The sequence below is a fragment of the Schistocerca americana genome, chromosome 2 (assembly GCF_021461395.2).
Source record: "Schistocerca americana isolate TAMUIC-IGC-003095 chromosome 2, iqSchAmer2.1, whole genome shotgun sequence".
Taxonomy (NCBI): Eukaryota; Metazoa; Arthropoda; class Insecta; order Orthoptera; family Acrididae; genus Schistocerca; species Schistocerca americana.
Window position 1 is genome coordinate 586,187,229 of NC_060120.1, and position 288,358 is coordinate 586,475,586.

At 42.6% G+C, this 288,358-nt stretch overlaps 2 protein-coding genes across 4 annotated transcripts; one reads left to right on the forward strand and one right to left on the reverse strand.

Annotated features, from left to right (window-relative positions):
* Positions 1 to 39,756: 39,756 nt before the first annotated feature.
* LOC124594789 (N-sulphoglucosamine sulphohydrolase) lies at positions 39,757 to 151,303 on the reverse strand. The gene is made up of 11 exons (XM_047133204.1): positions 151,121 to 151,303; positions 131,882 to 132,011; positions 131,624 to 131,760; positions 121,188 to 121,338; positions 102,817 to 103,055; positions 88,787 to 88,906; positions 80,909 to 81,109; positions 79,941 to 80,110; positions 56,372 to 56,518; positions 54,482 to 54,691; positions 39,757 to 39,920 (listed from the first exon to the last, which is right to left on the reverse strand). The coding sequence occupies exons 1-10, from the start codon at positions 151,227 to 151,229 to the stop codon at positions 54,548 to 54,550; spliced, it is 1,548 nt and encodes a 515-aa protein (XP_046989160.1). The 5' UTR covers positions 151,230 to 151,303; the 3' UTR covers positions 39,757 to 39,920; positions 54,482 to 54,547.
* Positions 151,060 to 186,684, forward strand: LOC124594790 (phosphomannomutase). Of its 3 annotated transcripts, none has more exons than XM_047133205.1 (6): positions 151,060 to 151,372; positions 151,661 to 151,754; positions 159,306 to 159,423; positions 159,503 to 159,579; positions 173,515 to 173,782; positions 186,248 to 186,684. In XM_047133205.1, the coding sequence occupies exons 1-6, from the start codon at positions 151,272 to 151,274 to the stop codon at positions 186,469 to 186,471; spliced, it is 882 nt and encodes a 293-aa protein (XP_046989161.1). In that variant the 5' UTR covers positions 151,060 to 151,271; the 3' UTR covers positions 186,472 to 186,684. The 3 variants fall into 3 exon arrangements, with proteins under 3 accessions (XP_046989161.1, XP_046989163.1, XP_046989162.1); XM_047133207.1 differs by having other exon boundaries at positions 151,323 to 151,396; XM_047133206.1 differs by lacking the exon at positions 151,060 to 151,372 and adding an exon at positions 151,495 to 151,586.
* The last annotated feature ends 101,674 nt before the right edge of the window (positions 186,685 to 288,358 follow it).

A 288,358-nucleotide genomic window follows, 5' to 3' on the forward strand; every position in this document is an offset into this window, starting at 1 on the left:
TTTTTCCACCATGCACTATGCAGTGTCACTTTCTGTACCGACGATGACCATGGACTTCTTTGCACCTCATATCCTCACAGTCGCCAGTCTGTTGTGGTGCAGCTGCCATGTACCCTGTTCGTTGTAGCCCTCTGACAACATGGAGATCGCTCTGCTGATGCCTGTGCTGTTAACTCCCCATGTATGCCAAGTAGTAGATGCCCGTCACCCTGGGGCATCTGATTTCCCTAAATCGCTTCAGGCAAATGCCGGGATGGTTCCTTTGAAAGGGCACGGCCGATTTCCTTCCCCATCCTTCCCTAACCCGAGCTTGCGCGCTGTCTCTAATGACCTCGTTGTCGACGGGACGTTAAACACTAATCTCCTCCTCCTCCTCCTGGGGCATCGGGACTCCCGACAATGGCCTTCCTGCCAGGTGGCCTGTGCTGGGGCTGGGTGGCACCTGTGGGGAGGGCCCCTGGTCGGAGTAGGTGGCATCAGGACAGATGACACATCATGATGCATAGTACGTCATGTCTTGCTGGTGGTCTGCCACCAGCAGTCTCTAAGTGGGCGGAGTCTAACTTCAATGCTAAGAAATATGACCCCAAATCTTTTCCTCCCTGGCCACACCATGGGAGGAATGCCTGGATGGCAGTGAAGCTTATTCGCCCCAGTACCTCGTATGTACAAGAGTTGATAGGGAATCTTTCATGTTCATGAAGCCTCAGTTTTTTGTGGAGCATTTGGAGGACAAGTTTGGAGAGGTGGAGGGCTTGCCCAAAATGTGCTCTGGGTCAGTTTTGATAATAACAGCATCCTCTGCCCAGTCATGGGAACTACTCACTTGTGACAAGCTGGGTAATGTTTCTGTTACCATCACGCCCCATAAGAGCTTAAATATGGTCCGGGGTATTATATTCCACAGGGATTTCGTCTGGCGCATCCATCGGGGTCTGATGAATAATCAGGTTGCCACAGGTGCCTTCATCTTGGCCTTCGAGAGTGACACATTGCCCGAGAAGATCATGGGGATGGTATACCGCTGTGACATCAAGCCATATATCCCTCTCTCGATGCAGTGCTTTAAGTGCTGGAAGTTTGGCCACATATCTTCTCACTGTACTTACAAAGCCCCACCTGTTGAGATTGTGGACATCCATCACATCCAGCTGCAGAGAGCATCATTCACCTTGCTTGCCATACTGCAGGATTTTACAGAAAGAGAGGAAAATCATGGAATATAAGACCCTGGACTGACTGACCCACACTGAGGCTAAGAGGAAATTTGAGCGCCTACATCCTGTGGCTATGACCACTTCATACACCGCCACTACGAGAACAGTTGCCACCCCATCGGTTCTTCTAATTCCTGTCACCTCTCAGAACCGGGAGACTATACCTGCCCCCTTGATGGTGGGGGGGCACTTCCCTCCCTGTTGCTCCTGCACAATCTATTTCAGGAGCAACCCCGCCCAACCATTGGGGTCATCAGTCGCCACTTCTCATCCAGAGAAGCGTAAGTCTTCTTCGGCTCCTCTCGTTAGGAAGGGGTCCCTTCGGTCACTCCCTTCCCAGGTTTCTGCTTGTGGGAAAGGTGACACCCGACAGTGGCAAGAGCCCAAAAGCAGCTGGTCATAGGGCTTCACGCTCATCCTCAGTCCCAGAGACTGATTCAGTGAAGTCCTCCCAACCAGGGAAACCCAAGTAACAATGCAAGATATTGAAAGAGAAGACCCCCAAGAACAAGGAACTTGCGGTGGCACCCAGACCACTGCCGCCTACAAGTTCTGCGTCTGAGGATGGTGTGGAGATTCTGGCGTCCGCTGAAGACCTTGATCTCTCTGGACCCTCAGACACAATGGATATAGACTTCTCAGGCAATAAGTCAGTGGCAGCAGGTGACCCTGAGGCATAAACTGCCTCATTGAATGTTCCATGCCTTCCCAGTCACACAATGATGTCATCCTCCAGTGGAATTGCGGCGCTTTTTTCCACCGCCTGGCTGAGCTACAGCAACTTTTAAGCTTTACACCTGTTTTCTGCATAGCCATCCAGGAAATCTGGTTCCCGGCAATGTGGACCCCTGCCCTCTGTGGCCGTAGCAACTGTAATCGAGTGTCAGGTGGAGTTTGCATTTAGGACATAAACTCAGTCTGTAGTGAAACTGTGCCCCTTCAAACCCATCTTGAAGCTGTGGCTGTCAGAATATGGATGATGCAGGAAATAACTGTATGCAATGTATATCTTCCTCCAGATAGTGCAGTACCCCTGAATGTATTAACTGCACTGATTGATCAACTCCCTAAACCTTTCCTTCATCTGGGATACTTTAATGCCCATAACCCCTTGCGGGGTGACACCGTGCTTACTGGACGAGGCAAAGATGTCATAACTTTACTGTCTCAATTTGACCTTTGCCTCTTAAATAATGGGGCTGCCACACATTTCAGTGTGGCTTGGGGAAGTTACTTGGCCAGTAATTTATCAATCTGCAGCCCAGGACTTCTCACATCTATCCACTGAAGAGCCCATGACGACCTGTGTGGTAGAGACCACTTCCCCATCTTCCTGTCACTCCCTGGCGTCAGGCACACAGATGCTTGCCCAGATGGGCTTTAAACAAAGTGGACTGGGAAACTTTCACCTCTGATGTCACCACTGAATCTCCCGCACATGTAACATCAATGTGATGGTTGAGCAGGTGACTACCACAATCTTTTCTGTGGCAGAAAGCGCGATCTCTCACTCTTTAGGGTGCCCCTTGCGAAAGACAGTCCCTTGGTGGTCACTGGAAGTTGCTGACGCAATTACAGAACATCGGTGGGCTTTATAGCGACATAAGCAGCACCCTTCCCTAGACCATCTGATAGCCTTTAAGCAGCTCCGTGCCCGTGTACACCAGCTTATAAAACAAGAGTGTTGGGAGAGGTACGTGTCGACCATTGGGTGCCATATGTCACCTTCCCAAATCTGGATGAAGATCAAACATGTTTTTGGGTACCAGACCCCAACAGGTGTCCCTGGTGTTACCATCAATGGCGTGCTATGTACCGACACACACAATTGCCCAGCACTTTGCTGAGCACTATGCTCGAGCCTCTGCATCGGAGAACCACCCGACAGCGTTTCGCACCCTCAAACGGTGGATGGAAAGGAAAGTCCTCTCATTCACTACACACCACAGTGAACCCTATAATGCCCCAGTTAGAGAGTGGGAGCTCGTCAGCGCACTTGCACGTTGTCCCAACACAGCTCCTGGGCTGGATGGGATCCACAGTCAGATGATTGAACATCTTTTGTCTGACTAAAAGCGCCATCTCCTCATCATCTTCAACTGGATCTGGTGCAATGGCATCGTTCCATCGCGATGGCAGGAGAGCCCCTTTGTTCTGGTGCTCAAAGACAGTAAAAATCTGCTTGATGTGGATAGCTATCAGCCTCACCAACGTTCTTTGTAAGCTGCTGGAACATACGGTGTGTCAGTGGTTGGGTTGGGTCCTGGAGTCACATGGCCTACTGGCTCCATGTCAGAGCGACTTCTGCCAGGGGCGCTCTACCACTTATAATCTTGTGTCCCTCAAGTCTGCCATCCAAACAGCCTTTTCCAGATGATAACACCTTGTTGCCGTCATTTTTGATCTACGCAAAGCGTATGACACCACCTGGCAACATATATCCTTGCCACATTATACGAATGGGGTCTCTTTGACCCGCTCCCGATTTTTATCCAAAATTTCCTGTCACTTCGTACTTTCTGGGTCCAAGTTGGTGCCTCCCGTGGTTCTCCCCATATCCAGGAGAATGGGGTCCTGCAGGGCTCTGTATTGAGCTTATCTCTGTTTTTAGTGGCCATTAATGATCTAGCAGCAGCTGTATGCAGACGACTTCTGCATTTCGTACTGCTCCACCAGTACTAGTGTTGCTGAGCAGTGCCTATAGGGAGCCATCCACAAGGTGCAGTCATGGGCTCTCGCCCACGGTTTCCAGTTTTCTGCTGCAAAGTCGTGTCATGCACTTCTGTCAGTGTCATACAGTTCATCTGGAACCAGAACTTTACCTTCATGGTTATCCACTCACTGTAGTGGAGACATATTGATTCTTAGGACTTGTTTTCAAGGCCCGATTGACTTGGCTACTTTACCTTCATCAGCTTAAGCAGAAGTGCTGGCAGCACCTCAGTTACCTCCGCTGCCTGAGCAACACCAACTACGGTGAAGATCGCTCTACGCTGTCGCAGCTCTACAGAGCCCTTATTCAATCCCACCTTGACTATGGGAGTCTGGTTTATGGTTCGGCGGCACCCTCAGCATTGCGTGTACTCGACCCAGTGCACCACTGTGGTGTTCGCCTAGCGACAGGAGCTTTTAGAACGAGTCTGGTGGAGGCCGGAGTCCCTCCATTGCAGATCTTATGCGCACAGCTGCTCGCCAGTTACGTTGCACACATTCGTAGTTCTCCTGAGCATCCGAGTTGCTGTCTCCTTTTTCCACCCGCAGCAGTTCATCTCCTGCATCGGCGGCCCAGGTCAGGGCTAACGATTGCGGTTCACATGCGATCCCTACTGTCTGAACTGGAGTCAGCCTTTTTACCACCTCCCATCCGCATACTTCTCCATGGTGTACACTTAGGCCGCAGATTTGTCTGGACCTTTCACAAGACCCTAAGGACTCAGTTAATCCTGCCGCTCTCCGCTGTCACTTCCTCTCGATGTGTTCCGGGGCTCTGAAGTGGTTTACCAGCTGTACCGATATGAAATGAAATGAGCGTTAACATACAAATGTATCAATAGGGAACATTTGTTGTGAACGAGCCTTAATTTTTTTTGTTTGGTTGTTATGACATCTGTCAAAGATATTTAGCATACATCAAGTCATGGAAAAAAATCATATGTTTTCATCGTGTTAACAATGTTGAATTTTGTACCAGAAACTAATGATTTGTCGAAAGCATTAATTTTTTTGTTTTCATTTGAAAAAAAGTGCTGCAGAGCCACATCGAATGCTTGTGGAGGCATATAGTGATCATGCTCTATCAGAAGCAACATGCAAAAGATGGTTTCAACAGTTCAGAAATAATAATTTTGATGTAAGAAATGAAGAACGTGGAAGACCACCAAAAAAGTTCAAAGATGCCAAATTGCAAGCAATATTGGATGAAGATGATACTTTGAGTCAGAAGCAAATGGCAGCAATGCTAAATGTTGCACAACAATCAATTTCTGACCATTTGAAAGCTATGGGAAAGATCCAAAAGTGTGGAAAATGGGTGCCACATGAATTGAATGAAAGACAGGTGGAAAACTGAAAAACCATTTGTCAAATTTTGCATCAAAGACATGAAAGAAAATCAATTTTGCATCAAATTGTTACTGGCGATGAAAAATGGATTTATTTTAAGAATCCTAAATAGGAAAAATTATGGGTTAATCCGGGACACTACAGACAACATCGACTGCAAAACCAGATCGATTTGGCAAGAAGACAATGCTCTTGTGTTTGGTGGGATCAGTAAGGTGTGGTGTATCATGAACTTCTAAAACCCGATGAAACTGTGAATACTAATCACTACAGACAACTAATGATCAATTTGAACTATGTATTGATCGAAAAAAGACCAGAATGGGCCAGAAAACATTGCAAAGTAATTTTTTTTACACGACAATGCACCTGCACTCATAGCAACACTGGATCAGGATACAATCAAAACACTTGGCTGGGAGCTGCTACCCCACCCTCCGTATTCACCAGACTTGGCCCCTTCCGACTACCATTTGTTTTCATCAATGGGACACACATTGGCTGAGGAACACTTCGATTCCTACGAAGAAGTCCAAAATTGAGTGTATGATTGGTTTGCTTCAAAATACGAACATTTCTATTGGCGTGGTGTCCACAAATTGCTAGAAAGGTGGTCAAAATGTATAGAAAGCAATGGTCAGTACTTTGAATAAAATGTTAGTGTTTCATTTTCACAAAAAAATGCTCATTTTGTACCGGTACACCTGGTACACTGACGGCTTGATGGCTGATGGTCATGTTGGCTTCGCCTGTGTCCACAGAGGCCATTTTGAACAGTATTTCTTGCTCAGTGGCGGCAGTGTATTCACTGCAGAGCTGGTGACCAACTCTCGTGTACTTCAGTATATCCGTTCATGCCCCGGGGAATTGTTTCTTCTGTGTACTGATTCCTTGAGCAGCCTACAAGCTATTGACCAGTGCTACCCTCGCCATCCTGTGGTAGTGTCCATCCAGGAGTCCATCTATGCCCTGGACCGGTCCCATCATTCAGTAGTGTGTGTGTGTGTGTGTGTGTGTGTGTGGACCCTAGGACACGTCAGCATCCCAGGCAATGAACTTGCTGACAGGCTACATGAAAACCGCTTCTGGAAATGGGCGTCTCTGAACCTGACCTGTGTTCTGACTTATGCCGCAGGGTTTTCCGGCTTTGGGAGATGGAATGGCATAACAGTACACACAACAAACTGCGTGTCGTTAAGGAGACTACAAGTGGAAGTCTTCCATGTGGGCCTCTCGCAGGGAATCAGTTGTCCTTTGCAGGCTCCGCATTGGCCACACTTGGGTGACCCACGGTTACCTCCTGCGCCATGAGGACCTGCCTGAATGTCGGTGCGGCACCCAGTTGAGTGGCCCATATTCTGGTGCACTGTCCCACTCTGACTGTCCAGCGACGAAATCTTGGGTTAGCGAAATCATTGCCACTAATTCTGTCTGACAACACCTCATTGGCTGACCTAGTTTTACGTTTTATTCGTGAGGGTGGGTTTTATCATTTGATCTAAGTTTTAGCGCATGTCCTTTGTCCCTCTGTATCCTCCACCCTAGTGCTTTTTGGGTGGAGGTTTTAATGTGTTGCAGAGTGGCTGGCTTCTCCTTTTTATTCTCATGGTCAGCCAGCCATGGTAATCTGCTTTGTTGTTTTAATCTCTTCATCCATTTTCTAGCTTTTCTCTGGTTTTCTTGTCCCCTTTTGTCCATTTACATGTTTGTTGCCCTTCATCGTTCTTGTGATTTTTTTTCTTTTTCATTCTGTATTGAGTTGCCAGTCTCATTTGTTTTAATCTCACACTTGTGGCGTTGTTTTATTTGGAACAAGAGACTGACGACCTCATACTTTGGTCCCTTTCTCCCCTCTTTTAATCCAACAAACCTTTTTTCTCTCAGATTGACCACGATGTAGAACTGCATGCAGTGGCTAACAGAGGGGCCACTGCCTAGCCAAATCATTACAGAAGAGGACCAGTTACAGGCAGACAGACAATGCTCCTGCGCCCGCACCACCAGTTAGTGCCTTCCGTTGTCATATCGTACACGTCAGCAACAATTAAATTAAACTACGCAAGCTTTTAGTCGCACGTCCATTGTTTCAATTTAGCCTTCTATTTACTTGTACACAGTTGAACATGTTTATGAAGTGTTGTGTGTAATGTGTTGCGCACAATGCTGCCCGAAAAAAGAAATGTTGTTTCATGGATAGTTGACCATTCTCGAACATTTGCATATGATGGAATTGTTTTATATAGTTGAGTTTGTGAGAAAAACGTTTTGTGCAAAAAAAGTTTCAAATAGGCCAGAATGTCAAGACAAGTCATCATATCACAGAAATGCAGAAAAAAGGACCACAACAACAACTTCTGACAACAGCAAGTTGCTGTAGCAGGGATTTGTCCAAAGGTAACCAAAAAATTAGATTTAACATGGATCTGTGTGAAGCATTCATTGCAAGTAATATTCCTCTTCACAAACGTACAAACCCTACCCTCAAAGGTTTCCTGCACAAATTTTGCTTAAATCAAAATATAGCAGATGAATCAACATTGCGTTAAAAAAAATACATACCGACAATTTACGTAAATATTCTAGAAGAAATGCGCAATGAACTCAAGGACAGCATTATCTGGATTTCAATTGATGAAACTAGACACATGTGGCCATTACATTGCAAATTTAATTGTTGGTGCTGTAAAAGAAACACCTTCTTCCTAATTAGCATCCTCCAAAGAACTTGTAAAAGTAAATCATTCTACAATAGCCAGATTTGTGAACAAGGTTATTAGAAAAATATTTCCAGAATCTTTTGCATATGGAAGGGTGTTTGTATTTATTAAAGCAGGAAAAGCCATCAGAGTATTTTATCCCAAATCGATTCATGTGGCATGCGTTGCTCATGGCATACATCGCCTTGCTGAAAAAGTATGTTTCACATTTGTGAATATAAATAAACTGGTTTCATCCATAAAGAAAATTTTTTAAAGGCTCCTGCTTGCATCAAGACCTACAAAGAAAAACTACAGAATGTGCCTGTACCTCCCAAACCGGTGATAACTCAGGGTACATGGGTCGAAGCTGTGTTGTTTTACAATGAACATTTCAATGCCATTAACAAGGTGGTAAATGACTTCGACAGTGCAGAGGCTTTGGTAGTTTGCCAGTGCAAAGAAGTGTCTTATGATTCAAATATTAAAAAGTACATGGCCGTGATTCTCATTCTTCCCACATACCTGCAAGCACTAAAAAGCTTGAAACTGAAGGTTTGGCGTTGAATGAATCTACACTCCTGGAAATTGAAATAAGAACACCGTGAATTCATTGTCCCAGGAAGGGGAAACTTTGACACATTCCTGGGGTCAGATACATCACATGATCACACTGACAGAACCACAGGCACATAGACACAGGCAACAGAGCATGCACAATGTCGGCACTAGTACAGTGTATATCCACCTCTCGCAGCAATGCAGGCTGCTATTCTCCCATGGAGACGATCGTAGAGATGCTGGATGTAGTCCTGTGGAACGGCTTGCCACGCCATTTCCACCTGGCACCTCAGGTGGACCAGCGTTCGTGCTGGACGTGCAGACCGCGTGAGACGACGCTTCATCCAGTCCCAAACATGCTCAATGGGGGACAGGTCCGGAGATCTTGCTGGCCAGGGTAGTTGACTTACACCTTCTAGAGCATGTTGGGTGGCACGGGATACATGCGGACGTGCATTGTCCTGTTGGAACAGCAAGTTCCCTTGACGGTCTAGGAATGGTAGAACGATGGGTTCGATGACGGTTTGGATGTACCGTGCACTATTCAGTGTCCCCTCGACGATCACCAGTGGTGTACGGCTAGTGTAGGAGATTGCTCCCCACACCATGATGCCGGGTGTTGGCCCTGTGTGCCTCGGTCGTATGCAGTCCTGATTGTGGCGGTCACCTGCACGGCGCCAAACACGCATACGACCATCATTGGCACCAAGGCAGAAGCGACTCTCATCGCTGAAGACGACACGTCTCCATTCGTTCCTCCATTCACGCCTGTCGCGACACCACTGGAGGCGGGCTGCACGATGTTGGGGCGTGAGCGGAAGACGGCCTAACGGTGTGCGGGACCGTAGCCCAGCTTCGTGGAGACGGTTGCGAATGGTCCTCGCCGATACCCCAGGAGCAACAGTGTCCCTAATTTGCTGGGAAGTGGCGGTGCGGTCCCCTACGGCACTGCGTAGGATCCTACGGTCTTGGCGTGCATCCGTGCGTCGCTGCGGTCCGGTCCCAGGTCGACGGGCACGTGCACCTTCCGCAGACCACTGGCGACAACATCGATGTACTGTGGAGACCTCACGCCCCACGTGTTGAGCAATTCGGCGGTACGTCCACCCGGCCTCCCGCATGCCCACTATACGCCCTCGCTCAAAGTCCGTCAACTGCACATACGATTCACGTCCACGCTGTCGCGGCATGCTACCAGTGTTAAAGACTGCGATGGAGCTCCGTATGCCACGGCAAACTGGCTGACACTGACGGCGGCGGTGCACAAATGCTGCGCAGCTAGCGCCATTCGACGGCCAACACCGCGGCTCCTGGTGTGTCCGCTGTGCCGTGCGTGTGATCATTGCTTGTACAGCCCTCTCGCAGTGTCCGGAGCAAGTATGGTGGGTCTGACACACCGGTGTCAATGTGTTCTTTTTTCCATTTCCAGGAGTGTATTTAGTTAATGAATAAAATTATTTGAACTCTTCATTGCCGGAAGTATTCCCAAGAAAACATTAAGAAAAGTTTGAAAACATTTTAAACAATAACCCAGGCTTTGAACCCTTGTGCCAAATTGATAGTTTTATTAATGGGACAGATGAACCTTTAATAGAAACAATAAGTGCCAACGTACCACCCAAATTCAAATACTGCCCATTTACCTCAGTTTCCTTTTCTGAATATAAATATGTTTTGAGTGATTGAAGACAAAATCTTACTGCTGAACATTTGGAACAGTACTTGTTTTTTTTTTTTTATATTTACAATAATAGAAAATATAAGATGCTAATGATGCTTTGCTCCAATAGTGTCAATTAAAATATTAGTATTGTTGAGTGTGCCCCTCTGCATTGGTCCTGTACATATTGAATGTTTTGCTGCAACCCCCTCGCAATTCGTCTGCTTGTTACCAACAACAGTAGCAAAGAAGGAACAATTCTTGAAACACACTATGCTTCCTCATTTTGCAAATTTTTATAAAATAATCTCTTTGTTGTGGTCTTCAGTCCTGAGACTGGTTTGGTGCAGCTCTCCATGCTATTCTATCCTGTGCAAGCTCCATCATCTCCCAGTACCTACTGCAACCTACATCCTTCTGAATCTGCTTAGTGTATTCATCTCTTGGTCTCCCTCTATGATTTTTACCCTCCACGCTGCCATCCAATGCTAAACTTGTGATCCCTTGATGCCTCAGGACATGTCCTACCAACCGATCCCTTCTTCTAGTCAAGTTGTGCCACAAATTTCTCTTCTCCCCAATCCTATTCAATACTTCCTCATTAGTTACATGATCTACCCACCTAATCTTCAACATTCTTCTGTAGCACCACATTTCGAAAGCTTCTATTCTCTTCTTGCCCAAACTATTTATTGTCCATGTTTCACTTCGATACATGGCTACACTCCATACAAATACTTTCAGAAATGACTTCCTGACACTTAAATCTATACTCGATGTTAACAAATTTCTCTTCTTCAGAAACACTTTCCTTGCCATTGCCAGTCTACATCTTATATCCTCTCTACTTCCTCCGTCATCAGTTATTTTGCTCCCCAAATAGCAAAACTCATTCACTACTTTAAGTGTCTCATTTCCTAATCTAATTCCCTCAGCATCACCCGACTTAATTCGACTACATTCCATTATCCTCATTTTGCTTTTGTTGATGTTCATCTCTATATCCTCCTTTCAAGACACTGTCCATTCCATTCATCTGCTCTTTCAAGTCCTTTGCTGTCTCTGACAGAATTACAATGTCATCAGCGAACCTCAAAGTTTTTATTTCTTCTCCATGGATTTTAATACCTACTCCGAATTTTTCTTTTGTTTGCTTTACTGCTTGCTCAATATACAGATTGAATAACATCGGGGAGAGGAGAGGCTACAACCCTGTCTCACTCCCTTCCCAACCACTGCTTCCCTTTCATGCCCCTCGACTCTTATAACTGCCATCTGGTTTCTATACAAATTGTAAATAGCCTTTTGCTCCCTGTATTTTACCCCTGCCACCTTTAGAATTTGAAAGAGAGTATTCTAGTCGACATTGTCAAAAGTTTCCTCTAAGTCTACAAATGCTAGAAATGTAGGTTTGTCTTTCGTTTATCTATTTTCTAAGATAAGTTGTAGGGTCAGTATTGCCTCACGTGTTCCAGTATTTCTACGGAATCCAAACTGATCTTCCCCGAGGTTGGCTTCTACCAGTTTTTCCATTCGTCTGTAAATACTTTGTGTCAGTATTTTGCAGCTGTGACTTATTAAAAAACTGATAGTTCGGTAATTTTCACATCTGTCAACACCTGCTTTCTGTGGGATTGGAATTATTATATTCTTCTTGAAGTCTGAGGGTATTTCGCCTGTTTCATACATCTTGCTCACCAAATGGTAGAGTTTTGTCAGGACTGGCTCTCCCAAGGCCGTCAGTAGTTCCAATGGAATGTTGTCTACTCCCGGGGCCTTGTTTTGACTCAGGTCTTTCAGTGCTCTGTCAAACTCTTCACGCAGTATCATATCTCCCATTTCATCTTCATCTACATCCTCTTCCATTTCCATAATATTGTCCTCAAGTACATCGCCCTTGTATAGACCCTCTATATACTCCTTCCACCTTTCTACTTTCCCCTCTTTGCTTAGAACTGGGTTTCCATCTGAGCTCTTGATATTCATACAAGTGGCTCTCTTTTCTCCAAAGGTCTCTTTAATTTTCCTGTAGGCTGTATCTATCTTACCCCTAGTGAGATAAGCCTCCACATCTTTACATTTGTCCTCTAGCCATGCCTGCTTACCCGTTTTTTTCACTTCCTGTCGATCTCATTTTTGAGACGTTTGTATTCCTTTTTGCCTGCTTCATTTACTGCATTTTTATATTTTCTCCTTTCATCAATTAAATTCAATATTTCTTCTGTTCCCCAAGGATTTCTACTAGCCCTCGTCTTTTTACCTACTTCATCCCCTGCTGCCTTCACTACTTCATCCCTCAGAGCTACCCATTCGTCTTCTACTGTATTTCTTTCACCCATTCCTGTCAGTTGTTCCCTTATGCTCTCCCTGAAACTCTGTACAACCTCTACGAGAAAGTATTCAGAAAATATCAGCATTCTGAATGTACTGATTTTTCATGTGGCCAGCACTCTTGCTTGTAATTGATATGCACAGTTTCAACTTCGAGGAATAATGCACGCAGTGACGACCATGTTTTATTATTATTTGATCTTGCATGTTTTGACACTTTCATGCATTCTTAAGCATTTTCGTAAATATTTTAAGGTTTTTATGATGCAAATAATCCGGTCTCTAGTGATAGATGTTTCACGCCCAGGCCAGGTACGCCATGTCAGGCGTGAGGCCCGGCTATCCTCATTGCAATCAAATGCATTGAACATTATCAAGCATACAACACCGCATGGTAGTACTGCATCAAACTGCAGGTATGTGGTCACTTTGCTAATTACGTGAGAGCTTTCATCAAACTCTTATTTTTAGGTAGATCTGGGTAACAGCGCTCAGGCAGTTTACGTTGTCCACATCAGACATCCTGTTTGCAAATGACTTCTCTACTTTACAGTCACCACAGAAATAAAAATTTGGTGTGTCCTCAGAGGTTCCAACTTGTGCCAGGTGTGTTGAGATACTAAAACTTTGGAAAACTCCTTAGTGTCTCTGCCACCAAATCTTAATCTCACATCATGGCAGATAAAGAGTGCAGTCAGTATAGAATGCAACTAATGGGAGAGGGTGAAAAGGGAATACCTTAAAATGGAGGTCCCCTAGCTGGGAGACTTAAGGTGGCAGCCTCACTACCTGAGTACCTAGCTAGAAAATGATAATCTTTGTTGTTGAAATCTCACTACTTAGAATTCCCAGTCAAACCTGGATGGACCTTAAACATAATGACCGATGCATGGTGAAAGATACGGAATTTCAGATGTGTTGGAAATGGCCACATGGAATATACAAGAAGGGGAAAGATGAAAAGCAATGTAATAGGCTACTGAACGATAGAGGGTGTCAGCAGAGCAGTTGTGACAGAGACAAAAAATAAATAAATAAAAGGTCCAAAAGAACTCCATCATTAGGTAATGATATATAATGGTGTACACCTGACCAAGAGAGTCCTTCTAATCAATAAATGGAAAAACAATATACAGTGTTATACATACATACATCCCCCCCCCCATGAACCATGGACCTTGCTGTTGGTGGGGAGGCTTGCGTGCCTCAGCGATACAGATAGCCGCACCGTAGGTACAACCACAATGGAGGGGTATCTGTTGAGAGGCCAGACAAACGTGTGGTTCCTGAAGAGGGGCAGCAGCCTTTTCAGTAGTTGCAAGGGCAACAGTCTGGATGATTGACTGATCTGGCCTTGTAACAATAACCAAGACGGCCTTGCTGTGCTGGTACTGCGAACGGCTGAAAGCAAGGGGAAACTACAGCCATAATTTTTCCCGAGGGCATGCAGCTTTACTGTATGATTAAATGATGATGGCGTCCTCTTGGGTAAAATATTCCGGAGGTAAAATAGTCCCCCATTCGGATCTCCGGGCGGGGACTACTCAAGAGGATGTCGTTATCAGGAGAAAGAAAACTGGCGTTCTACGGATCGGAGCGTGGAATGTCAGATCCCTTAATCGGGCAGGTAGGTTAGAAAATTTAAAAAGGGAAATGGATAGGTTAAAGTTAGATATAGTGGGAATTAGTGAAGTTCGGTGGCAGGAGGAACAAGACTTCTGGTCAGGTGACTACAGGGTTATAAACACAAAGTCAAATAGGGGTAATGCAGGAGTAGGTTTAATAATGAATAGGAAAATAGGAATGCGGGTAAGCTACTACAAACAGCATAGTAAACGCATTATTGTGGCCAAGATAGATACGAAGCCCACACCTACTACAGTAGTACAAGTTCATATGCCAACTAGCTCTGCAGATGACGAAGAAATTGAAGAAATGTATGATGAAATAAAAGAAATGTATGATGAAATAAAAGAAATTATTCAGATAGTGAAGGGAGACGAAAATTTAATAGTCATGGGTGACTGGAATTCGAGTGTAGGAAAAGAGAGAGAAGGAAACGTAGTAGGTGAATATGGATTGGGGCTAAGAAATGAAAGAGGAAGCTGCCTGATAGAATTTTGCACAGAGCACAACTTAATCATAGCTAACACTTGGTTTAAGAATCATGATAGAAGGTTGTATACATGGAAGAACCCTGGAGATACTAAAAGGTATCAGATAGATTATATAATGGTAAGACAGAGATTTAGGAACCAGGTTTTAAATTGTAAGACATTTCCAGGGGCAGATGTGGACTCTGACCACAATCTATTGGTTATGACTTGTATATTAAAACTGAAGAAACTGCAAAAAGGTGTGAATTTAAGGAGATGGGACCTGGATAAACTGAAAGAACCAGAGGTTGTACAGAGTTTCAGGGAGAGCATAAGGGAACAATTGAAAGGAATGGGGGAAAGAAATACAGTAGAAGACGAATGGGTAGCTCTGAGGGATGAAGTAGTGAAGGCAGCAGAGGATCAAGTAGGTAAAAAGAAGAGGGTTAGTAGAAATCCTTGGGTAACAGAAAAAATATTGAATTTAATTGATGAAAGGAGAAAATATAAAAATGCAGTAAATGAAGCAGGCAAAAAGGAATACAAACGTCTCAAAAATGAGATCGACAGGAAGTGCAAAATGGCTAAGCAGGGATGGCTAGAGGACAAATGTAAGGATGTAGAGGCCTATCTCACTAGGGGTAAGATAGATACTGCCTACAGGAAAATTAAAGAGACCTTTGGAGATAAGAGAACCACATGTATGAACATCAAGAGCTCAGATGGAAACCCAGTTCTAAGCAAAGAAGGGAAAGCAGAAAGGTGGAAGGAGTATATAGAGGGTCTATACAAGGGCGATGTTCTTGAGGACAATATTATGGAAATGGAAGAGGATGTAGATGAAGATGAAATGGGAGATACGATACTGCGTGAAGAGTTTGACAGAGCACTGAAGGACCTGAGTCGAAACAAGGCCCCCAGAGTAGACAACATTCCATTGGAACTACTGACGGCCTTGGGAGAGCCAGTCCTGACAAAACTCTACCATCTGGTGAGCAAGATGTATGAAACAGGCGAAATACCCTCAAGAAGAATATAATAATTCCAATCCCAAAGAAAGCAGGTGTTGACAGATGTGAAAATTACCGAACAATCAATTTAATAAGCCACAGCTGCAAAGTACTAACGCGAATTCTTTACAGACAAATGGAAAAACTAGTAGAAGCCGACCTCGGGGAAGATCAGTTTGGATTCCGTAGAAATACTGGAACACGTGAGGCAATACTGACCTTACGACTTACCTTAGAAGAAAGATTAAGGAAAGGCAAAACTACATTTCTAGCATTTGTAGACTTAGAGAAAGCTTTTGACAATGTTGACTGGAATACTCTCCTTCAAATTCTAAAGGTGGCAGGGGTAAAATACAGGGAGCGAAAGGCTATTTACAACTTGTACAGAAACCAGATGGCAGTTATAAGAGTTGAGGGAAATGAAAGGGAAGCAGTGGTTGGGAAGGGAGTAAGACAGGGTTGTAGCCTCTCCCCGATGTTATTCAATCTCTATATTGAGCAAGCAGTAGAGAAAACAAAAGAAAAATTCGGAGTAGGTATTAAAATTCATGGAGAAGAAATAAAAACTTTGAGGTTCGCCGATGACATTGTAATTCTGTCAGAGACAGCAAAGGACTTGGAAGAGCAGTTGAATGGAATGGATGGTGTCTTGAAGGGAGGATATAAGATGAACATCAACAAAAGCAAAACGAGGATAATGGAATGTAGTCGAGTTAAGTCGGGTGATGCTGAGGGAATTAGATTAGGAAATGAGACAGTTAAAGTAGTAAATGAGTTTTGCTATTTGGGGAGCAAAATAACTGATGATGGACGAAGTAGAGAGGATATATAATGTAGACTGGCAATGGCAAGGAAAGCATTTCTGGAGAAGAGAAATTTGTTAACATCGAGTATAGATTTAAGTGTCAGGAAGTTATTTCTGAAAGTATTTGTATGGAGTGTAGCCATGTATGGAAGTGAAACATGGACGGTAAATAGTTTGGACAAGAAGAGAATAGAAGCTTTTGAAATGTGGTGCTACAGAATAATGCTGAAGATTAGATGGGTAGATCACATAACTAATGAGGAAGTATTGAATAGGATTGGGGAGAAGAGAAGTTTGTGGCACTACTTGACCAGAAGAAGGGATCGGTTGGTAGGACATGTTCTGAGGCATCAAGGGATCACCAATTTAGTATCGGAGGGCAGCGTGGAGGGTAAAAATCATAGGGGGAGACCAAGAGATGAATACACTAAGCAGATTCAGAAGGATGTAGGTTGCAGTAGGTACTGGGAGATGAAGAAGCTTGCACAGGATAGAGTAGCATGGAGAGCTGCATCAAACCAGTCTCAGGACTGAAGACCACAACAACAACATACATACATAACAGTAATAACAGTATGAATGAAAGTAACCAGAGGGTTTTTAATAGTAATAGGTGTATATGCTCCGGAAGACAAAAAGATGCTCTTAACATGATGGATAATTGAAAGACCAAATCAGAATTAAAAGATTGACTACTTTTTTTTTATTGGTGGTGGCCCAATGCAAGAACAGGTAACTCATCAATAAGAGATGCAGTAGGACAATTTGGGGAAAACGCATTAAACGGTAATGGACATGAGTTAAGACACTTACCATGGCTTGAAGATAACAAACAGCTTCTTCAGAAATAATGATATTCATAAATATACATGAGCTGCTAGTGGTAGACTTGAACTGTTCAAGAAGCTTCCCACAAGCATAAAGTCTGTTTTGTTAAGTCCTTCACTCTTACGTACTGTGCCCATCTCTTTTTACCTTAAAAATGCAGTACCTGTTTTGGTTATGGCAAAGTGAAACAAATGAACTATTCAGTGAAGCAAATCTCATAAAGATGTTGCAAAGTATTTTAACTCCTTAATGCCAGGCGTAGCAAATTCGCATGTCACCAATGCAACTCTAATAAGTAGAAACATAACTGTTTTTGAATATCACTGCCAGTAGGTGCAGATTCTTCAAGAAGCTACCAACACTTCTGATGCACTGTGTTCTGGATACTTCTAGAGTGATATAATTTTAAATTTTTTCTTTCATGAAGAAATTTATTCATGTACTAATGGGTTAATTTAATATTTACATCTTTTGTCTTTAGCACATTGCATAATATCATATTACACAGACCAAATAAATAGTAGTTTGATAATACTGGGTTGCAATAAATATTCCATTCATTTTCAAAGCTCTATATTTTCCAATGTATTACATATACAAATATGATTGATTCATGAACAGAACAATAAACTTACCAAGTTTGCATTTTGTACCCTACAAAAGTTCTATGAAAGCCCATGTAGTCACACGACACTCATTCAGAGTCAAGTCCGTTCCATATCTCATGTAGCAACATTCTCTCAATGGTCGGCACAGTAGTATTGATGCTTTCTCTGGGCTGTTCCAGTGTTCTTGTCAGTGGGGTACGTAAACATGGGCCTTAATGTACCCACAGAGGAAAAAGTCGTGAGGCACTAGTTCAGGCAAGCTGGGGGCCAAGGGAACACAGCCAGGTGATCTTCACCACTATGCCAAGTCCAGTGTGGTGAAAGTTAGTCGTTTAGGTAGTGATGAGCATTGGTGCTCCAATGAGTGGATGCTCCAGCTTTTTGGAAGGTGAAATTCTCAGAATCAGCAGTCACTTGTAGAAACAACCACAACTGCAACATATCAAGGTAAGAGGTAGCCGTCACTCTCTCTCACAGAAGAAAAACAGTCCATACAGCTTTGTCTGTAACACTGTGTAGAAAACAATCTTTGGCGAATCTCATCCATGCACTACAATTTCATGAGGAGATTTCAGTGCCCCACAATCTCACATTTTGGCGACTAATATTTCTAGATATGTGCCAGGTTTCTTTGTTGCTGAATATCAACTCAGAGATGAAATGTTCATCCTCAAGTGGTTCCTGCATTGTGATGCATAATCTTCCAGTTGAAATTGTTGCATGAGCTGAAGACTGTACAGTGTGAAATGTAACCACTATCACAAATTCTTTCACACAGCTTGCTGCAGTATTTCAAGTTCATCACTTGCACAGGCCGTTCATTTTTTTAAACTGCTTATGAAACTCCCTCGCCCTCTCCACTGTTGCATCTAGCACAAAGAGTTGACCGGTACTTTTCTTTCTAAGGAGGTGAGTGTTCCTAAATTATCAATACAAGTGCACAGTGCTTTGTCTACAAGGCAGCTCTTTCCCATAATTCTTTCTGAATGCATGGTGCGTCACTGTAACAGGTAAACATCTCACCTATTTCATTGCACAAAAGCTTTTTTGTTGCTTTGTCTCCATTTCGTCAAGGCATTGCACTATTAACACCAACTGGTGGGCACAGTGCAAACTTGGTGGGTTTACGGTTCTATTCATGCATCAATGACACGTGTATATGTAATAATTTGAAAAACTTAGAATCCTGAAAACAAATGAATCATTTGTAGTAGCCCAGTAGATTATGGTTAGTAAAATGATAATTTGCTTTGTTGAGGATGCAAGAGTCTACAGAGAAAGCAACATCAACTCTGATCACTTCCTGGTAATTGGAATGATACTGTAGGTCTCCTCTCCCAATGGAAGAACACCAGTCAGAGACCATCAGTTGATGAAATCTATGAAGTATCTTTATTGCAAGGTGAAAGTGTAAAGCATCTTAATCAAATGCAACTAGAGATGTACCTAATGAATGAAGTGGTAAGTTATAACATCAACAAGAAAGTGTAAGAGAAATTATCAAACAAGCACCAATGGAGGTCCTAGAAGAGAAAAAAAAAGGAATTAAAAATAGAAGTCTAAGAATGTAAAATGAAGAGGTCAACAGCTCTAACAAGTTGAGGGCCGTGCAGCCAAAGCAGATGGCTCTGTTAAGCTGACAGCCTTGTGGCAGTCAATGTGTTAAAGGAAAAACAAAAGGCATACTTCAAAAATGTACAAAGTAAGAGGAGGCTAGGTACAAAGTAAAGCGTAAACATGCCGAGGAAGAAATCGGACAAGCCTACGATGAGTCCTGGGACAAGTTTAAATAACAGAGGGACTGATATACAAGGTAGGTAGGGAGCGAGCTTACAAACTCGTGAAGTAGTTGAATAAACCAGAAAAAGAAAATACTCCATTGCACAAACTGATGAGGGTACTTGGATTGTCTTGAGTATATTCTTAGTTTTAATACAGTAAATTCATTGAGACAGAGAAGTTCCCATTCATAAATCAGTTTAGATTTAGAAAGCATTGGTTGTGCAAAACTGAGCTTGCCAATTTCTTGCACAATATCCTGAGAACTACAGATGAAGGGCAACAGGCATCTCCCATATTCCTTGATTTCTGGAAAGCATATGACACAGTTTCTCAAAGACTTCTTGAGTAACAGAACCTAGTACATTGTCCTGGATGGCAAGTATTCATCAGAGACAGTGGTATCATCAGGAGTGCTCCAGGGAACAGTGGTAAGACCACTCTTGTTCTCTATATATTTATACTATCTAACATGGGGCGAGCAGCAATCTGTGACTGTGCTTATGATGCTGTAGTCGGGAACATAATACACAAAGAAATTACATACCTTGGCTGGAAGTGGGCATTGATTGAAATCAAGGGGAGAAATCTAAAAATTTATGTCAGTCTGGGATTCGAAGCCGGTAGGAGACCCAGGTTTGAATCCCACTCCTGCACAAATTTTCAGCTTTCACCATTGATTGCAATCACAGCCCACTTGCAGCCAAGGTATGTAATTTGTTATGTATTATTTCATAATGGCTGCTGGGTCAAAACATTGTGTCTGTTCTTTTCAGGCATATGCAAAAGAACAGTCACCACATATAAGTATGGGAAGGTCACTGTTGAGTGGCAGAGTATACAGTATGACTTAGGCAAAATTTCTGTTAGGTGTGATGAATGGCAGCTTGTTCTAAATGTGAAAAACGTAAACTAATGCCGATGAGTAGGAAAAAAATACTTTAATGTTCAAATACAGTATTAGTAGTATGTTGTTTGACACAGTCACATTGATTAAATATTTAGGCATAACATTGCAAAGTGATATGAAATAGAATGAGCACATTAGGTCAGTCATAGGAAAGGTGAGTGGTTGACTTCAGTTTGTTGGGAGAATTTTGGGAAACTGTAGCTCATAAATAAAGAACACTTGTGCGACCCATTCTTGACTGCTGCTCAGGTGTTCGGGAACACAACCAGGTCAGATTCAAGGAAAACATAAAAACCATTCAGAGGCAAGCTGCTGCTGGATTTGTAGCCAGTGGGTTCACTTAAAACACAAGTATTGTGGAGGTATTCCATGAACTCAAATGGGAGTCTCTGGAAGGCTAAGATGATCTTTTCACAAAACACTATTGAGAAACCGAACGAGGTGGCGCAGTGGTTAGACACTGGACTCGCATTCGGGAGGACGATGGTTCAATCCCGCGTCCGGCCATCCTGATTTAGGTTTTCCGTGATTTCCCTAAATCACTCCAGGCAAATGCCGGGATTGTTCCTTTGAAAGGGCACGGCCGACTTCCTTCCCCTTCCTTCCCTAATCCGATGAGACCGATGACCTCGCTGTCTGGTCTCCTTTCCCAAACAATCCAACCCAACTATTGAGAAAGTTTTGGGGACCATCATTTGTGACTGACAGCAGAACTATTCTGCTGCCACCAACGTATATCTCACATAAGGACTGTGAAGACAAAACACGATAAGAGAAATTAGGGCTGGTATGGAGGCATATTAGACAGTCATTTGTCTCATGGACCATTTGTGAAAGGCCAGGAAAGGAAATTAGTAGCAGTGGGTTTAAGATACCCTCTGTCATACATTTTATGCTGGCTTATGGAGTATATGTGGATGTAGACCACCACTAGAGACTATGCAATGAAGAAAATGAACTGGTGGATGCAAGAAATACCTCTGAATGGGCAGTGAAATTTTCCAAGAAGCTGAGATAACCATGGACAAACAACAAAAAGCCCTGTGAAAGAGAAAATGTAAAGAACAGGGTGGAATCAAAGGAGTTGCTAAAATATGGAGGACCACTGTTGGAACTGTGAAAGATTCAATGAGGAGGCTTCCATGCCAATCTGCCAGTATTCATTCAGTCTTCTGTATCACATTCCATTTAGATATTGAATTGGTGAAATATTCAGTCATATTAATGGGACCACATACAGCGCATTGAATAAAAATGTAAGGAAGGCTGCCCTAGTACAGTTATACAAAATAACAGCAATACCATCTGTATCAGAATCACTATTTTTTGGGCACTACTATGAAAATAGATGCTCTGCCACAGTAGTTGCGAGAAGCCACAGGAGCCAAAACACCATCATGTAAGTTATGGCAACTGGCCTATTTACACATTGCAAGCAGAGACAAGCCAAGCATCGTAATACTGATGACACGGCAAAAGGACAGGACTACTGCAGGTCTGGCTGGCTGGCTTCCGCACCGACAAGCAACGGACTTGCTAAGCTGTATGTGATTATAAATGGTACACTACCACAACAAATGACCACCTAGCCAGTATAAATCCCTGTTATTTCTAACCAAAGGTGTTCCAGTCCAGCAGTGCCAACAAGAAGACGAAGGCTATGCCAGGGATGGGGCAACATTGCTCTGCAAGCAATCACCACGAGTCTTGGTCTTCACCACAATCAGTCAGACTGCAGGATCTGAGTCCACCTCATTGGACTGGGCACCTTGCCACTGTTGAGCCAACTTCCAGCTCACTCTGACCACAGCACACTTCTGCCCTGGAGGGTAGCCATTCGAGACAAGGGCAGTGCTGCCACTCACCCTCCTATGCTGGTATGAGCATCTTGGTACCACACACTTTCACCCATTGGCAAGTTCAACTTCTTAGGGCTGACATCCACTTCAAGAATTACAGTAGGCTTCCACACTGCTGTTGCACCTCACTGCAAGTAGCCGCATCATGCATAGGCGGTTCACGTACTGCTGAGCGAACTCTGTGTGCCAGAATTCCTTCAGTCACTCACGTCACAGGAGACCTCTCATTGCCTGCTGCTAGTATCAGCTGTCCTCCACATGCTGTCTCAGCACCCACCAAAGAGTGAGATGGTACTCAAAACGCAGTGCTAAGAGTGTGTAACTTGAGTCTGAATATAATATTTGACTACTGATGCCATTTTTGTGTGTTACAGACAGCCAACATCCTGACAATGACTCACTGCCACAACCAAACCCTACCATCATAGAGGTGATCCACCCCAGGGCACTATACATCTATACTTTATGGCAGTGAGACTTTGACAATAAGAGTTGGAAATGAACAAAGATTACAGGCTGAGGAAGTGATATTTTTAAGGGCAGCTGGCTATAATCTATCTGGTACAAGCAATACAACAATCACACAAGAACTGGAAATTAAAAGCATAAACGAACAAATGAAGGGTTATAGAAATAAACTGAGGGACCAGGTCACTAGAACGAATAAAAAAAATAGACTGCTTAAAATATTAATGACTTTTTGACCAACAGGGAAAATATCAGTAGGTAGACCAAGGTAGAGGTTGTTGTTGTTGTTGTTGTTGTTGTTGTCGTCTTCAGTCCTGAGACTAGTTTGATGCAGCTCTCCATGCTACTCTATCCTGTGCAAGCTTCTTCATCTCCCAGTACCTACTGCAACATATTTCCTTCTGAATCTGCTTAGTGTATTCATCTCTTGGTTTCCCTCTACGATACTAAATTGGTGATCCCTTGATGCCGCAGAACATGTCCTACCAATCGATCCCTTCTTCTAGTCAAGTTGTGCCACAAACTCATCTTCTCCCCAGTTCTATTTAATACCTCCTCATTAGTTATGTGATCTACCCATCTAATCTTCAGCATTATTCTGTAGCACCACATTTCGAAACTTCTATTCTCTTCTTGTCCAAACTATTTATCGTCCTTGTTTCACTTCCATACATGGTTACACTCCATACAAATACTTTCAGAAATGACTTCCTGACACTTAAATCTATACTCGATGTTAACAAATTTCTCTTCTCCAGAAATGCTTTCCTTGCCATTGCCAGTCTACATTTTATATCCTCTCTACTTCAACCATCATCAGTTATTTTGCTCCCCAAATAGCAAAACCCCTTTACTACTTTAAGTGTCTCATTTCCTAATCTAATTCCCTCAGCATCACCCGACTTAATTTGACTACATTCCATTATCCTCATTTTGCTTTTGTTGATGTTCATCTCATATCCTCCTTTCAAGACACCATCCATTCTGTTCAACTGCTCTTCCAAGTCCTTTGCTGTCTTTGACAAAATTACAATGTCATCAGCGAACCTCAAAGTTCTTATTTCTTCTCCATGGATTTTAATACCTACCCCGAATTTTTCTTTTGTTTACTTTACTGCTGGCTCAGTATACAGATTGAATAACATCGGGGAGAGGCTACAATCCTGTCTCACTCCCTGCTTCTCTTTTCATCTCCCTCGACTCTTATAACTGCCATCTGGTTTCTGCACAAATTGTAAAAAAGCCTTTTGCTCCCTGTATTTGACTCCTGCCACCTTCAGAATTTGAAAGAGAGTAGTCTAGTCAACATTGTCAAAAGCTTTCTCTAAGTCTACAAATGCTAGAAACGTAGGTTTGCCTTTCCTTAATCTATCTTCTAAGATAAGTCGTAGGGTCAGTATTGCCTCACATGTTCCAATATTTCTACGGAATCCCAATTGATCTTCCCCGAGGTCGGCTTCTACCAGTTTTTCCATTCGTCTGTAAAGAATTCACGTTAGTATTTTGCAGCCATGGCTTATTTAGTAATTTTCACATCTGTCAACACCTGCTTTCTTTGGGATTGGAATTATTATACTCTTCTTGATATCTGAGGGTATTTCGCCTGTAGAGATGAAATAGCAACTAACTACAGATAACAGAGACTCAAACAATCGAGGAAGAGGCAAATGTCTAATACTTGAAGAAAGAAGAAGAATTGATAAAGCTGTCTGTTAATTTTGAGCAGGAAAACAGAGCGCATCAGGGAAGTGTATTAGTTTTATTCTCTTATCCATAACAATCTATAGTATAACAACCACAGTAAGGACTCCTGTGAAACGATCATTATTTGTACAGAATTTTGTAATTAACTTTGTTTTTCCCCAGCACCACAACAGCAACTCATCAGCTGTAACTCACAGTTATGAGATTGGAGGAGTGAGTGTGTTAGGCTGTGAGTGAACAGTGTGCGGATCAGCGAAATTATTTAATTCAAGATATGTGACACTACTCACCATGAGAAATCAGGTTTGGTTCAGATGTCTACAGGACCAAGCCCTGTTCCCAACCTCAGCTGAGGCTGGGGATGGGGCATCATCCAGTTGCTGCTCTTCATGGCACACCAGGCTTGTAAGGTTCCTGATGTTTCATCATCACCTTCATTGCCAAATCATTGCTTGTGAAACTAGTTTTCATCAGTTGTCAGCAGTCAATTAGACAATTTGGGGTCCTCAGTTGAGGCTACACTAACCTAACTCAGGGTTAGAATTGACTACCATCCTGGTCATTGGAGGTCCCCAGAATGATTTTAGATTTAGTTTTTAATTTGATGCACACTGCCTGACAAAAATGTGAAGTACCCAAGAGACATGCCCAGATGTCAGTGCAATTTGGAACACTTATACTCCATTGGTGGGCTTATAATTGATTAGGCTTGCAGTTCTCCAAGACAGGTAGAATGGCGACCGCCACAGGCTTTAGTTTTGTTCATGTTTAGTGTTGTTACCAGGCCTGGTAGAGTGTACAGGGGACACGAAAGCATTAGATGTTGAGTTATCACTGAAGGTCATGTGATGCTGCTTACTTATGTGGGAAAGCTATGTCAGCAACTGGCAGAGTTTAAAATAGACCTTATTGTGAATCTCTATCTGACCAGTTGGTTGCATTGTGTAATATCCAGATTTGTAGGTATTTGGATGTGAAAGTGGCCCGGTGTTGGACAACATAAGAATATAAGGACAGGTACACTGTTAAGGTTCTGGTGGACTACATCTGACCAGCACAAGGGAGAACTGGCATATTGTGCAACATTCCTGTGTCCTCCCACGTCAACGGTCTGAGACTAGCAGCAGGCGGATTAGGGAATACCAGTCCATGCATAGGCTGCTGTCAACAGCACAATACAAATGCCTCCATTTGTGTTAGTGACATGGCCAGGAAGCATGGGCTGCCGATGAATGGCATTGCATTGTGTATGGCGGTAACCTGGGAAGGGGTCCCATTCTTCCAATTTTTTAGAGAATCACAGTGATCTTACTCCTGTTGTCATGGTTTGGGGAGACACGGTTATAACTTTAGGTCACAGCTGGTAGTGATCGACAGAACTCTTGACACAACGATATGTCACATACAGTGACGCCGACTTGGGGTGGGGGGGGGAGTGGGGGGGGGTGGGGGTGGGGGGAAGGTACTTTGTGCCCCCCCCCCCCCCAATAATTAAAAGTAGGGGCCTCACCCCCCCCCCCCCCCCCCCACAATATTCAAACATGCATTTCTCACTTTTCCCAACCGTTCCTCATCCTTTACTGGGAAATTCGTTAAAACTTGCACATACATTTTTGCATAATAGTATGTAATGATTATGCGGGAAAAAAAATACTGGTTTTACGAGCTATTGCGTATTCTTTCTGCTACTCCTCCAACCTCTGCATATGATGAACTGTCATGACAGGGTTTGTCCCCTGCATCTGTACTATTCGCACACTTTTACTGTATGGAGGTACGCAGGGAACGAAAGCTCACCATGAGCTCGTAGCGCTTTGGCTGCTAGGACGAGCTCCACTTCCTCCCACAGCAGCCTGCTGGCAGCTTATAAAAGAAACTAATGAGCAATAGTGACACCAAATTTGATGTGATCGCTAGAGGGACTAGGTAACGTTAAAGACTCTTCATTCATTTTTGTAAATTCTATTGACAATCACTAGGTACAACACCACACAAATCAGCATCGGCTCCAGGAATTTTGCTGCCCCGCGCGAACATGTCAAGCGCCCCCCAACCCCCTCCCCCCACTTTCAACATAGTCATCTTTTCCCACAAAATATTTCATACATGATGCCTTATTTTCACGTGTCACACTCATTGGTCTCTTTGTTGTGAATATCTCTTTAAGATCAAACCAGCAGTCAAGGATACGTTTACAGTGCAATACATTTTAAGCCATTTGTGTTGGAGGAAACATTTCTTTCGTAAATCGGAGCACACTGTTTCTGTACCATAGATAATTTTCAATAAGACCCTTGATTTTATGAATAATTTGTATTTCCAATTTATTCTCACATTCCTTCATTTACGCAAGATGGATTTGCCGCCCTCAAAAATCAGACGCCCTGGGCGATGGCACGGTTTGCCCCTCCCCCCCCCCCCCTCCCCCCTCCTCCCTAGAGCTGGCCCTGACAATAATCAACACTATTGTTACATGGCTACTTCTTGTTAGGTGCACAGTACTGTTACACAGGCCACAGCTAATGTCAGCAGCGAAGCGCACGTAAATATTCCTGAGCTGGGCATCGCCAGTGGTCAGTTAGTCTTACAGTGACTCGGTTCATTTGTTAATCTTTTGTCCCTTACTGTCCAGTTTAAAATGGACAAGTTTATAATTAGGAAGAAATGTGACAATGTAGCAAGTGTTAGCGATGCTGAAGCTAGACCCAGTGTTAGTGGTGCTGTGTGTAATAACAAAGACACGGATAGTGATCGTACTGTGGCAGTGACAAAAAACACTGTTCCCAGAAAAAAACAACTCTGTTATCAGCCCTCTTGGAAACAGCAATTTGCTTGGCTCGATTACAATAAGGTAAAAGGTGTTATTTTTTGCAAAATTTGCAGACAAATGTTTGAAGAAAACCATTTTCAGTTTTCTCACAAAATGGAAAAAACTTTCATGGAAATTGGTTTTTTGAACTGGAAGGAAGGGTAGAAAAGTTGAAAGTGCATGATGAAGCATCAGGCTGCCACAGAGAAGCTGTAGGCCTACTGAAATTCAAATCCTTAAAATCGAATGTCAGTGTATTTAGCCAGATTTCCAAAGAAAAACTGACACAAATGAAAGAAAACCGAGCATGTTTACTAAAAATCATATCTTCCCTCCATTATTTAGCAGTGCAGGGGCTTGCAATACGTGGGCATACAGATGAAACAAGTAACTTTGACAATTTATTATGCCTTTGATGTGAAGATAACCAGCTACTTTTAATATGGCTACAGCACGAAACTTACAAATGGACATCCCATAATGCGCAAAACAAAATTTTGGCCATTTTAAGCCACACACTTCTTAGAAAATTATTGGAGGATATCAAAAGTGCAGAGTATTTTGCAATAACAGCAGACAAAACAACAGACATGGCCACCAAAGAGCAATTTAGTATCTGTATAAGATTTGTTGATGCTTCGCTAGAGATAGAAGAATATTTTTTAGGGCTATACTCAATACAAAGTACCACAGCTAAGGCCTTCTTTGATATTATTATCAACATTTTAAGACGATTTGATTTGCCTACATATAATTGTAGGGGCCAATGCTTTGACGGTTCGGCTAACATGGCTGGATTATATAATGGTGTCCAGGCAAAGTTTATGGAAATGGAGAAGAGAGCTATGTTTGCGCACTGTCTTGCACACTGTTTAAATCTAACACTACAAGACACTATGAAAGCAGTTCCAGAATGTCGAAATGCATTGAATGTTATGAAAGACTTAATACATTTTGTGAGAGATTCACCTAAAAGATTAGATCTTTTTGCTCACCTGAAGGCACATGCCTCTACAAATTTGAAACCGCTCTGTCCTACAAGGTGGGCCATAAGATACTTGGCAATGTCTTCAGTTTTGTCCAGCTATGCACAACTTCAGGAATTTTTTCGAAATGTTTCAAGAAATGACAATTCAGTCACTGGGGCCAAAGCAAATGGCTTTTTGATTAATATGCAGACATATGATTTCTTTTTCATGTTATGACTTCTGGTAAAACTGTTTGGTCATATTGATACCGTAAACATAGCACTACAGAGGAAATCCCTACACGTAGAGGAGGCTAATGAGATGATTTCCACTCTTGTAACTTCTATTAAGTTTATGAGAAACAATTTTGAATCATTCTGGGATGAAGTAACTTCAAAATGTCAAGATATGGATGTTGATTCCCCAAAATTACCCCGTAGAAGAAAAGTCCCTAAGAAATACGATGACTCCATCAATTCATCTTTAGAAACATTCACTGAAGTATGTGTGAAATATAGAAGATTTTATTATGAAACAATGGATTTATCCATCAGCTTCTTGGAATCACGGTTCAAAACTCAATCACTCATGTTTGTAAATAAAATTGAACAATTTCCTCTTGGTGATAACAAACATTCATTCGATATTGTATCTTTGTACGAATCAGATATAGACAAAAAACGCTTGCTTCTCCACCGAAGCATGTTTCATGAGATTATCCAAAGTAGTGATTCTGCGAATATTAGTTCATTGGGTGACATAGTGAAATACCTAAAACAGGAAAACCATCTGTTTGACCTACTGCCTGAACTAGTGAAACTCATATGTGTAGTGCTGACGATTCCGGTACTGCCCTGCACCGCTGAGCGATCATTTTCTTGTCTGCAGAGGGTGAAAACGTATCTTCATTCTATAATGAGGCACGATCGTCTTAATGCCATCGCCCTTCTCAACACCCACAGAGATGAATCAATGAAACTTGACCTTGATGCCATATGTGATGAGTTCATATGCAGGAATGATCTGAGGAGGAGTACATTTGCCATCAAATATTAAGATATGTTTCTTCAGCTTCATTTATGTATTTGTTTTGTGCCACTACTGACCTATACTCTGACTGAAATGACATCGTGATTGACGTTTCAGCGAGTCAAGGGGTAGGGGCTAGTCGCCAGCCAATTGTAGTTTGCATGATTTTGAGCTGTTTGCATTTTTCATTATCCTCACAATCTTTTTTTGTTTCTTGAAAGTTGTTATGCTTTGAGGGGAATTTCCCAAGAATATGATGTCGTAACTCAAAAGGGAAAGTATGCATGCATAATACACCTCTCTCCTTCAGCACTTGTGTTGTTCCATATAATTCTCATTGCATATGTCATTTTAGATAGCGTAGAATTTAAGAATGTGATGTGGGAATTCCATTTCAGATTGTCTTGTAAGTAAACAAAGCAATTTTGTTTCAGTGACACTTAATATTTTGGTTTTCCAAAGAAATATTTGGCTTTAATGGATTTTTAGTTTTGCTGTGTGTGGAATTGTATAGTGGCGTTTTTTTTTAAAGGGTTAATCAGTAGCTTATTCCTCACAAACCACTCTGAAATCTTGTCATTTGTGACTTCAGCATACAGCCTAATAGCCTTTCTATTTCCAGTTGGTGCCTCTGGTCACATACATCCTTCATCCTCATGTGTTACTTTTCATGCAGTAGTATCATGGTGACATTTTTCACCATGATAACGCTCATTCACATATACTCGTGTCTCGACAAATTGTCTGTGTGTTATTGAGGTTTTCCCATTGCCAAAGATTCTGTGATCTTTCCCTGGTAGAACATATGTGGGACCAGCTTAAACATCAACTCCATCCTATTGTCAGAACCCAAGATATCAAGGACCAATTACAACAGTTATAGGCCAGTGTGCCTCAGGAGAGAATATAAAGACCTTTTCCCAAAAGAATCAGTGCATTGATCCAGGCCAGAGAAGGTGCAACATCATATGGAAATGTGGGTTCATACCACCATATTCTTTGTAAATTTGATTCAATTTTATCATAAGTTAAATAATATCATATACCCTCTCAACCTGTGAAGATTCTTTTGGTTTCCTGTTCCACTTCTAGGTGCTTTACTTTTTTTGTCAGACAATGTTTTATAAAATAAGCTTTATTCAGAGACAGGCCAGAGCAAGGGCATTCTTTTTGTTATTGTGTAGTCCTCCCCAAATGTGCCCTCAAATCTATCTACCAAATGAATTTATCATGTTTGATGAAAAGTTACATGTGATCTTGAGGGTACTGGAGAATATGAAATGTACATGTGCAGAGAAATTCTTCATCTGCTCTGACTCCCAAAGTGTCTTTCAATCTACAAAAGGCTCTTACTCAGCAGATTTAGAATATTGAGGGCATCTTTCACTGCATACAAAGACTGAGGAAGAAGATGTCGTTCTACCAGCTGCTAAGACACAAGGGAATTCGGATGAATGTATTATCAGATTTGGTAGCCAAAGAAGTATGTACTGATAATCCAGTGTCCAGTGTGTCATCCTGCTTCATGCTATGATCTAATTGTAGAAGTACAAAGTGATATTTAAATGGGATGAAAAGTGGCTGGAAACTTCAGATAGTACACTAAACATTTACATATAAGGCATAGTCTGACAATTAAAGGGCAAATTTACCAGCAGATCTGAATCTTATTTAAGCTAATAATAAGAAAAATATGGTACAATACTGAGAAATGTCCATCTTGCTCCCTAAAATACGAGAGATGAGTTTTTAATGTATTATCAAGGTGGCTGGCTCATTCATGGTTCTGTTTTTAGTGTTTAGCTAATCATATATCACTGTGTATTTATTTTAGCCTCCTTGTTACGTATCTGTTTTAATATGACTTTAGAACATTTTATGAATATTACAGTCATTTGTAGGATTGAGTGATAGTAAAATGTGCAGGCGGACATGGGTATGAAAGGGTCAGAGTTAGTGCAATTTTACCTGTGATGGTATTTTACCTTTTTTAAAAGTTTTTGACATTTTATCAACATTTAGCTCTATTTTAGCAAGGGCACTAATGACTCCATGTTGTTAACTGGCTACGCACACAGGAGATTAGCACTGATTTCTCAGTATGGGATTTTTTCAATGCTACTTTTTCTTTGTCTGTTTAAGGCTCAGGCTATTGATGATCACTTGACTCTTCTCAGGAGGTACCCAGTTTTGATTGCAGTATTTCATAATTTAGTAGCTTATTCACATAGAAATATTTGGCCAGCCACAGAATTCCCTATTTATGACAAATTGTAATATGAAGGCTAAATTTTTCAAAACTTTTCCAAGAACTCAAAGTTTCAGTTTTTCTTTGAACACATTTTTCAGTTTACTTTGTTGCTGCATATCGGTATACCACAAACATAAAATATTTTGATCAATATGCTTCTCTTTCCTCCTCTGATAAATCAAAAATCTACTTTGGATGTCTTGGAAATCAAACTTACGAGTGTATGAAAGGACAGATTGCTACTCACCACATTGAGGAGGCATTGAGTCACAGACTGGCTCAATGAAAAAGACTGCTAAATATTTAAGCTTTCAGATAAAAAGTGATTCTTCTGCAATAGAAAACATACTCAGAAATTCACACAAACACAACTCCCTCACTCATGGCTATTGTCTCCTGGCACTGCGGCCAAAGTCCATACTGGACTCTCCAGTGTTCGAAATTTACAAGTGTCTTGTCCAGCTTAATATTTCAGCAACAACTTCCTTACTTTGAACCACAGACTGCCTTTTCAGTATGTGAACATGTAACTGTATCTGTTAAAGAGAATACACAGATTTCTAGACTTTTAACATAAATAATTTTATTAAAGTTGCCTTGAATAAATACAGTAACTATGTCTACATTCTCAATAACCATATGATATCACAACTATTCAATATACACTCCTGGAAATGGAAAAAAGAACACATTGACACCGGTGTGTCAGACCCACCATACTTGCTCTGGACACTGCGAGAGGGCTGTACAAGCAATGATCACACGCACGGCACAGCGGACACACCAGGAACCGCGGTGTTGGCCGTCGAATGGCGCTAGCTGCGCAGCATTTGTGCACCGCCGCCGTCAGTGTCAGCCAGTTTGCCGTGGAATACGGAGCTCCATCGCAGTCTCTAACACTGGTAGCATGCCGCGACAGCGTGGACGTGAACCGTATGTGCAGTTGACGGACTTTGAGCGAGGGCGTATAGTGGGCATGCGGGAGGCCGCGTGGACGTACCGCCGAATTGCTCAACACGTGGGGCGTGAGGTCTCCACAGTACATCGATGTTGTCGCCAGTGGTCGGCGGAAGGTGCACGTGCCCGTCGACCTGGGACCGGACCGCAGCGACGCACGGATGCACGCCAAGACCGTAGGATCCTACGCAGTGCCGTAGGGGACCGCACCGCCACTTCCCAGCAAATTAGGGACACTGTTGCTCCTGGGGTATCGGCGAGGACCATTCGCAACCGTCTCCATGAAGCTGGGCTACGGTCCCGCACACCGTTAGGCCGTCTTCCGCTCACGCCCCAACATCGTGCAGCCCGCCTCCAGTGGTGTCGCGACAGGCGTGAATGGAGGGACGAATGGAGACGTGTCGTCTTCAGCGATGAGAGTCGCTTCTGCCTTGGTGCCAATGATGGTCGTATGCGTGTTTGGCGCCGTGCAGGTGAGCGCCACAATCAGGACTGCATACGACCAAGGCACACAGGGCCAACACCCGGCATCATGGTGTGGGGAGCGATCTCCTACACTGGCCGTACACCACTGGTGATCGTCGAGGGGACACTGAATAGTGCACGGTACATCCAAACCGTCATCGAACCCATCGTTCTACCATTCCTAGACCGGCAAGGGAACTTGCTGTTCCAACAGGACAATGCACGTCCGCATGTATCCCGTGCCACCCAACGTGCTCTAGAAGGTGTAAGTCAACTACCCTGGCCAGCAAGATCTCCGGATCTGTCCCCCATTGAGCATGTTTGGGACTGGATGAAGCGTCGTCTCACGCGGTCTGCACGTCCAGCACGAACGCTGGTCCAACTGAGGCGCCAGGTGGAAATGGCATGGCAAGCCGTTCCACAGGACTACATCCAACATCTCTACGATCGTCTCCATGGGAGAATAGCAGCCTGCATTGCTGCGAAAGGTGGATATACACTGTACTAGTGCCGACATTGTGCATGCTCTGTTGCCTGTGTCTAAGTGCCTGTGGTTCTGTCAGTGTGATCATGTGATGTATCTGACCCCAGGAATGTGTCAATAAAGTTTCCCCTTCCTGGGACAATGAATTCACGGTGTTCTTATTTCAATTTCCAGGAGTGTATAAGACATATTTAAAAAAGAAGGGCCATTTGCTTGGTTCTATTTGCTTGATTTTTTTTAAAGTTGCACAAATGCAGCAACATTTAATGACTGTTGTTATGGCACATAAGACATCTTTTTCATTCAGTAGTCACTTGACTATGGATGAAAGCAAACAACAATGGTTTCAAGGATCGTTGCTCTCTCAGTTGCGAATTGCATGTTGTAATGGTCTCCTTTGGACGATTTCATGGAATATAAGTTAGAATTACAGCAGACACTCAGCAAACTGAGATTTGCTGTCCAGAATTGATGGAGAGTGAAACTGTATTTTCTTGTACAGAATTCCTCAGTGACACACACATCCCCACAACCACTACCCATACAGAGGATAACATTTAGTTTTCCATTCGGAACTTTTCAACAACCCACCTGATCTTGCATCCTGCAGCTGTTTCCTCTTATTGCACTTAAAACAATAGCTTGGTGGACAATAGTTTAAAGAAGACAAGGAACTGAAGACTGCCATTGTCAACTGGTTCAATTCTTTATGCAGAGGCATTGAAAAAGCTAGTGCAACATTATAAATAGTGCTTAGAAGTGACCAGAAAATACATGGAAAGTTAAAGTAGGTTTGTAGGAACCCACTATCAATAAAAGCGTTTTGTTTTAAAAATATTTTTTTGACCAAGCTGACTTTACTTTTCTAATATGCTTAACACAATAAGCGCACATTTCATGACAATCAGTTACAATGTACAGTGCATCCTTTCAGACCTTTTTGAGTTTAAAAATCTGAGGAACATGGACAGCTTTGTTGGAAAACCACATGTTCCATTCATTATATGCTTGTGTTGGTGTACTGTAAATTGTTATTGTAATGCTTGTAGCCACTCATCTTCACAGCCTTGTGACTGTAATGCTTCTCCCAATGTCAACAGATCTACGTGAGGTAATTCTTCAGTATGTTAGGAAACATGTTGATCTCTTATGTTCAGTCCAAGTATATTGGAAGATTCTATTTATGGATGACTTCCACATTACCACTGTTTGGACAGAAGAATCAGTTTCTTTTGTGGCAGTCTCATTTGAGGCTGTGTCTAAAACATTATTCTTGTTCAGTGGTTTTCAGTTATGGTTCAGTTTCTTCTGATATTGTTTTAGGTATTAGATCTTAGACCTTTGTTCATAAACAGATTAAATACTCAGTTCTATTCTAGAAAATTATTGGAGCTATTACAGCTATTACATTTATGAGAGTCTTTTCTTATGAATGGTAAGAATTGTTTGTGTTCACTCCATCCTTATGAACTATTTCTTTGTTAACAGTATTATCTCTTCCTTTTTTGTCCATGGAGAAGTTTACTCAAGTAGTTGATACATCATTAACTTGATTCTGATTACACTCTCTTGGACTCTTGAATGCCATGGTAGTGTGTTTGTGTGTCTTTTCACTTCTGCAAACTCACATAATATTTGTACCCATGACTGTTAGGCAATGCTCATTTTTTTATTTCTTCATGTGTTGTTTCACCAGCCATGTTCAGATGGTTACTTTCATTGTTGCATGTCATGTTAATTAATTCCTGCCACATATTAGTTATAGATGGTGATAATATTATTCTAATTCTTCACACAAATAGTAGATTGTATGAAGTGTAAAGTGGTGCAAATTATTGAACCACGGAAACTACAATTGCAAACACTGCAAGACATTACTCAACAGCAAACAAAAGTGTTCACTAAGATTATAGTGTAGGTACTCAGTGCATCATTTCACTCACAACTGTTGGCAGTAAGCCCAGCCACACCTATGTCTCTCTCCATTCACTTCAAGAGGTGAGTCAAGACTGAGGATCTTATATATACAAGAGTTGAAACTTAAGTAGTGGCAACTATTTATTCAAAACCGATACAAAAGAGTTACATGTTTGCACCTGTTACTGTCCTTCAAAGTAGTCACCAGCATTGTGTAGAACCCATTGCCAGTGATGTGGAGGGCATAGTATACCGTTAGCAGATTCTGTTCTGTTGATGGTGTGAATGGAGCAGTCTACTGCCTGTTGAGTCTCTGGAACAGTTCTGAAGCGAACACCACAAAGTGGTTCCTTTATCTCCAGAATCAAATCAAAGTCACAAGGACTTAAGTCATATTACTGTTCGTTTTTGGAGTATCACCTGCGACCGGCTTTGCGAAAGAAGCGGCAACACTTTCTGCGCAACCCACCCATCATTTTGCATGAAAATGCGTGGGTGCATACAGTGCAAGTTGTGGCTGCTCTGTTTGGTCAATGGCACTGGGAAGTACTGTAGCATCCACCATACTCCCTGGACTTAAGTCCTTGTGACTTTGATTTGATTCTGAAGATGAAGGAACCACTTCATGGCATTTGCTTCAGAACTGTTCCAGAGATTCGGCAGGCAGTAGACCGCTCCATTTGCACTATCAACAGAACAGGCTCTGCTACCGGTATACTACACCTTCCACATTGCTGGCAACGGGTTCTACACAATGCTGGTAACTACTTTGAAGGGCAGTAAAAGTAGCAAACATGTAACTCTTTTATATCGGTTGTGAATAAATAGTTGCCAGTATTTAAGTTCCAACCCTCATAACAATTATATGTGTACCTTGAGGCTCATATTCGTGTGATCTGCATACAAAAAAATCTTTCTTTGCATAATGGATTGGCTTGGAAACCAGTAGCTAAAGAAGTTTCCTCTGGAAACATTTGCATTTCATTCAGTTTGTGTTATTTCAAGAAGAGACAAATTTTTGTAGCCAGACTAGAGCTCCACCAGATGCAAAAGGAGTCAAGACAGGTATGCAAGACCTGGGTCATTGACTGACATTCATTAAGCCACATGTGCAATTTTGTTTAAAAATAAATTGTCATTATTCCAAGGCTGACCTTCTTGTATGTGTCATTGTTGTCTGTTCTGCTTACAGGGAAATTCATGATGAAGTCTTATGATTCAATAACCCTCCAGTAGATGAAGTAATGGCTATACGTTTGATAACTGAAGTGTTGTAAGCAGCAGATCAACAGTTTGAATCTTTATTCAAAGTAGCAGCAGAATGTTCCATACTGTGGCAGTAGGAACAGTCCTTGATGACCATTTTACTTACAATATGTGGAAGGAGCATTAGCATATTATTTCTATGTAAATGTGTAATATTAATTTTTGTTTTTCTGGCAACTTTTGCAATCTTAAGGATCTCATTGCAATGGGTCAAAAGTGAAAGTTGATTTCCAGTTAGATAAAAGCTTACATAACTGAGTATCTGTTCCTTTAGAACTTGTTAAGCTGTAGGATACTACTACTCCAATGAAAAAATTACAACATAGTTAAAATTATAAGTGACTGTTATAGTTCCAAATGGTTTCTTTTAATTAATAAGTTTCAAAATACCCCAAATTATCATTTGCATTATTTTTCACTACTGTGTAACACAATAAATTCATTAATGAAAATCTGAAGATTTTCTGTTGGTGCACTGTATAATGTAGTAAGTTCTACTCAGTGGCAGCAGTTCATAATCACATGCTGCTGTGTGTTGGTCCATTCTAAATCTATATGTTTCAGTAAAGTCACATTGTGGTTATTTTTAACATGTACACATCACCATTACCCACATTTATCCTTCAGGTATAAGTTGCTAGTTTATACTAATCTATGCACTCACTACATGTAGGTCCAATTGATTAAGTGTCATTCAGGCAGCCACAATTAATCAGCTTCCTGTTTACCCACTACTTCATGCAAATGGATGAGAGTTAATGAATTAAATCTTTTGAGCCTCCTATATTAAGACACATTTTGTAAAACCTTCTTTTGTGAACATTGTATTTAATATAATCTCATGTACTCTATCTCAATGAAGTGTTAAGCATAAACAAATGGTGCAAGACTCACTCCAGTAATTACATGAAATTACAATTAAATCCAGACCATTAGCTGCTTACGGGCATATATCAATGGGAACAGTTGAAAATGTGTGCCCCGAACAGGACTCAAACCTTGGATCTCCTGCTTGCATGGCAGATGCTCTAACTGACTGAGCCATTGAGGACACAGAGGATAGTGCGACTGCAGGGGCTTATCTCTGGCACGTTCCCCATGAGACCCACATTTCCAACTTACTGTCCACACACTACATTTGTAGTGCCCCTGCCTACAGCAGTCAATCTCACAGAGAGTGTGCCAGAGATAAGCCCCTGCAATCACACTATCCTCTGTGTCCTTGATGGCTCAGTCAGTTAGAGTGTCTGCCATGTAAGCAAGAGATCCTGGGTTTAAGTCCCGGTTGAGGCGCACATTTTCAACTGTCCCCATTGATATATATAAATGCCTGTAAGCAACTAATGGTCTGGATTTCATTTTAATTCCATTCTTCGAGAGCTAAGATCACCAATGGTATCTGTTCTTTTGGACAATGTCCATCTTCATATAGTAATTACATGAGTTTGACTGCTTTTGATAATCTCCTCCCCTTTCTCTCCATATTTTTACTTTCAGGTATCAACTTCTGCTACTAAGTATATCTCCCTATGCTGTTAGTGTATTCTCCTTGTAGTAATGTGTAAAACACAAAACTGTGTGAAGTATACATACATTGAGTTAGCTCAAAATTGGCAGCTGCTTGAGATGGCTGATGCTGCAATATAGAAACACAGTTTGCCTTATTGGTCTACCTTCAGGTGCTGCAGTGTGAGCTTCTAATCATTACAGGTCATTCAGCATATGTTTCCACCTATAACTTGTAGAATGAATGCATAAATATACACTGATGAGCTAAAACATAATTACCACCAGCTTAATTGTGTGTTGGAACAAATTAGTATGCAATACAGCAGTGATTCTATGTAACACGGATTCAACAAGTTTGTGGTAGGTTTGTAGAGGTATGTGGCACCAGATGTCTATGCATTGGTCAGCATAATTTCCAAAATTACATGCCAGTGGTTTCTGGTCACTGAGCTGGCACTTGATAGCTTCCCAGGTGTTTCCCGTGGGGCTTAGACTGGACGAAAATGGTGGCTGAAACATCAGTGTGAGGTAATTATAATTCTACTCAAAGCACTGCAACATGATTCTGGTCTTGTGACACTGATAGTTACCCTACTGGAAGATGCCATCAACCGCAGGGATGACATTAAGTGCGAAGGGATGCTGGTGGTCCTCACTAATGTTTACATTGTCTGCAGCTGTCATGGTACTTTTAGTTACTATTGTATATCCCATCGAAACCTAGGTGTCCTTCATATTATAATATGGCCCCATCTGCCTGCATCCCTGGTGTGCTGTACACTACAAGCAGCTGTCCAACTGTATGGTAACATACCTGGACATAACCATTGACCAGGCTTAACAATTCGTCATGATGTCTGATCAATTTGGGAACACATAGGGGTCATTTGCTGCACAGCTCCGTGTTCAACAATTTGGGCTTAATGGTGTACTGCAAAACATTTGTGTATGCTCCGGAATTATACTTTGTCATCGAATTTGCCACAGATTGCCACTTACCCTGCTTTGTAGAGCACGCAAGCCTCTGACTTCTACATTCTGTAATGATTTGTGGACTTCCAACACCTTGTCACCTACTCATGGTTCAATATCCTTAGTCACTTCCCACAAATGCTCATGACAGTGGCACATAAACAGGCAAACAGCTTTGTCATTTCCGAGATGCTCATTCTCAGGCACAGGGCCATAGCAATCTGCCCTTTGTCAAAGTCAGTTATATCAGTTTTTTTCCCCAATTAGTGCCCGTATTGTCACTAGAATAATTCCCTATTTGTCTGTGCTCCACTTCTGTATTATCCTTACTGTGTCACATGTCCACAATGCCACCAGGTGGCATTCGGTCTCTTAGAAGGCAGTGTGTTTTGGCTGTCAGTGTATGTCATTATTCTGTGTGTAAAGAGCAATGATGTGAATAGTGTCGCATTAGTGCTATACATTTTTACAGCCTTTGGATCAAGGAATACTAATATTACAGAAACTATAATTTCAAAATGTAAATTATATAAAATGTGGTTTGAAACTTTTCACACCATATATTTTCAATTGTTTTCGTGGTATTCCATTCTTAACATAGTCAGCTCTCACTCATCTGTTGTATTTCAAATTAATGTCATGGACAAATCCTCTGGATTCAACTTCCCAGATGCGTACACATAATCAGTTAACCAGCACCTAGAAAATATGGAACAGAAAGATCACTGTAGCAGCAGTGTTTGACATACACATTGATATTAGTAACATCTGGTACTCTAAGCTGTAATCTATATCAACTCGTGGATATCAAAACATTGAATGTGCTATCTGCTAGGTTCCAGATATAGGTTACTGAATGTTTTAAAGGAGCATTTTGTGTCTAGTTATTAATACCATATGTTAAGATAGGAGATTCATAGCTGTGCATCTCACCAGTTATAAAGAGTTACTGGATTTTCACATACATATGACAACTAAATCATAAGACATACTGGGTGACAGTTTCGCCGCGCGGGATTAGCCGAGTGGTCTAAGGCGCTGCAGTCATGGACTGTGTGGCTGATCCCAGTGGAGGTTTGAGTCCTCCATCGGGCATGGGTGTGTGTGTTTGTCCTTAGGATAATTTAGGTTAAGTAGTGTGTAAGCTTAGGGACTGATGACCTTAGCAGTTAAGTCTCATAAGATTTAACACACATTTGAATCAACATTTTTGTGCAAGTTTCAGTTTATTTCTTCAAAATCCCTTTTACAGTGTGAAGAATCAAGGGGGGCTACAAATTAAAGAGTCACTCAATAATTAAACTGTAGACAAAAATTCTAATTCACATAATAAATTTACTTTGCATCAGTCTTCAACAGCTGGTTTAGGTAATGCATCATACACAGTTCCATAATGCAAGAACTGTGGTAGTATTCATGGGATTCCTTTATAATCATATTTTTCCCCACACACTGAGAACAAATCTTTCAGTTTTGCTGTTACTGTGTTTTTGTGTATGTCTTGGGAACAAACAGATACACTAAAGATTGCCTCTTTCTTTTCAAGGGTACTTCAGTGATACTCCCATCATATTCTGTTTTGTTTCTTTCATAGTGGATTATGCAATCATTGTACACTGGAATTTTGGTGATGCCCTGGTCGCTTTTATAATTGAGAAAATTGTCATGCAGCATACTGTGGATGATAAAAGAGAGAGACTTTATCCTGTCACTTTGAATTATTTGCATCTTTAAGGAGATACACTAGCACATACCTGATTTTCTTCTTTATATTGGAGCAAACAGAGTCACAATCCATTTCTGTGTGGCCTACTTCAAAAATTATGTGATCAATAGGCCATGTTTGGATGTTTCGTTCACAGGAAAATACACATATGAACATACATAAAATTGTTCTGCTTACCCCACATCCATCTTACACCATTTTCACTTGTAAGACGCTTGATAACACCAAAACACAGTAATAGACACATGTTATGATTTCAAGTGGCTTTCCTTTACTCCCTGTCTTATTTTACAAGTAACAAGTGACATTTTGATTTCCAATGTTGTATATGGCTACTTTATTCAGTGCCAATTTTCTGTGGTAGAATATTTGGCAATAAGGTTCTTTTGGCATGTTCAACACTTGTGTGTAGTTCAAAATTTTACAGCTGTAAGACTTGAATCACTACATGATAGATTTCTGTCTTCAATACTGTTCTTTTGGGTGAGATTCCTTCTCTGTAAATGTTTGTCATGATCTTCTTGCTTCAGCATCTTCTACTTTTATGTTAGCAAAATAAATGCAGAGCATTTTTAACACCGATCTTTCTTCTGTTTAACACATTCCATGCTGTGCCCTGTTAGGTGTGGTAGCTCAGGGACTGGCAGGTAGCCAATGTCACAGCCAGCATGTTCTGACTATCGGCGCCATGTAATCTATGTTTTATTTACTGTGCAGCTCAAATTTTCCACAGTCCATTCCTGGGCACTCTGCGGTGAATGTTGGCTGAGATTTAGCAGTTGGTTTATCTTTCTGCATTATGCGGTGAAACTTGTGCAGGTAAGTGCATTTGTTTTCAATTTATCATTCTTTAACTATAAAATAATTATTTTTAGAATAATTACACATAAATTTTATTTTTATGGACATGTCTCAAAGCAGGCAAGGATGAAAGAGGAAATTATTTCCCGTTGAAAGTAATTTTAATTTGTAATTATGCTGAAAAAAAAACAACACAAGAGTGATTGAAAGATAAACCAACAGCTAAACTGCAACTGACATTCACTGCAGTGTGCCTGACCATAGACTGAGGCAAATCCAATCCACACAGTAAACAAACCATGGACCAGACAGTGCCCATAGTCAGAACACGCTAGGTGTAGCATCAGCCACCTGCTGTTCTCTAAGCTACCATGCCTGGCATTGCAGGGACACCAAATGTATTAAAGAACCGTAACTTGTACTTGTGGAATATGTGGCTGTGTTTTGGAAGAGATACTGGTTTGCAATTTTCCCTTTCATATTTGGCTTTATAGCCTTTGTATGGTATGTTACTGTAATAATCAGGCTTGATTCAAAATATTTTCTTGATTATTTATATCTACAGTTGTGTGATTACAGTGGAAGAATAACTCAAGATGTGCTGTCTTAACATTACTGTGTAACTTTCTTACAGTTTATGTGGTTGGGGTCTGTCATGTTTGTCTTGCTCAGTAATACATCACAGCATTTTGGAAGAGCACTAATTAACATAACTCCTGTCACATTTATGATAGCTAAGAACAAAATCACAGCAAACACACATTTCTTCACTTTTTATTGTCAGGTAATAGGAATGAGTGAAGTTCCTGCAAATATGTTCTGTATTCCTTGTTAGATGATCTTTTAGCCTCTTTTGGATTGATTTTCAATAAACTGGCATTGTCAATATGAACTTTCCATGTTCCTGAAAGCACTGCATATCTTGATTCAACCAGCTACTGAAAACAATTGTGTGCATCTTTAGTCTGGCATGGACCACATAGCAAGGGCCATTTAGTCACTCTGGATCTAATTTATTATGGTTCTCCATTCTGCTTCTTTTATTTTACTATCAGTTTATACTTTCAGTTTTGACTTATGGCAGCATGATGTGAAGACTTAATGCTAAAGCCATTCAAAAATTGATGGTTTTTCAATGAGCAAAGGAGAGAAGTATGTTAGGAATTACTAGGCAAGACAGGACAACAAAGAAGTAAATCAGTTAAACATGGAATGGAAGACATAATTACAACTGTAATGAAAATTAAATCAAGGTGAATGGACATGTTGCCAAGCAAACAAGAGGTAGACATTCCATACTGTAATTCAAGACATAAGAAAAGACCAAGGCAGTGATGACCTAATGAAAGATGGATAGATACCATTAGAAAAAATACAAGGGCAATATTAAGAGATCTAACTGAAAATCACTATCTTGGAAAAATCAGGATGAGACCTTTGTCCAGAAATGGTTATGAAGATGATATATAATAATAATATAATAATTCCAATCCCAAAGAAAGCAGGTGCTGAGAGATGTGAAAATTACTGAACAATCAGTTTAATAAGTCACGGATGCAAAATACTAACGCCAATTCTTCACAGACGAATGGAAAAACTGGTAGAAGCTGACCTCGGGGAAGATCAGTTTGGATTCTGTAGAAATATTGGAACACATGAGGCAATACTGACAATACGACTTATCTTAGAAGATAGATTAAGGAAAGGCAAACCTACATTTCTAGCATTTGTAGACTTAAAGAAAGCTTTTGACAATGTTGACTGGAATACTCTCTTTCAAATTCTGAAGGTGGTAGGGGTAAAATACAGGAAGCGAAAGGTACAATTTGTACAGAAACCAGATGGTAGTTATAAGAGTTGAGGGACATGAAAGGGAAGCAGTGGTTGGGAAGGGAGTGAGACAGGGTTGTAGCCTCTCCCCGATGTTATTTAATCTGTATATTGAGCAAGCCGTGAAGGAAACAAAAGAAAAATTCGGAGTAGGTATTAAAATCCATGGAGACTTTGAGGTTCGCCGATGACACTGTAATTCTGTCAGAGACAGCAAAGGACTTAGGAGAGCAGTTGAACGGAATGGATAGTGTCTTGAAGGGAGTAAGTAAGATGAACATCAACAAAAGCAAAACAAGGAAATGGAATGTAGTCGAATTAAGTCGGGTGATGGTGAGGGAATTAGATTAAGAAATGAGACACTTAAAGTAGTAAACGAGTTTTGCTATTCGGGGAGCAAAATAATTGATGATGGTTGAAGCAGAGAGGATATAAAATGTAGACTGGCAATGGCAAGGAAAGCGTTTCTGAAGAAGAGAAATTTGTTAACATCGAGTATAGATGTAAGTGTCAGGAAGTCATTTCTGGAAGTATTTGTATGGAGCATAGCCATGTATGGAAGTGAAACATGGACGATAACTAGTTTGGACAAGAAGAGAATAGAAGCTTTCAAAATGTGGTGCTACAGAAGAATGCTGAAGATTAGATGGGTAGATCATATAACTAATGAGGAGGTGTTGAATAGGATTGGGGAGAAGAGAAGTTTGTGGCACAACTTGACTAGAAGAAGGGATCGGTTGGTAGGACATGTTCTGAGGCATCAAGGGATCACCAATTTAGTATTGGAGGGAAGCGCACAGGGTAAAAAGTGTTGATGGAGACCAAGAGATGAATACACTAAACAGATTCAGAAGGATGTAGGTTGCAGTAGGTACTGGGAGGTGAAGAAGCTTGCACAGGATAGAGTAGCATGGAGAGCTGCATCAAACCATCTCAGGACTGAAGACCACAACAACAACAACAACAACAACATATAATATGTTTATTTGTCAGGACAACTAATCAATGCATTTAGTATACCGATGCTTGTGTAATATTCCAAGGGTATTCAAGACAGCACCAAAAGAACAAATGTGGCTCTACGAGCCAGAATCATGAATATGCCACATTGGTGGTTTTGTAATTACAAAGCTCACTTCTTTTAAACATTTGTAATAGTGAGCTTTTCATTTTCTCTTGCACTATTACAATACCACATTCAACATTTTGCCATAAGAAAGAAAAAAAAATGAAACCTGGCAATGTGTGTTTTGGGCAATATATTTGTAGAACGGCTGTAAATAAACATCATACTTAATTGGTAGAAATGTCACAGTTTTTGCTAAACAAGAAAACTTAGTGAGTTGATAAAAAGGCACTCAAGTTATTCATTATAAATACAATTGTGCAGTTGTGTTATAGTACATCATATAAATGCTAGCTGTATGTAATTAATCTTACAAGTATTTTGATGAAGACAATAATGATGATCTTGAGGCAGCAATAATAATGGCTAGTTTTACTTGAGTTCAACAGCATAGGCATTAGTGCCTGCAGTATAATGCGTGCACACGCGCACGTATACACACACACACACACACACACACACACACACACACACACACACACACACACACCAGTATAATGTAGGGTGTTTGACTATTGTAGGTACAAATGAAATGGAAGGTTAGAGGACAATGAAACAAGCAAATAATACTATTAAACATAGGTCTAGAAACCAATAGTTTCCCCAATACTATGTAGTATGACTGAGTACACATCCCTAAGAATCCATTCTGCAGATATACGCCTGAAGACAAATACATCACAACTAGTGTTCCATGTGCCCACCATTCATGTGAAGGCAGGCTTCAGCTCATCACCTCATTGATGCCCCCACACGTGTTCTGGATGGCTTGGCAACCATCCACAATCCATTCCCAAGTTCATAGACAATATCAACAGGGCCTGAATACAACATAGCATTTAGATACCACACACAAAACAACTTAACAGGTTCAAGTTGGGAAAGGCTATGGTAATGGCGAGCCATGACCAATACAAATGTTGTCGAAAAATTATTTACCAGTATTAAGGTATCTGGAATGATGATAAAATCAAACAAGAACTGTTTATCACTTTGTAATTGATACCTCACTTTAGTTTTTCAAAATAAATGTAGCCTTATTAGTACTGTTGTAATACTGTCATGTCTGCACCTGTGCATATGTCATATTGGGGAAACCACTGGTTTCCAGACCATGTGTATGAGGATTATTTGATTGTTTCATTGTCTTCTACTTACCTCTTTCATCTGTACCTATAACAGTCAAACCTCCTGTATAAAATCAACCACCAAAACACAATAAAAAGTAAAACAATATCTAAAAGAACTTTATAAGAAACTAAAGAGGGGAAATGTGTATGAGTGGGTCATTCCCAAAATGCACTAAAGTCTCACTCATAACAGATTTGGACTGAGATCAGAAATCACACAGAATCTTACCCACACCTCATTCATAGCATCATCAGTTGAAAAAAAAGATGTGGATCTGTAAACAACACAAGACATTTTATCTTCAAAATATGAGATTTGTGATATTTACAAAGGGAATTGCCAAAAGTAATATGGCACAGTGTGTCACTCATTTGCTTGTTTAGACCTATTGCTCATCAACAGGAAGGTAACACAATGCAAGTCAAGCACAATGAATCATGCTGTCAAGATGTTGATGTGTTGATGCTGATGTTGTCTTCATTCCAAAGACTAGTTTGAAGCAGTTCTCCACACTTCTCTGTCTTGCGCAAGTCTCTCTCTCTCTCTCTCTCTCTGCAAAGATACAGCTACTTACATCCATTTCCATATGCTTACTAAATTCAAGCTTTGATCTTCCTCTACAATTTTATGCCCCTCCAAGTTCCCCCATTAATAAACTGATGTTTCATGATGTGTCCTCTCAACCAACCTCTTCTTTTCTTTTGTCAACCAACCTCTTCTTTTCTTTTGTTCAGGTTGTGCCATTAACTTTTTCCCCCTCTATTTGATTCAATAGCTCCTTACTAGTTATTTGGTCTACCTATCTAATCTTCAGAATTCTTCTGTAACGCTACATTTCCAAAGCTTCTATTCTCTTCTTATCTGAATAATTTATCATCCACATTTCACTTCTGTATAAGCCCCCCTATGAACCATGGACCTTGTCATTGGTGGGGAGGCTTGTTTGCCTCAGCGATACAGATGGCCATACCGTAGGTGCAACCACAACAGAGGGGTATCTGTTGAGAGGCCAGACAAATGTGTGGTTCCTGAAGAGGGGCAGCAGCCTTTTCAGTAGTTGCAGGGGCAACAGTCTGGATGATTGACTGATCTGGCCTTGTAACACTAACCAAAACGGCCTTGCTGTGCTGGTACTGCGAACGGCTGAAAGCAAGGGGAAACTACAGCCGTAATTTTTCACGAGGGCATGCAGCTTTACTGTATGGTTAAATGATGATGGCGTCCTCTTGGGTAAAATATTCCGGAGGTAAAATAGTCCCCCATTCGGATCTCCGGGTGGGGACTACTCAAGAGGACGTCATTATCAGGAGAAAGAAAACTGGCGTTCTACGGATCGGAGCGTGGAATGTCAGATCCCTTAATCGGGCAGGTAGGTTAGAAAATTTAAAAAGGGAAATGGATAGGTTAAAGTTGGATATAGTGGGAATTAGTGAAGTTCGGTGGCAGGAGGAACAAGACTTTTGGTCAGGTGAATACAGGGTTATAAATACAAAATCAAATAGGGGTAATGCAGGAGTAGGTTTAATAATAAATAAAAAAAATAGGAGTGCGGGTAAGCTACTACAAACAGCATAGTGAACGCATTAGTGTGGCCAAGATAGATACGAAGCCCATGCCTACCACAGTAGTACAAGTTTATATGCCAACTAGCTCTGCAGATGATGAAGAAATTGATGAAATGTATGATGAGATGAAAGAAATTATTCAGGTAGTGAAGGGAGACGAAAATTTAATAATAGTCATGGGTGACTGGAATTCAAGAGTAGGAAAAGGGAGAGAGGGAACCATAGTGGGTGAATATGGATTGGGGGAGAGAAATGAAAGAGGCAGCCGTCTGGTAGAATTTTGCACAGAGCATAACTTAATCATAACTAACACTTGGTTCAAGAATCATAAAAGAAGGTTGTATACATGGAAGAATCCTGGAGATACTAGAAGGTATCAGATAGATTACATAATGGTAAGGCAGAGATTTAGGAACCAGGTTTTAAGTTGTAAGACATTTCCAGGGGCAGATGTGGACTCTGACCACAATCTATTGGTTATGAACTGTAGATTAAAACTGAAGAAACTGCAAAAAGGTGGGAATTTAAGGAGATGGGACCTGGATAAACTGACTAAACCAGAGGTTGCACAGAGTTTCAGGGAGGGCATAAGGGAACAATTGACAGGAATGGGGGAAAGTAATACAGTAGAAGAAACTGCAAAATGGTGGGAATTTAAGGAGATGGGACCTGGATAAACTGACTAAACCAGAGGTTGTACAGAGTTTCAGGGAGGGCATAAGGGAACAATTGACAGGAATGGGGGAAAGTAATACAGTAGAAGAAGAATGGGTAGCTTTGAGGGATGAAGTGGTGAAGGCAGCAGAGGATCAAGTAGGTAAAAAGACAAGGGCTAGTAGAAATCCTTGGGTAACAGAAGAAATATTGAATTTAATTGATGAAAAGAGAAAATATAAAAACGAAGTAAATGAAGCAGGCAAAAAGGAATACAAACGTCTCAAAAATGAGATTGACAGGAAGTGCAAAATGGCTAAGCAGGGATGGCTAGAGGACAAATGTAAGGATGTAGAGGCTTATCTCACTAGGGGCAAGATAGATACTGCCTACAGGAAAATTAAAGAGACATTTGGAGAAAGGAGAGCCAGTTGTATGAATATCAAGAGCTCAGATGGAAACCCAGTTCTTAGCAAAGAAGGGAAAGCAGAAAGGTGGAAGAAGTATATAGAGGGTCTATACAAGGATGATGTACTTGAGGACAATATTATGGAAATGGAAGTGGATGTAGATGAAGATGAAATGGGAGATACGATATTTTGTGAAGAGTTTGACAGAGCACTGAAAGACCTGAGTCAAAACAAGGCCCCGGGAGTAGACAACATTCCATTGGAACTACTGACGGCCTTGGGAGAGCCAGTCCTGACAAAACTCTACCATCTGGTGAGCAAGATGTATGAAACAGGCGAAATACCCTCAGACTTCAAGAAGAATATAATAATTCCAATACCAAAGAAAGCAGGTGTTGACAGATGTGAAAATTACTGAACTATCAGTTTAATAAGTCACAGCTGCAAAATACTAACGCGAATTCTTTACAGACGAATGGAAAAACTGGTAGAAGCCGACCTCGGGGAAGATCAGTTTGGATTCTGTAGAAATGTTGGAACACGTGAGGCAATACTGACCCTACAACTTATCTTAGAAAATAGATTAAGGAAAGGCAAACCTACGTTTCTAGCATTTGTAGACTTAGAGAAAGCTTTTGACAATGTTGACTGGAATACTCTCTTTCAAATTCTGAAGGTGGCAGGGGTAAAATACAGGGAGCAAAAGGCTATTTACAATTTGTACAGAAACCAGATGGCAGTTATAAGAGTCGAGGGGCATGAAAGGGAAGCAGTGGTTGGGAAGGGAGTGAGACAGGGTTGTAGCCTCTCCCCGATGTTGTTCAATCTGTATATTGAGCAAGCCGTGAAGGAAACAAAAGAAAAATTCGGAGTAGGTATTAAAATCCATGGAGAAGAAATAAAAACTTTGAGGTTCGCTGATGACATTGTAATTCTGTCAGAGACAGCAAAGGACTTGGAAGAGCAGTTGAACGGAATGGACAGTGTCTTGAAAGGAGGATATAAGATGAACATCAACAAAAGCAAAACGAGGATAATGGAATGTGGTCAAATTAAGTCTGATGATGCTGAGGGAATTAGATTAGGAAATGAGACACTTAAAGTAGTAAAGGAGTTTTGCTATTCGGGGAGCGAAATAACTGATGATGGTCGAAGTAGAGAGGATATAAAATGTAGACTGGCAATGGCAAAGAAAGCGTTTCTGAAGAAGAGGAATTTGTTAACATCGAGTATAGATTTAAGTGTCAGGAAGTCGTTTCTGAAAGTATTTGTATGGAGTGTAGCAATGTATGGAAGTGAAACATGGACGATAACTAGTTTGGACAAGAAGAGAATAAAAGCTTTCGAAATGTGGTGCTACAGAAGAATGCTGAAGATTAGATGGGTAGATCACATAACTAATGAGGAGGTACTGAATAGGATTGGGGAGAAGAGAAGTTTGTGGCACAACTTGACAAGAAGGAGGGACTGTTTGATAGGACATGTTCTGAGGCATCAAGGGATCACAAATTTAGCATTGGAGGGAAGCGTACAGGGTAAAAAGTGTTGATGGAGACCAAGTGATGAATACACTAAACAGATTCAGAAGGATGTAGGTTGTAGTAAGTACTGGGAGATGAAGAAGCTTGCACAGGATAGAGTAGCAGGGAGAGCTGCATCAAACCAGTCTCAGGACTGAAGACCACAACAACAACATAAGCCTATACTCCAGACAAATAACTTCAGAAAAAGACTTCCTAACTTTTGAATTTGTATTTGATACTAATGAATTTCTTCTTTTTTCCCATAAATGCTTCTCTGCTGTCCTCAGTCTGCATTTTATGTCCTCTCTACCTTAAGCCATCATGTGTTACTTTTCTGCCCAAATATCTAAACTTGCCTACTGATTTTAGTGCCTCATTTCTTAATCTAATTCCCTCAGCACCATCACCTAATGTAATTCAACTACATCTCATTACCACTGTGTTTCCTTTTTTTATGTTCATCTTATAACCTGTTTTGAAGACATTACACATTCCAGTCAACTGCTCTTCCAAGACCCTGACATCTCTGGCAGAATTACAATGTCATCAGCAAACCTCACAGGTTTTATTTTTCTCTCTCTCTCTGGAATTTAATTCTCTTCTATATTTCTCCTTAGTTTCTTTCATGACTTCCTTAAGGTACAGAGTGAATAACGTTAGAGACAGGCTACAACCCTGCCACACTCCCTTCTCAAAGACTGCTTCCCTTTCAAGCACTTTAACTCATATAAAAGCAGTCTGATTCCTGTGCATGGTGTGAATAACCTGTTGTTCCCTGTGTTTTATCCCTTTCAGAATTTCAAAGAGTGAATCCGAATCAACATTGTCAAATGCTTTCTCTAAATGTACAAATGCTAGAAAAATTGGTTTGTCTTTCCTTAATCTGTCTTGTAAGATATGTCCTAGAGTCAGTATTGCCTCACGTGTTCCTAAACTTCTTTGGAACTGAAACTGACATCCCTGGGATCAGCTTTTAGTAACTTTACATCCTTCTGTAAATATAGCATATCAGTGCTTTCCAACCTGATTTATTAAACTGATAACTCAGTAGTATCCACACATCTTTAGACACCTGATGTTTTTGGAACAGAAATTATTACCTTCTTATTGAAGTACTGTATGAGGATATTTTACCTGAATCATGCATCTTTCACACCAGGTGGAATATTTTTGTCATGGCTGGCTCTCCCAGAGATCTCAATAATTCTGAGAGGATGATATCTGCTCCAGGGTTTTTGGTTTGGCATAATTCATCAAGAGTGAGAATGACTCATGCCATGGTCATGCTGTCAATTCCCCACCAAGTGAAGCTTCTTGTACCTGTCAGTAGTTCAGTGCTTCTATTATTCATACATGTTACCAGAACTTTCTTTACCTTCCAAATTCAGTGATTACTACCTCAAAGTGAGAGCAAATGTTCCTATTGCAGACACTTCATGCATCACTAACAGACATTATATTCAAAAATAAATCCACTATGGAAATTATAAAATTCACTGGATTGCTAGAAAGTAATAATTCTACTGGCTATAATGGTGTTTATAGGCTAACATTAAAATAACTGTGCTGAATTGGTATATTCTGTGACTCATAAAATTCTAATTGGCAAATCGAATTGCTATGGCATTAATGGCATTCATTTTCATGTACAGAACCTTACCTACACAACAAAGAGCAGAGGGTCTTATTAAGGGATAGTATTTGTAGACTTAGAGAAAGCTTTTGACAATACTCTCTTTCAAATTCTGAAGGTTGCAGGGGTAAAATACGGGGATCAAAAGGCTATTTACAATTTGTACAGAAACCATATGGCCGTTGTAAGAGTCGAGGAGCACGAAAGGGAAGCAGTGATTGAAAATGGAGTGAGACAGGGTTGAAGCCTATCCCCGATATCATTCAATCTGTATATTGAGCAAGCAGTAAAGGAAACAAAAGAAAAATTTGGAGTAGGATTTAAAATCTATTGAGAAGAAATAAAAACTTAGATGTTTGCCGATGACATTGTAATTCTGGCAGAGACATTAAAGGACCTGGAAGAGCAGTTGAACGGAATGGGCAGTGTCTTGAAAGGAGGATATAAGGTGAACATGAATAAAAGCAAAAGGAGAATAATGGAATGTAGTCAAATTAAATCAGGTGATGCTGTGGGAAATAGGTAGGAGATGAGACATTTAAGGTAGCAGATGAGTTTTGATATCTAGGGAGCAAAATAACTGATGATGGTCGAAGTAGAGAGGATGTAAAATGTAAACTGGCTCTGGCAAGGAAAGTGTTTCTGAAGAAGAGAAATTTGTTAACATTGAGTATAGATGTAAGTGTCAGGAAGTATTTTCTAAAAGTATTTGTATGGAGTGTGGCCATGTATGGAAATGAAACATGGACGATAAATAATTTAGACAAAAAAAGAATAGAAGCTTTCGAACTGTGGTGCTACAGAAGAATGCTGAAGATTAGATGGGCAGATCAAGTAACTAATGAGGAGGTGCTGAATAGAATTGGGGAGAAGAGGAATTTGTGGTACAACCTGACTAAAAGAAGGGATCAGTTCGTAGGACACATTCTAAGGCATCAAGGGATCACCAGTTTAGTTTTGGAGGGAAGTGTTGAGGGGAAAAATGGTAAGGGAGACCAAGAGATGAATACACTAAGCAGATTTAGAATGATGTATGTTGCAGTAGTTACTCGGAGATGAAAAAACTTGCACAGGCTAGAGTAGGAAACTGCACAGGCTAGAGTAGCATGGAGAGCTGCATCAAACCAGTCTCTGGACTGAAGACCACAACAACAACAACAACAGAACCCTCAATTTCAGTTCCTGTGCCATCCACGAGTGTCTAGACGCTAACTTTTGTCACCTTTACATGTGACAGAATTTATTTCAGATCTTTTATATCTCTTTCAATAAGTTTCTGCTAAATTAATTGTTGAAGGCTTCACAAATTTTCCTTTTGATAGCCAAATGCTGTCTGTTTACATTGAAATATACTCCAATGTCATTATTTGTCAGGAAGTAGTAACAGACTAACTGAAATTAATGGTGCTGTACTGATCAGATTTTATAGCATATTTACTGACTGATAATCTTTCAGTAACAGTAGAGCCTGGTAGGCTATCAGTGTATCACAAGAAAAGTTCCACTCAACATTTTTCAACAGGCTTCTATTTCTCTTCTATATGTTCATCTTTCAGTTATTCATTCCTTCTCTTCATAAATATTCACATGCTTTCAATGGAAGGCACATCAGGTTACTATTGCACATCACACACAGTCTATATTTAATATGGACTACCTGTTTTCTGGATTCCATAACGTGAATGTTGATTCACAATAGCCCACCCAAAATGCAGAAAACAGCAATATCATACTTGCCTGGATAAAGTTTACAAAACTGTGGTTCAAACATGGCCTATTGGTTTCTATGATAATGTATGCATAGCTTCAACACCATTTACCTCCTAATGCATTATTAAACTTCAGTTATGAGATTTTTTTAGAGAGATTTTTGGCTTTACTGAACTACCAGCAACAATTCTATTAGTCTTGTTCTGTGTGATGTATGCTGTCCATATCCCACACAACAATGAGCACTGAAACATGTTCAGAAGTTACAGTGTTCGGCTATACTTCCCAGACATCACTTGAATTTGCCAAATTTGTACCCCATCAGAAATGGTTGCTCTTGTTAGGTTGATTGGTAATGCATGCAGTCTTTTGTTAATTGGGATAAAAATATCAAGGAGTGAAGGGAGCGGGTATGAGTTAAATACCATACTTGGATAAACCACTATAAAATCTCATCCTATGAGTTCACACAGTTTTAATCTGTTAGAAAGTTTCATACAGCACACACACCAATGTAGAGTGAAAAATTCATTCTGAAAATAATCCCCTAAACTATGACTAAGCTTTATTTTTTATTCTAGGAGTGCTTGGAATGCAGGAGACCTTCCATTAAATCTGGAATGTAGGGGAGAGGTACTGGGGGAAGTAAAGCTATGAGGGCAATTTGTGAGTCGTGGCTTGAATATACAGATGATAAGTGTCGGCCCATGAAAGGCAAGCTTCCAGTTTTGAGTCACAGTCCAGCACACAGTTTTAAGCTGTGAGGAAATGTCTCATCCTAAGAGACACAAGTCAGAATTGGCGATGGTAATAGATCAAAATATCATAGATACAGAAAGCTTTCATGATAGTCAACAGCAGTAGTGTGTTAGTATTAGCAACAACCCAATTCTCAAATCTTTCTCTATGAACAGCTTTATTATACGCCCACTAAAGAGTATAAACTAATTTTATTTTGAATGCCAGCAATAAATGATATCTCATATGAGATAAAATGAAAATGTTAATACCTGACTGAGCTACAAAAATGGTGTCAAGAAAAAGAACAAAGATGCTACACAGTAAGTCCATAGAAACGATTAATAGACCAATTCTTGCAGCTGCAAATGGTTCAAGGTACTTCTTGGACTTACTACATATAATTTTCTTACCTTTGAGTTGTTTCTGGTCTTGCAGCTCTCTCATTTGCTACAAGTCTAAAATCTGCAAAAATCGGATTATAAGTTGTATAGTGGTAGGCACTGCGGATGTTGCTGATAATCTCCTTTGTCTTCAAGAACCCCAGAAGGTGCACAGATCCATGGATCAGCTGTATGCTTTTGCCAGTTGAAAAGATCCTCCTTTAGCTGACTAAGGATTTTCTAAAAATACACAAAAGTGAAATATGTTATACCAGCAGTAAAGGTTATAGATTTATGTAATATTACTTGTTCTCCACAATAATTTCTTTTACATACACACTGTACTTACAATAGTATGTCTAAACAAAAATGTGTCTTGCTTAAAAGGGTTAAGGATGTAATTGGTTAAACTAGTTGGTGCCAGTGACTTCCATTGACATATATGAAATATACTGTGAAGACCTAATGTTGCATGGGCTAAGGTGTATGGGATACTGTTCAATCTTATCAATTAAAATATCTTTTTTTTCTGTGTTCTTCAGCTATTTTAAAACTGGAGTATGGGTAATGTTAAACACAAGAGCAAATAGACCTGTGATTTATTGAATTGATAAAATAGTTATTTTATGTGACGCCAACAATCTTCAAATTGCAAGATGTTGTATTTAATATCAGTTAATCTTATTAATGTTTGCATTAAGTAATAGCTTTGTAATGAAGTAGCAAAAGGTCACAGCATTGGTAAAAGTGTGCTCAATACAAGACACTATGCACTTGCAATGGTATCAGCTGTTCCATGGAGCTTATCATTAAATGCTGTGTAACTAGTGGCTGGCCACATTAGAGGACATGTAAACAACTTGCAGTTTTCGATACTTTATGTGATACCTTACTAATTATGATGAGACAGCTGTTAATTTTAAAGTAACCATCACCTATGACAGTTATTGTTTGAATACTTTCAAGTCCAAGTTAATTGTGTCAATATTGTTTTCTAGTGCAAGGAGGACTGCTTGCAGTGACACTAACTTTTCCCAGCTTAGCTGTTTCTGCACATATACAAGTAGCTCAAATATGACTTAAACTGTTAGTCATTTATAACTGGCTGGTAAATCAGTTCAAAGGTCAGAGGAAGACAAGGGCATATCACCTCCAATAGGAGCACGGCTGGCTCAAGTGCTGCTGTGATCAAACCAACCTTCATAAATTAACAACAACTGAAAGTGTGAACTAACTGACTATTTAATCTCTAACATTTCAAAATGACAGCTTTAAGTGGTAGTTCAACTTGTTTCATGCTTAATAATCCTCACATTTACATTTTGATACCGTTCAGCTTGTTCTGAAGACTCAGTGATTTCACTGTATTCTTTTTACACAAAAAATTCATACTGTCTCATTTTGCAATGAGAAGGCATTTAGCTATCTATCTGATTCTGCAATATAATTTTAAACGTCAGTACTTTTCAAGGCTTACAAGCATCAAAAAATGTTAGTTCTCTTTAATATTCACAATAAATTAACAGCTATAACAAACTAACTACATAATCAGAACATAAAGACCACATGATCCCAACCAACCATCATGTCATTCTATTTCCAAAAGCATCCTTGGCTGCAGTATGGAGCATCATATGGTGAGCTTATCACTCTCCTACCCACTGTCTGCTATCCTACCCTTGAGTACATCTCATTCAAGTAGCTCCTTAACTTTTCTCATGGGACTTGTCCTCCCATGAGGGATAACTTCCGGGCACTAACAAAACTGAGCTTTGGTCCTCAGCATGGCAGTCTAACATGCTATCTTGTCTGCTTTGCACAGATTAACAGCTGCACTGCTTAAAATTTTTCCAACAGGTAATTAAAAGCTGAAGTTCTTGCTTGACAGCAATATATGTAGTTGATTTCATGGTAGCTCACCTTATACTGTTTTTTCTTAACCACATTTGTTCTCTCCTCTGGATCCATTTTGAGATCATATAGTTCCCATTCATCACGATAATAATAATCATTCAAAGATTTATACCATCCAACTGGCTCCTTTTTATGTGTTCGGTTCAAAATATCCTGGAAAAAAAAAAAAAGTAGAAAAATGTGGTACATGGACAATTCTAAAACATATTGATTGACTTAACATTTTGACAGCATATTTTTCAGTTAGGTGCAGTCGAGAACACACGAAGTTCTCTTATGATCGCAAACATTTGAACACTTGTTAAAACAAATAATAAGTGTGAACCTTTACAGAACTTATCTACAGACCAAGCATCATGAAATGGTGCATTTATCTGTAACACACATGGTTGCAGTGATTACTCTATGCATACCTTTCATAAACATACCAGAACTTAAATACAGTCTGCCAACTCACTCACAACTTCCATGTTTAAAAAAGAGGTCTATTGAAATGAAGAATTAATTCTGAGAGCAGCCATGTCATTAAACTGCAAGAGTCAGGATAGGAAACACGTTGCACCAACAACAACTGGGCCACTCTGAATTCATTGTTCAGAACATGTTGCAACCGATGGACAAGTAAGAATACTTAGACACAATGAACTGACTCTGAACAAACTGATCATAGAGCCAGGAGTGGGAGAACCATCTGATGGACCAACATAGACAGAGTGGTGGTCTTGTTTAGCATCCAAGATAAATAATCCTCAAACAAAAGAATCATGCCCAGTAGTTGGAAGAGAGCACACATCTCACACACTTACGAGAAGGTTTGGAGCAGTGACCCACAACAATACTGTTCATATCCTTGAAACTGATTTGGTGTAAAGTCTTAGAACATATTCTGAGCTCAAACATAATGAGGTATATTGAACAGAATGACCTTCTCCATGCCAGCAAGCATAGATTCCAAAAACGTTGGTCATGTGAAACCCAACTCACATTTTCTCGCTTGACATACTGAAAGCTTTGGACCAAAGCAGTGATCAATGCAATATTTCTTGATTTCCAAAAAGCATTTGACTCAATACCAGATCTATGCTTAATATAAAATGTATGATAGTGAAATCAAGTGAAATTTGCGACTGGATTGAGAATTTCTTGGTAGGTAGGACACAGCAAATTACCTTGGATGGAGAGTAATAAGAAGATGTACAAGTAACTTTGCCCCAAGACTTTGTATTGGAACTCTTTCTGTTCATGCTATATATTAATGATGTTGTGTACAATTATTTATTTATTTTATTTACACATCAAATTCTGTAGGACCAGATTGCAGAGCAAATCTTCAAGGCCATGGAATGTGTCAATATATGAAATTACAACATAAAAGTAATAACAGATAAAAATAAAATGTTTATGAACCCAAAAAAAGTAAAGCCATAAGTTTAAGTAAACGCAGTCATCAATACAACAAGAATCAGCTTAATTTTTCAAGGAACTACTTGACAGAATAGAAAGAGTGACCCATGAGGAAACTCTTCAGTTTCAATTTGAAAGTGCGTGGATTACTGCTAAGATTTTTTTAAATTCTAGTGGTAGCTTATTGAAAATGGATGCAGCAGTACACTGCACACCTTTCTGCATAAGAGTTAAGGAAGTCCGATCCAAATGCATGTTTAATTTCTGCCAAGTATTAACTGAGTGAAAGCTGCTTAAATATTGTTAACAAGAAATGACAGTAAGGAATATATATAAATTGAGAGGCCAATGTGAAAATACCCAGACTCATGAACAGGGGTTGACAAGAGGTTCGTGAACTTACACCACTTATTGCCGGACCACCTGTTCCTAAGCCAAAAATATCCTTTTAGAATGGGAGGAGTTACCCCAAAATATAATACCATACAACACAAGCGAATGAAAGTAAGCAAAGTAGACTAATTTTTGTGTTGAATGATCATTTACTTCAGATACTGTTCGAATAGTAAAAATGGTAGCATTAAGTCTTTGAACAAGATCCAGAATGTGGGCTTTCCATGACAGTTTACTGTCTATCTGAAAACCTAGAAATTTGAACTGTTCAGTTTCACTAATCATATGCCCATTCTGTGAAATTAAAATGACAGGTTTTGTTGAATTGTGTGTTAGAAACCATAAAAACTGAGTCTTACTGTGATTTAGCATTAGTTTATTATCTACAAGCCATGAACTTATGTCATGAACTGCACTATTTGAAACCAAGCCAATGTTGCACACAACATCGTTTACTACCAAGCTAGTGTCATCAGCACACAGAAATATTTTAGAGTTACCCATAATACTAGTGGGCATATCATTTATATAAATAAGAAATGGGAGTCACCCCAACACTGATCCCTGGGGCACCTCCCACCTGACCGAGCCCCATTCAGATCCCACATCACAGCCATCCTCAACACTGTGAATAATGGCCTTTTACCGTCTGTTGTTAAAGTAAGAAGTGAACCAATTGTGAGCTACTCCCCATATTTTGTAATGGTCCAACTTCTGGGGCAATATTTTGTGATCAACACAATCAAATGCCTTAGTTAAATCAAAAATATGCCTAGCATCAAAACCTTTTGTTTAACCCATCCAGTACTCCACTTAGAAGAGAATATAGCATTTTCAGTTGTTAAATGACTTCTAAGCCGAACTGTACATTTGATAGCAAATTGTGTGACATAAAATGATCAATTATCCTTACGTACATAGCCTTTTCAATAACTTTTGCTAACACTGATGGCATAGAAATAGGTCTAAAATTATCTACATTATCCCTTTCTCCCTTTTTATAAAGCAGCTTTACTACTGAGTACTTTAATCATTCAGGAAACTGACCATTCCTAAAGGAATAATTACAGATGTGGCTAAATATAGGGCTAACAGTTGCAGCACAGTATTTTAATATTCTGCTAGGCACTCCATGATATCCATGAGAGTCTTTAGTCTTCAGTGATTTAATTATTGACTCAATCTCACCCTTGCTTGTATCACAGAGGAGTATTTCAGACATCAATCTCCAAAAGAAAGTTATATGATTCCCTGTAGAAACTAAATTTTTATTTAATTCATCAGCAATGCTCAGAAAATGATTGTTAAATACTGTAAATATATTTGGTTTATCAAAAATAGAAATATGTTTACCATGAACTGACTTTATATCGTCAACCTTGTGCTACTCACCAGGCACTTCCTTCACAACTGACCCTGTGGTTTTAATTTTATCCTGTGAATTAGCTATTCTATTTGCATACCACATACTCTCTTCCTTCCTAACAACAATTTTAAGCACCTTACAGTACTGTTTGTAATTGGTTACTGTACCTTGTTTGTGACTACTTCTAACATTTTGATATAATTCCCACTTTGTTCTACATGATATCCTTATCCCATTAGTCAGCCACCCGGGCTACCTTTACCTGCTAGCACTCTGTTTAGAACGCTCTAATGGAAAGCAACTCTCAGAGAGCATGAGAAATGTGTTAAGGAAAGCATTATATTTGTCATCTATGTTATCAACACTATAAACATCCTGTCACTCTTGTTTCCTGATGAGGTTTAAAAACTCTCTATTGCTGTTGGATTAACTTTCTTACATAGTTTGTAATTATATGTGACATTTGTTTGGGTACAAAAGCCTTTTAGTGTTAAAATTTGTGCCTCATGGTCTGAACAGCCATTCACCCTTTTACTAACAGAATGCCCTTCTAGTAATGAAGAATGAATAAAAATATTGTCTATGGTTGTGCTACTGTCCCCCTGCACCCTAGTTGGAGAAAACACAGTCTGCATCAGATCATATGAATTTAGGAGATCCTCCAACATCCTTTTTCTTATAAAGTGAATCAAGAAATCTCTCTAGCTTGAGCAGAAATGCTCTGAAGTCAGAGTTGTGGGACCTATAAACAACAACAACAATTAGAAGTTTAGTTTCACTAAATTCGACTGCCCCTGCACAACATTCAAATATCTGTTCAGTGCAGTGCTGTGATACATCTATGGACTCAAATGGAATACTGTTTTTTATGTACATGGCCACTGCCCCGCCCCGCAAGGAACTCCTTGAAAAACAGCCAGCTGATCTGTATCCTGGTAAAGGAAGCCTCTGAACTGACGAATTATATTTTGATGACATATGCTAATTCTTCTCTACTTGGAGACACGACGTCCTCTGAAGGTGAGCCCTTAGTTACAGGGACTTCCTTTATGCAGGTATACTTATCAGCTAATTTCAATCTAAAAAAGTGCAGCTCTAACACCAACTACTACAGGAATTTTTATATTCCCCATCCCTATCAAGACTGTTCCCTGCTCCACCCACTATCACTACCTGATTCTCCTTCGTAAAATTCCTACATAACTCCCCTATGCTGTCAGTCACCTGAGCCAACACTGCACTAGGCTTCACAATGCTGTTGACCTGGTACTCATTCCCCAACACTTCCAGTAACTGCTGACCCACACCTCTACTGTGCAAACTATCTTGCAACACAACCTTCTTCTTTCTGTTAGAATTTGCAACTGACCTAGGCCTCCTAACTGCTGAGGACTGCTGCATGCTTCCTACAACTACAGCTGCAAGAGGCTCCTCTCCACTCAACTCTGACAGTTGATCAAATCTGTTGCATATACACAAAGCATAACTGTCTGAATACCTCCTCTTCCTAACTGCCTTCTTGCCAACTGCCAGTTCCCATTCCCCACCATTCACCCTCCTCAACCTCTCTAGTTCCTCCTTTGTGTGTTGTAACTGCACCTGAAGGACGCAAATCTTGCACTCCTGCTCCTCTATCAACTTATTTCTACTACAGATTCTGCATTGCCAGGAGAGGATCTTGCTAGAATGCACACTAGCTTCCCCACTGCATTCCCCCCTATGAAAATACTTTGAACAAATCCAACACCATAACCCACTGCTCACAAACCTATGACAGAGCCCACATTTCTCACTCAAGGTAAAATTTTACAGTTACTGAAAAAAACTATACGTCTACATTACCTAAGTTCAGTTACACCAGAAGAACTATTTATAGAACTAACAATTGCGGTATTGAAATTCTCTCTCTACTAAGAAAGCAACTACTTGTATTAATACTACTAAGCCACAACTAATACCAATACCAACAGAACTACACAAAATTATTAGCTAAAACCAAAAATTCAAGTGGCCACTGGAACACTCAACAAAGTTAAAACATTGAATGAAATATTTCATTAGAAACAATAAGAAATGTCAGCTGAAAACTAAAGCACGCAATTTACTAAATGACTTCAATGCACAGAAAACTCTAAAAAAGATTCAATGAGCAAACGTTTCCAAAAGTTTATTAAATTGTTATTTCACCACAAACAGCATGAAACACCAAAGTACTGTTTGAAAGAAGTTGCAAAAATATTCAGTAAGATCTTGAAAAGATTTCAAAGTGGTGCAAAGACCGCAGCTTGCTTTAAACGTTCAGAAATGTAAAAGTGTGTATGTCACAAAACAAAATAATATAGTATTCCATGACTATAGTATCAGTGAGTCATGGTTGGAAGTGGTCAACCCACACAAATACCTGGGTGTGACATTTTGTATGACTATAAAATGGAATGATCACCTAGGCTTAGTTTTGGGTAAAGCAGGTGGCAGACTTTGGTTTACTGGTAGAATACAGCTCTGCTTTCCATATCATTCATATTCTAGTGATGTAACTTCTTTTTGTTTCCAGCACTCAAACTGGCTGGTGCCATATTGAAACTGAGTGAGGTGGTGCAGTGGTAATACTCTCAACTCAGATTCAAGAAAACAGTGCTTGAAATTCCTGTCTGACCATCCAGATTTAGGTTTGCTGCAGTTTCCCTAAAATGATAAACAAAATGCTGGAATAGTTCCTCTGAAATGACACAGCCAAATTTCTTCTCTGTTCTTCCCTCATTTAAACTTGTGCCACATCTCTAATGACCTCACCACTGACAAGCTGTAACTCCAGTGCCATAACACTGTGACTATGTTCCCTCACTCAGTAAGAAATGTGAAATCACACCTGTAATTGGCATAACATTCTCTCGGGGACTACAAATTGCACTTCTAAGTAACCAAATCATTAACATTTAATTATTTTCTTTGTGTATCACTCCTGCTACATCTTAGCTAGTATTTGAGTTCCGTTTACTCATACAGAAAGCAGTTTTTGTGTGGGCTTCTAGCTCCAAGGTGAAACCCTTAGACAATTGTATATTACTTTGGTAATAGTTTTACCTCTATCTTTCTATCTTTAGCACATCAACAATAGTACATTCATAAATACTGTTTCAACTTTGCAAAGGTGTTACTATGTTCTGGATATATGAAATTTAGTCACTATCAGTTCCATGTACTATTATTCATATGGTGTGTAAAAAGGATTATAGTATGTATCTGCTTGACAACATCACACACATAGAATGAGAGAATATATCAAGGTACAGTTTTTACTAAGTTATAGTGGACAAAGTGGCTAGTTTTCTTACACAGAAAGAATTTTTACCTCTGCAGTGGAGTGTGTGCTGATCTGAAACTTCCTGTGTGCCTTGCTGGGAATCAGACCTGGGACCTTTGCTGCTTTTCCACTGCAGAGTGACAATTTATTCTGGAAATTACTTCTCAGGTTGTGGCTAAGCTATCAGGAGAAGAGTATGGTGGTACAGTCCTCTCAGTATTGAGCAAAATTGCATATGTGGGCACACCTGCCAGTCCAATCATGCATTTGACAGTGCCCAGATGACAGAAGCAAGGAGGTGGTCTCTTTACTCAGGGTGCAGACAATGGAACTATCACATGTCTCCCCAGAATGATTTGCTGAGAGATGTGCCTGTCAAATTAACAGCTCAGGAGACAGCCAAGTTCCACTGGAAATATGAAGTTTGCTCCTTTGGGTGCACAACAGCCGGATGTAGTCACATAATTGATGGTTTGAAACCAAAATCATAATACCATGTATGTTATGAATTAAAGCCTCTCTTCAAGACAAAACAGATGATCCTGAAATGTAAGTTTCAAGAGTGTCTTTGACTTTGTGTCCTTCAGCACATAACATTGTTGTCAGCAGTTTTTGGAGGTCTAACAGAGGGAGGAATTGTGATGTGAATACAGCATGAACAGCCAGAAACAAATATTTTCACAAAGTTAAGTTATTGTTGCTATTTGTAGAGTGTAATTTTGTGTTAATGAGAGGTGGCAATAAATAACTTTGGTTGAAATTTAAACCTGGGCTTGTTCTTTCACTGTGTTGATGAGTGCAGAGGGAATGATGGGCAGTGAAATTATATTTGAAGTGGATAAGCTAGCAACAATATTAACTGGTTAGTTTAAAAACCCTTGCCAAATCTTGTTGCATAATTAGTTTAGCAGATGCAGAGCTTGAAGGATGTACCCTTTATCACAAATTTAGAAAAATTATAACTTTCATTGTACTAACAAAGCCAAACAAAAAGGCTCAGAGAACACTAATCTAATCTAACATAAAAACACATTTAATTGTTATTTATGTTTTATTGGAAGTTTTCTGTATTTTGTATATAATTTTAGTAAAAACATCATAAACACAAATTACAAGAAAAAAACCATGGCAGCCTGAGGAAAAAGATATTGAGGTAGGTCAGTGGAAGTACTACAACTTACACTATGTGATCAAAAGTGTCCGGACACCTGGCTGAAAATAACTTACAAGTTCGTGGCACCCTCCATCGGTAATGCTGGAATTCAATATGCTGTTGGCCAACCCTTAGCCTTGATGACAGCTTCCACTCTCACAGGCATATGTTCAATCAGGTGCCATACACTCAATCAGGTGCTGGAAGGTTTCTTGGGGAATGGCAGCCCATTCTTCACAGAGTGCTGTACTGAGGTGAGGTATCAAAGTAGGTAAGTGAGGCCTGGCATGAAGTTGGCATTCAAGAACATCACAAAGGTGTTCTATAGGATTCAGGTTAGGACTCTGTGCAGGCCAGTGCTGTACAGGGATGTTATTGTCATGTAACCACTCCGCCTCAGGCTGTGGATTATGAACAGGTGCTCGATTGTGTTGAATGATGTAATTGCCATCCCTAAATTGCTCTTCAACAGTGGGAAGCAAGAAAGTGCTTAAAACGTCAATGTAGCCCTTTGCTGTGATGTGCCATGCAAAACAATAAGGGGTGCAAGCCACCTCCATGAAAAACACGACCACACCGTAACACCACTGCCTCCGAATTTTACAGTTGGCACTACACACGCTGGCAGATGACGTTCACCGGGTATTCGCCATACCCACACACTGCCATCGGATCGCCACATTGTGCGCCATGATTCGTCACTCCACACAACATTTTTCCACTATTCAATCGTCGAATGTTTATGCTCCTTACACCAAGCAAAGCATTGTTTGGCATTTACTGGCAAGATGTGGGGCTTATAAGCAGCCACTTGACTAAGAAGTCCAAGTTTTCTCACGTCCCACCTAACTGTCATAGTACTTCCAGTTGATCCTGATGCAGTTTGGAATTCCTGTGTGATGGTCTGGATAAATGTATGTCTATTACACATTACAACCCTCTTCAACTGCCAGCAGTCTCCGTCAGTAAACAGACGAGGTCGGCCCATACAATTTTGTGCTGTATGTGTCCCTTCACGTTTCCATTTCACTATCACATTGGAAACAGAGGACCTAGGGATGTTTAGGAGTGCGGAAATCTCACATACAGACATATGATACAAGTGACACCCAATCACCTGATCACATTCGAAGTCCATTAGTTCCACGGAGCACCCCATTCAGCTCTCTCACAACGTATAATTATTACTAAGGTCGCTGATATGGAGTACCTGGCAGTAAGTGGCAGCACAATGCACCTAATACGAAAAATGTATATTTATGGGGGTGTCCGAATACTATTGATCATATAGTGTATATTGCATCTCAGCCTGACATAAAATCGGGATTGGGCCATATCGAAAAACTCAACTTCAGTTTCAGTTACTTAAAATATCACAAAAATAGTACTAACTCCCAGTAATAAAAGTTGGCAATCTACTCTCCCTTAGCATATGAGAATGTAATGACCATGTAGTAATTTTAAGTAAATTGTCTTTGTGTCAACATATATGTTGTTAAGAATCTATTTAGCATTTTAAAGATTGTGGGAGGAGTAATAATAGCAGATAATTTATAAATGCCTAGCAAGATGCACTATGGGAAGACATTCATATAATGTAAGATCCTTAGATTTTGTACAGCAGCATGTGATACAAGATCTTTCATGAATTATTCCAGACATTGTATCTTCTATTGTTTTATTTTATACTCACAATTGTTTTTATTCCTTTCACAGTTCCTACTCATCATCAAAATGCTATTTGGAACAATTGAATGTTCTGTAAATCATCAAGTTGGGTATACCATTTCATTTGCAAGATCATGAAACTGGATAATTTGTAATTCTGTGTACACACGTTTCCATTCTGTTTCAAACAATAATTTCAAATCCAAGAAGATAATAATATACTAATGTAATACAGTTTACATATGCAGATCACAAAATTACTGAATAGAAAAACGCTACCTATTGTGGTTACATTTATTCAAATTGTGAACAGTCCAGTGGTTAATAATCTTTAACATGGTTTTCAAGGTATTTGGTTGTATCAAATAATGTAACTTTCGCACTGAAATCTCTGTAAATGTTAATAATCACAATAATTAACCACTTTAGCAGACATTTGCACATTCCATTAAAAAAACTATGTAAGAAAACATACAATGTTGAATAGTTTCTTAAATTTGAAACTTTCTGTTTTCTTGAATATGCAAGTACCCATTATAACATTACAAAAGCATTACTACTAATAGTGAATATGTCATCACTGACCAACTTGGATAGTTACATGTGTCAGCATGCCACTTCCAGGATTTGAGGGTCTGCACCTACCCCGGACTGAATCTACATCGAGGATTGAGGATTAGCGACGAGGGCCATTGTATGACGGCCTGCCTGGCTGTGGCTTTTAGATGATTTACCACATCCAGCTAGGTGCATATCAGGTTGATACCCAAGTCCTTCTTCAATTACATCACTCACAAACATTTTGAAAACTTCTTCACTCTTTCACATGAGATAACATTACACACAGACTGATGGGGTATACAAATTTTGTCTCTTGGGCGAGGGACTGTGACCAAAAGCCACCTGAACACCCTCTGTCACTATCACAGTCAAATCTGGATTAACTTCCTAGGCCCCTGAAGATACAAGACAAGGTCACAAAAAAGAGAAATTAATTTTTTTCCATGGTTCTTGGGTGTTCTGTCATGTCAAATTGTCGAAAGCTAATGATATTTCAGCGGACAACCATTCTGCCGTCATCAGGTGCTGCTGATGGAATGAATTGTCTGCTGTGGGCTCATGGTACGCATACCTTCTGCTCCAGCCCCACACCATACATTGTTGTGGGGCCATGTGCAGCTGCCACAGTGGAGGGGAGGGTACCAATTGCATTCTGCCCACTGTCCCTGTTGCATCTCAAATCCAGGTGTCACATTTTGTTTTGATGGAGCATAATATTGCCTCCAGTACCTTGCTCAGATGGAATCCAGTGTCCCTGTTGCTTAAATTGTCAATCACACAAATTTCAATTCCTTCTTTGAAAATGCAGTCCCAAAATTTATTAGTGGTGGCCAGGACTCTTGTTCTCTGGTAGTTCATTTTATGTCCATTTTCAATGCAGCAGTCTGCTATTGCAGACTTGTCGGGCTGCAGTAAACAGGTGTGACACTCACATTTATACATTAAGCTCTTCAGTTGTTCCTGTCATTTGTCCAATGTAAGTCTTTCTGCATTAACACAGAACTCGATACACCACCATTTTTTTTTTTTTTTTTTTTATTTTTTTTTTTTTTTTTTTTTTTTTTTTTTTTTTTTTTTTTTTTTTTTGACCCAGGTCATCTTTCACTGTTCCTAATAAAGCTTATGTTTTGGCTGGTGGGCACTTGGGACTCTTGCACTGCAGAGCTTCCATATCTGTTGGTGCTATATCCATTCTTGTTGAACACAGATTCCAGGTGCTGTAGCTCTGCACTCAGACTTTGTCTGAGATGGAAATGCTCTGTGTACTAGCATGTTAAGCTCACATTTCTTCTGTGAGGGATGGTTGCAGCTGGAGACAAGGAGATAAAAATCCGTTAGAATTGGCTAACAGTATACATTGTGGACAAGGGAGCCATTGGGCCTATGCTGAACTATGACTATGTATGGATCTCAGATGTTCTAAGAAATTATGTAGTTTTTTTGGGTCTATGTAGCCAAATGACAAAGTGTCATCAACATACTGAAAGAAACAAGTAGGTTGTAGTTCAGTAGTTTCCAGTGCTTTGTCCTTGAAGTAGTCCACAAACAGATTTGCTACAACTGGCACCAAGGATCTGCTCACGGTACTGTCCATTGACAACAGCATGAGAATGGCAGAACATGTCTAAAGCACTACATCATCTCAGGGCCGAACTTTTCACTGATTCATTTTATGAAGTCTTCCAGAGGGACTGAAGTGAAAAGTGAGATGACATCAAAGCTGATCATCATGTCAGACTCCCAGAGCCTTAGTTTCTATAGCCAGCAGATGAATTTACTTGAATATCATATGTGTGGGGATTTTCCAGTGTGAGGGCCCAAGAGATAAGCCAGATGCCTCACCAAGGAATATGTTGGTGCCCTAATTTTGTTCACTATTGGTCACATGCCTTCTGTGTGGGTCTTTGACAGGCCCTACAATTTGGGTTGTACAGCAGTGTGATGGAAAAGCGATTTGGTGATAACATCAGTGAGCATCCCATTCTTTAAGAGGGCAGAAGTGATTTCCTGCATTTTCTTGGTTGAATCTGCTGATATTTTCATGTATGCTGGATCACCCAGAGGCTCTAGCTCATAGTAGTTGCAGTGGGGGAGAACCACAGCATTTCTCTTATTGGCTGGAAGGAAAACAAATTCTGTGTCTTCTCTGAGGATGTGAAGTGCTGTCCTCTCAGTTTTGGAGATGTTGCTTCATGGTGGACCTGGTTGTTTAGAATTTTCCAGGTTTCCTGATCCTTGGATACCCTGCTCCACAGTGTTCACAATCTCAGTGGATGGAAGAGATATAAGTGTTGGTTCAACATTCAGTCCATTCTCCAGTAGTGCCTTTGCTGCGCCATCCATTGGTGTTCCCATGATACTGATCACAGCATCTTCTTTTGACTGCATAGCTGGAAACAGAGAAAACTTGGTGATTTGTCTCTCAGCTGGTTTCTTGTACATCAAATCCAATTGGGCCCAGCTGCACCATTGACACATTTCCATGAATCTGCAGAGAGTATAGAGGATATCTGCAAAGGAAGCATTAAGAGCTTTCTGGTGCTAATATTGAGCTCTCATTGAGTGAAGCGAATCCTTTTCCTGACCAAGACTGGACTGGCTCTTCATTTTATGTGGTTAGCTGCAAGGGTATGTGTGTGAGGCACCACTTTGGTGACTGTAGGAATGACCTTCAATCTGCCCTGGTCAGGGAAAGGATCTGCTTCACTCAATGACAGTTCAATGGTAATGCCAGAGAGCTCTTGATACTTCATCTGCAGATTATCTCTATACACTCTGCAAATTCATGGGAGATTGGACATACAAGAAATCAACTGAGATACATATTGCAAAGTTTTCTCCATTTCCAGCTGACCAGTTGCAAGAAGATGCAAACAATAGGTGCACTGTGATCAATCTCACATGAAAATCACTGGATGATGCACTAACAGCAACACTGGAGAGAGAGCTGAATTTTGCAGCAACATATACATATCTTCCAATCACAGAGATTGTGAGCACTGTGGAGCAGGCTATCCAATGAGTAGCAAGAAATAGAACACAGGAAATTCATTGGAAACCTGCAGAATTCTCACCAGCTCAGCTCCATCACGAGGCAACATCTTGAAACAGAAAGGACAGCACTTCACACTTCAGAGAAGAAAAGGAAAAAGAGGAAGGCATATGACCAATAGTGAACAACATTGGGGCACCAATATATCCATGGGGAAAGAATTTCTCTTACTCTTGGATCACCACGTTGATAAGTTGACACATCACATACAAAACTCCAGTGATTCTACATGCTGGCCGAAAGAGCTAAGGCTGCATCATTGCAAAATTATGGTCAGCTTTGATGTTGTGTCACTTTTCACTTGAGTACCTTTGGATGACTCCATAAAACAAATGAGCGAGAAGTTCAGCTCTGAACTGACAAAGGTTTTTCAATATGTTCTGACATAGACTTATTTTGTTTTCAACTGACAATACTATGAACATACTCTTGGCATAGCTGAGGGCAGCTCTCTCTCGCCAGTTTCAGCAAATTTCTCATGGAATACTTCAAGAATGGAACACTGGAAACTACTGAACTGATACCTGTCTGTTTCTTTCAGTTCGTTGATGATACTTTCATCATTTGGTTACATGGACCCAAAAAACTACAGAATTTCTTAAAACATGTGAATTCCATCCATGAAAACATCCAGTTTACCAAGAAGTAGATAAAGATGGCAAACTTATTGTTCTCAATGCCCTTCTGATTGATATCCTTTCCCCTCATATTTTAAGCCCACTCATGAACCTTCCTTTTACATCTGTTGTTGCTTCTTCGATGTATAGCTTGAAACTAAGGTCAAAAGACTACATCCTTGTCTTACACCCTTTTTAATCTGAGTACTTTGTTCAGGGATTTCCAGTCTCAGTATTCCCTCTTGATTCTTGTGTATATGGTATACTACCCATCTTTCCCTATAGCTTACCACTGTTTTCCCAGAATTTCCAACATCTTACACCATTTTATACCATCAAATGGTTTTTCCAGGTCAGCAGATCCTATGAACGTGTCTTGATTTTTCTCTAGTCTTGCTTCCATTCTTTCTTTCTTTCACTTGTGCCTTTGTCCTGCAATGTCCGCAGGGTCAGCGTGGTTACAATGGAATTGGCAGGTTAATTTAAAGGGGTGGCCAGATGCCCTTTCTGCTGCCACCCCATACCCCCCAGGATGGAATCAGTGTACCCAAGCTGTCCGCATCTAGTGTAAATCATGAAATAGTGTGAAAGTGTTACAAATGTCTGCATGTCGTGTAACTGAGGTAGGGTGTGGGGACCAGCCCAGTATTTACCTAGCAGGATGTGTAAAACCGCCTAAAAACCACATCCAGGCTGGCCGACACATCGGCCCACGTCGTTAATCTGCCGGGCGGATTCGATCCGGGGCCGGCGCGCCTACCCGAGTCCAGGAAGCACCGCATTAGCACTCTCGGTTAACCTGGCAGGTTCAGTCTTGCTTCCATTATTGATTGCAATATCAGAACTGCCCCTCTGGTGCCTTTTCCTTTCCTAAAGCCAAACTGATCATCATCTAACAGGTCCTCAATTTTCTTTTCCATTCTTCTGTGTATTATTCTTGTTACCAACATGGATCCATGAGCTATTCAGCTGATTGTGTGATAATTTGTGCACTCACCAGCTTTTGCTGCCTTCACATTTATATAGACGATATTTTTCTGAAAGTCTGATGGTACGATGCCAATTTCATATGTTCTACACACAAATGCGAGAAGTCAGTTGCCACTTGCCCCAATGATTTTAGAAATTCTGATGGAATGTTATCAACCCCTTCTGTCTTACTTGATCTTAAGTCATCCAACATTCTTTTAGATTCTGACTGTAATATTAGCTCACCTATCTTTTCCCTGTTGACTCCCGTTCCTTCTTCTATCACATCATCAAACAAGGCCTCCCCCTAACAGGGGCTTTCAATGTACTCTTTCCATGTATTCACTCTATCCTTTGCATTTAACGGTGGAACTCCTATTGCACTCTTAATGTTACCACCCTTTTGTTTAATTTCACTGAAGGTTATTTTGACTTTTCTATATGCTGAGTCAGTCCTAACAATCATTTTTTTATTTCTTCATATTTTTCACGTAGGCATTTCATCTTGTCTTCCCTGCACTTCTGGTTTATTTCATTCCTAAGTGACTTGTACTTATGGATTCCTTAATTCCCTGGACACTTTTGTACTTCCTTTTCTTCGTTAATCAACTGAAGTATTTCTTCTGTTACCCACAGTTTCTTCACAGTTACCTTTCTTGTACCTGTGTTTTTGTTTCCAAATTCTGTTACTGCCCTTTTTAGGGATGTCCACTCCTCTTCAACTGAACTGCCTACAGATCTACTTGTCATCAAAGTACCTATAGTCTCAGAGAACTTCAAGTGTTTTCTCTCATTCCTTAGTACTTCCATAACCTAGTTCTTTGCACAGATTCTTCCTGACTAGTTTCTTAAACTTCAGACTACTCTTCAGCATTACTAAATTATGACCTGAGTTTATACCTCCTGGGTACGCCTTATACTCCAATATTTGATTTTGGAATCTCTGCCTGACCCTAATATAATCTAACTGGAATCTTCCTGTTTCTCCTAGCATTTTCCAAGTATACCTCCTCCTTTTGTGATTCTTAAACAGAGTATTCTCTGTTATTAGTTGAAATTTATTGCACAACTTAATTAGCCTTTCTCCTCTCTCTTTCCCACTACCAGACCCACATTCTCCCATAACCCTTTCTTCTACTTCTGCACCTACAACCACATTCTAGTCTCCCATGAGTGTTAGATTTCCTTCTGCCTTTATACACTGAATTATCCTTTTGATGCTTTCTCTACCTCTTCATCTTCTGCTTGCAACATTGGCATGTATAACCAAACTATTGCTGGTGGTGTTAATTTGCTGTTGATTCTGAGGTGAACAACCCTATCACTGAACTGTTCACAGTAACTCACTCTCTGCCCTATCTTCCTACTTATACTGAATTTGTGATATCCACACTATGCACCAGCATGCTCCATTACTCGCGCCCGAGAAACTCATCTTTGGCTGTACTTCTCTATGCATGGCCCATTGCTGGCATCGCAGGCCATCTTCATGCAAGCATCCTTCAAGCCACAGGGATTGGCAACCCAAAACACACACTGACTGATCGCCCAGAATATATAGTGACTTCAGCTGCTTGGAGCCTTATTTAATGCTGCCACCAACGTCTACAAGCCAGTTCTCATTGCTGTGTATTGCTCCACAACTCAGAAGAGCTACATTGCCATGGACTGTTTGTTCTCTTGGACCAGTACACATTCTCCTCAATGTCGGCTTGGCTGCACTCTGGACTTAAATCTGACTGCCATATTGGACTTGGACTTCCACATTCACTAGGCTTACTAGACAATGGACTTGTGATTTTCACTGTAATTCCACATTCCACTTGCACTTCCTGGATGTTGGTATAATCACCATCAATTTATATTATTTTTCACTTGCTACTTTGCACTTGGGGACGGAATTATATGTATCAGTGTTGTGCTAACAAATTGTGGAGCCATGATATATTCATTGTATTATTCCTGGTTATAACACAATAAAACAGTGACAAGTCAGCAATTATCTACATTGGAAGCTGTACTCATGCAACTTATTCATCAGAAGGATGAGAACCAGAAACTGCTACTGATCACCCTCCAACCACTTCTTCAAGGCTTACTGGAGGGTTGCAAAGCCTACAAATCAAGATTACTGGAGCATTTCCATGTATTCAACTTAACTGATGCCATCCTCATGAAATCTTTGCTTTCATCTTGGTCAAAACCTGACATTTACTTACTGCTGTACAAACTGGCCCCCTCATCTAAACCTTTTCAAATATTTGCTCATTGCTGACTAAGTATTGCCAGCAGCACACCCATGTTATTTCATCCTGGGTAGCCTTTTACCAATGCAGAACCAGCCAAACCAGACTCATAGAGAATGAGCTGTGGAGTTGCAAGGCGTAGGGCAGAAAGTAAGGAGTTGTATGCAGAAGAAGCGATCAGCGACATGATCGTCCGAAGTACTCCAGATAGGGATTTCTGGCATGAGGCACTTCAACTCAAAGACCCATCATTCGGGAAAGTTTTGGACTTAGCATAAAGCTTCAGAATCAAATGAGCAGCACGCAAGAAGCTAGAGTTATGGGTTGATGTAGCAACTATTAATGTGAACCTATCTGATCCAGAAGCCAATGGCCACATCAGTGGCAACTTGGACATAGCAACAGTACAGGTGGGACGCCATACCATTATCCAATGTTTAAAAAACATCAATCCAAAGACTATCCTGACAGATGGGCCTACTGCCAAAAATGTTCTTCCAACAGCCATTTAGCTCTGTATGTCACAAATTCCATCAGGCAAGAAAAACTCCTCTCAAACAGATGGGTGTTAATGTGGTAGTTGCTATACACCATCAAGAAACCTCCAATAAGCTTTTCGTAGAAGTTAAAATTACAGAGAAACCAGTTCAATTACAAGTAGACACAGTGCAGCCACGAGCATCCTGAATTATGCTATCTATTTAAAACTTGAAGCTCCTCCTTGCAAAAAACAAAGAGACAACTAATAGCGTATAATAAACATACCATTTCAGTATGTGGTCAAATCGAACTGGCAATGACATATCATAATGTCACCCACCACATTACCTTCTTAGTCGTTAACAGTGATTCAGCTGAAAACTTGTTTGGTCTCTTTTCAGAAATTTGGATTTTCAATAGACAATTCTGTGAATTTAGTCTCCAAAGATGTTCTGTACTCAGACCTAGAGAGACATTGCAAGGATTATGAGGACCTGTTCACCTCAGAACTTGAGGATTTTCAGGTGCACATTGCACTGACATGTAGTGCATGGTAATGGTACTTTCCAGCCTGTGGCGTTCCATTAGTTCTCAGACAAAGGAAGAGTTGGATCACCTAACTGCAACTGGAGTTGTACAACCTATTCCTTCTAGTCAATGGGCTACCCCATTAGTCATAGTGCAAAAGCCATTGGGGAAGATCCACCTGTGCGGCAATTTTAAAGTAACCGTCAACATTCAATCAGAGACTGAGACATACCCCATTCCAAAACAGGAAGAATTATGGTCCAATTTAAAAGGTGGAAACTTCTTCTCTAAAACATACCTAGCAGGTGCATACCTCCAACTTCCTCTTGATGCAAAAGCTCAACAGTTTCTTACTCTTAACATGCCATATGGGTTGTACAGTTTGAAATGCCTAATGTTTGGTTAGCAAGTACCACCGCCATTTTTCAATGGTTTTTGGAACAATTGGTACTCAAAGTGAATTAGTGTATTAACTATTTAGATGACATCATTGTCACAGGGGGAACCACAGATGAACACCTTCTCAATCTGAAATCTTTATTTAGTGTCTTAAGGGAGGCTTGCCTAAAATGCAGAAAAGAAAAAGTTGTTTTTTCAACCTGAGACTGAGTACCTCAGCCACATCATTTCCAGCTCTGGCATTTGTCCACTGGACAAACATGTTGAAACCATTATCAAACTCCCCAGAACAACAACGCTTATGCAGCTTCATTCCTTTTGCTTACACAGCTTCATTCCTTTCTGGAGAAGTTATCATACTGCGGAAAGTTCTTACCCACAGCAGCAACAGACACTACCCCCTTGTCCCAATTATGTAGAAAGGGGTGCCTTTCCAGTGGACACCAGCTTGTGAGTATTCCTTCCATTGATTGAAATTCCAGTTGTTGATGGCCCCATGCCTTACACAATTTGATCCAACAAAGCAGATAGTTATTGCAACAGATGTGACACAGGGAAGCAGATGGCTCTGCACACCCTTTGCCCTATGCATCAAAAATATTGACTGACACACAATACAGGTACTCCCAAGTAGAAAATGAATTGCTGGCCATCATCTTCACATTAAAGAAATTCCATGCTTTTGTGTATGGCACTACTCGTGTAAGTGTCGTCTCATCATGGGTCATAAACCACTGATCTCCTTATTCAATCAAGCAGCAAAAATTCCAGACCGGACTGCCCACTGCCTCCACAGCTGGACTTTATTTTTAGCATGCTACCAGTATGAGATTCACTTCTGCAAAACAACTGAGGATGCAAATGCTGATGTCCTCTGCCGCCTTCCATGGGGATGTGATCCAGAGTTTGACAAAGAAAACATTCTGTGTTTTCACATCAACAAAGAAGCATAAGCCACCAATGGCTTCTTTGGTGTTACCAGCTCCCAGGGAAGCAGAAGGAACTGGTAACAATGAGGTCCTCTAACAAGTCTGCAATAACATACTTCATGGGTGGCCTGAACGGCAACCCCCAGGGCTTCCACTGCATTCTGTAAGTTCTTTAGTGTCTGCCATCAGCTCATGATGATTGATTGACTAATTCTGCTCATTTCTGACAAGGGACACACATGGGTAGTCATTCCTCATTCTTTACATCAGCATGTCCTGTGACTATTGCACCATGGCAACTGGGGAGGGGGGGGGTTATCCCGAATGAAACTCCTGTCTCATAGGTTCTGTTACTGGCTGGGCATGAACTAGGAGATTAAACAACTCACCTGAACATGTACATCCTGCCAAAGCCAGTAGGCAGTCCCATGACATTCATTTGCTTTTTGGCCACCATGTGCTTACTCTTGGAAACAGTTACATTTTGATTTTGCTGGGCTTGTGCTTAACTTCTTGATAGTCATTGACACTTACTCTGGACTTCCATACATTGTCCGATGCAATGCCATGTCAAGCACCACCATCACAGCCCAAGAAAAAATTTTTGCGGTTGAAGGTCTGCCGGAAGTGCTCATAACTGACAATGGTCCACAATTTTGTAGCGAGGAGTTTCATGCTTTCTGTGCCCCACATGGCATTTGCCACTTTCCAACACCCGTCTTCCATCTGCAATGTAATGGAGAAGCTGAGAGGATGGTCCGCACTTTCAAAAATTTCATATGAAGAAATACCTCCAGGATCACTCCACTGAGGCATCACTAACTCTCTCTCTCTCTCTCTCTCTCTCTCTCTCTCTCTTTTTTAGCAGCTATAGATCCACGTCCATGAGGGACAAAGATCCAGCAGCAGAAATTCTCCATGGGCAGCAACCCCAAACCCTCTTGAGCCTGCTCATGCTGATGTCATGGCCAGCTCCACTACTGCCCGCTTCCAAGTTCCACCCTGGCACCTTGGTGTTTGTAAAAGGATCTGGCCGGCAAACAACTTGGATTACAGGAACAATTATCCAGAAGTGGGACCAGAAAGTCTTCAGGATGCAGCTTCCAGACCAGGAGGTTCTGTGACATGCCAATCAACTTCGTCCCCAACTAGTTTCCCAACAATCTTTCTCTTTCCCCCTCTCCTCAGCAAACTTCGACGTTCCACATCCTGACTCGTAGAACATTCCTATTTTGTTGGTTATTTAATCTTTTTCTAATTGTCACCTCCCCCTGGCAATCTCTTATAGAGATCTGAATGAAGGACTAGTCTGGAATCTTTTGCCTACAAAGAGATCATCACGGCACTTTTCAATTACAGGCCACATGTCATGTGGATAAATATTATGTGTCATTAATACAGTGGTTTCTATCGCCTTCTGCATCCTCATTCTGTCGATCATTGCTGATTCTTCCTCTTTTTAGGGACAGAAACAGATTTCCTGTGCCTTGTCTCTCCAGCCACCTACCACTCCCCACATTCCCAGTATCTGGCCACAAAGGAGCACTCCTCTCATGACTCTGTAGCACCCAGGACTGGAGCAACTGAATTACATTCTTTCAAATGATAGAGCATAGCAATTAGTTATCTTTTTCTTGTAGGTTTTATTCAGCAACTCTAGATTTCAGCTAGTGCCTAGCCATTATCAATGCACCATTCCGTAGTATCAATGCATGTTCTAGTTCATTAGCCCCCTGTTGTTTGGGTTTCTGCCACAGTTCATTCAAGACTGCTCTACTAGCCTCAAAAAAAGGGGGCTAACATACTAGAACATGCATTGATGCTATGAAATGGAGCACTGATAATGGCTAGGCACTAGTCAAAATCTAGAGCTGCTGAATAAAGCCTCCAAGAAAAGGATGACTGATTGCAGTGCTCTATCATTTGAAAGTCGTATCGCAGTCATTCAGTGCACCCATGCTCCTAATGGAAGGTAACTTGATGAGTTATATTCTCTGTCAGGGTTGTGACTACCTCTCATCATGCCCTGAAATGAGGAATATCCCACCCACTATCCTTCCCACACCTCCCAGAATGGTATTCTGCCACCCACCAAACAAACATAATATCCTTGTCCATCCCTACTCTACCTCTGTTCCAAACCCCTTGCTTCATGGTTCAGAGCCCTAAACGAAAGACCTGTCCCATATATCCTCCCAACATCACCTATTCTAGTCTGGTCACATGGATCACCTATCTCATCAAAGTCGGGGATACCTGTGAAAGTGGTCATGTGATACATGAACTAAACTGCAACCACTCTGCTGCTTCTACATGGATATGACAAGCAACAGGTTGTCTCTCTACATTAACGGCCACCATCAAACTGTGGTCAAGAGACAACTGGACACCAGGTTGCTGGACATGCTGCCCAACGCAACATGCTTACCTTTAATGACTGCTAAAAGTCTCTGCCATCTGGATCCCTTCTGTCAGCACCAGCTTTTCTGGACTGCACAATTGGGAACTCTCCCCACAATTGTAGTGCTTCAAGAATTTTAGGGTAAATTCTAGAAACACTCGGCTCTCCACTGTCTTAAACACCTGATATTTTAATGATGAGGGTGAGAGAGCCTTTTTACTGCACCACACATATCTGTGTGTGCAGGAGGGACAGCTGTCACGAGAAGCCAGGAGATGCGCCAGACGAGTGGCCCTGACAAGTGGTAACCAGCCACGCTTTGGAATTTATATAAAAAAGTCAAAGAGTGTTTGTATAATGTTCCATTGTTTGTGGTGTCATGAGGATTGTTACATAGACAGATGAAGTGTGTATTGTATACAGACTCTTACTTCATGTCTTGGCTCTGCATGGGGCAGCACATATGTAATTGTATGGATGTTTTGTCGATTATGACATTTGTCTTGAAACCAATTGGCTTGCTGGAGCTTGCACAGAATAATTGTTACTTTGGGGATGAGAGTTGAAAATATATTGTTGTTGAACTGCAAAGATTCTACAAGTACATGATTTATTTCAAGAATAGAGAGTTGGTTAATATTATTCCCTTTAACCTGATACGGTCTTCGGAGAAGAATTAAACGGTGAGAGTGATGTAGCTGATGACCCAAAGGAGAGGATCGGTTGCACACACAACATATGAGTCAACTGGAAGAGACGTGTGTCATGCAACCCAACACAGCACTGTCTCTTGTCATCCAAGAAAGCGACAATGTATCCTACATCCCCTGTTCTCAACCATCACTAGTCACTGTCCTTCATCTACCTATCCCCTTCCCAGCTCTACCATTACACAGCCTTCTATTCCACAAACATACCCACTAGTCCTTTTCTTCTCCTCTACTCCTCTCCTTTTCTGCTCTCCTCCACCTCAATCCCCCCTCTCTCCTCACACACCCAACTGCACCTTGCAGCCTTACCCTGTCCCCACCATGTCTCTGTATGCTCCCACAAGCAACAGTGCACTCTCCTCTACCCCTATCCTACTACATCCCCCCCCCCCCTCCCTGCCCTAGCCGCCTCCTTACCCCCACCACCACAGATTGCTTCTCCATTGGGTGCAGTTACTCACAGTGCAGCCTCAGTGGCTAGAGGCAGTGGCCATGTGATGTATAAATTAGCTGTGCTTGCATAAATGTAAGTATGCACGTTTCCTACTTTAGAAGAAAACCTTTTGGCTAAAAGCTTAAATGTATAGCAGTCTTTTTGACAGTGTTATGAAAAGGGTATTTCCTGCTCATAATGCAGCAGAGAAGCTGAGTCACAGGTAGGCACAACAAAAGGACTGTCAAGCAAAGCTTTTGGCCAAACAGGTCTTCATCAGAATTTGACAAAACACACGTACATGTGCAAATGTAACTCACACACACATGACCAGCTGCCAAGGCCAGTCTGGGCTTGGCAGCCAGAGACTGTGGTCCTGCATGTGTGAGTTGTGTTTGTGGAGCACTGGTATGTTGATAGACACAATAACAAACACAAACACACACACAAATATTCAAGCTTTTGCAACCCCTGGTTGCTTCATCAGGAGTGAGGGAAGGAGAGGGAAAGACGAAAGGATGTGGGTTTTAAGGGAGAGGGTAAGGAGTCACTCCGATTCCGGGAGCAGAAAGACTTACCTTAAGACAGACAGACACACACACATATACATACATATATATATATCTGTGTGTGTGTGTGTGTGTGTGTGTGTGTGTGTGTGTGTGTGTGTTTTGTCCGATTCTAATGAAGGTTTGTTTGGCCAAAAGCTTTCTTTGACAGTCTTTTTGTTGTGCCCATATGCGACTCAGCTCTCTGCTATATGGTGAGTAGCAGCTATCCCTTTATAAAATTGTCATTATTCCATCCTGGATTTTCCATTGCAGTCTTTTTCTTGTTCCTGTCTGTGGCACCATCTATATGGTGAGAAGCCCAAGTGTATATACACAAATAATTAACATGTGCTAAAGAGTAAAATATTAATCCTCAGCAGGAATATAGTGCCCTGAATGCTTTATACAAACCTGGAATGTTGGTGATAAATAGAAATCTTGATCAATTGGAAATGGCATCTTGTAGTTCATATTATGTATCAGTTTATACCGCTTAGTCCGCACTGCCCTCATTGGATAATACATGGTGACTTCATGATGTGAATGACTTGCAAAAATGGGTCTGTCAGTTTCTGGTGGCTCTGGAGAAAACAAATATAATATATTTACATGAATAAATTTCATAACAATGGATGACTCTATGCAGGCTAAGTAACCGTGAGGAATATACAAAGTTGATAAAGATTTTTACACTTATCTCTCTTCTAACAGGAGACAAGGCTACAGGTAAATGCAGGATGGAAATATCTGTATCTGTAGAACAGAGTTTTATATTGTGAAATGAAGTAGGAGACTACAATCTATAATAAGAACTCATGTGATGTCCAGAAAGAGACAATTCACTATTCCACAATTTCTTTCAATACGAGGTCATTCCATCATCACTACATCTGAACTTGCTGTAAATTCTATATGAGAAGGAAACAGGGGTCTCTGCACTGAAGGAATATAAAAATAAGGTGCTGGTACAAGGTGAGTTAGCCTCACTTTAAAAACATTGAATAATATGAAAGAAGACCAAAATCAGTGCAATAAATGCTACAGAAATTAGGACAGATGCTCAACCACCACATCAGCCAAGGAACATGAATGCAATAAGTCACTAGCATATGCTCTAGACTTATTTAAGACTGGCAGCTCAAGAAATCAGTAATAATCTAGCTGATAATATTTGTATCATAAATAATATTTAAATTATTTGTTTGCCTTGATGCCTGATGATGAGCCCAAGTGGCTCAAAACATGTTGTTAATTAATTAATGTCATAAGATCAATAATCTTAAACATTGTGATTGGTTGTGGTACATACATCTATCTTTTATCCATTTATGATTACCATAAGTTACAGACTTTGCTTAGTTTAACAGATAAAAACTAACCTGCATGGAGAAGGGGCAGCAGTGATTGCCCAGTGAACTGTGAATGGCAAGAAATATAATTATTATTCTCATCACAATGGCTAACTCCAAACCAGTCAAGAATTGTTGGAGTTATATCCAACAGACTTGACATTTTATATGTAACTTCATTTTTTCTGTCTCCAGGATTTGGAGATCTGATCAGCAGTGGTTCTGCCATACCTGTGGAAATAAAGTAATATAGTATATTAAACTTGTTAATGACCCATACCTAGTGTTTGATTTGTAAAAAAGAGGGTTAGACATCTTAAAACATTATTTTAACACTTTTTTTTCTTCAGAGATACTGGTGCAGCATACTGGCACCTACCACCACAAATCAAGCACTGCCCATATCGATTACTATATGGCCTGTAACACTTAGTTATAAATAGTCAAACAGTGGAAAATCCAGGATGGAATGTAACAATATTATGAAAAGGAAAGTTGCTGCTCACCATATAGCGGAGATGCTGAGTTGCATATAGGCACAACAAAAGACTCTCACAATTAAAGCTTTCGGCCATTTGCCTGAGACTGCAGTCATGTGTGCGAAATTGTGACTCAGCATCTCCGCTTTATGGTGAGTGGCAACTTTCTTTTTCATAATGTTGTTGGTAATAAATAGGTTTTCTAACTATAGAAGTACAATACAGAAGTGCAACTATCAGTATTTATGTTTCATAAATACTGCAGCTCTCAAATACCTGGCACTTACACTTTACAAATGAAAAACACTCATAACCGTACAGATTCTTGTGCCTGTCACCATGCATAATACATAAAAGGTATTTTGTCTTCTTTACAAAATATCTCACTGTTGGTTCCAATGGCTATTCGTTACAGAAAATTTAACACAAATAATAAAATATAAAAAATAAAATGTAAAACCATAAACAATGTGATTTTGTACATGAAAATTAATGTAACCTGCTATATATTACGTCTCACTTTTTACAAATAACACTGATCAAGAATGAAAATATTTCAGTCTAAAAAATAGCTTATTCTTATTTATTTCCATTTGCTGCATTCAGACATTACCATAAAATGACTGATTAGCTCTTGCTTCGTAGATACAATGACATGCCATTTTTTTCCAGATTTACATTTTTAGTTTGCATAAATTTTTGAAAGTTCTCACACCCATTAAATGACAAAACACAATGTTCTCCAGATGTTTGTAGGGTATAAACGTTAGTAATGTTGTTGTGTCTGGGAATTTCATATTTTTGACATTGCAATTTCGGTTTTCTGGCACCTTTCAAGTGTAGAATTTGTTAAATTAAAATGCTATGAAAATGTGCCAATTCAGTGACTAAGTTTGGTTGCATTTGTGGTAAAATAACATCTTAAATGCAATCTGACACCTGTTGTAGAGATTGCCTATCAGCATTATTTTGATCTTAAGGCATGGGACGAAGATAAATCATGGTTCCACATATATGTTGCAACTCTTGTTCAGTTAAACTATGAGAATAGCTGAAAAATAATTAAAAAAAATGATCTATGGCTTTTGCAGTGCCTATGGCTTGGCAGTGTTCTAAAAACCATAGAGATAATTGCAGTTTCTGCTTGACTACACCTGTAAATGCAGGGTTGTCAATGAAGAAACTAGAAACAGTTCAATACCCTAATCTTCCATCCACTATTCAATCTATTCCACATTCAGCTAGTTTATTGGTTCCTTTCCCACCAAAAAATTATGGGCCTTATGTAGAAAATGAAGATAGTGTGGAATACGACGAATCCAACAAGACTTCCACATCCCATGAATCTTATTTTGATAAAAAAAATATGGTAAATTGAAAAGACTGAGTCAAGTGGAATTAAGTGCTTTCTTTTGAGACCTTGATTTGTTGAAGGAGAATGCAGAACTTCTAGGGTCAAGACTACAACAATGGAATATTTTCCAACTTGATGTCAGGGTCACAATATTGACATGTTCACAGGGACCTGATTCCCATTTTTCAGAAGAAAAACAATCTTGCTGTTTGCTGTGACATTAATGGCTTGATGAAATATTTGAATCTGAATCACGATTCAACTAATTGGAGGTTATCTAAAGACTCCTCCAAGCTTAGTTTAAAGCTATATTACTTCACAATGGCAACCATCTTCCTGCTATTCCTGCAGTTCACATGGAGAAGACTATCCCCAATATGACAGGCCTCAACCAATCAAATATGCTGATCACAGGTGGTAAATCTATGGTCATGAAAAAAAATCATCATCATACGCTTAGGAATGCAACTGTGATAGACCAAATTCTGTTGCATTCTTATGTATGTGGGGCAGTAAGGATATGAAACTACATTATACAGTGCCTGGCAAAAAAGTAATCAAATATTAATGTAACTTCATACACATACATACCATTGGTGGATATGCAAATGATTGGAGCTCCAATTATTTTTTACAGATAGAATGGCCATCAGAGTTTATTAATGTTGTTTGTGTTTAGTTGTTACTGGGTCTGGTGGGGGTGTAAGGAATACGAACAGTAGGAGATGTTTAGTGATCACTGTGGAAAACTGGGATATGCTGCATACTCATATGAGACAGAATTACCAACACCTGACAGAGTTTGTAAGGGACCTCACTGTGGGTTTCCATTTGGCCTGCTGGTTGAATCATGAAATATCCAGATTTGTGGGGATTTGGATAAGACAACATCCTGATGTTGGGCTGTATGGGAATGTGAAGGCAGGCGCACTTCATATCAAGGTTCCAGTCAACCGCATCTGACCACTATAAAGGAGAACTGCTCTATGTGGATGAAGCACATTGTAACCACTTCACATCTGTGCCTGCCATTTGAGAACAGTAACAGACTCTTTTGTTTTTATGAAGGGAGGAGCAATGTGCTGCAAATGAGATGCACAGTTAGCAGAGAATAGCTGTGCTTTTACTGAGGCTACTGAAACAAAATACAATAACACAGCTGTAGTATGTGGGCCCTTGGTCAGCCAACAGTGGTAGGAGCTTGAGGGCGAGCAGCAGTCAAGGTCCAAGATGGTGTCCAGTGAGATGGCATTCCTGCACAGTTGGAGACAGCATCCAGTGAGACAACAGTCCTGGGCTGTCAGAGTCAGCATCCAGTGAGATGGTGTACAGCAAGATGGCAATCCAGGACAGTTGGAGATGTATACAGTGAGATGGTGGTCATAGACGGTGGGAGATGCATTGAGGAGGATGACAGTCCTGGATGGATGAAGATGCATCCAGCAAAATAGTGGCCCTGGACAGCCAAAGATGATGTCCACCAAGTCATGAGCCCTGGATGATCAGCAGTGCTGAAGTCCATCAAGGTGAGAGCCCTGGACAATCATAAATGACATCCAGTCAGATGAGAGACCTGGATGATCGTAGATCACATCCATCAAGTGAGAGCCCTGGATGATCTGTGATCTTGAAGACAGGCCGGAGGTGAAGTCCAGCAAGGCAGCACAGAAGAGGCACTCAATGATGGCCTGATGACTCAGATATGGTGGTGTCTGGTCCTCCACCACCCAGGCAAGATACACTGTTAGCACACACCGAACACACTACCAGTTATCAGCCAGTTGTCCTAAATACCTGCCTGTTGAAAGAATACAACAAGCATGTAATCTCACAGATGGAAAGACATGGTTGTGATTGCAGCACTGTGTACAACAACATGCACAGTACCAGCAGCCCACCTGGGCACCGCCCAATGCTGTGATAAAAGCAGGAAGATTGATAAAAATCAGTCCAAGCTCTTTATATTGTTATCAGGCTGTCTGTATACATTCTCCCATGGTAGTGTTGCCTGCAGGTTGAGAATTTGGCAACCCACAGCCCATGCCTGTATGGTTGGTTGTAGCACATGTGACCTCCCCCATAAGAAGAGATGGCAAAGCCTGCTGTGAAGCCATGACTGCAGTGCTAGATGGCTGGAGTTGGCATCCAGTGAGATGTCAGTCCTGGGTGGTCAGAGATGACATCCAGTGAGATTGCAGTCCTAGATGGTCAAAGATGGTGTCTAGCAAGATGGCAGTTCTGGATGGTTGGAGACGGCATCTAGCAAGACAGTAGCCCTGAATGGTCTGAGTCAGTATCTAGCAAGACGGCAGTCCTGGATGGCCAGAGATGCTGTCTAGGAAGATAGTGGTCCTGGATGGTTGGAAACAGTGTCCAGTGAGATGGCAGTCCGAGACAGTCGCATATGTGTCCAGCGAGATGACAGCCATGGACTGTCGAAGATTGTGCCCAGTAAAGCAGGAGTCCTGGACATGATGGTGACAGCCAAAGAGACAACAGGTTTGGACAATCACAGATGACATCCAGTTAGGTGAGAGGCCAGGACAATCATAGATGACATACAGCAAGGTGAGAGCCCTGTGTGGTCAATGGCGAGCTGGAGGATGGGCCAGAGGTGAAGTCCTGCAATGTGGCATGGAGCAGGCACTTGATGATGGTCTGGTAACTTGGACATGACAATGATTGATCCTCAACCATCTCAGTGATAGACATGGTGAGCACACACTAAGCACATTGCTGAGGAGTGGCTGGGTGGTGTCCTAAATACCAACCTACGGAAGAATACAGGCCTGCATACAGCAGGCATGTCATCTCATGGATGGGAAGAGATGCCCACAATCCCATCTCTGTACACTGTGATATGCACACTGCCAATGGCACAGCTGGGCCCATTCAATGCTGTGGTGATAGCAAGAAGATTGGCTGAAAACAATCCGGGCTGTTCATATTGTTATGGAGCTGTCTGTGTACCATCTCTGTGGTAGCATTGCCTGCAGTTAGAGGATTTGGCAATCCATGGTCCACACCTGTATGGTTATTTGTTGCACAAGTGACCACTTGGGGCTACAATAGACTCCCTGCAACATAATGTGCCATCGCGCATCATTTGTCAGAGACTAGCAGCATCCGGACTAGGACATTATTGTCCCATGATTAGGCTGCTGTTATCATCACAGCACAAATGACTGTTTGGAGTGGTGCTGTGACAGGGAAGCATAGACTGCTGATGAACAGCACTGCACTGTGTTCAGCAATGAATTGCAGTTCTATGTATCCTGGAAGAACATCACCGGCTAGTATGGCAGTGACCGGGGAGCGGGCTGATTCATCTGAAGTTTTGGAGTTGCACAGCAGTGTTACTCCTGACATTATGTTGTCAGGAGCCATTGTATATGACTTCAGGTCAGGGTTGGAAGTGACTGATAGGATTCTGAAAGCACAATGATATGTAACATACATCCTGGTACTCATGTGTTACCTCTCTTGCAGCAGCATTGTTGTGATGTTTTTCAACAGGAAAATGCTCATCCACACATGGCAGGTCCTCTATGAACTGACTGTGTAATGCTGAGTTATTGCTGTGGCCCACACTATCCTCAGATCTGTCCCTGACAGAACATGGGTGGGACCATCTCAGACATCAACTGAGACCTCAGTTCAGACAACTTCACATCCAGACTATCAAAGACTAAAGTCAAGTCAGTGTAAGACGATCCCTCACAGATGTATGTTCAACAGGAAACTTACATGCAGTTCAATCATATGGATGTCTCACCTACTTCTCCTACTGAAATGAAGAAAATTATATATTCTCTCAAAAATAAAAGAAAGTCTGAATTCAATGGGATTTCCAACAGAATGCTAAAGACTTGTTCCCATATAATAAGCATTGAATTTTCTGAAATATGTAATGCATTACTAACTCAGGTCATTTTTCCACAGATATTGAAATACGCCATTGTTAAATCACTCTTATAAATCTGATTTGGAAAAATCTGATAGGAGATTTTGAGAAGTTCATGTATTCTAGAATAATATCCCACCTGAGCAAGAATAATATCCTCAGTAAACCACGGTTTGGATTTCAGAAGAGTTGCTCAACCAAGGATGCCATTTGCACATTCAGTTGCTACATTTTACAAGCACTAAGTGGCAAAATAGCACCAGTTGGTATTTTCCGTGACCTTTCTAACTCATTTGACTGTGTTGATCACAATATTGTCCTGGATAAACTGAGGCTGTATGGAATTTATTGTATAGAAAACCAAATAATAATTGCACATCTAACTACATCAATGCATATGTGAGTGTAGGCTTCATTGCCAAATTACAGTGTTATCTTCCCAGGTGATCAGCTGAATGGTGGCATTGTCTTGTTGCAATATCTCAATGAGTATCGTACTCATCATCTTCAGGTAAAGATGATGATGATGATGGCTCCTTCACTTGGTTGATCACCCAAGGAGATTTCATCATTAAAACAATACAGAAAGTTATACTTAATAATTCAACCAATGTAAGTTTCCAACTGGGGAGAAATCATTCTGGGGTTCCACAAGACTCAATCTTAGGTCAACTATTGTTTCTTATACATGTAAAAGACCTTCTGTCTAATACACAACAAGCAGAATTAGTTGTTTTTGTGTATAACACTAGTACTGCAATCTGTCTAAACATACACACAGCAACAGAAGAAATGGTAAATAATGTCCTTAAAAGCATTAGTGAATGGTTTTCTGTGAATACTGAATGATAATGATTTTCTGTGAATTGTCTCATTCTCAATTTCAAAAAGGCACAATGTATTCATTTCTGCACATCTAGTAGTACTACACTAATGTTAAGTGTAACACTTGGTGAAGAAATAACATCTAGGACGGAAATGTCATTTCTAGTGTACATATTGATGAGAACTTAAACTGGAAAAAAACACATTTTGGAACTCCTAAAACAACTTAGTTGAGCCACATTTGTACTTCGAACCATTGTAAATCTTGGGGAGAGACAAATCAGTAAGTTGACATATTTTGTGTATTCTCACTCAATAAAATTTTGTGGAATAATGTTCTGGAGTAACTCAACTTCAAGAGAGTGTTCATTGCTCAGAAATGTACTGTAAGAATAATACATGGTTCTCATCCATGAAATCTTGTACGTATCTGTTTAAGATCAGCATGTACCCATATTTGGATATGAAAGTGCAATGTGAATGTAAAATGACTTTTTCCGCACCATTACTATTAATTGTACAAATGATCCACAGAACATGACACTAACTAACTAAGATGTAGTGGACTTGGTGCACTAGCTTCATGTTCCTACCTCAACCAATCACGTAACACATTTCTGTAAACATTTCTGTGCCAATGTTTCAGTGTTGTCACAGCAATAGAGATTACTATTGTTTTCAGCTGCAGCCAGTAACAGTATGCAGCTGAAAGCTAGCAACAGCACTTCGTATAGCAACTTGACTATAATTACAAAAGTTGTGGGCCAGCTTATCTCAGGAAAGGATACTATGGCTTTATGACACCAATAGCAAACAAATCAGTGCATGCATCCATGCCCCAAGGGGTGTAACATCATATGGATAAGTGGCTCCCTCTGCAAAGTTCTATCTAAATTTGACTTGATACAGTAAACACTGAAATAACATCACACACTCTCTCAATTCATGAGGTTTTACTTCATTTTCTCTTCCCCTTCATGGATCATGGGGTCCCGGGTTGAATTCCCCACCAGGTTGGGGATTTTCTCTGGCCGTGGACTGGGTGTTTGTGATGTCCTCATCATTTCATCATCATCATCATCATCATCATCATTCATGACAGTGGCTAGATTGGACTGTGTACAAAAAGTTGGGCTGTGTAAAAATTTGGACCCTGCAGCTGAGTGCCCCACAAACCAAACAACATCACCATCATCATCATCATCATCTTCCCCTTCATTATGCTTCCATTCTTGTTTTTTATTTCTTTTTATTATTTTTTATATCTTGCTCCACTTATTGTAAAAAATTTGCACTAACAGTAACAGAGCTTTTGAATATATATAAATACTAAATTTCCAACTTACCAGGATCATACAGATTTGTGCGTCCACTTGGAAATGGAATTCCATTATCAGAAGAATATATAACAAGTGTATTGTCTTCAAAACCTGCATCTTTGAGTTCTTTCAATACTAGACCAACACCTATGCAGAAATTTTCCACATATTTTAGTAACTACAACAGCTTTTTCTGCAAAAAAGCTGCATTTTCATATATAAATATGTGAATGTTATTGATTAAAAAATATGATATCATACTACTCTTTGTTTCCAGAGTCACACAGTATAAGATGATATACATTAGCTTACAAATTCCTTAGGGTTAGCTAAACACTAATTAATATAGCACTTGTAAATTTTGAATGTAAAGTTTGAGCTTTAATTATCCCCAATACATATCCTCAATAAGAATTTATGTTGCAATAAATTAATTCTACATATTTTTAATGAAATTCACTACTCAAAAGGCATTATTATGTAGTAAGTATCTTTATTAATCAAGTCAGCTATTATGAAGCAGAATATAATTAAAGTAAACTAAAAGTAAAATAAACATATTTTATGTAACAGATACACTCATACTTTCAAATTATAATAACAGAAACAATCAGTTGCTGATTTCATTAAAATTCTTCCAAGTTTGTCACACATCACATAAACTGAACCACATGTTGCACACATTACTAAATCATTTCAGCTTCAGTACGATGTCTCTCCCTACCCATGTTATTAAATCGCAAGGATGTTACACAGTATGAGGAGTGAGAAGGATGGAAACACATTTTTACTGAAGGAAATTCTTATTTGAAGATTGTTAGGTGACAATGTCAAATTAGGGGAAAGTTGCCATCATGACTTGATGTTGTTACTATGATGCCCAGCAGCTGTTAAATTGGCACAGTGGGGTTTGCACCTTTGGTGGTATTTAATGTGGAAATCTCAAAAGCTGTACTGGCAGCCTATAGGGTGACTACTTTTGGTAGATGAGGAGAGAAAAGAGTAACTGTTACAATGGTTCACGTTTCCAGTTAACTTACTTCTTCAGTTGCTTGTCATACTTTCCTTTTGAAAGTAAGTCTCTGTTACACAAGTACACAAGCTCCCTCAAACTCCTTGTGCCTGTCTCAACATTCTCAGATCATTACATTTAGCCTGAGTTTTGTACCCTTGTTATTGTTCTCACTGCAAAATCTCCCCCATGCATCCATCCACAACCATGTACATACTGCAGAACCTTTCATTAATCTTGCAGTATCAAAAGCAAAGCAACTTGCAAAACCATGTTTGTTGTTTATCAACTAGCATGTGCCTATTGAACAGCATTTTGTATAGAAGTGAACACCACCAAAATGGCTGAGTGCATGAATAGGCATAGAAGAACTGTCCAACTTGGAGTCACCTAATCCCTAACTTTAACATGCTCACATCTTTTGTGATTATTATTACTTTTTTCATTATTATTATTTTTTATTTATTATGCATTATTTAATAATTTTCTTTATTAATTTTTAATTTGTCAATTTTAAGTCTCCTCACCCCCCCCCCCCCTCCCTTCCCAAATTGGTTATTTCCTAGCTCCTTCTTAGCTTTTAATTGCACTATTCATTTCCTTTCTCTTCCTCTTAATCCATCTTTACTTCTTACTCTGTCCTCATCATCTCTGATTGTTCACAGCTCATGGTTTAGTCATTACCACTGTTGCCTCTAATTCACAGGGTCCCGGGTTTAATTCCTAGATGGACTGAAGATGTTCTTTGTTTGGGGACTAGGTATTTGTGTTGTCCTACTCATTTCATCTCATTTGCATCACTGTCTTGCCCCAGACATGGTCTCCCAGCAAATATTGTTATACAATCACTTCATTTCATCTCGATTCTGAACTAAAGCTGGCACAGTGCTTATTGATGTAATATCATTGATATCCTAATCTCTCTAAAACCTACTGCTTTATCTTTGTCTTCCCTTATCCTCACACCCGCATCCGGCCATCCTGATTTAGGTTTTCCGTGATTTCCCTAAATCGCTCCAGGCAAATGCCGGGATGGTTCCTTTCAAAGGGCACGGCCGACTTCCTTCCCCATCCTTCCCTAATCCGATGAGACTGATGACCTCGCTGTCTGGTCTCCTTCCCCAAAAACCAGCCAACCAGCCTTATCCTCACAACAACTGGGACCATCTCATCCTGGGGTATGAGTGACCTGTCCATCCCTGATTCAGGAATTAATAGTTTTTTTCTCTTGAAGATGAGCACTGGTCAGCAATTCTATCTCATAATTTTAAAATTATACCACAGAGCTTCTCAAACTGTGGGATGTTCCCCATGATAGGAGAATGAATTACTTCTAGAGGGGTACAAAAGGTGTTCATGTAACTCATAAATACAATTCTTCATGCATTAATTAAAATTGCTTAAAAAATATTACAGCATTCAAAGTAGAATTGAGAGGGTCGAATTCAAGTATCACACTACATTTTGCTAAACTTCATACTTAAAACCAGATGCTTTCATCTTACTAAAGTTTGAGTTTGGTTTCACAATATTGTAAACTGGTCAACTTCTTCTCATTCTGGTTGTGTCTTGTTCTTCATTGTATCAAAACGAAATTCACCTGTGAAAATTATAAACCATGGAGACAAAATGGCTGGCTAGTAATAAACTGAATAGTAATAATAATAATAATAATAATAATAATAATAATAAAGTATATCCTAACAAAAAATTCTAGTTTTCAGAACTATTAGTTTCTTCCTCAGGGTGGGATAGGTTAATTGAACTCCTTGTGGCAAAACATCTAGAATCATTACCCAGGGTGATAGACCACTTTCCACTAGTGTCCAGCTTAAAGTTGTTTCTTTCAATCTCCCGATGAAGATAATGGAATTTATTATTTTATTGACTGAAGAGGCTCATGTTGGATCTAGTGTCTTAAACATAACTTTCTTCCATTTATCACATCCAGCTTTTTGGCCACAAATAAGTTCCGCAATGTCAGACTTACTAGGTATGTTCTGTGTTTTCTCACACAGGAAAGCTTTGTTCATTTAGTAGTTTCTCTCTGTGAGAACTGATGTGTAATGACAATTGCAGAAATTTTAAAACAATGTATTCCTCAAAATTTCTTTAAAAATGTGAGCTTATTTAGTAATTTATCTTTCTTGATCTGCAGTAATTCTGCCTACAGACTACCTATCTGTATAAGATGCTGACATATATGCACTTCTGCCTGGCTTGTGGCTGCATCTCATCTCATAAATTAAAGGAAAGTTTTGGCTACAGATGACTTATGCCATATCATATCAGTATATCAGCTCTAATATTTCTGATATTTCTTTCCTATTATCACATGACAAAGAGCCCTTTAAAATTAACTCCATGACTGAGAGCTGAGAAGAGTAGAGCTGAGATAATTTACTGATGGTAATTAATGAGCCACACTGTCAGACCATATAGAAGTCACAGCCATAACATGATGCTTCTCCTGTGATGCCTAGAGGCAACTGAAACACAACAGAGAATTGTGTGCCTTTGGTTTCAGCCACTAAACAGTTCTCACCAAGCTAAAGGAACACCCCACTGATTATCATCAGAGCCCATTGGCAAAGTATTTCAGATCTTATCCCATCCTCCATCCTTCCATGGACTAAATTTAACATGGCAAAACTACCAAGAAATCCACTACATTGATAAAATATGCTGCTTTCATAATTATATTACATATCTAATCTATTTCCAACTGCTAGCAGACCGCACACATAATCACTTGAATGCTTGCCCAAGAAGAATAATTATCTACATATAATGGAAGTATACAACAGTTCGCTCTGAATATTCCTACCTGTCCAATAGTCAACAAGAATTTACAATTCCTCCCTCCCCCCTCCCCCCACCCCCTCCCATGAGCCATGGACCTTGCTATTGGTGGGTAGGCTTACATGCCTCAGTGATACACATAGCTGTACTGTAGGTGCAACCACAATGGAGGGGTATCTGTTGAGCGGTTAGGCAAACATATGGTTCCTGAAGGGAGGCTGCATCCTTTTCAGTAGTTGAAGGGGCGACAGTCTGGATGATTGACTGAGCTGGCCTTGTGACATTAACCAGAATGGCCTTCCTGTATTGATACAGTGAACAACTGAAAGCAAGGGGAAGCTACAGCTTTAATTTTCCGTGAGGGCATGCAGCTCAGCTCTACTGTATGGTTAAATGATAATGGTACCACCTTGGGTAAAATATTACGGAGGTAAAGTAGTCCCCCATTCAGATCTCCATACGGGGACTGCTCAGGAGGATGTCATCATCAGGAGAAACAAAACTGGCATTCTATGGGTAGGAGCATGGAATTTTAGATCTCTTAATCGTGCAGGTAGGTTAGAAAATTTGATTGGAAAATGGATGAGCTAAAGTTAAATATAGTGGGAATCAGTGAGTTCAATACCAGGCAAAACAGGACTTCTGGTCAGTTGAATGCAGGGCTATAAGCACAAAATCAAATAGGAGTAAAGCAGGACTAGGTTTAACAATGAATAAGAAAATAGGGATTCAGGTAAGCTACTATGAACAGCATTTTTGTAGCCAAGATAGATACAAAGCCCACACCCACCACAGTAGTACAAGTTTATATGCCAACCTGCTCTGCAGATGATGCTGAACAGATTGAAGAAATGTATGACTTGATTTTTTTTTTTTTTAAAAAAAAAAAAAAAAAAAAAGCACTTGCTGGTCACCTTCCAAGAATTCCTTACCTCCAACTTAGCCTTGCTGTCCTTCCCCCCAAGTCCATTCCTCAGAACACCAACTTTTCAATAGAGGAAATAACAGCCATACACAACCTAAAACAAATCCTGACCTAATCATCCTACCTGCAGACAAAGGTTCCACCACTGTTGTTACGAATCACAGTGACTACCTGGCAGAAGGCCTCCATCAATTATCTGACTCCACCACCTGTAAATTCTGCCACAGAGATCCCATCCCAGAAGTCCAACACAACTTTAGTCCTTGCTCAAAGCCTTAGGCCCTTCCCAGAAGATCTCCCCTAAATCCATTTCCTTCCTAACCCCTATGACACCCCACACACACATCTTTTACATGCTCCGGAAAATCCACAAACCCAACAATCCTGGATGCCCCATTGTCCCTGGTTATTGTGTCCCCACTGAAAGAATTTCAGCCCTCATTGACCAACACCTCCAACCAATTGCCTATAATCTAGCCTCCCACATCAAAGACACCAACCACTCTCTCCACCATCCCCACCTCTATACCTCCTGGATCCCCACTCATCACTGTTGACTTCACCTCCCTACACACCAACATCCCTCATGCACATGGTCTTAGCACTATTAAACACTACCCTTCCTAATGCCTTTCAGACTCCAGATCCACTACCTCATTCCTCATACAACTTACTAACTTTACCCTAACCTACAACTACTTCTTCTTTGAAGGGGAGGTATATAAACCAGTCTGCAGCACAGCCATGGGCACCCACATGGCACCCTCCAATGCCAACCTTTTTTTGTTCTGTCTAGAGGAGACCTTCCTAGCCTCCCAAAACACCAAACCCCTTGTCTGACACAGGTTCATTGATGATATCTTCATGGTGTGGACTCAGGGTAAAGAAACCCTATCTTTGTTCCTTCACAACCTGAACACCTTCTCTCCCATTCACTTCATGTGGTGCTCCACAACCCAGCCTGCCACATTCCTAGACGTTAACCTCCTCCTCTCTGATGGCTCCATCCGCACCTCTGTCCACATTAAACTCACCAACCACCAACAGTACCCCAATTTTGACAGCCATCATCCCTTTCACACCTAAATATTCCTCCCATACTGACTAGCCACAAGGGGACAGCATATCTGCAGTGACAAAAATTCCCTTGGCTGAGGGCTTCACCAAGGCCTTCACAGACAGGCACTATCCCACAGACCCATCCCACAAAAAGATCTCCAGTATCATTTCCCCTCACATCCCCAATTCTCCCACCATACCAAGAACCAGCTACAAAGGAGTGTCCCATTCATCACCCAGCACCATCCTGGACTGGAACAACTGAACACCATCCTTCACCAGGGCTTTGATTATCTATCATCATGCCCTGAAATGAGGGACATCCTACCTGAGATACTTCTCACCACTCCTAAAGTGGTGTTCGTCACTCACCCAACCTCCACAACATCCTAGTTAATCCCTATGCCACTCCCAATCCCAACCCCTTGCCACAAGGATCATATCCCTGTGGAAGATCCAGGTGCAAAACCTGTCAAAGCCACCCATCCAGCACTTCCTATTCCAGCCCTGTCACAGGTCGAAAAATTAGAAAGACAAGGAGTAAGAGGTGTAGCACATAGCTGGTTGTGTTCATACCTAAAAAACCGCAGGCAGAAAGTATCACCTCAGTATGAATTCAACAAAATGAATAAAACAAGAAACAACTCCTTTCTTTCTAGAGAATTACCAACAAAATATGGTGTACCACAGGGCTCAATTTAGGTCCACTACTCTTCTTGATTAATGTGGACAACTTAGTGGAATATATGAGTCCCACAAAAACTATCCTGTTTGCTGATGACACTCACTGGATCCAGTCCAGAAACTCTGCAGTCCACAGCAGAAAGATCTATGAAAAGACTTTCTGAGTGGTTCACAAAAAACAAACTCATTACAAATATAATGGAAGGAAACATTCCACGTGGGAAAAATTATATATAAAAACAAAGATGAGGTGACTTACCGAACAAAAGCGCTGGCAGGTCGATAGACACACAAACAAACACAAACATACACACAAAATTCAAGCTTTCGCAACAAACTGTTGCCTCATCAGGAAAGAGGGAAGGAGAGGGGAAGACGAAAGGAAGTGCGTTTTAAGGGAGAGGGTAAGGAGTCATTCCAATCCCGGGAGCGGAAAGACTTACCTTAGGGGGAAAAAAGGACAGGTATACACTCGCACACACGCACATATCCATCCACACATACAGATGGATATGTGCGTGTGTGCGAGTAAAATTAAAGGCACCTTTGGAGAAAAGAGAAGCAGCTGTATGAGTCTCAAGAGCTCAAATGGAAAATCAGTCCTATGCAAAGAAGGGAAAGGTGGAAGGAGTATACAGAGGGTCTAACCAAGAAAGATGTACTTCATGTCAACATTATAGAAATGGAAGAAGATGTAGATGAAGATGAGATGGTAGATACAATACTGCAAGAAGAATTTGACATAGCACTGAAAGACCTACACTGAAAGAAGGCCCCAGGAGTAGAAGACATTCTGTCAGAACTACTGCTAGCCTTGAGACAGCCAGCCACAACAAAACTCTTCCATCTAGTGTGCAAGACGTATGAGACAGGTGAAATACCCTCAGAGGAATATAATAATTCCAATTCCAAAGAAATCAGGTGCTGACAGGTATGAATATTACTGGCCTAACAGTTTGATACATCATTGTTGCAAAATACTTTCATGAATTCTTTACAGAAGACTGGAAAAACTGCTAGTTCCTTACCTCAGGGAAGATCAGTCTGGAGTCCACAGATATGTCAGAACATAAGAGGCAATACTGACCCTATGACTTCTGACTTCTTTTCCAAGATAGGTTAAGGAAAGGCAAACTTGCATTACATCATTTGTAGATTAAAGAAAACTTTTGACAATGTTGACTGGAATACTTCCTTTGAAATTCTGGTAGTAGTAGGGATAAAACACAGGGATCAAAAGGCTATTTATAGCTTGAACAGAAATCAAACAATGGAAAAGCCATGATGGAATGTAACAATATTATGGAAGGAAACTTGCCGCTCACCATATAGTGGAGATGCTGAGTCACAGATAGGCACAACAAAAAGACTGTCACAAATAAGTTTTGGCCAGCAATACCTTCATCAAAAACACACACACACACACACACACACACACACACACACAAACAAACAAATTCTACTTGACATGACTACAGTATCTGGCAACTGAAGCCACATTGCGAGCAGCAGCACCAGTGCATGATGGGAGTGGCAACTGGGTGGGGGTAAGGAGGAGGCTGGGGTAGGGAGGGGGAGAGATGTATGGTAGGGGTGGGGGACAGTGAAGTGCTGTTGGGGAGCACACAGGGACGAGATGGAGAGATGGTAAGGCAGCTGTGTGCAGTCGGGAGGTTAGACAGAGGGCAGGGGTGAGGGGGAGTTAGCGGAAAAGGAGACAAGTAATAAGAGTTGGTGTGATGGTGGAATGAGGGCTGTGTATTCTGGAATGGGAACAGGAAAGGGGCTGAATGGATGAGGACAATGACTAACAAAGGTTGAGGCCAGGAGGGTTATGAGAATGTAGGATATATTGCAGGGAAAGTTCCCATCTGCACAATACAGTAAAGCTGGTTTTGGTGGGAATGATCCATATGGCACAGGGTGTGAAGCAGACACTGAAATGAAAAATGTCATGTTGGGCAGAGAGCATGCTCTGCAACAGGGTGGTCGACTTGTTTCTTGGCCACAGTTTGTCAGTGGCCTTCAAGTTGACAGACAGCTTGTTGGTTGTCATGCCCACATAAGATGCAGCACAGTGGTTGCAGCTTAGCTTGTGGATCACATGACTGGGTTCACAGGTAGCCCTGCCTTTAATGGAATAGGTGATGTTTGTTGCCGTCTGGAGTAGGTGGTGGTAGGAGGATGTATGGGACAGGTCTTGCATCTAGGTCTGTTACAGGGGCATGAGCCATGAGGTAGAGGGTTGGAAGCAGGGGTTGCGTAGGAATGGACAAGTATATTGTGATGGTTCGGTGAATGGCAGAATAACACTGTGGGAGGGGTGAGAAGGAAGTGGGCAGGACATTTCTCATTTCAGGACATGACAAGAGGTAGTCAAAACCCTGGCGGAGAATGTACGAGTAATTCAGTTGCTCCAGTCATGGATGGTACTGAGTTGCAAGGGGAATGCTCCTCTGTGGCCAGACAGTGATACTTTGGGAGGTGGTGGGAGACTGGAAAGATAAGGCACGGGAGATTTGTTTTTGTACAAGGTTGGGAGGATAATTATGGTCTATGATGGCTTCAGTGAGACCCTCAGTATACTTAAAGAGGGACTGCTCATCATTGCACATGCAACAATCACAGGTGGCTAGGCTGTAAGGAAGGGACTTCTTGGTATGGAACAGGTGGCAGCTACCGAAGTGGAGGTATTGCTGATAGTTAGTAGGTACTGATGAAGCCAGCTTTTAGATTGGGGTCAACATCTAGGAAGGTGGCTTTTTGGGTCCAATAGGACCAGGTGAAGCAATTGGGGAAGAAGCTGTTGAGGTTCTGGAGGAATGGGGATAATGTATCCTCATCCTTGATCCAGATCGCAAAGATGTCATCAGTGAATGAACCATGTGAGGGTATTAGGATTCTGGGTATTTAGGAAGGATTCCTCTAGATGCCCCATGAATAGGTTGGAATAGGATAGTGCCATGTGGATACCAATCACTGTACCCTTGATTTATTTGTAGGTAATACTTTTGAAGGAGAAGTAATTATGGATGCGGATATAGTTGGTCATGTTGACTAGGAAGGAGGTTTTTGGATTAGAATCCATCAGTTATTGGGAAAGTTAGTGTTCAGCTGTGGTAAGGGCAAGGGTATTACAATGTTAGTTTAAAGGGAGGTGGCATCAATAGTGATGAGGAGGGCACGGTGTGGTAAAGGGACAGGAACTGTGGAGAATCGGTGCAGGAAATGGTTGGTATCTTTTATGTAGGAGGTTAGGTTCTGGGTAATAGGTTGAAGGTGTTGGTCTACAAGAACAGAGATTCTCTCAGTGGGGGCATAGTAACCAGCCACAATGGGGAGTCCTGAATGGTTGGGTTTCTGGACTCTAGGAAGCATGTAAAAGGTAGGAGCGTGAGGAGTGATAGGGGTGAGCAGAGAAATAGATTCTGGGGAGAGGTTCTGGGATGGGCTTAAGGATTTGAGTGATTGGAGATCCTGCTCGATTTCTGGAATGGGGTCATTGGGGTGAGGTGTGTAGGTGGATGTATCTGACAGCTGGCGGAGTCCTTCTGGCAGCTAATGTTTGTGGTTCAAAACAACTGTGGTGGAGCTTTTGTCCACAGGTGGGATTATACAGTCAGGATCAGCTTTTACATGGTGGACTGCAGTTCTTTCTGCAGATGTAAGGTTAGTCTGCATGTTGAGGGATTTGTGGAATAATGGTGAGGTAAAGTTTGAGGCTAAGAAATTCTGGAAAGTTAACAAGGGGTGATTTGGGGGCAGGGGGCAGGGGTTGGATCACTGTTGGAAGGAGGAGTGAACTAAGTCAGGCAGGGTTCAACATTTGTCTTTGTTTGAGCCTGACTGGTAGCGCTTGTGGTGAAAAAGTGTTTCCACCTTAGGGACCAGGAGAAGGAGATATCTTTAATAAGTCCTGCATAATTGAATTTGGGAATGGGACAAAAAGTGAGGCCTTTGGAAAGGACTGATATTTCTGTGGGGCTACGGCTTCTGGAAGAAAGGTTCATTACTGTGTTTTGGGTCTATTTAGGTTCTGGATTCAGTATGGTGGTTGGAGTTTTGGAGGGTGTAATAAATGTAGCAGATCTGCGAGACAGGATTTGTCAGCTATGAGGGCACATGGGGGAGGTTGAAGGTTTGGAATTTGTTGTAGAGGTGGTGGACGGTGGTACTCCAAGGTGGGAGTAGAAAGAAAACAGGGTGGAGAGAGACTATAGTCATTTGTGTGCAAGTTGTGTGTGTGTGTGTGTGTGTGTGTGTGTGTGTGTGTGTGTGTGTGTGTGTGTCTATGTTGCCTGTTTTCGACAAAGGTTTTGTTGGCCAAAAGCTCACTTGCCAACAATCTTTTTGTTGTGTCTATCTGCAACTCAGCATCTCCAATATACGGTGAGTAGCAACTGTACTTTTCATAATATTGTTACATTTCATCCTCGATTTTCTACATGAATCATGTGCAAACATATTCCAGGACCTCATAAACAGGATAGGAGTATGAGCCATGAGGAAATTCTTTAGTTTAGACTTGAAAGTGCATTGATTACTGTCAAAATTTTTGTAATTCTTTTGGCAGCTTACTGAAAATGGACACCACAGAATACTGGTTGCCTTGCTGCATGTGGGTCAAAAGGAACAACCCAAATGCAGATTGGATTTATGCCTAGTATTAACTGAGCAAAAGCTGCTAATTTGTTAATAGCAAATGACATTAAAGAAAATATGTATTTTGAGACCAATATCACCATGTCCAGACTCCTGAACAGGCTTCAAGAAGAGGTTCACAATCTTACACCACACAGTGTACACAGTTCAGAACCAAAAAAGTTACCCCAGAATATAATTCCATATGTCATATGCAAATGAAAATAAGTGAAGTAAACTAATTTTTGTGTTGGACTGTCACTTATTGCAGATGCTGTTCTAATGGTAAATATAGCAGCATTCAATTTTTGAACAAGATTTCATGACAGCTTACGTACCCATCCTTCATAATCAGCATTTCAGTTTTAGTTGAATTATGTGTTAAAAAATATAAAAACTGTGTCTTAGTGTGATTTAACATCAGTTTATTTTCTACAAGCCATGAACTTATATCTTGAACTGTGCTATTTGACTCCTGCAGCACCTACACTTAACCATCCCCCCCCCCCCCCCCCCCCCATCACACTCTATGTCATAGCCATTCTCATTACTGTTGACAATGGTCTTTTACTGCTTGTTCATAAAGTATGAGACAAACCTGTTATGTCCTACTCACATTACTCAATAAAGGTCGAACTTCTGTACTAGTATTTTGTGATCAACACAATCAAACATAGCATTTTCAGTTGTTAAACCACTTCTAAAATCAATCTGTATGTTTGACAGAAAATTATGTGAGCTAAAATGATCAATTACTCTTACATATACAGCATTTTGAAAAACTTTATCAAACATTGATGGCAACTAATACCAATATGGAGAAATGTACTGAGGAGTGACTGAAAGAATTCTGGGCTTCTTAAACCAGCCTGTGAAAGATGTGTGGCTGCCTACTTTATACAATTTTCTTACTTATTTTTCGTATTCTGCATTGCACAGAAGATAATTCCTTAAGACAGCAGGAAATGAGAATATGCAAACAAAATAACACAATGCAAGACACTTCTAACAAGGAAAGTACCTAAGCATGAGGAGCCAAAAACTGAATAACAATAGTTTTTAATTTTGAAGATATAGCTTTTCTACCACACTTGAAGGTTGTTTATCTGAAAATGGGTATAATTAATGTTTGATGTCTAAAGAATAAAAAACCATGCTGAGGAACAGTTCACTGTAACAGACAATTATGACCAGCAGATTCATAATAGATATAAATGAGGTATTATGTGGCTAAAACTAAAGATTTCCAGAATGAATTTTCACACTGCAGAGGAATGTGCGCTGATACGAAACTTCCTGGCAGATTAAAACTGTGCATCAGACCAGGACTCAAATCCTGGATCTTTGCTTATCATGGGAAAGTGCTCTACCAACTGAGCTGCCCAAGCATGACTCACAATCCATGCTCACAGCTTTACTTCTGCCAATACCCCATCTCCTGCCTTCCACGTTTCACAGAAGTCCTTCAGCGTAAATTTTAGTACTAGCACCCGTGGAAGAAAGGAACAGTGGAGACATGCCTTAGCCACAGCATGGAGGAGCATTCCCAGAACGTATTTCCACTCTGAAGCAGTGTGTACACTGATTTGAGACTACATGGAGTGAAACTTCCAGGACAGCTAGTCCTGAAAGTTATGCTGATGAACTTCTTTCAAGTTCAAAACTAGGAGATGAGGTACTAGTGGAAGTAAAGCTATGAGAATGGGTTATGAGTCTTCCTTGGGAAGTGTACTTGGTAGATCCCTTTCTCATGAAAAGCAAAGGTCATGGATTTGAGTCCCAATCTGACATACAGTTTTGAACTGCCAGGAAGTTTCAGCTAAAGATATGCTTGAAAAAAAAATTATGTTAATACATGCATTACATACAGAATCATATTTTCCAAAATAGAAGATTGCCATACTTTCTTCTTTGATTCATTATGATTAAAACACAGAAGAATGGCACATTTTACAAGAGCAACATGTACATATGCTACACCATTTTCAGTGTTTGTGCACATCAAAACCCACAGTGATCAAATTATCAAATAATGCAAGAGGAATATCAACTTAGTAAGCATGTCTTTGCCACGCATATTTTAACATAGCTCTGTATCTCGATGCACTTATTAGAGACATCATTGTTTTTATAAGCTTTTCTGCAATCCTCCTTTAGTTCACTGTTAGAGATTTCTTTACCTGTGCTTCAGTTTCTGATGACATGTTACACTTGATATACATGTTCATAACAAATATGCTTCTAAATAAGTAAAATATGACTTACATATATTTGCTAGCATTTTGAGTGTATCCCAATTAGTAAGGAACTGCATTGTTCCTTAAAGTTATGACATGACATTCTGCATTCACAGCTCAATAAAGTACTCAAACCATAGTGTTGATCTGATCATACAGGTTGAAATGGTGTATCATACAGCCATGTCATGATAATTTGAAGGTCTTAATTTAATTGTTAGTGTTGCCACCTTTGAAGCAAAAGGACCTAGTTTCAATTCCCAGTACTTCCTCAAATTTTCCCTGAAGTAGTCAGGTCTCATAAAAGGGCCACTCAGCCCTTGTGAGGTCAGATGAAGAGCTGCTTCAATAAAGAAGCAGCACCAGCATCATCAAGATTCATCTACTGGCAATAATGTCTGGAAGGTTTGCTGACATGCTGATCATGTGTCCCATGATCATAGATTGCTCCTCGTATTGCCCTATAGGCTGCAGTCAGTCAGTTGGAACAGGTCCAAGGCCTAATCTGTGAGCGGAATTTACTTTAAGTCTGTTTACTCTGACTATTTCTACTCTCATACTTCATACTACAGATAGAGAGAGGAGAAGAAGAAATAACAAATGTTATACAAAGTGATGCAATTGCTGTTCTGGTTTCTGCAACAATAAATGATTCTTATCTTAATTAGAAAGTACTGTAACTGTAACAAAGCTGTACCTTGGTCTAGGCGAGAAATAGTTGTGTACTGGGCTGCAATATCCTCACGAGCAGCAATAGAATCCTGTACAAAATATGGAATTGTAACTTGATCTGGTTGATAATATATTGGTGACCAGTCAGGAATTGTACCCATGCCAGGTTCAGAATTTCCAAACTTTTCACAAAATGCGCCATATTGTGGTGTACTATGACCACAACGATGAGGATCATGGAAAGCCACATACAAAAAGAATGGCCTGTAAGGAAAAATTTGACAAATTTTAACGTGGTATTAAAATTATTAACAAAAAGTCCTGCATGGAAACCAAACAATGAAAGGTGTACAGTTAACCATTCACTGTATAGATGAATTGTTGAGAGGGCAACAGGTGCAAAAACAAGGAAATCACTGCTGAGCTTTCAGACACTGTACTCCTTTAGAGCTAACAAACAAGCACAAGCGCGCATGCACGCACACACAAAACTACAATGTCCTGGACACCTAAACTGTGCTAGTGTGCAAAAGAGCAAGAAACAGGGGGAAGGAAAGGATGAGGTACACAGAGGAGAGGCTGGGAGGGAGGGGCAGCAAGGGAATCGGACAGAAATGTGCCACCAGTGAGCCTATTATTGGCATAGGCATGGAAAGTTTCCACATGACTATAAGAAAGTGGTGGACAGGGTGAGGGAGGGAAGGGGAGGGGGAGGTAGGGAGTTACGACATAGGAAGAGAGAAACCACAGAAATTACACTGTGACTGTAGAATAAAGAAGTGGCAGGCATGAGCCAGGTGTGGAGGTGGATTTAAGACAGGAGCTTGCACATATTGAAGGCAGGAGGACTGAAGGACCAAATGATATATTACCCTATATGTGATAAGAGAAGTTATCTGGGGATGGCAGGGGGTGGGGGGATCCAGATAGCAAAGGTTGAGATGCAGACACTGGAGTTGAGCAAGTATGCTCAGAGCCATGTTACTCATGGCCACAATTTGACTGTGACCATTCATTTTGGTGGACATTTGGTTTATGGTCACACCCACATAAAAGGATGTGCATAAGTACCAGTAGAGTTGGTCTATCAGATGACTCTCCAATTGGGTAGGGTACACCTGTGTAGATGCTGGAACAGGATGTGCTAGGTGACTGGGTGAGTGCGTGGGACAAATCTAACACCTGGGTCTTCCACAGAAATATGATCCAAACAGCAACAGTATTTTGTAGGATGGGTCAATGGTGGAATACATCTTTGGGAGTGGTGGAAAGGTTTTTGGAAATGATGGAAGGTAGTTGCAGGATGTGCTAAAGTTGATTAAGTTGATCCAATTCAGGATGACATTTGGCAATATGGGAAAAGGGGGTAGGGGGGAGGGAGGAGTTTTTCTTTGTATGTGCTTCATGGGAGTGTTTGGATAATTAGGGGCACATGTGGATATCTACATCTAGATACATAGTCTCCAGACCTCTGGGAAATGCCTGGTAGAGGATACTTAGCATTAATTAAAAAAAGCAAAGATTAAGGCAAAAACTATTTGAAACATTATCAAAAATCAAACAAACAAACATAGTGAACCAAATGAAATTGAGTTCCCAGAAAATAGTTCTGCCAGCAATTGTGCATCTTTCAAATTGTTGCCCACCAATATCAATGACTTCTTCACAGTGGCAGCAAACATTGCCCTGACTAATAAGCAACCAGATATAAATTCAGTACACTTGCTTGTGTGGATGCTGCATGCACCACCAACAGATATTAATTTCAAAAATATGACCCCTAACAAGATTACAGAATTATCAGGTCACCAAAAGTACTAATTTTATTGCTATGATAGTGTATCTAGTAGAACATTGAAATATTCCATCAACTTAAAGCTATCAGTTAATGACTCAGGACATATTTCCTGACACAGTTAAATATGTTGCAGTAACACCCATTTACAAAACTGGAGATAAGCAGACCTACAGCACTTCTTCCACTTTTTTTGAAAGTTTTCCAGAAACTGTTCTATGATAAAGCATTGACACATTTAACAAGCAGAACTTGTTAACTGCCCCCCAGTTTGGCTTCCATACAAAACTCTCCACAGAGAAAGCAATACAAAACTTTACAAATGAAATGCTAGCAAAGCAAAAAAAATAAAAAATAAAAATAAATAAATATTGCCTACTGATGTCTACTGTGACTTTGCCAAAGTCTTTGATGGCATGGATCACAAAGTTCCGCATGGAAAAGTAGAGTATTATGGCAGCAATGAAAGCAGACAGACTCACTAATAGAGTGTGTCTCAGGCATGAAACAAGCTTTGTAATAGAACATACCATGTGGGATCCCACAAGGACTGGTACTGGGCCCACTTTTGTTCTGAAGTCATGTAAATTATCTTCCGATTACTTTAAATGGCAGCTCAAAAATTGTAATGTTTGCTGATGACACAAGTGTAATACAGAAGCCAAACTCAACCTTACTAAACAACTTAGAAGACAGCTCTATAGGTCTACAAGTCGTTCACAGGTAACAGTTAAAGTCTTAATCCCAAACAGACCCACATTATGTGATTTCAAACAAGCAAAATAGATCCACTAGCAGCAGAAGTATACTAAATGAAACATGCTACATAAAATTCCTTGAGTTCAGCAGGATAACAAATTAAGATGGAGTCACCACACAGCTAAAGCAATGAAAAAGTTCAGTTCAGCATGTTATGCCCTCAAAAGCCTCTCTCACTGTGTTGATTTCAAGGTAAGAGTGTTAGTTTATTTTGCATATTTTCTCTCCTTGTTGTCTTACAGAACTATATTTTGGGCAGCACACCTAAAGAAACTAGAGTGTTTATTCAGCAGAAACAAGCAGTGCATACATTGTACAAACTAGATAACCACTTGTATTGCAGAAGCATCTTTAAGGATCTTGGGATCTTACACTCACTTCTAAATATATTTCCTAATTAATATTTTCAGCTGCTGACAATTAAAAGCAATTTCAGCTGAACTGTTGTTTACACAGACACAGTGCATTTGGCATCAAATGCAAAACAGTGGAAATAAGAGTAGCACAAGGTAGTATTTTAGGTCTCATATTATTTCTCCTCTATTTAAATGATATACACACTCCAGAGAGTACCATCCCAATGGAAACATGCACATATTAGAATGATTCCAAAACCTGGAAAACTCCTAACTCATACAGATCTATCACATTACTTCCAATAATTGGCAAAACTTTTCAAGTAATAATTAACAACAGACTACAACAGTTTGCAGAAGACAACAGCATTGCCCCAATGAACAAGTTGGTTTCAGCAACAGTCACAATACGGCTGGCCCTTTATTAAAACTAACTAGCAAAGTAGCAGAAGCCAGCAACTAAACAAATATGACTGCTGCTCTCTTACAAACATAGAACACATCTTTGATAATGTGTGGCATGCAGGATTTCTTCACAAAATGCTAAAATGTAACTTCCCGCCTGAAAGAGTAAATTAATAGCTAATACCAGAAGAAATAGAAAAATACAAGTATGAGTTTGGGATCAAAAATCATCTTACTTCACATCCAAAGCAAGAGTCCCTCAGGGTGCTGTTATCTCCCCATTGTTATATACGATATATACAGCTGACATACCAAGATCCAAGTGGTGGAATGAAAACATAGCTCTGTACGTCGATGACACCACTCATTGGTGTCCTGCACCACTTACAATTGAATCAATGAACAAGCTAACAGCTATAACAACAGACTTGAAACCTAGCTAAGTAAATGGAAATTCTGACCTAATTCAACCAAAGTCAGCTTATCCTATTCAGACATAGCAATCTTACTAATCACCAGCAACACAAGCCCCACAAGCTCAACATTTGACTTTTGGGACAAGAAACTACTCCACAACCAAATGTCAAATATCTTGGAATCTATCTAGGTGAACTCTTAAACTGATAGAAAAAACATGACTGAAAAGATTAAACAAACTGAAAGCTGACTTAATTTAGTATGTGTCAAGAAATACCAAATATGTGGAGTGGAGCAACCTGTGGCCCATCTTACATACAAAATATTTGCCTGACCCATTCTTGAATATGGACCTCAAACAAGGAACATGTAATCTAACCAAATGAAAGAAAATGTATTGCTGACTGTAGGATGCTTTGAATAGCTGGAGATCTACACTATGATTTTATGACTAACTCCCTTCATGAAACACTTAAAACCAAGAACATGCTAGACAGAATAAAAGAACAAATCACCAGATTTGAGCTCAACAGACTACATAAAAATGGACTTACAAAATCACTCTTGCAGCACAATTTTCTGAAATTCAAATATGCACATCCTCCCTATATTAATCTCGAAGCAGTATCAAATTCACTCCAACAGAATCCTCTGAAAAATGAAGAAATCAATGAAACTGTCAACAGACCAAGAACACCTACAAGGATTTGAGATGATGTGCAGCCTGATATAGAAAGAACAACTCATTGTGAAAAATTACTTAATGATATCAATATAATAGAAGGAAACATTCCACGTGGGAAAAATTATATATAAAAACAAAGATGAGGTGACTTACCGAACGAAAGCGCTGGCAGGTCGATAGACACACAAACAAACACAAACATACACACAAAATTCAAGCTTTCGCAACAAACTGTTGTTGCCTCATCAGGAAAGAGGGAAGGAGAGGGGAAGACGAAAGGAAGTGGGTTTTAAGGGAGAGGGTAAGGAGTCATTCCAGTCCCGGGAGCAGAAAGACTTACCTTTGGGGGAAAAAAGGACAGGTATACACTCGCACACACGCACATATCCATCCACACATACAGCCACAAGCAAACACTACGTATGTTATCCGCACATAACTGCTTAATGACTGTCGGGATCTAGAGTCTGAACTACAAGTGACAAAGAGGAGTTATAAAGAAGAAAAAAGGAGTCATGCAGGCTACACAACAAGCATTTTGAATTAAAAGCCCAGGCATTTTCATTATGGAGGGAACTGGATGTTATGCAAGCTTATCTATGACACAACATTGCCATCTGCAAATTTTTGGTGCAAAAGAGACAGCACCAACCTTTATGTCAATGAACTGCACACATGGACAGTCAGTGCATACTGCATCTCACACCTCATCAAAAATACAAGTCATTATGTTAAACTGTTCTACAGTGTGCATGCATCCACCACATGTGTTCCCTGTGTTTCCCACATGAGATGTGCAACATATGAAGAGAGAGGTGTCACTCATAAGACAGTGCATAAAATTAACACCATGCTGGGAGCACTAGTCTATCATAAAGCATGCAGGCTGGCTCCAGCCAGATTATGAGTAGCTAAAGTTGTTTCCAGTGAGTTGTTGCAGGCATGCATAGTCGAGCCATTAGACAGTCCATGGGCTTCACATGTACATTTAGTTCCCAAGAAAGAAAAAGCATATAGACTTTTGTGATTACCAAGCCCTGAATGTCCACATGGTACCTGATTGTTACCTCATACCAAATACCCATGACTCTAAATCACGCTTGAGCAGTAGCTTACTTCTCTGTTCAGTATGCTAGACTGTAAAATGCACACCTGCACATTCCTGTGGCTATTGATGACATATCCAAAACTGCTATAATAGCACCATTCAGACTCTATGAACTCTGGTTCCAGTCTTTTGATGAAAAAAAAAAATTCAGCCCAAAAGTGGCAATGCTTCATAGATAAAATTTTTCTCAAATTTTCATTCTGTTTCTCATACTTGGATGATGTTTTAGTTTTTCAGTGTCTCTGGAAGAGCACAAGGAACTTCTTTGCCTTACTTTTGAGACATATAAACATTTCAGAGTAGTGTTGAATGAACACAAATGCCAGCTGTGACAAATGGAAGTAATATTTCTAGAACACTCCCTCAGTTGGGCTGGGGTTCGACCCGTGATCCGAAGCACAGAGCTTATCCATCAACTCCCACGGCCAAGGAACTATTAGGAGTTATGGCAATTTCCCAGCACGATCAGTTTCTACAGAAGTAACACACCATATGTGGTAGCCATGCAGGCACCACTGATGGATGTGTTGGCTAGAAAAAACACATGTGAGAACAGGCTCTAACTACAACAAAATTAAGGTCAGCTTACTACAAGCAACAACATTAACCCATTCTGTCACAGCAGCTCCTTGTCTGTTACCTGTGACTCAAGTGAAACTGCAATCAGCAAAGTTCTTTTGCAACAACAATTACATAGATTCTTCCAGAAACTAACCAAGAATAATCGCAAGTGTTTGGCATGTGATTGGGAGCTGCTAGCTGTGTACGAAGCAGTGCATCACTTCAAAGAAGACATAGAAGGTAGGCTACTAACAATGTATATGGATAACCAACCACCAGCTGATTCCATATGCAGTCTTGGAAAACACTGTCCTCCACATCGATTCTGCAACCTCAGTTGTGTTATACCTCAAGGACACAGACACTGACATGGCAGATTACCTATCCCAAGTCAATGCACTGTTGGTTAACATCAACTATGACAATCTCAGCAAATCTGTGAACAAGATACTACAACCGGATGGAAACTAGAACGGCACACCACATCCATGCAAGTTTGGTGTGACATATTGCAAAACAGGCTTCACCACTAATTCTGCTAAGTATGAGGAAACCTATGTTTAATAGCTTACACCAAATTTCACACCTGGGAGTATGTCATAACACTAAGTTTGTCATGGATAGATTTATCTGGACTGATGTGAAGCAAGACTGCGGAGTGCGGACTCAAACCTGCATAGCTTGGCAGAGCTGCAATACCAGTCAACACACACATTCAAAGCATGGTCAGTATGAAATACTGGCTGAAAGGCTGGTTAAAACATGTCTGACCCAATCTGATCAGCTCACTACCAGTCAGCACATTACCAGTATATTCTTCCTGAACTCAGTCACATCACTGGCTGGGTTGAGGTGACATTCTTGCCAGACATAATGGCAGAAACAATATTGAAGGCATTCATACAATTGTGAATATCAAGTTTTAGCTGCCCAGCACCCATGACTACTTGGGAAGCCGGTCATTGTGTCAATGCATTGCTTCAAACTTTCCTGAAGTTTGCAGGGTAGAGACAGAAGACAACACACGTGTTCCAACGGGGTATAGTAAAACATAAAACATTCAGAATACTGAGAGTGGTTTGAAGATGAACCTTGACATGCAACAATTCAAGCTAGAGGGAATAAACATAAGAATGGCAGACATTTTTCACATTGTTAAAGGAAAGCATGAGGAAAGGCAAGAGGAGTATAGTTTTATTTCCAGACACTCTACAAGCTACTCTAGGATGTTGAATCACAGGCAGTAACATCAAAGCTGTAATCTGATGGTGTTCTTATCATTACAGCTTCTAAGAAATAACTGCCTCCAGTGAACTCAGAAGGGAGGGATGACATCGCATCACCTCATGCCATTATTGCCACAAGTGACTCTTCTTCTACTGCCACAACCCGAGAACTGTGACACCAACCAGCAATCTCACTACGAGTGTATCCGATGACCTCACCCGTACCTTAGCTAGTATATTCTGGACTGCAGGAGAGTTGGAGAGGGGGAGGGGGGGAAGAGGAAGGGATGGCACCACCACTGCGCTTCTACACTGAGAAATGATGCAGTCATGTTCTGCCTCGCAGCGGCGCATGGCATGGCATGGCATGGCTAGTCATACCCAGCTGTGCGAAGAACACGTGAATGACTGGGACCTTCATTGGCTTCATCTTGCCAGAACTCAGCACTGAAAGGAGGAGGTCTTTGTGGGGACCTCACCATTGATCACGTGAAATAATATACGTAAAAAAACTCTTTCAAAGCTCACAACCACAGGTGGCCAAAGACACTGTTAGCTAGGGCACAACCACCTATGCCGAGCTAACAGACACTCACAAGTGACAACATCGGCGAGCCCCTGCATATCAGCAACATTGATTGGACATGCCAGCTGCTATCCAAGCCAACCAACACACTACTGCAGGGAAGCCAATAAGCTTGCACACTGATGTATAAACAAATTGCCAATATATGACATATCAGACACTAAACAATGATGAACCCAACTATTATAGGTGTGCTGATGCTGACCGAGAAGCCAACATCAGTACCCAGCTGCAGCCACCATATAAAACTGCTCCACAATGTCAAAGGTATCCACCTGCATGATACCCACTACTAACAAAGCTTACCCTTGCATGACCTGTTGCAAGCAGCAAGAAAACTACTACTGCTCTTACAACCCAAGCCAACTATTTCCAGAGGTTTCTTTCCCATGGCTGTTGCCTTTGCACTTTTTTTTCCTCTGCTCTTCAAGCTGCTACTAAGCAGAACCAGACATATGCAAACATCGAAGTACAAACATACTGTGAGACCTCACTTAGTGAAAACGAACCAATATGCAGAGATGGCAGTACCCCTTTTGTGTTGGCCATCATGCTAGATGTTAGTGTGGACATGGAGGGGCTCCACCCTTTTTTAAAAAAGAAAAATTCACTGTGATATGGGTTTAGCCTCCTATAGGGAGAAATATCATTAGCACTCTTGCCATTCTCAGTTCACTGCGAACAACTGTTTTGTATGAATCTGATCTTTCTGCCCATTCTATTACTAGTAATAAAATTTTAGTTAATTTCACACACTGGCTTCCGATTTCATTCCAGAGGCCACCTGCTGAGAATTCCTACACATATATGTACATAAATTTGTGCTACTATCTTTTGTATGTTTCATTTCCTAGGAATGACTTCACATAAAATTTACCTGTACATTTTGATAATATCCATACAATATTTATTGTTTACAGATAAAGAAATAAAATGCCAGGCACAAAAATAATTTTTATGTAAACTTTGACTTCTCATTTAGAGTTATTTTCTCCGGTGATAAGATTTCTAACAAGCTCATGCCTCACATAAGGTGATAAATTGTGAAGCTCTGCCAATTCAACAAAAATTAAAACATACATCATTAACCACTCATCCTGGGTATCTAGATTCAGGGAATAGAAAGTCCGTTGGCTACATGTTAAGTTTCAATGTTTGTTAAAGCTGTGCGGCAAGTAATAATATACTGAAATAGGACCCTGTGTGTGTGTGTGTGTGTGTGTGTGTGTGTGTGTGTGTGTGTGTGTGTGTGTGTGTGTATAAACTGTAATCTAGTAAATATTAAGCTACTAATAGCAATTAAATAGCAGCTATATAATATACCTGCTTTATCAGAGTAGCAGTTTTCTTTCTAATGTACTCAATTAAATTCTGCTGGCATAAGTGTGAATAGCAGTAAGCAATATTGTGACAGTTCATTGTCTTTTGTGAAGACATACCTTGATGCATACAACATCCCTGAAAGTTCTCATTCTTGATGGGTTCAACAGAACATGATGAATGAATGAATGAATGAATGACCATATCTCATCTTAGAGTTCCTTCTTCTTCCAGTGGTGTATGAAATGTGGGAAGAATGACTGTTTAAATGCCTCTTTGTGTGCTGCAATTAGTCTGCTCTCCTCTTTGTGATCCCTACGGGAGCAGTAGGTGGAAGCAAAAGTATATTTATAGATACCTCATTTAATACCGGTTCTTTGAACTTTGTAAGTAGGTTCTCACAGAGTAATTTGCATATATCTTAAAGTGTCTTTTAATTCAGGTTTCTCAGTACTCCTGTGACAGTCTCCCATGAATCAAACAAATCTGTGATCATCCATGCTGTCCTGGTTTGAATACAGTCAATATCTCTTGTTAATTCTGTTTGGCATGGGTGCTATTGTAATCCTCACTTTAGAGCCAATGACATTTACTGAACACAAATAAACTTTCTGTGATAACAGATTATTATTATCTACTAATGCATGAAACCAAACAATAATAGTTGTTGATGGAGATTGATACAAGCAGTAATTCCTGATTGAAACTAATAAGCCATAGTTCCTTAGTGAAATTGGTGTAAGTTAAAGCATTACTTAAATATTATGAAAAGTACAGATCTAGGTTGCTACTCACCATATAGAGGAGAAGTTGAGTCACAGACAGCACACCAAACAGATTGCTATGCATTTGAGTTTTTGGCCATAAGGTCTTCTTATAAAGTAGAAAACACACACATATTCATACAAGCGCAAGTCACACATACTTGACTGTTACCACTGTCTCTGGCTATTGAGACCAGAGACAGAGAGAGAGAGAGAGAGAGAGAGAGAGAGAGAGAGAGAGAGAGAGAGAGAGAGAGAGAGAGAGAATGTGTTTTCTACTTTAAAACAAGGCCTTTTGGTTAACAGCTCAAATGTATAGCAGTCTTTTCATTGTGCCTGTCTGTGACTCATTGTCTCCTTTATATGGTGAGTAGCAATCTATCATTTTCAGAATATTGTCATTATTCTATCCTGGATTTTACATATTTCAAGCATTGCTACTTTGTTATGTACATGTACTGAAATTATAATACTATGCAGAGTTCTACTAATCCTTGCAGTGGTAGAAGCCACATGCTCACAAGCTGAAGCACTATGCATCTCTCACTTGGTCCAGCTGACAGCAGCAGCAGCTATAGTTCACCTGTAGAGGCAATGTCGGATCGAATGATAACTAAGAGTGAGTCAGCTGCTATGTGGCCTCATACAGGGAGTGGCAGAAATACCTGACAGTTTTCGGTCGTGCACAGTATGGCAGTCGCGTGGAATGGGGTGGTGAGGAATGTGGCGTTCTCAAGGTTACTCAAGGCAATTTCAGTTGCCATGGGGCAGTGGCCCAGTAAACATCATGCATTCATCTATGGGACATATTTTAAAAGAGTTAATTCTGTTGTTGTCACACAACATCAGTTTCACACACATTTTCATGTGAGTAGTAGGGGTCAAATTTCATCCCATAACACAATTGAGTTTTGGGTCAAGAACTTCGGATCAACTCGTTGAACATTAAAACAAAAGCCTAACGGACATCCAAAGTCAGTCAGAACACAGGACTATGCTGAGCGTGTAAGACAAGCCATGCTGATTATCCCACATTGACCTGTGCACTAGAGAAAATACATTTCCACTGGTATAAAACTGCAATTGTTCAAAAGCTTGAGCTCCATGACTATAACATCAGAAATTTTCAGAACGAATGAATGATCTGAGGGACGATGACAAAATTCTTGTAATGAGTGATGAAGCTCATTTCCATCTTGATGGATATGTTAACAAACAACATTTTTGCTCCAGGTCAGACACAAACCCACAAGAGTTACACGAATGCCACCTGCCAAAGTCACAGTGTGGTATGAGATTACTAAGAAAGGTGTTATTGGCCCATACTTTTTTGAGGAAGGAGGGCGAACAGTTACAGTAAACCAAGAATGTTACCTAAGAATGTTGGATGCTTTCTTAATTTCTAAATTGAAAAGAAAATGTCTTGGCATGAAAAAGATTTTGTTCCAAAAGGACAGAGCAACTGTCCACACAGCAAATGGTGTAATGGGTTATTTGAGGAAGAAATTTCATGGCCATGTCATCTCTCACAATGTTGACATCGCTTGGCCTGATCTTTCTCCCAACCTCTTTGTTTGTGCCAGAATGAGATTTTCACTCTGCAGCGGAGTGTGTACTTATATGAAACTTCCTGGCAGATTAAAACTGAGTGCCGAACCGAGACTCAAACTCAGGACCTTTGCCCTTCGGCAAGCAAGGACTCTACTGACTAAGCTACCCAAGCATGACTCACAACCCGCGTTCACAGTTTCAATTCTGCCAGTACCTCATCTACCTTCCAAACTTCACAGAAGCTCTCCTGTGAACCTTGCAGACCTAGCACTCCTGGAAGAAAGGATTCTGTGGAGACATGGCTTAGCCACAGCCTGGGGGATGTTTCCAGAATGAGATTTTTGCTCTGCAGTGGAGTGTGCGCTGATATGAAACTTCCTGACAGATTAAAACTGTGTCCCGGACCGAGACTTGAACTCGGGACCTCTGCCTTTTGCAAGAAAGTACTCTACCAACTGAGCTACCTAAGCATGACTCACAACCCATCTTCACAGTTTCAATTCTGCCAGTACCTCATCTCTACTTACTGCAAAGTTTGAAAGGTAGGAGACGAGGTACTGGCAGAATTGAAGCTGTGAAGATGGGTTGTGAGTCGTGGTTGGGTAGATCAGTTGGTAGATATGATATGAAACTTGCTTGGCTGTGAAAGGCAAAGGTCCCGAGTTCAAGTCTTGGTCCAGCGCACAGCTTTAATCTGTCAGGAAGTTTCATACAAACCTACACACTATCAGATTTGAAAGAAGCTATATGACAAATGACTATACCTATATCAAATGAGATGTTGAGTAAAGTGATTGACAGCTTTGCTGCAAGACTTGAGGAATGTATGATGAGGAATGACCACCACTTAAATGCTGTTATCTTTAAATAATGTAGCCTTTATATTTTTTCTGTAAAAGGTTACATTTATGTTTCTGCAGTGTTTATATTAATTGCCATTTTTTGCAATTTGTAATAAATAATAAACATGCAAAAGTGTTTATAAACATTGGAGTTATTTTTATTTGAAAACTGTTAGAAATTTCTGTCACTCCCAGTATTTGTCTGCTACAGAAGTTGAAGTGACCAGCCTATGAATTAGCCATTTCCTCACTAGAGGCTAGTTATGGAAGATGTAAGGCAAACTGATATATTCGTATGTTTGATTTGCACCTCCAGCTGCTAAAGGTCTCACAAATGTGAACAATAGTCTAAGACGGGACTTAAAAATGTTTTGTAAGCAGCTTCCTTTGCAAAATGATTGCATTTTTCCAGTATGCTACCAATGGGCAGAAGTCTGTCACCTGCTTTACCTATGACTAAGTATATGTGATAATTCCTAGCTATGCTAATTGTTATACCCAGTTATTTGCATGAGTTGGCTGTTTCTAATTTACCTCACTTATATTGTAATCATTTTGAAATGCTTTTCTGTACATAAAAACAAGTTTCCAATCCTTGCATCACTTTGAAATCTTATCAATATCAGACTGGTTTTCTTTTTTTTTTTTTTTTTTTTTTTTTTTTTTTTTTTTTTTTTTTTTTTTTTTTTTTTTTAGATAAGTCCAACATCTACAAAAAAATCTGATGTTACTATTAATATTGTATAGCAAGTCACTAATATACAAAATGAATGTCGAGAATCTTAATAATTTCCCAGAAGCACACAAGTGTCTCCTACTTTCCCTATGATTCTTGACCCGAGGTAACATGCTGCTACCTCCCTACCAACTGTGCAGATGGGAGTTATCCTCACAACACATTCCCTGCTCCTGAAATTGCCTTGGCCATAACCTACAATAACCTATTGTTCCCACAACCTAAATCCAACTGTTTCTGCCCCCTCTGTCCACTCACCTCCTCACAATTCACCACCTCCCCTCAACCTCACTGCGCGCTGCTCTTTGCCAGTGCATCCACCTGTCTTTTCCCCTTATCTGCTCCTCTCTTTTCCACTCCCCATTTTCCCCCTCCACTCCCTCCCCCACAGCCTCTGACACTGTGACTCTCAACCCTGTCCTGCTGCCTCTAGCCACTACATGCTCTGTCAGGCAGTGCTGATTCCTCTTTCCTCATCTACACACTGCCATCCCTCCCCCTTCTCTACCCCACTCTTCTTCAGATTGCTGTAGTCTGTGTGGAGTTGCTAGAGTCAGTGGTCATGTGCGTGTGAAGTGTGCTCATTTGTGTGAATGTGTGTGTGTATCTCTTTTTTGAACAAGGCTTTGGCTGAAAGCTTATATGTAACAGCTGTTTCATCATGCCTGTCTGCAACTCAATTTGTCATCTTTATGGTGAGTAGCAATCTATCCTTTTCATAATATTGTTGATATTCCAACATGGACTATGCATTGTTTGATTTTTTCCTTTGTCAAAAGTGCTTGTGTCAGTGCATTTCATCATTTGCAGCCCATATCATTGCTAGAATGATTCTCCATTTGTCTTTGCTGTGATTATATACAGGGTTTACATAAAGTCTGGGAACACTTTCAGTTATTTATTGCACAAGAACCAAACATTGTACAGAGATCATACATATGTCATTTTGAAGACAAACTCTGAAAGATTTTTTTCATGTATACCGCCACAGAATAGTTTGGTAATTCACCGATAGTCAGCACTAGTAGAAAAAATGGCGGGTTCAGGTGCAGAGCGAGCTTTCTGTGTGTTGGAGTTCGACAAAAATCCATTGTAACGAATTTGTTGTGCCAGTGGTAAATGGTCTTCCTTGTTTGTGACTTCTTCCTGTAATACATTCTAAACATCTGTTAAACAGCTGTAGCACACTTGTTTTTGTCAAATTCAAACACACAGAAAGCTCGCTCTGCACCTGAACTCACCATGTTTGCGACTAGTGCTGACTATTGTCAAATTATAAAACTATGCTGTGGCGGTATACATGAAAGAAAACTTTCAGGGTTTCTCTTCAAAATAACATGTGTATGATATCTGTACAATGTTTGGTTCTTGTGCAATAAATAATTGAACATGTTCCTGGACTTTATGTCCACCCTGTACTTTCCTTATGGCAAGTGCCTGCAATGCCACCTGATGGCATTCAAACTTAGAATGGGCAGTGGGCACAATGTTGTGGCTCATGAGTGTATTTTCCATCTTGTATGGGCTCTCAACCTATTTCTTCTACAAAGCTGTCAGAGAAAGCATTTAGTATTATTTCACAGGAGTCTTGTCACATCTACCACTTACCAAACTGTGATTGTCCTTATTGATTTTTGGGTGATTAAAGTTTATACCAATGATGACAGTACAACTGAGGAATATATGTGTTAGTGAGTGGAAGATTTCACTGATACCTTCAGTTACATTAGAGGGTGAGTCTGGTAATATGTAGAAGAACCCAGTTATAAGTTTATGTTCACCCTTAATATTGACTCTTGCTCAAACAGGCTCAGATACAGCTCTGGTTTTAATCGCAGTGGGTCTCAGTTTCTTGTCTACAGTGACAAATACACTGCCTCCATTTCCCATTAGCCGACCTGCTTGACCTTCACTTAGATTTACCCCAACAATGTCACACTAGCTATTTTAGGTTTTAGCGAGCTTTCTATATCTAGTATTAGAAGAGTCGTCTAAGGTAAAAATTCTTGTCTTCACTCTACACACAGTTAATCTTGTGAGCAGCAGCCTCTAATGTCTAGTCCACCACTACAGTCCTCAACCTTATGGTGTAAGTCCAGGAAGTCATAGCATAGCTTGTCACACAACCTTCATGGTCTTTTTGGGAATAATGCTGAGAGTTTTATTGAAACTTGTCATGGGAAATTTGGTTGTGGACTATGTTTGGAAGGTTGTACCAGTCTGTGAAGGTGTTAATTAGGGCAATCACCCAAATATCTACACTGGTATTCTGTTACTTCATAACTTCTTGAATAATTCCATAGCACCTGCATGTTTGGAGACAATAAAACATTCTTTTCATGTGCTAAGACAAATTTGGCTCACAAACTGTATAATAGCAACCATGGTGAAGCCACTGCTCCTGACTTTAAAGTACTTTTGAACTGATTAACTACAGACACCCAACCACATTCGGTCGTTTCTGTGCATAATTCACTCCTTCCACTGATATACCGAAGTCTGAACTTGTCTTTGTCTTTCCTTAGCACTGACGCACATCCCTGCAATGTCAATTTCCTGCACACAGTTAAAACTTAACAGAGTATCAACTTGCTCTCCTATCACTCCCAGGGTAAAGAAATGTTACTGTTATATCCTAGCCAGTAATGCCACCTGAGCCCGCTGCCAAAAGGTTGGCAGCATCAAAGTCCGGACGCCGTCCGCATAAGCAGCGCCAGCGAGACAGGAAATCGCCGCAAGTCTGCGCGCGCCACCACTGGCTTCTGGTTTCTTAAGCGCTGGAGTCGCGAGTGCTAGGACAGTTCTGTATTCGCCGCTCAGTTGTATACTCGCCACCGAATTGTGTACTTGCTAGTCAGTTGTGTGTTCATCGCAGCAGAGTTGTTGTTTGTCGTCAGCCGACGCTGACCTAGCCGCTCTGACTCGAACTAGACAGATTACTGTAGACACGGAGTTCACTACTGTGTTTCTGTATCTTCGTTAATAAAGATAAGTACCGACTTTTATTTAATCAGAGTGTTTGGGTTTTCATCTTTCTGTTCACTGTTCCAGCGGACCGGTCGGCCCGCTATTAAAAGTGTGGCGGTGACTTCGTAAGCCGTTTCTACAGCGAATTGCTTGTCGCTACGAACGCTGCCACAAAAGTTACATTGTTACATTTTTGTTTTGGTCATTTACTTTCAGCCTACCATCACCCAGTAAATATCAAAATTACTTCATAGGTTCTACTTTCCAATTATATTATCCAGACAATATTTTCTGTTTTGAACATTCCTATGGTATAGTTAGTTTCATTCCAGTAATTTTATTTTACAGCAGAGCTTGATATTTAAAATTTAATAGTGCCATGTTAACTAAAACTATTAACTCCCTTAATAATTTCATGTGAAGTGCTTAGTTTCTTAGTTTCATGTGTATTAAGTTTCTGGATAGTTATATACTAATGTCCATATCATTCTCAATAAATGTCAGTAAAAGGTAAAGATTATTATCTATTACTTACAAGAACTCTTACCATAAAAATTAACATTACTTATAGGCCCAGAATATTACTCACTTCCTCTCATTCTCACTGCTACATGCATCTTACTGCCATGCTTTCTTTTTCTTTTATGCTTCTCAGGCCTCACTGTCACTGGCACTAGTCTAGCAACAGCCTGCATTACTGATGGACGACACTTGAGTTTCAGTATCAGACTTTCCAATGTTCTGTTTACTTACTTGTAGCCTTAATTTTCGTCATACAACCCTTACACTCATAACCAAACATTTTGTAACTTTAACAGTGTGTGTGTGTGTGTGTGTGTGTGTGTGTGTGTGTGTGTGTGTGTGTGTGTGTGTGAATATACACTATGTGATCAAAAGTATCTGAACATCTGGCTAAAATGACTTACAAGTTCATGGCGCCCTCCATCAGTAATGCTGGAATTCAGTGTGGTGTTGGTTCACCCTTAGCCTTGACGACAGCTTCCACTCTCACAGGCATACATCCAGTCAGGTGCTGGATTCCATCTTGGGAAATGGTAGCCCATTCTTCATGGAGTGCTGCACTGAGGAGAGGTATCAATGTCAGTTGGTGAGGCCTGGCATGAAGACGGCGTTCCAAACATCCCAGTCAGGTCAGGACTCTGTGCAGGCCAGTCCATTACATGGATGTTATTGTCATGTAACCACTCTGTTACAGGCCGTACATTATGAAGAGGTGCTTGATCATGTTGAAAGATGCAGTCACCATCCTCGAACTGCTCTTCAACAGTGAGAAGCAAGAAGATGCTTAAAACATCAATGTAGACCTGTGCTGCAATAGTGCCACACAAAACAACAACAGGTGCAAGCCCCCTCCATGAAAAACACGACCACACCATAACTCCACAGCCTCTGAATTTTACAGTTGGCTCTACACACACTGGCAGATGAGTTGACTGGGCATTCGCCATACCCACACCCTGCCATCGGGTCACCACATTGTGTACTGTGATTCGCCACTCCGAACAATGTTTTTCCACAGTTCAAACATCCAATGTTTATGCTCCTTACACCAAGCAATGCATCATTTGGCATCTACTGGCATGATGTGTAGCTTATGAGCAGCTGTTCAACCATGAAATCCAAGTTTTCTCACCTCCCACCTAACTGTCATAATACTTGCAGTGAATCCTGATGCAGTTGGAATTCCTGTGTGATGGTCTGGATAAATGTCTGTCTATTACACATTACAACCCTCTTCAACTGCCGGCAGTCTCCGTCAGTCAACAGACAAGGTCAGCCTGTACGCTTTTGTGTTGTACATGTCCCTTCACGTTTCCACTTCACTATCACATTGGAAACAGAGGATCTAGGGATGTTTAGGAGTGTGGAAATCTCGCATACAGATGTATGACACAAGTAACACCCAATCACCTGACCACGTTCAAACTCCGTGAGTTCCACGGAGCACCCCATTCTGCTCTCTCACAATGTCTAATGACTACTGAGGTCGCTGATATGGAGCACCTGGCAGTAGATGGCAGCACAATGCACCTAACATGAAAAACATATGTTTTTGGGGGTGTCTGGATACTTTTGATAACGTAGTGTTTCTCATCTGGTGCCACATATCTGGTGATAATGTTAGTAAATGGTTATTATGCACATACTATGTTTTACCTCACTATCACTACTTTCAGCAGAAGAAAAATGCCTTTTATTTGCCCTGTATTTAGATAAGTTACTGAAGATGGATGAAAAACAGTTAATAGCATCCAGTTTAAAATGAAATTCCAACGTTCCAAATATATACTACTTACTGAGAACCACTGTGATTCAAGAACTCTCTGACAAGAAGCTTAATCTTTGTAATATTTCTTCCAACCTGAAGAATAGAATTATTTTCTTCTGTTTGCTCATAATCAAATTTGTATACCTCTTTTGGGCCAACATGCTTCTTGCCAATTATGCCTGCAACAGAAATATTTGAATATAAATATTTGAATGAATAGGACACTGTAAGAAATAGAATAAGTCCTAAGAAACAAGAGCAAATATTCCCCTCACATTGCAGAGGTGACAATAGTAATAATTGACAGTGAAGTGAATAATGAATCTTTCAAAATGTTTCACAGAGATAGAAGGTTCAAAATGGTAAGAATTTTTATTAGCAGTATACATACAACTAGCCTTGTCAACAAGTACAGTTAATAGTACAGCTTTGCATATATACAGATGCTTAAATCTAATGGAACGTTAATTATATATATCAGGGCCAGCGCAAGGCACGTGCGAATCGTGCGGCCGCACGGGGTGGCACTTTCCGAGGGGCGGCAAATCTGCCACCGCCCCCCTCCCCCCCCCCCATTTTTTTAGGACAAACTCAACATTCATACCCAAGAGGGGATTTGAAACCGAACCTCGGAGGGAGTGGCTTCAGGAACTGTGGCATGGCGCTTCGACTACCTGCCGGCCGCCCCTGTTGAACAACGGGTGGGAGGAGGACTAATTTCTTCCTCCTTGCCACTGTGGCAAGGAGGAAGAGCCTACGGAATATCAGACCAGCTGTGTGGCTGGATTGAAGAGTTTTTAGCAAACAGAACACAGCATGTTGTTATCAACGGAGAGACGTCTACAGACGTTAAAGTAACCTCTGGCGTGCCACAGGGGAGTGTTATGGGACCATTGCTTTTCACAATATATATAAATGACTTAGTAGATAGTGTCGGAAGTTCCATGCGGCTTTTCGCGGATGATGCTGTAGTATACAGAGAAGTTGCTGCATTAGAAAATTGTAGCGAAATACAGGAAGATCTGCAGCGGATAGGCACTTGGTGCAGGGAGTGGCAACTGACCCTTAACATAGACAAATGTAATGTATTGCGAATACATAGAAAGAAGGATCCTTTATTGTATGATTATATGATAGCGGAACAAACACTGGTAGCAGTTACTTCTGTAAAATATCTGGGAGTATGCGTACGGAACGATTTGAAGTGGAATGATCATATAAAATTAATTGTTGGTAAGGCGGGTACCAGGTTGAGATTCATTGGGAGAGTGCTTAGAAAATGTAGTCCATCAACAAAGGAGGTGGCTTACAAAACACTCGTTCGACCTATACTTGAGTATTGCTCATCAGTGTGGGATCCGTACCAGGTCGGGTTGACGGAGGAGATAGAGAAGATCCAAAGAAGAGCGGCGCGTTTCGTCACCGGGTTATTTGGTAACCGTGATAGCGTTACGGAGATGTTTAATAAACTCAAGTGGCAGACTCTGCAAGAGAGGCGCTCTGCATCGCGGTGTAGCTTGCTCGCCAGGTTTCGAGAGGGTGCGTTTCTGGATGAGGTATTGAATATATTGCTTCCCCCTACTTATACTTCCCGAGGAGATCACGAATGTAAAATTAGAGAGATTAGAGCGTGCACGGAGGCTTTCCGGCAGTCGTTCTTCCCGCGAACCATACGCGACTGGAACAGGAAAGGGAGGTAATGACAGTGGCACGTAAAGTGCCCTCCGCCACACACCGTTGGGTGGCTTGCGGAGTATCAATGTAGATGTAGATGTAGATGTGGCAGGACCGTCGTGTTTATGCCGGAGGAATAGAGAGGGGGAAGCAGTCTGGCGTACATACCAGCATTCTTACGAGTGGAGCGCTGCCAGCCTGTTACGCGCTGTGCGTTTACTCACAACTAATTTTGCAGAAGACTTAATCTAATTTGGAATGTTCAATACTGCAGTTACATGTTAAGCCTGAAGCAATTTTGCTAAGCCCTTCAGTGGTAGTTTTTGAGTGTTTTACTCTTCCCGCATTATGGAAAAAAATGGTTGAACATTACTACAGTCAAATATATCCAACACATACAGTGGCTAGAAGTATTCTGAATGGGTAAATACGCTGCGAGTAATTACAAGGGATACTAATAAGTCTGGCATAAGTTGGGTTTCGACGTATTTTTGAAAATTGTTGCTATGTGTTTCTGAGTGATAGTCGGATGTTTTGGTTTTTGAGCCATGAAACACCTGTCTCTGCCTGCATGAACAACAATTAAACTCTGACCGGCACTTTTGTTTGACAATACTACTCGCACACTATCACTTTGCCAATTTTATTTACTGTATAATGCATGTGACTCCATGTTTCAACTTAGTAAACTACTGGTCACTTTGGTTCTGATGAAAACCTGAGAAAGTATGGTCTTTTAGCAACAATGCCCTCTCATCCGCTCAAAACAAAACCTTAATTTTGACACCTTCTAAAACAAAAATCCATAGACAGAACATTGCTTCTAAGGATTTCCTTGCTAGCTTTGAAACTCATTTCTGTTTGACAAAAGTTGTGCAGTTTTCGCAAAATTCATATTTCTTTCTATTGTTTATAATGCCATAGAAATTGCTGCCAGATAATACATTTATCCATATCATCAGTCACATACTTATAGTGAGCACATTGCTTCTTCTTCTTCTTCTTGGGCGCTAGTTTAGCCGTAGCCTCGCTGTACCTCGTCACATGACCTAGGTCCTGGCACTGCCGCATCACCACTTCGCCTTTCCAGGCAATAGGTATTGTTGCGTTCTCTACAACGAAAACTACGGAATTCATTTTGGTAGTTGGCCGAGGGAGTCAAGATTGGTCAGAAGCACTTTCAATGCGTTTCATAAGAATAGAAGAATTGGTGCGTCAGAATTTCTTGCAACTTGGGATGTAAGTGCTTTTCATATAACTGTTACCACCACGGTTGGACTTGTTATGACTTCTGCAGTACTTGTTAGCAGCAGACACAGTGGCTGCGCAAAGACTGGGACAGTGTGGAGTTTTACAATTATTCTTTGAACTTTCTTTACAATTTCTCCCTCGTCGTTGCTGCCCAGCCCTGCGGATCCCTCCGCCTGGCTGCTGCTGTGTAGATTCTCCAACAATGCGTGCAATGCGCGCCAGTGATGGCACTCAGAGCCTCAGGCCACCAGTGCTTCGCTGAAGCCAGAATGCCCTGTGATTGAGATGAACTCGTTGCTGCTCGGCATCCCAGTACGGCACGCCACGGAGCCGCATCGCCGTGAGGTCAGCTGCCGACACCTGCTGCAGCGGTGGCTGGGAAGCTGTCAGTTGCGATGTCCGCGAGGTCGCATCATGGATGGACCACAAGCCATGGGTCAGGTTGCCATGAAGTCCGGGCGTCAGTCCCTGATGGCGCCTGTGATCAAGACCATGCTGCAGCCGGTCCTGCTGGAAGTTCTCACTGTAGTTAGTCAGCCATGGTGCCGACCGAACTCGGGCCGACCCCCAGAGCTGAAGTTGACATCTGGTGGTGAACAGATGACTCCTTCAAACTGGAACAGACTTCTGGAATCGTCACCTACGAAGATTGAACATTCGGACATAGACCATGTCCATCCTCAGATCTGAACTGCTTCCTAATGGCTTCTGTCTGTTGCTGCCTGCGCTCCACTATTTATATCGGGCAGGAGGACATTTTTTACCCATGATGGTAGCTTTTTGTTATTACTCCCGCAGTATATTGCAGCATAACTTAGCGTGCTGGCCTCACTTCTCCTTACTCAGCAGTCTCCAGGCTTCGCTCGGTGCTCGGTCTGTGGGCGTCCTTGCGTCAGCCTGTTGATAGACTGCTGCTGTCAGCAAAGCTATCTGTGCTTGCCTATTTCGCAATGCCTTGGTTGCCGGCATACCTCTGTTTTGCCATTCTCCACTGCGTAAAGCAACGCTTACTACATGTGGCCACAACATAACGTACAATTAGTACTGCACATGCATGTTACTCATAAGTTAGAATTTTTCTCCTTCAAGATCGCAGAGTAGAAAAATTTATTTTTCTTATGATCTGTTACTTCAAAAATTGGCAATTTGACAAATAAGCACGCATCAACCCAACAGATAGAATGAAAATAATGCGAAGAAAAGTGAAGTGATTACCTCCTATTCCATAATCAGACACGAAAGAAGTGACACATGAAAATTACGACAGATGTCGAGTGTCAGTTTTTTGAAACGAACAACCGCAGTGCAGTGAGTTAATATATTTCGACTAGCATTAGTAACCGTCGATGCCCGGATGTGTATTTATGTTACTCCATCTTCTTATTCTTCCTCTCTCCATTGTCCTCCGCCCCACTCTTTGACAGTTTCACCTGTGTCTGTAGTGAAATTCGGCCTGAAATTCAATTTCACGTGGCTCAGTTCTTATGACTTCATCCCCTGAACAGTGTATCCTACAGTAATATAATTTTCCGTTTATGTGCAGTGGAATATCAGGAAATTGTGTGTGAAGTGTGTTGCAAATAAAGTTAGTACACTGACATCAACAGTTAGTTTCACGTAATCGTTCTTTACAGGCTGGATTGAAACATGTCCGACAGTAGAAAAAGACTGTCTGGCAGTGAATATAGGAAAAGACAGGTTCTGAAGGAAGATGAGGATAAGAAGCAAAAGGATGCACTACAACAATATTTCAAGCCAAAGAGAGAATGACCTAGCAGCAGTGAGGGTGGAAAAATAGATCCTGAAAGTACAGAAACTAGTGGAGCTACTGCAGCTACATCTTTACCTTCAGGACATGAAAAGAAAATTGATGAACACAGTATTGCAACCACTGCATACAGTAGCAATGCTGACGGTGGCCCATCTGCAACATGTTCAACAGACCTCATCTGGACTGAAGCTCTGAGATTGAAACATCAGGCAGAACTGAAATTAGGCGACCAGATTCGGAAAATACCGGAGGATCATCAGCCGAGGTACTCATCACCGGAGAAGGGATTGAAGGCGAGCCTAAACTGGAAGACACAATTGACTCAGATCCCGCAAGATGGCTGGAAATTATTATAGACTGCATTCGAACGACTTTGGTCATGCGAGGTCCTCCCGAGCGCATTAAGGAAGCTGAACAATATCCTATAAACATGGACAACCAGCGTTTCAGCCCTGTGCAGTACAGCTAGTCTTTGAAGAATTTAGAAGAAGCAGATAGACATTGGTTGGTGTACTCAAAGAGCAAGGATGCTGTGTTCTGCTTTTGTTGCAAACTTTTTTCGTCGTCTACAGTAAAAATTGCAAAGAACGGTATAAGCGACTGGCGGCACATTGCTTCGTATCTCGAAAGTCACGGGAAGTCTACCAAGCATTTGAATTCACATAAAAAGTGGATCATGTTTTCTGAGGGACTGAAAAAGTCACGAACTGTTGATGCCCATCATCAAAGGCTTCTGAATACTGAAAGCGAACATTGGAAAAATGTTCTTGAGCGCTTAACAGTAACAATTCATTTCCTGGGTTGGCAATGTCTGCCTTTGAGAGGAAGTACAGATACACTCTTTCAGCCTGACAACAGAAACTTCTTGAAACTCGTTGAATTATTCAAAAGTTAAACACTGTGATGATGGAGCACCTGCACAGAACAAAGCAAGGTGACAACAAGGGTCATCATTATCTTGGCAAAGAAACACAGAATTAAATAATTCATCTTATTGTATCATCTATAACCAACAACATTCTTTTAATGAAGAAACCTGCAAAGTATTACATATAATTCCTGACTGCACACCAGATATTTCAAAAGTTGAGCAGATGACAGTTGTGGTACGTTTCGTCCAGGAGACAAGACTCGATGGGGTATACGATGTCCGAATTTGGGAGCATTTCCTGGGATTTCTTCCAGTGCCCAATTCTTCAAGCTCCACTTTGATACAAGTCGTACTCAAGTTCTTGGAAGATAAAAAAAATTCTATTGTGTAATATGAGAGGGCAAGCATACGACAATGGGGCAAACATGAAAGGAAAGTAGTCTGGTCTCCAGAAAAGAATTTCAGATATGAAAAAGCGAGCATTTTATGTACCATGTAGCAGTCACTCATTGAATCTTGTTGTAAACGATGCCGCTATGTCTTCTAAATATGCTGTTTCCATGTTTTGGACAGTGAAAAGCTTGTACGACTTCTTCTTGTCCTCCGTTCGACATTGGGATGTCTTGAAGAAGTATCTACCTAACCTGTTGCTGAAACCACTGAGCGATACTAGATGGGAAAGTCGCATCAATGCACTTACTCCACTGAGGTTTCAAATTGGAGGTGTTTATGATGCACTGGTTCAGATATCAGAAGAATACGATGGCATGACCACTCACGAAGCAACGTCACTTGTGAATCAAATAAAAAATTACACCTTTCTCACTTCTCTGGTAACCTGTGGTAACGTTCTAATTCACATCAGTGTAGTCAGTAAGACCCTCCAGACCACTGACATAAATGTTTCTGAGGCTGTGGAAATGCTTGAAGAAACGAAAGCATATTCTAAGACCTGCAGAACAGAAGAAAATATGGTGTCTTTCTTGACGTATTTCAAAGAATTGGCTACAGAATTAGAGCTAGAAGATCTAACATTACCCTGGATAAGTGTTTCCTGGTGACACGTAAGAAACCAATACACTTTACCTATGAAGGAAGGGATGAGACAATAGATGACCCAACAAAACATTACAACATAGAATTCTACTATTATCTTTTAGATATAGTAACCACTTATTTGGATGAGAGATTCAATCAACTGAAATCTCATTGTGATTATTTTGATTTTCTCTATGACATCGGCGAGCTGAAGAGTGCACCTTCAGACAGCCTGGACACAAAGTGTAGAAACCTCGCAGCTATTTTGCAACATCATGAGTCAAGCGACATTGATGCACTGGAGTTGAGGGAAGAACTGAAAATACTTTCAACATTGTTGAAACCTGTAATAGGTCCAAAAGAGACTCTGGAGTTTATAGGAAGACATAATTTTTGCCCTAATGTTAACATTGCTCTGAGAATTCTCCTAACACTCCCAGTGGCAGCTGCGAGTGGAGAGAGGAGTTTCTCAAAACTGAAATTGATAAAGACATACCTCCGATCAATGATGAGCCAAACTCGTTTGAATGATCTTGCAACAATATTGATTGAGCATGAGCTTGCAGAGGACTTAAGTTACACAGATTGCATTAAAGAGTTTGCACAAGCAAAGTTCAATTTGTCTAGTATTTTTTTTAATTTTTATATTATTATCACTGTCTTGGTTATTTATTGTGTTGTTTCTTATTTTGTTCAACATTTAATCATTACTGTAAATATTATTGTTCAAACCAAATTATTTTTAAATTGTAAATATATATTGCTTGCCGTTGAATACATTATCTGTTCACAACCATTGAAAAATGTTTATTTACGTTAAATGCAAGTTCATGGCACACAAAATTAGCCAACAGGTCTAAGACGCTGCAGTCATGGACTGCGGCTGGTCCCAGCTGTGGTTTGAGTCCTACCTCGGGCATGGGCATGTGTGTTTGTCCTTAGGATAATTTAGGTTAAGTAGTGTGTAAGCTTAGGGACTGATGACCTTAGCAGTTAAGTCTCATAACATTTCACACAGATCTGCACATTTTTGTACATTCACAAGGCTTATTAAAATTAGCTAGATTTCTTCAATCAGGTTTGACTCCATTTTTGAGCTGGTACCCAGCGACTGTTTTGTACAAATCTGTAGAGAATGTCACCAATCAGTCGCAATTTTTGTTTTTATTTTCCAGATCGACATATATTTCGGGAACAGTGTGGCTATTCTCAATGCTCTGAGTTAAGTTTACTTGTATACCATCAAGCTGAATGTAACTGTCAACATGACAGTTTAGATGTAAGCACATATTAAAAGCTTTGAGACTGGCCACTCAGTGGCCGAAACCTAGGTAGATCTGAAAAGTAAAAACAAAAATTGATATTGATTGCTGACATTTCTTACAGATTTGTTTAAATAAATTTCCACAAATGTCTTGCGAAAAAAAAAAAAAAAGAGGGGGGGGGGGGGGGGGGGGGGCAATTTAGCAGCTTGCACGAGGCGGCATTTGGGCTTGTGCCAGCCCTGTATATATTGTGTGTATGCATACATTTACACATACATACATTTACAACTCTCCATGAATTCATCCACTAAGTAGAATTCATGCTATTTTAGGGAAGTTTCATAACTTTTTTAACCTTGTGTAAGGGAATCAAATGAGCTGTTTTTGGTGATTTATTCCATGTGCATGTGCTTACAGCTATTGTGTGTGTGAGAAAGTCTTGAATACGGTAAGTCTATCCTGTGACTATTTCTCAAAGTGTGCAAATGAATATTATTTATTAGTCTAAGTTTGTGTAAATTTTCTTTGGCTTAAATTAAAGAACTATAGATGTAAAGGCTGGGGATTTTCATTGTTCATCCTCAAAGAGGAGTCAGAGACTACACATTGTCACAAGAAAAAACAAATTTGGCACTTCAAGGGTGAGAGCTTGAATTGTTGGATCCCTAAATTTGGTAAGTAGGGTACAGAATTTATTTTGTGTAGATAGTGCTTTATGCCTTTAATATACTTAAAGAATGACATCGTGAAACTGTTTCCCACTTTTTGTGTTCCTTCCCTGCAGTTGATTCTCTTCATTGTCTCATGTTTTATATATCTGTAAGTGAGCAATAGTAAATCGTGATATTTCACTTTTAGCAAGTCTTTACTGTTCTTATTGTAGACTGGTATTTCCCACAGTTCTGTGAGCATCCATATATAGATTCACCTCATTGTTACCAATTGCTTCTCATCCACTTGTTTGAGAGGACCTATATGCCACATTCTAGCTTACCAAGAAGGCTTTTTTGGTTTTTACTGTTAAATCTTTACTGTTTGTCATAGTAAATGTACTACTGAGACATTCATATTCTGCTGTCTGTATTGATTTTGCCATTCTGAATGTGTGTTTTGACCCAGATAATACATCAGTCTTATCTAAGACTGACATCAGTCTTTTATACATAATTTTCTCTATAGCTTTGAAGACACTGCCTGACATGCTGGAGGTGGCAGTCATGTGAGCACGAGGAGTGCTTGCTTGTGTGTACAAATGGTGCGTGTTTCCCTTTTGCTGATGAAGGTTGTGGCTGAAAGCTCTGTTGCCTGTCTGCAGCTTAATGCGTCTTCTTTGCGGTAAGTAGCAGTCTATCTTTTGCTACATTGTTGATATACTGGAGGAAATAGTCATGGGACTTTAGTTGTTAATACTATCTTTTGCATCCTTTTTGAACACTAAAAAGACTTATGATTTAAGCTGGTTTCAACACTCAGGAAAAGTACAATGAAGGCTCCCACAACTGGCTGTCTTAGTTGCTGGTGAATCTTAGGGATTGTCCATGAAACATAAATACCATGAAAATGGACATGTATTTTATGTCCCTGTCCAACATCCACCCTCTCAGTTGACAATACTCAGTGGGCTCAGGAGCATCTCTGAAGACACACAAGATAGCTTTAGATAAAATGCTGGGCAGAAAAAAATTTCATAAATCAGGACCATATAACTCAGAAGATTCAGAAACAACTCAGGAAAAATACCAGCTGTAAGCTTTCCACTAGGAGTGGATAAAATGTATTTGGTAGGTATTCAACCTGGACAAACAATGTCTAGAATACTTTGCAGAAAGTTGCCACTTTGCACTGGCAGCTGGGAGCAGGAAGAAACCAATTCATTATACAATGAGTTATTTGCAGCTGCCTAAGGAGATTCAGTCATTAGTAAGATATGTACTAGCTCAGTGCTATAAGTGATGGCAAATAATCAGGCCTCAATGATAACAAGAATATAAAAAGGCATATTGATCTCTGAGAACGCTTCCATGATGGATAAAGGAGACCCAACTGGTAACCTACATGTGAATATCACATAAGCTACGTCCATCTGCCTTCAAAGTATCTAGGTTGAAATTAGGATACTTAAGATCAATTGTGAGACAGATTAAATTAGATTAGATATAATTTTCATTCCAACTGATCCATAGTGGAGATATCTTGTGGGATGTGAAGCATGTCAGAAAACAAGAATAGACAATAAATATTTACAAAATACGAACAGATATGATAATGTACCTTCCACAGATCCCAAATGAAATTCCCCTTGTGGATGTGGAGTTGATCAGCCAGCAGAGAAATATATAATCCTAATCAAGAAATCAGTGAGCAAACTTATTAGTAGGAATTGATACACTACAACAGTTTTACAAGACTCTCACAGGATCACGGCCTCAGAGTGGTTTGATGAAAGCCTACTCTTATTCATAAAGTCAGCCACAGGGTAATCACACAACAAGGCATAGCTCACACAAGAGCAAAATCAGTAGTTTTCTACCACAAACAATTTAATTTGTAATTGCCAATTAAATACAAGAAATAATGTCAACTTATGTATTTACCTGTACGGATATTTTTCTCTCGAAGCAGAGTTGGAAGGCTTTTTACATTGTTAAAGGAATTGAAGTGATGAATACCTTGGTGTAACCCATACATTCCATTCTGATGGCTTGGCTTTCCAGTTAAAATTGCTGAACGGCTGTAAATTAATGATATTATATAGAGTATATAATATATATAATTATGTATAATATATAATTAAATAATTAATATATAATTGAATTCCATGATAGTTTCCATCAGACAGACTTATTGTTTACCTTGGAGAACAGCTGCTTACAGATGTGTAGGCATTATTGAAAATCAAGCTTTGTTTTGCTAAATTGTCAAGATTAGGTGTCTGGCAAATTTTGTTTCGGTATGCTCCCATTTCAAACCCAGCATCATCACCTGTTGAAAATAGTTTTTAACCCTTTATTAATTAACAGTAGCATGTGATGCCAAGGTAGCATATATTCCTAGTTGTTGCTGTGATGCAAGCAACACCTGTAAGATATGTACACATTAATGGAACGTCATGCTAGATAATACTGTGTAGTGGGCTCTTATTTATTTCTTCACATATTGTGTTCTGTGAATCCCTTTATAAAAAAAGGAGAACTCTCAAAAATTTTGAGTGAACCAAAGTGTATAATTAAAACTCAATGTAGTAGAATTAGCAGGCAATAAATTTGATATAATGTGAATAACCACAGTGAATATAATTCTTACTATTACTCCTATTTTATGCTTATTAGAAGCCAATAACAGTTTTTGTCCACCATTTTGATGACATTGTGGGTCTAAGCAGAAGGTTGGTATCAGTAGGTTTAATATTTCCTTCCTACTTTTCCAGACCCGTTGTGTGTTTTCCTACTACATTTAATGTCTTCCTACCAATCTTTTTGGGCAATAGCTCACACATTTTCTTACAAAACCTAAGACACCTATCTACAAGTAAATTTGATAGAATCATTTCAATACTGGTACTTTGGAGCTGAATATGAAATTATAATGTATGAGCAAAAATGATATTAGGCAACAAGGTAGATGCAGCTGGAAAACTGAGAAAATAGTTATAGGTTGAAATCTGGTTAAGTTTTCTGGTACATTACACTTTCCTATGGAACACCAATGAACCAGTTGCTTGTGAGTGGTTGGCTATCCTAATTTTTGTTTTTGTGTCTTTCCTGGAATTTCCATTACTGATATAATAATGTGGTATTATTGACAAATGGGTGAGTATAAAAGATTACATACGCCTTGTTTGGATGACTCAGTGGTAAAGGGCCAGCCCACAAATCCAGAAGCCTTTGGTTTGATGCCCAGTCAATCCTCTTATTTTTACCTAGATTTATAACTTCTTTCACCTCTGGCAATGTTTGACGATTTAAAGAATGCTGAGTTACAACAGGGTTCAGATTCCATGTTAAACTGGAGGTCCCCCTATAACTGACTGGGTAAGTCAGTTCGAAGTTCAGAAGAATTTGTCAACCTTGATAGGGAGGACAGCATCAGAAGTGGAAGCATTTATATCAAGAATGTATGAGAAGATCATTACTATTCAAGCCACCTAAATGACTTATAATGTAATGCACACAGTTCTGTGAGACTGTTTTGAGTACCAAGTGTAATTTCATAGCATTGTTGTAAATGATTGTGAACATAAGAGATCTTGCAGATGTGCAAGTGACTGATGCATAATAGTGAGTTTACTGCTGATAGAAACAAATGCAAGAGACTGCATATAGACAGGTGAAAGCATTCTATACTGTTTGGCTATCCTATTAGTCAAACATTATTTGAGTCGCCTGCTATGTTTGTGTCTCACCATAAGCATTTGAATCCAGTGAAACCCTCCCTATTTACATGTGTGTGAAAGCCTGAAATCACAGTCACTAACCTACTAAACAATCTATTTCTCCAGAGCTTTACACATTAGGAAGATCCCTGCTAAAGAAGGCAGAAATAATCTACTTTGCATAATATCATAGCCTCTTGTGTCAAAGTCTCTGGCAAAAATCAACATAGATGGCACCTCTGAATGAAATATACAGACTCTCTCTCCAAAAGAGAAATTAGACAAAATATGGAGTTAAGAGAGTCCAGCAAAAGCTCATCAGAGAAGGCTTTTGCAGGGTGCCAGAAAGTTAGTTGTGGATTCCAAGAACCAAATATCCTTCTCCTACTCTCTATAAGTCAGATTCCCATTTGCTCAAAATATCCACTAGTACTCAGTATTGCCATCCTATTTTCCTGACAAGTGTTCTTACTGAATGATATTTTATATCACAGACCTTCGTAGCTGCAAACATCAGACTGCATTCACTCGATCCTCACTACTCATGCTGCAACACAAAATTTATTTGCTGTTTATATTTATTTATTTATTAGTCGTTCTTAACTATAAACAGCACGCAGATACTGGACCTGACAAATACAATGAAACTGCACACAGCCTTTGCATATGTAATTTCTTAAATTGCTACATAAAGTAAACATCCATCATAATCCATTCAGTTTGTACATTAAAATAACCTACACATGGGTAAAAAAAACTGAACACAAAGGAGTACTTTACAATTTCATATATCCACTGATTGATAATAAGCAATGGCACTGTAAATATGACTGTAAGGATTTTTTTTTAATGACGTTATGCCCTGTATCCCTGATGGTTCTATGTTCTTGTGGATTTTGTTAAAAAACTTCAAACTCCTGTTAAATGTGCACTTTTAACATGGTACAATATTTGTGAGTTAATTGGAGGTTATTGTTCAGTCTGGTTTGTGAATTTCCCAGTTTCTTTGCAGTCTTTCATCTTTGTCAGTTAAACTTACCTGAAAGAATAAGAGTGCCTCTTTGATGTAAATACATGGTAGAGAGAGTATATTAAGTACTGTGAAAAGAGAGTTGTATTGTTTGTTTATTTTACTTCCATTCCTTATTCTAATGGCTCTCTTCTGCATTCTAAAAGTACTGGATATTATATCATAATTTAGGTGGGACTGACTGTAGGGTATAGTAAGTACTCAAAATTATTTCCATACTGGTGCAAGGTTTCGGATCATTTAAGACATATCGACCTCTCCTAAGCTTACCACTAAAATACTCAATATGCATAATCTATTTTTGTACATCTTGCAGCCATAAACACAGGAATTTTTCAAGTTTCTGAGCTACTTAGTGCTGGTTCATTCTTAATTGAAGAAATGGGTTTATATGGATGCCTATTATGGTGAGCACAAAACCCAGTTATTTATTATTAACTGCCAACTTGCTACGTGACACAGTTTACACACTGCTATAACTTCTCACTATTCTCACCATTATGCAGAACTGTTGTTCATCAACAAATAAGACAGTTCTGTGTTGGTACAATTAATTAGCAAATAAAGACAGTCACTGAAAGAGTGAAGAATATAATATCTTTTGTATTATTGTCTCTGTCTTCCTGCGCTTTGTGTTCCTTCCAAGAAGTGGATTCTTTATCTTGTCTCTTGTTTTACGTACCCGCACAAAACAGCAAAAATAAATTGTGATATTTCATAGTAGTAAGTATATGCTTTTCCTATGTGATTCAATGTTTCCCACAAGTGGTGACCCCATGGAAAGCTAAGATCATGATAAGCACATCAGTGTGAATTTACAACACCAGCTACAACAAACGTCTTCTTGCCAGGACATTTATTGAACTGCCACTATGGAGTTATTACTACTCCTGATTCTCAAGCACTTCCAAGTGATGGACATTCACCGGTACTTTTGAGTAATATATAGCCTATGACCATTTTACTGGTTAGCTGTGTTGCACATTCCACACCGCATAACAAGATTGTAATTCTGTCATATATGCCACAAAGGCCTCACCAGTGGTTCAAAATGCTGGAACTTTTGTCTACTGCCTACAGTTTGTTCTCATCATTGGTGTCTTGGTCACTCAGGCTCTTTTGTAACTGTCTGACATTATTCATGACATGTCCACTGTGTGAAAATATGAGCACATGAATGACGAAGTACATTGGCATGTTTCTAAATCAAGAAACCTACACATTCAATAAGTGTCACATAATGAAGTTATCCATAACACTGGCTACAGAAGCTGGTGTTTCAGATGCAACACTATGACACATGTGCTTACATCAACTGCCAGTCACATTTTAAAGTGCTACGAATTCTAATGACATTGATGAATTGTCTTTGCAATTAAATGTTGCTGGTGATGAAATGACAGTTTGGGTGTGACTTCCCTAAACTGTAATGGCATCACTATATTAGTTTCACTGGACACTACTAGAGGTCACCAGTGTCCAGACCAGATCTGAACCCTACAGCTAAAGGTGAGTGCTCTCCTGTAGCAGCTCAGTCAAACGTCATCCAAAACACTGGCTCATGCCTGCTCAGAAGACAATGTCCACTGCAACAAGTGCCATAGAGCCCTTGAAGGTACTTCACATTTGAGTTGGCACCACACACATTTTGACATTCATGCAAGGAAGTGTATTTCTCCTTATGCTTTTGAATGACAACAGGAACCAGGTTTAGTTGTAGCCAGCTGCTAATTCGTGAGGAAGCACCTAACTGTCTACAATCACAAAACTTATATTTGCAATTCTTTGTAATTTTCTAATGCTTTTGCCAACGAATATGACCAACAAACAGCTGTCACCAAATCTGTCAATGGCTCTACCTTCACCTTCGTGAAAACGAGAGCAACACGAAATTTTCACGTCTGTCACTTACATGCCACAGACACTCATGTTGCATCTATGTATCCTGTTGACCCTAAATCAGATGTCAGTGTACAGCCAGCAAATCATTCCAGAATTCCCACATTTGGTAAATAAACCAAGGTTGTGAACTAGGCTTCAGAAATCATTACCATGGACTTTTCTGATGTCACAGAACCCATTACTGCCATTGATTTCATGGGGAAGATAGACACAAAAGCAGTAGAGACAGCATGTCAAAAAGAACTCCTATCAGCTACACAAGGGGAAAACAATGCAGGTTACAGAAGCTCCCCTTCTCAAATGCAGAAACAAAGAACAGAGGACAACTATTCAAATGCTACTACAGACTGTTGTTGTTGTTGTTGTGGTCTTCAGTCCAAAGACTGGTTTGATGCAGCTCTACTTTATTCTTTGCAAGCCTCTTCATCTCTAAATAACTAATGCAACCTACATCCTTCTGAACCTGCTTACTGTATGCAACCCTTTCTCTCCCTTTACAATGTTTACCTCCCACACTTCCCCCCAATACTAAATTGGTAATCCCTCGATGTCTTAGAATGTGGCCTAACAACCGATCCCTTCTTTTGGTCAAGTTGTGCCACAAATTTCTTGCCTCCCCAATTCTATTCAGTACTTCCTCATTAGTTACATCAACAACACTTCTAATCTTCACATTCTGAAAGCTTCTATTCTCATTTTGTCTAAACTGTTTATTGTCCATGTTTCACTTCCATACATGGTATCACTCCATACAAATACTTTCAGAAAAGACTTCCTAACACTTAAATCTATATTTGATGTTAATAAATTTCTCTTCTTCAGAAATGCTTTTCTTGCCATTGCCAGTCTACATTTTATATCCTCTCTACACAGCTACCATCAGTTACTTTGCTGCCCAAATAGTGAAACTCATCTACTTCTTTAAGTGTCTCATTAGCTATTTTAATCCTGTTAGTATCCCCTGATTTAATTCAACTTCATTCCATTATCCTTGTTTTGCTTTTGTTGGTGTTCATTTTATTCTTTCTTTTCAAGACACTGTCCATTCTGTTCACCTGCTCTGCCAAGTCCTTTGCTGTCTCTGACAGAATTACGATGTCATTGACAAACCTTAAAGTTTTTATTTCTTCTAACTGAAATTTAATTCCTACTCCAAATTTTTCTATGCTTTCCTTTAGTACTTCTTCAATTTACAAATTGAATAACATCAGGGAGAGACTTAAACCCCGTCTAACTCCCTTCTCAACCACTGATTTCCTTTCAATCCCTCAACTCTTATAAGTGCTATTTGGCTTCTGTACAAGTTGTAAACAGCTTTTTACTTCCTGTATTTTGCCCCTACTGCCTTCATATTTTCAAAGAGAATATTCCAGTCAACATTGTCAAAAGCTTTTTCTAAGTTTACAAATGCTAAAATGTAGGTTTGTCTCTGATTAAACTATCTTCTAAGATATGTCATGGGGTCAGCATTGCCTCATATTTTCCTACATTTCTCTGGAATCCAAACTGATCTCTCCTGAGGTCAGCTTCCACCAGTTTTCTTCTGTCAAGAATTCATGTCAGTCTTTTGCAACTATGACTTATTAAACTGACAGCTCGGTAATTTTTGCACCTGTCAGCAACTGCTTTCTTTGGAATTGGAATTACTACGTTCTACAATGGAAAATCCAGGATGGAGTATAACAATATTATGAAAAGGATAGCTGCTACTCACCATATAGCAGAGATAATGAGCTGCAGATAGACACAACAAAAAGAAAATGAGCTTTCGGCCAACAAGGCCTTCATCAGAGATAGAACACACCAACGCAGGTAAAAAGACTGTGGGTGCATTGCTGGAACAGAGGACTGTGTAGTGTTGGAATGGGAACAGGGAAGGGGCTAGAGCTAAGGACAAAGACTAATGAAGGTTGAGGTCAGGAGGATTATGGAAACATAAGATGTATTGCAAGTAGAGTTTCCACCAGTGCAATCAGAAAATTTGGTGGCTGTGGGAAGGATCCATATGGCACAAGATGTGAAGTAGTCAGTCAGCTGTTTCTTGGCCACAGTTTGTTGGTGGCCATTCACGTGGATAGACAGCATGTTAGTTGTCATGTACATGTAGAACACAGCATAGTGGTTGCAGCTTAACTTGTGGATCACATGACTGGTTTCACAGGTAGCCCTGCCTTTGATGGGTTAGGTGATGCTTGTGATTGGACTAATGTAGACAGGGAGGATGTATGGGACAGGTCTTGCATCTAGGTCTATTACAAGGATATGGTCCATGAGGCAAGGGGTTAGGAGCAAGAGTTGTGTATGGATGGACAAGGGTAGGATAGTGTGTAGGTTCAGTGGGTTGCGGAACATCACTTTGGGAGGGATGGGAAGGATACTGGGTAGCACATTCCTCATTTCAGGGCATGAAGAAAGATAGATGAAATGCTGGCAGAGAATGTGATTCAGTTGTTCGCGTCCAGAGTGGTACTGAGTGATGAGGGGAATGCTCCTCTGCGAGCAGGACAATGGGACTTATGGAGGAGAAGGGTGATGGGTGAGATAAGGCACTGAAGATCTGTTTTTGACAATGCTGGGAGGGTAATTTCAGTTTGTAGAGGCCTCAGTGAGACTGTTGTTGTATTTCAAGAGGGACCACTTGCATTTGTAGTAACAAGTGGTCCCTCTCAAAGTGCAATGAGGGTCTCATTGACGCCTTCACAGACCAAAATTACACTCCCAACATTGTACAATCCAGCCATGGAGGAGCATACCCCTCATGACTCAGTACCAGCCAGGACTTGAGCAACTGAATCACAATCTCTGCCAGGGTTTTGATTATCTTTCGTTATGCTCTGATATGAGGAACATCCTACCCACTATCCTTCCCACACCTCCCACAGTGGTATTCCACTACCCACCGAACCTACACAATATACTTGTTCATTCCGACACAACTCCTGCACCCAACCCCTTCCTTCATGGCTCATATATCTCTTTAGTAGACCTAGATGCAAAACCTGTCCCATACATCCTCCCACCACCACCTTCTGCAGTCCGGTTACAGGCATCACCTATCCCATCAAAGGCAGGGCTATCTGTGAAACCAGTCATATGATCTGCTGGAACTACTGTGCTGCATTCAACATGAGCATGACAAATGACAAGCTGTCCGTCAGCATGAATGGCCACCAACAAATTGTGGCCAAGACACAGCTGGACCACCCCATTGTTGAGTATGCCACCCAACACAGTGTTCTTCATTTCAATGACTGCTTCACAGCCTGTGCCGTCTGGATCCTTCCCACCAACACCAGCTTTTCTGAACTGCACAAGTGGGAACTGTCGCTGAAATATATCCTACATTCCCATAATCCTCCTGGCCTCAACCTTTATTAGTCTTTGTCCTTATCCTCTAGCTTCTTCCCTGTTCTCATTCCAGCACTACACAGTCCTTTATTCCACCAACACACCCACAGTCTTTTTACCTCTTCCCTTTTCTGCTTAAACTCCCCCCACCTTCTGTCTAACCTCCCAACTGTACCTAGTTGCACTGTACTCTCTCCACCCTGTCCCTGTATGCTTCCACAAGCAGCACTTTACTGTCCCCCACCCCTACCTTGCTATCCCTCCCTCCAGCTTTCTTCTTAACCCCACCAATCAGTTGCTTCTCCCATCACATGCAGTTGCTCACAGTGAGGCCTCAGCAGGCAGAGACTGTAGACTCGTGTGTGTGTGTGTGTGTGTGTGTGTGTGTGTGTGTGTGTGTGTGTGTGTGTGTGTGTAGTGTATGCCTTGCTGGCTGAAAGCTCATTTTTGACAGTCTTTTTGTTGTACCCATCTGCGACTCAGCATCTCCACTATATGGTGAGTAGAAACTATCATTTTCATAATTGCTGCATTCTTCTAGAAGTCTGAGGTCATTCCAACTGTCTTATACATATTTCACTCCAGATGGAAGAGTTTTCTCATAGCTGGCTGTGCCAAGGCTATAAGTCTACCCCCAGGGCCTTTTTTCATCATAGATCTTTCAGAGCTCTGTCAGATTCTTCTCACAGTATCATATCTGCCATCTCACCTTAATTTATGTACACTTCCCTTACTATAAGATTACCTTCAAGTTCATCTCCCTTATACGGAACCTCTATATACTCTTTCCACCTTCAGCTTTTCCTTCTTTGCTTAGGACTGGTTTTCCATCTGAGCTCTTGATATTCATACAGTTGCTTCTCTTTTCCCGAGAGGCCTCTTTAATTTTCCTGTAGCCAGTATGTGTCTTTCTCCTAGTGAAATATGCTTCTACATCCTTACATTTGTCCTCTAGCCATTCCTGCTAAGCCATTTTGCTCTTCCTACCAATTTCATTTTCCAGATGTTTGTATTCCCTTTCACCTGTTGCATTTTATTTTTAATTTTCTCCTTTCATCAATTAAATTCAATATCTCTTGTGTTAATCATTCTGAGACCTTCCAGTCTCTCCAGGTCTCTTCCATGTATACAACCTTCTTTTATGATTCTTAAATCTAGTGTTAGCAATGTTTAAATTACACTATGTGCAAAATTCTACCAGATGGCTTATTCCTTTCCCCCAGTCCATATTCACCTACTAGTTTTCCTTCTCTTCCTTCTCCTACTATCAAATGCAGTCTCCTATCACAGTTAAATTTTCATCTTCTTTAACTATCCGAGTAATTTATTTACCTGTATATTTCTTCAATCTCTTCATCACCTGAGGAACTAGTTGGCATATAAGCTTGTACTACTGTGGTGGATGAGGGCTTGAAAACTATCTTGGCCATGAGAAGGCATTCACTGTGCTGTTCATAATAGCTTACCAGCATTCCTATTTGCTTATTCATCATTGAGCCTACTCCTGCATTACCCTATTTACTTTGTATTTATAATCCTGTATTACCTGACAAGAAGTCCTGTTCCTTCTGCCACCAAACTTCACTAATTCCCACTATATCTAACTTCAACCTATCCATTTCCCTTTTTAGATTTTCTAACCTACCTGTCTGATTAGGGGATCTAACATTCTGCAGTCTGATCTGTAGAATGCTAGTTTTGTTTCTCCTGATCATGACATCCTCCTGAGTAGTCCCCACCTGGAGATCTGAATGGGTGACCATTTTATTCCTGGAATATTTTACCCAAGAGCTGTACAGTAAAGCTGCTTGCCCTCAGTAAAAATTAGGCTGCAGTTCCCCTTGCTTTCAGCTGTTTGCAATACCGGCACAGCAAGGCTGTTTTGGTTGATGTTACAAGCCCATATCAGTCAATCATCCAGACTGTTGCCCCTGCAACTACTAAAAAGCCTGCTGCCCCTCTTCAGAAACCACACATGTGTGTGATCTCTCAACAGATACCCCTCTGCTGTGATTGCACCTATGGTGCAGCTTGCAGCTATTTGTATCACTGAGGCATGCAAGCCACCCCACCGATGGCAGCATCCATGGTTCGTGAACTATAACACAAAAGTGAAAATACACCACACAAACAGAAGCTCAAGACACATTGATGTGCAGATATTTGATGTAACTGTAAAGTAAGAGAGAGACTAAGGGCAGGTATATGCAGCCAGTGCTATCATCCAAGACTCAAGGGAGCATGTGTGAAAGTACAAATTATAATACACCAGACATGTAAATGAAGTGAGGATTCACTCATCCAATCTAGAAAAAAATGCCTCAATAGCATACAGTTAGGTGTTTAGACCTCATCAAAATCTTTAGGGCAGAGAAATTAACAACTGTAATGACCATGCAATCATCTCATTCTGGCATTACTTTAACACTAGACTGCACACAGAAAGGTGATTATCTGGAACCCTTTAGCCTGTGGAGCACAAATTTAAGACTAAACCCATTATTAGAAACAAGAGCACAACTGAGTGTAATAAAATGCAGCCAGTTGATAAACCACATGGATCGATAAAACTGACAGCAGGAAGATTAGAGGGATGTCAGAGGATGTGCTATGTATGCAAGGGACCAAACCTTTTACATGGCCCAGACCCTCCATTTAATTGGACATGAGGTGGCCTTATACTTCAATACATTAATTGGATGAAACTTCTTTATATAGCACAGAATTATAGTAAACTACAGCCACAGAAAAATATGGATCAATGTATAGTGTATCTTGGATAATACATAAGTAAAACAAAATTCAGTTGGAACCCGAAAGAAAGGGGAAAAAAGGAATTCCTGAAATAAGATTTCTTGAAATGGAGTTCGATGATGTGGTCCCTGGAAGCTTTGTTCAAAACTGAAACCATCTGCAATCAAATCAAAGAAGTGAGATGCAAAACTCTGTACAAAGGATACAACAAACTCTGAGAAGAATTAGCAGAAAAAGAAGAAATTTTGGACATGAAACTCATGCTGGTCAGGAAAAAAATAATGCATTCATTAGAAACAAAAATGGAGTCAAGGGCATTTTGTGAGCAGTACTATATCTTAGGGAATAAAGGAATTTGAGAGGCGTAACAAATCTAAATACTCTGAAGGAAGGTATGATCATCAGAGAAAAATACATCATGAGGTATACTTAATTGACACTCTGATATGGAAAAAAAATGGGGCATGCCTCAATGATATCCTAAATATTGCAGAGGCCAAAGTACCTTCATAGCATGTAGTAGTCAAAATTAATTAGAGAGAATCAGTTAAAGGATGTACATAAAAAGAATGTAAATATGTTGTTCAACACATAATGCAAAAATCAATCATATTCTGAATAAAAGAAGCTCTCTGGGTTAAGTCATATGAATTGAAAAATAAAGGCAATCCATTATAGGATATTGTACAGCTTATCAACTTAGATATATGCCACCAGACAACAAGTGGACATATACAGACTGTGTCAAGAATCAACATTTGCTTTCATTTTGATGTTGGCACAGTGCTGTTTATGTGTTAGGGCTCTGCTGAGAGAAGCTCCCAAGTATTTTGAATACAGAAAGTGCTCCAAGAACATTCCTTTCCAAGCAACATGGAGCCCTCTGGATATATGTCCGTTTCACAGATGAAAGGCATAAACCTGGGTTTTTTGTGGTGTTAGACTGAAGTTGGTCCTGCACACAATATTGTTCAAGTTTCTCTAGTGTTTTAGAGACCCTTGCTTATACCTCATCAAACACACTGCTTTGGATGGCAACAGCTCATTCATCAGCATGAATGAAATTATTTTAGCCATGTTGGATATTGTGAGCTCCATGGCCATTACTGATTTTTACTGAATAATTCAACCAGCCACAAATTTGGCAAGTTGCATTATCAGCCAACAACAAATGAAGTTTTTGCTGTCACCAAGTAGTGGTCAGTCATTGTTGTTAATGTTGCTGTTGCTGTTGTGGTCTTCAGCCCGAAGACTGGTTTGATGCAGCTCTCCACACTAGTCTACCCTGTGCAAGCCTCTTCGTCTCTGCATAACTACTGGAACCTACATCCACCTGAAAGTGCTTACTGTATTCCTCTCTTTGTCTCCTTCTACAATTTTTCCCCTCACACTTCCCCCCATTGCTAAACTGACAATTCTTTGATGCCTCAGGGCATGTCCTACAAAGCGATCACCTCATTTACTCAAGTTGTGGTATTAATTTCCATTTGATTCCTCAATTGTTACTCAATCTATAATCTATCATCTAATCTTCAGAATTCTCCTGTAGCACTGCAATTCAAATACTTCTATTCTCTTCTTGTCTGAATTGTTTATCTTCCCCATTTCACTTCCATACAATGCTACACTCCACACAAATAATTTCACAAAAGACTTCCAAACTCTTTCTTTTTTTCTTTTTTAGATGTTAAGAACTAGCTTATTTTCGCAAATGTTTTTCTTACTATGACCAGTCTGCATTTTATATCCTCTTTAGTTTAGCCATGACCAGTTGTTTTGCTGCCCAATAGCAAAGCTCATCTAATACTTTTGTGTGTCATTTCCTAATAATTCCCTCAGCATCACCTGTTTAATTTTACTACATTCCATTACCCTAGTTTTACTTTTGTCAATGTATATCTTATAACCAGACAAAGTCATTCATGGGTGGACAGCCAGATGTCAGTGCCCAACGGGCACAGTATTTTGGCAAGTGACTACATTGCCACCATCACGTGCACTGATGAACTGACTGCCTGGGAACTGGTATGGTGCTTCTATCACTTTAGCCCCACTCTAATCTGTTGCTCTGTCTGCAGTTCGCACCCAGGAGTGGAGGTGCATACAGGATTCCCCTGCCCCCTTCCTCCCTCCCTCTTACCAACACACTTCTCTGTTCCTGGACACAAGGATGCATTGACGGTGTCACATGGGCCACAGCAGCCTCTGCACAAAGGAAGGCCTCCAGATGTCAAACATCGAAATTTGGCCGTATATCAGAAAGACAACCTCATGATGCTCCCTGCAAGATTATCATCAATCTCACAGCCAAAAAACTGGATGAGGATGCAGTTGCAGTTCTTGTGAAAGGATTCAGTTTTGTGTCAACTCATAAATCCACACCTATCATGGACATCATCAGCACAGTAAAACAGGCAGCTCCATGACTTCTACCTGAAACAGCTGAAGAATTATGTTGCAAACTCCATTGTCCTCTTACACAAACAAAACTGAACATCTTTACCATGTGGAGGGCAGCCACATATGAACTAAGAGAAGATCCAGATACTGAGGTCTTACCAACCAACAAAGGGAGCACAACTATGGTCCTACCTCACCAGCATTACACTGCCAACTTGTGGAGCCTGCTATGAGACAGTGCATACTGCAAGATCAAGACTGATCCTATCAAGAGGCTGCATGGAAGACTGTAGCACTTTTCAAACAATATATCTTGCTAGATACAGTAGTTAACAAGCTTTGAAAGAAAGCACCAGTTCCACTGAGACATTATGGACTTTCAGAGGTTCACAAAGAAAGGGGTCCCTTTATGCCACATTGTTAGCAGCACATACTCACTCCCCAAATATTTGAAGGACATGCTTAGCCCTTACATCAGGTAATGTCCACATCATATTCACAAGTCCATGGATTTTGTTGGATGCCTTTACAACTTTAAGCCTGTGGATACAGACATCCTTATGAGGTTAGACATTGTCTGTCTTTTCACTAGAATGCCTTCACAAGAATCCTTGCAACTTATTGGGCAAAACGTGAGATACAGGCAGTCAACCTTTTTAGGCATGTCTTGAAGTCAACATAATTCCTTTTTGAAGGTGTTTACTATGAGCAGATGGAAGCAGTAGCCAAAGGAAGTCCACTTCCACCAGCTGTCACCAACATGTATATAGAACATTTCCAGGAGGAAACCCTGGAATCAGCCCAATGAAAACCTACCTTTTTTTTCAATGAAACCTTCATCATATAGCCTCACGGAAGAATGATTTCCTCATACATCTCAGTTCCATGCAACAGAACATCAGTTTTACCACAGAAGTCGATGTAGATGGAGTGTTCACCTTTATGGATGTTCCAGCAGTAAGAAGAGAGAACGGCATGTTGGGCCACAATAGATATTATAAAAAGATACAAACCAACCTTTATTTACATACAGACAGCTGCCACCACCTGGTGCAGAAGAATGGGGTGCTGTACACACTGAAACATAAGGCTCGCATCCTCTCTGACAATGAGAGTTTCAATCGTGAACTCAGACATCTGAGAAGAGTGTTCCAGAGGAATGGCTAAATGGAGTGGCAAATTCAGAGACCTAACAGGAGAGGAACCTCATGAGATGCAGCCATTGTGTTATTCCATTTTATGGCGCATTATTCAGAAAGGTATGATGAATTCTCCAGAAACACCAAGTGAAGACAATGTTCCAGCCACCAGCAAAAATATGGACCTGCTTCGTAGTAACAAGGATGACATCAGACTACAGAAATCTGAGATCTGTCAGATACCTTGAAGTGTGGTATGACACATACAGTAAGAGCATGCATACTGTCGAAGATCATTGGCAAGAACACTGCAGCAACCTAACATGTCAGTAATAATGAAACATTGCCTAGTACAATTACATGGAACAGATTATGGCCAGACTATGGTTCTGAAACATATATTGAACTTCTGGGACTGTGTCATTAAAGCATCTACCAAGATTTGTGTAAGAGAAATGCTGATGAGCCATGGTGGGGCCTATATCCTTAGTAAGTTCTAGGAACCTGCACTTAATCTGATTAAGAAGAGGAGGGAGGTATGCCACAAGAAACTGACTTTAGGAGCAGATGGAGCAACAACAGAGATGCTGCCAGCACACGTCCATGGTTACAAACTGTGGATGAAGTAACATGTTGGTGGGAGGAGGAAGGGGGGGGAGGGGGAGGGGGAGAGATGCTGGATGCACCTCCATTACTGGCTGTGGACCACTTCCTTCTTGCCCTCTGCTTTCTTTTCATGTCCTTCAACTCCTATAACTGCAGTCTGATTTCTATACAAGCTGTAAATTACCTTTCACCCCCATATTTTATCCCTACTACCTTCAGAATTTCAAAAGTGTATTCCAGTCAGCATTGTCCAACACTTTCTTTAAATCAACAAATGCTATAAATCAAGATTTGCCTTTCTCTCGCCTATCTTCTGAGACAAGTTATAGAATCAGTATGGTCTCACATGTTCCTACATTTTCCTGGAACCCAAACTGATCTTCCCCAATGTTGGCTTTTTGTAGTTTTTCTATTCTTCTGTAAACAATCTGCATCAGTATTTTCAAGACTGACCTTTTCAACTAATGGTTTGGTAAAACTCGCACATGTTAGTGCTTGCCTTCTTTGGGATTTGAATGATTACATTCTTCTTAAAGGTATTTTAGTTGTCTGATATATCTCGCACATGAGATTAAATAGTTTTGTCATGGCTGGCTCTCCCAAGATTCTCAATAATTCTGAGGAAATGTCATCTGCTACAGGGGCTTTGTTTTGACTTAGGTATTTCCTTGCTCTGTCAGATACTTCTCACAGTATCATATCTACCACCTCATCATCATTTACTTCATAACTTATAGCCCTTCTTATATATTCCTTCCATTTTTTAGCTTTCTATTCTTTGCTTAGTACTGGTTTGCCACCTGAGTTCTTGATTTTCATACAGCTGCTTCTCTTTTCTCCAAAGATCTCTCTAATTTTCTATAGGCAGCATCTATCTTTCCCCAGCTTATGCATGTTTCTACAGACTTGCACATTCCTGTTTAGCCATTTTGCAATTTCTGTCAGTCTTCAATATCTCCCTAAAAAGTGAGATAAAAGTAAACTACAAGTGGTAGAAATAGATTTCTGAGGGAAATGAGAGGTGATATCAGGGAATACCATATAAGAAATGAGAATATTAGGAATCAACTACAGATTTATAATATCAATGAAAAGACAGAAGAAAATAAAACACTATGGAAACATCACCTAAAAAGAATGAGTGTAAAGAGAATCCCACATCAGACTAAGAGAAAGGAGCATCATAAGAAGACCCAGAATGAGGTGACAGCTAAAATTGGATACAGAACAGACAATTGCCTAACTGTGAAATGTGGAAGATGATCTCCTGTGTATCCTAGGATTTCTATTATGCCTTGTCTTTTTACTTATTTGGTCCTCTACTGCCTTCACTATTTCATCTCTCAAAGCTATCCATTCGTCTTCTGTTACAATCAAACATTACCTAATGCTCCTTCTGAAACTCTGAGCATCCTCTGGCTCATCTAATTTATTCAGGACCTGTTTCCTTAATTTTGTATCTATTTGTAGTTTCTTCAGTTTTAATCTGCATTATATAACCAATAAATTATGGTCAGAATCCAAATCTGCCCCTGAAAATATCTTAGAGTTTAAATCTTATTTCGAAGTCTCTTCTTACCATTAAGTAATCAATCTCAAACCTTCCAGTGTCTCCAGTTCTCTTCCATGTAAGTAATCTTCTTACATGATTCTCAAACCAAGTGTTAGCAATGATTAAATTACGTTCTCGCAGAATTCTATCACACGGTTTTCTCTGTGATTCCCTTCCCCCAGGCCATTTTCTCCTATTATTTTTCCTTCTCTTCCTTTTCCTACACTCAAATTCCAGTCCCCCAACACAATTAAAATTTCATCTCCCTTCCCTATCAGCATAATTCCATTTATCTCATTACAAATTCCTTCAATCTCTTGATCATCTGTGGAACTATAAACTTATGGGCATTGTCATCATGTCTGTCTTGGCTATGATAATGTGTTCACTATACCATTCATAGTAATTTACTTACATTTAAATTTTCTTGCTAGTTATTAAACCTGCTCCTGCACTACCACTATTTGACACAGTATTTATAATCGATCATTGACCTATCCATTTCCCTTAGATTCTCTTACACATCTGCTCAGTTACGATCTAACAGTTGTTTCCCCTTGCTTTTAGCCTCTTGCAGTACTAGCACAACAAGGCCATGTTGCAATGTTACAAGGCCAGATTAGTCAATCACCCATATTGTTGCCCCAGAAACTGTGAGAAGGCTGCTGCCCCTCTTCTGGAACTATACGTTTGTCCCCCCCACCCCCCTCCATATTTTATCCCTACTACCTTCAGAATTTCAAAAGTGTATTCCAGTCAACATTGTCCAACACTTTCTTTAAATCAACAAATGCTATAAATCAAGGTTTGCCTTTCTCTCGCCTATCTTCTGAGATAAGTTATAGGATCAGTATGGTCTCACATGTTCCTACATTTTCCTGGAACCCAAACTGATCTTCCCCAATATTGGCTTTTTGTAGTTTTTCTATTCTCCTGTAAACAATCTGTATCAGTATTTTCAAGACTGACCTAATGGTTTGGTAAAACTCGCACATGTTAGTGCTTGCCTTCTTTGGAATTACAATGATTACATTCTTCTTAAAGGTATTTTAGTTGTCTCATATATCTTGCACATGAGATTGAATAGTTTTGTCATGGCTGGCTCTCCCAAGAATCTCAATAATTCTGAGGAAATGTCATCTGCTCCATGGGCCTTGTTTTGACTTAGGTATTTCCTTCCTCTAGCAGATACTTCTCACAGTATCATATCTACCACCTCATATCATTTACTTCATAGCTTAGAGCCCTTCTTATATATTCCTTCCATTTTTCAGCTTTCCATTCTTTGCTTAGTACTGGTTTGCCGCCTGAGTTCTTGATTTTCATACAGCTGCTTCTCTTTTCTCCAAAGATCTCTGATGTCTGGCCTCTACACAGTTAACCCTCTGTTTTGGTTCCAGGTGAAGCCATCTCACCTCTGCAGGATACTTTGTTCATGAAGAGTGGTCATTGGTATAAAAACTAAAATGTGTTGGTGTTAGTATGCTGCCATTAAGTAGACTATTTTTCTGTTGCAATTACCAGTGCCTTCCATCCTTGAATTCTGCAAACTATGTAGTCATGTTGTCATCTTAAGTGTGAAACCTTTTGTTTTAATGTAGATCTTGTGCACCAGATGTCTGGTGTTAACCCATTTTAGCTGGCAGAGATATCTATGAGTGGCAAGCCCACAATGTTGTTATTGTCCATAGCATTCTTAATAAACAGTGTGAAGTTTAACTTTTGTGAACATGTATTTTTTTCCTGGGCAGAAACCAAGCTTGCCTTTCTGTTACATCATTTACAGCACAGTTTACTAAACTGAGTTTTATACTGTAAGTAAGTTTTTACCAGGGTAGGCAGCACAGTAGTTAAAACACTAGGCTTGCGTTCAGAAGAAGTGGGCTCAAATTTTTATTCAACCAACAAGATCTTCCTTGTCTGGTCTGAGCTTGTGTTCCATGTTATCTTCTTATCAATGGGATATTAAACTTTAATATTTTGTGCTTCTTTCTATCAGGTTTTTGGAGTTGTTGACACACTACACATATGTCTTGCAGTACTGCCAGGTCTTCTGGCTAGAGTAATAATTGTTATAAATAATATACTGCCAAGATGTATATACTATTTTGTATACTATGTGCAAATTTCCTAACAAGTCAAAATTCTATACCGCAAATGAAACTCATATTCAGACTTTTGGCCTACACAGGCAATATCTGTTCGATGTATGTTGCTGAGGAATCACTCATTTCGAACATTCAGTATTACACTATCGGTACTGCTAGTCTAAATTCGTTTCTGTTTGGGGTTTTAGTTTAGTGAGATATGCTAACTGCCCCTGCTGAGTTTATAAATTACGACAAGAGTGATTGTTGACGAATGCCATTCAATGCTGGGATATTACTATTTCATGTGGATAATAAGAATAAGGCAGGGGCTACTGCAGATTGACAACAACTAACTTTGTTCCGTTACACATATGAAGTGTTACTGTTTAGGTCATAAACATGTATTTACATAACACAAAAAAAAAAAATTATATCATCATTCATATCTCGCGGTTGCTTTTCTGCGTGACAAAATAGTAATCTTTGGCGCTCCTAGTTAAACTATCAACTGCGCTAGCAGAGGTATGAAAAAATATAAATCATAGAATAATTCAACTGCCATCTGCTAAATAAATTCACCTTCCTTTCTTTTATCACATCTACTGCATTCTATATTTTACTTATGAAACTTGAAACCAAATCTGAAGTCACATACCAGAAGGAATTGAAAAAAAAAGTCTTTGGATACGGTTCGTCTATGCCCGCAATTTGTATTTCTTTTTTCTTTTCTTTTTTTTCTTAACAGACCGACTAGGAAATGTACATCGAATCACGACACCTGTGATTCTATGAATCTGTAATCTGCTCAGAGCTTCGAACCATTTTCCTCATCCTGTTACATATGACAAATCATTAGCAATGTAGTAAATCGACATGCGTATGTCCTTTTAATACCAACCAACAAGTAGTAACACATTTCTGTTGCACACAACGTTGTCTGTGAGCACAAACACTATTAAAACAAAGTGAAATATTGTGGGTGAACGTGTGCCAGAATAAACCCACATCTCGCAATTTCACTGAAAGATTGTTTACACTTGACACGTCACATGTACTGTAATGCCAAACTGGCAATAGTGCCAACTACGTTTGTTTACCGACGCGTGTGCCGGTTATGGTTCGGCGCCAGTTGTTTGAAGAGAAAACACTTGTAAGGAACACATACTTGCAGATTGTAAGGGTTAATTTCAGGAATAAGTAATTGACAACAGAAGAAAAACATGACCTTACATTATTTTTGTACAATACAATGTTGTCTACATTTGTGGAAAGATAAAGTAGCGTGAGATGTCATCAGTAGGTGCTCTGTCAGCGGAAAAGTTTATTAACACGCTGGCTAATTTCTCTCAAGTGGCTAGGTCATCGTGTCAGTAGTAACCAGACATAAAACAATAGTATCCAATACAAACCAAGTGTTGATTAAATGTTTTCTTTGTAGGTCAAGAGAAGGCGTCTGCTGCAAAAACATGAGCGGAAGAGATGAAATCCTGTGCTTATTTGACGTGGATGGTACACTTACTGCACCAGTGCAGGTATTACAATTTGATTAATTTCTCGCCTGTCACCACCACATAAAATGTGAACAAAGTAAAACAGTGTCAAGTGCTCGTTTTGTGTGTTTTTATCGAGCAGTTTTATTTGCGTGTACGTACTTCTCCCGAGCCCCTTTCTCAGATTTCAACATTTCTTCTAATATTAGCCCAGAATAACAAATCACTTTATAACATATTACTTCTCAACAGTTACTTACTGAGGACAGGGTTTTATTAAGTACAATTTCGTCATCTTAAAGAAAGAACATTCTCCTTTGTCAAAGTATATGCAGAATTGAGACATCTATTTTATAGGTTCATACATTATGTGAGTAAAACTCTTCTAAACATTAGAATTAATTTCCACACACAAGAAGACTACTGTATGCGTATGCAAGTTTTAACCGATGCTTAGAAAAGTGCTGCAGAACACAGTTAATCAGGATTCACATCAGCAGTTTATGATGTAGCCATCCACTGATCAAATAATTCTAAATGTCTTTTGTGCTGTCAAAGGCTATATATTGGTGGAGTTTCAGGAGGGGATCCAAACTGTGATTAGTGCTTATTACAATGACATGTTAGTAAGGCACTTCAACAATGTCACACAAGAAGTGCTTCTCTGTGATAGGCTGCTCTCTCGTATGACTGCATATACAACAGATCCACTGCATGATCCGAAATTTGAAATGATGAAACATGCTCTTCACACTGTTAAATTTTAACTTGTCTGGATGATTAAAAGACCACTGCAAAATTTGCTGATCACAATGAGGTCATCCAGGATAAGCAAAGGTGATTGTGAGCCATGCTAAACACCTTCTTTTCTTGAGCACATTTGTTAGCTTGTGACTAAGTGGATCAGTTGTATTGCAAAGCAGACTCACTGTCAAAATAGGCAACAATCATTATTGTAAGTATCTAGGGTCTTGTGGATGGTGCAGTCCCTTAGTATATTTGTAGACATATGATGCCTATCCTCCATAACACATGCACTTATTTGTTTGTATGTTTTAGCTATAGATATCCTTCACACATTCTTGTGTATGCAGTGACTATTATATTGACTTTGTGGTTGACACATACTTGACTTGTCATGCATTTTTTATGTAATAGTTCGTAAAATTTGTTTAAGAGTTACTGCTACAACGGAGCCTTTTCACAGTACTAATAACATTTATCATGTCAGTTACCCTTCTTGTAGGATAGACTGCAGATTCCAGAGACCGCTGGGGAAAGAGGGGGTGGGGGTGATTGCTCATCTCAGCAGATTGTTTTTAATTCATTATTTATAACTTACAGGAATGCAGTTGGTAACAGTATTTCAACAGATGAAAAGCCCCCCTTATTTTCAAGAAACAAAACATTGTTCGTTAGACCTACATAAGTCTAGTGGAGCTGATGGTTCATCTACTAAGTCATTAGCATATAACATGGTATGCTCAACATGTCAAGAAGTTTCAAACATAGTGGTAATCTTAGCTAGATATATGACAGAAACGTTTTCTTTAGTAGTTGTAAGTTTGGTATGGAGTCAAAAGCTTTTTGAAACTTCACAAACACTGAATGAACCAGCTTGTGTCTATCTATGATTGTCAAGATATATGTGAAAAGCACAAGTTTCACAGGACTAGTGTCTGCAGAATTCTTGCTGGATATCATCAAGATGGTCATTTTATCCCAGGTAGATGAGTATGCTTAAAATGTGAACAGTTGATGTAGTATAGTAGTTCTACGTATCAAGCCTACAGTTTTTACATGAGGTGGGTGTAACCTGAGTTATTTTTTAATCATTGAGAACAAAAGTGATCTGTGGCAAACTATGATTAAGAAAGAAGCAAATTGTCTTTCGACTGGACCTTAGTGCCTTGTTGAATTTTAGTGATTTTCATTGCCGTTCATCATGACTAGCATTGATTACTACATCAGCCAGCTTTTATTTGAATGACAACAGCCTTTGAATTTCTTATAAACAGTAATGTTTTAAGACTGAATTGATCGTGTTGTGTGTTTCAATTAAATGCATTGTTCATTTATACCACTGTAAACCTACAGAAACAGCTGTGAAACAGACCGTTTTATGTGTACATGCAATATGCCAAACAGCAGTAAGTTTGGTGACCTCAAAGACAAAGCCCTATTTCAGTACCTGCTGCTACGAGTGATATTTTAAACAGAATTTGCCATAACTCAAATTTTAAACAGAAAATTTTATTACAGCCTTAGAGATGATAGTTCTGTATCCCAATATTGTTATAATTGATGCATTCTGTGCATGCTGACATAAACAAGTAATACATTGTGGTTTATCTGCACATGCATTGTCTGTGTCTGGATTGGCACACATTTATCTAACGGTGGAAATGTATTGTGTTTCACATTCGCGTTGATTGGTCTGCAATAGTGTTCTTCGATAGTAAACTGATTAAAAACAGTTTGGCATCACCTGCATGAGTAGCACAATTTTATTTATTTATTTAATTTTGTCAAAAACCTCTTTCTAAGTTCCCTTTTGACCACAGGAAATTGCTATGTACAGCTATCTCAGTAATGAAACAAAGCATTCTTTGGTTGTGTATACAGTGTTTCCATTTATGATTGGGACTCTGTAACACTTGTATACTGTTCATTCTGTCAACGTGCCTTAGATCGTCATTTCAAGCTTCGACATTGTAGCTACTGTCGCTCTACAACAAGAAGCTTTGTCAGCATAGGAAGTTACCCACTGTATTGGTGTTCACCCTAGTGATGCATTTCGAACATTCGACTAATATCTTGTGACACTGAATATAGAAGATCTGTCTTTTAGTGGTCACCCACAGTCAACTACACCTCCTGCTTCCTGCAGATTAAGGCACTAGGACATCCTGAGGAGAATGCAACAGAACTACGTGTTTTCTTTTTTGGGAGCACAGTTTTGAACATTATATTAAGCTTCTGTGTGGCCTGTAGGCATCCATTATGGGCAACAATACAAATCTTCCATCACTATGGTGCGCGAAGAAGATGGACATGGAACGCCTGGAATCTAACCAGGATTAGTAATATCAGATTTGCTTCATTGATGAGTGCAGGATTTGTATTATGCTTAATGATTGGTTTAGAAAACTGTGGAAACATACAAGTAACAATGCAAGCCAACAGGTTCAGCAGGGATGTGGTTCAGTCATGTTTTGAGCTGATATCATATACAGATGTTGGACACCCTTCATCAATATCAAGATTAATTTGAATGTTGTACAGTATTGGGACAGGATACTCCAAATTATTGTCCACACCTACAGCCAACATTTCATTGATGGGTTAATTTTTCAAGATGATAATACATGAGCATAATGCACCAAACTTATGAATACTTTCCTGTAGGAGGTAGTAATCAACCAAATGGAATGGCATGTGGCATCTGCTGTCTTGAAACCAATTGAGCATGCTGAAATCAGTTCACTTTGAGGCTGTCTATTGAATTCCATGTCCAGTGGGATACAAGCATGTTGCAAAACAAGCGGTGGAGAACATCGTATAGAATGTTTCCCCAATAGCAGATTTTGATTTCACAAATGAGTTCTTTTTTTCTTTTCATATACGGCTTATTATTTTATTCCCTATTTTTCTTGACTCTAATGTCTCATACATTCACAGAAATGCAGGTAGCACAAAAGTATTTTGGATCAGTGCAGATTCATATATTAACAGTACCCTTATATTTTAATTATCAGCTATAACTTCTTATAGTTAAAAATGAGAAGTTTTTGCACCCATAAATCATGTACAGCTTCCAAAACCATGGACTTTTACTACCACTCTTTAAATGTAACATATTGGATTATGCCTACATCAAAAAGTGATTAATCCAAATCAATAAGTGAATAACCCATCTCCATATTACATTTATTTTAAGTTGAAAATAATTGCTGTTCATAAGTGGAACAATGATCCATTGACAGAAAGAGAACAATAAAGTTAGTAATAAATACGTTTTTGGATGGGGTCCACCTTTAGCAAAACACAATTTTGTTTTATATCCCAAACATGTTTCACTGCAGATGCAGCATCATCTGTTGGCTTTTATTTTGTGGCTGTTAAACATAAAGAATATTCTTTACTGTACACCATGTGGTAAAAAGGTACGAATACATAATTGTGTGTGTTTTTCAAAATTTGAAAACTAATATTTACATGTATACAAACAGTAAAGAACATTCTTTATGTTTAACAGCCATAAAATAAAAGTTCGCTGATGATGCTGCACCTGCAATGAAACATGTTTGGGATATAAAACAAAACTGTGTTTTGCTGAAGGTGGACCCCATCCAAAAGCCGATGTCTTGTTAAAGCAAACACAGACAAAAGAGCTTCAACCTCAAGATGATTAATAAAGCTAATACCTGTATGTATGTATGTGGGTATATGTGTTCCATATCTCCTCAACCAAACTTGGTCTACACATCACTTTCTGTTCGCAAAACATGTTGCAGACAGTATCCATGTATGCTGCTGAATGTACCTAGAAAAATATATCAGTGTTCAAGAGACAGTTAAGGGGGTATGGTGTCATGAACACTGAGACGCTTGGAAAGCTGCCACAACATGCATAATGTTTTAGTTTATTACTTTACTACTACTAACTCTGTCCACAACACATTTCGCATATAGTAGCCACATATACCACTGGATGTAACTGCAAGGTTATTTTATTGCATAGCACATAGTTAAGGAGATAACATCATCATAAACATTAAGCTGTAGGAAAATGAAACTGCAAGGCGAAATTTGCTAGAGGTACTGGTGAAATATTGTAATTGTGATTTTTATTATTCTCATAAATTATCTTTTGTGCAGATATGTACATTTAACATAAGTCAGGTCATTATGCTCACAATCTAGACAATATACATATATTAGGTTATGCAGTAATGAAATATAATAGCTTGTGCACTATATACATAATGGCTTCCATTACCAGAGTTAAGAAAATGTATAGTTTTTTGACATAATGTTATCCTGTGTTTGTGAGTGTTACTAATTCTGGTTCACTTTATAATACTAATTCCTAATACTAGACTGGACTCGCATTCGGGAGGACGACGGTTCAATCCCGCGTCCAGCCATCCTGATTTAGGTTTTCCGTGATTTCCCTAAATCGCTCCAGGCAAATGCCGGGATGGTTCCTTTCAAAGGGCACGGTCGACTTCCTTCCCAGTCCTTCCCTAATCCGATGAGACCGATGACCTCGCTGTCTGGTCTCCTTCCCCGAAACAACCAACCAACCAACCAACCTAATACTAGTGTGTCTGTATGTAGTGTGTGAAATGTATAACTCATAGAATGAACTTTTACTGACTGTCTGCTCATGCACTCAGCCACACCATATAATTCTTCTTCTAGTAGAAACTATTTACGGTTGCTAGGATCATCATTTCAGTTTTAAGGTTTTGTAAGTCTCTTCGCAATGTGCATATTAACTTGATACCAGAGTATTTAGGTCTTTTTTCAGTTATGAAGTTTGTGTGAAATGCACAGAAATTGTTTTCTGTTCCTTGTGTTATGGGGGATGAACAGTTTCATTGGCCTCCAGTTTTGTGGGATCTTGTAACACAGTCACAGTGCTCTCAAATATATGGTGGAAAAATCAAAGTATTGAAACTTATTTTTCAATATAATTCAAAAGGCTTTCTTCTGTAGTATGAATATTGTTTTCATTCCTGTGATGGTCGAGTAGAATTATGTGTGAAATATTTTAAATATATGTGAATTATATTTGACATCCGCATATGTGAGCAAAGCCATGGATAAAAAGCTTATCCTAAATGATTTCTACCAAATTTGGTGCACATATTAGTTACGACCTGAAAAAATGTAGTGTTGTAGTAAGAACTACTGGCATCCTACTTGGGAGAGCGTAATAATGTGGGAAAGAAGGGAGGAGGAAATGGTCAGACAGTGAGGTGGAAGGAGGGGATATGCATGGATAGGGGGGAGGAGGAAATGGACAGAGAGAGGGGAGAGGAGGAGGTGGACATAGAGACACAGAGGAGGAAATGGATGGGAGGGGGGGGGGGGGGGGAGGGAGAAGATGTCAGGGAGAGAGAGTAGGAGGAGGGTACGAAAAGAGAGAGGGTAGGCTGACTAATAGAAGATTGACATAAATACATACCCCGGCAATGCCAACTACCAGCTAGTTCTCCGTCGTAAGCCTCTTTGTGTGAGTTTTCTCATTTGAATAAATGAGCCACCTGAAACAACTATTTTTAATGCTCTATTCTCAGTAAACAAGATTTTGATGAAATTCATTCAGCATGTACATATATGTCCATATATTCTGCATATACATTAACTTACTGGAAAATGCATCAGTTTTGGAGGTATTATGGCTCATATCCTGAAAATTAGACTACCTATCAGTTAATTTCATGTTTGTTTCAGGTACATATAGATTTACTTTGTCAGGATGGATCATGAGAGGGAGGTTTTCCTTATAAAAAGAACCAAATATGGTATCCTTACTGTTATTATTAGTGTGGAGTCTCATATTTTCACAACTGAACTGCTGAACAGAAATCAAAGAAATTTGGTACAAAGATGGCTTGAATCCTGAGGAACAACATTGACTACTTTATAAAGTAAAAAAATTAACCCCTAAGAGGATGTTGTTACATCAGTGAAATAAACCATTTTTAAAAATTATTAAATTTGTTGCATAATATGCACATTGTATGATATGTAGTTACTTTGGTAGCAGGATGCATAGATGCATGCTTTTACCAAAGCCTCTCCATCCACACTGATTGCCGCAGCATCAGGCATTGGGAGACTTGTGGAGGGGGGGGGGGGGGGGGGGCAAGTATGGTTACCCAGACAGCCAGACGCAGGAGGGCAGCTGACATTGTTGCACTTATAATAGATTACTTTACTTATTCACCATCACTCATCATAACAAAACTATTGATATGCGAGCTCAGCCAAGGGTAACAGCTAGTGTATACAATGTGAACAACTCACATTCCAACATCTACACCTATACTCTGCTAGTCACATTACTGTGTGTGACAAAGGATGCTTTTGGTACCATCATCATTCTCATCCCCCCCCCCCCCCCATTTCATTTGTTCCCTTAACAACTGATACTGATGCTTGGGAAAATGAATGTTGGTAAGCTGTAGGAGTTCTAATTTCTCTGATTTTTCAATCATGGTCTATTAGCGAAATGTATGTGTTGTCAGACTCTTCTTTTGAACACAAGCTCTTGAAACTGTAATGGTTATCTCCACCACACACAATGCCTCTCATGAAGCACATCCAGAATGGTTTCCTACTTACTAACAAACCAGTGATGAAAGGCACTGCTCTTCTCTGGAACTTATCTACTTCCTCAATTAATCCTGACTGGCAAGAGTCTTAGACTGGCATGCAGTACTAAAGCATTGGTCAAGCTAGTGTTCTGTAAGCATCTTCTTGAAAGTTTACACATGTGAAGTGTTAATTCAGCTTTAAGAAGTATTTTACAGAGTGAGTATTTGGCAATTTTCTCAAAAAGGCTTTGTTATCTTTTAGATAATTGAACCTGGTATGGAACAGTTTCTTCAAACACAAATAAAACCAAAATGTAACATTGGTGTTGTTGGTGGTTCAGATCTGTCAAAAATTCTTCGACAGCTGGGAGGTGAAAGTGGTAAGTGAGAGAAAAAATATTTTATGGCATATATCAAAATACTTCATGCAATTAATAGGAGATAATTCTTAAATTCCAGCACTTCAGAAATATGATTATGTGTTTGCTGAAAATGGATTGCTTGCATACAAGAGAGGACAGGAAATTGGTAAACAGGTAAAGTCATATTTTACCTATTTTGTTCTATGGCTGCTTGTATTTGCTATGTCTCAAACTGAAGCCTTTTGTCAGTAGTAACAAGTTAATCAATGAAGATACCATTGTTTCTAGTAATTTTTGGCGCTGTTATGGAAGTTACTTTATAGTCACATTTTCCCACACATAATTATTCAGTTGATGAAAATAATTAAAGGATTGAAACAAAAGAGTCTCTCTCTCTCTCTCTCTCTCTCTCTCTCTCTCTCTCTCTCTCTCTCTCTCTCTCTCTCTCTACTTGTGAGAAACATTTTAATAATATATTACAATACATTTTCTGCTTTGATGATCCAATAATATGTGGATCTATAAAATGCTTTCTTCAAGTGTGATATCGGTTCACACCTTACACTATTGTAATGTTCTCTTTGCTGAGAATTTTGATACTATATTAACAGTTCTAGGAAGAAGAAAAGATGAACACGGAGCCTCTTATTTTGTTTGCCTTTTAGTTGACATAAGAAGAGTAATCTATAATGCAGTACAAACCTAATAAGAAGTAAAGAAAACGCAAGACTAGTTTAATCTAAAGTGTACACATCATTTGGGAATTCATGAGACCAGGTTTGATTTCAAATTCATAATTTGTGCTGTGATGAAACAGAGGTGGTATCCTAAGCTGCTTTCTGATAAGCAGTAACACTCATTACACATTGAGAGTAAACGAATTAGCCCCCAGCACACTCATCATCAAACTAAGTGTTCGGAAGATTTACTCCATACCAAAAGCTTGATTTCTTTTTTTTAAAAAAAAATAATAGGGTTGGTCAGCAAAGGTTCTCTTCCTGCAGAGTTTTCACCTTGAGGACACGCCATTCAGCATAAATGTTTATAAAAACTGAATCGTGCAATTCAAGAAAAATAGGTAGGAATCCTATTTATGGGAATCTGATTTGATATGTAATTTGCAGCTCTTTACTTAAGTAGAAAATGATTCTAGTATTTAAGGGACCACAGAAATGTAGTACAAATGAGGCCTGGAAATGTGGTTCTACATAAGTGAGAAAAAATACTACCTGATTTTCACAATATGAAAATCCAACTGAACAATGCACAACTTGCTTGTGATCAGCTGGTGTAACAAAGTATGTCCCAACAGAGTGAAAGAAGAGATGATCAATTTTGCTGTCTATTTTTTTCTTGAAATCTGACGTCGATCCCAGTTGTCTTCAGGGCTTTGAGAAGAGTGTCAGACAAGTACAGAAGCTTCAGAGGGGTAACTATGGTCTTGAGAACACTTGCCATTGAAGTTGCTCTACATGATTAATCATTGAAGAGAATGGAGCTAAAGGATTGTAACTTGTGGAGGAAGACAATAATTTGTCATATGATTATTTAACTCATTGGGTGTGCCCATACCTTCTATTCTGTCCAATTCTGCAGTGCCTCTTTAAAGTGAGACAGCTTTGTTCAACATTGACATCATACCCATTAACAGAACGGCAATTGGTCTGTAGTATCTTGTATTCTAAAGAAATACTAACAAGTATGAAAAACATTTCTTTGTGGAAATAGAGTGCCAGTAACTGACAAAACCTGGTTTTATTGCCACACTGAAGTGCCGAAGAAACTGGTATAGGTATGCATATTCAAATACAGAGATATGTAAATAGGCAGAATACAAAACTGCAATTGGCAACGCCTTTATGAGACAACAAGTGTCTGGCACAGTTGTTAGATCGGTTACTGCTGTTACAGTGGTAGGTTATCAAGATTTAGAGTTTGAAGTGGTGTTACAATTGGCACACAACCTAACCTAACCTAACCTAACCTAAAAATGATGGGAACAGCATCTGTGGGGTAGTGATGAAGTGGGGATGTTCCTGTATGACCATTTCACGAGTGTACTGTGAATATCAGGAATCCGGTAAAACATCAAATCATTGACATCGCTGCGGTCGGGAAAAGATCCTGCAAGAACGGGACCAACAATGACTGAAGAGAATCATTCAATGTGACAGAAGTGTAACCCTTCCATAAATGTCTGCAGATTTCAGTTCTGGATCATCGTGTCAGCATGTGAACCATTCAACAAGACATCATTGATATGGGCTTTTGGAACCGAAGGCCTACTTGTGTAGCCTTGATGACTGCACGACACAAAGCTTTACACCTTGCCTGACATTGGACTGTTGTTGACTGGAAACATGTTGCCTGGTTGGACAAGTCTCATTTCAAATTGTATTGAGCAGATGGACGTGTACGGGTGTGGTGACAACCTCATGAATCCATGGACTCTGCATGTCAGTAGGCGACTGTTCAAACTGCTGGAGGCTCTGTAATGGTGTGGGGTGTGTGCAGTTGGAGTGATATGGGTCCCTTGATACATGTAAATATGACTCTTGACAGTGCATATACGTAAGCATCCTCTTTGATCACTTGCAGCCTTTCATGTCCATTGTGCATTCCAAAGAACTTGGGCAATTCCAGCAAGACAGTGCAACACCCCAGATTTCCACAATTACTACAGATTGGCTCCAGGAACACTCCTCTGAGTTGAAACACTTACGCGGCCACTAAACTCCCCAGACATGAATATTATTAAGCATATGTGGGATGCCTTGCAATGTGTTGTTCAGAAGAGATCTCCACCTGCCCATACTCTTACGGATTTATGGACAACCCTGCAGGATTTATGGTGTTAATTACCTCTAGCATTATTTCGGACATTAGTGGAGTTCATGTCACGTCATGTTGCAGCACTTCTGCATGTTCATGGGGGCGCAGTGCGATATTAGGCAGGTTTACCAGTTTCTTTGGCTCTTCTGTCTATTTTATTCCTACCTGTAAAAACAAGGAGTGAATATATAAAGATGAAAGTGTCATTGCCACTATCGGAATAGCCCAGTCTCTCTAGAAGAGGATGGTAAACACTTATCGTTTCAAGAAGAGGGCTGAAAAGAGTGACATTCAGCTGAGGAAAAATGATCACTTGGGCTTGCTACTTTGCTAATGACAACATGTAAGCACACTAGTCAACAATTTGTGCTATTGATGAACTTGAAATGGCTTCAAATTTTTTGAATATTTGATGCCACCACATGTGATTTCACTTTATTTCTGTATCTGAAAGCATAGTGGTGATGAGGAACCCTTGAGATGGGGACCAAGAAATATGCCGAACTATCAGAAGACATGGAAAGGGGGAGGAGTACAACTTTAGGAGTGATTTCAAAGAATGAAGAAACCTATTGAAAGCAGTAGAAATTATTTTAGGATATTAAAATAAAGACGTCTATACTGCAGAACTTTCCTAGCACTGTACTTGTCTCATAGTGGTGAGAAATGGCCTGCATTCAGAAACAGTGACCTGCTCTATGACAACAAGCAGGGTTCCCAATAGTGTTCCTTGTGCAAACCCAAGCCACACTCGTTACACATGCTATCCCAAACACCATACTGAAGTACAACCAGGTATTTTAATTATCACTTGATTCTCGTACATTTTTTATTCAGTTCATTATCATGGATGGAGACACATCAGCTGTCATAGATGTAAATTTTCATCTTGTCATACAAAAATAATAATTGTGCAATAATTTCATGGCAGATGATAATAGCTGTAACTTTTAAACAGTGGTGATGAAGTGTAACAAAGGAGAAGGCAAAAAATACAATGTTCAGTCAGACCTTGACAGGACTTCCAGTGAGTTGTGTTCTTTACAAAATGTAAAAATGTTGTAGCATTTGGCTATCGTTGTGTCATAGCTGAAGTTAGCTGTGTCATAAAATCATTGAGAGTAATTATTGTTGTGGCCTGAGCCTCAGATAGACCACCATAGTCATGCAACGGATATGTGGACCTCCCACCAGTGTAATTCTGCAGCCAAACACTGCAGTATTGCAGAGATCAAAAGTGTTCTGCCATTAGTGGTTGACTCGGTTGCTACATGGTGTAGCACAACATGGTGTGTCCACAGTTCAGTATGCAGTCCAGCCTGCGACATACCATTCATGGCCAGAGGAAATATAAATGCTCCAAGCTCAGCTTCTGGCATTGTGGATTTGACCAGTGCAATCTCCACGTCAGTCTTCGGTTGAATGCATGACTAAGTTTCATCAAGCAGTGTTAACAAGTAGGTGAAGCTGCTGATCTATGAGCCACCTGATGATTTCAGGCTTCGAACAGGAACCCGTTTGGGTGAGGCCGTTCATTGGCCAGCATTGTCTGATACACCAGCTGGGTTTCCAGGGCGCGCGTGAGTTCAACTTAGGGCACTTGCACATTTCTACTGGATTCCATGGAGTGTAGGCAGAAGACACCAGTGGCTGGCCTTTTTGCACAACAGAGCCGCCAAACTACTTAGTTAGTGAGGGCACTGTCACTGCCTGCTGCTGTTATGGTGCCTCAGCATTTCACTGGAGACGTCACCTGCTGCGTAATAACCATGATCAGCCCCTGAGCCACCATCATGGGTGTACTGTGTGAGAGTCATTAAATAATAATGTATGTTCCTGTTGAGTAAGTTTTCTTGACTCTGCACTTTGCATGGTACTGGAGAACACATTCCACAGTCTACCACACTCACAACTCTACAGTCAAAAAAAGACAGCCTGTAACATAGTATTTGGGCCATACAAAACAAAACTGTCAGTTAGGTTGCTTTGTGGCTGAAATTAGGTGCAGACTACATTTCATTGTTAATCCATTTCTGCCTGAATTAATTTTCATTTCTGAATTTTACAAATCAGATATTTATTTGTTTATTGTCATTAATGAAACTTACAGCAGCAAACTAAACAAAAAAGTAATTAATAATGTGAGGAAAATATGGTGTGACATATATGTCACGCTAGGCAGATCATACATTATTAGTGAAATACATGACAGTAAATAAGATAAAGCAGTGCATGTCATTTACACTATGTTTAGGCAACAGCATTCATTTTCTGTGATACATTACAAAACGCTCTATGCACTAACCTGCATTACATTTGCTGCATATTGTTCTTGGAGTTCCTTTGCAGTTTTGTGCAGCACAGTCTCTTCTTTCTTTCTGTGACTCCATAGCTACCATATGATTTATTTCATCATATTCGATATGTTGCAGCACTCTGCCTTGATATGGATTACCTACAGGACCTCTAGGGATCGTTACATTGGAAGTCGCATAACATTTCACAGTGTAGCATGGAAATTGCAGTTGTTGCATATTCATACCTGTATTTCTGTAGAGAAGCCATGCATTATGTACAGAGACATACAGTAGCCACATAAAAATTGGCCACCACCATTTTTTTTCTCTGATGCTCACTGTACGTAACGCTACATTTCCATCCAATCGGTCAGTTCCTCACATACTTTTGTTGTTTTCTCTGATAACATGTGGTCACAGTACAACTTTTCTATTCTTCTTTTGTCTTGGATATCAGCTCACAGAGCTTACTGGATTGATCCCGTGGCTGGTCGAAGCAACTGCTGCTGCAGAATTATCTAGCCATCTGCTAATAATCATCTCACTCTCCTTGCTGCTCTTGTAATCAAAATCTCTTCTCGTATTCCTTTTGGACCTTGTCTTAGAGGGTATAAGTTGACATTTGTTAGGCAGACAGTTGTCACGAATAGTGCCAGTTGGGCCATAACCTCGTTCTTTTAAGTGAACCAATAATGTTGGCGATGTAAACATATTGTCAAAATAAAACCTGTAGGGCAGATTTTTACTTTTTTCAGGTAGTGAATCAATCATTTGAACCAGAGGTGCAGCACATTTTCCAAGTGCTTCCTCGTACACTTTGTTCCTTTGTGGATCGGTTCCTTGGTATATTTGAAAATCCACTAGATAACCCATGTTTGTGTTTAGACACCATGGTTTGTACCTAAATATAATGGGTTTACCTTTCAGAAATTCTTTGCATCCATGCTTCGCAAAATACTTACTCATGTTCTCATCATAATCCAAATCTTGCCCAGCCTGAAAGTGGAGAGTGAACACTTTTCTTAACATATTTGTAAATGGATGAAGTTACCAAATTTTATCATTTACATTGATTTGTGTGTTATCGCATGAGTGAATGAATCTCATAATTGTTTCAAATCTGTCTCTTCTCATCACGTTGTGCACCATTTCATCTCTCATGTGCAACCCTGAATCCCAGCAACATCTTCTGCTAGGTGGAGGATTATAGCCTGAGAGAATTAGAATTCCTAGAAAACTTTTCATCTCTTCATGTGTAATTTTGGAATCTGGGCAGTTCTAGAACAAAGAATTTTTTTTATTCAATTCTGAGAAATTTAATTATTTCATATTTCCAAAACAGTTCAAAGTACTGAACTGGAGACAACCTTCTGTATTTATATGATCACTCTCAAGAAATAAAGTGTTATCGCTTTGCAGGTCCTCCTTTCTCTAATCTCTTGTTACAGATTTGGGATCTGTAGCTTTTCTGTTTGATTGAAATGAGATTTCCTGATTTTGCATCATGAGAGCAAACAGTCTCAGGTTCACCAAATAACCTGTTTTTGTTGCTGGATACTGCTTCTGCACCAGCATGAAGTTGCCTTTTTCTAAGATTATCTATCTTTCCACCCTATCTTCTTCACCAGAATTTTCATCCAACTCCACATTAGCTCCAGCAAGCTCAGTACCTCCTCCTCCTCCTCCTCCTCCTCTTCCACCTCCTCCTCCTCCTCCTCCTCCTCCTCCTCCTCCTCCTCCTCAAGACTAGCCAGGATTTCATGCACAGACAGGCTTCTGAGAAAGAAGGAAGCATTATATTGACTGTTCTGCCTAGTGTAACATACATGTGACTCACATTTGATAACTGAATTTGGAGCCATAATAATGAAGTGAATTTTGTGGATAACCTATAATATAAATTTCAACACTTTTAACATTATAATTAAGCAAAAATTTTAAAAATTGTGTGGTATATTGCTTCAGAAAATAGTTCTTACTTCTTATCCCAAGACATAATCTTATTCAGTAGGCTAAAAGTTTTCAGCAACTGAACAACCAGACACTGTCCTCTACCTGCTTTCTACTGGCAGAAACCCGCTTAAATATCAACAGTAGAGCTTCCTTAACTGAGAGACATGCAACAGCAGGCATTTCAAATGCATGCATTGTTTGCCAACAAGACAAAAAAACAATGGTAAAATGTTATGTGATATACAGAGTGATTATAATTAAAGTTAAACTTTCAAAACGCTGTAGAAATAACACCACTGGTCAGAATGACATCCAATTGCAATGGAATATTATTGGATATGCAGGAAAACATATGGCAGAAGAAGAAAAAAGTGTAAAAATTGATCAACAGATTGTACTATATGTGTCAGAATACATAAATGAAAACACCCGCTATGCGCACGACCCATAGAAGTTGGTATAAACGTGCCGGGTTCATGACTTTTTCCCACTTTCATGTCTGTTATGTTCGCCATGACTGTCTCAGTGCAGGACCGTGCTCTGCTTGTAAAGCTGTATTACAATAATGACGCCTATATACACATCATTCTGCAGAAGTACAGGACACTGAAAGGTTTGAAAAAAGGCATTGGTCCGATAACTGCCGTGGGTCTCGATAAATGATTCAGAAATTCAAAAAGACGGGTTATTTTGATGTGCAACCTGGTAGAGGAAGGAAATAAATTGATTTGACATCAGTGGGAGTGGCCACAGCAATGCAGGAGGAGACAAGTGGTGGTGTGCAAATGTGTAGTGCACAGAGAATTGCCCAAACATTGGACATACCCTTGAGCACGGTGTGCAAATCCTACAAAATATCCTTCTTTGCTATCCCTTCAAAATTACCCATGCGCACAAGTTGCTTCCTGTGTTGATCTGCCAGCAAGAGAGACCTTTGCTTTAGAATTTCTTGCTCACATGGAAGTGGACAATGATTGGTCGTGAAAGATTTTGTGGACAGGCAAAGCCCACTTCCATCTGACCAGATATGTCAATACACAGAATTGTCGAATATGGCAACGGAAAATCCACACGCAAATCAACCAGTACCACTTCATCGTGAAAAGGTCACTGTTTGGTGCGGGTTTATGGCATCATTCCCATAGGGCATATTTTTTTGAAGAGACAGGTGCTTCTGGTCCTGTTACCTGTACCGTCACTGGTAAGCCCTATGAGTGTCTTTTGTGCAGCCACGCCATTCCAGCTCTCCAACAGTGTGGATGGGATCACTTTTATGCAAGATGATGCACCTCCGCATATTGCAAATCCAGTTGAGCAGCTGCTGAAATGCCATTTTGGGAATTATAGAATTTTCAGCCACCATTTCCCAACAGCGTGGCCATCCTGATCACCTGATCTTAATCCGTGTGACTTCTGGCTATGAGACTGTGTGAAAGATGTTGTGTTCAGTGTTCCAATTGCAAACTTAGTTGCATTGAAGGCACACATTGCGCAACACATTCTGAACGTGACCCCAGAAACACTTCAATCAGTTGTGGAACATGCTGTTTCTCGATTTCAGCTTGTTGCAGAAAATGGTGGACAGCATATTGAACATGTTTTGCACCAGTCACATAGAAATTAATAATCCAATTTGATTTTGATTGATGCTTTGTATGTGGTTTTTGGCCTCAGGACAATTAAAAGCCGATTTTGCCCTTCCAATGTGGATGGGCTTGTGTCACTAACAGTGTCACACCTGTACACTCATGTACACTGAGTAGTACAGTTTGTTTAATGTCAAACATACATCTTAGGCATTGTTGTATAATTTATTTGTCATTTGTAGTAATCCACTATTAAATTATGATGGTTAGAGTGCCATCTATTGCTATTTTCCCCCTTCTCCGATAATATTCCGTTGATGTCATTCTGACCAGTGGTGTTACTTCTACAGTGGTTTGAAAGTTTAACTTTAATTGTAATCTCACATGTCACAGTAGGCAGAAATGGGTTAAGTTCTTGGAAAACTACAAAAATTATGTGACAGAGTATGATTATAAACAGCTGTATAGTGCAGGCGTAACAGAGCATCATGGTCAGTGACAAAAAAAAAATTGAAATAAATGGTAATGCAGATGTTCACCTATTTAGCAGACTTGTGTAGATGTGTAAATGTGTTATAAAAATGGTCATATGCCGTAAATAGCAAACACTCGAAGAAGAACATGACCTGAATAATTACACACTTATTTTTATTTTAGATATAATCACATAATGTAGCATCAGTCATAACTAGTTTTAGCCATGTGTTGCCCATCTTCAGATATTATATATATGTTTTAGGGGCACTTAGTGAACAACAACGCACAGTTCACCAAAGACCCCCTATAATCCGTAGAATCTGAAAATGAACTGGCTGAAATCAGTTATGATTATTGTCATCATATTATGTAATTCTGTCTTAAAAGACTTGTATACCTAAAGAAAAATGTTTCTTAATTTGCAGCAATCTGCTTTGACAACTACAAGGACATACTGAAAAAGTAATGCCTCCAAATTTTTTATTCTGTTCTCAATACTGGTTAAGGTATTACATATCAATACACTCAATCGACAGAAGTTGCAACCCTCTGTTCTAGGGGGCTCCAAATTGTAGTGTGTAGCATGGCGGTGTGTAATGTAATTATGTCAGTGTACTGTGAGGCCTTGAAAAAAACTGAAAGCATGTGAATTGGAAGAATTTTTCCACGCATGGAGCACCCTCTTCTTCAGTATGACAGTGCCAGACTACACATGAGCACTGCAACATCTATAACAGTTCAATGTCTTGTGTTCACTGTCATTGATCATTCACCATAAAGTCCCAACTTGGCCCCATCCAATTTTATCTATTTCCAGAACTTAAAGAATATCTTCGAGGACTTCACTTTGATAGTGATGAAGCGGTGCAAGCAGATGTGCAGTGACTGCATCAACAACTGGTCTCTTATTTGGAGAAATGTGTTCATCACCGGGGTGACTGTTGATAGAAGAAGAAAGATATAGAATGTTAATGAAGTTTGTTTTATTTAAAAAGCTTCAAGAGTTTTCACATAAAAAATTTAGAGGCATTACTTTTCACCACATCCTCATAAAAGAAATGATTTGCAGTAAGAAATCTTAGAACATCTAGAATCCCATACTTACCACCTCTTCAAGAATTATCAAGATATGATTAGAGTTGTTACGTACTCACCAACATAAAAGCAGTCACTGTTTACCAAGCCATGTATGAATTAAGTGAGGAGAAACTTCAGTGTCTCTCAACATACAAAGTACCTTCTGGCTCAAAGATTGCAGAGTAATGCAGCACTCCATGTCTTTATATAATCATAGAATTTATGTTAGGCATGTCCAGATGATGTTGCACATGGCCTTCCTAATTTTGTAATTCCTTGAACATATCATCATTATGTGAAAACTCCACAAACTGGGGAAATATGAACACTGAGTTACCTTGCAAAGTCAATTTGGCTTCGGTCTACTTTGATTTCCTTCCGTTTCAAAGTAAAACTTATGTGATTATGCACTGAGTCAATGTATACATTGAGAGAGGTGTCAGGTTGTATGTTGCCCTAACATACACAACAGTATATCTCTCTTCATTTTTCTCTGGAAATGAGTAGCAAGTATATGCCAGTGTGCAGTTAAGATTCTAAAGTTTTTTTGTTTCTAATATGGACAACGTGAGACAAAGCCAGATCTGTGAACTCTGATATGACAGAGTGACAATTACTGTATTTGCTGACAGAGTGTAGCTATAATGCAGAGACAGTGAATACCTTATGCGGTGCCAGGTCCATAGACATTAAAAGCTAGCAGCAGACCCTTTGAAAGAATCTGACAGAGCTAAGATAAACAAGATTTAAGAGTGTATTTAAGTGACAATGATGCAATTTAGATTGGAGAGCAACGGACTGCTCTGAGTAATGTAACAGTATTATTGGGAGGAGGGGGAGGAAAGGTGAGGAACTTCCATTGCAATATGTGAAGGAATCATATCGGTAAAAACAAGAGTTTTTAAGTGGTCTAATTACCAAAATTTAAGCACAGAAAAATTGTGTTGTAGGTTTAGTTACAAGATTAATATTTCAGTTTGTATTGAAATGAACTAGAAATATTTAACTGTAGTTGTACTAAGCTGTTAAGTAAACAGAAATATTTTCTCTAGTATACAAAATAAGTATGATTGCTGCCATAATTCCTTTACAGTGTCACTACAGCCAGGTTCAGTGTTGGCTGACTGAACAACACACTACTGCAAGAGGCAGACTGCCAAAAAGTATCACCTGGTGGTGTGGGCACTATTTGTATGTGTTAACTACGGTAGATCCACTAATTAATACAGAGTTTTTAAATATCTGTCTCGAAGTGTGGTGGAGAGAAGTGTAATGCTTTGCCAGGAAAAAAGTCACAACGATTTTTTTCAGAAGCCTTAGACTAAATTAATCTTGATATGTACATGTCATTTGGGTGGGACAGCTCGCACATGTCATATTGATTTAGATGCTCCGATGCCAATTGAGGAACTATGATAGTGCAACAAATTAGTGACACAAATAAACACTTTATTGTGCCGTGGTACTTAACTAAAGTTGTACAGCGACTCATTGGATGTGCTTGTGGACAGATGGCAACTAAGCAGTGGCCTGAATACAATGTCAACAAGACTATGTCCTTCCTGGGCACCACACTGTCAATCACTGTAGTAAACACTTCTCCCTATGCGAAGGCTATAGGCGACTCCACTTGTAGACTGTCTCGCAGCCTGATCTCCACTATGAACTGTAGCTATGAACAGCAACCCTGAAACTCTGTACTAGAGCTGTCATATGCCAGTGCCAAACATTACTGTCTGTTGCTACCTCTGGCCACTTGAAAGTCCAGCTCATTGCCAGCAGTGTGGAGGTTGCTGTTTGGGCTGCACTTTTGGTTGTAGGTGAACTTCAAAGCACTGGCCGAGGCACCAGTCTGTTTCAACGTGTCAGCTTTGGTTGCGTCCAGTGGCAAGGACACAACAAATCTGTCATTAACTTCTTTTTAGTTTATATAGCAGTGTCCTTGTTCAGTTATCTTCTCTTTCTTTTTCAAGTAATTAGTTATTTTGCAGGAATTTCAGACTTTTTGTCATGCAACAGCCTATTGCTGTCACACATGATCAAAGTGAGCATTACCTGTATGTATCCTGATATTATTTACCAATGATTACTGTTATAAAAAACTTTTGCTCATAGTTAATGGAATCCCATGATTCATCATCATCATCAACTCGCAGCATTTTAAAATGATAACTGAGTCACTTGGTAAAAATGAGAATCAACAACACTGCTGAACATCCAAAAAGCACACCATTAACCAGTCACACCAAGAAATGCTGAGAGATCACTCTTGATGATGTTTGAAGTAGAACTAGTGCACATATGTTGTTCGATGAAGAAATTTGCCGCAGTAAAATGTTTTGTGTCCTAAAGGAAAGATACACCATGAATCAAGATACATGTGTTATGATTAAGGTGTTATATTTAGAGTCAAGACTCATTTCAAAATATTTTGTATCCTGAGCATATATAATAATAAAATATTTATTGCAAATATAGTCTATTTACAGACAAGTATTAATTCCTTTAAACATGTGGAAAATGGCGATGAAGCCTGATTGGCAAAGCGAACCATAGTTCTGGTTGTAGAGGGAACAAGCTTGACCACATGATTAAGCACAGCTATATTCAGTTTCAACTAGTACTCATTGTTACCTTGCAGTTCTAGCACAAAAAGCAATCACAGAAGATGCCTTTTTGGGCAGCCATGATGACCTGCTGTTAAAGTCATTAAATTTACAGACAATGAGAGGGAGGATGGAGTGACAGTGGCGATGGAAAAAGTATCAGAGCATGGAATCATTTGTTAAAGTTGAGTAAATCAAATATGTACAAATTATAGTGGGAGAAAATGGTTAGCAAAGTGCACACACCAAATACCCCACTGACAATATGCATGCATATCCAATGCTTCACAGCAATTACTGCGATATGAACAGTAAAAATTTATACCAAATTTCTAAAAAATTCACAGCTTTTGTCACATGGAAGTGGACACCAAAGACAGGAAGGAAATGCTGAGAAAAATTATTTGATCTGTGGAATTTGGTGTTAAAAGGTGCCAGAATGAATGAGTTGTCATGTACAAACAATATGACATAGTTAAAAAAAATACTACTTTACATTTTTTATGAAAAAATGATACATCAGATTAAAGCAGTCTTTTTTTTTTTTTAATTCTGGGAAAATGTGGATTCATGCGTATTACAATATGAATAATTGTTGTCAAAATATGGGAAGAGTACTGATGAACAAGAGCACCGGCGAATATTAAATTTTTGGGGTATGCAGGTCATTGTCATATAGAACGTAGCATTTGACAGCGCTCCAGTTGTAAGAAATCTATGCCATTATTTCCTCCCCTTCACTTCTGTTGGGTGTAAACATGGCAGTACTTCCACCATGCCAGGGCTTCAGTTTGCTTTGCTGTGCAATAACTGTTGCTGCACTAGGGACAAATCAGAAAAAGGGTGAAATAAACTACATACTGCACTGGAATCCTAACCTGGGCCCTTGCCTTTTTCAGTTACCTCCTTAGTTACTTACACATATACCTCACCTGTACAGTCCACCAGTAACACTCTTACCTTCCAAACTTGATAGAGGTTCACCAGAATGAAATTTTGGACTACCACCACTGAGCAGAAGGATACAGTGGATAATGGCTTAGCTGCAGCCTAAGGATTGTTTCCAGAATTACTTCTTCAACCCGCAGAAGTAAGGATGGGTTTCAGCACACAATGTTAGTCTGTCAGAAAATTTGATAACAGTTTGTGCATTTTACTGAATGAAGAAAGATTCATTCTAAAGAAACTTTGTCAGATATGTAAACTATATTTCAGTGATACAGCACCAAGTTTAATAAATTGTGTACTTGAGTGATACCACTTATCCTTTTTTTTTTCCAGAGCATTCAACAGCATATGGGTGAAGAAAAACTACAAACCTTTATCAACTTTGCCCTGCGATACATGGCAGATATAAAATTACCTGTCAAACGAGGTACATTTATTGAATTTCGCAATGGTATGATCAATGTCAGTCCTGTGGGAAGAAGCTGCAGTCAGAAGGAGCGAGAGCAGTTTTTTGAGTATGATAAAGAGCATAAAATACGTGAAAAATTTATTTCAGTACTAAGAAAGCAGTTTCCTGACTTGGGACTGGTCTATTCCATTGGTGAGTTTCCGTAAATGCTGCTGTTTATATACATTCTAGAGTTACATCAATCTGGATGCACTACTTTCAGAAATATGAGAAAATATTATCGTATTATATTCATCTTTTAGTTTCAGAAGTCTGAGTAATCAATAAATACTCAGCTAGCTAAGTGGGCATGTAGATGTGTAACAATACTGTTAGTCTAATCAGCCAAAACTTCACTTGATGACAAAAATTTTAGAATCTAGCATAGCAACTTATGTAATGTAGGTTATTGCAGTGTATAACTAATTTCCTATCTGATGAGTCTGAATGTTGCAGGATATAATAAATTCAAGTGCATGACCCTAAAAATTGCATACAAAAAACTGTCTCTTTCTTACCACTTTTTTCTTATGTTTACTATAAACCAAGTATTTTCACCAGTGAGAAAAGTTTCTCAATTGTCCTTTTCACGAGTCAAATAAAAAAAATTTGTTCCCAAACAGGCCGTGAAGGCCCAACAGTACCAAGCGGCCGCTGTTTCATCCTCAGCCCACAGGCATCACTTGATGCAGATATGGAGGGGTACGTAGACAGCACCCACTCTCCCGGCCATATGCCAGTTTACGAGACTGGAGCCGCTACTTCTTGATCAAGTAGCTCCTCAATTTTTCTAACAAGGGTTGAGTGCATCCCACTTGCCAACAGCAGCCCAGCCTGACAGTGTTTAACTTCGGTGATCTGACGGGAATCGGTGTTACCACTGCAGCAAGACCATTTAAGGGGCCAATTGGGGATGGAGAACTGGGATGAAAACGAAAATGAGTGGAGCTACAATTATGTGTCTTAAGTTGTTTGCAGAAAGTAATGCTCAGTAGTAAATGAATTCATAATTGGATTCAACTCTTTCCAAAACATGATTTTTTTTTTTTTTTTTTTTTTTTTTTTTCCAAGCAATCAAGTCTCTAATCACTGTTTCTCAGTTCACTATTTATAACTTTATTAGAGATTCGTAGTTTCTAAGTCATGTGCCTGCTTTCCATACTTAGCCCTTAATGGGTAAAGTTGTTAAGGCCCCTATTATGTGTGGAAGTATTCTTTCTCATACATCTGCATTCATCAGGCTAGGTAATATGCTGCTTACTGAATTCTACAACGTAACACTTTTGTTTTTTTAAAAGATAATGATTCACTTAGTAGAATGCCATGAAAGGATGAAGTTTTATCGGTAACAAAGAGTGCCCCCGTTTGCAGTGTCTTCTAACTCTAGATTATATATACAACTTTTGTAACAGCAAGCTGTTGATATAGTGCTATTAAAACATTGCTCATAACACACTGTAGTGAATTTCTATTTAGTTTTATCACTGATAATCTTAAGCTCCCCCTGCAGGTCCTTGGGTTAGAATAGGCCGGAGGTATTCCTGCCTATCATAAGAGGGGACTAAAAGGAGTGTCTCACGTTTCAGCCTTTATGTGATGGTCCCCTGTAGGGTTTGACCTCCATTTTTCAAAATTTTCCCGAAGAGCAAGCCAATTGGGGAAGGGCGCCTTACATGGTGCATAGTGTCCCTCATGCGCTGAGACGTCTCCCATCCTTCGTTGACGTGGATCTGCGCTTCTGCTCATTCTCCAGCTGTTGAGTGAGGTCACCCTATTGGGTGCGTTTTTGTCCATCCTCTGTGCAGTATTGCTTTCTGCACTGTCGACAATAATTGACTTTGCGCCTGATATCCAGCATGGTAGACAGTCCGTTGTGGTGGGGCTGCCATGTACCATCTTGGTTATAGCCCCCTGACCACACAGGGATCGTTCTGCTGATGTCTGCGCTGTTAACTCCCCACGTATGCCGAGGAGTAGATGCCCGTCACCCTGGGGCATCGCGACTCCCGGCAATGGCCATCCTGCCAGGTGGCCTTAGTTGCGGCTTTGTGGCGCCCTTGGGGAGAGCCCCTGGTTGGAGTGGGTGGCATCAGGGCAGATGACATGCCATGAAGTGTAGAATGTCATCTCTTGCTGGTGGTCAAACACCAGCAGTCTCTAAGCGGTCAAGGTCTAACTTCAGTGCTAAGAAATGAGACTCCAAATCATTCCCCTCTCTCCATCCCCCCCCCCTCCCTCCCCCACCTAGCCACACCATGGAAGGAACGCCAGGCTAAGGATGGCAGCGAAGCTTATTCAGCCCGGCATCTCATATGTAGGAGAGTTGATGGGGAATCTTCCTTGTCAATGAAACATCAGTTTTTTGTGGAGCATTTAGAGGACAAGTTATGGGTGGTGGAGGGTTTGTCCAAAATGTGATCAGGGTTGGTCTTGATCAAAACAGCATCCTCTGCCCAGTCATGGGCACTACTCACCTGTGACAAGCTGGGGGATATTTCTGTTTCTATCACACCCCATAAGAGCTTAAATATGGTCCAGGGTATCATATTTCACAGGGTCCTTCTTTTGCACTCTGATGATGAACTGCATGCCAGTTTAGAGCAGCGAGGTGTCCATTTCATCCAGAGTGCCCGCTGGGGTCCAAGGGATAATCATGGTGCCTTCATCTTATCCTTCAAGGGTGACACATTACCTTAGAAGGTCAAGGTGATAGTCTGCCGCTGTGACATAAAGCCATATATCCCTCCCCCAATGTGGTGTTTTAAGCACTGGAAGTACAGTCATATGTCTTTCCGCTGTACTTCCAGCATCACCTGTCAGGATTGTGGACGTCCTTTACATCCCAATACTCCATGTGCCCCGCCTCCCATCTGTCTCAACTGCGGAGATCACCATTCACCTTGCTCGCCCGACTGCAGGATTCTCCAGAAAGAAAGAAAATAATGGAATACGAGACCCTGGACTGACTGACCTACACTGAGGCTAAGAGAAGATATGAGAGGCTACATCCTGTGCATATGACGTCAACCTGTGCCGCCACTATGGCAACAGTTCTACTGTCTTCTGTTCCGCCATGTACAGTTGGCTCTCAGAACTGTCAGACTCCACCTGCCCCTGCCCCTTGATGGTGGGGAGCACTTCCCTCCCTGTTGCTCCTGCTCATCCTGTTTCAGGAGCAACACCCCCCCCCCCCCCCCCCCCCCCAACCATCAGGGACGTCAGACCCCACTTCTCAGCCAAAGAAGCATAAATCTTCTTTGGCTCCTCTCACCAGGAAGGGGTCCTTTGGGTCACTCCCTTCCCAGGTTCCTACCAGTGGCAAAGCTGACACCCGCCAGTGGCAGAAGCAACCACAGTTAGCTGGTCGTAGGGCTTCATGGTCCTCCTCAGTCCCTGAGACTGAATCTGTGAAGCCCTTCCAGCCAGACAAACCTAAGGAGCAGCGAGAGAAACCTAAAAAGAAAAAGACCCCCAAGAACCAAGGCACTACGGTGGCACCCACACCACCACTACCTACAAGCTCTGTGTCTGAGGATGAGGTGGAAATTCTGGCATCCGCTGAGGACCTAGATCTTGCTGGGGCCTCAGACACAGTGGCTGTCAATAACACAGGTACTCATCTGGTGGCAGCAGGTGACCCTGAGGCGTAGACTGCCTCATTGAGTGTTTCATGCCTTCCCAGCCTCATGATCGCGTAATCCTCCAGTGGAATTGCGGTGGTTTTTTCCACCACCTGGCTGAACTATGGCAGCTGTTAAGCTTTACGCCTGCTTTCTGCATTGCCCTCCAGGAAGTCAGGTTCCCGGCAAAGTGGACCCATGCCCTCTGTGGCTATAAGGGATGTTACAGGAACAGTAGTGACTATAGTAGTGTCAGGTGGAGTTTGCGTCTATGTCCTGAACTCAGTGTGTAGTGAACCTGTGCCCCTTCAAACTCTCTTGAATCTGTGGCTGTCGGAATAAGGACAACGTAGGAAATAACTCTCTGCAGTGTATATCTTCCTCTAGATGGTGCAGTACCCCTGAACGAACTGGCTGCACTGATTGATCAACTCCCTAAACCTTTCCCACTTTTGGGAGATTTTAACAAACATAACCCCTTGTAGGGTGCCACCATGCTTACTGGCCGAGGTAGGGAGGTCGAAAATTTACAGGTGCTCCCACACATTTCAGTGTGGTACATGGCACATATTCAGCCATTGATCTCTCAGTTTGCAATCCTGGCCCTCTCCCATCTATCCACTGGAGAGCACAGAATGACCTGTGTGGTAGTGACCACTTCCCCATCTTCCTATCACTCCCATGGATGCCTAACCAGATGGGCTTTAAACAAGGCAGACTGGAAAGCCTTCACCTCTGTGTCACCACTGAATCTCCCCCACATGGTGCCATTGATGTTGTTGTTGAGCAGGTCACTACAACAATCGTTTCTGCAGCAGAAAACATGATCCCTCGCTCTTTAGGATGCCCCCAGTGAAAGACAGTCCCTTGTTGGTTGCCGGAAGTCACTGAGGCAATTAAAGAGCGTTGGTGAGCTCTACAGTGTCATAAGCAGCACCCTTCCCTAGTGCCCCTAATAGCCTTTAAGCAGCTCCGTGCCCGCGTTTACCAGCTTATAAAACAGTGGAAACAGGAGTGTTGGGAGAGGTATGTGTCGACCATTGGATGCCATACGTCACCTTCCCAAGCCTGGGCGAAGATCAGACGTCTTTTGGGGTACCAGAGCTCAACAGGTGTCCCTGGCATTAACATCAATGGCGTGTTATCTGCCGAAGCAAACACGATTGCTGAGTACTATGCTTGAGCCTCTGCATCGCAGAACCACCCCCCAGCCTTTCGCACCCTCGAACAGCGGATGGAAAGGAAAGTCCTCTCCTTCACTACACACCGCAGTGAACCCTATAATGCCCCATTTACAGAGTGGGTGCTCCTCAGCACCCTTGCACATTGCCCCGACACAGCTCCTGGGCCAGACCAGATCCACAGTCAGATGATTAAACATCTCTCATCTGACTACAAGCGACATCTCCTCATCTTCAACCGGATCTGGTCCAATGGCATCTTTCCTTCGCAAAGGCATGAGAGCACCATCATTCCAGTGCTCAAACCCGGTCAAAACCCGCTTGATGTGGATGGCTACTGGCCCATCAGCCTCACCAATGTTCTTTGCAAGCAGTTGGAACGTATGGTGTCTCAGCGGTTGGGTTGGTCCTGGAGTCACATGGCATACTGGTTCCATGCCAGGGCAGCTTCCGCCAGGGTCGCTCTACCACTGATAATCTTGTGTCCCTTGAGTCTGCCATGTGAACAGCCTTTTACAGACGTCAACATCTGGTTGCCGTCCTTTTTGACTTACGTAAAGCATATGACATGACCTATCGACATTGTATCCTTGCCACATTGTATTGGGGTATCCGGGGCCCGCTCCCGATTTTTATCCAAAACTTCCTGTCACTCTGTACTTTCTGTGTCCAAGTCGATGCCTTCCATTGTTCCCCCCCTGTATTCAGGAGAATGGCGTTCTACAGGGCTCCATATTGAGCGTCTCACTATTTTTTGTGGATATTAACGGTCTAGCAGCAGCTGTAGGGCTCTCAATCTCACCATCTCTGTATGCGGATGACTTCTACATTTCGTACTGCTCCTCCAGCACTGGTGTTGCTGAGCGTCGGCTACAGGGAGCTATTCACAAGGTGCAGTCATGGGCTCTAGCCCCCGGTCTCCAGTTTTCAGCCGCAAAGTCATGTGTCATACATTTCTGTCTGCATCACACCGTTCATTCAGAACCATAACTTTACCTTAATGACAATCCACTCACTCTAGCAGAGACATATCGATTCTTAGGACTGCTTTTCAATGCCCAATTGACTTGACTACCTCACCTTCATCAGCTGAAGCGGAAGTGCTGGCAGCACCTCAGTGCCCTCCGCTGTCTGACCAACACCAACTGCGGTGCAGATCGCTCCACACTGCTGCAGCTCTACAAAGCTCTTGTTCGATCCCCCCTTGACTATGGGAGTCTGGTTTATGGTTTTGCGGCGCCCTCAGCATTGCGTTTACTCAACCCAGTGCACCATGGTGGCGTTCGCCTATCGACAGGAGCTTTTAGAATGAGTCCAGTGACTAGTGTCATGGTGGAGGCCAGAGTCCCTCCATTGAAGGTTAGGTGTGCACAACTGCTCGCCAGTTATGTTGCACATGTTCATAGTTCTCCTGCATATCCGAATTACCATATCCTTTTCCCAACCACGGCAGTTCATCTCCCGAATTGGCAGCCCAGGTCGGGGCTTACGATTGCGGTTCGTGTCCGGTCCCTTCTGTCTACTGGAGTCCTTCCCATTACCACCTCTACTCGAGGTCCATTCATGTACACCTCCATGGTGCACACCTAGGTCGCAGATTCTTCTGGACCTTTCACATGGCCCTACGGATTCCGTCAACCCTGCAGCTCTTCGTTATCACTTCCTCTCGATTCTCAACATGTACCAGGGCCATGAAGTGGTCTGCACTGATGGCTGCTGGTCATGTAGGCTTTGCGTATGTTCATGGAGGACATATTGAACAGCATTGCTTGCCAGATGGCTGTGTACTGACTCCGTGAGCAGCCTACAAGCTATCGACCGGTGCTACCGTCGCCATCCTTCATAGTGGCTGGCTTCTCCTTTTTATTCTTACGGTCGGCCAGCCATGGTAATCTGCTCTCTTGTTTTGATCTCTTCTACATGTTTCTCGCGTCTCTCTGTGGTTTTCTTGTCCGATTTTGTCCATTTTGGTGTTTGTTACCCTTCTGTCATTCTTGTGGTATTCTCCTTTCTTCCAGCTGTGTTTTGTATGTTTCGATCATTTTACTCCCACCGTTGTGGAGCTATTTTAATTGGAACAAAGGACCGAGACCTAGCAGTTTGGTCCCTTCCCCCCTCTTTTAAACCAACCAACCAATCTTACGCTTTTCTCTATCTGAAACAAAAGACAATCATTGTACACTATTTATCTTTATTTGTGAATAAAGCAGTTAGTTTTGCATCATATTAACAGTGAATCATCCTACTTTTCACTTCAGGATTTAAGGCTGGGGTAAAATGCCAGCTTCTTCCATGAACTCCACCCAAGCAGTGGCATATTTATGCATGTGTCACAGAACATGCACATTTCTATCAGCAGAATAGCATTTTCATTCCACATCTCCATTCAGTGACTGTCAGCCAGCCACTATCACAACACCTGTCAGAACAGTTAAAGTTATTCATGGCAACAGTGACCACAGAAATCAGTTTTACTGTGAGGAAACAAATCCATGTCAAGTTGTCACTGGGATAAAAATAGACCTGAAGACAAAGTCAGCGGAACCACACTTCAGTAGTGAGAAAATTTAAATTAAAAGAAAGGTATAAAATTATGGCAGTTGTTTGATTGTTGTTGTTGTGGTCTTCCGTCCTGAGACTGGTTTGATGCAGCTCTCCATGCTACTCTATCCTGTGCAAGCTTTTTCATCTCCCAGTACCTACTGCAACCTACATCCTTCTGAATCTGCTTAGTGTATTCATCTCTTGGTCTCCCTCTACGATTTTTACCCTCCACGCTGCCCTCCAATACTAAATTGGTGATCCCTTGATGCCTCAGAACATGTCCTACCAATCGATCCCTTCTTCTGGTCAAGTTGTGCCACAAACTTCTCTTCTCCCCAATCCTATTCAATACTTCCTCATTAGTTATGTGATCTACCCATCTAATCTTCAGCATTCTTCTGTAGCACCACATTTCGAAAGCTTCTATTTTCTTCTTGTCCAAACTATTTATCGTCCATGTTTCACTTCCATACATTGATTTGTGACAGCAAAAGAAACAGCATAAACGATGATCTGAGTAGTCTGTTAAGTTTCTAAATGCAATTTTAAATTTCTATGACCTACTTTCTACACATTCAAGCAGCTGCAGAACCCAGCACTACAGACAATAAAATGGAGTCTGCCTCTGAGAACTATTGTAGCTCCTGTAGTATTTAATGAAGCTCAGAAGGTATCTTTTTTTGGGTCATCAGTCTTTGCACTGGTTTGATGCCATCCAGCTCATTTTCCAACAACAACAGCCCACCTCTTCGTGTCATAGTGGCACTTACACTGAAGCACCAAAGAAACTGTTCTAGGCAAGCGTATTCAAATTCAGAGATATGTAAACAGGCAGAATATGCCATTCCAGCCGGCAAAGCCTATTGAAGACAACAAGTGTCTGGCCCAGTTTTTAGATGGGTTACTACTGCTACAGTGGCACGTTATCAAGATTTAAGTGAGTTTGAACATGATGTTATAGTCAGCGCACGATCTATGGGACACAGCATCTCCAAGATAGCAATGAAGTGGGACTTTCCCATACAACCATTTCACATGTACACCATGAATACCAAGAATGTGGTAAAACATCAAATCTCCAACATCGTTGCGACTAGAAAAAGATCATGCAAGAACGGGACCGATGGCAGCTGAAGAGAATCATTCAGTGTGACAGAAGTCCAACCCTTCTGCAAATTGCAGCAGATTTCAGTGCTGGGCCATCAATAAGTGTCAGCATGCAAACCATTCAATGAAACATCATTGATATGGGCTTTCAGAGCTGACAGCCCTCTTGTGTACCCTTGATGACTGCACAGACACAAAACTTTATGACTCGCCTGGGCCCGTCAACACCGACATTGTACTGTTGATGACTGGAAAAATGATGCCTGGTCAAACGAGTCTTGTTTCAAATTGTACAAGGCAGATGGATGTGTACGGGTATGAAGACAACATTGTACTGTTGATGACTGGAAAAATGATGCCTGGTCAAACGAGTCTTGTTTCAAATTGTATAGAGCAGATGGATGTGTACGGGTATGAAGACAACCTCATGAATCCATGGACCCTGCATGTCAGCAGGGATTTGTTCAAGTTGGTGGAGGCTCCATAATGATATGGGGCATGTGCAGTTGGAGTGATGTGTGACCCCTGATATGTCTAGATATGACTCTGCCAGGTGATACATATGTAAGCATCCTGCCTGATCACCTGCATCCATTCATGTCTGATGGACATGGGCAATTCCAGCAGGACAATGCGACACCCAAAACGTCTAGAATTGCTACTGAGTGGCTCCAGGAACACTCTTCTGAGGTTAAAACACTTCTGCTGGCCATCAAATTCTGCAGACACAAACATTATTGAGCATATCTGGGATGCTTTTGCAATGCGCTGTTCAGAAGAGATCTCCACTCCCTTGTACTCTTATGGATTTATGGTATCAATTCCCTCCAGCACTACTTCAGACATTAGTCAAGTCCATGTCACGTCATGATGTGGCACCTCTGCATGCTTGTGGGGGTCCTGCAAAATATTAGGCAGGTGTACCAATTTCTGTGGCCCTTCAGTGTACATCCAAAGTAATTATTTATTTCTTGGATATATTCCAACACCGGTGTTCCACTACAGTTTTCACCCTCTACAGGGTCCCTCTACCATTCCCTGATGCCTGCACACACATCTTGTCATCCTGTCCCTTCTTTGTGACAGTGTTTTCCACATATTCCATTCCTATCTGAGTCTGCAGAGAATCTCCTGTTTACTTATCAGTCCACCTAATTTTCAACAAGCTTCTGCAGCACTAGATTCTCCTCTTCTCTGGTTTTCCGACAGTCCACGATTCACTTCCATACAAGGTGCTATGCTCCAACCACACATTCTCAAAAATTTCTTCCTCAAATTAGGGCAGTTACTTGATACTAGTAGACTTATTCTGGCCATGAATGCCATCTTTGTCATTGTTAGTCAGTTTTTTTTATGTCCTCCTTGCTTCACCCATCGTGTTATATTGCTTCGAAGGTAGCAGAACTCCTTCACTTCATCTACTTCATGGTTCTTAATTTTGTTGTCAAATTTATCACTAATCACATTCCTGCTATTCCTCATTACTCTCGTCTTTCTTCAGTTTACTATCAATACATATTATGTTCTCAGTAAACTGTTCATTCCGTTCAACAGGTCCTGTACATCTTTCCCACTTAAAATGAGGACAACCAGTATCATCAGCATGTATTTTCATTGATATTCTTTCACCCTAAATTCTTTTTTCACTCCTGAACTTTTCATTTTATTTCCATCATTGTTTCTGTGATGTTCAGATTGAACAACCAGGGAGAAAGGCTGTGTTCCTGTTTTACTCCCTTTCTAATCTAAGCACTTCATTCTTAATTGCTCATTCTCATTGTTCCCTCTTGGTTCTTGCACATATTGTATATTACCTGTTCTTCCCCATAGCTAACAATTACTTTCTAAAAAGTTCAAACATATTGCACCAAGGGACAGAAAACTAACTTCTACAAAGATTTATGTGCTCTCCATCCATACATAAATTAATTAATATGGAGATTAAAGGATTAACTTATGTTTCTAACCGAGTTTCATGAGTGTTCGGAGTAGTTTTCACTTAGAAGACCTCTATGAATAATGTCTGTTGGTTTCATAGGTCTCGAATGGGAAAAACTTTTTGGATAATGGGCGTCATGTATGTCACATAGGTCAGGCTTAGAAAATAATAAAACATGTAATCACTGCAGAGAAATTTGGAGTGTGGGTATGAAAGGAGAGCAAGGTTTTGCTTTGAGGTCAACAGTAAAATGAAGCCATAGTAGTCAACTGAACTTTCTTCATATAGTTAAAACATTTTTTTTTAATGTGTGTGTTTCAGAACACTCTACATGTAAAATTTTATAACCAGTTAACTATATCATATACATATGTTTTAGGAGTTGCCCACTCCCAGGCTGGAAACTGTTACTAATTTGTCAGTTTAGGACTTGTCAGGTCTCATTTGATGTAAATAAAAAAAAAAAGATTAGTTATTACTCAATTTATTGTTCAGTATACATCTCATAGCTTTGGCCTCAGCATGGACCATTGCTGCGTAGGCCATAGAGAAACCTGCTGTCATCAATTGCAGACGCCAGGTTGCCCAGAGGTCGCTGTGTCAGCTCACAGCATAGATTGGCAACTTGTGGTCTGGCAAGTTGCCCACACACCAATCTGTATGTGCGTCCTATGTGGCATATCTGTTGAAAAGGAGGCATGATTGCAGTGCATGTGTGATTAATTCATACACTACCTTGAGAGTGCTCCATCCCTCTCTGATCACTGCCTGTGTAGTCCCATCAGATGGGCTGCGGCATTTGGTGCTGGGATGTCTCATGTCATGTTGTCTGCTGATCCCGGCCCACTGGTTTATCCAATTCCAAAGTATCAGAGTAGCTCATGCTGTGAACTGGAATGGTAGTGATGGACCCATGGACTACCCATCAACGGCAGTTTCAAACCTGGACTCGCATCAGTTATCTGTGGTTATGGAACTGCTGTCATTTCACCACACAGCAAGAGTATGACTGGCACAGTGTGATAATAGTGGAACAATCTTACACAAGATGTTACAATACTATAATTACTATAATCAGAGAATCGAGTGCGAACAGTATGGTCGACATTGAACCTACTGATCAACTGCCTCTAAGTTAGTGTAGGTGTATTTATAGTGAACAGAAGAGAGGCTTTTCTGTGTGATATGACTGAATCGGTCCAGTTTATTATAAATGGTCAGCGGTCTCTAGTTCTGCCACATTTGCTTAACGGGTTTGTTACAGTACCATAACAGCTCTGTCAGATCCCTTATAGGCATTGTTGCATCCTACCTAGTGCTGCTCAGTATTACTGAGCCCACTCACATTCATAGACAGAAGCGTCACTGTCACTTTCTTGGTGACCGACTAACCGTGTCAAAATGTTTATGGCTTTCGGCTAGCTTGAGTTGACGCATCCCTGTGCTGAAGCAATGCTGTGCTGTGGGGACTTTAAAAAAATTTTGTGCTCCCATTCCTGTATGTTTTGGTGCAGAACACAGTATATGAGAGAGAGAGAGAGAGAGAGAGAGAGAGAGAGAGAGAGAGAGAGAGAGTGTGGGGTGTAAGAACCACGTACCTCCATCGGGAATGGGAGTGGATGTGAAAATGGTTGGTAAGACCTTACGTCTATGTTGTCTTGCATGACAGATGCATTATGCGGGTTGTATCAGGATGCTTTCCAGGGGATATACATGCAGAGGAAGGGGATAGAGGGAGATGGTGAAATGGAGGGGAAGTCGTAGTTGGGTGAAGGGTAGTGGTGTGTATCATATAAACAAAGATGATGTGACTTACCAAATGAAAGTGCTGGCAGGTCGACAGACACACAAACGAACACAAACATACACACAAAATTCAAGCTTTCGCAACAAACTGTTGCCTCATCAGGAAAGAGGGAAGGAGAGGGGAAGACGAAAGGAAGTGGGTTTTAAGGGAGAGGGTAAGGAGTCATTCCAATCCCGGGAGCGGAAAGACTTACCTTAGGGGGAAAAAAGGACAGGTATTCACTCGCACACACGCACATATCCATCCACACATACAGACACAAGCAGACATATAAACACACACACACACCATTCACATTGTCTGATAACAGTGCCTGTCAGCAACTTGACAAGCCTTCTTTACGGTAACTGGCAATCTGTCTTTTACTACATTGTTGATATTCCTGATATATATAATCTTATACATATGTATGTGTTTTAGGTGGTCAGATCAGCTTTGATGTTTTTCCAGAAGGTTGGGACAAGACTTACTGTTTACAACACATCATGAAAGACAATTTCAAAGAAATTCATTTCTTTGGTGATAAAACGTACAAAGGAGGAAATGATTATGAAATATTTAGTGATGAAAGGACTATTGGTCATTCAGTGAAGTCACCTCAAGATACAAAAAAGCAGTTGGAGGAGCTGTTTGCTTTAACATAGTAATAGGCTTATTTAGGAATCCTCTTATCTGTGATACTTGTTTTGGGAATGTTATAGTTACCACTTTGAACTCGTGTATTGGCTTATATTTGTCTGCAAAAAACTTTAAATATTTTGGACACCAGTACGCCAAACAAATTAAAAATTATTTAATATATGTGTATGTCATTTTAATTCAATAAATGACACAAAATGTACTTAATGGTAATGAAATGCTGTGTCCATTTCTATTTCACTTATTTCTTGAATAAAAAAATGTTATAATAATGAGCATCATAAGAGCTATCTTGTTCCGGAGCATATATCGGTATCAGAATAACAATGTGATTTACAGTTGATCATGGAAGGGGATGTCACCATCTTGCCATTATGTGCAACTGTAATATGGCTTCAGTTACAACAGCTGTGTGGTTCCGTACTGAGTATGTTTATTCATTTTGTATTACTGTATAGTATTGAGCTCACTTTTCAGAATTCTAATACTCTTATCATTATCCTAATCAATTTTGCCACTAGCTTCATGCATTCCATAAAAGAAACATCCTACGTGAGCAGCAAAGCATATAAGGACAAATTGCAGCAATTGTGTCTATACACTGAATTTTCAAGTGTAGGTGAGTGAGCAGAGCAATGTGACAACTGTGTGCAGGACAAAAGGTATGCTCTGGTTGGTTTTTACTATGGTAGTTGGCCTATCATGTACCGGCATGCCTCAGGAACAACTGTGCTCAGTTTCAGCTCTGTAGGCCGGCCGGTGTGGCCGAGCGGTTCTAGGCGCTTCAGTCTGGAACCGCGCGACTGCTATGGTCGCAGTTCGAATCCTGCCTCGGGCATGGATGTGTGTGATATCCTTAGGTTAGTTAGGTTTAAGTAGTCCTAAGTTCTACGGGACTGGTGACCTCAGATGTTAAGTCCCATAGTGCTCAGAGCCATTTGAACCTTTTTTTTCCCCCCCCCCCAAGCTCTGTAGCTAGCCTGTACGGTTCTGTTCTGTGCTTTCAAAATGTTTAAGACTATCAACTTGCCCACAGGGATTGAGGTTCGCTCAGTGATACAGTTTTTGTCAGCTAGGAACCTGCCTGCTGCAGAAATTCATCAACAAATTTGCGAAGTGTATGATGATACTGTTACGAGTGAAAGCAAAGTGTGTAAGTGGGTACAAGAATTCCATGATGGCCGTGACTACATCCATGATGAGGTCCGCTCCGGTCGCCCTTCTTTGACTACAAACGATTTGGTGGCATCAGTTGAAGTGAGGATTCGTGAGAACAGGTGCTTCACAATAACAGATATCTCAAACGAATTTCCTGATGTATTGAGATCAGTGCTTTACAACATTGTTTCTGAACACCTAAAGTTTAGGAAACTGTGCTCGCATTGTCTCCCGAAACTCCTAACGGAGGACCACAAAAACCAAAGATTTGGGTGTGTGATGAAGTTCTTGACTCATTATCACAAAGAAGGTGACTGCTTCTTGAGTCAGATTGTAACTGGAGACGAAACATGGGTTTCGAAGCAACAGAGCATGGAATGGAGACACATACACTCGCCTGTAAAGGTGAAGGCCAAACAGACTCTGTCCCAGCACAAAATCATGGCATCAGTGTTTTGTTGGTCAACTTCATGCAATGAGGAACCACTATCAATGCTGAAGCATACTGCCAAACCCTGAGAAAGCTATGCAGAGCGATTCAAAACAAAAGACATGGCATGCTGACAAAGGGAATTGTCCCACCCTACAGTCCTGATCTTGCGCCGAGCGATTACCATCTGTTTCTCCACCTCAAACAACAGCACAGTGGCAACTGTTACAATGATGATGACGACGTGAAAAAGGCAGTGAACTCATGGTTATTGGAGCAGGCAGCAAGTTTTTATGAAGAGGGTATTTTAAAATTTGTTGAGAGGTATGATACATGTTTGAACAAACTTGGCAACTATGTCGAAAAATAGGGTGAAGTATGTACTTTCTAAAAATAAATTTACTTTTTTTGAAATAACCTATCGTTGCATACTTATGGTCAAATGGACCTTACTTAAAAAACACACCTCATACCTGTATTCATCTGTTTATTTCTTATTTGTGGAAGAATGTTTCCCTCATTAAAAATATCAAAATATTTTTTTTACAAAGTATCAAGCTATTTGAAAGGCATTCTTATCATCTTCCATTTAATACAATATTTATCAATGCCACAATTTCATTGTGTAATGTATAGTTGAATTAAAAGACATCTGATGAACTAAAATTGTTAGCAATGCAGTTAGCCTAATGAACTAAAATTGTTAGCAATGCAGTTAGCCTAAATTCTGTGAAACACTCATTATAGATTCCTTTTTGTGTTTTGCGATTCACTGTTTAGTTCAGATGCAATGCATCAGGCAACTGCTACAGTTTAAATTCATAACTCTGATGAATACTTCACCACGTGGAAAAGAAGATAATAAAAAGATACTCCATACAATTTGACTCCACATTCAGGAGCAACAGCATTCAAATGTGTCTGGTTATTCTACAGCATGTTTTGCATGGTGTCCCCAAATCAATCAAGGTGAATGCCAGAAAAAGACAAGGTAAATTTCTACCCCCATGATTGTTCTATTTGCAGTTGTGCGTCTGTAAATGAGCTCCTTATCTACTGGTCACTAATCACTCTAACAAAACAATGCTATCAACTCCAAAATATCAAATCATTTTCTGGCTATCGAGACACAAGAATGATTTCTTGTATCAGATCTAAACTATATTGATTGCTAATTACTCTCAGTACATTAGATCAAGTCTTCTGATCATCATCTTTGACAGTTTCAAGCCTCTGGCCAGATCTGTTTGGTACATAAGCCTCTCCATCGTCTTCTGTCTTGTCACCATCTTTCCCTCTTTGCCTTGGTCTCTTTCCTTCCAGTTTCATCTCGTGTATCCTCCTTGGTACCCTCTTCTCCTCCATTCACTTAACATGCCCATACCATCTCATCCTTGATTTTTCTATCACCTCCTCTAATGGTTCCACCTTCATAAACCTGTCTATCTTTGTCACTCCAATACTGTTCCTCAAGAATTTCACCTCACTAGCTTGTACTTTATTTTTCTCTCTTCCTTTCATAAGCCAGGTTTCGGATGCGTATGTCATGATCGGGACATAATATGACCAGTATAAAATCTTTTACTGATTTGGGGCACATCCTTGTTCCGTATCAGGCTTCTGACCCTCTTCCAAAATGCTTCTGCTTTTCTGCCCCACTCGTTTATTCCTCTGTTGTTTTTTCCATCTTACTGTATCAGGCTTCCTGGGTACTTGAAACTCATCACTCTCCTCAATCGTTCCCCACCATTTGTTATTCCACTTGTTCCTATCTCCTTCATTTTTGTTCTATTAATCATCTTACTCTTACTGATACTGAGTTTCATAACATATTCTTGTACTGTTCGTTCCCATACGTCCAACTGCTCTTGTACTTCCCCATCCTTATTCCCAAAATCATCAGATCATCTGCAAACACCATAGCTTTCATCTTGCCTTCACCAATTACTTGCGCTACTGTAATCATTATATCATCCATCACTACAATGAAGAGTAATGGTTAAAGTGCACTTCCCTGTCTCAAGCCATTCTTCTGTTCAATCAAAGCTGATCTCTCTCCTCCCACTTTCACACAACTCACACTTCCATGGTACATTTCCCTTATGTATGAATGCATGCTTTCGCGGCAATATCCGTTAATAAAACATTCTCGGGTTTCAAGCCGCTTCAAGTGGTTTACTGCCTACGAGCTTTCGGCAGAAATCTCCTCTGCCATTGTCAAGTGGATGACTGTCACGTGGTTGTCATTGCCGTGCTTATATTAGCAGTGCCGTCGCTCGTGACGTCGTGTGGGTCCAAGCATCAGTGAAATCACGAGCGATGGTGCAGCTATATAGGCACGGCAGTGACAACCACACAACAGTCATCCACTTGACAGTGGTAGAGGAGATCTCTGCCAAAAGCTCGTGGGCAGTAAACCACTTGGTGCGGCTTGAAACCCGAGAATGTTTTATTACATTTCCCGTATCCTCCAAATAATCTGTTTTGCTACTCCTCTGTTCTCGAGGGCTTTCCACACTTTACTTCTACGTACACTATCATACACTTTTTCAATGCCCAGGAAGGTCATTAGTAGATCTATTCCATATTCATAATGCTGTTCCTGCAGTTATCTTACAGCAAAAATGAGATCCACCGTAGACCTTCCTGTTCTGAAGCCATGTTGCTCTTCTCTCATACCTCCTCCTAATTTTGCCCGAATTCATGAATCACATTCTTCTTTCCCATCTGCTTCTGCATTTCCTCATCAAACTCTTGCTTCTCCTCAGAAGTGCAACCCACCTGCGGCGCATACACTGTATAGACTATGGTTGTCCCCTTGAGTGATGTTTTTGACCTTCATCATCCTATCACTTATTCTCTTCACTTCCTCTTTTAATCCATCACTTACTACTATTCCCACTCCATTTCTCCTTCCCTCCTCATTTCCACTCCAATACAGTCGGTAGCCTTTTCTCAATTCTCTCCTTCCTTCTCCTTTCCATGTCGTTTCAGCTAACCCCAATAGGTCTAACATCCTTTCCATCATGTCTACCATCTCATCCACCTTTCCAGTCAATTTTAGTGAATTTAATGTTCCAAATCTTAGTCCTTGTTTATAGCCACTTTGTCGTCGATTAAATCTGCCCTTTCCGAGGCCCGTTCTATTTTTGAAATCCACTACTGTCTTGTTGGGTCTATTGTACCTTCAACAGATCCCCATTAGCCGTCACTTTACAGGGTTTCTGCAGGTCCTTCACAGATACCGTAGCGATCCTGGGGCGCATACAGTCCCCACTATACCTCTCTCTTACAGGCAATCCCCTACTTAATGCCATTGCCCATCTCCCACGAGGGGTTGGACTTGTGAGTCAAGTCTCGTGATGAAAGATTAAATATTACTTTCCTTAGCTAGGGGCATACCAGCCTCAATAGGAAACACATTCATACCACATGGTGGTAATCTCCAATAGCCTGTGTCCCACAGTCAACACCATATGTTATTGTGTTGGTTGTAATTATGGCCACATTAGTACTTCCTTTGTACATTTATTTGTAGCCACATGTACTTACTATATGTTAAAACATTTATTAATCAGATTCATGCACTGAGTAATGGAATGAAAAGGGAGATTTCAGCTTGCTTAGCACTACAATAATCATATAGACTTTCCTTCTTGCCTGTTTCTCTCTCTCTCTCTCTCTCCCTCTCTCCCTCCCCCTCCCTCCCAAGCTCCCTCCCTCCAGCAACCTACCAGCGCCTCATTGCTCCCATGCCATGATGTGTCATCACTGTTATCCATGCCAAAGGCAGACATGCTGTCTATTAGGTAGGTGGTTATAATGGTCTGGTTGATCAGTGTACATTTGTGTTAAACACGACAAAATTTCATTCTGAAGTCGGTGGCAACTCATAACCACACATTCACTATTATCTTGCAAATGGCTCATCTGCAGGTCTGTGTTTACTGGAACATTTTTGTTTCTCTTATTGTACACTTCTGCAAGTTTCAGGTATTAGTGTTAATTGTGATCCATCCCGTATACATAAAAACAGAATTTTTCTTATCTTATGTTTATAGATCAATAAATCTAATGTGGCTCACATCTTGGTGCGTATATTTCCACCTGACACCATCTCAGTAATGGACATGTCAAATTAAATCAGTACTGACACCAATAATCAAACCCCGGTTCACAACATGAAAAATGAGTGTGCTACTACTGTGTCATCCAAACAAGACACAGCCAGGACAAAAGCACCACAGGTACAAAGATGTGAGCTGGTGCTAGTGACATAGACTTGTCACTTGTGCGAGTTCCACCAGTGTCACGGGCAGCGCTGAGGATGAAGATATCGACCTCGCCTCTGCCAATTGCCAGCTTTCCACCAGTGTCACGGGCAGCGCTGAGGATGAAGATATCGACCTCGCCTCTGCCAATTGCCAGCTGAGTACAATCCGCCAATGACCAGACTACAATGGCCAGAAGCCTATTTGGAAGATAGAAGAGAAGCTTTCACCCATTTGATTACAGATCATCGTCCGGGGCTGACTTAGACAGGGAACGCCATTTAGTGAACTCTTAGAAGTGAATGGACAGTAGTTGTAAATTGCGTTTGCTGTGTACTGTGAAATTTACCTTCATTCATTTGCACTTATCCATTGAGGGCCTTTTTTGTGTTATATTACATGCAGTGTTGCAGACTTAATAATTCAACGAGTCACAAAGATAAGTAAATCTTTTTAACTCATTTGTGTGACTTTGTTACTAATTTGTTGGAGTGTTGTAGAACCTTTGTTCTCCTATCCTGTTACCTGACCCTGGGGCATAGTTGTGTAATAGTGGCAAGGAGAAATTGTCTTAGTGGTGTACTGCACCAGAAGCGATTACACGAACTCACCAACTCGGCCTCCACAGCAGTAGTAACGAGGCCTTTACGAAACTGGCAATGAGGGTTTACTGAAGCTACTTCAAGATTATTATATTTATGACATGAGTAAAATACTTCCAATTAGAGAATATTAACATCATTTTGTTGCAAGTTTTGACAAATATGAGGGTTGGAACTTAAATAGTGGCAACTTTTTATTCACAACTGATATAATAGAGTTACATGTTTGCACATGTTACTGTCCTTCAAAGTAGTCACCAGCGTTTTGTAGAACCCGTTGCCAGTGATGTGGAAGGCATAGTATACCATTAAGAGAGCCTGTTCTGTTGATGGTGCGAATGGAGCAGTCTACTGCCTGTTGAATCTCTGGAACAGTTCTGTAGCAAATGCCAAGAAGTGGTTCCTTCATCTTTGGAATCAAATCAAAGTCACAAGGACTTAAGTCCGGGGAGTATGGTGGATGATACAGTACGTCCCAGTTCCATCGACTGAACAGAGCAGCCACAGCTTGCACTGTATGCGCCCGCGCATTGTCGAACAAAATGATGGCTGGGTTGCACAGAAAGTGTTGCTGCTTCTTTCGCAAAGCTGATCGCAGGTGATGCTCCAGAGCCCCAGTATGGTGAAAGTTATGGTGATTCTCGTGTACAACTCTGATGGTGCTATCCCAATGCATTACATTCCTCCACAGCAGACCGTCAATGAACATTATTACTGTTCGTTTTTGGAGCATCACCTGCGACCAGCTTTGCGAAAGAAGCGGCAACACCTTCTGCACAACCCACCCATAATTTTGCATGACAATGCGCGGGGGCATAAAGAGCAAGCTGTGGTTGCTCTGTTCGGTTGATGGGACTGGGAGGTATTGCACCAACCACCATACTCCCTGGACTTAAGTCCTTGTGACTTTGATTTGATTCCAAAGATGAAGGAACCACTTTGTGGCATTCGCTTCAGAACTGTACCAGAGATTCGACAAGCAGTAGACCGCTCCATTCGCACTAGCAACAGAACAGGCTCTGCTAACAGTATACTACACCTTCCACATCACTGGCAAAGGGTTCTACACAATGCTAGTGACTACTTTGGAGGACACTAACAGGTGCAAACATGTAACTCTTTTGTATCAGTTGTGAATAAATAGTTGCCACTATTTAAGTTCCAACCCTTGTAAATTGCAACTACTCTTCACAGCATAATACCAAGTGCTTTCCCAGTGTGCAGTGATGAGGAATAAACTGTTTGCAGACACATGTACCCTTACCAGCTGTGGCATCCTCCTCCCCCATCTACAGCTACATTCATACTGTACAAACCACTGTGAAGTGTATAGCAGAGGGTATGACCCATGGTACCAGTTATTAGGGCTTTTTCCCATTCCATTCAGGTGTGGAGCACAGGAAGAATGATTGTTTAAATGCCTCTGTGTGTGTGCTGTAGTTAATCTAATCGTGTCCTCATGATTCCCTGGGGAGCAGTATGTAGGGGGTATTAGTATATTCGAGTCCTTGTTCTTCTACATCTGTCTTGAATAGTCTGCCAGTTCATTATTTCAACAACTGTGTGGCTCTCTCCTGTGGCTCAAACAAACCTGTGACCATTCGTGCTGCACTTCTCTGTATACATTCAATACCTCCTGTTAGTCCTAAGCAGAAAACCAATCATAAACCTGGGGGAGGGGGATGCACCCACCATTTCCTTACAGAATTTATAACTGTCTTTCTTCCATTGGTAAACAAATTTTACATATTTTGCGTTGACAATGTTTATTGTTGAACAGATATACAACAACAGAGTGGCATTAATGTTGTCAGTTACATGTGGGGAGATGAGTGCCCACAATTGGACGATATTTGATGTATGGTGCTTAGACAAAACAAAAAAAAGTGGTCGTACAACAAGTGTTAGATAGGAAAACACTGTATCTTACATTATCCAGTACAGAATGTGGTTACTTTCATTATTAATGTCTTTATTTAGTTAGTATTACTAGTCACTCATACTCAGGATGCAATTTAACATCCCAGCAGTGTAACAAGGTTCCATTACTCACACCCATGAGTGTACAGGTGCAGCATTTAAATGTAAATTTAGTGTGATTAGATCAAGGCACAGTCATTTCAGTACAGTGGTAGCATGAGCTTCCACGTATTTTGCATATTTCTCTCTACGATTCACTGTAGGGGAGGTAAGTCTGACATTCTCACTTACTAGACAGCATTGGCATTGCTTCCATACTGTGGTTTAAATATTGACAACAATGTTTTCAGTTTGAGCTAAAAAGCCATATGCAGTTACTTGCTTCATGGTTAGTGACATCTAGTGCATTTGTTCATGATGTTATGACACTTCAAAACCCAAAATAGTGGTCCACTATACAGCAACTTGGATTACAAACTGTGCACGCCTATATCACAGTGGGACCATCTGAGGATAAGTATGGCAATGAGAGCTTAGTGTTTGGCACATATCTACAGCAAAGTGTTTTATTCACAGCATCACTGTTCACTGTTTCTTTCAAACAATGTCTTATGATATGCCGCATAGATTTCTTAAGTCCTCCAACTCTGTATCATAATTCTTGTATATGCACAATATCTCTAAACACTCTTGAAAAATCTATTGCACGGAATAATACTTTATAAAGTCTTTGACTTTGAATGAATTGTGGTAATATTCATGAACAAACTATAACATTTCTTAATGCATTCCCACTAAATATTTATAATCTGTTATCCACCACTGCATTTATTTACATAATATTTACATTATGCCTATAATGAAAGCTCAAGCTTTCATCACCATAGCTGCCTTAGAACAGCATTAAAAAAAATTTCACATCCTGAATCTGAAAACATTTCATGACACTTTCCTTTTTCGAATACATCAATCCTCTGCACTGAGATGCTGCAACCAATTTAAGTAAAGTGTATCCAAAAGCAAAAATCTGTGGCATTCAGAAACAGGGAATAGTACACCTGATCACAGTTCTCATTGAATCAACTACTGTGCCTAACCATACTAATTGAAGTGCGTCTCGCCCAACACAGTAGAGTCTGATAAAAAATCTTGTGTGGATTGCATGCAGAATAATAACTGAAATACTTGGTGAGATGTGTCAACTAACTGTACTTGCAAAGCAAGAGTATGGCAAGAGAAAACATTACACAGTACACACAAAAGCAAAAAAATATACGTTTTCACATAGCCTACTTATTTACAATGTAGGAAAATGTGGTTTGATACAATGTTATAAAAATGAAAAGGAAATCGTGCTATGTACAATGAAAGCTAAATACTAAACAATGTACAAGTATGATCCCTTTAAGCTTACATATTACATTTTTATGGTTTTAAATCTTGGAGAGGATACAATTCTTTAATTCTTCCTGCTTCTGGATATGCCAGAAAGTAGCTACCAGGATGTAGCATTCTAGTCATCACATAGGAACCAGCATATAGCAAGTGCCATTTTTTACTTCTTTTTGATAAAAGGGATGACCAGGCATGGTACCATATCACGAGGTTGATACACCCAATTCTTGTTTATTTTTTTGTCAAATAATCTCTTACATTGGTTAGCCTTTCCAATAAGTGTCACGACTGCCCTGCCGTACTTTCCCTTCCCACACTAGAGTATTGTGCACTACTTTGGGAATTGGAAAACTCCTCTCATTATCTTCAAATTGGTTTCAGATCAACTCCCTCGGTGTGCAGTTAGTTGATGTGTGTGACAAATCATTCATGATCACCTCAAATTTTCCTATATAACAGAACCAAGTACTGTGTTTATTACAACAATATGTCCTCGTGAATTGACTGAATTCATTAAATATGGCTTCTGCATGTTTACTCTCTGGTGGCAACATGAAATTATGATTTTCCTAATACCATTCTGTTGTAGGAAATCCCTCCACTTGGTATTGGTGAGGCCGATACCCATGTCTGCTAGAATAGCCTCAGGGTTGCCAGATCTGGGGATGTAATCATTCTAGATTTTCTTAAGGATCAGCCCATTAGTGGCAGTAGGAATCACATACATCTGTATATGCTTTGAAAAAATGTCATAAAAGAATATCATGTATTTCACACCAATCTTACATCTTGGGCAGGTCCAGTTACATTGATGGCTACAATTTGAAGCAGTTTAATTGGTATGATGAGGTGATTTCACCTCTCCTGATCATATTTGATGGCTTTGCCTGTTGACAAAGATGACAAGCTCATAACACTTGCACCTTGTGTCGGAGGCTATTTACAATGTACTTCTCTGTGCTCTCTACCAACCACAACCATGCAGTTTCAGCTAAAAAATACCTTACAGAACAGTTGCTGCATGATTTTTAACACCATTCTGCTTTATGCATATTGGGGTTATGGGAACGGGATACGATTATCAGTTGAATGCAACAACTATCCCCATTAAATTCCTCAGAGAGATATATTTCACAGTAAGTCATGTATGTGTACACAGCTTGCGATACATAACAGAACTAAAAAACTAACATGGAGGCTCGGCAGAGCAATTAGAGTCCAAAGATGGTGTTAATCATGGTCGATAGGACCTATCGTCACCAACAGCACCCCCCCCCCCCCCTAAGAATACGGAGTACCACCAGTGAGGCTTGAGCGGAGGTCATGTGGGCATCGGTGTCAGTAGTAGTCGTGTGTGTCAGCAGGTGTACGACCAGGATTTTCATCTCGGTCAAGGCAGAGTGCAGAGGCGGAGTGACTGGCGGTAGGTCCACCTCGTAGGCGTACAGAATGGCCTGTGGCGTGGTGCAGGCATGACCGCCCCATATGCGGATTGAGCCATCCAACGAGAAGAATGTGCGGATTTCTGATGGGTCACACTCGTGGGGGAGGGACGGGCTATGCTCCACACTGACATTTAACTGCTCGCTGGATGGCGAGGTCTTGGCGTCTGTTAGGAGCATGAGCACATGGTTATGGAAGGTGATGATCGACATGTCATCCACGCAGTGTGGTGGCACATTGCAGCACAGGTTGAATGTGGGAGAACGATCTCCGCAGACAGTGAAGTGGCGGTGAAACCCGCATGTGGGGTAGATGGCGATATGCCTGGGAAACCTGCGAATGGTGATGACGAATCATCGGTTGGAGAAAACAGCGCTGTGGGATGAGACACAGCATTTTCAGGCTCCACTGCAGAAAAGTCAACAGGAGGGTCCGACTGAGATGGTAGAGGGGCGTCAGAGTCCACAAACGCAGGTTTGAGCCTGTGCGATGAAAAAGTTTGAGGATGATCTTTAACCATAATGTCAAACATTGTCTCGCCCCGCCAGAGTACTTTAAAGGGGCTGAGGTAGGGTGACTGCAGGGGTTGTCTAACGGAATCATCCCTGAGCATAACATGGGAGCAAGTTTTGAGTGCGGTTGGCACGTAAGTGTCCAGCGGGGAATGGCTGATAGGTGGGCGTGGCCCTGCATGTTTGAAGTGAGTGTGCATGTGACTGATGAAATCTGGGGAGGGGGGATAATCCTCAGGTGCTTGAGGCAGGATAAGTTCCCTGATAGGACTGGGTTCTCCCCAAAAACTAATTCAGAGATGGTTCCCTGTAAGTCTGGTTTAAAGGTCGAATGGAGACCGAGTAACACCCATGGAAGCACCTCAGACCAGAGGCAGTCATGGCACCTGAGGGCAGTTTTGAGGGTGCGGTGCCACCATTCAACTAACCCATTGCTTTGCGGGTGGTAGGCTGTTGTATGAATTTTTTTAAAGCCGTAGATGTTACATAAAATGGTTAACAGGGCAGACTCAAACTGCTGACCTCGGTCGGTGGTGATGGTGGTCAGATAACCAAATCTGCAATCCATGAGGAGACAAAACCCTTGGCCAAAGTTTCAGCGGTGATGTTGGGTAAAGGAACAGCTCCCACCCAGCAAGACATGTGGTCGATTGTGGAGAGAATATATCTGTGGCCCTCCGACGGTGGTAGTGGACCAATAAGGTCAATATGTACACGACAAAATCATCCTTGCAGAATGTCGAACTTGCCTAGTGGAATGGTGGTGTGGAGGCCAATTTTGTTGCATTGACAGGGGACGCAGCTGGGTGCCCAGGTCTGACAGTCCCGTTTAATATTTTTCCAAACAGAAGGTGATTTTAGTGAAGTTTTTATATCCATAATTTGTAGGTGTTATGCTTCTGAATTTCTTTGTGCAGTCTGCATATACTCTGCATGGTTGTGAATTTCCTCTTTTAAGTTAATGTGCTATTTTTCTCATTGTGATAGCTCTTTTTGTAGTCATCAATGGCTGGAGGACTAGACAGCCTTCTAACTATGAAACAGTGCTGTCAGAACATGATGGGATTTCAAGAGGATTAGTGGGGGTGTGTGATTTGGCTGGGGGTATCAGTTCTTCCTGCTCTGCCAAACACTGTATATCATGCAAGAACATATGTAACATAAATAAAAAACACAAGGGCTTTTTAATTACAATTACGCCCTTTATTCCTCGATAAATATTTGATAACAACGATGTGGCGGAAAGTTTTTGCTACTGGGAAGGTATGGTAGGCCAAACGAAATAATGCCTAGCTAGTATGAGTTGGGAAGTATCATTATTTTTATATGCTATCACCTATAAATGATAATCACGCTACTTGTCAGAAATGTTATGCTGTTGTAACATAATGTTACCTTGATCAATGTTCTGACATGTGCAAAGAAAATGACTATGCCCAGTCACAAGGGAGGTATAAATTTGACACGGTCAATTGCGATAAGGTGAAAGTTTTTATGTGGAAAGTTATGTCCAGTCATAGGAAGGATATTAAGACTTTTATCCATTGTGGATGTGGAACACTGCGACTGTGGTGTGAAAAGGTTTTCAGAAATTACTGCAACCAGTCGCCTTTTATGTAGATGTATTTTATTTGACCATGACCGGTTTTGAGCTGCCTAGCAACTCATCATCAGATGGTATATACATTTAGTGCTTTTTTGTACCCATTGTGTGGGTGGTTGAGTATCTGTGGAGGATATTTCCAGAGCCACAGTCATCAGGATGTGGTATTTCTGATACTTCCCTCATTATTTAATGTCGCCAGATTGGAGCTACAATCATAATATTTGAGTCTAATTACACTGATAAATATGTGACTCATTTCGTACGACAACTCTGCCGGGCCTGGAGGTGCATGATGTATGTGGCTGGTAGCCAGAATAATGGACATTTCTGACCTAAGGTGTGAGCTGCTGCTCAGTCTCCCAAACTGGTCAGCTGGGATATTGGGATGCAGTTGTCCTCACCATGTCGCTCTCTGGGAGGGTGAATAGTGAACTAATACTCGTAAATGCTGGGCAGCCATCATGATCATCTCTCATTTTTACATGGATATTTGAGAAGATTCAGTACTGATCACTGACAAGTGTTGGCGATGGAAGTATTGGTAACGTGTGAATTGCTACCACACTGGTCATCCCGGACACCCTCCACAGATAGGTGGTCCTCTCTGGTGGGCTGAGTCCAGCTGCAGACTTGGCACAATTACTGTAATGCACATCCACAGTGGCAACTAGCGCTGTGCAACCTCTGGGCAGGGGCACTGTGTGTGGACATCGGGACATGAGTACTTGGGCTTTAGAGTGTTTCAGTGATCTCTGACTTCTAACTGTGATAGCTACTGCTACGAAATGGAATGTGGAAGTGTGTGAAGCTTACTGATTCTCAATACATCCAGTGGACTGGCTGCCAGACGGTCACAAAAAAATGTAGCTTGCGTCCAGTGTCACAGGCAATGGAGCTCTCTGGGTGCTCAGTATGCATCCCATAATTTCAATGTTGATTGACAGTCACTGTGCTAATATTGGGAGATGTGCACTTAACAATAAATGGCTGGCAGTCCCTTGTGGTGTGGTGCAGTGTTGCGAGCCCAGGTGTGCCCCAGCTTCCAGCAGACCCTGTGTGCGGACCTCTCTCCCAACCTGTGCATGCAGGAAAACACGAGATGGCTGTCACGTCTGCCCAGTAGTCAGTGTGAAGTTGCAATTGGAAGATTATTAAAAGTGTAATTAAATGTGGTGAGTTCAGTATTCCTTGCATGACTGGAAAAAGCCATCTATTTACTTATTTAATTGCTTCTTTTTCAATATATTTTACAAGACCCGCATATTCCAAAATTAAATAAACAGTAGAGAATGTTGAATTTTCCCCTTAGAATAAATGAGAGCTTCAACCCCTGTGAAATGAATATTATAAATAAATGATATATGCCTTGCTGTGTAATTGACATTGATTTCAATTTTTTTATCATGGGAGCCTTCCTCATCAGCACATATTGTATTTTTCCCGCTAGTTTCCAGGTGGATGGTGGGGAGGAGGGGGTGGGGGAGGGGAGGCGTGGTCTGTGGGGGATTTCCCAGAGGGGAAGGTGTTACTTAATTTATTCATTTAATTAATTAGTCAATTAGTTTGATATCAGATGTGTGCTTGTTTCTGTGAGGAGGATGAGTTGGGGATTTCTTGGCAAGGGGGGGGGGGGGGGGGGTGAGGTGGAGGGGGGAAGGTGTGGTGGGTTTCCTGAGAAGAACAGATTCTCCCCAGGGGATCATAAATCAATCAATCAAGCTGGCTCCTGAATGTATGCAAGCTGCACAGAACATACATTACCCTATTATTAGTACGATATCATTTCAAATAACCAATATGGCTTCTAACAAGGTAAAAGCACAGTAGATGCCATAAATGAGTTTATTCAAAAAAAATACTTCATTATTATACAGGAAAACTAAAGTTGCCAAAATATTCCATGATCTTACAAAAACATTCGACTCCATAATCCATACCCCGCTGGTTTTCAAACTCAACAGGGCTATTGCTTCAAAAATGGTTTGAATAATCTCTAATGGAGTGGAAACAAACAGATTACTTCTTAGAGTGAAAAACTGTCTCACAAGCTGTTCCTCAAGGCCCAATCCTTGGACCAGTTTTATTCCTGCTCTATATAAATGACTTGCCTCTCAATACAAATACTCATGTAACATTGTTTGCAGATGATAATTCTGCCCTAATTAAAAATGAAAATGCTGACAACATACCTCATAGGGTCAAGAATACTTTAAAACCACTCAAAAACTGAAGAAATCTGTGTTATTCATAACACTCAAAAAATGGAAGAACTTAACTCAGTCAATTTCCTAGGAATAAAATTAGATAGAAATTTGAACCTAAATACACACATAGAATATACAGCAAAAAAGTTAAACAGCCGTGCATTTTGCAATGAAAATTTTAGCCTGTACCACTCATATGGACACAAGGAAAGTAACACACTATCCCTACTTTGAATCCATTATTAGATCTGGCATAATCTTTTGGGGAGACTCAGGAAAAGTTACACAAATCTTAAAGCCGCAAAGAAGAACCACTTGTATCATGTACACTGCAGCCAAGTGCATCATGTTGACCATTGTTTAAAGAGTTAAATAAATTAACTGATCCCTCTTTACACATCTATGAGGTGGTTCTTTTCTTACGCAGCAAAGCTGATGTATTCAAAAAATCACTTTCAGCACTTGTACAACACAAGACATAAAGAAAACTTTATGACCATGTCACGTCACTTAAAACTGTATGCTCAGAGTCTTCAATACATAGCCATGAATATTCTAAACAAAATAGAAGGGTGTGACATAATGAATATGAAGCTAAATATTTTAGAAAGCAAGTTAAATGACTTTATAACTGAAATATGCTATTATGTAGTGGAAGATTTTCTGAAGCACAAAGTGAACTTAGAGCTGGATTCTTAAAATTAAATATAAGTTTATGCTAGTTACAGTGGATGCAAATTCTTAAATAGCATTAGAAATAAGCTTGTACAAATTCTTCACCGAGTTATATTGTTAGTTTGACAAATTTTAAATAAGTAAATTAATCAGCAAGTAATATTCTCAAGGTTGACAAAACTTTGAAATAAATAAACTGTAACCTTGACATGTCTTCTGTACATCAGACTTATGTTCTGAAATTCTGTACATAATGAGATAAATAAAACACATTTCACAGGGATGATTTTAGTTGTTTTCTAGTATGTGTTGCAGCAAAATCCCATATCACACTCATTTTAGATGCATCAGATTTGATGCCTTCCGGAGTACTGATATGCCCCATAAATTTGATGCTAGTATGCATGAATTTATTTTTATGTAAATTGGCTGTTATGACAGTGTGCTTAAATTTTTGTAGCACCTGCTGCAGAATTTTGATGTGCTCTTCCCAAGGAGTGGTTGTAATGAGTAGGTCATCCACAAATAGAATTATCCTATCTAGCAATATTGGTCCTAATACTGTATCCAGGGCTGATATAAATAAGCTGGAACTCACATTGAGTCCAAAGAGTCGTACAATGAAGTGTAAACTTCAGCCCACAAATATATAATGTGGTATACTTGCGAGTCTCCCTGGCTAGGGGAATCTGCCAGTAGCAATACCAAACATCAATACAAGACAAGTACAGGATGATTATAATTAGAGTTAAACACTGTAGAAATAACACCACTGGTCAAAATGACGTCAAATTGCAATGGAATACTATCAGAGGAGGAGGAAAACATATGGAAGAAGAAAAAAAGTGTGAACATTTATCAATAGATGGTGCTATATGCATCAGAATACATAACTGAAAACACCTGTCATGCACACAACCCATTGAAGTTGGTATAAACACACCAGATACATGGCTTATCCTCCTTTCACGCCTGCAACGTTCACCATGACTGTCTCAATGCAGGATTGTGATCTGCTTTTAAAGCTGTATTACAAGAATGACAACTGTGTACACATTGTTCTGCAGAAGTTCAGGACACTGAAGCATTTGAAAAAAGGCGTTGGTTCAATGACTGCCATGGGCCTGGAGAAAACGATTTGGAAATTTAAAAAGAAGGGTTCTTTTGGTACGTAACGTGGTAGAGGGAGAAAACAAATTGATTCAATGTCAGTGGGAGTGGCTAACGCACTACAGGAGGAGACAAGTGGTGGTGTGCAAACATGTAGTGCGTGGAGAATTGCCCAAACAGTGGACATACCCATGAGCATGGTGCGGAAAATCGTATGAATCGTCCTTCTTTGCTATCCATTCAAATTTACCCATGTGCACAAGTTGCTTCCTGTTGACCTGCCAGCAGGAGAGACCTCTGCTTAAGAATTTCTTGCTTGCATGGAAGTGGACAATGACTGGTCATGGAAGATTTTGTGGACAGACATAGCCCACTTCATCCAACAGGGTATGTCAATAACAGAATTGTTGAATATGGCAACATAAAATCCACACACAAATCAACCAGTACCGCTTCATCCTGGAAATGTCACTGTGTAGTGTGGGTTTATGGTACCATTTATCATAGGGCCATATTTTTTTTAGAAGAGACAGGTGCTTCTGGTCCTGTTACCTGTACCATGACTGGTAAGCACTAATAGTGTCTTTTGCGCAACCACGTCATTCCAGCTCTCCAACAGTGTGGATGTGTGAATGGGATCATTTTCATGCAAGATGGTGCACCTCCACACATTGAAGTACTCAGTAGCTGAGTGTGGGCTTGATGACATGGAGCTTGTTATCAGCCACTGCCAGCCACTCATCTTCCCATTAACCGAGCGGGGTGGCGCAGTGGTTAGACACTGGACTCGCATTCGGGAGGACGACGGTTCAATCCCGCGTCCGGCCATCCTGATTTAGGTTTTCCGTGATTTCCCTAAATCACTCCAGGCAAATGCCGGGATGGTTTCTCTGAAAGGGCACAGCCGACTTCCTTCCCAATCCTTCCCTAATCCGATGAGACCGATGACCACGCTGTCTGGTCTCCTTCCCCAAACCAACCAACCAACCATCTTCCCATTGACACATGACTTTGTACCTCAACAGTGAGGTGATAGCATGCAGGGGGACAGCACACCGAAGTACTAGAGGATCATGACATGCCTTCTTGGCTACTCGACCCTTTCATTCCCTGCAATTCCAATGTGCCCAGATACCCAGAAGAAAGACACCTCCTTCTCCATTCATTGTAATTGTAGGAGGGCATCCTGGATATTCTGGGTTACTGTATCTGCTGGGTGCAAAGGTGGGAAAGAGTAAAGGGGTTCACAGAATCTGAGCAGACGAGAACTCTAACACCGGGAGAACGTCTCATCCGCTCCTGTGCTCACAAGATCACATATAATTCTGCATTGAAGATGCAGTGCCATATGCCTTACTTATATCGAAGAATATGCTGATACAGTGATGCTTACAGACGAAAGCCTGCTGAATAGCCGCCTCTAGGAGGGTCAGATTGTCGACAGTGGACCGAAATCTTCGGAATCCACACTGAGGGCGGCTAAGGAGTTGCCTGGTCTCTAACAACCAGACTACACCATGGTTAACCATTCACCCCAGGGTCTTTCCTACACAGCTCGTTAAGGTGATACTCCGATAACTACTGGGACATGTGCAGTCCTTTCCTGGTTTGAGGAGAGGGCTCAGAATTGCCTCCCTCCACAAGTTGGGAAAGTTTCCTGTCTGCCAGATTAGATTTAAACATTCGAGGATTTCCTTTGATGCCACTGGCAAATGCCGAAGGATGCAGTATGGGATTTGGTCGTGACCAGGTCCAGTGTCATGAATCTCAGTCAGTGCCGATTTGAGCTCCCACATGGAGAAAGGAGAGTCTTAGGCCTCAAAACTGTTGGACCTGAAGTCCAACTTTTCCCCCTCTACAGTCACACAATAGCAACGAAGCGCCAGATACTGGCTTGCATTGGCAGTAGTTTGTGCAAAATGCTCGGCCAGTGTTTGAGCAATGTCTCTCTGTGTTGTTGGGAGGTACCACTGTTTCAGAACTGCCGCTATCAGTAAATGGTTACATTTACTGGAAATCCTCCGGATGGCTTCCCATACTTTTATAGAAGAAGTGGAACGATTGATGGAGTCAGGAATGCTTGCCATGACCTTTTCTTACTCTCTCCAATGATTCATTGAGCCTTGGCCCTTGCAGCTCTAAGGGCCCTAAGGTTGTCTGCTGTCTGTCGGCATTTGAAATGTTGAAGAGCCACACGCCTGTCTCACATCACAGAATGGCACTCATCTGTCCACCAAGGTACTCGTCGTCTACTAAGATGACCTGATGACTGTGGGATGGAGAAGTCAGCGACATGACGGATCACTCACATGATGTGGTCCATGCATCCTTGCTCACTGTCACAGTGTTCAAACACAGCCAGCTGCTGAAACGCGTCCAGTTAGCCCTGCTGACCATTCATTTTGGGTGCTTAACTTCAGGTGGTTAGCCATGTAGTAGGTGAAGGTAGATTGGGAAGTGATCACTGGAATGAAGGTCGTCAATGACTTCCCACTGAACGGATTCAGTGAAGGCGGGAGTACAGAAAGACAGTTCGATGGCTGAGAATGACCCAGTAGCAGTAGAGAAATGTGTACGAGTACCCGTGAGACATCATGAGGCCCTCCAAAACCTGATTCCGAGGGCAAGTATTGGTCAAGCCCCACAAGACATGATGGGCACTGGAGTCTTCCAGGAGGAGGAATGGTCCCAGGAGCCATGTGATAAAATCCGTGAGAGCCTCAGAGTCTAGTGGATCTTGCGGAGGTAAATACAGTGATCCTTCGACACACACAAATCTGAAATGCAACTGCTTGCATGTCAGTAGCCAAGGGGAGGGCAGAGGAGTGGTGCACATTAGTGGCAAACACTGCGACACCTCCCTTGGCCCTTTCCCCGACAGGTCATCCTTGCCGTATAATGTATATCCCGGTAGCACTGGGGAATCTGTATTTTTAAAATGCATTTCTTGTAAACAAAAGCACAAGGGATGAGCCTGTGCTAGGAGCTTCAGTTCCTCCATATGAGTCTTGCACCCATTCATGTTCCACTGTAGTATGGAAGCCATGTCATCGGTGCAGTTTTAATTTACCCCTATCTTTGTCCTGGGGAGGAGAAGCACTTGAAGAGCGAGGGGAAGTGGAGGGGGCTGCCTGGATCCAAGGCATCTAACTCTATGATATCCTCCTCATCTGTCAGACAGGAAGGAATGATGTCTGATGACACTCAGGACAGCTTTTGACCCGAATGTCATGAGCCTTTCCTTGCACCTGCTCCTTCGAGAATGAGGGGGAAACGGGGCATTGAGAGGCACTCTGCTTTTTTTGTACCTTCTGGATGCTCGCTGTGGAACTGTTGTTGGTCTTTCCTTGTGCAACTGCCTGGATTACTTTGTCCTTACTCTTTTTCCCTTGACATGTACATGTGCAAGTACAAGTGCATGTGGTGCATAGAGACATACTAGTCATCGACTGTGTCGAAGCTTCCGCCATGGGAATAGGTTTCTGCACCATGGAAGACTATTAGGTGGCAAAGACAAGGGGTTTCGTCGCCTTATATTCTTATAAGGGATCCGCTTGGTCACTTTTATCTCCTGTATTTTGCGTTCTTCGGCAAAAACAGGGCTGTCTCTGCTTCAGACTGGGTGGTTAGCAGAGCAGCTGATGTAGATCGCTGGAGACGGGCAGTCAGTCCCAGTGTCATGAGCGGCTTTTCCACAGTTCTCACAGATCGCTTCACCTCCACAACTCATGGTTGTTTGGCCGAAACTTTGGTATTTATAGCACAGCGTAGGGTTTGTAACGTAAGACCGAACATTAAGTCGAAGGAACCCTGCCATAAGATGTCCAGGCAGTGTCGGAGAATTGAATGTGACAATGAAAGTGGCAGTCTTTTCAGTTGCTCCATTATTACTGCGCGTTTGTTGCTCCACATCAACTATTCCCTGGGATGCCCATTCTTGCTTCAGTTACGCAATTGTCCATGGTATCTTGGCATGTAACAACGCCCTTACTGGAGTTGAGAGAGATGTGCATCTCAACAATGATATCATAGTCACCCAGTTTCAGCGATTTCTTAAGGTGGTCTACCTGCTTTAACCTGTTAGTTTCGATCAACAATGAGCCATTATGCAATGATTTTATAAATTTTAATGTTCCAGTAAAGCCTTCCAAATCTTTATGGATATAAAAGAGGAACACTTTTTCAAATGCCCCCTTCTTCCTCTTTATCACCAAAAACACATTGTTATTCAAGACTCCATGAGCCCTCTTGCTGCAGTCCAAAGTCTTCTTATTATCAGGACGACTAGACCCTCTCATTCTTCTGGCTGAATGGGTGTGAATACTCCCAGGTGGTACACCCTTCCCGCTGGGAGGAGAAGAAGATGAGTTCGAGGAGTCCATCTTGGTCCCACGCGCAGCTAGGGAAATAAGGGTCTACTCAGACAGAGCCCTGCATGCCTGAGTAAGCCTTATACACCTGAGTTGCAGCAGGTTCCCCGGAGGTTGCCGCTAATGACTGTTCCACCTCAACGTGCATGAATGCCATCAGTGCACAGCACACCTTGAGACTGAGGGTTTTTTTAAAGAGGTTTATTTCGTCCTCGAGATCTGGGTGGTCAAGCCAAGATCCCCATTTCCTGAGACACACAATGTTCCACCCTAACGCCCCGCAGTGCTCGCTGAAGCATGCCCAGAGCTTACGGTGATAGGGGATTGGCGGTGCTTACCAGTCCCCAGCTAAGGAACCCTGGGGACACCAAGCCCATACCCAGCAAATCAATGCTGAGCCCCAGAGGGCCTGGGATGCCCAAATGAATTGGAATCCAGACAAAGACAACCAAGCAGGCACCATATCCAAGGGCAGAGAGAAGGTCATGGATAGCAGAGACCAAACGGTGATGACAGTAGCATCAATTGATAGCTTGCAGGCTGCTCATTGAGTTGGTACAAATTAAAACACTATGGAGGGAGGCCTGAGAAACAAAATGGAGGGCTCTGTGAATGGCTGGGAGTTCTGCTGTGAACACACTACATGATTCCAGCAATAAATGGTATTCTACGCCAGCAGGAGACATGAAAGAGTATCCCACTTTATCTAGCATCTTAGAACCGTTAGTGTAGAATATGGTAGCACTCTGGAATTGTGCAAGTATGGCATGTACAAGACACCATAAAACCATAGGGACGACAGAGACCTTAGGACCCTGGAATAGGTCAGTCCTAATCTGAGGTCTAGGCACCATCCAAGGAGGGGTGTGAGAGGAAATACACTGGATACATTCCAGTGAGTGGAGTTGGAGATCCTGACAGAGGGAAGTGAGATGCACTCCAACCAGCAATCGCACCCATGGGTGGTTATCAGGAGGGAGACATCCCCTCATTTGCAAAGAGGACAGGATACATGGAATGGTCAGGAAATTGGCGAATGGTTATTGCGTAAGAAACCCAGAGTTGGCTCCACTGTATCTGTAGAGGGGGAATTCCCACTTCTGGGAGGAGACTGTCAATGGAACTAGTGTGAAAGGCACCAATAGCCAGATGCACCCCACAGTGGTGAACAAGATCAAGTGCAATATTTTCAGAGTGGAAGGAGCCGCTGAGCCATAAACCTGACTACCATAATCTAGTCTGGACAAGACCAGAGCACAGTAAAGATGGAGAAGAGTTGCATGGTATGCACCCCAAGATGTGTGAGCCAGGAGGTGGAGAGCATAAAGCTTCTGCATGCACATACTCGTTAGGTGGCGATTATGGGCCCAAGAAACAGTACCATGCTACAACTTCGAGGAGCTGGTCACTTAAATAAAGTTCTGGGTCGGGTTACTGTGAGTCGATGACAAAAATGCATAATCCGCGTTTTGAAGGGAGAAAACTGGAAGCCATGGGAGATGGCCCACACAGAGGCCTGTTGGATGGCACCTAGGAGCCGACTTCCACCACATGCTATCGAGTGGGAACTGAAAAAATGCTAAAATCGTCGATGCACAATGCTGGGATAACCACAGGCCCAACAGAGGTTACAAGTCCATTGATGGCTAAGAGGACGAGTGTCACATTTAACACAGAACCCTTTGGGATACCATTCTCCTCGACCTGATGGGAACTGAGTGAAGTGCCATCTCGAATCCAGAGGAGCTGGTGAGATAAATACTCATGGATAAAAATTGGAATGAGGCCACAGATGCCTCAGTCATGGAGGGTAATTAAAATGCGATGGTGCCAAGTCAAGTTGTATGCCTTATGTAGGTCAAAGAAGACTGCGACAAGGTACCGGCAGTTAGTAAAAGTCTGTCAGACTGTCATTTCCAATCTGAGTAAATGGTCAGTTGGAGATCGTCCTTCCTGGAAGACACACAGATATGGGAAAAAGAGGCCTCAAGATTCGAGTACCCAGCATAACCTGAAGTTAACCATCCTCTCAAGCAGTTTACAAAGTACACTCATCAGGCTAATTGGGTGGTAGATGTCGAGAGACGTTGGGTTCTTCCCAGGCTTAAGGATGGGGATAACTATACTTTCTCACCAGTGTGACAGGAAAACACACGAGGCAAAAGCGGTTGAAGATCCTGAGAAGATGTTGCCTCTGGGTACCATCCAATTATTGGATCAGTTTGTGGATGGAATCCGGGCCTAGGGCCGTGTCACATGGAGAGGTAGAGCCTACAAGAATTCTCATTCAGTGAAGAGTTCATTATAGGGCTCAGCATGGTGCAGGATAAAACAGAGGGAGGTCTGTTCAACTCCGTGTTTCTGCTAGAGAAAGGTAGCAGGATATGAAGAGGATGCTGACGTCACCACAAAGTGTGTCACGAGGTGTTCTGCAAGGACCAACGGATCAGTGCACAGAGCACCTTGGAGGGTAAGACCCTGGATGGTTGACTGTTGCTGGCGGCCCAGAAGACTACAGAGCTTGGACCAAACCTGCAATTAAGAGGCATACAGCCCCAGGGAGGAAACATAGCATTCCCCGAATTCCTTTTTACTCTGCTCAATAAGGTAACAATCCTTAGCACAAGGAGGAGGCTGATCTGTGAAGGGTGTTGTTTAAATCACTGCAGCACCCGTCGGTGGTCCTGGACAGTGACTGCTACATCCTTGGGTCACCACAGTACGGTCGATGACAAGGGTGAAATGTGGTTTGGGGGGGCGGGGGGAGGGACAGCATGAAGAATGGTGGCAGAGACGCCCTGCATGACCGCATCAATGCAATTCCAGAGGGAGATGTCTAAGTGCACGGCAAACATATATAAAGAATAGTTGGCCCTGCAGAATACTAAATGTGGGGGGCCTGTCTGCCTGGTGACAGCAGGGGGATGATAGAATCACTGTGAAGTGGTCACTGTCACAAAGATCATCATGGGATGACCAATGTAAGAAAGCCACAAGAGCAGGGGAGGAAATCGTGAGATCGATAGCAGTAAAGGTGCCTTGAGCAGCAATGAAGTGGGTAGGGGAACTGTCATTGAGGAGAGACAAATCAAAGACTGTAATAAGTTGGTCAATTAGGAGATCCATACCTGTTGAAGTGGCACTCCCCCTCAGGAGAGGAGGAGAAACGGTGGCAGGAGTTGCTGTATTAAGGTAGACAGTTCAGCATAAGGAAGTGGCCTACTTGGAGGGAGGTAGACATTGCAAACGGTGACTGCTGGAGTCGTTTGCACTCTAACCACTATTGCGTCCATGTCGGTATGAAGGGGGATCCAGTCACTGATGACATGGGAGTGAACCGAAGTGCAGACCCCACCAGGTGCTACCCTGGGGCTGGCATGGTTCTTACAGAATGCCTGATAACCACGAAACATTGCAGAGTGGTCGTCACAGCAGTGTGTTTCTTGAAGAGTAAGACAGCATGCAAAATAGGAATGTCTTGGGACTTGTGTTTCTTCTTCATCTCTTTAATAGGTGGAGGAGGGCAGGGTGCAGAGGGAGTATAGGCACCTGCAAGATCCAGAACTGAAAGAGAGCGGGTAACCTTGGAGTGCATAGGTGATGCACTCATGGCAGAGTTGTAGTAGCAGGCTTCCAGCCTGAGAGATGCTGGGGACAGAGGTCCCAAGGGGAACCCCCATCATCGGCAGGTGCCGAAGATGGGAGGGCACTCCTTTGGTCAGGAAGAGGGAATGGCTCCCAGAGGAGAGGTCATGGGAACTTGGGAACTGCAGGGGAGGAGGAATGGGGCTGGGGTAAGAAAGAGGTCGCAGGGGGAAGGATGTAACAGAGGAAAAAATTGAAGAAAGTGACGCTGGATGCAGTCTCATATTTTTGGCGAGTCTCAGAATAAGACTCTTTGGTCTTCTTTTCTCTCTTGTAAGCTCAGCAGTCTGGTGAGCGAGGGGAGTGGCAGTCATGACAATTGACACACACACACACACACGTGGCAGAACACAGAGGATTTCTACATGGAGTGGATGTCCACAGTCACCACACAGAGGGTCCACCAAACAGCAGGAAGATATATGACCAAAATGCAAGTACCAAAAGCACATAATGGCTGATGGGATGTATGGCTTCACATCACATCACATCTGTAGCTCATAACCTTTACCCTCTCTGGAAGGGTATCCCCCTCAAAAATCAGAATGAAGGTACCAGTATTGGTGCAGTCATCTTTGTGACCCTTCCACACATGTCTAATAAAATGAATGCTGCATTACTCCAGATTAGCCTGGAGTTCCTCATCAGTTTGTAGCATGAGGTCCCTATGAAAAATCACTCCCTGGACCATATTCAGAGATTTGAAAGGGGTAAGACACTGGGACATTTCCAAGACGATCACAAGCATGAAGAGCTGCAGATTGGGCGGCAGAAGAAGCTTTGATCTTCAGGGAGCCCAACTGCATCTTAATGAGAGTCTCCACTTCACCAAACTTGTCCTCAATATTCTCCTAAAAAAACAATGGCTTTGCAGCGTGAATGTATCCCCATACGTCCTAGTACAGATGTGGCAGCGGGTGAAGCGTTTCATCCCAAGGCAGCGAGGCTGGCCCTCCTCCCATGGTGTAGCCAGGGAAGGGAAGGCTGCCAGGTGATATGAAGTAGCATTCAATGATCCTTACCAAGGAGACAGCCATTTGAGAATGGCCAGATTTTTGCAGCTTGATACACTTCATGTGCCAAGAATCCACTCTGATACCACGCACTCCAGTCAGGAGCTTTCTCCATGAGCACCACCCAGCCACAGCAAGGGCTGCCTGCCATGACGGCCACTGCTGGGAGTTCCGATCCTCCAGAAAGATGAGCAACAACTCCTTGGCATACATGGGGAGGGAACAGCTCAGGTATTCCTATGTTATCAGGAGTCTCAGCCAGATAGGTACATAATAGCCCCATCACATGGACTGGCTACATGTGCTGGTGACCAAGCAGGGTGGAGGGGGACTATGGTGGGAAAGAAGGGGGTAAGGAGGGAGGACTATGGTGAGAAAGGAAGGGGAAAAAGGATGTAGGGAGGTAGTTCCTCAAGAAATGGCTCACACTTAAAACAGAAAATTTAGAAGTGGAGGTCAAACCTCAAGTGGAGGCCTAAATGTCAAAAAGGATGAAAGGAAACAAGCATAGGGGGAACAAATTTGGTAGCAATACAGGGAATCATGTGGATAGTAAGGTTCATATAAATCAGAATACCAAGAGGGGGGAAGGAGGGGCAACGGGGAAGGTGCGAGGATAGGGAGGGAGGGCAGCAGCTCTTGGTGCATGAAATTTGATGTTTGAAGAAATAAAAGAATGGTTCATCATAAATAAAAGAATGGTTCATCATAAATAAAATGAAGATCAATGAAGAGAAAACCCAACATTTGATATGCGGTCTAACCAAAATTGAAGAGCAAGAAAACATGGAAACTGTCAGACTACTGGGCTTCAAGATTGACAGCAAACTCTCCATGAATGATCACACTGCATATGTATGCAACAAACTTTCTCGTGTGATATACCTCCTGAGCAAGGTGAAGAGGGTAATAACTGACCAGTTTCTCACAATAGTCTACCATGCACTCTTCCACAGCCACATTAGCTATGGACTACTGTTGTGGGGACGCTCCTCAGGCTGCAAAGATGTGTTGATATTAAAAAAAAAGCCGTCAGGATCACAGGATCATATCCTCTAGTCAAAGACTGGACCACTGTAAGCCTATTTTCACCAGGTTAGGCATAATGACTTTTTAGCCAGTGTTTTTCTGCCTCATTTATATAAAAGAAAATCAAAGGAATTTTAGCATAAGGCTAGAAATACATAATCATGCCATTCTCTGTAAGAGGAACATTGAAGTGCCAAGGTGTCGCCTATCAAGTACACAAGACAGCTTTCCAACAGTCGCCCTAAAAATGTACAATCAACTGCCTCAAGAAGTGAAATCCCCAAATTATTGCGGAAAAAAATTGCTCAGGACTTGAAACAACATCCACTATATTCCTTGGAAGAGTTTTTCAACAGTGGTTCTAGTGAATGGACAAAATAATAAATATTATGTTTTATATATAATTTTGCCAAAATGTAATCTTTTTGTGTTCTCAGTTTACTGCACATTTAATTTTGTGTTTTACTTTAAGTACATATTTTGCAAAACGAAACTTTATGTTTTGTAAACATTTTGCTTTATGGTATTTTCATTTGCTGCTATGACGTTTTACTTTCCTGTTTAGTTATATTTCATTTTTTCTATGTTCGTGTTTTTGTGCATTGCATAAATATTTTCCTTTATTTGTAATATAAATTTTGTATGTAGTGTTATATAAATGTTAGTTGATAAACATTGTATTTGTGACGCAGCATGTCCAGCCATGGCTGGTAAACGACGAAGGTACAGTAATAAAGTAATAATTGCAGCTGTGGAGGAAGAATGGGCTGCGATAGCTCGAGGCCCCACGTGCGCCAAGCACGAATTCATGAGAGAATCGTGAGCCCCCAGCGGTGGGAGGGGGAGGGGGGCGGGACGCATTAATTACTTCTACAATTTATTATTATTATTATTATTATTGTTTTTTTTTTTTTTTTGCTTATTCGTTTCTGGATCGAGACCATCCAATGAATTATAGTAATGAACATCAAAAATATTTTATACAAACTCTCGGCGCTTGAGCACGGCTTTTTTTTCTTTTTCTTTTGTTAAAGGTCCGTTCATGTATTTTTCACGTGTTTCTTCTCTCTGTGTTTTCACTAAAATCGGACTTCGTAATAAGACAGCACCCGAAGAGGACGGTCGATCGAGATGGACGACTTTTGCTTAAAAGTACGGAACCTTTTGCCATGCAAAGTCACCCAACAATCTTACAATGACTAAAGATACAAAATGAAACATATACAGGTTAGTAATAACAGTATATTCTGAAATAAAAACACAATTTAAAGGACACTTACATTGTGTGATTACGAGTGGCCTTTGGTTGCAACTCGTCAAGTATTGATAAAATAATGTAGTATTAATGGCTGTGCGCCTAAATACGTCCGATCTGTTCAAGACCTAGAAAACAAAAGGTGCCTCTTAATCATCTGACGATCAAAAATCTTAAAATGTTTCCAGGGGCTGTATACAATATACAGCCGTGGACTACATCTATGGTGTTTTTTTTTTTTTTTACTAATAATTTCGTTTTCTGCTGAGAAAAGCTCAGCACGCAAATGTGCCTTTAAAAGTTTGAATCATGTAGGAAGGCGGCCCAATTTGCAGCCTTTCTGTGCATCTCTTTCCATTAACAGCTTGCAGCCAATAAGGCTCATTATCTGTGCGAGCGGCTAGCCGCGAGTTACAGACGAGACTGCGAGAGTCTCTTTCCCGCAGGCTGCGCTCTTGCCGTTCTTGTCACAATGCAGTTTCATTCACAAAGCGATCGAATTATTCATTCAGATATCGATGTTACTTTCGTGTAGCAGCATAACTGTGAATGTGTATCTGTAAATGTTTTACTGCGATTTCCAAATAACAATGTCAGGTGATGTCAATAAACATGAATTTTCTCACAAGCGACTTCTAATTAAGTTGCGTGCCTATGGAGTATCGGCTCAGTTGTGCGACTGGATTCATGATTTCCTGTCAGAAAGGACACAGTGCATAGTAATCGACAGAAAATTATCGAGTAAAACAGAAGTGATAGCAGGCGTTCCCCAAGGAAGGCCCTTTACTGTTCCTGATCCGCATAAATGTTTTATGAGACAATCTGAGGGTCCTTGTAGATTTATTGTAGTTAATTATTTATTTATTTTTTTACAGATGATACTGCGATTCCGTCTTATAAAGTTATCAGACATTCAAAGCAAATTGCAAAACCATTTAGACAAGATATCTGTATGGCGAGAGAAGTGGCAATTGACTCTGAATAATGAAAAGTGTGAGGTCATCCATTTGAGTATTAAAGGGAATCCGCTAAATTTCTGTTACAGGATGTTGTTGTTGTTGTTGTTGTTGCTATTGATATCTTCAGTCCAGAGAGTAGTTTGATGCGGCTCTCCATGCTACTCTATCCTGTGCAAGCTTCTTCATCTCCCAGTACCTACCGTACTGCAACCTACATCCTTCTGAATCTGCTTAGTATATTCATCTCTTGGTCTCCCTCTACGATTTTTACCCTCCATGCTGCCCTCCAGTACTAAATTGGTGATCCCTTGATGCCTCAGAACATGTTCTACCAACCTATCCCTTCTTCTACTCAAGTTGTGCCACAAACTCCTCTTCTCCCCAATTCCATTCAATACCTCCTCATTAGTTGTGTGATCTACCCATCTAATCTTCAGCATTCTTCTGTAACACCACATTTCGAAAGCTTCTATTCTCTTCTTGTCTAAACTATTTATCGTCCATGTTTCACTCCCATACATGGTTACACTCCATACAAATACTTTCAGAAACGACTTCCTGACACTTAAATCTATACTTGATTTTAACAAATTTCTCTTCTTCAGAAACGCTTTCCTTGCCATTGCCAGCCTACATTTTATATCCTCTCTACTTCGACCATCATCAGTTATTTTTCTCCCCAAATAACAAAACTCACCTACTACTTTGTGTCTCATTTCCTAATCTAATTCCCTCACCATCACCCGACTTAATTCGACTAATCCTCGTTGTGCTTTTGTTGATGTTCATCTTATATACTCCTTTCAAGACACTGTCCATTCCGCTCAAGTACTCTTCCAGGTCCTTTGCTGTCTCTGATAGAGTAACAATGTAATCGGCGAACCTTAAAGTTTCTATTTCTTCTCCATGGATTTTAATTCCTACTCCTAATTTTTCTTTTGTTTCCTTTATTGCTTGCCCAATATACAGATTGAATAACATCGGGGATAGGCTACAACCATGTCTCACTCCCTTCCTAACCACTGCTTCCCTTTCATGTCCCTCGACTCTTATAACTGCTATTTGGTTTCTGTACAAATTGTAAATAGCCTTTCGCTCCCAGTATTTTACCCCTGCCACCTTCAGAATTCGAAAGGAGTATTCTAGTCAACACTGCAAAAGCTTTCTCTGAGTCTACAAATGTTAGAAACGTAGGTTTGCCTTTCCTTAATCTATCTTCTAAGATAAGTCGGAGGGTCAGTATTGCCTCACGTGTTCCAATATTTCTGCGGAATCCGAACAGATCTTCCCCGAGGTGGCTTCTACCATTTCTTCCATTCGTCTGTAAAGATTTCGCATTAGTATTTTGCAGCTGTGACTTATTAAACTGATAGTTCGGTAATTTTCACATCTGTCAACACCTGCTTTCTTTGGGATTGGAATTATTATATTATTCTTGAAGTCTGAGGGCATTTCGCCTATCTCTTACATCTCGCTTACCAGATGGTAGAGGTTTGTCAGGGCTGGCTCTCCCAAGGCTGTCAGTAGTTCTAATGGAATGCTGTTTACTCCCGGGGGCCTTGTTTCGACTTAAGTCTTTCAGTGCTCTGTCAAATTCTTCACGCAGTATCATATCTCCCATTTCATCTTCATCCTCTTCCATTTCCATAATATTGTCCTCAAGTACATTGCCCTTATATAGGCCCTCTATATACTCCCTCCACCTTTCTGCTTTCCCTTCTTTGCTTAGAACTGGGTTTCCATCTGAGCTCTTCATATTCATACAAGTGGTTCTCTTTTCTCCAAAGGTCTCTCTAATTTTCCTGTAGGCAGTGGCAGTATCTATCTTACCCCTAGTGAGATAAGCCTCTACATCCTTACATTTGTCCTCTAGCCATCCATGGTTAGCCATTTTGCACTTCCTGTCGATCTCATTTTTGAGACGTTTGTATTCCCTTTTGCCTTCTTGATTTACTACATTTTTATATTTTCTCTTTTCATCAAATAAATTCAGTATATCTTCTGTTACTCAAGGATTTCTACTTGCCCTCGACTTTTTACCTACTTGATCCTCTGCTGCCTTCACTATTTCATCCCTCAAAGCTACCCATTATTCTTCTACTGTATTTCTTTCCCCCATTCCTGTCAAACGTTCCCTAATGCTCTCCCTGGAATTGTCTACAACTTCTGGTTCTGTCAGTTTATCCAGGTCCCATCTCCTTAAATTCCCACCTTTTTGCAGTTTCTGCAGTTTTAATCTACAGTTCATAACCAATAGATTGTGGTCAGGGTCTACATCTGCCCCTGGAAATGTCTTACAATTTAGAATCTGGTTCCTGAATCTCTGTCTTACCATTATATAATCTATCTGAAACCTTTTAGTATCTCCAGGGTTCTTCCATGTATACAACCTTCTTTCATGATTCTTGAACCAAGTGTTAGCTACGATTAAGTTCTGCTCTGTGTAAAATTCTACCAGACATTCCTGTTTCATTTCTTACCCCACATCCCATATTCACCTACTACGTTCCTTCTCTCCCTTTTCCTACTACCGAATTCCAGTCACCCATGACTATTAAATTTCGTCTCTCTTCACTATCTGAATAATTTCTTTTATCTCGTCACACATTTCGAGCTGAGCTACTTGGCATATAAACTTTTACTACTGTGGTAGGCGTGGACTTCGTGTCTATCTTGGCCATAATATTGCGTTCACTATGCTGTTCGTAGCAGCTTACCCACACTCCTGTTTTTTATTCATTATGAAACCTACGCCTGCATTACCGCTATTTGATTTTGTATTTATAACCCTGTATTCACTTGAACAGAAGTCTTGTTCCTCCTGCCACCGAACTTCACTAATTCCCACTATATCTAACTTCAACCTATCCATTTCCCTTTCTAAATTTTCTAACCTACCTGCCCGGTTAAGGGATCTGACATTCCACGCTCCGATCCGTAGAACGCCAGTTTTCTTTCTCCTGATAACGACGTCCTGAGTAGTCCCCGCCCGGAGATCCGAATGGATGACTATTTTACCTCTGAAATATTTTACCCAAGAGGACGCCATAACCATTTAATCATACAGTAAAATTGCATGCCCTCGGGAAAAATAACGGCTGTAGTTTCCGCTTGCTTTCAGCCGTTCACAGTACCAGCGCAGCAAGGCCATTTTGGTTAGTGTTAAAAGGCCAGATCAGTCACTCATCTACTGAAAAGGCCGCTGCCCCTCTTCAGGAATCTTGCGTTTGTCTGGCCTCTCAACAGATACCCCCTCCGTTGTGGTTGCACCTATGGTACGGCTATCTGTATCGCTGAGGCACGCATGCCTCCCCACCAATGGCAAGGTCCATGGTTCATGGGGGTGGGGGGTGTTACAGGATAAAACACACAAATATAATGGCTGTAGATTCAACTAAATACTTACTGATTACAGTTATGAATAACTTAAATTTGAACGATCATATATATAATGTTGTGCGGATGGGAACCAAAGACTGCGATTTACTAGCAGAACACTTAGAAAATGCAACACATCTACTACTTACATTACGCTTGTCCACCCTCTTCTGGAGTATTGCCGTCCACTGTGAAATCCGCATCAGATAGAATTGACGGAGGACATCGCAGAAGTTCAAAGAACGGCAGCGTATTTTGTGTTATTGTGAAACAGGGGAGAGCGCTACAGGTGTGATACACAGATTACATAAATCATCAAAACAAAGACGATTTTCGTTGCAGCAGGCTCTTCTCATAAAATTTCTATCATCAACTTTGTCAGAGTGGGAAATATTTAATTGGCGTCCAACTACATAGAGAGCAGTCATCATCACAATAAAATAAGAGAAGTCAGAGCTCGCACGGAAAGATTTGAGTGTCCGTTTTTCCCGCTAGCTGTTCGAGAGTGAAACGATAGAGAATAGCCTGAAGATGGGTCTATGAAACGTCTGCGAGGCACTTAATTGTGAACTGCAGAGTAATCATGAAGATGCAGATTTAGATGCTCCACAAGCAGGCTAGGACGTTATGTAGCGCATTTATAACTTTTTCAAACGTGAGTCTGAAAACGAGACTCCTGTTTTCGACATTTTGGAGACCCAAGAACGAACTGCAGAAGCACGTGGTCGGCAGAGGAACTGTACAGAGAATAGCGAACGAAAGTATGAGAGCTGTAGAAATCTCAGGAAAATCTGTTTTCGTATCACCTGGAAAGCATCGAAATCGCAGGAAACCTGTGACACAAGTGGACGCCTTTGTCAATGATGTTTTAAAACGCTGTGTGTTTGAAATGTATATAAGCGGGAAATAGGCCTACTTATCACAAAAACTTGTTACAATTATGCATGAGCAGATTGGCTTCAAAGGTATAGCTTCGTTAATGCAAAGAATTTTAAGAGAGATCGGTTTTAGATACGTTAAGAAGAGTGTTTTTAATTGAAAAAAATGTCATGGGTGCAGCACGAAGCAAACCCCCTACAAAGACGCATGACCAGAGCAGGAGGTAACTTAACAATGTATTACCTAGATGAAACGTTGACGAATCAGAATCCTTCCATGAATACCTGCTGGAGAATGAATGATGACGCTGGCAGTTTTGACGTTCCCATAGGAAAGGGTTCTGGAATAATTATTCTAGATGCTGGTCTTCTTTTGGTTTTGTCTCTTAGAGTAAACTTGTATTTAGACGGAAGAAAAACAGAAGTCAATACTATTTGGAAATGAACGCTGTCAGTATTACGTAGTAGTTCACTGGTCAATTCTTGCTTCGAAGTCGATCGTTGTAATTACCATGTGAGTCATCATTCAGCTGTTGCAGAGGAAACACCAAGTACGAGCACCAAGAAAGCGGATAATGTGCTATGGCTGAAAAATAAAAGTATTCCGTAAAGTATAAACCACACTCGTGTCTAGCTCCTGCGGCTCGTTAATTTATACAAGTCACGCGACAGAACGTACAAATTTGACTTTCTTGCATGTGAGTGTGGTCACTTGGTTTTACGTTTACCAACATCACTGTAAGTATAACCCCATAGAATTAATTTGGACACAGGTTAAAGGCTACGTAAGGGGGAAAAATTCAAGTTAAGAGACACTAAAACGCTTGTGCATGAAGCGATAGACAATATCCCCCTTCAACACGGGCACACTGCGTGCGGTACGCTGCAAAGTTTCAGAAAGGAGACATGGGTAGGGAGACGAAGAGGGATATAAGCCTTGAACCTACAGCCTAAATTTATAGTCAGATGGTTCGCACATGGACTCAGAAAGCAGTGACAATGGTACGAGGGTCGTCCAAGAAGTAAGTTCCGTTTGGTTATACAAAACAAACGTGTACAGATACAGAAAAACTATTTATTGTACAAAAACCTACAACTGTTAAACTACTTTTCTACACAGCTTCCGAAATTTTGTAGGCATAGTGTGGCACAAGTTTTTGCATGCCGCCTGTGTATTCAACCATGTGGTAATATGTTCTTTTAGCTCGTCATCATCGTTTAAGTGTTGACCACCAAGGACAGATTTTAGGTGTAAGAAGAGATGAAAGTCGCTTTGAGCGAGGCCCGCCTGTACGGAGGCTGATCAAACGCGTCCCAGTGAAATTCCCGTAAGAGTTGTTTGGTCACATTCGCCATGTGAGGTGGGGCATTATCGTGGAAAAGAAAAAAAAACACCTTTTGTTAGTAATCCTCGGCGCTTGTTCTGTATTGCGTGGCGTAGTTTCTTAATGGTCTCACAGTAACCATGTGCATTTATTGTTTGGCCTTGTGGTAATAAAACCATCAGCAAAATGCCTTTTCTGTCCCAAAAAACGGTGCACATGACTTTTCGAGGTGTCAAGATTTGCTTAGGCTTAAGAATAGGGTAGGAAGGGGAAAAGAGGAGAGCGATGGCATTGGAAACCGGGAGCTGCGACCTCCGAATATAAAGAGTAGGGATCCCAGCATCAACGAGAAGACTATGGACAGGGCTAACACAAAACGCACCTGTGACAAACCGGATACAAGGAGCAGTGTGGAAGGGGCAGCTGATCCGTAAACTTGACAACCATAGTCCAGACAGGACTGAAGTAAGGACCAGTGAAGGCAGAGAAGGGTCAAATGATCTGTGCCCCAAGAGGTGTGGGCAAGGAAGCAAAGAACATTGAGTTTATAAAAAGAGCCAATCTTCAGATGGTGGATATGGGGCAAACAGGTAAGCTTGTTGTCAAAAAGTCCCAAGAAAAGGAACTGGGGGACTATAGGAATTGGGCACCAGGTTAGAGCTCCAGATCAGGATGGACCACAGCATGGCGACAGAAATGCACAACCCTGGACTTAAGGGAAGAGAACTGAAAACTGTGCTAGAGTGGCCATGTGGAAGTGTACTGGATGCACCCTGGAGCTGTCTTTCTGCAGAAGCCACTGAGTGAGAGCTAACCCAAAAATAAATCGTCCACAAACAGAGGAGGGTGACCAACGGTCTGGCAGAGGCCACAAGCCCATTAATAGCGATTTGAAAAAGGACACTTAATATGACCTTCTGTCGAACGCCATTCTTCTGGGTTAGCAGAGGGCTGAGAAGAGTGCCAACGTGCGGACTCTAAATGACCTGTGGGAGAGGAACTGGTAAATAAAAATCGGGAGGGAGACCCAAAGTTCACACTCGTGGAGTGTAAGGAGGATATGATGGCGCCAAGCTGTGTCGTAGGCGTTACGAAGATCGAAGGAAAGTGACAAAATGGTGACACTGAGAAAAGGCCTGCCGAACTGCAGTTTCTAATCGAAGCAGACGATTGATCAGAGGTCGTCTCTCCTGAAAGCCACACTGGTATGGCGATGAGAGGTCCCGAGATTCAAGGACCCAATTGAGCCGGCAAGTCACCATTCATCCTATTATCTTCCAGGGGACATTTGTCAGGCTGATGGACCAGTAACTGTCAAGATACGACTGATCCACGTCAGGACAGAAACCACAATACTGTCTTTCCACTGAGAGGGAAAATGCCTTGGAGGAAATATTGTCTTTGTGGATGACTCAGGTGTTGAAACAATTGGTTATGGGTGGAATCACGCCCAGGAGCAGAATCGCAGAAAGAAGCTACCATTCAGTAAAAGGTTCGTTGTAGGATTCTGCCAGACAAGGTGCAAAACATACGCAGGAGGCTTCAACCTGCTGATTCCAGAGGAGGAAGGCAGCTGATAGGAGGCCGACTCCAATACTATCGCAAAATGGGTCGCGAGGTTTTCTGCAAGAACTGACGGATCTCTACAAAGGCAACCTGTAAGAGCAGTGCCCAGAATGGAAGACTGCCACTGACAACCTTGGAGTGTGCGGAGTGTGACGAGGGATAGAAGAACCTAGAGAGTAGACAGATTTTTCACAGCACACCCGTTTACTGTGTTTAAGTAACGGACTTTGGCGTGAAGACATTTGAAGGTATAAGAAAGAGCAGAGGACGAGTGCCGCTTAAGATGCTGCAAGATGCGACGAAAATAACGGACAGCAGTGGCAATAGCCGTGCTTCACCAAGAAACTTGCAGACAGTGAACGAATCCCTTCAGGTGGTGAATGGCAATGTCGGCAGCACGGATTATCTTATCAGACAGATCACGGATGACTTCAGTACAGCCTGATAAAGGTGGAGACACGACCTGGGATGTATACAGCAGCCAATCAGGGTGATGGGAAGCCAGTGAGGAAACTTGCTCATTGGAAGACGGGAAGGGAACGAGAGAATCGACGGTAAGTGTTCACTATCACAGAGATTATGTGGCGACCAGTGTAAGGAAAGAGGGACTGACGTGTGCTGCAAATGCTCGCCAGTAAAAGGCGAGAATTATAGTCTCCAAGAGCTTGCTTTCCCTTCATCTGTATATCTCGTTATCTGTCAGAGGATTCCTGGGGTAGGTGGACAGTTCTATGTGGTCGCTTTCGGACGGATGCAGCAGCAGGCCGAAGAGTGTCAAACGTTCTAGGTGCATCGTCTTACACCCCAAACATAGAAAGGATATTAACCATGCAGATGCACTGAGTTTAATTTCAAAGAAACCACTGAGTGACATTTGGAAAAGGGACTAAGTTTTGCGCCCTCTCCAAGGATTTTGCTCATCAAGAGTTTTACCAGTGCTGTTGAGCAAGATACCTTGAAACCTCCAAGTGACACTGCTGAAGAAATAAGCGAGATACTTTTGTGGTTAATTCTAAGATGCAGATGCCCGCGTCCAAGTAGGTCATCTCCAGTGGAGAGAAGAACTCTGTTCGTTAACAGCAACACTGAAATAGAAATTTAACTGCTGATGAGAGAAACGCTACTGTTGTTCTGCCTGCAACGTCTTTTTAGGCAAGGTGACGGATTTACTACAGGACTCAACGTATCGTTGTCTTCATTACTACTACTACTACTACTACTACTACTACTACTACTACTACTAGTTTGTGGGACCCTCAACTGTGCGGTCATCAGTGCCCCTGCAATTTTTTCACAGTCAAATCTTTTTTACACAGTTCAATCTAGCCACTGTCACGTATAATGATATGATGAGGACAACACAAACACCCAGTCCCCGGGCAGAGAGAATCCCCAACCCGGCCGGGAATCGAACCTGGAACCCGTGATCGTCGTCTCCAGAAGGATCCAACGAATGCAGCACAATGGAAGACATTCGCCATCCTAAAATACAGCATTTCCTAAATTTTTGAAGAAGAGATCTAGAACACAAGCACAAGTTCTTCCACGACTTTATGGCCTGCCTAAGATACATAATGGGTTCAGTTTCGCCCCGTTTGAGCAATATACACTGAAGAGCCAAAGAAACTTTTATACCTGCCTAATATCGTGTAGGGCCCCCGCAAGCACGCAGAAGTGTCGCAACAGTATGTGGCATGGGCTCTGCTACTGTCAAGTAGTGATGGAGGGAACTAACACCATGAACCCTGCAGGGCTATCCATAAATCCGCAAGAGTACGAGGGGGTGGAGATCTCTTCTGAACAGCACTTTGCAGTACATCGCACATATGCTCAATAATGTTCATATCCAGGGAATTTGGTGGCCAGCGGATGTGTAAGCTCAGAAGAGTGTTACTGGAGCCACTCTGTAGCAATTCTGGACATTTGAGGTGTCTAATTGTCCTGCTGGGATTGTCCAAGTCCGTCGGAATGCACGATGGACATGAATACACGCAGTGAACAGATGGGATAATTACGTACGTGTCACATGTCAGAGTCGTATCTAGACGCATCAGGGATCCCATATCACTCCAACTGCACACTCCCCATACCATTACAGAGCCTCCACGAGCTTGAACAGTCCACTGCTGACATGCAGGGTCCAAAGATTCATGAGGTGGTCTCTATACCCGTACACGTCCATCCACTCGATACAGTTTCGAAACAGATTCGTCCGATCAGGCAACACGTTTCCAGTCAAACAGTACAATGTGGGTGTTGACGGGCTCAGGTGAGGTGTAAAGCTTTGTGATGTACAGTCATCAAGGTTACACAAGTGGGTCATCGGCTCCGAAAGCCCGTATAGATGATGTTTCGACGAATGGTTCGCCCGCCGACACTTGATGGCCCAGCATTGAAATCTGCAGCAATTTGCTGAAGGGTTGCACTTCTGTCACGTTGAACGATTCTCTACAGTCGTCGTTGGTCCCGTTCTTGTAGGATCTTTTTCCGGCCGCAGCGATGTCTAATATTTTATGTTTTACCGGATTCCTGGTATTCAAGGTACACTCGTGAGATGGTCGTACGAGAAAATCCCCACTTCATCGCTACTTTGGAGATGCTGTGTCCTACCGCTCGTACACCGACCATAACACCACGTCCAAATTAAGATTTTGATAACTTACCATTGTAGCAGCAGTAACCTCTGTAACAACTGCACCAGACACTTTTCTTATATAGGCGTTGCCTACCGCAGCGCCGTATTCTGCCAGTTTACATGTATCTATTTGAATTCGTATGCCTATACCAGTTTCTTAGGCGCTTCTGTGTAGCAACCCGCACATATCTAGCAAAACATCTGGCATCTCTTCCGAGCCCTTTGGTGGGAAAATGGGAACACCAGATTCGAAAGAGAAGATTATATACAGCGATTCAAGAATTTGCATCTCTAACGAACTGGCGTATTAATGAGTTTCGATGTGGTCTCTCTCTGTTCACATGAGTGCCTCTGCAGGATTCACTAAAACTTTTAGAATCTAAGCTGAAGGACGACAGCTTCACATCTTTCCAAAGATGAGCTTACCTCTCCCTACTTTTTATTTAACGAACAATATTGAGCAAACTGGCAGTGTTGGTATGGGTAGCCCTTTGCCTCCCATAGTAGTTAACCTTTTTGTAGAAGAGTTCAAGAACAAATCACTTCAGTCGCCGGTTTTGAGATCAAAATGTTTCTAGAGATACGCGAACAGCACATTTGTGGTATGGCTTCTTAGGACAGATACGATTCCTTCGGTTTCTGGACCACCTTAACTGTGTCCGAGCATTTGCTTCACCATGAAAGTGGAAATAAATGGAGACCTCACGTTTTTAGACGTCTTCGTTCATTAAAAGGTGTCTGAATGTTCCACAAAGCAACTCAATGACCTTTATCTACGAGCTTCCATGAGCCATCTCAACGCAGTGGTGAATTAAGGGCTCTCATACAAAGGGCTACGGTTATGTCGGATCGAGAGAGCTTATCAGCAGAGCTTAGCCATCTTCGCTCTGGGCCTGTCCTGAACGACTATGCTGATAAACAGATTCGAAGTGCATTTAAACCAGCACACACAAACTGCAAGAACAGTTAGAATAAATGCCCCACGAGGATAGTTTGTCTACCTTATGTTCGTGACCTATTGTTTAAGACCCGCAGGCTGTTCAAGAAACACACAAAATGTGTCTGCCAGTTCCCCAGCACCAGTACGGGCGATGCTGGACCCTGTTACAGACAGCCTAGGTGTAAGGAGACCAGGAGTATAAAAAATCCCATGACAGTGTGGAAAATCAGATTGGCCAGACGTTTCGCACTGTTAAAGATCGATACGACGAACACAGACGTCACACCAGATTAGGTCAGCCAGAAAAGTCTGCTATTACTCAACACTGTCATCACACGCTACATTGTGATCTACGGAGAGAGGGAAAGATTTTTTCATCTGCCTCCACGTACTGTGTCACCATCATGAAAGCAGCAGCTTAATACGTGTAAGTAACGACCTGATAAACAGAAACATGAGGTTTCAACTTATCAAGTCATGAGAACCAGCCCTGGCGGCACTAAGGCATCGTCAATGGCAGACGAACGAATCTAACGAATAAATCGACAGGGAAACAGAGAGCACACAAATTGGGCGCCACGCTACCCGCGAGCGCTGGGCCGTAATTTACGGCCCCGCTTTTTCCGCGTCGCATATGCGAAGACTGTCGCATGTTTCTTGGCAAGGGGCTCTGGATGTGTTAGCCCTCTATGACTGGTGAGTCAGAGCATAAATTGGCGAGCAACTGCGGCAACTAGTCACTAAGCACTTTAAGACGACGACTAGCTGTCTCGTCGAAATACAACTCACCGGTGAGTAAAAACTGTAGACCTAAGCATTAACTGGTAACACTCCACTAGTGTCATTTGTATACCGAGTCCATGGTGTCTAAAGTGATAAGCAGCTCTTCACATACATCAGCTACATTCTGGTGCTTCCTTTGTTTTGTTCCACACGAAACTGGAAAGGACATTTAATAAATTGGGGATGATTCGGTAGTGACCGAAGCTTACAATTTGTGTAGCTCAACAAGAGCACTACGCACCTAGGGCAATGAAAGGTCTGTAAAATTAGAGAATCCAAGTCACTGTAAGGAGTCATTCATGAAACCAGATGATGTACAACACGTTTGTCGTTCTCGGTGAACTGTTCCACACAATTTCAGTGCATTTTATTTTCCTTCTGGATTAAACAGTAATTAAACATCTGTATACTCAAGCCCATGTGTATGTGGTACCATGATCACTGCAGTGAATTTTATTCCTGAGAATCACTACTACTCCTAGGATATATTCATTGATAAGTGGAGTTTCCCCTAACCGGCTAGAGTGGCAGAGTGGTTCTGGGCGCTACAGTCTGGAACCGCGCGGCCGCTACGGTCGCAGGTTCGAATCCTGCCTCGGGCATGGATGTGTGTGGTGTCCTTAGGTTAGTTAGGTTTAATTAGTTCTAAGTTCTAGGGGACTGATGACCTCAGCAGTTAAGTCGCATAGTGCTCAGAGCCATTTGAACCATTTTTTAGAGTTTCACCAACCTGTCAAGTAAAAATATTGACTAGCTTCTCTAGTTACTGTAGTATTAAGTACCACGAAATACTTTCTAACCTGCAACACCTTTGTCACAATATAACCATTTCAAAAATATTTGTGCCCTCACATAACGAAAAATTTAATGTTTTTAGTGTGAACATTTCTTTTAATGCAAGTTTTTGGATCTAATGAAAATGGTACGATTACTTCAATTTCTCATTGTGAATATGAATAAATATCCATATCAGATCCACTTGTAATTTCAGTAGGAGAAATAGACAAAGTGGAGTGGCGTAGGTTCGGAAACGTCAAGTAAAACGAAAGATTGATTAACACTGCATTTATTATGTTTTAGAAAGTAGTTCACAAATTCTAAGAGTACACATTGTTACACAGTTGCTTTGAATATGGTCGGCTTATTCTACAACATTACAGTTAAACGCTATTTTAACAGCTGTTTAGGTCACCGCCTTGAAACAACCATCTAATTTCACTGTACATAAGACGAATTCACAGAAAGTATCAGCAAGAATTATGATTGGGTGTTATTTAATGCACTTATGATATTCAACACTAAAATGAAGGACAAACAAATATACAGTTTACATATGTGTGTTTTCGAAACAAGATATACTACTGTTTTCTTCCACGTTGACACTGCGTTCGTCTGCAAAACTCTGCAGCAGATTTTTGCAGTCGTTATTGGAATCGGGAAAGCAGGTTTGCAATCTTTCTTCCACTTTTAACGACTACCAACACCATATTTTTTAATAAAGTGTTCCATAATTTCCCTGAAACTCCCAATTAAGTTGATTACTATAAAAATAAAATTTAAGGTTCGCCACCTATGACGTCGCACTGAATGTTTATTAGATTAATTTTTTTACGTTGTAAAATTTGAAAATCACTAGCTAGCGATCTTCGAATTACGTTTAAAATACAATCCACCACTAAAACCGATAAAATCTTTTGAGACTAAAATTTCGTGGTCATTTAGTATTGGGGAAACCAGTTTAAACTGGCTCCTCTTATTTCTGTATTAAAACTTTACGTGCAATAGTGATGTTTATGGACATTTTCAGAAACGTTATAGCACCCACACAGCTATTCACTTGCATCAGCATCTTTGTCTGTCCCAAACCTGACTGTTGCTGCCGAGTTCGATTGACCTTCAGGCTCCGCATTCTGTAGATCGTTTGCCTGATCTACAGGTGTCTTCTCTTGTTGGATGTTTCCATGACCTGCAGATAGCGCGTTTTCCGGAGGATTTTCTTGGTCTGAAGGCTGCTCACTTTGAACATCTGACCCCAGTTGTGACAGCGGTCTAAGAGCATTTGTCGTTGCTGTCATCGCTCGGAGAGCGAACTGGGTTGTCCCGAACGCGGCCGCTACAACAGGGAACTGGAATGCGGCATCATCGAACTTTTTGACCAGTTGCTTCGTGACCTTGCTAACATCCTTCGCCCTTTTGACAGCGTGAGACAATGTGTCCATCATAGACTCCATTAGAGTGAGTTTATTTGCCAGCACGGCAAGATTACCGTTGGCTCTTTGGTCTAAGATCTGTTTTACGTCCTCAGCTTCCTCGCTGACTTCGCGAAGAGTGTGTTCTCCCAGCTCGTCGTCAGCCCGGATGTTAACCAGCGGCGTCATTACCTCTTCCAGGATACTGAAGGCATCCTTGTGGAGCTGGACAGCTTTCTCGCAGCTTGCTAAGGCCAGGTCAGTGTTCTGTGACGCAGTGGTGGCAGCCTCTCTCACAGTTTCGAGATCTCCAATGCCTGAGGATTCTGCTATCTGCAGTGCAAGCTCGGCCAGGCCGTGTGCATGCAGAGATGAACTGCACACACACGCAGCGCATTTCACGCAGGTAAGTAGGAAATGGCACGCCGAATTTAATCTAAATGCGCACGTTCCGACCGTAGCACTCATCCTAGACAGTGCTTCCCGCTGTCTCGTGACCAGCTTTCGTATTACCTGAGCTCTCTTACACGCCGCCTCACCTGCTTGCTGTTCACCAGGTGCGGCCAGTCTCCCTTCTTCCGGCTCGCTATTGCTGCTATTAGTCTTTGGCTGCCGATGACCCTCTTTGACAGCACCACCCTCAATGGCTTTTTCGATACCGGTGCTAGTTTGATGATCACGCTTCTTGCCACCACATGCTGTCACACTCTCCCTATCACCTCCACCTCTGTTTACCACATCCTGTTCTAGGGCCACCGAGTTTAATACGTCGTCAGCAGCATTCTTTTCTGCAATCTCTCCATCAGTTTTTACTGTCATCATCGCGCGTTCACCACTTCTTTTCGTCTCTGTATCATCACCTGACCTCTCAGTCTTTCCGTCACCTTCACTGCTCATCAGTTTCGTCTCTTCGCGTGTATCCGTATCCCCTCGATTCCCTACCGCACTCTCCATAAAATCTTTGCTGCTGCTTACTTTCATTTCTTCTGATGAGCTTCCAGTCTCTTCACTCTTAGCTTCCAAGTCTACCATCTTCGCATTCTCCTGCACAGCAAAATCTTGGTAGGCGGCAAGCAAATACTCTTGAATAGCCTGCAATCTCTGTTTGTAGTCGGCAACACTCTGAGGACTTTCATCATCGTTAATGATCGACTGCACATTGACGTTACCAATGCAAGCACTGTTTAACACACTTATGGCGAACGTGCGAAGCTCGCTACTCGCAGATCCTACTCTATCCAGACATTTGTCGATCCAAATGAAAGTGTTCCTTTCCTTTTGATTACCGAGCTCAAGTGCTTCCAACGCACTGTCATGAGCTTCAATTAGATCCGCAGACGATGCTACAGACACTGTGTAGTCTGTCTCATCGACATCTGCGTCGAAGCCACTGCTGCTCCCGCTGCCCTTTTGGCTGCTGCCGCCGCCGCTGGAGCTCGCAGCTCCCTTATCCCCGACCGCTGCAGTTCCTTGCTGTTTGCATGGGTTGCTTGCGGGAGGTAGGGAGACTTCCTGCTCAGCAGGTTCCACCGCGGCACCTACCGCCGCCAGACTGCTGTCCAAAATCTTTCCAGCCTCCGAACGCTGCCTTTCACCAGCAGATGCCTTTTCTGTTAATTCTGACGGCTGGTTTGTCGGCTTTGTAACGCTATCCTCCATTGTGAAGTGAATATCGCTGCTCTTATGGATGCTGTCTTCGGCTGGTACTTCCTATGTCATGGACGGGAACCTGTAAATGACATACTTTTGAGCCATAAGGACGTCTCATTTTCCCTTGGTTGTAATTAAACTTTCCCTATTTAACACGTTATGGCACGGAAACTAACTACTGCACGAATACCAAACTTGGTAGCATATACATTTAAGCAGCAATGAAATTTGTTCTCAGCAACACGTACCAGCTTAAAAACAACAGTGACATTCCTGATTACAATACCAGAAGAAAGACTAACACTATCCTCTACCTAACCTACCTTTGGCATTGAAAGGGTAAAATATGCTGCTGTAAAACTTTTTGATAAATTACCAGATGGAATAAAATGTCTGACAGACAGCAGTAACAGTTTTTAAAAAATAAATTGAAATCTTATCTCCTTGACAACTCCTATACCATACACGAATTTTTGAATATGAATGAATAAATCTATAGGTATATGTATTTTGTGCCATTTAAGGGCATAAGAAACAAAAAATTCAAGCTTAAAAACTAGATATGTGCATTACTTATGCACTAGAAACATTTTACATTATAACAGCTACCGTGAGATTGGTCAATGGAACACGTAAGTAGCTAACTAGCTGTCCGAGGAAACAGCTTCCTAGGCACCATATATATATATATATATATATATATATATATATATATATATATATATATATATATATATATATATATTATTCTGTTGCCATGTGGCTAACTCCAACAAGCATACGTTCAATAATGTATGTCTTATGTCGCGTGTGAGACTTATGTAAACTTTTAACTACGTGTAATGAATATTCAAACTCTTAGCCATCTGTCCTTTTGTTAATATGTCATGCACTTTCTTCAGCTGGTGGGTGTTAGCGTAGAGGAGACAGGGTGAAGCATTATAGCTTACCGTTTCTCTTTAATAATTCAAACCGCTTATTCTAGAGAAAATGTATTCTAGTACAAAATTAAACTAGATTAAATTTCCTACAAATAAGGTACTATTAATTTTTTTCTCAGACTGTTTCTGAAAAATAGCGGATTATTAAGAAAGTTAATGTTTACTGTTAAATGAAATGGTTTAAGATAAAATATCAAATGTGTACACCACACGTGCAACAGAGCCGTATTAAGGGATAAATTGTGCTCTGAGGTCGTAACAGGGTGGATGGAGGAGGAGGGGGGGGGGGGGGGGGGGGGAGAGAAGAAGAGTAAGGAAAGGTAAGCAGCCGGATTGCGATCATGGGCTTCGCTACTTCATAGGTCTTCAAATTTAAGAGCAAGAGGGTGATTCCTACTATCTATTCCGCTACGACACAAGAATCAACTACAAGGTGTCACACGAAGTTATACAACCCTTTGCAGCACGCCTTCTGAATTACTAGGGGCACACGTGGTGGGGCTGCTTATTTTCCAGAAAGCGCATTAGCACTACATGGAATAATGACACGTTAACAATAACGCTAACTCAAGAAACGCATGTGGACAGAATCTACATTAGTCTACAGTGCTAGGAGGCAAACATTTTTACTCGCCATGTACAGGAGCTGTAGTGTACTTCATCCACCAAGAATGCTGTTCTTTCAGTTTGGAGACAGACTATACCTCTCCAGCATTACCTGACCATTCCCTTGTCTGAACTGGCAAAATAACTTCACTGAGCCTTTGTTTATATAGCGGAGTTTTTATTTTCGGTATATTAAATTAAATACTTCGTTGCAGTTGTTTGATGGTTGGTTTTGGGGTTTGATGGGGGCTAAACGTCGAGGCAATCAGTCCCCAGTTCCAAACAGTCATACTTGTAAAAGGCCTATACACTAAAAGCGTAACCTCTGCACGCAGGGAGGGAGGGAACATCAAGGGGTACAGAGCTAAAATGAACACCGCAGTAACACAAAATAGAGGACACTTAAAACGAGCAGAGAAAATAGTTGACTAGAGTAAAGCAGACTACAGTGGTTGATGGATCAGGTAAAAGGTCAACCACTCAACCACAAACTAAGAATCTCCAGCTGGAAAGCGTTGATAGAGGTACCAACACAACTTGTTACCCTAAAAGACACTGTTTTGGTATCCACGTCACAATTAAAAGTCACTAGAGTGGGTGTAGCCTGAGAAATCATGCGAGAACGCCCACACTAGAGTGATAAAACCCGGCTGCACAGATAAAACGTAAAACTCAGCTATAGAGGCATCGTCACCTAGAATTAAAGGAAGCGCAGCTGGTAAATTAAAGGACTGCAGCAAGGGGGCTAAAAGGGGGCAGTCCATCAGAAGATGGACTACTGCCAGCCCTGCATCACAGCGACACTTGGATGGGTTCTCACAGCGAAGGAGATAGCTGTGGGTCAACCGCGTATGTCCAATTCAGAGACGGCAGAGAACAACCGAGTACCTACACGTGCTCCTCACGGATGAGTTCCATACGGCCGTGGACAACTTTACCATGCGGAGCTTATTTGGCGTGTTCAAGACAGACCATTCAGAGCTCCAGACATTGCGGACCTTGAGATGTGGGGCTGGCTGGAGGTCTCTTTCAACGAGACCAAGCTCCAGGGGGGGGGGGGGGCGAAGTGGTGGCCTGCTTGGCCAACCGATCGACACGTTCGTTTCCTGGAATGCCCATGTGGCCTGAGGTCCACACAAACGTTGCTGGACGACCACACTCTGCGAGAGCATAAACAGCATCTTGAATATCGCGTACCAAAGGGTCCCGAGAAAAACACTGGTCGAGTGCTTGCAATCCACTCAGGGAGTCACTGCATATGATAAGTGACTCCCCAGGGCATGAGGAAAGGTAAACGAGTGCACGATCAAGAGCAACCAGCTCCGCAGTGAAAACAATGCTCCCACAAGGCAGGAAATGTTTCTCAACGTAGTCGCCATGGATGAAAGCGAATCCAGTGCGTCCATTGACCACAGAACCCTCGATGTAGACTACATCTGCATCGCGAAACGAGGCAAGAAGGGCCATGAATTGTTGAAGACTGGCAGGTGGGACAGAGGACAGTCGCAGGACAAATCCAAGCAAAGCCCCAAGCGAGGGAGGGACCAAGGAGGGGTAGAGGAAGAGGGCCAGAAGGATGGAGGAAGGGGAAAGGACTCGAGTGACGAGAGAAGGGAACGAACGCGGATCGCGATCGGGAGACCCGACCTAGGCCGCCGCCGTCGAGGGGAGGGGAGTGCAGAAGATGGAAAAAGGAGCCTGTGGTTTGGGTGGTCGGGCGAGGCACGTACGCGGGCGATGTATGACTTGAGCAACTGTTGTTGGCGGAATCGTAGGGGAGGGATTCCAGCTTCTACAAGAAGGCTAGTCATCGGACTAGTGCGGAAGGTACCTGTCGCCAGTGATGCCACAATGGAGAATCGGGTCGAATGATCTGCTATGTTGAAGGTGCTGCTGAGTCATACACCACGCTCCCGCAGTCGAGACGGCACTGGACTAAGGCCGTATAGAGCTGTAGGATGGTTGGTTGGTTGGTTGTTTGTTTGAGGTTTAAGGGACCAAACAGCAAGGTCATCAGTCCCTTGTTTCCAATATACTCTGTTCTGTTAATGGGACATCTCAGAAAAGTCAGAACAATAAAACGGAAAAAGGGAAAACGTAAAAGGGCAGTCACGTTGTCATTGGTAAAAAAAAACAAAATGAGGGAAGTCGGCAAGAGAACGAACCCAACACTATGCTGAAGCAGCATACGCAAGACCACCTGTGACTTAAAAGGTACAACTGCCATAAAGCAGAAAGTACGTATGGGAATAGAAAGACTAACCAAGCCTTAGAAAAGGGGTAAAAACAGAGTAAAAGGGAAAGAAAAGAGGATTCCGGTCAGGGGGGAGACACCCAAACACTCACCGCCCTGCCCCAATACCAGAGAGAGATTAAAAACCTTAAAACTGAGAATAAAAACCACTCTCCCGGAGGAAACCGAGAACCAGAGACCATCCAGGAATCGTCAGCCAACATCAAAGGTAAAGTGTGGGGGAGCCTGTACTTAGCACGCAGAGCCAAAAGAAGGGGGCATTCAACCAAAATGTGGCCCACTGACTGGAAGGCTCCACAACCACATAGCGGGGGTGGCTCATCACGCAAAAGAAAACCATGGGTCAGCCTGGTATAGCCAATGCGGAGACGACACAGTGTGGTCGAGTCCTTTCGGGAGAGGCGAAAGGAAGAACGCCATGGGCCTGGTGTCACCTTAATTGCACGAAGTTTATTAGACAGGGGAGTAGCCTCCCAAGAATTGGCCCACGACTGTGCGAAGTGGGATTTGATGTGAAGCCGTAAATCCGCTGCAGGAGGGGTTACAGAAAATATGGGGGGTAAGTAACTGCTCCCCCAGCCAAACGATCAGCAAGCTCATTACCCGGGATACCGACATGGCCAGGGACCCAAAGCAAGTCAATGGAACAAGCAGCATGGTGAATATCAGCGAGATGGTCATGGATGGCAGAGACCAAGGGATGGCGCGAAAAACACCGATCAATAGCAAGAAGGCCACTCATCGAGTCCGTACATAACAAAACACGGTTGCGTTGGGATTGTTTAATAAAGGTAAGGGCCTGGGAAATTGCCATCAATTCCGCAGTAAACACCCCACATGTAGGTGGCAGCAGATGACTTTCCGTTCCAACAGAGGCCGTGAAGGCATACCCAACACGATCAGCAGATTTACAGCCATCAGTGAACAAAAACAACAGCATCCCGAAACTCCCATAAAATCTGGCGGAAAAAGGAAGGGAACACCACCGGGGGGATGGAATCTTTCTGACCTCGGTGGAGATCCATCCGAATTCGAGGCCGAGGAACTAACCAAGGAGGGGTGGAGGGGAGGGAGCGAGGAAGACAGGACAAAGAAGGAAGCTGAAAATCACGGCAAAGAGACGCAAGGTGCAGCCCAACCAGTAAACCCGCCCGAGGGTGGGAGTCGGGTGGGCGACGTCCATGGTCTGGGAACAGGATAGAATAGGAAGGATGAGTGGGAGAAGAACGGATAGTGAGGGTGTAAGACACCAGAAGCTGGGACCGCCGAACAGAAAGGGGGGAGATCACAGCTTCAACCAGGAGACTATCAACAGGGCTAGTAGGGAAGGCACTGGTGGCCAAACGGATACCACGATGGTGGACTGGATCCAGCATGTGCAGTGTGGAAGGAGCAGCTGAACCATAAACTTGACAACCATAGTCCAAGCGAGACAGAACTAGAGCACGATAAAGACGGAGGAGGAGGGAACGGTCCGCACCCCAAGAGGAGTGGGCAAGGAAGCGAAGGACATTGAGTTTACAGAAACATCCTACCTTCAGGAGTCTGATATGGGGCAGCCAAGTGAGCTTGTTGTCGAAAAGAAGACCCAGGAAACGAAACTGTGGAACCACAGGCAATCGTTGTGCAGCGAGATAGAGCTCTGGATCAGCGTGGATCGTAGTACGGCGACAGAAGTGGACCACCCGCGATTTTAAAGGCGAGAATTGAAACCCGTGTGAGAGGGTCCAGCAGAGGCACGCCGTATAGCCACCTGGAGCTGCGGTTCTGCAGATGCCATCGAGGAGGAACTAACCCAAATGCAGAAATCATCCACATACAGGGCAGGGGCGACCAAGTGAGTGACAGAGGCCCCAAGTCCATCGATAGCAATGAGGAAAAGAAGGACACTCAAGACAGAACCCTGTGGGATGCCCGTCTCCTGGGTCCGTGGAGAACTAAAAGCAGTACCAACTCGAACTCTGAATGACCAATGAATCAAGAACTGGCGGATAAAAATCGGGAGTGGGCCCCGAAGACCCCACTGATGAAGGGTTAGTAAGATGTGATAGCGCCAGGCCGTGTCATAGGCCTTGCGAAGGTCAAAAAACACTGCAACCAAATGGCAGCGCTGGGAAAAAGCGTGCCGAACTGCGGATTCAAGCGAAGTAAATGATCGATTGGAAATCGTCCCTCTCGAAAGCCACACTGGTAAGGGGACAATAGATCCCGAGATTCGAGGACCCAATTGACTGACGGGCTACCATCCGTTCAAGTAACTTACAAACAACATTGGTCAAACTAATTGGCCGATAGCTCTTAACAGATAGAGGGTTCTTACCAGGCTTAAGGACAGGAACCACAATGCTATCCCTCCACTGAGAAGGGAAGTCACCCTGGAGCCAGATACAGTTAAACACCCGAAGAAGATGTTGCCGTTGTGGAGCACTGAGATGTTGAAGCAGTTGGTTATGAATGGAATCTGGGCCAGGGCCGTATCATGAAAAGAAGATAGAGCAGAAAGAAATTCCCATTCAGTAAAAGGTTCGTTGTAAGATTCCGACTCAAGTGGTGCAACATAAGGTGGGAGCTTCAGTCTGCTGTTTTTGATGAAGGAAAGCAGCTGGATAGGAGGCTGACGCTGATGCCACTGCAAAATGGGTGGCAAGATGTTCTGCAAGAACTAATGGGTCCGTACAAATGCCATCTCGGAGGTGAAGGCCTGGGAGGGTGGACTGCCGATGGCAACCTTGGAGAGAGCGAAGTGTAGCCCATACCCGTGAAAGAGGGACAGTGGAACCAAGGGAAGAAACGAATCGTTCCCAACATATCCGCTTGCTCTGTTTGATTAAATAACGGGTTTTAGCGCGAAGGCGTTTAAAGGTAGTAAGGCTGGCTACGGATGGGTGCCTCTTAAAGTGTTGCAAAGATCGACGGCGATCACGGATGGCAATGGCAATAGCCGTACACCACCACGGGACTTGCCAGCGACGAAAAGACCTCGTCTAGATGGAAAAGCACTGCCCCACAAAGGATGATGAGCATTAAAATCCCCAAGGAGGAGGATGGGAGGAGGAAGTTGCTAAAGAAGGGTGGTTAAGGTAGCAGGTGTAAGAGTCCTGTCAGGAGGGAGATAAAGATTGCAAACTGTGATTGCAGAGTCGAAGTGGACCCTAACAACAACCGCTTCCAATGTAGTTTGAAGAGGAATCCACGTGCTAGCAATGTCTGTACGGACCAATGTACAAACGCCACCAGAAGCCCGCAGGCGTCTGACCCGATTTCGACAGAAAACACGGAACCCACGGAGGGTCGGTGAGTGAGCATCAGTAAAATGAGATTCCTGGAGGACCACACAAGCTGCAGAGTAGGACGAAATAAGGGATTTCAATTCGGGAAGGTGACGATAGTATCCATTACAATTCCATTGGAGAACCACAGAACGATGGTTTGAATGGAGGCTGAACACTTTAAATCCAGTCATAATGCCGGGTCCCCACCAGTCACCGACAAGGAGGGGGCGACATCCATGAACGACAGGTCAGAATCCGGTTGTGAAGTCGGGGAAGGGACCTCCGGTGACACCAGAGGCTCTTTGTCCTGGGACTTATGTTTCTTCTTCTTTTCAGGCTGAGATCGAAGAGGGCTGTGTGGCATGAAGGAGCCAGCTGCAGCAAGATCAGGAACAGAAAGAGACCGGGCGACCTGGGGGCCGACAGACCGCGGCTCTCGCGGTCGCCGTGTGGCAGCAGACCTTTGACCTGGAAGGTGCCGGGAAGGGGCATCCCGGGAGTTTTTTTTTTTTTTTTTGGTTGGGTTTAAGGGCGCTCAACTGCTGAGGTCATTAGCGCCAAGTCACTGTTGTTAGAGCACATGGAATCTGTTAAAACTCAAGGGGATGGGGGGACACCAGAAGGACCTGACAAAGATGCAGATAAAATAAGTAAAAAGGTTAAATGTCTTTGGACAAGTCAGTTAAAGTTATAAAACGCAGAATACGAGCAGCTGCTCGAGCGTCATCAGCTAAAACATCCGGTAAAGTAGATGGCAGGGACAGGACAACACGAAATTGACTAAAATGGGGACACGACAATAAAACATGGCGCACTGTTAATTCCTGACCAAAAGGGCACTGCGGGGCCAGGTCACCGGAGAGCAGGTAACGGTGGCTAAACCGGCAATGCCCAATCCGCAACCTGGTCAGAAGGACCTCCTCGTGCCGAGATGGTCGGGAGGATGTTGTCCAACAAGTTGGGAGCAGTTTTACTGCCCGGAGCTTGTTTCCTCTGAGGGATGACCAAGCATCCCACCACAACGACACAAGCCTCTTACATACATCCCCACGAACGTCAGATGACGGGACACAGTGGGAGGCTGGCCGAGGCAGGAGGACTGCAGCCTTGGCTGCAGCATCTGCAGCCTCATTCCCAGGCACTCCTAGATGTCCGGGAACCCACAGAAAGCTGACAGAACCACCATTATCAGCGAAAGAATGGAGGGACTGCTGTATCCGTTGAATCAAGGGATGGACCGGATATGGAGCTCCAAGGCTCTGAAGAGCACTGAGTGAGTCAGAGCAGAGTACGTACAATGAATGGCGGTGGCGACGGGCATACTGAACGGCCTGATGGAGAGCAAAAAGCTCGGCCGTAAAGCTCGAACATTGGTCGAGGAGCCGGTCTTTAAAGGTGGCGGCCCCGACGACAAAGGCACAGCCGACACCATCGTCAGTTTTGGAGCCATCGGTGTAAATAAAGGTGTGACCGGCAAGGCGAGCACGAAGTTCGACAAACCGTGAGCAATACACTGCAGCCGGAGTACCCTCCTTCGGGAGTGAGCTGAGGTCGAGATAAATATGACCCGGAGCCTGTAACCAAGGTGATGTCGGGCTCTCACCCTCTCTGAAGGTGGTAGGGAGGGCAAAATCCAATAGTCGAAGCAGGCGACGGAAGCGGACTCCGGGGGGCAGCAGGGCAGACACATACAACCCGTACTGACGGTCGAGAGAATCGGAGAAGAACGACTTTTAAGAGGGGTGGTCGGGCATAGACAACAGCCGGCAGGCATACCGACACAGAAGTACGTCGCGCCGGTAGGTCAATGGTAATTCGGCAGCTTCAGCAAGAAGACTCTCGACAGGACTAGTGTAGAAGGCTCCGGTCGCAAGACGTATCCCCCGATGGTGGATGGAGTTGAGCCGGCGTAAGAGGGATGGCCGAGCGGACGAGTAGACGAAGCTCCCAAAATCCAGCTTCGACCGGACTATGGACCGATACAAGCGAAGCAGGACAGTGCGATCCGCTCCCCAAGATGAACCGCTAAGAACTCTTAGGACATTAAGGGAACGTGTACAACGGGCCGCCAAATAAGAGACATGTGGAGACCAACACAGTTTCCTGTCCAACGTGAGCCCTAGAAACTTAGTTGTGTCCACGAATGGGAGAACAACAGGACCGAGATGTAAGGATGGCGGAAGAAACGCTTTATATCGCCAAAAGTTGATACAAACCGTCTTCTCTTCAGAGAACCGGAAGCCATTTGCCACGCTCCATGAGTAGAGGCTATCTAGACAACGCTGAAAGCAGCGCTCCAGGAGGCATGTTCCCTGGGCACTGCAGTAGATCGCGAAGTCAACGACAAAGAGAGAGCCTGAGACATTAGGTGGAATGCAATCCATAATTGGATTGATCGTGATGGCGAAAAGGGCTACGCTCAAGACGGAGCGCTGAGGCACTCCGTTCTCCTGGAGGAAGACGTCGGACAATACGGAACCCACACGTACCCTAAACTTTCGATCCGTTAAAAGGGAATCAATAAAGAGGGGCAGGCGACCGCGTAGGCCCCACCTGTGCATAGTGCGGAGGATATTTCCTCTCCAACAGGTATCATAAGCCTTCTCCAAATCGAAGAACATGGCTACCGTTTAGCGCCTTCGCAAAAAGTTGTTCATGATGAATGTCTACAAGGTCACAAGGTGGTCAACAGCGGAGCGGCAGCGACGAAAGCCGCATTGGACATTGGTAAGTAGCCATCGAGATTCAAGAATCCAAACTAACTGAGCATGAACCATGCGCTCCATTACCTTACAGACACAGCTTTTAAGAGAAATGGGGCGGTAACTAGAAGGAAGGTGTCTATCCTTCCCGGGTTTGGGTATAGGAACAACGATGGCGTCACGCCAACGCATGGGGACCTGACCTTCGGTCCAGACGCGATTGTAGGTACGAAGAAGGAAGCTTTTGCCCGCCAGAGAAAGGTGTGCCAGCATCTGAACGTGAATGGCATCCCGGTGCAGAGGATCAGGACAGTGCAAGCGCACGTTCGAGTTCCCGCATAGTAAAGGGGGCATTATAAGTTTCTAGATTCAGCGAGTGGAAGGAAGGTCGCCGAGCCTCTTCTGCCTCTTTCCTGGGAAGGAAGGCAGGGTGGTAATGGGCGGAGCTTGAAACCTCCGCGAAAAAGCGGCCAAAGGCGTTGGAGACAGCCACAGGATCAACAAGGACCTCATTACCAGAGGTCAGGCCAGGTACCGAGGAGTGGGCCTTAATGCCCGACAGCCGGCGCAGGCTACCCCAAACGACGGAAGAGGTAGTAAAACTGTTGAAGGAGCTGGTGAAAGAGGCCCAACAAGCTTTTTTGCTGTCTTTGATGATTCTACGGCATTGCGCTCGGAGTCGTTTGTATTCAATACAATTCGCCAATGTAGGATGGCGGCGAAAGGTGCGTAAAGCACGTCGTCGAGCACGGATAGCGTCCCTACAAGCCTCGTTCCACCAGGGGACGGAAACGCGACGTGAAGAAGAGGTAGTACGAGGAATGGAACGTTCGGCAGCATTGATAATAACAGCCGTGAGGTATTCGACCTGACTGTCACAACTGGGAAAATCGTGGTCCGGAAAGGTCGCCAGGGAGGAGTAAAGTCCCCAGTCAGCTTTCAGTATGTTCCAGCTCGAAGGACATGGGGATGGGGTGTGGTGCAGGAGACGAACGACACAGGGGAAGTGGTCGCTCGAATAGGTGTCAGAAAGGACATACCACTCGAACCGACAGGCAAGAGTGGTAGAACAGATCGAGAGGTCCAAGTGGGAGGAGGTATGAGTAGAGTCCGAGAGGAAAGTCGGGGTGCCGGTATTGAGGCAGACAAGATTGAGATGGTTGAAGACATCCGCCAAGAGTGAGCCTCTTGGACAGGACGCAGGAGAGCCCCAAAGGGGATGATGGGCATTGAGGTCGCCAAACAATAAGAACGGCGGGGGAAGCTGAACGATCAGGTGCATCATGTCAGCCCGACTAACAGCAGATGACGGTGGAGTGTAGATGGTACAAACTGAAAAAGTAAAAGCAGAAAGAGTAATGCGGACAGCTATTGCTTGGAGTGGGGTGGTCAATGGGATGGGATGGTAATATACATCGTCCCGAACGAGCAACATGACCCCACCATGAGCTGGGATACCGTCCACAGGGGTGAGGTCATACCGCTCTGAGGTATAGTGGGTAAAGGCAATACGGTCAGTCAGGCGCAACTTGGTTTCCTGGAGACCAAGGACGAGCGGACAGTGCAGGCGGAGGAGCAGTTGTAATTCCTCCCGATTAGATCGAATACCTCTTATGTTCCAATGAAACAACGCCATCGCTAGTCAAAAAGTTGGGGGAACGAGACGGGGGGAGAGCTGGTCACCTCGATGGCCACGGAGGGCCAGGTTGCGAGGGAACAACGCTACAACCGACGGGAGGCGGATCCGGTTCCATTGACTCTTCGCCAGCTGCGGCCGCTGTCCCTGATTGTGTAGGAGGGGCCGCATCATTTGCCGACGAAAGGCCGGCGGAGCGCCTGGCAGCAGAGCGTCCCGGCGAAACTGAGGACGGCCGGGAGCAGCGACTCACGGATGAAGCGTCAGACTAAACGCGCCGGGGTGGAGAGGGGGATAGAGACTTCTTCTTGGAGGTCTTCTTTGAAGGCCGAGGAGGCACAGGGATGGTGGGCTGGACCCGCGCGGGGTCCGTTTTGGAACGCCGGACCTCGGAAGCTGGGGTCCGGAATGTTTCCCTGATGGACGCCTGAGAAGAGGATCACTTCTCAGGTGGCGTGCGGGGAGGAGGAGGAGGAAGGGTGGCCCCTGGGGCAGAGGGGGTGGGGGCCACGGGGATTTGGAGGGGAGGGATTTGGGAGGCGGAGGCGGAGTCCCCTGATGGGCGGAGGAGGCGGAGGTGGGACAGGATAGGGGTGAGGATACCGCGGAAGGAGTGGACACAACTGAGGCAAACGAAGTGGTCAATGGCATGGGATGAAGGCGGTCATATTTCTTCCTGGCCTCAGAATAAGAGAGCCGATCCAAAGTTTTAATTTCTTCTATCTTCTTCTCCTTCTGATAGGCGGGGCAGTCTGTGGATCTAGGCGAGTGGACGCCGGGACAATTAATGCACCGAGGTGGTGGGGTGCATGTATGTTCCTCACGTAGAGGACGTCCACAATCGCCACAAAGGGGCTCAGCCTCACACCGTGACGACATGTGCCCAAAGCGCAAACACCTAAAACAGCGCATAGGAAGCGGGACTTATGGTCGCACGTCACACCGGTAGCACATCACCTTGACCTTCTCTGGGAGAACGTCCCCCTCGAAGGCGAGAATAAAGGCCCCGGTGTCGATGCGACGGTCTTTGGGGCCGCGCTGGACTCGCTGGACGAAATGCACGCCGCGGCGCTCCAGGTTGGCCCTGAGCTCCTCATCAGATTGTAGCAGGAGGTCACGATGAAAAATAACCCCCTGCGTCCTATTTAGTGCCAGATGTGGGACAATGGATACTGGGATGTCCCCTAGGCGGTCACACGCCTGGAGCGCCGCCGACTGTGTGGCGGAGGTGGTCTTGATAAGAACGGACCCGGATCGCATCTTGCTGAGAGCCTCGATTTCCCTGAAGACGTCCTCAATGTGCTGAACAAAGAACATGGGCTTGGAGGTGGCGAACGTCCCCCCATCGGTTCGAGAACAGACCAAATAGCGGGGGAAGTACTTCGCCCCAAGCCGGCGGGCCTGTCCCTGCTCCCATGGAGTGGCCAAGGGGGAAAGGGCAGGAGAACCAGAACTAGAAACGGTACCTTTTCTTTTGAAAGACTCAGCCGCAGAGCGACCTGATACGTGTTGACGTTTCATCTGCGAAACGTCCGCCCCGATACCACCCACTCCGACCAGGGGCTCTCCCCACGGGCGCCACCCAGCCGCAGCAAGGGCCACCTGGTAGGATGACCATTGCCGGGAGTCCTGATGCCCCAAGGAGACGGGCATCTACTTCTTGGCCGACGTGGGAAGGGTGCAGCTCAGGTATCGGCAGTACGATCCCTGTGTTGTCAGGGGGCTACAACCTAGAGGGTACATGACGACCCCACCACAACGGGCTGGCTACTGTGCTGGATTTCTGGTGCCATGGAAAGTCCATCATGATCACTGGTGAAGATGGAGATGCATTATGGGCGTAACTTTGACAACCCATCAGGCGTTTAGGCCCAATTTGAGGAATAGTGGGTATGGTTACAACGCCGGTGCAATGCTGAGTGCCAAGGTCTTAGTGCACTTAGGACCAGTGGTACACCATGTAAGGTGTCCTTCCCAAAAGGCTCGTACTTCTGTAGAATTTTGAAAAATGGAGGTCAAACCCCAAGGGGGACCATCACATAAAAGGCCGAAACGGTTGAAACTCCTTTTAGTCGCCTCTTACGGCAGGCAGGAATACCTCGGGCCTATTCTTACCTCGGACCCGCAGGGGGGATCCCGGGAGAGGCGCCCTAGACCGGCAGACGCCGAAGGAGTGGGACACTTCTCCGGCTGGGGAGGGGGAGCAGCGCCCATAGGAGAAGGTGTGGGAACCGTAGGGGAGGGGGGAGGAGAGGGGTCCGGGATGGGAGTAAGGAAGGGGGAGGAGGGGGTTAAGATGTAACCAAGGCGTAACTAGATGTCATGGACACAGGGTGCAGTCGTGCATATTTCTTACGGGCCTCTGTGTAGGTTAAACGATCGAGGGACTTATATTCCTGTATCTTTTTTTCTTATATACTGGGCTATCTAGTGAACGTGGAGAATGACTACCATGACAATTTACACACACAGGAGGGGGAACACAGGGACTCCCCTCATGGAGTGGACATCCACAGTCACCACAGAGAAGGGCGTGGGAACAGCGGGAAGACTTGGCCAAAACGCAAGCACTTAAAATACCTCATAGGAGGTGGGATGTACAGCTTCACATCACAGCGATAGACCATAATCTTAACTTTCTCAGGGAGGGTATCCCCTTCAAAGGCCAGGATAAAGACACCAGTATCAATACGATTATCTTTAGGACCCTTCTGAACACGCCGAACAAAGTGAACACCCCGCTGTCCAAGATTGTCCCAAAGTTCCTGATCAGTTTGAAGGATGAGGTCCCTGTGAAAAATCACACCTTGTACCATATTTAGAGACTGGTGGGGGGTAATGGACACAGAAATTATGCCAAGATGGGTACAGGCATGAAGGGCCGCAGATTGGGCAGCTGAAGTAGTTTTTATCAGCAACGAACCTGACCGCATCTTGCTCAGAGAGTCCACTTCGCCAAACTTGTCTTCAATGTGTTCCACAAAGAATAAAGGTTTGACACTGGTGAAAGTATCTCCATCAGTCCTGGTGGAAACTAGATAACGGGGGAAAGGTTTTGCCCCTAGATGACGGGCCTGACCCTCTTCCCAGAGGGTAGCCATGGAAGGGAAGGCCGAAGGGGCAAGAGAAGCAGCACTTGAGGAATCAGTTCCACGCAGAGAGACAGACGCAGAAGAACGGCCAGACTTTTGGACCTGTATGCGTTTCATCTGCATAGCATCCGCCCTGATACCACCCACTCCGATCAGGGACTCTCCTCACGTGCGCCACCCAGCCACAGCAAGGGCCGTCTGGCACAGCGGCCATTGCCAGGAGTTCCAATGCTCCAGGATGACGAGCAACCACTCCAAGGCATGAGGAGGTCACAGCTCAGGTATCAGAAGTGTGATCCATGTGTGTTCAGGGGGCTCAACCAAAAGGGTACATAGTGACCCCACCACACGGGCTGGCTACCGTGCTGGCTATGCACCCTAGCATCAGACAACGATGTGAAAGGAAAGGTGGAATGTACTAGGAGGGCGCACATCGGAGACACTAGGTAAGGTGCTCTTCTCCAAATGGCTCACACTACGGAGGAGAAATTTTGTAATGGAGGTCAAACCCCAGATGCGGACCAAGGAATGCCAAAAGGAGGAGATGATTACGCAACAAAGCCGGAGTGTAAAACCAACAGAACCAGGAGGGTAGCGGGGGCCAACATAAGCAAGGACACCAATAGAGGGAGAGGAGAGGGCGAGGGGAAAGGAGCATGGATGGGAAAGGAGGGGAAGGGATAGGAAATGCAGCCAGGGAGAGAAAGAAGGCTGCAATGGCTCGGGGCCCCGTGCTCGCCACGCATGTATCCACAAAAGATTTGTGGACCCCCTGGGGGGGAGAGCTGTAGGACGGTTGTTCATGCAGCACCCCCAAATGGTGTGACTGAGGCAGTGAAGGATGCTGAGGTGCCATGAGCACTGTTGTTTAAGCTCGCGAAGGTGAGGAGTCCAAGTGAGCTGAGCATCAATCAGCATGCCAAGAAAGCGATGCGTCTCCTCAATACGAAGGAGTTCACTAGCAAGGTAGAGCTTTGAATGGAGGTGGACCGTTCGACGATGACAGAAATGCATCACTCGGGTCTTGGAGACTGAAAACCATGGTTGGATGCCCAAAAATGTACCTTACGGATAGCTCTCTGCAGCCGCCGTTCAGTGACAATGATGCTTGGGGAACAGTAAAAAAGACAAGTCATTGGCATATAGAGAGGAACAGACCGATGAGCCCACCACAGCTGCAAGACTTAATCACCACCAAAAAGAGGGGAACACTGAGAACCAAGCCCTGCAGGACACCGTTCTCCTGAATATGAGCAGAGCTAAAGTATGCGCCAACTCTAACCCGAAAGGAGCGATTGGAGAGAAAATTCCGTAGAGAAATCGGAAGTGGAACCCGTAAGCCCCATTCGTGCAGAGTAGCAAGGATGTGATGGCGCCAAGTGGTATCATACATCTTCCGAAAATCAAAGAAAACAGCAACTATATGTTCTCGCAGAGTAAAAGCTGTACGAATAGCCGACTCTAGCGAGACTAAATTGTCGATCGCTGAGCGGCCCTGACAGAAGCCCCCCTGTTGCTGGGCCAGGAGGCCCCGAGCTTCGAGGATCCACATGAGCCGCCGACTCGCCATCTGTTCCATTAGTTTGCACATAACGTTGGTAAGACTGATAGGGCGATAGCTATCAACCATCAGCGGATCTGCACCAGGTTTCAGCACCAGGATGGTAACGCTATCCTGCCAACGAGTTGGGAAAACGCCCTCCATCCAGATGCGGCTAACCAGGGCGAGTAATTCACCCCGACAGTGCGCCAAGAGATGGTGAAGAAACTGGTTGTGAATTTGGTCTGGACTTTGAGAGGTATCGGGACAAGCTGTAAGGGCACTTTGGAACTCCCATTCACTAAACAGGGCGTTGTATCTTTCCCAACGGTGCGTGCGAAACGACAACTGCGTACACTCAACCTGCTCTTTAATGGCGCGGAATTCTGTGCTGTAGCCTGCTGTCATGGAACTATGAGCGAGGTACTCTGCCAGCGATTGGGTCAATACAAAGTGTACCCCGAAGAGAAAGGCAAGGGACAGATGCATGTGGGTGAAAGCCAAAATGCGCCGAACCCGCGACAACACCTGAGATGGGGAGGTGCGAGAACCTATGGTGGCAACATATCGTTTCCAGCAGTCCTGTATGCTCCGCCGGATTAACCGCTGAGCCCAGGCCCACAGCCATTTAAAGGCGACCAGATTCACTAGGGAAAGATAACGCCGGTGTCGTCGCAGGGCTCGCCGGCGGTCCCAGATAGCTTCTGCAATCGCCGGTTTTTTTGTTTTTTTTTGTTTGGGGTTTAAGGGCGCTCAACTACTGAGGTCATTAGCGCCCAGTCACAATTCTTGGAGCACATAGAATGTAGTAAAACTCAAAGGGGGGGGGGGGGGGACACCAGAAAGTTTTTACAAAGATGCAGATAAAATAAGTGAAGGAGTTAGATGTCTTTGGACAAGCCAGTCAAAGTAATGAAACGAAGAACACGAGCAGCTACTCGAGCGTCATCAGCTAAAATATCTGGTAAAGTAGATGGCAGGGACAGGACAACACGAGATTGACTAAAGCAGGGACACGACAATAAAACATGGCGCACTGTTAATGCCTGACCACAAGGGCACTGCGGGGCTGGGTCACCGGAGAGCAGGTAGCGGTGGCTAAACCAGCAATGCCCAATCTGCAACTTGGTCAGAAGGACCTCCTCTCGCCCAGATGGTCGGGAGGAGGTTGTCCAAGCAGTTGGGAGCAGCTTTACTGCCCGGAGTTTGTTTCCTTGGAGGGATTACCAAGCATCCGATCACGACACAAGCCTCTTACAAACATCCCCACGAACGTCAGATGACGGGACACAATGCGAGGCTGGCCGAGGTTGCAGCATCCGCAGCCTCATTCCCAGGCACTCCTACATGTCCGGGAACCCACAGAAAGCTGACAGGAGAACCATTATCAGCGAAAGAATGGAGGGACTGCTGTATCCGTTGAACCAAGGGATGGATCGGATAGGGAGCTCCAAGGCTCTGAAGAGCACTGAATGAGTCAGAGCAGAGTACATACGATGAATGGCGATGGCGACGGGCATACCGAACGGCCTGATGGAGAGCAAAAAGCTCGGCCGTAAAGCTGGAACATTGGTCGAGGGGCCGGTATTTAAAGGTGGCGGCCCTGACGACAAAGGCACAGCCAACACCATCGTCAGTTTTGGAGCCATCGATGTAAATAAAGGTGTGACCGGCAAGTCGAGCACGAAGTTCAACAAACCGTGAGCAATACACTGCAGCCGGAGTACCCTCCTTCGGGAGTGAGCTGAGATCGAGATAAATATGAACTGGAGCCTGGAGCCAAGGTGGTGTCGGGCTCTCACCCTCTCTGAAGGTGGTAGGGAGGGCAAAATCCAATTGTCGAAGCAGGCGACGGAAGCGGACTCTGGGGGGCAGCAGGGCAGACACATACAACCCGTACTGACAGTAAAGACTCTCGACAGGACTAGTGTAGCAGACTCCTGTCACAAGACGTAACCCCCGATGGTGGATGGAGTTGAGACGGCGTAAGAGGGATGGCCGAGCAGACGAGTAGACGAAGCTCCCATAACCCAACTTCGATCGGACTATGGACCGATACAAGCGAAGCAGGACAGTGCGATCCGCTCCCCAAGATGAACCACTAAGAACTCTGAGGAAATTAAGGGAACATGTACAACGGGCCGCCAAATAAGAGACATGCGGATACCAACACAGTTTCCTGTCCAACGTGAGCCCTAGAAACTTAGTTGTTTCCATGAATGGGAGAACAACGGGACCGAGATGTAAGGATGGCGGAAGGAACGCTTTATATCGCCAAAAGTTGATACAAACCGTCTTCTCTTCAGAGAACCGGAAGCCATTTGCCACGCTCCATGAGTATAGGCTGTCTAGACAACGCTGAAGGCAGCGCTCCAGGAGGCATGTTCTCTGGGCACTGCAGTAGATCGCGAAGTCATCGACAAAGAGAGAGCCTGAGACATTAGGTGGAATGCAATCCATAATTGGATTGATCGCGATGGCAAACAGGGCTACGCTCAAGACGGATCCCTGGAGGAAGACGTCGGACAATACGGAACCCACATGTACCCTAAACTTTCGATCCGTTAAAAAGGAATCAATAAAAAGCGGCAGGCGACCGCGTAGGCCCCACCTGTGCAAGTGCGGAGGATATTTCCTCTCCAACAGGTATCATAAGCCTTCTCCAAATCGAAGAACATGGCTACCGTTTAGCGCCTTCGCAAAAAGTTGTTCATGATGAATGTCTACAAGGTCACAAGGTGGTCAACAGCGGAGCGGCAGCGACGAAAGCCGCATTGGACATTGGTAAGTAGCCATCAAGATTCAAGAATCCAAACTAAATGAGCATGAACCATGCGCTCCATTACCTTACAGACACAGCTTTTAAGAGAAATGGGGCGGTAACTAGAAGGAAGGTGTCTATCCTTCCCGGGTTTGGGTATAGGAACAACGATGGCGTCACGCCAACGCATGGGGACCTGACCTTCGGTCCAGACGCGATTGTAGGTACGAAGAAGGAAGCTTTTGCCCGCTGGAGAAAGGTGTGCTAGCATCTGAACGTGAATGGCATCTGGCCCCGGTGCAGAGGACTGGGACAGTGCAAGCGCACGTTCGAGTTCCCGCATAGTAAAGGGGGCATTATAAGTTTCCAGATTCAGCGAGTGGAAGGAAGGTCGCCGAGCCTCTTCTGCCTCTTTCCTGGGAAGGAAGGCAGGGTGGTAGTGGGTGGAGCTTGAAACCGCCGCGAAAAACCGGCCGAAGGCGTTGGAGACAGCCACAGGATCAAAGAGGACCTCATTACCTGAGGTCAGGCCAGGTACCGAGGAGTGGGCCTTAATGCACGACAGCCGGCGCAGGCCACCCCGTACGACAGAAGAGGGAGTAAAACTGTAAAAGGAGCTGGTGAAAGAGGCCCAACAAGCTTTTTTGCTGTCTTTGATGACTCTACGGCATTGCGCTCGGAGTCGTTTGTATTCAATACAATTTGCCAACGTAGGATGGCGGCGAAAGGTGCGTAAAGCACGTCGTCGAGCACGGATAGCGTCCCTACAAGCCTCGTTTCACCAGGGGACGGAAACGCGACGTGAAGAAGAGGTAGTACGAGGAATGGAACGTTCGGCAGCATTGATGATAACAGCCGTGAGGTATTCGACCTGACTGTCACAACCTAGAAAATCGTGGTCCGGAAAGGTCGCCAGGGAGGAGTAAAGTCCCCAGTCAGCTTTCGGTATGTTCCAGCTCGAAGGACGTGGGGATGGGGTGTGGTGCAGGAGACGAACGACACAGGGGAAGTGGTCGCTCGAATAGGTGTCAGAAAGGACATACCACTCGAACCGACAGGCAAGAGTGGTAGAACAGATCGAGAGGTCCAAGTGGGAGTAGGTATGAGTAGAGTCCGAGAGGAAAATCGGGGCGCCAGTATTGAGGCAGACAAGATTGATATGGTTGAAGACATCCGCCAAGAGTGAGCCTCTCTGACAGGATGCAGGAGAGCCCCAAAGGCGATGATGGGCATTGAAGTCGCCAAACGATAAAAACGGCGGAGGAAGCTGAACAATCAGGAGCATCATGTCAGCCCGACTAACAGCGGATGACGATGGAGTGTAGATGGTACAAACTGAAAAAGTAAAAGCAGAAAGAGTAAAAGCAGAAAGAGTAATATGGACAGCTGTTGCTTGGAGTGGGGTGGTCAATTGGATGGGATTGTAATAGACATCGTCCCGAACGAGCAACATGACCCCACCATGAGCTGGGATACCGTTCATGGGGTGAGGTCATACCGCTCCGAGGTATAGTGGGTAAAGGCAATACGGTCAGTCGGGCGCAACTTTGTTTCCTGGAGACCAAGGACGAGCGGACAGTGCAGGCACAGGAGCAGTTGTAATTCCTCCCGATTAGATCGAATACCTCTTACGTTCCAATGTAACAAGGCCATCGCTAGTCAAATAAAAGGGGGAACGAGACGGGGGAAGAGCTGGTCACCTCGACGGCCGCGGAGGGCCAGGTTTCGAGGGAAGAACGCTACAACCGGCGGGAGCGGATCCTGTTCCATCGAGTCGTCGTCGCCAGCTGCGTCCGCTGTCCGGGGTTGTGTAGGAGGGTCAGCATCATTTGCCAACGAGAGGCCAGCTGAGCGCCTGGCAGCAGAGCATCCCAGTGAAACTGAGGACGGACGGGAGCAGCGATTCACGGATGGAGCGTCAGACGAAACGCGCCGGGGTGGAGAAGGGGATAGAGACTTCTTCCTGGAGGCCTTCTTGGAAGTCCGAGGAGGCACAGGGATGGTGGGCTGGACCCGAAGAAGGTCCTCACGCACGGGGTCCGTTTTGGAACGCCGGACCTCAGAAGCTGGGGTCCGGAACGTTTCCCCGGCGGACGACTGAGAAGAGGATCGCTTCTCAGGCGGCGGGGGGGGGGGGGGGGGGTGAGGAGGAGGAGGAAGGGTGGCCCCTGGGGCAGAGGGGGCCTGGGCCATGGGGGAGGAGGATTTGGGAGGCGGAGGCCAAGACCCCGGATGGGAGGAGGAGGCGGAGGGGGACAGGATAGGGGTGAGGATACCGCGGAAGGAGTGGACACAACTGAGGCAAACGAAGTGGTCAACGGCACGAGATGGAGGCGGTCATACTTCTTCCTGGCCTCAGAATAAGAGAGACAATCCAAGTTTTGAGTTCTTGTATCTTCTTCTCCTTTTGATAGGCGTGGCAGTCTGAGGATATAGGCGAGTGGATGCCAGGACAATTAACGCACCGAGGTGGTGGGGTGCATGTATGTTCCTCACGAAGAGGACGTCCACAATCGCCACAAAGGGGCTCAGCCTCACACCGTGACGACATGTGCCCAAAGCGCAAAAACCGAAAATAGCACATAGGAGATAGGACGTAAGGTCGCACGTCGCACCGGTAGCATATCACCTTTACCTTCTCCGGGAGAACGTCCCCCTCGAAGGCGAGGATAAAGGCCCTGGTGTCGATGCGATGGTCTTTGGGGCCGCGCTGGACTCGGACGAAATGCACACCTCGGCGCTCCAGGTTGGCCCTGAGCTCCTCATCAGATTGCAGCAGGAGGTCCCGATGAAAAATAACCCCCTGCGTCCTATTTAGTGCCATATGCGGGACAATGGACACTGGGATGTCCCCTAGTCGGTCGCACGCCTGGAGCGCCGCCGACTGTTTGGCGGAGGTGGTCTTTATAAGAACGGACCCCGAACGCATTTTACTGGAGCCTCGATTTCCCCGAAGATGTCCTCAATGTGCTGAACAAAGAACATGGGCTTGGAGGTGGTGAACGTTCCCCCATCGGTTCGAGAACAGACCAAATAGTGGGAGAAGTACTTCGCCCCAAGCCGGCGGGCCTGTCCCTCCTCCCAGGGAGTGGCCAAGGGGGAAGGGGCAGAAGAACCAGAACCAGAGACAGTACCTTTCTTTTTAAAAGACTCGGCCGCAGAGCGACCCGATACATGTTGACGTTTCATCTGCGAAGCGTCTGCCCTGATACCACCCACTCTGACCAGGGGCTCTCCCCACGAACGCCACCGAACCTCAGCAAGGGCCACCTGGCAGGATGACCATTGCCGGGAGTCCTCATGCCCCAAGGAGACTGGCATGTACTCCTTGGCTGACGTGGGGAGGGTGCAGCTCAGGTATCGGCAGTACGATCCCTGTGTTGTCAGGGGGCTACAACCTAGAGGGTACATGACCCCACCACAATGGGCTGGCTACCGTGCTGGATTTCGGGTGCCATGGAAAGTCCATCATGATCGTAGGTGCAGATGGGGACGCACTATGGGCGTAACTTGGGCGACCCATCAGGCGTTTAGGCCCAATTTGAGGAATAGCGGGTGTGGTTACAATGCCGTTACAATGCTGAGTGCCAAGGTCTTAGTGCACTGAGGACCAGTGAGACATCACGTAAGGCGTCCTTACCCAAAAGGCTCTTACTTCTGTAGAATTTTGAAAAATGGAGGTCAAACCCCCAAGGGGGACCATCACATGGAAGGCCAAAACGGTTGAAATTCCTTTTAGTCGCCTCTTACGACAGGCAGGAATACCTCAGGCCTATTCTTACCCCTAACGCACAGGGGGAGCAATCTCCGGTGTCCACCAAGGGATTGACTTACGTCTTAGGGTACTTGAACAGGGGACAGTTGCCTCAGCAGCAGAAACAATGGCCAGTGACCTTGTCCACAGCCAAATCAATGACACCAGGAAGCGGAGCAATGGCCATAGTAGCTGTGGTGTAGGCTGCCCAGTCAGCTCCACGAAGATACCATCAGCTGGTCAGGGGGTTTGATTGAAGAAGAGAAACCTGGATAGGAAAGTGGTCGCTACCACAGAGGTCGTCGTGGACCCTCCAATTGAGGTATGGAAGGAGACCTGTGCTACTAAGAGGTCAATGGCCGAGTATGTGCCATGAGTCAAGCTAAAATACGTGGTAGCACCAGTGTTAAGGAGGCAAACGTCCTGCTGTGCCAAGAGAGCCTCAACGTTCCTACCCTGGCCCGAGATCTGGGCCCCACCCCAGAAAGGGTGGTGGGCATTCAAGTCCCCCAAAAGGAGGAATGGCAGGGGAGCTGGGCGCACAAGGCACCTAGGTCAGTAAGAGGGACAACCTCATGCAGGGGAGGGTAGAGGGAACAGATGGTAAGCTCCATTCCTGCCCGGATTCTAACAGCCACACCCTCGAGAGCTGTGTGAAGTGGCACTGGGGCACTAGGAACAGTGGCAAGAACAAACACAGACACCGCCAGACACCCTGTCGTATTCTACGCAGTTCGTATAGTAACCCCGGTAGCCACAGAGGGAGGGGTCTGCTGAACAGGAAACCAGGTTTCCTGTAGGGCCAGACAAGTGGCAGGGAAGCGGCACAAAAGCTGTTTCAACTCAGCAAGGTGGTGGAAAAAACCACGTCAATTCCATTGAAGGATAATGGTATCTGACTGAAGACATGAAAGAACCTTAGAAGCGCTCGCTGCCACCGATTGCGAAGTAGCCTGATCAACTTCCATAGGAGCTGCGGGTCGTGCAACATCTAGCTCCTGAGTGGACGCTAGATGCTCCACACCATCTTCAGGTGCAGTAGTGAACTCACTCTCCCTCTCTTTTTCTTCTTTTTGGTAGAGTCCTGTTTGCCCTTAGGTTTAAGAGGCTGGGTGGGCTTTTCCAACCCAGTCTCATGGACCAAGGAAGACCTGGAAGCCCTATGGCCATCAGGTGGTGGCTTTTTCAGCCACTGGCTGACATCGGGAGGGGCAGTAACCATGGAAGGGAGGGCACCAAGCGATCCCTTCCGCACGAGGGGAGCCAGAGGAGGCAGGCTCAGAGGTGGAGACTGAAGTCCCCACAGAAGGAGGGGTTGTTACTCCCTATGTTGGAAACAGGGGAGCAACGGAAGAGTGTGTTCCCATCTACCAGGGGGGCAGGAATATACGGCCAGGCTGGAGGGCCCACAAAAAGCGGCTGAGCTTGGGGGCTCATCGCCAGGGATGGCGACAGCGAAGCTGCTGCAGCAAACGTTGATGAAATGCGCAGAGGGTGAAGTCTGTCATACTTGCGTTTAGCTTCTGTGTAAGTGAGCCTTTCCAAGGTCTTTTACTCCATAATCTTCCATTATTTTTGATAAACCGTGCAGTCTGACAAGCAAGGGGAATGTTTCTGTCAGCAGTTGGCACAAACAGGGGGCGGTGAACATGGAATGTTGGGGTGGGAGGCACGTCCACAATCCCGACAGGTAGGGTTGGCGTCACATCTCGATGACATATGCCCAAACCTCCAGCATTTAAATCAGTGCATGGGAGGAGGGACATAAGGCTTAACATCACATCGATGTATCATCACCTTGACCTTCTCAGGCGGGGTGTCATCCTTGAAAGCTAAGATGAAGGCGCCGGTGGCGACCCTACTATCTTTAGGTCCCCTGAAGACACATCATACAAAGTGGACACCGCAGTGTTCCAGATTTGCATGGAGCTCGTCGTCAGACTGCAACAACATGTCACGATGAAAAATAAGTCCCTGAACCATATTGAGGCTCTTATGAGGTGTAATGGAGACTGCAACATCACCGAGCTTGTCACAAGCAAGCAATGCCCTGACTGTGCTGGGGATGGTGTCTGTATGAGGACTGCTCCAGACCTCATTTTAAGCATGCCCTCATCTTCCCCAAACTTGTCCTCTAAATTTTCCACAAAAGAATGAGGCTTTGTAGTCAGAAATGAGGCCCCTTCTGCTCAGCTGCAAACCCGAAATCGAGGAGATTGCGTCTCACCAGGTAATTTAGACCGCCGTTCCTCCCCTGGTGTGGACAGGAAAGGGAACGTTTGGGGATCACACGTTAAAGCATTGAACTTTCCTTTCTTAGAGACTCGTGCTTGCACACTATTCGTATTTCTTTTCATGGTGGTCCCACGAGCAGTTGGGGACAGGAACGTCCACCCAGACAGAGCCCCGTTTGCCTGGGTAAGCCTAATACAACTGGGAAGCGGCAGGTTCCCCAGAGGACTTCTACCTCAACAGTCATGCGTCTCCTCGGGGCGCAGCACACCTTGAGATTGAGGTTTTTTTATAGAGGTTTATACCATCCTCACAACCCAGGCAGTTAAGCCAAGATCTCCGGGCTCTGTACCGTACAACATTCCACCGTCGCACCTTACGGTGGTCGTTGATGCACGCTCAGAGCTTACGGTATTGAGGACTTGTGGCGCTTCCCAGTCCCCAGCTCAGGGACCCCAGGGTCGACAAGCCCGTACCCAGCAACTAAATGCTGAGACCCCTGAAGGGAATCAAACTATGCACCACAGAAGCGCCTAGTGCGCAAAAACAAGGGTTTTTTTGCTTTACTTTAGTGCACAAACAACAGCTGGAGTCATACGTGCCCAAGTCTAAACTATAGAACACAGACAGGGAGGAGTTAAAAACGACTCTACATCCGTCCAAACTGCCGTAAGAGCTAAGAATAGGCACGTGGAGAAAGGGCAAAAGAGACCATACAGAAGCGGAGGTCCAAAACTAAAAATCAAATGGTCTTCGCCATATTGCTTTGGCGTATAAGAAGTAAAACGCGGTCGACTGCTCGCGCTTCATTTGCTAAAACGGCCGATTTCCCAAACTGCAAACCCAAGGGGGAATGTAAACAGCTAAAAAATGAGCATTCCGCCAGCAGCCTCGTTTCCTGAGAGACCGACATGACCAGGAACCAACAGAAACATCACACTGGCTCCACTGAGAATGAGCAAGTGACAGTTTTCCGGGACCCACTGCACTGAGAGATGGACACCGTACAGGGCATAGCCTTTGAAGGGTGCTGAGTGAGTGAGCAGAGGACACAATTGAAAAGGTCATGTCGCCAGATGTACCCCGTGGCCTGATACATGGCAAAGACCTCAGCTGTAAATACTGAGCAGTGTGCCGGATGTCAATATCGAAAGACACAGGTGCTAATGACGAAGGCACACCTGACTCCAAGGTCAGTCCGAGAGCCATCAGTATAGACAAAGGTACTATACCAAAGTTCCATAAGAAAGTCGTGAAACTGTAGGTGATAGACCGAGGGTGGAGTAGTGTCCTCAGGAAGTGAATGAAGGCCAAGGTTAAGATGGGCCACTTCACGAAGCAAAATTGGTGAAGAGTTCACATCCACCAGGAAGGTTGCAGGTAGTATGAAGTTAAGCTGCCTTAGCAAGTGATGGAAGTGGACTCCAGGAAGTAACTGAAAAATGATGCACCCATTCTGGCCATCAAAGGACTCATTGAAGGAGGCATAGGACGGGTCGCTATACATGGCAGAAATACTTCATGTATACCTGCTAAGGAGAAACTTACGGCAGTAAGACAGCGGTGCTTCAGCATACAGACTCAACTGGGCTAGGGTAAAAGGCGCCAGTGGCCAAATGGATGCCACAATGGCGGCTAGCGTTGTGACAGCGTAAGAGGGATGGGTGTGCAGGCGCATAAACAAAGCACCCATAGACGGACAAGGGACCAGTACATAAGGAGGGTGGTTCGATCGGCATCCCAGGAAGTACCATTGAGAACACGTAGGACATATAGGAATCGCATTCAGTGGACTGCCGGATAAGACAGATGGGAGGACCAAGAGAGTTTCCTATCAAGCACGAGCCCCAGGAATTTTGTAGTATCAACGAACAGAAGGGCAACAGGCGCAAGATGTAAAGAAGGGGGGAGAAACAATTTGTGCCGCCAGAAATTCATACAGACGGTTTTGTCTGTGAAAAAACTAAAGCGATGCTCCAGCATTAAGACGATCAAGACATCGCTGAAGACGCCGCTAGTGAGACAGGTCCGTGGAGAACTGCAATAGATGGGAAACTAGTCAACAAAAAAGGAACCAGAGATGCCCAGCGCGAGACAGGCCATTATAGGGCTAATGGCGATAGCAAAGAAGACTCCGCTCAGGGCGGAACCCTGAGACACACCATTTTCCAGGATAAAAATGTCCGACCAGGCAGAACCCACATGCACCTTGAAATCTCGATCTTTTAAAAATGCCTGAAGGAAACAGGGCAGGCGGCTACAGGAGCCCCATGTGTAAAGATTATGGAAGATACCAGATCCCCAGCAGGTGTTGTAGGCCTTACCCAAATCGAAAAACACAGCAACATTCTGGGACTTCCTCAGAAAACCATTCAAAACATGGGTGGACAAACTAACGAGATGGTCAACTGCAGAACACCGCATTCGAAATCCACACTGCATTCGTCAGTAAATTGTGAGACTCGAGCCACCATACCAGACAGGCATGAATCATATGTTCTATCATCTTGCAAACGGAGCTGGTGAGAGATGGGAAGGAAGCTAGAAGTAAGGTGTTCGCCCTTACCAGGCTAAGGTATGGGTATGACGGTGGCTCCACGCCAGTGTCCGGGAAATGCGGCCTCTGCCCAGAAGCGGTTGTACGTGTTAAGCAGAAAGTGCTTGTATGCAAGAGAAACGTGCTGTAACATCTGAATGTTGATGGCGTCTGGGGCTGGGGTGGAGGATCAGGATGAACTGAGAGCACGATCTAGCTCCCTCATAGTAAAGGCGGCATTGTAACACGATTCTGAGAAGAGAAGGGTATCGCCCGAGCCGCCTCCGCTCGTTTCCGATGGAGGAAGGCAGGGTGATAGTCGAAAGAGTTCGATACTTCCGCAAAATTGAGGCCCAAGATATTGGAGATAGCTAAAGGGTCCACAATTACATCGTCTGCTCCTGTCAGACCGGAAATTGGGTAATGGATCTTGGTCCCAGAGAGCTGTCAGAGGTTGGCTTACACGACAGAAGTGGTGGAACTGTTAAAAGAACTAGGGAATGAAATCCATCTAGCTCTTTTGCTATCCTGAAGAATGCGACAACATTTTACACCGATCTGTTTATAATGAATGCAGTCTGATATCGTAGGATGGCGGTGAAAAGCGCAGACAGCACGTCTATACGCGAATTGCGCCGCAGCATGCCTCAGTCCACCAAAGGACTGGGTCATGACGTGGTAAAGAGGAAGTGTGAGGAATGGAATATCCTGCAGCAGTAAGAATAAGGGTTGATAGACATTCCACCTGGTCATCACAACTGGGGTAATCTTGTTCTTCGTCGGTCGGCAAGGAGGAGTAAACTGCCAGTCAGCATTAGCAACCTGCCATTTGGGTGTGCACATGGATGGGGTAGGATTTAGCAAACAAATAGCATAAAGGAAACCGTCACTCGAGTAGGAATCAGAAAGAACAGACCACTCAAGATGATCCAGCTGGGCAGTGCATAAGGATAGGTACAAATTGGAATAGGTGTGTGAGGAGTCAAAGGATAGTCAGTGCTCCAGCATTAAGGCAGAAGAGGTTAGGTTGGTTGAGAAGGTCAGCCAAGAGGGCACCTCTCTGACAGATCCTGGAAGAACCCGAAGGGGATGATGCTAATTAAAGTCACCAAGCAGCTTCATAATATGCTGAAGGAAGTCTACCCTTGTGACATGGAATGACAGAGGCACAGAAAATAGAACAGGAAAAGTCGGGTGGGAAGGAAAAGGCGAACTGCAACAGCTTGAAGATGGGTAGTCAGTGAGATGGGTTGACTATGAATGTCATCGTGTATGAGCAGCTTGACGCCCCCAAGAGATGAAATGTCGACCTCAGGGTTAAGGTCAAAACCAATTGGTAAGAAATTTGGAAGCTCAAAGTGGTCGTGAGGGGGCAATTTTGTTTCCGAAAGGCAGAGTACAAGGCGATGCTGCAATGATAAATGTGGCTGCAATTCCTCTGTGGAACTCAAGGCTGGGAACGTTCCATGGAGTAGACTCATAATGAAGAGATGTAGGGTTGTCACCTCAGTGGCTGCTGAGTGACAGCCAGTGAAGAGTCACCACTACAGGGCACAGAAATAGGAGGATCCTGCTCCATGGGGTCCACTGAAGCATTGGCTTGCTTCTGCTGTCTGTCTGAGGAGTCCAACGCTGAAAAATGGTTGGTTTTTTTGTTATGGTTTTAGGGCGCAAAACTGCTACGGTCATTAGCGCCTGGTCTGTGACTTAGGAAAAGGTAAAACGAAACTGGAAACCAGCAGCAATGGGAACAAAACTCAAAAAATTGGAGAAACTAAAAATAGAAGGAAAGCTTAAAAACCACTACAGAAGGGGGTTGGTTGTCCTCAAAAAGAGCTTCAAATGACTGACATCTCACTGGCACTAATAAACTCGAGAACGCGATCGGCTGAGCGCGTGTCATCTGCTACAATGGAAGATACATCAGGCGACAGCTGGAGACGGGGGCGTAACGGAGTAAAATAGGGGCACTCAAGTAAAAGGTGTCTTACCGTCCACAGCTGAGAGCAGTGGGGACAGAGTGGGGGAGGATCGCCGCTTAAAAGATGTAGATGGCTAAAAAGACACTGCCCTATCCGGAGTCTAGTTAAAATTACCTCCTCCAGACGACGTGTTCGGGAGGAAGAGGTCCAAGCACAGGGAAGAGCTTTCATGGCCCACAATTTATCATGGGGAAGTGTCGACCAATGTGCATGCCATAAAAGAACAACACGACGACATAAAACGCTCCGTAGATCCGTGAAGGGAATCGATCGAATAGCTGGCCGAAGAAGAGAGACTGCAGCTTTGGCCGCTATATCGGCCGCCACATTTCCACAGATATCAACGTGTCCTGGGATTCAAAGGAACGCCACCGAGACGCCCCCCAAGTGGTGCAAGCGCAGGCAGTCCTGAATCCGGTGGACCAGTTGGTGGACAGGCTAGAGAGCTTGGAGACTGAGGAGAGAGCTGAGAGAATCTGAACAGACAACATACTGAATCCGCTGATGGCGGCGGATGTAGTGGACAGCCTGGAGAACAGCATAAAGCTCCGCAGTATAAACCGAACACTGGTCGGGAAGCCGAAATCGATTTGGGGTGTCGCCAACAATATAGGCACTCCCTACACCTAACGATATTTTTGAGCCATCAGTGTAAATGTGGCTTCCTTCATTTGTGCACATAGAGCAGAAAATGCCCGACGATAAACGAGTGAAGGAGTACCATCCATGGGAAACTGACAAAGGTCACGGAGCAGGCAGATCCAGGGAAGGAGCCAAGGTGGTGCTGTACCCCAAGTTGTCAAGAAGGTTTTTGGAAAGCGGAAGGAAAGAGAATGGAGCAGCTGACGAAAGCGGACTCCCGGTGGTAGTAGGGAGGAGGGGCGGCCTGCATACCCTACTTCAAAGGAGGCGTCGAAAAAATGTCATGGGCTGGATTAGCAGGCATGGAAGACAGATGGGTAGCATAACGACTCTGAAGGACTGCTGGCCGATTGGACAGCGGAGGTTCAGCAGTCTCAGCATAAAGGCTTTCCACAGGGCTGGTGTAAAAAGCTCCAGACACTAAACGTAATCCACGGTGGTGGATAGAGTCGACACGCCGAAGAATAGACGGCCGAGCAGAGGAGTGGACTATGCTTCCATAGCCCAATTTCGAGCGCACTAAGGCGCGATAGAGGCGGAGAAGGACCACTCGGTCCGCTCCCCAGGAGGTACCATTCAGGACACGGAGGGTGTTGAGGGATCGCAGACAGCGAGCCGAAAGATAGGAAACGTGGGAGGACCAGCACAGTTTTCTGTCAAACATAAGACCCAAGAATTTAGCGACGTCCGAAAACGGAAGGTTGACAGGTCCTAGATGTAAGGAGGGTGGAAGAAACTCCTTATGTCGCCAAAAATTAACACAAACGGTCTTACTGGGAGAAAAACGGAAGCCGGTTTCGATGCTCCAGCATTGGAGGCGATCGAGACATCCTTGAAGACGTCGTTCAAGAAGGCTGGTCCGTTGAGAGCTGTAGTAGATCGCAAAATCGTCCACAAGAAGGGAGCCTGAGACATCAGGAAGGAGACAATCCATAATTGGATTTATGGCCATGGCAAACAGTACAACGCTCAGCATGCAGCCCTGGGGTACCCCGTTTTCTTTGGAGAAAGTACGGGAGAGAGTAGTGTTCACCCGCACTCTAAATGTGCGCTCTGCCATAAACTCGCGAAGAAAAAAGGGGCAGCCGACCTCTAAAGCCCCAAGAACAGTGTGCGGAGGATGCCTGTCCTCCAGCAGGTATCGTATGCTCTCTCCAGATCAAAAAATATTGCTGCTGTTTGGCGTTTCCGGAGAAAATTGTTCATGATATAAGTGGGGAGAGCAACAAGATGGTCAACTGCAGAACGATGTTATCGGAATCCGCATTGGGCAGGTGTTAAAAGACTGTGGGATTCCAGCCACCAAGCTAAACGGTAATTCACCATACGCTCCAAAACCTTACAGACACTACTCGTGAGAGAAATGGGGCGATAGCTAGAGGGGAGATGTTTGTCCTTTCCAGGTTTAGGAACAGGAACGACGATAGCTTCCCGCCATCGTCTGGGAAAAGTACTGTCGGTCCAAACTCGATTACAAAGGCGAAGGAGGTAACGCAGACTATGGGTTGATAAATGCAGCAACATTTGGATTGGATACCATCCGGTCCTGGGGCGGAGGAGCGAGAAGAAGAGAGTGCATGTCGGAGTCCCCGCATGGAGAAAACAGTATTGTAGCTTTCGCGATTTTGAGAGGAGAAGCAAGAGGTCGCACTTCCGCTGCAAGTTTCTTCGGGAGAAACGCTGGCGGGTAATTTGAAGAGCTCGAAATCTCAGCAAAGTGCTGACCCAATGAGTTAGAAATTGCGACGGGGTCCACTAACGTATCATGCGCGACAGTGAGCCCAGAGACCGGGGAGAAAGTAGGCGCGCCTGATAACCGTCGAAGCCGACTCCGAACTTCCGAGGAGGGAGTGAAGGTGTTAAATGAGCTAATAAAGAATTTCCAGCTTGCCTTCTTGCTATCGCGGATGACGCAACGGCATCGCGCACGGAACTGCTTATAGCGGATACAGTTGGCCAAAGTAGGATGGTGTCTGAAAACGCGAAGAGAACGTCGCCGCCCACGTATTGCGTCACGGCACGCCTCGTTCCACCAAGGAACTGGGGGGCGCCGGGGCAATTCGGAGGTGCGTGGTATTGAACGTTCCGCAGCTGTAAGAATAACGTCTGTAATATGTGTGACCTCATCGTCGACGCTGGGAAAGTGAAGGTCATCGAATGTCGCTAGAGACGAAAAAAGTGTCCAATCGGCTTGGGCAAACTTCCAGCGTCGCGGGCGCATATATGGCAGGTGAGGCTGCAGTCTAAGGACACATGGAAAGTGGTCACTCGAGTGTGTATCATCAAGGACGAACCATTCGAAGCGCCGAGCTAGCGGAACAGTACCGACCGAAAGGTCCAAATGAGAGAAATTTGTTGTGGAGGCAGATAAAAATGTAGGGACCCCAGTGTTGAGGCAAACTAGATCCGTTTGGTGGAAGACTTCTAGCAATAGTGAGCCACGTGGACAAGGATGTGGAGATCCCCAAAGCGAGTGGTGGGCATTGAAGTTCTCAACCAGCAAATAGGGGGGTGGAAGTTGACCAAGAAGATGAAGAAGATCAGCTCGTGCCATTGGTGTGGACGATGGAATGTATACAGTACAAAGAGAAAAGGTATATCAAGAAAGGGAAAGACAGACGGCGACAGCTTGGAAGGAAGTGTTTAAGTGGACTGGGTGATAATGGAGAGTATCATGGAGAAGAATCATGAGTCCTCCATGGGCTGGAGTGCCTTCAACAGAGGGGAGATCAAATCGGACAGACTGAAAATGGGGGAGAACAAAGCGGTCATGGGGACGCAGCTTTGTTTCCTGAAGACAGAAGATGACCGGCGAGTAGGATCGTAAGAGGATCGACAATTCATCCCGATTGGCTCGAATGCCGCGGATACTCCAATGGATAATGGACCTAGGGTGAACAGAAAATGGAGGAATGTGACCAAGGTTGCCGTCAACTCAACGACTGCTCAGAGCTTGCGACAGACAGCATGGATTGGTTGGTTTGGGGGATTAAAGGGACCAGACTGCTATGGTCATCGGTCCCTTTTTCCAAAGACAAAGAACACCCACAGAGAATAAAAACGAGGAACAGAAGAGATCACAGACGATACAGAACAAGAGAAACTGAGACAAAGACAAGACAAAATGAACTAAAACCACACAGAGTGTGACGGTGGTTGGCCGACCATAGAAATAAAAAAGGAAAAGCCAACCACTTAGAAACACATTAAAAAAATCAGTTGAAAATCATAGGCCAAAGGCCAGAATTAACACAAAACAATAAAATAAAACAGAAACACTCAGATTAAATGATAAAATCCCCCTGCCCGAATAAAACGTAAAACTAAGTCAGCCATAGTGGAGTCGTCTGTTAAAAAGGCAGGGAGCGTATCAGGCAGCGCAAATGTCTGCCTGACCACAGCTAAAAGGGGCAGGCCAACAGAATGTGGGCCACTGTCAAAGCCGCCCCGCAGCGACATACAGGAGGGTCCTCCCGGCGCAGTAAATAACTGTGTGTTAGCCGGGAGTGGCCAATGCGGAGCCGACAAAGGACGACGGAGTCCCTGCGGTTGGCTCGCATGGATGACCGCCACACAGTCGTCGTCTCCTTAATGGAACGGAGATTATTGGGTGTAATCCGATCGCGCCATTCAGCATCCCAAAGCACAAAAACTTTTCGGCGGAGGACTGCCTGCAAATCAGTCTCTGGGAGGCCAACATCCAGAGATGGTTTACACGTGGCCTCTTTCGCCAGGCGGTCAACATGTTCATTGCCCGGGATACCGACATGACCGGGGGTCCACACAAAGACCACAGAGCGGCCGCAACGCGCAAGAGTATGCAGGGACTCATGGATAGCCATCACCAGACGAGAACGAGGAAAACACTGGTCGAGAGCTCGTAAACCACTCAGGGAATCGCTACAGATCACGAAGGACTCACCTGAGCAGGAGTGGATATACTCTAGGGCTCGAAAGATGGCGACTAGCTCAGCAGTGTAAACGCTGCAGCCAGCCGCCAAGGACCGTTGTTCGGAATGGTCCCCTAGAGTTAGCGCATACCCGACACGATCAGCAACCATCGAACCGTCGGTGTAAACAATTCCAGAGCCCTGATACGTGGCAAGGATGGAATAAAAGCGGCGGCGGAAGGACTCTGGAGGGACCGAGTCCTTCAAGCCCTGTGCCAAGTCGAGCCGAAGGCAAGGGCGAGGAACACACCACGGGGGTGTACGCAGAGGCGCCTGGAAAGGAGGCGGAACAGGGAAAAACCCAAGCCCGCAGAGAAGCTCCTTGATGCGTACGGCGATCGGACAACCCGACCGGGGCCGACGGTCCGGCAGATGGACGACCGACTGCGGGAACAGGACACGGTAATTTGGATGCCCGGGCGAACTAAAAACATGGGCAGCATAAGCAGCCAGTAATTGTTGGCGTCGTACCCGCAGTGGAGGTACACCTGCCTCCACTAGTACGCTGTCCACAGGGCTGGTGCGGAATGCACCAGTGGCAAGGCATATCCCGCTGTGGAGAATTGGGTCCAGCACCCGTAACGCAGATGGGGATGCTGAGCCATAAGCCAGGCTCCCATAATCCAGACGGGACTGGATTAACGCCTGGTAGAGCCGCAACAGGGTAGAGCGGTCGGCGCCCCAGCGGGTGTGGCTCAAGCATCTCAGAGCGTTTAGATGCCGCCAACACGTCTGTTTCAGCTGCCGGATATGAGGCCGCCAAGCCAACCGGGCATCGAAAACCACCCCCAAAAACCTGTGGGTCTCCACCACAGCAAGGAGTTCGTCGGCAAGATAAAGCCGCGGCTCAGGATGGACTGTTCGGCGCCGGCAGAAATGCGTAACGCGGGTCTTGGCTGCCGAAAACTGAAACCCATGCGCTACAGCCCAAGACTGCGCCTTACGGATAGCGCCCTGTAGCTGACGTTCAACAGCTGCAATGCCAGTAGAGCTGTAGTAAAGGCAGAAGTCGTCAGCATACAGGGAAGCGGAGACAGAATTTCCCACGGCCGCAGCAAGCCCGTTAATGGCTATTAAAAACAGACAGACACTTAAAACAGAGCCCTGTGGCACACCGTTCTCCTGGACGTGGGAGGAACTATACGAGGCCGCGACTTGCACGCGGAAGGTACGACACGACAGAAAATTGCGGATAAAAATCGGCAGAGGACCCCGAAGACCCCATCCATGAAGCGTAGAAAAAATGTGATGACGCCATGTCGTATCGTACGCCTTCCGCATGTCGAAAAAGACAGCGACCAGGTGCTGACGGCGGGCAAAAGCAGTACGGATGGCCGACTCCAGGCTCACCAGATTGTCGGTGGCGGAGCGGCCTTTACGGAACCCACCCTGAGACGGAGCCAGAAGGCCCCGAGACTCCAGTACCCAATGCAAGCGCCGGCTCACCATCCGTTCAAGCAACTTACAAAGAACGTTGGTGAGGCTAATGGGACGGTAGCTGTCCACCTCCAGAGGGGTCTGTCCAGGTTTCAAAACGGGGATGACAATGCCTTCCCGCCATTGCGACGGAAACTCCCCCTCGACCCAAAGACGGTTGTAAAGATCGAGAAGGCGCCGCTGTCAGTCCACTGAAAGGTGTTTCAGCATCTGACAGTGGATGCCATCTGGCCCAGGAGCGGTATCAGGGCAAGCAGCTAGGGCACTGCGAAATTCCCACTCACTGAATGGAGCATTGTAAGATTCCGGGTGGTTGGTGCGAAACGAAAGGCTCCGACGTTCCAGCCGCTCTATAATGGAGCGGAAGGCCTGGGGTTAATTCGCAGAAGCGGAACTCATAGCAAAATGCTCTGCTAAGCGATTTGCAATGACGTCGGAGTCAGAACAAACGGCTCCATTCAGTGAGAGCGCAGGGACGCTGGCAGGGGTCCGATAGCCGTAGACGCGTCGAATCTTGGCCCAGACCTGCGAGGGAGTGACATGGAGGCCAATGGTGGACACATACCGCTCCCAGCACTCCTCCTTGCCTTGGCGGATAAGGAGGCGGGCCCGCGCACGCAGCCGTTTGAAGGCGATAAGGTGGGCTAAGGAGGGATGGCGCTTGTGACGCTGGAGCGCCCGCCGGCGATCTGTAATCGCTTCAGCGATCTCAGGCGACCACCAAGGCACAGCCTTCCGCCGAGGGGACCCAGAAGAACGGGGAATGGCAGATTCGGCGGCAGTAACGATTCCGGTGGTGACCGATTGAACCACCGCATCAATGTCATCAGTAGAGAGAGGCTCAAAAGAGGCAGCGGAGGAGAACAAATCCCAGTCAGCCTTATTCATAGCCCATCTGCTAGGGCTATGAGAAGAGTGACGCTGTGGTAGTGACAAAAGGAGCGGAAAGTGGTCACTACCACACAGGTCGTCATGCACACTCCATTGGACAGACGGTAAGAGGCTATGGCTACAGATGGAAAGGTCAATGGCGGAGGTGCCATGTGCCACACTGAAGTGTGTGAAGGCACCATCATTTAACAGCGAGAGATCAAGCTGCGACAATAAATGCTCAACGATGGCGCCTCGACCTGTGGCCACTGACCCACCCCACAGAGGGTTATGGGCGTTGAAGTCGCCCAATAGCAAGAAAGGTGGCGGCAATTGGGCGACCAGTGCAGCCAGGACATGCTGCGAGACATCACCATCCGGTGGAATGTAAAGACTGCAGACGGTAACAGCCTGTGGCGTCCACACGCGTACAGCGACAGCCTCTAAAGGCGTCTGGAGAGGGACAGACTCGCTGTGCAGAGTGTGAAGGACATATATGCAGACGCCACCAGACACCCTTTCATAAGCAGCCCGGTTCTTAAAATAACCCCGATAGCCACGGAGGGCGGGGGTTCTCATTGCTGGAAACCAAGTTTCCTGGAGAGCAATGCAGAAGAAAGGGCGAAGGCTGATAAGTTGGCGGAGCTCAGCTAGATGGTGGAAAAAACCGCCGCAGTTCCACTGGAGGATGATATTGTCCATGGCTGAGAAAGGCGTGAAAGGACTGGGAAGGCAATTTACGCCGCTTGTTCACTCACTGCCACCGATTCAGTACCCGTACGAGAGGCATCCATGGCGTCTGAGGGACCAGCGAGATCAAGGTCCTCAGCGGAAGCTAGAATCTCGACTTCACCCTCAGACGCAGAGCGCGAAAGGTGCGGTGGGGTTGGTGCCACCGCAAGTTCTTTGGCCTTAGAGGTCTTTTTCTTGGACTTCTCTCGCTGAACCTTGGGTTTCACCGGCTGGGAAGGCTTCACCGATTCAGTCTCCGGGACAGAGGAGGATCGTGAAGCCCTACGCCCGGCCGCTGGTGAGGACTTATGCCACTGACGGCCGTCATCCTTCCCGCTGGTGGAACCCTGAGAAGGGCGAGAGTAGCTGAAGAAGTTAGACGCTTCTCTGGATGAGAAGCGGGGACGGACGTCCCCGACGGGTGGGAGGAGGTTGCTCCTGAGGTAGGTGGTGCAGGAGCAACCGGTTGGGTAGAGCCCCCCACGGGCAAGGGGGCAGGAGGAGTCTTACTGCTTATCGAGCTGGCTGGAAGTCTCGAAACTGATGGGGCTAGCACAGGTGTTGTAGCAGCTGCATAAGAAGATGTCATTCTCACAGGATGGAGTCTGTCATATTTCCTTTTGGCCTCAGTATAGGTCAGCCGGTCCAGGGTCTTATATTCCATGATTTAGCGCTCTTTCTGAAAGACTTTGCAGTCAGGCGAGCAAGGTGAATGGTGCTCCCCGCAGTTGACGCAGATGGGAGGCGGGGCACATGGAGTATCGGGATGAGATGGGCGTCCGCAATCTCGACATGTGAGGCTGGAAGTGCAGTGGGAAGACATATGGCCGAACTTCCAGCACTTGAAGCACCGCATCGGGGGAGGGATATAGGGTTTGACGTCACATCGGTAGACCATCACCTTGACCTTTTCCGGTAACGTATCACCCTCGAAGGCCAAGATGAAGGCACCGGTAGCAACCTGATTGTCCCTCGGACCCCGCTGAACGCGCCGGACGAAATGAACACCTACGTTCTAAGTTGGCGCGCAGCTCGTCATCAGACTGCAAAAGGAGGTCCCTATGGAAAATAACACCCTGGACCATATTTAAACTCTTATGTGGTGTAATAGTAACGTTAACATCCCCCAACTTGTCACAAGCAAGTAACCTGCGTGACTGGGCGGAGGATGCCGTTTGTATCAGTACTGACCCAGAGCGCATTTTAGACAAGCCCTCCACCTCCCCAAACTTGTCCTCTAAATGCTCAACGAAGAACTGAGGCTTTGTGGAGAGAAAAGACTCCCCATCAGCTCTCATACAAACTAAGAATCGGGGCGAATAACTGTTACCTCCATTCTGAGACTTACGCTCTTCCCAAGGCGTGGCCAGGGAGGGGAACGTTTTTGGATCGTACTTCTGATCATTAAATTGAGCCCGAGAACGCTTAGAGACTGCTGGCGGCTGGCCGCCAGCGAGAGATGATGTACCACGCTTCATTGCGGGTCATCCGCCCTGATGCCACCTACTCCGACCAAGGGCCCTCCCCACGGGCGCCACCCAGCCACAGCAAAGGCCACCTGGCAGGATGGCCGTTGCCGGGAGTCCCGATACCCCAGGAGGATAGGCATCTACTCTTTGGCATACATGGGGAGTTAACGGCGCAGGCATCAGTAGAGCGATCCCTGTGTTGTCAGGGGGCTACAACCAAGAGGGTACATGGCGGCCCCACCACAACGGACTGGCTACCGTGCTGGATCTTAGGTGCAAAAATGTCCAAGGTCGTCGTCGCAGTTAAAAGAAACACTGCAGAGGGCAGCGTGGTAATCGCACCCAGGGACGCATTCTCGCCCAAGAGATCGAAAACGAGGGGGACACCATTGCAACGACGAGCAATCCGGCTAAAGGTCTAATTGCACGACAGATACAGTGCACCATGTAAGGCGCCCTTCCCCAATTGGCTCGCTCTTCGGAATAATTTAGAAAGATGGAGGTCAAACCCGAGAGGGGACCATCACATAAGGCTGAAACATTTGAGACTCCTTTTAGTCGCCTCTTACGACAGGCAGGAATACCACGGGCCTATTCTGATCCCCGAACCCGCAGGGGGGAGACAGCATGGAATGGCATTCAGCCGAAGACAGAAGATCCTGATCCATAGGTTGTTCAGGAGCAGCTCCTGCCACCAGCGATCGGCTGGTTGATCGGCCGCCAGCAGTGCGCCTCAGCGACACAGAAGACGGCCGAGGGAGATTTCCGCCAGGTGGTGCTGTAGATGGGACACGCCTTGGCGGAGGAGGAGATGAACTGGGTTTCTTAGTAGCCTTCTTGGAAATATGATGTTTAGATGAAGGAGGAACCGATGGTTGTGAAGTTGGGGTACGCAAAAAATCTTCACTAGTATGCCCTATTCGAAGTCTTGGTGTCCGAGTTTTGGGCTCGAGATTTAGCAGGTCCCGATGAAGGGTGAGCCATAGAGTGGGCAGGCGAAAGTGGTGAGGTTGAACGGGCGATCTTTGCACTGCCCGATCTGACGACCATGGCACTAAAGGTGAGGTCGCAAGTCTGCGTGGCCACCTCCTTTGTTGGCCGAGGAGAAGCAAGGACAGTGCTATATTTTCCTGTCTGAGGCATGGTGGGCTGTCGACTGGCGAATAATTTCTTTAAAAACGGGTCAATATCAAGAGGAAGCAGCGTGGTCACCCATACAGCTGATGCAGCGAGGGGATGGAGGGGGACGAGCACCCTCATGGGCATCCTTGCCACATGTAACACATTTGGCTGGATTGGAACAGGACTGGCTGGTGTGATTAAACCGCTGACACCGATAGCAACGCGTAGGGTTTGGGAAGTAAGGGCGAACGGAAATTATCTCAGCCTGCTTTGATTTTCGATGGGAGTTGAACTTCGTCAAATGTCAAGAAGACAGTGCGGGTTGGAATGACGTTCGTGTCAACCCTTTTCATAACCCTATGAACAGCCGTTACGCCCTGGTCAGACAGGTAGTGCTGAATTTCTTCGTCAGAATCCATCGAGGGAGCGTGTATAAACGACTCCACGTGAGGAATTTAAAGTGTGGTGCACTTCAACCCGGACAGGAAGGGTGTGGAGCAGTGAAGTACGCAGCAATTTTTGTGCCTGGAGGGCACTGACTGTTTCTAACAACAGGGTGCCATTCCGTAATCTGGAACAAGACTTTACAGGACCTGCAATTGCGTCGACACCTTTCTGAATAATGAAATGGTTGACCGTAGAGAAGTCGTGACCTTCGTCATACCGAGAAACAGAAATGAACTGTGGCAACGATGGGAGGACTGTCTGTGGCGGAGACTCATCTAACTTACGCTTGTGAGCAGACATAGTAGAAGATGACGAAACCATTGTGAAAGTATCAAATGGTTAAAATGGTTCTGAGCACTATGGGACGTAACATCTATGGTCATCAGTCCCCTAGAACTTAGAACTACTTAAACCTAACTAACCTAAGGACATCACACAACATCCAGTCATCACGAGGCAGAGAAAATCCCTGACCCCGCCGGGAATCTAGCCCAGGAACCCGGATGCGGGAAGCGATAACACTACCGCACGACTACGAGCTGCGGACTGTGAAAGTATCCCCCATGATTACCAGCGTCTTTGATGGCGCCCTCCTTCCTTGTGGGGGACCTCTCTGAGGGCACTCCCGCCTTAGGTGATTGTTCACACCTCAGGTCACACCTCTCGAGAAACGGACGGAGGGATCAATCGGCTCTTTCAGAAGGTATCAGCTCGGGTAATCACCCCTCCCTGGGCCTGGCCGTTACCAGGGGGTACATTTGTGTCCTACCTGTCTACCAAGGGTGGGGAATTACGCGTTACCCCGTCACTGGCTACACATGGAAATGCGTGGGTTGGCCTTCAGACACGCACAGGGAGGCAAAAAGAGGAAGGGAAAGAGAAAGGAAAGAAGAGGTCTCAAACGCCGCAGCGGAGAAAAGGGGAAAGAAGAGGTAAGGAAAAGAGAAGGACAAAGGAAGGACGAAGACTTGCAAGCAGAGAAAGCGAAGAATGTGTTACATTTTCGAGCGTCTGTCTCTAGACGTAGGCACAAAACATACTACCAGATGGGGAGAAAGGGAAGGAAAGAGGCGGAGGTGAGAGGGGGGGGGGGGGCGAATATGGGGGGATGGGGAAGGATGCGGAAAGGGAAGGTATGCAGCCCGGAAAGGAAGGAGGGCCACATTAGCTCGGGGTCCCGTGCTCACTACGCACATATCCACAAAAGAGTTGTTGACCCCCCTGGGGGGAAAAATTGTTGGTGGTGCGCACCAGCAACACAGAGGCCAGGCAGGCTAAGGTATCACGTGGCAAATCTGTTTAAGAGGACCTTTGCGTTGGCAAAGGAGACCTTTTGCTTTTGGTGGACTACTTCGAGTCTCTCTCGTTACAAGAAGGTTCAGGTGGTGTTTTTCAGGAGGGATGGGGGAAGTTTTCATGGGAGCACTCCTCCTGCCCTTCCAGCCCACTGGTTGTGTAGCTGGCGGTTTCGCCCCTTGAGGCGAGAGTTTGATGGCTTGTTGCACAGCTGGATGGGGGATGGCGGTGCTACCTTGACACTGGACGATTTCACAACCTCAGAGCTGAACTGGAGGTCGCATATCTACATGGCCATGTCCTTCAAGGAGCAAGGGGTAACATGAACAGAACTATAGGTGCCAGACGGGAGAACGCAGGGTTTGCGACTAGCCAATAACTTGTGAGTGACTGGGTAAGGCACTTTTTCCTTTACCCGGATCTCTTGTACAGCCCACTCATTAAGATACACAGGACAATCCCGAAAGGCAATGGGGAGGAGGAGGAGACCGACAGTCACCCTTGTGCACACCCCTCCCGCAGGTTACACATTTGGCTGGGTGTTGACAAAACGTTCTAGTGTGATTGCATCGATGACACTGGTAGCGTTGCATCAGATTTGGAATATACAGCTGGACTGTGATAATTTCATAGCCTGCTTTGATCTTGGATGGAAGCACCACTATCAAATATGAGTAAAAGTGTGGGTGGGCACTAAGGAGCAATTTGCCTTTTTCATTACACAATGGATGGCAACGACACCCTGATCAGAGAGGTAAGATTGAATTTTGGCCTCAGACCATCGAGAAGAATTGAAAGTTCTATGGGCCTCAACATGAACGGGTAGCCATGGAGAAGTGAGAAAGCAGTAGTTGTGCTTGAGAATCCGTACTAGTCTCCAAAAGCAAAGTGCCATTCTGTAAACGAGAGCAGGATTTCACAGGGCCAGCAGTTGCATACAGATTTACCATGGCGAAGGACTGACCATCTTCAGTACACGAGACCACGAGGAACCATGTTGCAACTGGAAGAGTCTTTGAATCATTAGCCTCATTATGTTTATGTTTCATAGACACTGATTGTGAAGATGATTGACTCATTGTGAGGAAATCCCCATGATCACCAGCATCTCCGATGGCATGCTCCTTCCAACTGGGGACCCCTTTCACAAGGGGTTGCGCCCACCTTAGGTTATTGTTAACACCTGACAGAAGGACCAATCGACAATTTGGAAAAGTTGCAGCTGAGGCCATCACCACTCCCTGGGCCTGGCCTGTACCAGGAGGTACATGCGAACCCTACCTGTTGACCCAAGGCTGGGAATTACGTGTTACCCAGTGACCTGTTATGCGTCAGATGCGTGGGCCGGCCCTAAGGAGCACAGAGCGAGGAAGAAGAATAAGAGGAACCTCAAACACTAAAGAGGAGGAAAGAGAGGAGAAGGGAAACGAAGAAAGGAAAAGGGAGCAAAAAAACAAAGACTGTTCTTACATCAACGACAGACAATGCAGAGCGTTCCCAATAACATCCAAGACACGTTCCCCAAGGGAGGGGAAAAAGAATAGCAAGAAAATAGACATGCAGCAAGGAAGGGAATAAATGCTGCAAATGCTGGGGCCCCATGGTAGCCAAGCAAGAACCCATCAAAGAGTGGCGAGCCCTTTGAGGGGGATCCGAGGAGGTGATCACCCCTCTGCGAATGACAGAGGATAACGTATTTCAACAAGCGTCAAAAGGAATTCAGCCTTTTTTTTTTAATCATTATTCACAGTGACATCAAGGGTATCTAACTGGTAGATTTAAGGAGGCAATTGCAATTGAGAAATTAGTCTTTGTGGAATACAAGGCGCCCATTTCCTATAATGATCGTAACGAGTCGTTAAGACGTAGCGAACTAGCTGACGCACAAATACGTCCTATCCAACCAGCGCGACGTGCGTCACTGGAATGATATCTGACGAATCAGTAGTTTCAGAACCCACACTGTAAGCGTAACAATCTTGGCTGCTCCCAGGAACATCAGCACCGCATCGGTCTTACACCATGCCTGCTGTGGAAAGCACAACCGTAACATCCACAGATGATCACTTCGAGATTTATTAAAATTATATCCTACAAACTTCCGAAACATCGTTGCTATCGGCGAACTCTAACGTAAACAGACACGCATCTTTTTTCGACTTTGAAGCATACTTTTGAAGTGAATACATTCGATATTTGGATGTATACTTGGGCTATTGTGCTATTAACAAATGTTTATGTATACAGAATTTCAAATGCCAGTAGCAGTAAAAAAAAATCGTGTGAACAAAAAGGTAAATGTGGAAGCCATCAGGTTAAACAAGTACTATTTGCGATTGTGGGACGGTTTCTGTACTAACCATGCTGCTGATTTAGTGAAAAGTCTTCACCGCAGGGGTCAGGCAATTTACGTAACGTCAAAACGAAATTATTTTCAACTGTAGCAATAAGACTTCACCGTTAGACCAGAGCCGCCTTAATCGTAGTATCTGCAAGCCTGGGTCTATACAGATCCCAACATGACGTCTGCGCTCTTCATATGCAGCTTACAACGGAAGTCCCCTATGCCAAATGGTTGCAACCGAATGTAAAACATCACCCATCGAGGTCATTTACCTGCAGAACTTTGAATTTCTGTACAGTCTGTTATGTAACGAACCTAAAGCTTACAGAAGCTGAAGTCCCTGAAGAATCATGTAGTCTTGCCCAGCAGAATACCAGAATTATGAATGAAGAATTCTTTGCCAAAAAGTTAAAGATCTGCTAGCAACAACATTAATATATGCTATACTTACCGAACCATCCTTCCCAGAATATAAACTGCGTTGTCGTCGTATGTGGCTCCTTATTCGGTTGTGCTTTCCACAGCAGGCATGGTGTAAGACCGATGCGGTGCTGATGTTCCTGGGAGCAGCCAAGTTGTTAGGCTTACAGTGTGGGTTCTGAAATTGCTGAATCGTCATATGTCATTCCAGTGACGCATGTCACGCTGGTTGGATAGGACCTATTTGTGCGTCAGCTTGTTCGCTACGTCTTAACGACTCGTTATGATTGTGAAATGAAACAATATGCACACTTTACAAGGGCACCAAGCTGGCACACTATTTTACGGTATATCAGCAAAGCACTAGTCCAGTATCACAAACCTCAGTGATCACTGCCGTCCACTTGGTTACCACGAGGTGTTCCATTCTGCTACGTTTGAATCACTTCACTGAAGCTCCAAATTCGCACCAGGAAAATTAGAGTTCGGCTTTCCAAAAATTATTGGAATTCTGTAAACTGTTTTCATCACTCAAGTTGGCCTACGGTATGAATGATCTGAGTTTTGCACAGTTATCCTTCAGCCATAATAAAAACCACCAAAATTATGGACTTCGATTCTTTTATATTCATCAGAAACAAAGCGTTTAATCGAAGACGCGAAGATTATCAAAAATGTAGAGCATCTGCACCGATTGAGTACCATAATTCTGGTATTTGATTACATCTTCTTAAAGAAAAGCTTCGTCAGTAAACGGCAGCTTTCAATTTTTCGAGGAACACTCCTTTCGTCGCTATAAAACGTGCAACTTCTGAGAATTGGCGACTGACGCAAAATTGCACAGGAGAAAAGTTTTAAAGTAAGAAAGTGTTTCTAAAAAGTCAAAGAGTGACGAAAACCTAACTGGTAAGTATATAACACGATTGTCTAATTACAATTGACTCAAATAGTAATGGCCAACATCACCTTTCTATTTCCCATTAAATGAATTTTTCCAATATGCACTTTTTTGTTTGTTACTGGTGCATAATCCGTAACCTACGGATTATGGGGATAAATTTCGAAAAACTATGCCATTAACAGAATATAGTATACATACAACGAAAAATTTAATCACAATGGAATTAATGTAAAGAAGTACGTTACATTTATTATTGTAGTATTAGAAATAAACGTAACTAACATATTGAGTTATATATGATTCTATGAAATATCGGTAAGTAATACAGCAGAAAGGATGTTGTAAGACAAAACGACGCAACACGAAGGAATTATATATCATAAATCGGTAGATACGACGCTGAATCGCTTATTCAAGAGAGCTTTACAAATCGGGCAAGTGAATAGGGCGTTGGTGCACCTTTGGCCCATATACGAGCAGTTACTCGGCTTGGCACTGATTGATAGTTGGATGTCGTCCTGAGGCTATAACGTGTCAAATTCTGTCCACTTGGCGTATTAGATCGTCAAAATCCCGCATCGATGGGAGGGCCCTGTCATAATGCTCCAAACGCTCTCAAAAGTGGAGAGTTTCGGCGACTTTCGTAGCCAAGGCAGAGAGTGGCAATCACGAAGACCAGCAAAAGACACTAATCTTGTGCAGGTAGGCATTACCCTGCTGAAATAGAAGCCCAGTGTGCCTTGCACGAAGGGCAACAAAACGGGGCGTAGAATATCATCGACGTACCGCTGTGCTGTAAGTGTGCAGCTGATGGCAGCGAAAGGGGTCCAGCTATGAAAAGAAATGGCACCGCTGACCATGAGGAGTCGTTCTCTGACCATATGGTGGGCGACGGTCAGGTACGTACATCACCGCTGTCTGGCGTGTCCAGCCACGTCTTCGCTGTTAATCGAGGCTCAGTTGAAAGAGGACTCGTCACTGAAGAAAATTCTACTCGAGCAATGAAATTCTCGGTCTAAGACTTGTCTGGAAACGTCCTGGATAGCGGTGGAATAGCAACCTGTAATTGAAAAACTTTCATGATGATCTTTTCATTGGCGGAAGATTCCAGATTAGTCCTCCACTCGGATATCTGGGAGGCCTCTGTCAATAGAAACGTGACCGTGGGAAGAAATTGAATAAACCAACGAACATTCTACGAGTCGTAGGGTGGAACGTCAAGAATTTGATATGAAAGCTAGAAAGTCTAAAAAGAGAAATGTAAAGAGTCTAAATGTTGGGAGTCAGCGAAGTGAAATGGAAAGAAGATAAGGATTTCTGGCTCGATGAATACAAATATCATCAGCAGCAGAAAGTGTTGTAACAGGAATAGGAAGATTCGGCAGCGAATGAGTGTGTACAGTTAAGCGACAAGATTATTCTGATCGGAATCGACAACAAACCAACAATAGTTCATATATAAATACCGACGTCAAAGTAAACTTATAATCATAGGTGATTGTAACACTGTTTTAGAGGGAGAAGTAAGACAGTTAATAGATAAAACAGGCTCGGTAATAGGAGTAAGCGAGGAAAAAACAGTTCTGCAACAAATTACAGCTAGTAATAACTATTACACTGTCCAAAAATCAATAGATGGCAGTATACTTTGAAAAGGACTGGAGACACGTGAAGATTCAAACTAGATTGACATATTTCGAAACTACATATTGGATTTTAAACTGTACCCATTATCACATACAGATTCAGAACATAATTTACTAATGATGATTAAACTGTTCAAAAGAATCGTTCGGAACAATCAGTTGGGATACTGAAGTACTGAGGAATAATGAACTATGTATAAAGTTCTCTAAGGCTGCAGATGCTACAGTTATAAATAACATAATCGGAAATTCTGTTGAGGAATGGAATTCTCGAAAAAGGTGATCAGAGAAGTTAGAAAAATATAGGTATAAGGCAGATAACTGCGAAGAAATCTTGGCTAACAGAAGTACTTCGATCGATCGACGAAGCACGTAACTGGAGAAATACTCATGGAAAAGCAGGAATATATCAGTGTATGTCATTTAGGAAGGAAGTAAATAGGAGGTGGAAGGAAGTCAAAGCGGAATGGCTGCAGGAAATTTTTGAAGAAATATGAAAAGAAATGGCCGTCGGATGGACCAATTCAGTATATAGAAAAGTCAAACCACCCTATATGGAATTAAAAGCAAGAGCGTCAACGTTAACGTGTGCAATGGGAATTCCGCTGTTTAACGCAGAGGGTAGAGAGGGAACAGGTGGAAAGAACACTTTGAAAACCTTTTCGAGTGGGGTGGGGGGCGCAAGAAAAGTCTAACGACATTATACAAGATATGGGAGTCGATATGGAAGACATAGGAGATCCAGTATTAGAGTCAGAACTATCACTCAATCAGCTTTACAGCTCACACATCCAGTTTGCTGGACAGGATGCAGGAGAATGATAAATTTAAGATCTGTTAGACCATCAGTTTGGCTTTGGGAAAGGCAAAGCAAACAGAGGGGTCTGACGCCGCATTCGATAAAATCAAAATTTAAGAAAATCTAAGTATCTTCAAAGGAGTTGTTTACCTAGAAAAAAAACGTTCGAAATTCCCAGGAAAATAGGTATAAGCCGCGAGGAAAGAAGGGTAATATACAATATTACAAATGAAGAGGTAACAGTAACAACGTAAAACCAAGGACGAAGTGCTCTGATTAAAAAAGGATGGCAGACAATGACGTAGTCTCAGCGTTACTGCTCAATTCATACATCGAATAAGCATAGACGTAACGAAAGTTCAGGAGTGCGTTAAAATTTGGGATGAAACTATCTGAATCTTAAGATCTGCTTATGATATTGCTATCCTCGGCGAAGGTGAACAAAAATTACGAGACTTATTGAATGGAATGAACAGGTCAATGAGCAAACACTATGGATTGAGAGAATTGCAGGAAGACTGGAGTAATGAGTAGCAAAAATGAAATTGGTGATGAACTTATTAAAACTGCCTGCCACGAAATAGGCTAAGTGAAGGATATCTGCTACCTTGGAATCTAAATACCATGACGGACGGACGACATAAAAAAAGCAGACAAACATAGATAGAAACGACATTCCTCGCCAAAAGCAAACTATTATCAAATATCGGCTTTAATTTGAGGAAGAAATTTCTGAGAATATATGTCCAGATCACAGAAATGTATGTAAGTGAATCATGAACTTTGGAAAAACTACGAAAGAAGACAATCGAAACGATGGAGATGAGCTGCTACAGAAGATGGCGAACTTAGTTGCACTCATTAAGAAATGAGGATGTTCCCAGAGGGATCTGGGAGGAGAGCAACTTTTCGAAAACACAAGTAGACGCAGGGCGATAGGACGTATGTGAAGACACCAAGGAAAAACTTCCATGGTACTTGACGGAGGCGTAGAGAATATAAACTATAAAAGATCGTGCACGGAATACATCCATGAAATCTATGAGTACATCTGGAGGAAGAGCTACTCAGAAGAGAGACTGGAAAAAGCAATGACCAATCAGTGTTATTCTAACACACCGAAAGGAGGGCATTGAAAGTATTTAAATCCCGTCGACCACGAGATGCAAAGATAGTATTTGATCGGGATGATTTGCTTTTAGCGTCTGAAGGAAACCCCGGAAAATCAATCAAGATTGCCAGATGGCAGATCTAAACCTGCCTCGTCCCAAATACGAGACGAATGTGCTATCCGGTAGGCCAAGTCGGGATAGGCACTTCCGATAGCGTAATAAAACACGTGCTGCTGATGCTTTACCTCACCAAGACAGGTTTTCCTTGAATACTTGCACTTAATGTCTGGAAACATCTGTTCTGTACTACCAAGAACAAAATATCAGTTTTCGTCTCCAAACATACAGGTGTTTAACATAGCTCATTTCTCTCTGAGCAGCAGCAGCATCTGGCTCCAGCATAATGGTTCATCAGAACATTTGTGTTGGTTGCAGAGGACATGTCTACGTTGATAAGCCTCAGGAGTGTGAAGCAGACACTATAGCTTAGCCGTTTGTTTGCCTAATTTAAAGACCTTAAATGTTTTATTCACTTTATCCATTTAAAGAGTTGTTTATTACTCTAATTGCCAACAACGGAGCTGATAGCTGGAAGCATCTACGTATTTCACGACATGAAAATCCTGCCGATGGATTACTTCCGTAGTACCAATCATGTAATGTGCTTTTTTAAAACATAATGGACATGTTGTAAATTTATAAGAATGTAGTTTTTAAAATTTAACTTTTTTATAATTACCTCGTTCTAATAATGACTGCGCGTCGCTCATCAATGAAAAATTCATTTCCTGAGAGGCATATTAATGAGTGTTGTTTAGCTGTCATTCCTTCTAATTGCCATCCCTCTCTCGTAATTGGTGACTTTATTGAAATCAACCACTCCAGCTGGTAATTATGTTATAGATTATTAATATAACAAACTTCAATTACTAATCGTTCTCAAAGGTGTAGGCTCTGAATTGGTTTTAAAGGAAGCTTAACTGATTACTAAATCTTTACTTCAATAGCCATGGTTTCTTTCAAAGTGTGATTTCGAGACCCTGAGACACGCATCGACTGGACTATGACATTCTTACTGTAAGTCGAATACAACTCTACGATACATACGGAGGCGTGAAGGAAGACTGGCACTAACTGCGTGAAAAAAATGAGCATTTGTCTGGGCACCGTACGTACGCAACTGATTCGAACAACGGGAGGGTCTGAAACGCTGGTCACCGATTTTGGTAAGTTTTGGAAGGACGTGCTATAGTGAAAATAGACACACAATTGTTTCGACTTTTTGCTACACACTCCCTAGTTCTCGAAAAAATCTACTTGTTCAAGCGTGTATGAATTCCTAAGGGACCAAACTGTTGAGGCCAGAGATCCCTAGAGACTGACTTACTAAGACAGACACACAGACACACAGACACACAGACACACAGACACACAGACACACAGACACACAGACACACAGACACACAGACACACAGACACACAGACACACAGACACACAGACACACAGACACACAGACACACAGACACACAGACACACAGACACACAGACACACAGACACACAGACACACAGACACACAGACACACAGACACACAGACACACAGACACACAGACACACAGACACACAGACACACAGACACACAGACACACAGACACACAGACACACAGACACACACACAGAGAGAGAGAGAGAGAGAGAGAGAGAGAGAGAGAGAGAGAGAGAGAGAGAGAGTGCAGTACATCGAAAGTGCGTCTAAAAACAAACATTTTTATTAATATGGGGGGCCAAAGTACGATATTAACGTTTTTTGTGTTTTCGTTCTGTAGCTTGGGTACCAGCCATTCTACGCGTCCAACCATGAGAGATCGGCGTCCGAGCGGTCGAGGCATTAAACTACCAACCAGCTAGCCTGTGTTCGTTTCTTGGTCGTGGCAATTTTTTATTCGATATTTTTCGGTGTATCTGATAATATTTTGATAATCTGAATACTTTCCCGTGACTAAGTAAAATATCAGGTGTGAACATTAATCAAATAAAGAACTTATGGACAGTTATTTTCATCGTCATAAATAGTGCGAAATAATCCTTACTTATTGTGTATTCGTGAGCGTTCTCGCAAACAGAGTGACAAACAAATTTCTCGCACCACGCATAACACACGAACGAAATCTCTTCGCATTGACATGATTTTCGGTACATTATTCGTGAGAAATTTGATTCACATTACTAAAAACAAATTATCAAATATCAATTTGGGTGCGCATCCAACGTACAAAAGCATACGGACAACTGGTTACGTACCAACGCATGAATTTTGATAGCAGCCGCCCTGTCTTAATTCACTTTTCTGCTGTGATGTTGGATGATTCTGAAGTCGTGCGGTGAAATTCTTTATCGATCGGAAAAAGTAAACACACGGTTGACAATGAGAAAGATTGCAATGGCGTCACTTCCACGGTGCAGGACGGATCAGCATCATCTACGAAAGTCCTATGTACAACGTCATGAATCACGATGAAAACTGCCTATACATTATAATGCATACTTAATTACTACTCAGACCTCCCGATGTTTTACTTTAGAAAAAGCAAATGAAAGTACTCCGATTACCAGAATGTTATCAGATACATCGAAAATCAGTTCATGAAATAATTATTGTACTTTTTCTCAATCACACCTTTTACATTCAATTTGTTTTTTGCAAAACTAGATCTCACGCTGCTCCATTTTACACTTTATTTGCCTTCATCGCACTCTTCGTTTGGCTATGAAAATTTGGACAAAGATCCATTGCGTAATTTGACAATCAAAGGTAGAAACATTTAAATCTATCGTTCGTAACATGTTATTTTAAAAAGTAGCGTACAATGACTGGTGTAAGTTATATCATACGAGACTGACCGCAATACTGAGAGCTAAAGGAGAAATCTGCAGTACGCGAGAGCGGACATTTCCGCAGATCATTAGATTTACTCACCTTTTCCATTAAATAGTCCCGAGAGAATTTATCTTTCTAATTGTTAAAGTAGGGCACTCCCATGTTGTTTTGAACACCACAGCACTTCACTATGCATGGTCCTGTAGGGGGTGGTATGCCGTTGCCTTCAGACCATTTAATTGATTGACCTGACCAGCTAGAAAGGGACCTACAGTTTAAAGTAAACTTTAAACCACAATGCTATACGCCATTTTTCGGTTGACAAACTGTCACAGGAGTAGAGTGGTATAAAAATACCTGGAGTGTGCTGTATGCCTCTGATTCGAAGCACTCGTCTCAATGGTCTTGAAACAAATCTACCATTCATGTACAAATTTCCAGCAGTGAAAGACTTATCGCTCAACGTAGTGCCTCTGGAGTCAATATTGACTGGAGGCGGTTAGAATGGGGGAGGGGGGAGGGAAGGGGTTGTAAAGCGGCCACTAAGACAAGTAGACAAGTTCAATTTTTTCTTATAGATTTGAATCTACGTATTATACGGTATCACGCCAAATACTTTTAGAGAAAAAATACATTGGAACTACGGGCATTTTTCTGAAGGCTTACGTATCAATTTTCCGTATGTAAGCGGGCACTATGACCAGGGACATCACAACAGGATCCCATGTTTTTCTGATTTCAGGATACATTTTCTAGCGTCTTCACGTCTCAGTGTTAAAGAATAACAAGAGGCTGCAGCAGACCGTTTACAATCTGTCTTCTGTATTGTGCCAAATTTACCAGAACAGATTTTTGAATAATACTTAACTCAAAATTGTCAAAGATATAAAAGGTCGATGATAGCTTTGTACATAGAGTTTAGATGTCAGTTTTATCTGTTTTATTGTGTTTTTTTCTTAAGTAACTCTCACTGGAGTGAGCACCTTTGTCATTTTTCCGGGTCTGACGCCACGTCGGCGTTAGTGGTCCACAGAACAAACTATCGAACAAATGAACGCAAAAAATTATTACTCTCCGTACAAGTGAGATAACAAGTATAATATAAATGACTAATCTATCAGACGACAAACTTTTTTACAGAAAATAACGGAACAAGCTTCCTCTGACCGTCTGATGATTTCGATGTACAAGTCTGGCCACTACTTGACAGGAAGCAGAGCTGTTCAGGACAAAAAAATATACAATGGCCACTTTTCCGCTCCTGGCGACTTCACCACACTTCCCCTATCGATCTTACTAAAAATGGGTAGTACGTTATATTAATTACATTAATTTGTGTGTGTGTGTGTGTGTGTGTGTGTGTGTGTGTGTGTGTGTGTGTGTAAATTAGTAACAATTTTAATGACTCACGAAGACCAATGCTTTGAACGACATTTCTTTACTCTTCGCATTGTATTACAATAGCCTTAATTTGATTTCATATTGCTTTCTACAAACATTTACCACATTTGAAAATGTGTATAATGCGCATTACTTTCGTTTGACATTTATACTAGAGTTACTCGCGTCTGCTCGTGGGTCATCATTGGAAAACAAAACATTCCCCCACCTCACATCTATTAGCCCCACAATGTCCACGCTACATACCACCCTGTCCACGACTTAGCTCACGGGCGAATTCACCTATGTCAATCAAAATTAAGCAGATCTTAAAATATTTCTCTAAGTATTTTTGTTTGTTAGTGAGCAAGAAAATAAATCACAAGCTCTTAACGTTAGTTGATTGACGCAAACAAACTGCCCCCGCATGCGGCATTTGCTCGTACCAGTCTGCACAGCCTCGGTTAGCAAATTCTAGAATATTTATGTCCGTATGCTCGCACAAGCTTGCGCAACTTAAAAAGGTGCCTAAAATAGCTAAGACAGCTCGAATGCTTGTGCGAAAACATCCTATAAACGATCAAATATGCTTGCACGAGTTTATCGTGTGCGCCTGCCAAGCTTGCAGAAGTCCAGCTATCTTTAATGAACAACGGAAATAGATTTGGACGCCGATTTCACTGCAACAGGGACTATTTAACAGCTAACTAAGTCTTGGCCAGAACAAAATTAAGTCAGTTCAGAAATTATCGGTGCCAACGATCAAGATTTTGTGTGGAGATGTGGACAGAAATTTATGAATCACTATCTCACGAGTTTATATTCTTGTGCCCAACGCCAGTAAACGTGTATAACAGGAGTAATATGATTTGTCGCCTGTCTACTGTTAAGCAACAAACAACTACGAATTACAAGATATCCTGTACCACATTACACTTCTCTAAGAAATAACAATTACCCGCAGTTCGGGGCTGTTGATGGAACTGGGCGGCCAGTTAAGCGACGTGTTCTGTGGCACGACTATGATTGCTGTGTGAAAGGAAACTGCAGAAGTTCCTGTTTTCCACGCAACAGAAAACCTGGTGTCGCGCTTCCTGGTGGCCGTGAGACAAACTACGATACTATATCCAGGGTAAACGAACTCTCGGGCTGCAAATAAATACTGAAGCTTGTGCTATGGTAGGTATTCCACATCTCACTATTTCATAATCGGTTCAAATTTTTGAAATGAGATTTATAGCAAATGTTATTGTGCTAAAGACAGCATATTTTGTTGAAGGATAATACACGTAACATTTTTATTCGTCGTGATACGATACCTTTTTTAATGGGCTTTACTGTTATCTATCACAATTTGATGTCGAGGGGAACTTACGATGGATATGCTCGCGGAGGTCATATTGCATGGGGCATCTGCTGCATCTCCAAAGAGTAGTCAAGTGCGTTTTCTCTGAAGATATTATGAATACTGATGTTGTTTCTATAGTTTGCAGGTGGAATCAGACCAACGAAACTGCAGACAGTATTTAATGCGACGCCCAGAGTCAACGGTAGACATCATCTTAATTCTCATTAATAGAGGCTACAGACTGATCTGGCATGATATTCAATTCAATGGAATAACAATGACAGCAAAACATGAGTAGCAGTAACCTGCAACTGTTCTGAAGAATGTAGGTTTACTGCAGTTCCTACTGTGCAGCAAAGACTAAATTATAAAACAGCCTCTACATAACCTCAGGTAGTGTGTAAGCATTCTCAGTTTTACAATTGGATTTATCTCACTCCTTCTCTAGTGGCTCCCTATACACCACAAACTGCAAGGGACCATTAGACTTGTCAATCACGGATTTTGATGAGTCTTCGCTACGTTGTAGAGGGACCCGTGCTGAGTACCTGGCTAATACATGTAAATGTCGTGTGACTAGGGCTTCCCGTCAGGGAGACCGTTCGCCGGGTGCAAGTCTTTCGATTTGATGCCACTTCGGCGACTTGGGCGTCGATGAGGATGAAATCATAACTAATAGGACAACACAACACCCAGTCCCTGAGCGGAGAAAAATCTCCGACCCAGCCGGGAACCGAACCCGGGACCTTACGATTGACATTCTGTCACGCTGACCACTCAGCTACCGGAGGCGGACAATACCTGCCTAGCGGCTTTTCATGCGACGGCCCCTAGTTTATGAGAAAATTGAAATTGCAGTTTTATATATACGTTCTATGTCCTTAACGTTTATAGTATGACGACCAAACGAGTGTAGCGAAGCAGCTAAGGTTCACGGCTATCGCGCTCATGATACGGATTCAAATCCACACTGGGAACTTTTTTCTTCGATTTCATCGTACAGAATATCAGTAAATAGTATATGACATGCAAAATTATTCAAAAATATTCATTTTTACCGTAGTATTTTCATCAATAAATCATTCATTACAGCAGACTTTCTTCAGCTAATGAGTAATCTGTTTGTTGCAAAATACGTTCCAGAATCGTCTTACTCGCTATCGCTTGCCGTGCTAGAAAAGAATTGCGGATGGTAGTGGTCGCAGCCGCACGCAGAACACAAATTCGTGAAACACCACGTGCATTTAATGAAAGCACGCGGAATAGTCAGAAGCAATACTGGAAGAAATAGTTTGTTTAGTTTCCAAAAGATTGTTCTCTCCTCAATCAACTTCGATGCGAACCACGAGTACTTGGTCATTCCTGTGAAAGCAGATGCACAAAACTGGTGTATTTTATGGAATGTTCCCTCTAAGCGATTTCTCTGGTAGTCTTTGGCACCTGAGGAGCATTTTGATTTTGTTTCGTGAAATTTTTTTGATTAATGAGTCAACTTGTCAATTCTTTTTAGAACAACCCGACCACATTTCCCTGATTGTTGTAGCACACATGAGAAAACGTAAGTGAATTTCTTTTCAGACGCGGTTATAGTATACCTTGCAGTGAAAGAATCAGTAATCTTGTTGAACTCGGTTTTCGCTCCTTGTTCGGCAAGACATCTATTTTAAGTTTGTTGCTACTGGCATCGGTACTGATTTCATTATCAGGCCAAAATAGGCGTCAGTACTTTCGTCTGGAATAACATATATTATGTTATGTTAACTGGGGACCTAGAAACGATGGAGATGCTCCGTCCCCGCCGCAGCCGCAATGGTCCGCAACCCCACGACGACTACCGCAGTCCACTTCACCCCTCCGCCGCCCCACCCCGAACCCAGGGTTATTGTGCGGTTCGGCCCCCGGTGGACACCAGACGAGTGTAACCCCTATGTTTGCGTGGTAGAGTAATGTTGGTGTACGCGTACGTGGAGAACTTATTTGCACAGCAATCGCCGACATAGTGTAGCTGAGGCGGAATAAGGGGAACCAGCCCACATTTACCGAGGCAGATGGAAAACCACCTAAAAACCATCCACAGACTGGCCGGCTCACCGGACCTCGACACAAATCCGCCGGGCGGTTTCGTGCCGGGCCCCGGCGCTCCTTCCCGCCCGGAAAGCTGTGCGTTAGACCACACGGCCAACCGGGCGGGCATAACATATATTACTTAATGATATTCTGAACGACAAAACAGGAAAAAAAGAAAAAGCACACATGCAGGACTTGAACCGATAGCGCCAGTGTGGTAGCCCTGAATCTTAGCCACTGCGCCGCGCTCGCTTGGTCGAACCACGTTTGGTGTTACAAGTACAGGAGGTACGCATAAAACTTCAGCATAGATTTTGTCGAAAACTAGAGGCCGTCACATGAAAGGCGCTAGCCACGTACTCAGGACTGATCCCTCTGCGGCACGCCGAAGACACATCAAAATCTGCGATTAACAGGTCTGATGGTCGCCTTGTCTGTATTGTTACTAAAGTCTTGCAAACATTTTAAGTCTCTGACTTCTTCTGGATTTTTCTATTATGTTTCTTCCGCAATACAGTGATCATATCGTCCTATAGAAAGGTTTACATGCCCTCGTTGAAAACTTGTGAAGAAGAATAATTCACTAGGAATCTGAAGAAATGGTGAAATATGTGAAGGATCTGGAAAGCATGGGAGCATTTTCGGCAGGGCCCTCCAATCACCTCGAGATTATGATGAGGTAACGATCCAGTTGGTCATAACTTGGCACAATATCCCTCAGGAGGACATCCAACAACTCTATCTTTGCCAAGTGCAATAACTGGTTACGTAAGAGCCAGCGCG

What these genes read in the sequence shown, in the direction of transcription:
- LOC124594789 (XM_047133204.1), bottom strand. Translation starts at nt 151,229, where the DNA reads ATGTGGGTTTATTCTGGCACACGTTCACCCACAATATTTCACTTTGTT. An exon ending in TTGAATCACAGTGGTTCTCA is followed by an intron (nt 103,056 to 121,187) that starts GTAAGTAGTATA and finishes TTTTCCTTACAG; the next exon opens with GCCATTCTTTTTGTATGTGG. An exon ending in ATTTATCACCAACATTCCAG is followed by an intron (nt 56,519 to 79,940) that starts GTTTGTATAAAG and finishes TTTTTTTTCCAG; the next exon opens with GATATTTTGAACCGAACACA.
- LOC124594790 (XM_047133205.1), top strand. Translation starts at nt 151,272, where the DNA reads ATGTACTGTAATGCCAAACTGGCAATAGTGCCAACTACGTTTGTTTAC. An exon ending in TGTTTGAAGAGAAAACACTT is followed by an intron (nt 151,373 to 151,660) that starts GTAAGGAACACA and finishes TTTTCTTTGTAG; the next exon opens with GTCAAGAGAAGGCGTCTGCT. An exon ending in GACAGGAAATTGGTAAACAG is followed by an intron (nt 159,580 to 173,514) that starts GTAAAGTCATAT and finishes TTTTTTTTCCAG; the next exon opens with AGCATTCAACAGCATATGGG.